Genomic DNA, 216,441 nt, shown 5'->3' on the forward strand with positions numbered 1-216,441 from the left:
CAAAGAACAGCGCACGTGGGGAAGAGGTACCCGATGTGACGTGACGTGCGCGGAGGCGCGGCCAGAGACACGTTTGGCCTCAGTAACTGAGTGACTATCCAACGTCTGTTCGTGCCCACCGGAGACGATGAATACAACAGTGCGGAATAAGACCTCAGCCCCCTCCCCCCAGGGGCTTATAATTCAGCTGGTGAGACTCTGTCTACAGAAGAGCATCACCACAAAGTGGGGAGTCCGGGTCTTAAACAAACACGCCGGGTGTGTTTAGTCTCTTGCGGGGAGAGAGGGGCCCTGGGAATGACTGGGGTCCAGTGTGCAAGTCCTCAGAACACCCAGCTTAGAGCAGTGTAATCACATCCCTCTGCCATCTACCTCACTGGGAGGTTGAAACCACAGGACTTTCAGCTTTTTCCAAAAATCAAATCCAGTCCCTCTGGAGTCTTATCACTTAACCCTGTCCTGCAGCGGGTGTCCAGATCTCTGACATTGTTATCTCCCTTGCCAAACAGAAACTTCCGTGAAGACGCAGTAGGTGTCTGCTTTATCTTATCTTTCACCTAGCTCCAGCTTGGTGCCTGGGATAGGCACGTACATAATAAATGTTAAGTTGGGAAAGAAAAAAAAACAAAAACCTACTACCACAGAAGATACCGAAAAGAAACACTATGAACTCTGACGCTGTTTGCAGGGAAGGTGTTCAGAAGGTGTTCCGGGTGATAACAGCATCTCTGGACAAAGTATTCAGTTCTTTAAGGTGAAGACTTTGAAGGAAGCAGTTCTCATTTGGATATAAATTTTGGTCTGCTCATTAAGTGATGAGCCCATCGGAGCTCGGTCACGCCTCACGCACGTGAAGAGACTGCAGTACCGGACAGTGTAGAGGCACCGAGTGAAACGCAAGCTGCACGCACTGGCTATTTCGTGTGACAACCATTTGGTGCGTGCCTGCACTTTGAGCACCGTGTGGGAACCCAAAGGAAGGAACGGTGAAATCCACGTTACAGAGGCGACATCCGACCCAGCCCTTGAAGGATAAATGAGAGGGCACTGACTGGAAGCCTCACGAAGCCTGGGAGCCTGTCCACAAGGGGGTTTTAGGAAGAGTCTTGTAAACCGGTGCAGCTGGAGAAGAGGAGACGGGAGGGTGGGGGACAACAGTGGCGGCCAGGTCACTGTATCCCATGCTAAAGAGGAGGCATCAGAAATGCCCTGTAGACACGGGTGGGACAGAATCGGCCCCACCGCCAGACCAACGCCCCTTGACTGAGCTGGAAGCACTGGGGCTGGATTGAAGAGTCAGGGTGTCCAGAACTCAGGCAGTGGTCCTGAGCTTGAGGGCGAGGGAAGGGGTCCAGGAAAGGGGGGCAAAATCAACAAGAACTGGGGGCCAGCTTGGCTGTGAGGTGAGAGAGGAAACAGAAATCACTTAACTCTGACAGTCTTGTGGTACCATTAACAGAGATAAGAACTCAGGCGAAAAGAGGAATGGGCTCAGTCGGAAGGTGTCGGAGGGTTGAGAGGGAGGCAGGCGGGGTCCCAGGTGGACACAGGAAAGCAACCTTTGGGTGATGCGCTCAGCACAGGCCACCCGCCGAGGAGTGGGTATTTGGAGATCAGACTGGCTTATTCCCTCCCAGTCTCAACTATCCAAGGCCGTAAATGATCCGTCAGGACCTCAGCCTCCTGGCTCACACCCTCACAGGCTTCTAGAGAGGTCTGTGCCTTCAGGAATCTCCTGTTCCGAAGCTGCTGAGGTCCCCCCGGGTAAAGGGAAATTCTTAGACTTCGAAATTCTGAAGCACGAGAGACTGACTGTGACTTTACACTACGCCCTGCCCTTCCAGGGGTATTTCCATTTCTTAAGGGACGAGATCATTTATTTGTTGACCTTCAGGAATGACTCTCTTGGTAGAAATATTTCATGTCTGGATCAAGCTAGAGGGAGGCACATGGCTCCCCTCAAATGACGCCATGCAGTCCACACCTCCTCACTTCCCCTCCCCGTGACCCCACCCACTCTGCCGGGCCCCACCAGTGGGTCCCAGAGGCTTCCCGAGAAGAGGAGCAGGAGGAGGACCGGCGGGGGCGTGGCCAGTGCCACGCTTGGTTCTGGGGGGGGGCGTTTGTGGTCTTTCTTCTCCAAAATCAAGGTTGCAAAGCATATTAATTAATCACGTGTTGTTTGATAGTATTTCCATTCCTTCAATACAGTCTTCAACCCATGTGGTCAGTTACATTATCCATGTGATTCAGCCACATCCATGTGACAGAGTCCTTTACCACGAAAATAAGATTTTTTAAAAGAAACCAAGCAAGCATTCCTGACGTAATAATTGGGAGAGGAGCTTTTAAAAACAGTGTATATAGGATGACCCTGTTTTTGAAAAATAAATTGAAAAGTACTCTAGGGTGATGATCTCTGACAGGTTGAAAGTTAAGGGCATTTCTTTCTCATTTTTTTCTTGATTTTCTATAACAAACTTCTACTTCTTTTATAATTAGGGGTGGGGTGTGACTAGAACTGTGTATCTAACCCTGTATCTAATGTTTCTATGTCTTAAAACCAAACCAAACCAAACAAAACAAAACCGGATTTAATAGCTTAAAGCAAGGTTGACTAGGGCAGAGTAAAGGAGGGACTGTTCCCTAGCCTTTAGGTAAGAGGCAAATACAGGAGAGACCCCCAGAGCAGGCCCCGCACCCCAGCTTCGGGAGCAGGCTGCGGCTGCCTGGGTGCTGTGGCTCCCGGCCCTTTTCCTTTTTAATCTCTCCACGCTGTATTTCTCTTTGCTTTTTTTCCCTTCAGACTCTTTGCTCCACACCAACTGAACTGTATCTTGTGTTTTGAAGGACTAAACAGACTAAACTTAATCAAAGAAAGTCTTTATTTTCCTCTATAGAATAAAAGCAGTCTGTAATTTGGAAAGCACATGAGTTCTGTTATCTCTTTATCAAAGAGAAACGTGAAAGAAGAAAGACTCCAGGCCCACCGTCCAGGGAAGGACGTCGCCCCTGGCCCCCACATTCATGTGTTAAGTCCCAATCGCCAGAGCCTCTGAATGTGGCTGGGTTTGGAGACTCTTTAAAGAGGGGATTAAGTTAAAAGGAGGTCTTTAGGATGGGCCCTAATCCAATCTGACTGGATCCCAAAGGCCTTCAGGGCCCATCCCAGTCTCCTTATAAGAAGAGATTAGGACCCAGACACTCACAGAGGAAGGACCCCGGGGAGAAGGCCATCCACAAGCCAGGGAGAGAGGCCTCAGGAGACACGGACCCTGCCCACTCCCTGATCTTGGACTTTCAGCCTCCGGAACTGTGGGAAGTAAATTTCACTTTAAGCCACCCGATCTGTGGTGCCTTCTCACAGCAACCCTCGCAAACTAACAATGTATTTCCAGACTGAAATAAAACGCTTGGTTTCTGGAGCCCAGAGGCTGAGGCCTGCTCCACACAGTTGAGTTTCTCTGAGGTTCCCAAGGGGTCATTAGGATCAGAAATCCAGGGTCTTCCTGAAAAAAAATTAGAAGGGAGGAAAGGCTTCCTCCAGCCTCATTCACTTAAACGCTTCATTTTCAGTGACTCTGGTAACAGTATTTTGGAAATGAAAGTTACTGTAAGTCACGTATTATGACCTTACTGGGGACTTAAACAATCCGGGTTCAAACATCAGCTTGGCTGCATACAAGTTGTGGCCTTGCACACACACTTACAGTATGAGCCTCAGTTTTCTGTCATGTGTTCACTCCGCACGGCTGGAGCGTGTGTGCTGTCCTTGGCCCTGTGCTGGGCAGGCACTAGAGATAAACAGATAACTCACCATCCCTGCCCCGTGAGCTGCCAACATCCTGACAGGGGAGCTGGACAGACAGCAACCCCCACATGGGAGGAGAACTGCTAAGAAGTAGCTACGTTTGGGGAACCTGAAGCTAAGATTTCTGTGGACCCATGCCCCCAGCAGAACTTCCTGCAGTGATAAAAATGCTCTTTATCTGCACTGTCCAGGACGGTAGCCACAAGCCACGTATGGCTACCGAGCCCTTGAAATGTAGCTAGGTGCCTGAATTTTAATTAATTTAAATAGTTACATGTGACTCGTGGCGATGGTGTTTGGACGGCATGGCTGTGGGTCATACAGGAGACATTCAGCAGGTGGTTTACAGGAACGCCGGCAGAGCTCAGGAAAGAGCTCGGGGCGGGCCAGTGTATTAGGTGTAACACTGGGTGAGTTACAGAGTATGAAGAATGAAAAGGGACTGAAATAAATAGCACGGCCTCTGGAACCTATGTATACTCTAAACACGCTGATAGGATTTCTTGATGTGCAAATAGCCCATGCACAGGGGACTAGCTAAAAGCTTTGCGGTACTTCCTACAGTGAAACACCGCAGAGCACAGACGGGTACCAGGACATCTCAGGTCCTGCGGGCTCAGCCCCAGGCCACTGCCAGAGAGCAAGCATTGCAACACAGATCTGGGGCTTTCTCAGTGCATACAGGAGAAGTTATGTCTATGTGATACAGTAGCCTATGAAATGTGCAGCAGCACTAGGTCTAAAGAAACAACATATGCGTCTTAACTTAAAAATACTTTATTGTTAAAAAGTGCTGATCATCATCTGACCACGCAGGGCTGCCACAGAGCTTGTTTGTAAAACACACAGGATCTGCGAAGCATACCACTGTGAAATGGTAACACGAGGCATGGCTGGATGAGGAAGGGCTGCGTTTATTGATATAGAAACATCTCCAGGATATATTAGGTGAGAAAAAGCAAGCTACTGAACCAAGTGTATAGTATGCTACCTCCGCACAGAGAGAGGAAAGTTACAAATGCACTTTTATTCCTGCAGAAAGAAATGCTGGAAAGCTCCCCCGGACTCTCTGCATGGCTAACCGGGAGGAGGCCGGGGCACGGGGAGCGAGAAGGGGGCAGACAGGGGAGGCGGCTTTCACTATAGAGTCTTTAAACTTTTTAAAAACCGTATGAAATTACTAGCTGAAACTTGTATCTGTATCTGATACAGAATAACATCAGACTGACCAAAGGCCAAACCTGGACATGTGAACGTCACACTTCCGTCTTACCCTGCTGCGCTCTGTCCTGAGCAGGCATTCGTGTACGGACCGCATCTAGACGCCACTCAGAATCGTGAGCTAGTTCCCAGCCTTCCTCTGACTGTTGGCCTCCGGTCCTCTCAGACCATCCTTCCTTCCTCACCTTCCTGCCGCCAGACCACAGAGGAAAGAGGACTGCTGATTATTCTCGGAGTCGTAAGGGACAGGATCTAGTAGGTGGTGCTTAACCAGATGTTAAAACCCTGAGGCTTGAGAACCACTGTGCTCCACAAAATGTGGAAAAAAAGGTCGGAGCAGACCAGGAAAATTCCTGCTCCGACCTCGGCCCCCCTGCCGGCTCGACCCTCTGCGTGGCTCAGACTCCCTCACCGACTCCCTGGCCTCGGCCCTGCAGCTTGGGCCTGACGGACCGAGAGGCTCAGCAGAGCCAGAGAAAATCAGAGGCCCGTTTCGTATTTGAAGCATTTCAAAAACTCTCATTAACATCAGGGCTATTTTTTCCTTTTTCTCCCCCACCCTGCACCCGGTAGGAATGGAGAAATGGGTACAAAGGAAGGAACTCAGGGTAGAGTCAGGACTGAGGTTGGAACACAGACGTGTAGTTACCCAGTGAAGCCACACTGTTGTTCTTTCCTCTCACCATGGTCCCTGGAAAGCCCCCTGAAACTGCTTTATGAGCATTCATAAGCCATTTTGTGTAGTTGCATAGCTAAAAATGTCAACTGAAATGCATTGTTCCCTTCCAAAAGAACATTAATAAAAAATGGTAATACTGGTTTTTGCCCCATCCCACACTAATATGTGCCAGATCTCGGGCATTTTACCTGGAATACCTCAGCTTTCTAAACCCCAGGAATGTCACTGTCCCCAGACCTTCAGAAGAGTCACGCCACAGCACAGGGGTCTTTGTAAGTACTTGATAACACGGTCCGTGGTGAGTTCCCCTCACCCGGATTACAGATCTGTGCTAGTCATTTTCACGCACTGGTAACATACCCCTTGGCCAGCAGGTGGTGCCACAGAGCCGCCTGCCGTTTACCCAGGGCTGGCCTGAAGGTCCCAGGTCACGCAGGGCGAATCCTGCATCACCTGTGGCGTCCTCCCCCCACCGCCCCGTTTCTGCAGACCATGGAAGGGTTGTGGGACTTGGAAAGAGTACACACGGACCCTGACAGCTAGGAGACCAAAGCGGGGAGAGGAGGGAAAACCAGCCCCCTGCTCCTGGCCAGGAAATGGAGGCTGGGGGCAGCTGGGTCCCCATGCGGAAGTTTAAAGGGCCTTGGACTGGACAGGAGCAGATGCTGGACAAGGGGCATGAGGACACAGGCAGGGGCTGGTCCGCACAGAGGGGAGCTGGAGGCGGAGAAGGGCACGTGCAACACCCAACATCCCAACGTCTCCTTTGGGGAGCACGCGGGGTCCACGGCCGGGAAGGCAGCTCTCCTGGCTCAGGACCAGGTCCTCCCACGAGGTGCTCCCGCCACCCAGTCTCCCTCCCCAGGCCCTGGCTCGTGCCTCCACGTCTTCTCCCCAGGTCTCTTCTGCCACAAACAGCACGTAGCTGTCCAGGAGGTAGCCAGAGAGCTCGAGTCAACACATGGGGATTTGGGGTGGCTGCCAGCGTGAGCGGGGAGCACTGTATCCCTCAGGGGCAGGGGTCAGGAACTCAAAACCCTCAATCTATCGAGGACCAGAGACGCATCTGGCAAATCACTGGCAGGAAGAGGGCCAGAGCGCAGGGGCTTTGCCTGATGGAACCGTCACCTGCCGCTGCACCCACAGTGCTCAAGGTGAACGGTGCTCATCCGTCTCTTCTCTCATTTACTGACCTCCAGGTCAGAGAGCCTCTGGCCGCCCAGCTTACATTTTTAACCACCACTTGCTGTTATCTTCATGGTATCTTCTTCTGGTCACTGGCAAGGGTGTAAAACTGTGTCACAAGTACACTGGCCAAAAAGAATCATGAAAAAGAAAAACCAAGCTATAAAAGTCAGCCTGGCTCCAGCTCTCGCCCTGATCTCGGGGCTCTCCCTGCTTCACGTGATTCACCCCCCACCACACCCTGCGAGCAGGGAGGCCTTGCAGACTCATGAGTGCATCTGTCCAAGCTGCCTCTGAAAGGAAGCTCTGAATGTGCCCACTCGGAGGTAAGAGATGGGCTCTGCTTTACTAGCAGATATCTGATTTGCTTCGCTGCTGAGTCCAGAAGCAGCACAAGGATGACCCGGGAGGCTGCCCGGCGCCGGATCCAGAACCACGGATCCAGAACCTCTGGGCCCGCCACGCTCAGCCTCGGCTCTGAGGTCGGTGTGGTGTGCGTGAGTCTACAGCCTCCAGGACGCAGACTCGGCTCCTGCCCTGGGATGAAGGCTGACGGTGACTGTCACCTGGCTTCAAAGAACTGACCCCATTCACTGCCGCCAAGCGATGCAATTACTGTGACAGAACATGAAGGTGCGGGCCGAGCGAGGGATGGGACTTGGAAAGACGAATGGCAACACTCACATTGTCACGGAAATCACTTTTTATTTCTGTGGCCACAAAAGATATGAATACGATTCACGTAAAACCAACCACCTGCGCACCCAAGCAGGAGCGCGCGAAGCGGGGGGCGTCTCTGAGCCGGAGCGGGCTCAGGCCCCGCGGCCCCTCCTGGGACCCTTCATACTCTGCATCTGGAGACAAGGGACCAGCCTTCCGTTTTCAACGCCGCAGCTTGTCAGACAGGGGGCACTCGGGGACGGCGGCGCCAGGGGGCTGGCGGGCACTTCTCTGAACGAGGCACTTGAGGGCAAGCAGGCCTGGGACTCAGGGACCGACCTCGGCAGGACAGCGGGTGGGGCCCGCCGGCGGGTGAGCGCGGGCCTTCTCGTCCCTGGCCTTTCCCACTGCTGTTGGACGTGGAGCAGCGACAGCAGGCAGCGGGGACAGGGAGGAAGTCCACAGGAGGGAAACACAATGGAGCGACAGCCGCTGACGCCTGGCCCCGTGCAGAGCCTGGGAGGCGACATCGCCAGCACAGAGCTCACCGGGCTCCTGAGTCCTCCACACCCAGGTGCGCTCGGGGGCCGTGACCTGGCAGCCTCACACGATTCGCTGGGAGATGCTAATAATCTGAACGACTGAGCAGAACTCTTACAATCTGTGAGAAGCTCATGACGGGACGTGATCTCGGACGAATGGGCCTCGGGAGCGGACGGTGCTCACGTTGAGAAGAGAGGCCCGGCCCTGCCAGCAAGCTCTGGTCCCTGCCCCTCTCCACAGTGACAACGGCAAGTCTCCACACACACTGTTCTGGCACCCCCCACACGTCCGCGGGCGTGTGCCTCTACGCCGACCGCTCCGCGGCCGCACGGCTGTGGGAGGCCTCCCGGGCTGACAGTGAAGGCCACTGTCCAGCAGTCCTCAGGCTTAACTAGACCCGGTCGCCTCTAGAGTTTACACTTCCAGCCTAAACCAAAATGAGGACGCTCACGTACATTTCTCACATCACTGATCATACATCTGGCCACAGCCACTCTGAGATCGGAGCCAGCCAACCTGCTGAGAACAAGGGGAGAGGGGCTGTGACACGGGGAAGGGGCGGGGGTGGCTAGTTCTGGGGACCCGGCACACGCTCTGTCCACAGAGACGGCGGCGCACCGTCCCCCACGGGCGAGGTGGGTGGGATGGCAGAATCAAGCCAGCCGTGTGGACTCAGAACGAGGACTGACTCGGGTTCCCAGTTCTGACGGCAAATGACTCTGGAAATCATTCCAAACAAGGTAAAAGCTACGTTACAGCGAATGAGGCTGCACGTCTCTTCAGAGTCGACCTGCAGGACGGCTGCTTCTCAGAGACAGCCCCCGACTCAGATGCTCTCACAACTGGGGACCCATTCTGGATGAGAGAGGGATGCCCACAGGAGGGGCTGGCCTGCCGCCCGTGTCAGGGACACAGCCGCGGCCCCGTGGATGAACTGGCCGCCACAGAGCAGCGCAGTGTTAAGACACTACCGGCCGTTTACGGGGAAAGTTTGCAGGCCTGGAGATAAAGGCAGTTCAGGGAACTCTCCCTCTCTGAAAAGGTCTTCAAAAAAGGAGACTCGCATATTTAAGAAGCTCGCTTTGGCTACGAATTTCCAGGCACAAGAACTCTGACTCTGCTGGGCACTGACTTCAGGAGTCCCCTGCTCTGGACAAGGGCCTCTCCGGGCTTCGAACCGTCCCCCACCCGGTCAGGCTGTGATCCCCGAGCGGCGCGGGGACTGGGCGGGGTGGCGCGTGCACAGACACGCGTATATACTCTCAGGGATCATCCCGAAAGGGGCAGACCGTAGCTCTGCGTGTCCTGGGGCAAGAGCAGGGCGGCGGCTGCGCCCAGGACAGCTCTGCGGGGAGAAGGCCAGCGCCGCCGCTCCCTCACTCGCATGCCAGCTTGCTGTCGAAGCTGGAGAGCCCGATGGCAAAGGCCTGAAGGGCACACAGCGGGTAGCTGTAGTCCAGTGTGAACACGTCGTCGGCCACACGTCCGAACTGCATGACTATATAGTCCGCTGGGAGCAGGAAAAATCGGGACGTTAGAACCTGGGGAAGAGCCTACCTGAGATACAGAAAAACCCCCCAACAGGCCAGTTAGCCACCAAGTCTCTTCACACGGGAGGCTTACGGACGGGAGGGGGCGTGGACAAGAGCGGCGGGGACCGTGAGCAGTCCGCACTGTGCCCCGTGCAGCTCCAGGGACGGGGCCCCCCAGCCAGCAGGAAAGGGCAAGAGGTGAGAGCAGCCTGAGGCGCTGGCCGGGGCAGCACCGGTGCCGGGGGCCGCCAGGAGCCCTCACTGTGCGAAGGTCCCCGCGGCCACGCCCAGCAGCCTCCCCGAGGCCTCCTGCCCTGCCTCAAGGAAGCTCTCCCACCCCGCCGCCCTCTGCAGCGCGGCGGTTCAGGAATTTAACTGTGAGGCTGTAGTTCTGTCTTTCCAAAGAAATCATTTCCTTCTCAAATCATTCTCGCCTGAATATGACTTCCTCCCAACGATGCTCATTTCTGACTCCTGAAAGAACATCTTCCCTCCTGTCCCCGCCCAGCCCTTCCTGGGGGCTTACGGTCACTTTCGTGGACTATCTGGAAGTTCTTCACAGACGCCTGTGTGACCCGGCCGTGGAAGTTCAGGACGTAGGACTGGGTGTCATCATTCCAGACTGGGGACTTGTTGTGCAGTTCAATCAAGTTCTCCATGGTCTTGCTTTGCCACTTTGAAAGCAAGCTCTCATGGTCCTGTTGGAAATGAAAGGCACCTGTCTGTCCTGAGGACCACGGGAGACCGCTCATCCTCAACGCTGGGGGCAGGAGGCAGAGCAGGAAGTAAAACAAAGTAAAACAAATGAAAAAAGCCAGAAATTCAGCAAGGTTTTTTTAGATTCCTGTAGAATAACTAGCATTTCTCTTTGCAAATCAACCACGTCAGCAACTGCGCTGACCTGGGTCCGGGGGGATGGCTCCTGAAGGGACTGTGAGCCACCCTCCCGGCTGGGCTCTGGAAGAATCAATACTTTTTTCCATTGATCTCGTTGGTACTGCAGTCTTGTCTCTCAGAGCCCTTTGCTGATTAAATACGCTCTTACTTACATTTCGTGGCTGAAATGGGATCCGTTCATGATTCATGGTCATCCCGGGAACGATCACAGACATCTTCCGAGGGCCTTTAAACCCGAGGACGTTGGTTTCCTGGAAGAGAGGAAAATAAGGCAGGAACTTGGAACTGAAATGAAAAGGCTACATTCTTAACTCAAGACTTTCTAGGGCATAAAATGTTGACGACGCCAAGAGCATTAAACAGTATTCTATTACTTTCTTGTAGTTCAACAAAGAGAGATGGAGGGTCAAGACCTTTTAAACCTAATCCGACCACCTGAGTTTAAAACAGATTCTACTGGCCTGAAACTCTACTCTTACTTGTTAGTCTTAAGAGAAATTTCAGGTAATTGTGAGCAAACTGTACAGTTTTGCCATCATCAGAAGTCTGTATTTGCCAGCGAAGGCACAGCACTGCATGGCGCACGGTGAGAGCTACGGCTTAGGGCAAACGGAGCCTGGACCAGGAAGAGGTTCAGGTGTCTGTCAAGCAAGGCAGATCATATCCGAACAAAATAAGCACATTAAACATGTGCTGCACGTGTGTATCCACACACATACACACACATCTTAAAGTCATGCATGGTTCAAATATTTAATTCTGAAGCTAAGAGAAAACACACTATACGATGCGCAGTGTTAACTCAAATGGCTCAGATTTGGATAAAATCTCATGGGAATCAAATGATGAGATTAATTCCACCTGGGGAGAAGCTGGGACTCGGCTCAGAGCAGCAGCTGAGTGGGTTAAGCCCCTGCTTTCCCTGCCCCTACAGCTCCCAGGACGCCGGCTCCCACACTGGGCCCACATCAGCGAGGACGCGGAAAGAAGATGGGCTCAAGAACTGGGAGGAGGGTCGTGCTGAAGCCGCAGTGAGCAGGGTACTGCAGGTCGCAGGGGGAAGTGCAGGGGGACGCCACAAAGGGAAGGAGGGACCGGAGGACTGCTGTCGCTGGACCGATGGGGACAGGTGGGGACACACCCCCAGGGGAGCCTGGACGGGAAGGAGCAGCACTGGGCTCAATTCTGCCCCCATGGGGCAGTGTGAAAACACACGGAGTGGAGCAGCAGAGGCGCAGCAGCCGGGCCGCTTCTCTGGCAACGACAGAGGACCGACTGGGCAGGAGACTGGGAGCGGAGAGACGAGCTTCTGATGCTCTGTGACCTCTAGCCAGTGGGCAGGAGGCAGCAGCGAAGGTCTGAGTAAAGGCAGCGGCACCAGGAAGTGGGCAGAGCAGGTACGCGGGACGTAGTGACACAGCGGGCTCAGGGAGAGCGGCGACACGGGCGTGGGCGGGACGCCGCCGAGCCGGGGGGCAGCCAGGCTGCGGTGAGCGGGGCGGCACTCACGTAGCACACGGCAGCCAGCTCCTGCCGGGTGTAGGCCTTCTCCACCAGGCCCTGGGCCTTGGCCGGGCTGACACCATGGTCATAAACTGTAAACTTGGTCCCCATGAGGTTGGACCTAGAATCAGGAGAAAACGTCACCATGATGACCTGTATTTTTTTCTTACACAAACACAACCTGGGGAAGGTGAAGCCTCTGCCCATCCTTCAAAGGTCTAAATGGTCACCATCACCTTTTCAAAGATCTATCATTAAAACAAGGAAGGCCCTTATATCTCCTTCCAGCTCCCTGTTAGATGACAGCAGCACGCGCTCAGCTGTGAACGCTGTGAGGCTGTTCTGAAACCACAGGCACCGCAGTGCCAAGAAGGACGGGCGGGCCACCGGTACCTGAGTTTGCCGACGTAACTCTCCCCCTCACGGGACAAATCTGTTGGGTCAGTGGAGATCAGGTAGTTGGATGTTTTGCTCTTTTTCCGCTTTCTACCTGCAAGAAGAAATATCTAAAAAAGAAAAACATTTCAGTAAAAAGTGAACCTGAGGATGGCCATGTCTGTCGCACCTCTTCAGCTGGCAAGTATTCATCACGTGCCATCATGCACCAAGTAGCCAATCTCTGGGCCTTTCTGTGACGGGGAGATTTGACAGAGCTGGCAGGTGAGCAGCCGGAGGTCCTGGGATGGCATCAGAGGTGGCCTCAGCAGAGCTGCCCAGGGTGGCCGTGCGGCCCTGGCCAAGGCATAGCTGTTGTCCCTGCCGGTCAACAGCAGTGGCCTCTTGGGCACAGGGGCTGAGATGATGCCAGGGCCCAGGGGACAGGGATGAGAGGCACCAGCCCAGAGCTGCAGCAGCCGGTCACCTTGCAGGGATAGCATCGGATTTGCCGACCCTGCTCCCCCAGTTGCCTCACCGCACGAGGACTGTGGAGAACTTGGCCTGAACAGTGGCCTCATGGGTGGCGGTGGCTGCCTCCCTGGGGCATCTAACACCCAGACCTGCAATGTCCACTGTAACCTGGAGTGGCAGGCAGGGGGAAGAGATGCATCTCCTCCAGAGGCAACCAGGTGACCCAGCTGGGTGAGGGGTGTCCACTCTGTCCTTGCCTTGTCTCCGTGAGCTCTGGGTTCTTGGCCTCCAGATGTGGCTGTGGGAGCCACCATGGCCTGCCATCCCTGGGCCCCCGGGGGCCTCCACGCCTTGTCATGGGACCAGTATATCTGCCACTCAGGGTTTCTCAAAGCCCGGTCTCGGGTCCTTATCCCTTTTTCTAACCCTCATCATGCTTCTCAGAATTCACTACCAGGGTTTCCCTACTGCACAACTTCTCTAAATTCACCAGCTTGATTCTCCATATAAGAATTTACAACGTTATCCGTAGAAGTGACTTTTTGAAGAAGCTTCATCCAGTTCCACAAGTAAGAGTCTGTCCACCTCTGGGAGAGGCGGGGCCCTGGGCACCAGGCTTTCCGCCCCACACTGCAGCTGCGTTCCTGGTGCTGCCTTCTGTATTTTGAGTGTTGTGGTTCTAAACTCTTATGACTTCAGTGCTATGAATACTGTCACATTCATGCATCCTTCCCAAACCCTTCTAGACTCGAAAATAACAGGGAAGCAGGAGGCGGCAGTAACTAAGTGGGGGGGGGGAGCACTCTGGAATCCAACAGACAGAGGAGTTTAAACCTGGCTCTGCCACTTCGTACGGATCCGGGGCAGGTATGTCCTTCCTGAGCCCCAGTTACCTCGCCCATCAAGCAGGGATACGAACTCCTATCTGACTGGGTGTTGTAAGGATCCTAGGTGACAATATACATAAAGCATTTAACACACGCCTGGTACACTGTCAACACTCAACAAACAGTGGCTGTACCGACACCGGTATCTACTGTCACCATCTCATTTCTAGGCCCCTAAACCACCCACTTAGACCTGGTGTTAGGACAAAATACGTTGTCCATTAGCAAGTGTTAAGTTCCCTCCACTTCATGTATAAAGTAGATTCAAATTCCTAAGGTGAGAAGACATTTCACTTGCATATTTTCTCTATTTCCAATTCCTCTCGTTCCCTAAAACTCGCTCTTTCTTCCACAACATCATGTTCCACGGTGATAAAAATAAAAGCCGAAGAGCACACTGGAGCACTCCCGAGCCCAAAAAAGGGATGGACGCAAAAGCAGTTACATCCAAATATTCTCTTCCGTCTTCTCACGTTCTGGATAAACCTTTCTCTTTGGGGCGGGGACAGAGTTTGACTATTAGACCGTGAGCTCCTCGGAGACGCTGAGGGATGAACAAGCACAGGCCAGTGCCTGCCGTCCTGGTCTAAGGCTGCTGCTGCTCCCGTCGCAAGACCATCCACAAGCCATCCCACAGCACCCTCCCTCCATCCCAAGATCGTCTTAAGAACCACCTCCCATACCTTTCGATTTTCGTCCTTTTCCAAGTGCATATAATAGGTGGGGAAGAGACCGCGATCCACTCCTTTCTTGTCCCTGGTTATCCGACACTTCACTGTGATGCCTCGAGGGGCAGGACTGTAGGCAAAGTCCTCTAAACTCTCTATTTCTCCCAGCTGGCTATCAGTTTGCTGGGCTGCAGCTCCGGAAGCCCCTGTGTCCTGAAAGAGCAGTCACAGGTGAGCGGCAGGAAGCTGCGTCAGAACGCCTCGTGCCCCCCTGGAGGAACGCTTACAGGACAGAACACCTTACTGAGTCACCGTCTGACAGAACATGGAAAACCTAAGCCGTTAAACAAGGACATGAACAGGGGAGCAAGGAGGGAGCGAAGCACAAACGGGGTACAGCTTCCCAGCAGCTGGCTCGGGACGCAAGAAATCAGGGAGTCACGGCCTTTAAGTGTAAACCCCAGCTTGCGTCTCGGAAGCAGCCCTCACTCAGTAATGGCACCTGAATACCGAAGGCATGTTTAGGAAACAGTTAAATCAGCTCCACGGGAAGACGGCTCACAAGTGCGTACCGCGGCTGGCTTCTGGCTGGACGCAGAACTGGGTCTCTCTGTCTCTGAATTTGGCGAATGAGACCTCAGTTTCTTCCCTTCCTCCTCCTCCCCATCAGTCTCCTCTTCATCAAAGTTCAAGCTACCTGAGATGCCTGGCAGAAAAGGAGAAACTGTCAAAAGGGCTAGAAATCTTTGAACCAAATGTAACTTTACTTTTCTTCCTTAAAACATTCCAAGCTATTCGGACTTAAAACGTGGCTATTTTATCCACGTTCTGACAATTCTTTCTTCATATTCTCACCTAGATCCATCCCGCTTTCCTTCCCTGATGTTGCCACCCTAATTTAGATCTTTGAAACATTATGTTTATGAGAGAAAATATTTGCAAATCATGTATCTGATAAAGGATTAATATCCAGAAAATACAAAGAACTCCTACAACTCAACAAGAAAACAAACTCGAATTCAAAAACTGGTAAAGGACTTGAATAGACATTTTTCCAAAGAAGATAACATAAATGGCCAACAGACACATGAAAAGATGCTCAGTACCATGGATCACTGGGGAAATGCAAATTAGAATCACAGTGACATGCCACTTCACAAGCATCTGGATGACTATTTAAAAAAACCTAGAAAGTAAGTGTGGTGAGGATGCGGAGACACTGGAAGGAACCCTTGTGCACTGCTGCTGGCAGTGTACAATTGTGCAGTCACTGTGTAAATACAGTGGTCCCTGAAAAAAATAAACAAACATAAAATTACCATATGATCCAGCCATTCCACTTCTGGGTATACACCCAAAAGGACTGAAAGCAGAGATTCAAACAAATACTTATACAACCAGTGTTCATAGCAGCATTATTCACAATTTTCAAAAGGTGGAAACCACCCAAATATCCATCTGCTGCTGAAGAGATAAACTGTGGTGTAAACATACGGTGGGACGTTACTCAGCCTTAGAAAGGAATGAAACCCTGACACATGCTACAACATGAATGACTCCTGTGGATGTCACACTAAGCGAAATAAGCCAGGCACAGAAGGACAAACACCGCATGATTCCACTTCCCCGAGGTGCCCAGAACAGGCAAATTCATGGAGACCGGGAGCGGCATGGAGGCTGCCGGAGGCTGCCAGGGGCAGGGGGAGGAGAGATGGGGAGTCAGTATTTAACGGAGACAGAGTTTCAGTTTGGGAGGATGAAAAAGTTTCGGAGACGGGACAGTGATGATGGCTGCACAGCAGTGTGAATGTACTTAACGCCACTGAGCTGTACACTTAAAGACGGTTAAGATGGTAAATATTATGCATGTTTTACCGCTGTTCTATCAGTTACGTTTCTGTCTTCCCACGTTGTTTATCGTTAGTCTAGTTACCTAGTTGGTGTTGGAAATGTCTGAAACACTACTACCTTGGATTTATGAAGAATCTCTTACAGAAAATTTCAAACTATCTGATTAAAAACTATTTTTTTCATTTTATCCTCACATTTATATGAGTTTGAGGAGGAGGTACCAGTAAATCTTATTTTTTGTTTTGTCTCCTGTTTCTGGAACCACCGGGAGAGGAACAAAGACGCAGAATAAAGTGCGATGTGTTATAAGCCAGCACAGCACTCAGGGTAACACAGGAGTGCGGGGCTCTGGGAGAACTGACTCTCCAGCAGAAAGGCAGAGCCACGACTGAAACTCAGCTCCCCTTTCTCCTCGGTCTACAGGGTGGAGTTACCCTCACACAGCACCTGCAACAGCCCAAGCCGTAAACTGACAAGGAGACTTAACAGTAAGCAGGGCCCATATCCAGCCATCTCAGAGGAGGAACTACTGTGACCTACTTTTACACAGTTCTCAAATAAACGGCATTCGTTTTTCTCAAGGATACCCAAGGACAAGACAAACGCCAGTTAAAAATTAGTCTCAAGGGCAAACATACGCCCACGCAACAACTTACACACAAATATTCACAGCAGCAGCATCCCCATGGCCAGAAGGGGAGGCAACCCAAATGCCCATCGGCTGATGGCGAGAGAAACAAAACGCGGCTCGCCCACATGGCGGAACGCCGTTCAGCAGCAGAAAGGCAGGCAATGCTCACACAGGCCACAACGTGGGTGCCCCCTGGCAGCACTCCGCTCAGTGGCAGCCAGTCATCAAGGACCACACAGTGTGAGATCCTGCTCTTATGAAACCCCAGGACAGGGAAGTCCGCAGAGACAGAAAGAAGACAGCTGGCCGCCGCCGAGGGACAGGGTGGGAGGGAAACGGGAAGTCACTGCTGGCAGGAGCGAAGTTCCGTTCTGGGCTCAGGGAAGCGTTCTGAAGCTGACTGTGACGATGGCTGCAGACCCCAGCGGATACACTAGAAAGCCAAGCATCTGCTCACTTTACATGGGTAACTGTAGACATGTGAATCACAGCTCAGTAGTTGTCACTAAAAACTTCTCTGATCTGTGAAGGACATTTCTTTCTTTTTTGTTTCCTAAAAGGTTAACTTTTTGTGGCAAAAGGGCATAGAAGTCTTGGGGTCTCACTTGCTATGTACCTTCACTTAGTGTCTGTTTTCAAATGCCACTTCCACGCCAAGAACTCAGTCTATGTGAATACACGTCTTAAGATGGAGATCAAGAGTTTCTCCCGACCCTTTAAGACAAGCAAGCTGGATCCCCACTGAAGGAACATAACCTTCCAAACTGACACATCTTAAGCATTAATCAAGTAAGCACTTAATGGGTTTTATGGTTAAGATGCAACTTTTTAAAATTCCTTTTTTTGGGGGGGGGATTAGGTATTCATTCATTCATTCACTCATTCCTTTGTTGAGACACTGGGGATTGAACCCAGGACCCCAAGGAAGGCCAGGCACACACTCCACCAGTGAGCTACGTCCTCTCCCCTCATGATGCAACTTGTTGAGACTCAAAAAGGCACTAATCTCTCTGGTCCTGAAAGGCCAATTCTGAGAAAGAACACAGCAGTCACTCGACAGGGCAGACGGGAGACAGCCTGCATGTCCAGTGAGGGATAAAGAACTAGACTGAGAATCAGAGGGTTTACGTCTGCCGCTCCAGCTCGAGGGCCTGGGTAAGAACTGGGGGTTCTCTCTGCCCTGCTCCTCCGCTTCGTTACAATGATCGTGGTGGGAAAGTGAGAGAATCACCACCATCACACTCATATTAGAGACAGGGAAACTGAGGCAGAGAAACGGGCTGATTTCCCTCTCTCCCGGCCAGATGTGCCGAGCTGCGATGCGAACCCGTGCCGCCGGCTCCAGAGCCGTGCTCTAACCGGGTCACATGCTGCCCCCGCCGCACCTGCACTCTGGCCACCTGCCCGCTGGCACAAGCGTACCGTGCCTTCTATACCTGATGCCCCTGCAGTCGTAATTTCTTCTGCCCAGGTCTGCCACCTAACTAACCAGCAGTGTGATCTAGGACAAATTACCTAGCATCTCTGAGAACCAATTTGCTTACATGTAAAATGGAGCGGCCAGTGTGTATAAACCCGACAGCACTGGCACAAATGCTGTGACAAGTGCGTCAGAGGCCTGGCACACGACGCACACTCCCAGGGTCCCTGTCCTGCTGCTCCTGAGCCGACAGCACGCACAGCAGGGCACACGCCGTCGGGGCTCAGCCTCACCACCCTCCCTCTGTGTCCTTCCCGCCCCTTCTCACGGGCCCACAGGGGATTCTCCCCCTCCCGCTTCCTCCTCTGGCACACACCACACTGACCAGGGCTCAGGCCACCAGCCAGACCGTCTCCTCAACAGCTCTCCTGCTTCCACACCTGTCCGCCCCAGTTCATCCTTCCCAGCACAGAGGAGTCTCTATAGCCCAAATCTGCTGCCATCTTTCCAGCTACAAGCCCTCACGAGTTCCTGTCACTCTTCAGATGAAGTCCAAATCCCTAACACGCCGGTACCGTCCGTCCTGTGTAACCGGGGCCCCCGCACTCTCCCACCCCCTCGCCGTGCTCCCCGGGCCCCTCTGCCTGCGCCCGGCTCTGGCTCACACCCGGCCTTCTCCAGGTCAGCGCTGGGAAGGCGCCCGCTCCACACTCCCTGGCCGTTTACGCCCACGAAGCCTCGGTTAGAGGGCAAGCACCTTGCTCACCGCTGTGTTCTAGGCGCCCAGAACAAGGCCTGGCACGCAGCCTGTGTTCAGCACGTTTTCCGGGTGAGTGAACGTGCGAACCAGTCTGAATGCGCGTCCACTCCTCGGTCTGTGGCAGAACCCCGATTCCCACCCCCGGGGCCCGGCGGCGCCTACCACGAAGCAGGTACCCCCAGACGTGCAATTACTGGCCTTCAGGCTTCTCACCTGAAAGGGGGACACAAGTCCTTCCCACTGTAAAATGGGCTTCCTGAGAAGGGGGGACGACGGACCTGCGAAGCGTACAGGCACATTTACGGGACTGAGCTGGCTGCTGGCCTCTCCCCTGACACCAGAGGAGACAGACTGAAACGGAGGCAGGCAGGGCGCCAAGCGGCACCTGTGTCAAAGGGACAGGGTGCGGACGACAAAAATGACGTGTCAAAAAGAAGGACGTGGCCACCACAGTAGCCAGCGCTGCTGATACTTTACATTTTATTTAATTAACTTACTGTTCAAAACCGTCACCGAGCCTCACCGTGTTTCTGGAGAATCTCCTGAAGGTCAGGCTTGGAAGCAGGGCCCCAGGCGCGCTCCTCACCCACGCTCCCCTCAGGGTCCTCCTCCGCGGCAGAGGATCCCACTGACAGAACATGAGGCTTGCTGTCCAAGTCCTGAGCATCTGGCCTCAGGAAGGCAGCGGGACCGTCAATGCCTATGGGCCAGAAGAGAAGGAAAAAGAGGAACATGTCGCCCACCGCTTGGCTGGCGGTTCTGGTGTGTGTGATCGGAACCACGAGCCGCCACACCGCTTCATTCTCCTCCTCCCTCAACGTGCAGGAAGGAGGACACCTGTGAACAGAGTCACGCATCTGATTATCTGGTTCGTCAACACGCCCCGACGGCCACTAAGGTAAAATGTCCCCAGTACTGCACTCTGGACCTTAACAGCGAGACGGTGACAGCAGAGGAGATCCCCGAAGTCCAGATCCGGTCTGAGCCAGCAGCCGAGGGCGGGAGTTAGAGGTGCTTTACCCTCTTCTCCCTCCCCCGTCCCCATCTCAGATGACCCTCGGATCCAGCTACTGGGAGATGGGTGACCTCCACCTGCTCCTGGCTCCATGGGTAACTGCCATGAGGCGACAATCAAGCCTGGAAGCTCCTCAAATGGGCCATTCTGGACCAACCAATCTTGCATCAAAAAACAACGGTTCTAGGATGGATGTGAACTTAAAGGTATCCTCTACGGATCAGGCCGCTACTTTTACTCTAACCAAAGACCCTGACAGGATGTGATTATAAAGATTCGTGAAGGTACCAGTAACGACGCTAATGCTCCCCTTCGGTCCCCGTGAGAGTCTTCCTGCACCCCGGGTCTGTGCGAGCGGTGCTGCGGCGGGAAGAGGCGCGCCTGAATACACACCGTGCAGGACGACGCCGTTGTGCGGGGCCTGCGGCTCCACCAGGGGAGTGTGCTCCTCACTGCCCCTCGGCTTTGACCGGCGCAGCCGGGCTTCCGGGTTCGGCTGGACCATGAGCGGCTCCAGGCGCTTCTTCCTCTGCTTCTTCTCCAGCAACGCCCTCTAGGGAACAGTGTGTTACAGCCCGGAGGGCGAGCATGAGAGCCAGCTCTTCAAACACAGTTTCTCACGGATCCTTACAAAACCTCTTGTAAATTAGACTTTCCCACTTAAGATATAGGGAAATCGAGGCACAGAGAGGGTAAGGATTCATTCACTTCACTTAATACATATTTACTAAACACCTATAAAGATCTATTTACAATGATACAAATGCATTTTTAGCCAAGCCGATACCATGATCCAAGTCTACTAAAAATACATAGTAATTAACATATTTTTACGAAAGCACAATCACAAGTTTACAATATACAAACACACACGAGCAGGAGAAAAGGTGAAGAGACACAGTAACGGTGAGTTCCCCGGGTGGTAGAACAGGGGTTATTATTTTTCCTTTTTCTAGTTTTCTGTAGTTTCTAAATTTTCTTACTTCTGTAATTGGAAGGAAAAAAAAAACATTTTTTCCTCTAAACCCTAAAATATTTTCATGTTTTAATCAGCTGAAGAGCAGTAAGTTTTAATTTCTTGCTCAGTTTTACATAATCAGTAATCAAACAAATTAGGGCCAAGGGTAGAACAGGAAAGAAAGGCAGCGGGAACATTCCAATTATAAAGTAATCAACTCTACGGACACAAGTAAGATAAACAAGGTTGCAAGAAGAGTCAGGAAAAAGCATGAAAGACGAAGAGGAGAAAATCCACAAGAGGGAAAGGAAGGCACCAGCATGTGCGCACTACCTGTGAGCCTCGGCAAGGAAGACGTTGCAATCCACAGAGACCACTGTGGGTCTGGGACGTCTCAGCACAGAGGCGCGCCAAGCCCCAAGCTAAAAGTGAGCCATGACTTAAAAGCAAAGATACCACAACCTATGTATCTTAGGCAAGAAGCCACATACTGACTTTCTTCATTGACACTGCTTTTAAAAAGTGCCACTAAGAAGAGGAGCTGATCCAAGGGGTGAGACTGTTCAAGGAAAGGCAGTGTTTCTCCCCAGAACCGGGCTGATGAAAGCTTGCAGATAAATTCAGAAGACAAAAAATATTACTATTCTTTTTCACCCAACCTCGTATGTAAGGAAGAAGACTGGGGAGCTAAAATAATGTGCCGAATGGGTTATACTGTCAAGAATGAAGAGAAAGCTTAGAGCGAGTGGAAAGGAATAACTGGAGGTTCTGAGACTGTTCTGGGACCCAGGAATTACCGCGCACAGCGGGCCTCAGCGCACCAGGAACACAGAACACGCAGGCGGCCGTAATGAGTCCTCCCACAGAAACTGCTGCTGAGGGCCCAGCAACAAAGAAGTCCTGTGTGACGGACACGAAGTGACCTGCCTGCAGACACAGGAAGAACACAGACACGAGCACAGGCCCAGCTTACCCCACGGCCGCAGCTATCCAGCCTCAAATGGCCTCGGAACCGTGAAACAACCGACGGAACCAAACACAAGCTGCAGAATCCACTTTATTAACACATGTAAAGAAAAAAGAGTTCTACAGAAAAGGAGTATTCTGCTTGTGGTCCAGAAAAGGGCAGCCACAGTGCAAAAATGAGGCCGCCTGTCCTAGAAAGAGAGACAGTGACTCTGGAGAGCAGAGCACCTGCTTCCCGGGGAGCTCGCTCGCTCTGAGGATAGGAATCCATGGCCTGGACGAACTGCCCCTCGGGCCTCCCTCACTCTGTTTCCTCTGACTTCTGGCTTACCGCTCAGCCTGCTCATCTTCAGTTTAACTTCTCGAGCATCGTGTTCTCAGGAACGAGAATCGTGACCAGCCAGGAACACACACTGGAAGAGAGTTCTCACTGTAAGGGATCTGGGTGGACATTTCTCCAAAGAGAACGTTCAGATGGCCACTGTAATACTCGGCATCGTCAGCCACCAGGGAAATGCAAGTCAAGGCTACAATGAGCACCACTCACACCCATTGAGACGGCTCTAACCAGAGACGGCAACAGTGAGTGCTAGCAGGAACATGGAGAAACCGGGAGCCTCACACATCGCTGGTGGGTATGTAAAATGGTTCAGTGACTTTGGAAAACAGTCTGGCAGCTCCTTAAATGTTAAACATAGAGCTACTGTATGACCCAGCAACTCCACTCCTTTTCCCAAGGTGTATTAGGTAAACCTTGTCGTAATTATACTTGGGTATATTACCCAAGCAAAATGAAAACATTTCTGCACAAAAACTTGCACACAAATGTTCAGAGAAGCATCATTTGTAATGTGGAAACAACCCAAACGTCCATCAACTGATGAGTGGAGAAACAAAATGTGGCCTCTCCACAAAATGGAAAAGTACTCAACAGTCAAAAGGAATGAATTCTGATACATGCTACAACATGGGTGAGCCTTTTGCTAAGCCGAACAAGCCAGGCACAGAAGACTACATACTGCATGATTCCATTTACCCAAGATCTAAAAATCACCTGTACGCTTTAAAAGAGGCGCTATCGGTAGTTACATGTGAACTACATAGCTCACAAAAGCTGTTCAAAAATCTATTCAGGACAAAGACAGCCATGTGTAAGTTATCTGAAAATCTAGGATTTTTAAACATTACACTCTAAGGTTATACTATCAGAAAAACAGAACAGCCATGAGAGAAACAAATGTAATCAAATCAAGAATGCTGTAGTGGACGACGAAAGAATGCTTTAAAAGAAGGGGAACGGTCTCTGTGGGAATAAGGTGAGCAGAACTACAGAGCAAGATCCACCTTGTGTCTCTGGTACGAACGGTCCAAGGCAGGGAGCGTCCCGGTCGGAAGTCCCGCATTTCACTCCTCGGGCAGGTGTGCCCTCCCTCCAGCAGAGATGAATTAATTCTACCAACGCACAATGAGAACTACCACGAAGATCATTTTACAAACTCTATTTGCTCTGATTTCAAACTTACCAGGCAAACTCCCCACAGACTCTTCTAATGAAAATGTGATGACCTGCTGATTGTGGTACACAGTTCACTAGCAATTAATAAATTAATCCCCTGATTGAGATTCACCACTTACGATACTGGTTAGTATGAACCAATCCTCATGAGACTGATTAACTCTGGTTGCTCTCAACAAACTGCTGCTCATTCTACAAAGCTCAGGACCATGGGGACACTCCCACAGCAGAATTCCTAGGAGCTTAACGTACTGTCTGCGTCAGGTAGGGGTGGGGAGGCAGGTTCCCCAGCCTCCCCTCTGCCCCCGCTGACGCTCACTGTCACTGACGACAGTGCACTGTGTCCCTCGGGTCGGCCGACGTGCCTCCCCACAAGTCGCTGCCAGCCTACGAGGCCCAGGGTGAGCAACAACAGAGCCTTCCTCGGTGCACTCCATTCCAGCGACAACTTCCATTCTCTAAGACCCTTTCCAACAGTCTACTGTTTCATCCAGTCTGACCCCACTTTACAGATGAACTAGGGCCCACAGAGTCTGAGGATCTTACTTAAAATCACACAGCTAATTAAAGGCACAGGGAACCAAGGCTTCTGATCTGGGCCCAGTGTTCTGTTCGTCCCGTGGCGCTGCCTTTCTGGCTACAGGCCACCTGCACGCCCGCTGGCACTGGTGGAAAATTCCCGTACCCCGGCTGAGCAACCTCCTCCTACGCTGCGGCAGCACTTCAGGGCTCTGCCAGTATTCTCATGCGCCATTTAGCACCACAGTTTATACTTCACGATCACACTCACTGACTACCTCTGGAAAGACACACTGTAAGTCAGTGACAGCGCCTGATGAAGAACTGAGCCAAGTAGAAGGAGACTGCAGCTCAAACACCCTTCCGTATTATTTGAATTCTTACCATATGCTTTAATTGCCTATATAAAAACATACTTAAAAAATTTTTATACTGTAAAAAAAAAGGGCTTACAAAATCCCAACATTTACACCACATACCTACCACATGTAGCATTCTCATTGAAAAGAATAAAAATTGCAAAATAGTTGGGCCATCTTTTTAAAAAATCCAGGAAGTGTATCTATATACAAAACTCAAAAACTACAAAAAATGTAAAAGCTTATGTCTTACAGCACTACTTGGTAGATGACCGTGGATTTCATTTGATGTTAGTTTAGGGAAGTACCATTTAGCCTTATAAAAGTAAATCACATAAATATCCAAAATCTTGTGGTCACTTCTCCCTAAATACAGTTTGCTATGCAATGGACTGAAAAGCAAAGGTCTCATCAAAATTATTCACAATTATTCTGATCTTGGTGGGAGATAAATCTACATCTAATCAGAATTTTCCCCGTAAGTCCAGGAAGATTCATTTCTTTTCTATTTTTACTTGTTTTCTCAGCATAGAACTGTGTGTTTCGCACCCTCCCAGCAGCCACACAGAAGCGGGTGCAGAGCCCGTGCTGGGCCTCCACTGAGAGGCCACGCGCCCCACGGAGGGAGACGTGAGGCAGCCTCCTGTGACTGCTGAGACCTTTGCGGCCACTCCCTACCCTGCTGTGCAGCCCCAGATTTGCTTAAAATGTGCCCCAGTCTCCTTAAAGGACATCGTCAGCTGGAGGGAGGCTGCCGCTGGCACAGCAGCCTCACAGCGGTTTCGAGGAAGACTGTCTTTCCATGAGCCCGCTGCTGTTGGGTGCTTGGGCCAGGACACCCCCACCGAGGTCCCTCTGTGACCTGAGGAATCCCGAAGCCCATGACAAGCTAAGGGCCAGCCTGGCCTCCACCCTGGGAGGACATCTGGAGGCAGGCCTCTCCGAGAGCAGTGGGGCGGTGACCATCACCCAGGCCCAGGAAGCCGAGCCCAGCTGCGGGGGAGGGTGGCGGGCAGAGCAGGATCACACAACTGACTGAGGCGACTGCCACCACCTTGAAGCTGAGAGTCCCTGAAGACCAATGGGTCATGCTCCATCTGGGCACACGTGAGGCCGCCGGGCCCCACCACGTGGTGGCCTGAGGGGCAGTGGTCTCGGTGACAAGCCCCACAGAGGCACCACAGACACCTAGGACTGGAAAGTGGCCTGGGGGCCAGGCAGTCCTAGACACACCCCCAAGGAGACCTCGTAACTAGTCTGTGACGATTCCATCATTAAAGTAATTCACTAGGCTCCAAGTCCCGCCATGAAGGCCAACAGCAACGTAATGAAGCAAGACAAAATTGTAGAGGTATTTCTAGTCCCCACCACATCTAGACACTGATTACTAATGATGCCACATAGGCAGACTGGAGCTACAGAACTTCCTGAATTAGAAAACACTCACATGGAAGTAACACGTGCTGGGTACAGGTTCCAAACTGACTAGCCACAAGGATCACTGTATGCGCCAGCAGAGAACTGTTCATTCATTCCGTGCTGCACTCCAGTATTTGATGATGGCCTATTACGGGCCCAGCCCTGTGTGGGGAACATCTGACAGAACGGTCATCAACAGACCAAGCTCCTGGTCTCACGGAACTTAGTCTAACGGAGGAAATGAACACAATTCAAATCACTGCAAAAATAGTAATAATGACACAGAAAATTACTCTGTAGGCAACGGAGGCTTTTAAGCAGCACATTTGCAGATACGAATTTTTAAATAATTATATGAAATTACAGCGTAGAGAGGTGTTTAATAAGGCAGCAGGCCCCAATCACTACACAGAAACACAACGTTCACATTCTTCTAATTCGTACACAAGGGATTCTCAGTGACTGTGAATCCAACGCCAAGTTCGAGGCTCATGTCCTCAAAGCACTTTGGTGCTGCCACAGCCCAGAGCCTTGGCTCAGCAAGTACTAACCGCAGACACTGCTTACTGCCTCACGCCAGAGCCTTCTCCTTCCCGCCCTGCCCCCGACTCGGCCAAGGCTTCGGAGCCAAGAGCAGCGGCATCAGGGGCAGCACGCTGTCCACGTCTCCCGGAAGAGACCGCTCACCTGGTTATCCAGTTTCAGCTGCCGAAGCTTCGTGGTCGCATCCTCACAGGCACTGCTTAAAAAATAAGAAAAGACAGCATGTAAAGAGGAAATCCTTTCAAACTATGTCAATCTCAGCTTTCCCATGCATCTATCCTTCGGGCTGTTTGGAACCAATTAATTCTGCCCTGGGGGAAGCATCAGTTCCTAGATGGGGACCTGCCGTCCTAACACCACACTTACTCCACAGGGGACCTGAGGCTGAAATACCCAAAAAAGAAGAAAAAGATGTAGAACACAGGTCCCCATGCACGCAGGGATTTTTTTCTCTTTAAAATCACACACTGAGTACTCACTATATCTCAGACACAGTGATAAATATTTCAAATGTACTATTTTATTTATTCTTCAAAACAATGCTACGAATTAGGTACTATTCTTTTTCCCACTTTGAAGATGAAGAAACAGACCTGGAGAGCCACACATAAGGTTAAACAGCAGAAACAGACCTTAGCACCTCTTCCAGAGTCTGAATTTCAACTAAAAATAAAATATATTTTACTTTTCTTTTGGAGCAAATTCTGAGAGAGAGAAAATTAGACAGTGTAGTGCACCCTACTATGGCCACTGATTTCCTTAAGATTCAGCAAGTCATTTAATTTACTCTTCAAGTTTGCCATTAATAAAACATTATGCCAGTCATCATAGGAGACTTTAAGTGTGGATGAACAGATAAGATTTAATACCATCAGGAGACAGATTCACTTGATGGAAGAAATCAACAACAAAAATGGAACCAAATTACTGTCTTCAACTGATAAGCCAAACCCTTCGAAATGCTTTTAAACCATCTGAAGCATTTTATATTTCTGACAATTTCCTAATTTAAGATTTTGTGATTCTCAGCATTTTTAGAAAGAATAAAGGACAAAACAAGGCAGAAGTGGTTTCCAATTATGTGTATTATAAATTTTTACCAGGAGTTTATTGCCAGAAAGAAACTACAAACACAAGGCCTTATTTAAGAAGACAAACTCCACAGCTACAGAGAAGCATGGCTTTTTCTGCACTTGGGGTAAACACACCAAAAGCACCTTTCTATGCTTTAATGGCTGACCACGACATTTCTACATTTTGGGCAGTTTTATGCATTTTTATAATGCATAGCAACTTGGAATTTGTACACTATTCCAAGACTCTTCCTGCCTGCGCGAACCTGGAAGCACGTCTCATAACCCCTTAGACACAGACGCAGAAGCACATCCTGAGTCTGACAGTGCCCTCTATTAATTCTTTATAAACTTTATGTTTAAAAATAACAACAGCGAGTGTTAAATAAATCATCTCGTTTTTTCCCTAGCTCCAAAGAGGGACAAAAAGACGAACAGCAATGTCAGACGTGTTAAACCTTTCACCTTGACTCTGTGGCCCCCATCTGGGTGTGCAAATTAGTGACTGTTTAGGGCTGGGGAATGGAGTTGAGGGATGATAGCTACAAGGTATAAAGTAGCTTTGAGATGATGAAAATGTCCTAAAAATTGATCGTGGTGACGGCTGCACATCTTTGTAAATGTACCAATAAGCAAAACAAGCGTGCATACTTTAAATGGGTGAACTGCATGATGTATGAGCCGTATCTCATAAAGCTGTCATTAAAAAGGGAATACATGAATCCATACTGATTCTAAATAAATAAATACACAAAGAAATAAAAGTCACAACAAAGATTTTCTTTACAGAATAATGCCAGCTAAATAAATACAGAATGAATGATGAAACAGAACATCACCATTTTATAACTACCAGATTAATAACTGACTTTTGCAAGAGACATTGATGGATAATCACTGAGTGAAACAGGATATTCAGCACAATCTCAAGTATCTCCCCACATATTATATTAATTACAAAGAGGAAAAGGTAACTTGACAGTGAAGAAACCTGGCAGACGTCGCCTTAACCAAGTGACAGGCCACAGCAGCCACGGAAGGAGAGCCGACAGCAGGCTCCCCCGGCGTGAGGCCCTGGGGGAGCATGACACGATGTATGTGGCGGTCTGGCTGACAGCGTGTAGCCTGCATCTATTCAGGGGGAAATTCTGCAGGTCAGCTGTCCGGACTTTCCAAAAACATCAATATCAAGAAAGACCCTCCCCCCACAAAAAGGCTACAGAACTGTTCTAGGTTAAAATAGAAGAAATTAAAGAGATTTCTGGAAACCAAACATGGCACATAATCATTGAATTCTGAACCAAAACATACACACAGTAAAGACTATCCCAGGTGCACTGAGATGTGGCCGGGAGCTCCAGCTGAGAGAACTAAGGCAAGTGTCCCGTGCGAGGTAACAGCACTGTGGTCACGCAGGAGGGTGCCCTTCCGGGGGGTGTGGGGTAGACACAGTGCGAGACTGGGGACAGGCAGTAAGCATGGGGGAGCCACTCTTCTCTGCGTATCCAGGAGTCCATAATGATTACAAATAAATGAATGAATGAATGAATGAGGAAGAAAGAACAGCTCTTCCTTTCAGAAAAAAAAAATCCAATGAATAAAGATGGAAAGAATAACAGAAACAGAAAATCACCATTAGGAAATACCGCAGTAATAACTGTTGCAAGCGAGAACCATCAAAGGACTCTAAAACTGGCAGGTCAAAGTGTGCTGAGAACATGCACAGTCTCAGACTATCTGCCCACAGGACAGCACTGCCTACAACGGGAAAACAGCCACTTCACGGTGGAGAAGCCTGGAAGACAGCGCCCTGACTGCATGATCGAGGCTGGCATCGCCAGTCACAAGACCCAGCAGCACCGTGTTCCTCCGGAAATGAGAAGGCTTGGGAGGCCTGGCACCACACCTGTGGATTCTGGCCAAAAACGCATGATCTGGATTTAACTGTGGTGAAACACCAGACAAACCCACAGTGAGGGACAGTCTGCAAAATAACTGGCCAGTATTCTTCCACAGTGTCAAGGCCAGGAAAGCCAAAGGCAGATTAAGAAATTGTAGGTTGGGGAACACTACAGAGACTTGAAAACTGCGTGTGCTACAGGATCCTGGATTTGGATGCTGGACGAGAAGAGGGACATTAGTGGGAAAACGGGCAAAATTCAAACTAGGCCTGTGGATTAGGTAACAGTCCCGAACCAGTATTAACTTGCTGTTCAGACAACCGTACTAAGCTTATGCAAGACGTTAACACTAGGCAAAGCTTGGTGAAGGCCGGACGGAAGTCCTCCTAAATTCCTGACAGCTTCTCTAACAAAAAAGATGTTCTAAGAGAGATACTAAAAGTACTGTTAACAAGCGATGAATCCAGGTGCACTTCTCTCACAACTTTCTGGCACATTCACATTTTTTCAAAATAAGAAATTCGAGGAGAAAAGAAAGCAGACATTTTGCTAAATATCTATTTCACAGTCACGGACTGAGTATTCTTAAAAATCTACATGCCCTTTATTCTAGCACCTAAATTACACACACAGCATTTCTAAGGAATGGCAATGATATGAAACAATAAAGAAATTTGCCCAAGATCAAATACCTGAGAAATGTAGGGCCCACTTTAAAGCATTACTCACCTGACTGCTGGCCTGGAGCTGTACCTAACAGACCACACTGCCAAATAATTTAAGTTGATACATTTAATAATGTATCAATGACCTGCTAGATTCCATGATTATTCTACATTTTCAACAGTCCTGTCAAGTTCTATCAGCCTGCAAAAAAAAAAAAAGGATGTATTTTTCTAGCTGCCGTAACACAGAATCCACTGCTGCTGTGCAGTCAGGGATGCTCTCCGCTGCACCCTGCTCGGGGCCAGACGGCGAGGGTGCTGCCATCAGCACTGGGCTGCAGTTCCGCCGGAGATGCAGGAGGCTACGCAGGCTCCTTCTATGGAACCAGAGGGAGCAAACGCCAGCCTCACGAGAGAAGTAGCAGGACAGGACTTGAAAAATGCAGGCTGTGAGCAGCCCGTGGCTCTCCTAATAGTAATCTGAGGAAACGCTTCCTTTTCTGACTATAATACTGCTTCACAACATGACAAATGGGACTTTTCAGTCTCAGAAATCAGTTACAGTTAAGAAACAAAGGAGAAGGAAAGGCTTACCCTATTTTATGAAATGAATTCAATAAATGTCAATGTGGATTGATGAAGAGGACAACTTAGAAGGCGACTCACTCATTTTAGTTAGAGGACCTCATAATTGTACAGCTTTAGTAATTAGCTGCCTCCTTGAAGTTATAATAAATACAATTTATAAAAGTTTGGTTCAACTCACCCTATCAGAAATAAATGCACTATATGTAACAAAGAATTACTGGAAAGATGTTATTACAGGAAAGATGAAGGAAAAAAGAAGGTTTACCTCAAGACAACAGCTATAAAAATAATGGAATCTTTTATTTGTCAATCTAGTCAGTTATTCATGCTTGAGATTTAACTGCCACCTTCTAGAAGAAAACCTGTAGGTTTGATTATGACTTTCTAATTCACATACTTAAAAAAGTCAATAAAAATCAACAAACCAGACTTCGAAACAAAAAGCTTTCGTTCTGCAAAAGACACTGTTATTAAAATTAAAAGGCAAGCCACAGACGAGGAAAAAATATTTGCAAATACATATCCCAATGGAAAACTTAACTGAAAGAACTCTTCCTTACCTATTACTAAGAATACAACCCAATTTAAAATTGGACAAAAGATTTCAACAATCATTCCACAGAAGAAGGTACACAAACAGCTGGTAAGCCCCTGCCCAGACCTCAGCATGACAGTCATGAACTTGCTCCTGTACCCTCAGCCTCTCCATCTCTAGCGGCTTCTTTCTTCAGCTCGCAATCATTCTAAAAAACAGACCTTCCTAGACCTTTTCTATTTATAAAGCTGCGAACTGACCTCCACTTCCCACCGTCACTGAACACGTCAAGGATAATCAATGCTCACCGGCACCATTTCAACTACATCTCCCTTCTCAACACTATTTGGCTTTACCACCTTATCACAATGAAATACTCAATAAAGACCTCTGATCACCAAAAACCACTGCTTATTTTCATTCTTCGCGCCTGCTTGACGTTTCTGAGAAAGTGACAAGAATAATCACTAGCTCCTTATTGAAACGCTCTCCTCCTGTTTTCCTGAAAACTCCTTGGTTCCACTCTTGACTACCACTCATCCAGGTAAAACAAAAGCCTAACCACCACCACCAAAACACAACAGTAACAGCCCTGTGCCACGGGGTGAAGAGAAAGAGAAAGGGTCCATTATTCGCTGGGGAGAGTGCTGAGGTTTTACACACACAAATTTTATTTACTCTTAATGTGAACCTTGGGAGGTTGGTGATGTTCCCTTCATTTTACTGTTGAAAAAGTGTGGCCCAGGAGAGGAAGCAACTCACTGAGCCAAGCTTAAGGTTATCTGAATTGGAAAAAACAAAAGTGAATTTGTGCAAATATGTCTCACACCATAGTCCATGTTCCTTCCCTTTGTGTCATCCTTCTTCCCCAAAGTAACAGGTATACATCAACAAAATGAAGGAAAAATCCAACATGGTCATCTCAACTGACGCAGAAAAAGCATCTGACAAAATCCAATACCCTTTCCTGATAAAAACACACAACAACAGAGGAATAGAAGGAAACTGTCCCCATGTACTAAAAGCCAAGTATGGAAAACCAACAGCAAACACCATATTCAATGGTGAAAAAAAGAAAGCATTTCCTCTCAGAGCAGGAGCAAGACAAGGAAGTCCGCTTTCACCACTCCTTTTCCACACAGTGCTGGAAGTTCCAGCCACGGCAATTAAGCAAGAAAAATATCTAAATGCATCCAAGCTGGAAGGGAAGAAGTAAAATTATCTCTCTTTGCAGATTATATCAACTTGTATGTAGAACACCCTAAAGACTCATACAAAAAAGCTGTTAGACCTAATAAAAGAATTTAGCAGTGCAGAAGGATACAAAGTCGTCAACAACAACAAAATCAGCTGCATTTCGACACACAATGAACAATCTGAAAAGGAATTACAAGAACGACTCCACTTACAATAACATCAAAAAGAATAAAATACTTAGGAACTAATTAATCCAAGGAGATGAAAGACTTGTACAAAGAAAACTACAAAAGACTGCTGAAAGAAATGAAAGAAGACATAAATAAATGAAATCATCTCATCACAGTCACAGATTGGAAGACTTCATATTTCTCAATGATGCTTTTTTGCAAAGAGAAAAACCCATCATAAAATTCACATGAAATCTCCAAGAACCTTGAAGAACCAAAACAATCCTGAAAACCAACAAAACTGGAGGACTCACATTTTCTGATTTCAAAAATTACTACAAAGGTACAGTAATCAAAACAGTGTGATGCTGGCATAAAAACAGACATACAGACCAATGGCATAAAACAGAGAGTCCAGAATAAACCCCTGCATACAGGGACAAGTGATTTTTGACAAGGGTGCCAAGACCACTCAGGGAAAGGACGGTCTTTACAACAAATGGTGCTGGGAAAACTGGATCTCCACAAGCCAAAGGATAACGCCGGACCCTCACCCCACACCACATACAGGCATACCTCGTTTTATGGTGATTTTTACAAATTGAAGGTTTGTGACAAGGTCAGATGATGGTTAGCATTTTTTAGCATTAAGTACTTTTCAATTAAGGTATATACATTGTTTTTTAAACACAATGCTACTGCACACTAAACAGACTACAGTATAGTATAAACATAACCTTCATACGCACTGAGAAACCAACAATTCATGTGACTCACGTTAAAATACTTGCTTTATTACAGTGGTCTGGAACCAAACCTGCAATCTCCAAGGTATGCCTCTACAAAAATTAACTCAAAATGGATCAAGGACTTAAGAATAAGACCCAAAACAATAAAACCCTTAGAAGAAAACATAAGACAAAAGCTTCATGACACTGGATTCACCAATGATTTCTTGGCTGTGACACCAGAGGCACAGGTAACAAAAGAAAAAAATAGACAAAATGGATTCAAGAAAATTTAAAAATTTTGTACATCAAAAGAAACTGCAGAGTAAAATGCAACCCACAGAACAGGAGAAAATATTTTCAAATCATGTATCTGCTAAGGGATTAACACCCAGAAGATACAGGGAACTCTGCAACAAACAACAAACAATCTGCAACTCAATGACAAAAAGCAAAAACAAGCAATCCAATTCAAAAATGAGGAAGGACTTGAACAAACATTTCTCCAAAGAAGATACAGGAATAGCCAAAACGCACATGAGAAGATGCTCAACATCACTAACCAACAGGGAAACGCAAATCACAACTACAATGAGATGCCTCCTTACACTCATTAGAACGGCTACTACCAAAAAAAAAAAACCCCAAACTGGAAAACAGCAAGTATTGACAAGGACGTAGAGAAACAGAAACCCTTATGTATCTGTGGGAATGTAAAATGGTAGAGCTGCTGTGGAAAATAGTATTTCTCAAAAAATTAAGAACAGAATTACCATACGACACAGCAACTCCACCTCCTGGCGTACACCCGAAAGAACTGAGAGCAGGCTCTGGAAGAGACACGCATACACCCACGTTCACAGCAGCCTCATGCACAGCAGTTAAAGAGTGGAAGCAGCCCCGGTGTCCACCAACAAATGTAATGGATGATCAAACTGTGGTATACACACAATGGAATATTGTTTCAGCCTTAAAAAGGAAGGAAATTCTGCATCATGCTACAACATCAATGAAACTTGAGGACATTATGCTAAGGGAAATAAGCCAGTCACAAAAAGAGAAATACTGTATGATTCCACTTACATGAGGTACTTAGAATAGTCAAAATCATAGAAAGTATAATGATGGTTGCCAGAGGCTGGAGGGAGGAGAGAATGAGAGTTATTTAGTAAGAACAGAATTTCAATTTTACAGGATGAAAAAGAGTTATAAGGATGGATGGTGGTGATGGCTGCACAACAATGAATCTTTAATAACCACTGAATGGCAAACTTAAAAATGATTAAGATGATAAGTTTAATGTTATGTGTATTTTAACACAATGTTAAAGAACTAAACATAAAAAGTTTGAAAAAATAAAGGCTAAGATTTTTATAATACGAACTATGGAAAAATGTTTCAGTGTAAGACACAAAGCCGAGAAATCATCAAGAAAAAGAGGAACAAATCTTACTACAAAAAATTTTAAATCTGTACATTAAAAATTAATACATGAAATAAAAGCCAAGTGACCACTGAGAGAGGAAAGTTACAGGCATAACCAGCAGCTCTTTACAGTGTAACTGTTCTCTCATTTTTAATAATACCGTGCTGCCTACTAATTCAAGTCATGCTCCACTAAAAACAGTGACTCCACAGCCCAGATTTTCCAAAATAATCCTGACATTTTTCCACACTTCATATTGATAGGAACTGCAAATCATTCATCTGAAAGGGACTTGCATCCAGAACAGAGTAACCTTACAACTAAGTAATAAAAAGACAAATAGCCCAATTAAAAATGGGCAAAATTAATGAACAGATGTTTCTCTAAAGATACAGGAGTGATCAATAAACAAAAAATGCTTAACATTATTCATAATCACACACAAATCAAAACCACAGTGGAACGCTGTTTCACACCCACTAGGACAGCGGTAATTACAGAGAGACAGGCGACGGGTGGGCCTCAGCGGTAAAGCACGTGCTTAGCAGGCACGAGGTCCTGTGTTCCATCCCCAGTCCCTCCATTAAAAATAATGATAAAATTAAAAAATAAATTTAAAGACAGTAACAAGTATTGGTGAGAACGTAGAGAAACTGGAACCCTCATACATTGCTGGTGGGAATCTAAAATGCTGTAGCCATTCTGGAAAACACTCTGACAGCCCTCCCTCAAGCTGTAAAACGGAGTTACCGCATGACCCAACAACTCCACATGGACGTATATGAAAGAGAAGTGAAAATATATGTTCACACACAGACTTGACATGAACGTTCACAGCAGCATTGTTCATAATAGCCAAAAAGTGGAAACAACTCAAATGTCCATCAATAAATGAACGGATAAACAAAATGTGGTAAAGCCACATAAGAGACTACCCAGCAGTAAGAAGGAATGAAGTACTGATATGTGCCACATACAACATGAACGAACCTCAAAAACATTCTGTCAGTCACAAAATACCATGTATCATATAATTCCACTTACATGAAGTGTCCAGAACAGGCAAGTCTATAGAGGCAGAAAGCAGACTGGGAGCAGGGGAGGGGGACAAGGAATGACTGTAAATGGGCAGGTTTCTTTAGTTGGGGTGGGGGTGTGACGGGAATGTTCTAAGATTAGATTTCAATGATAGTTGTAAAACTCTGCAAGTATGCTAAGAACTACTGAATTGCATACTTGAAACAGATATATTTTCTGGTATGTAAATTATATCTCAATATAGTTATTTAAATAAGGTTCAGGATATATGTTGTATTTTTCAGTATATAAATATCACATGTATTTTTCTAAGGGGTGGGAGGGGGAAGATGCCTGTGCTGTCTACAGGCACAGAACTCCAGACAGATGTACACACACTGTTAACAAGTTACCTCAAAGGCAGGCTGTCAAAAAACTTCTTTTCCAAACCAGACATTTTCAAGAGTAAACGAGTATTACTAATTATAAACTTGTAAACGTAACCAGTACTTACCAGAGCCGCTGAAAATCACAGAGGCAAGGACAGAGGAATGGGAGAACTCCCCATCTCCCACATGGTCTCACGTGCGTGATTTCACAGGACCGATCACCAATCACAACTTCCCTCCAACTTAACGAACATATAAGTAACCTTTAAATTCTAACTATCTATTATTGGCTCACTGACATTTATGCGGATTTGTGCAGGCACTAGTTCCATCAAAGTGCCTCTAACAGCCAGAGAGTGATTTCATGGGGAAAGGAAGGAGGTATAGCCCAAAGACCATTGACGGAATACTGTATCTTAAGAATCTCAAGTTTTATCCTGAAAATTAATTTTGCATTCTATACACTATCATAACTGGCTCTATTTTAACATAACAACCCCATTTCTCTCTTATAATAATATTCATAATGTGAATAATTATGATTGGCTAGGATAAATATTCTCATCTTGTGACTTAGCATAGGGATCTGCAAACCACAACTTATCGGTCAAATTTGGCCAACTGTCTATTTCTATGTTGCTTGTGAGCTGAGAATGGTTTATTTTTAAAAGGTTATAAAAATCAGAGTATTATTATTTCATGATACGCAAAGTTGTTTCAAATTCAAATTTCAGTGTCTATAAATAAAGCCTTATTGAAACAACATGCTCTCCCATTTACTGCTCATTCATGTACGTAATCCCCGTGGAAGCTGCACAGGTGGGACAGAGACCATGTGGCCCACAAAACAGAAAATACTTAGCATTTCGCTTTCTACAGAAAAGGTTTGCTGACCCCTGGTGAAGATCAAACAAAAGGGTCAAATTGCCCACTTAGAGAAGCACGGGTGTGCAGTTAGAGTGACTCCAAACACAACTTGACCTCAGCTATGACATGAGGATAATGACATTTAATCCATAAAGTGAGCATTAAATCACACGGTTACTGTGAGGATTAAGTGAGATTTAGCCAAGTCAGCACTTAACACGTGCAACTACTGCTTTAAGATTTTTTGCTCTACATTACAACCTTTTAAATACTACAAACAAATTTATTACCTTGATCTTGTCTTCACTGACAAGACTTTAATAATTTCACCATGATATTATCACCTTTTAAAAACTTCGTCATAGCCTTTCTTTTTTTTAATCCATGAACTACATGAACTCAACATGAACTGGCTTTCTGTTGTCTCTCTAGCTTCAAATCTTATCACTCCACTACCATCCACCTTTCCAACCTTCATGATTTTTACTTCAGGTAGATGAATTATTTTGCTGCCTGTAATTTCATGATCTTTCTCCTTTCTTTTTTTTTTTTAACATTTTTTATTGATTTATAATCATTTTACAGTGTTGTGTCAAATTCCAGTGTTCAGCACAATTTTTCAGTCATTCATGGACATATACACACTCATTGTCACATTTTTTTCTCTGTGATTTATCATAACATTTTGTGTATATTTCCCTGTGCTATACAGTGTAATCTTGTTTATCTATTCTACAATTTTGAAATCCCAGTCTATCCCTTCCCACCCTCTACCCCTCTGGTAACCACAAGTCTGTATTCTCTGTCCATGAGTCTATTTCTGTCCTGTATTTATGCTTTGTTTTTGTTTGTTTGTTTTTGTTTTTTAGATTCCACATATGAGCGATCTCATATGGTATTTTTCTTTCTCTTTCTGGCTTACTTCACTTAGAATGACATTTTCCAGGAGCATCCATGTTGCTGTAAATGGCATTATGTTGTCGGTTTTTATGGCTGAGCGTCATAGCCTTTCTAATGCTGGAAACCTAAACATTTCTAAAATTATCCTTGTATTAAATAAATCTTCAGAAATCTGATTTTTTATTGATATTGAAACCTTAATACGTTGTCAAACGTATTAAGGTGCACTACAGTTCCATTTAGTAAATAACTACTATGTGCCAGGAAGTACATTGAATACTTACCTATCACCTCATCTAATTCTCTCAACAAACCTACAATCCCATTTTACAGAGTATCAGACTCAGATGAAGCTGCCTGCTCCAGGTCAGACAGCTGACAAGTGAAAGAGCGAGAACTCCATCACAAATCTCACTTGCACCCCCTCAGCGTGCAGAAGGGCACCACTAACCACACATACTCACGTGGTCGGCAGAAAGTCTGGAATTTCATTACTATGGTACTTCAGTAAGTCTGCCAAGAATCTTTTGGTCAAAATGCCATTCACTGGTATTTTTAGGTAGCAGAATTCCAAGTCAGTGAATGGATTTTGAAGAAGCCCTTGGGAGCAGTTGATCACAGTATAAAGACTGGAAAAGCGTCCTCAGATTTCATTGTGCCCGAACTGATTATGGTGTCAGGTAGCTGAGTCGATAGCTATTAGTAAAGTAATTTCCTCTAAGTCAACTGACAAATAGATTCACCTTGCCCAAATCCCAAATGTCAATGTTGGAAGGCCGTACTGTCACATGCACTGAGACCCAAGAGCACATCCAGCTGGAACGAAACACTGCTTCTGGGAAAAGACACATAACGATCAAATTAGAACTGCCAGAGAAGACCCCGTAGACACCTACCCTTCCTCATCTGAGGACGGCTGTGAATACTCTAGGCGCAACCGCCTTCTATGTGAACAACCACCACAGTCTGGAACTAGCTTAACTGAAGCTAAGGAACAAAAATCCATTCCTGAAGAGGCCCATTCAGTAGAGGCAATCAGACAGAAGTGAGAATTGCTTGGGCAGAGAGAGGTAAGGAGAAAGGAAAGCTTGGCAACTGATCAGATGACTCATTTGGCCCCCGAGAATGCAGCGAGGAAACCGCTTTAGATGAGCGCTCTCCATTTGCCTGCTCCACATTCAAAAGCAAAAAGCATTCTTTTAAGTGAGCCAAACAGAAAGGTTATTTAAGTTGTCTTGACTTGATCCAGTTTAAAAACCCTTTATTCTTTACAGATTTTAAAAAAGGACATTACTCAGAATCTTAGTTCACTCCACCTTTTGCTGGAGTCTCCTTCCCTCAGGGGTTACAGTTTCTCTCCAGTAATGTTACTTATTTCTCTCTTGTGTAGGAATAAAAGTATATTCTTTTGCCCAACAACACTGAGTATTTCCACTCCCTTTCCATTGGATGACATTTGCGCTGCTAAAATGGCTGATTTCTTCACCTGCTTGCCCTAAAAATAATTAGAATTTAAGCAGTGTCAGTTGTCATCATTTATGTGCACAAACGGCACCCAGAGCATCTGCAACAGATATTTTGATAATAAGTGAGAAGAAGAGAGGTGACCAGAAGGCAAAAGCCTGGTTTTACTTCCAGATTTTAGCTTTGACTACATCATCTGCCCATCCTGCAACCTTAGCTGTGGCACACCCTTTCTGAGCCTTAAATTCCCCTTCTATAAAACGAAGATAATGACACCAGCCCTGCTTTCTCTGGAGTTGTGAAGCTCAGAAGAGGTCATGTACATGAAAGCTCTATGAACACTGCAAAGGATACACAAATGTCAGTTACTGTTACTGATCATTTTATCCTGACAGATCTTCGCTTTTTAAAAACACAGCTTGCCAACTTTGCTCAGTCAAAACACCTCTCTCTGCTTTGCCTCTGGCTTACGTGACATATCAAATTGCCGTAACAAAATCACACTCTATTTCAATAGGAAAACAAGTCAACCCTCTATTAAACTTGCTTCATTCTAAAGCCTAAAATCAAAGGCAAACTATAAATATATCGAAGTTTCTTCCAGCAAAGCTAAAGAGCAATGATTTATTCTTCAGGAAGCTCATTTGAAAAATAACTCTTGTTTTCTTCTTACAAGCCTTATTTTCCATACATTAATTATCACAGAAAAAAATTAGAACTGTAAGTAACCAAGGTTCATATCCTGAAAATACATCTTGTCTTGTCCATGATGAAAGTAGATATAAGAGTTTGGATTAAGAGCGTGTGCTCTAGAGCACGATCTTGCACCTCTCCATTTTTTGATCAAAGAATGAAGATTTCCTTTGCTTCTGAAAAGAGTCTGGATTATCGTCTTCTACTCTAAAACTCAAAATCATCACATTTTAAGAGTGGGAAAGGAATATTAAGAGATTATGTAATACACAGAGCATCTCTGCAAGGCCCCCTTAAGAAACCTACCAGTGAACTAACTGACATGGAGACAATGAGAAAAGACGACACACTTTTCCCTGAATATCATTCTGTACCTTTTGAAATTTGAGCCACATGCAGTTTAAAAATACATGTTGTTTCATTAATTCGGTACAAATCACTGAGGGAATCCAAAGAAACCCTAGTATTTCAGAGGAGAAAACTGAAGCCAAAGACATAGATAGCAGCTCAAGATCACACCGCGGACAGTGAAAAGGCTGGGACCAGAACTCTGGAGCCCAGTGGAAGCTTCCAGGGCTCCCCCCTCACCGCAATGCCATGTGTTAAAACACAAGGGCCATCTGATAAACAAAGCATTACTACAGTCCCTTTCAGAACTGTGGTCTTCTGGGGGTCTCGGTGACTGCTATGATACAACGCTAGTCATTTCTGTTTTAACAGAAGCTCTAAGGCAAAGCGACCCAGATGACAGTCCAAACTCGTAGCAACTGCTAAGAGAGTTAACAGGGACAGCACACCCACCACAACGTGGACAGTGTCTCTTCTCAGGCTTAAGTGGATTCAAGCTTTAAGCAGGCCAGGAAAATGTCACAGTCTTACCAACAGTAAGACTGTCTGATGAGGCAGCACAGAGTTAGTAGTACAGAGAGCGTATTCCTAGTGAGCTGCCTCAGAGGAAATAAAGAAAAGCAGACTAGGAAATTTTAGTTTGAAAGAAGCCCTAACAGCTCCACTGCTCTGGAACAAGACACTTAAGGGAATCACCAGGGCCCCTTCCAGTCCTACAGTCCTCCAACGTGAACAAGCAAGGCAGCTTCAACGCTTCCTCTGAGTAATTCAGGGATACTCTCCTCTTGGTGAGAAGAAATGTTAACTTTTTCTTTCAACGGGCACAAACGCAGGGAAAACAAAACAACAGTTTCCATAGGAAAGCATAAGAGAAGGCAGAAACAAAAACTTCCAAAAAACGTCTGCCTCTGTCTGCTTGGAACAGAACGATCTTGGAAGACAGAAAACTTACTGCAGGGATTATTCCTTCCTTCCTGGGTCTCTATGTAGCCTTTGTATCTGGAGAAATGTATGCATGTTAAACGTTACTAGACTTCTACTGTAACTTTTGATAATCGCCAAACGTACTGTAGGCTTGTGTTAGTTAACCTGAGTATTTTTAATAAGGCTGTTTGCCAACAATTAGTTCATCTGATGAAACATTTGAAAAAGAGAACATGAGAGAGGATAACAAGGTTGGCCAAGACATAACCTCCAGCCACCAAGACCCCCAGCCACCACGACCGTTTGTGTTTCTACAGAGAAATCATGGCACAGGAGAAACCAGACTAGGGCTTTCTTAGTCAACTCTGGGTCCCAAGGTCACACCACAAGGAGAAGTCTCTCTCACCACATCTTCAATCCTCTAGCAGAAACAAAAGACCAGAGAGGCTCAAGTTCCCAGGCAACCACTGTCATCTCCAGGGGACTCTACAACATAAATGCCGACCTCAGCCACAGACCTGAGAGTGCTGCTTCAAATTCCATCTCCGATTTCCACTAAATATTTCAGATACAGGAAAACATTCGAAGTCTATTTGTTGATAATATTTCTACTTTGTTGAAAATAAATCAGAACAGTCACATCATTCAAAGAAGAAAAAAATCACAGGAAGCTTCAAAGTCAGATGTTATCCTTCACAATGAAAGGCATCAATACCAAAAAGTCTATGAATGTATTTCATCAAAAACATAACACACACACAACGTGATGCCAAAAAAAAAAAAAGCAAAAGACATTTATTCCACTCCTCAGCAAACGAGTTAACCGGTGACTTCCATCACAGTGCAGTTTCTACTGCACTAGGATTACCTAGGGCAGGAGAAACATTTGGTGACTCACACACTCCCCTTTGATGTAAATTTTAAAATTAAAGAGCTGGTTTCTTTGGGAAGAAAAAAAAAGAAAAACTTTTAAATTATTCCTTTAAACTACAGGTCTGAGAGATGAAACACCATTCCGCCCCTGGTCAATTTCAACGTCAATTCCATTTTTCTTTCCAAAAATCATGACTCCTATTAAACATCTGGCAGCCATGAAATTCACTACCTTAAATTCATTCACTTAGGATTTACTGAATGCCCATGACTGAGTAAGCATCACAGAATTCAACCAAGACCCTGAATTTTAACTTTAACTCCTCCTGGCGCCTCCCTATTTACACTTTTAAGTGTAGATTCTCCACTCGACTTGAGAAAAAAACAAAGGGCAATGAGCCAGCTTCACAGGGCGCAGCTCTCTTGTAAGTAAAAGGCGAAGAAAAAGGAAAAGGGGTGTTGTCTACCCCGAGGCCTCCCGGACCGCAGCGCTTTCAAGGGTTTACAGCTGTCTCCACGCCGCCCGGCCCCGACCCCGCTCCGGCCGCACCTCGGGGGGCCGCCGGGCAGAGCGGGCGGGCGGCGCGGGCTCTGGCCGAGTCCCAGCCGCGGTTCCGCCCCGCCCGCATCCGCGCTCCGCGACCCCGGGTCCGCGACCGCCCGCAGCGCCACCGCCCACAGCGGGCTCTGCTGGACCCCGGAGCGCCCCCGCGCCCGGGCCCAGAAGGGGCGGCCGCCTGCCTGACGCGTTCCGACGAGGCGGGACCGACCCCGCGGGTCCCAGCGGGACCGGACACGAGCCGGCCCTCGCCGCGGGCGCCCCCCGCCCCCCCTCCGCCGCTGGGCCCGGTCCTCTCCCACCGCCCCCGCGCCCCCGGCCCAGGCCTCGCGCTCCCCTCGGCTCCCCGCCCGGACCGCCACGACCCCCTTCGGCCTCTGCCCGTCGCCACCGCTCCTGACCTGTCCCCGCGGGGTCCCGGGCCGCAGCGCGACGCCTCCATCCCGCCGCTCCGAGAGCTGCTGCCGCGTCCACACCCGGAACGTTGCGGCGGGGGCCAGCCTGGCGCAGCCGCCCCGCCCCGAAACAGCACCTCACACTGTCGCCGCCTCCCATTGGCCCGCGCGCCAGCTGCTCCGCGCCCATTGGCCGCCGCGCGCTCGTCGGTCCCCGCCTATTGGCCCATGCGCCCGTCGCTCCCCCGGAAGGTTGCTACGGGCGGCGGCGCCGCGGGAGGGTTGCTACGAGCGGGTTGCTAAGGGCGGAGCCGCCCATCCCCAGCTAACCGCGGAGCGCCTGGGCCCGCCGGCACCCAGCAGGCCCTACCCGGAGACCACCCACCGCGCTTCCTGGGGGCGCCGCCCCGGGGGACTGGCAGACCTCCGCCCACTACCGCGCAGGCCAGCCCTCCCAACACCCAGGCCTTCCCCGAACCATCCCTGGCCCGGCCCAGCGTTTCTTCCCAACCAAATGCGTCTGCTCCCAGCCACACTGGACCCCCACAGCCTCCCCTGGTCCAGCCCAGGGTCTTAGGGCGTCCTAGACCGGCCGCGCACATTCGCCGGACCCCATTTTCCACCTTCCTCTCTCTGCAGCCTACCAACCGTCTTCAAACTCCCGTATCCCACTGAGATCCACTATTGGATCCAGTAAGTCTTGCTTACGCAGCATTACAGACTCCACAGAGCGCCCAGTCAAAGGTCATTGCACGTTGACTTTACAGCATTCCGAGGCCAAGTGTTTCCACACTGGTTTTGAGTTTCTAAGAGGCAGAGAACTTGGCACTGCGCTCGCTGGTCAGCCTCCACCCATTTTTAAAGTAAATAATCTCTGCTTGTCTGGCTCAGGCTGGACCTGACACAGATTTGGTTCTGAAAGCTGACGAAATGGAGTTGAATGAGAGAGATGCTATTTGTGTGGATGAAAGGACAATCGAGACATTTTGTTGACCGGGCAGTCCTTCTGCATTAATTACAATAAAAAGTAGTATTTGAAAACATTACACATGTATTTACATACATTTTAAACAGTTACGACAAGAAATCATTTTCCCACTCTATTTAATTTTTACAGATTACTTCAGTTGGAAGCAAGAAATGAAAACATAGCACCGCGAAGTAACTTATCTCCCCTGATCCCACTGAACTCATTAAAACAGGCTTGCTGCGCTTTCTTCAGAACCTTGCCCTTTCAGCAGACGAGCGAAGTCTGCAAAACACTCACTTTGCTTCGAGTTTTTCCATGCCTCATGTCACAGAGGGAGCTGTACACGGAGCTGGTACTCAAACATGTGGAATGAGTTAGTTTGAAGGAAGTGATTAGAAGGCTGAGTAAGCAGTGGTTACAGGGAACTAAGAAACCCTTTTGTGAAGGAGGCTGTATTGCTGCATTAGTGTCAGGAACAGGGTTCTGTGAAAACCTTCTGCAGCCATTTATTTACATACATTTTAAGCAGTTTTAAAATATTTAAAATTTTAAAACAGTTAATACAAGGAAAATATGAAGTGAACTGTTTATGACACTAAAAACTGTTTATGGCACCGGATATTTTAAAAAGCAAGTCTGGAAATTGAATTCCCTCATGACTTCAGGGCTCTAGTTAAAATATCTTTTTTCTACTGGTGTTCCTGGGGTGTTCTTTCCATTTTACCCTACTGACGTCCTTGCTTGTGAGCCAGACGAGTGATATGAGCAACTGGATGAAAACCAGCTATCAGTTTTTTGGGACGCCTGATGTCTGAGAAATCCCGTCAGTTTTTCACAAGAAACTGGCTTCTGCTCAGCTTCCCTCTCTCCCTGAGGTACGCGAACAGATGTCGTCGCCTCCTCCAGGTGACCTTTATCCCGTACTTCTCCTCGGGGGTGTCTGTAACCAGAACGGGCCCGGGCTCGGGGCTCTCGGGAGTGCTGCTGTGAAGGGAGCCGCTCGGAAGGCTGTTTCCCCTCTGCTCTGGGGGCACGAGCCCTCCCCTCACGGACGACTCTGGGGTCTGGATGTCAGGTGGGGTGAACACGTAAGGTAGGTTTTGAAGTGCAGGTGCTGACAGCTCCCCGCAGCTTTGGGGACTGAGCATGGGAACTAAGGCCCTTCTGGTAATGTCCTTTTCTGGTTGGTTGGGGCAGCCACTGATTAAGGGGGTCCCGGGTGTGGCTGACCTGGAGCAAGAAGGTGGACTCTCAAATGTTAGACGTGGAAACTTGCAGGTGGCAGATTTCCGACTTGAATGCCTGGCCTGGGCTCGAAGATGACGTTTACGGTTGGCTGGGAACCAGCTTTCTGCTGTTGTATCAAACTGAGGTGATACCTAAGGATTGGGGGTGAGAAAAGGTGAGGGAGAGCCACATCCAAACCGAAGGAAACTGCGTCCAATGGCCAGGATCCCAAGTGGGAGCCCGCTACAGGAACGGGCCCGAGATAAGCTGCCTAACTGGATGAAGGCGGAAAGGGGTATGAGCTTTGGGCAAGTCACTCCACCTCCCTGGCTTTCAGTTTCCTCGTGTGCAAGAAAGGGGACAACGCCTCTGTCACTTCAACACACGGCTGCAGGGCAGCTAAGCGTCTCACTCTGGACGCTGACGGCAGGGCCCAGCTGTCCTGGCCACCGTCGCCCCCAGCACCTGGCAGAGCTCTCTGAGGCAGGGCTTAGGCTTCTGTCTGGCTCCTTCACTACATTACTTCCCTGACATACAGGAGCTGTGTTCTCTTCCCAGGGCTTTTCAACTGTCAGAAGATAACACATACCATTTCTGAGGATTTTCCTTCCACATTCTATCCACTAAGCAGTAAAGAGAAGACTTAGCTAAATACCCCACCTCGCACATGAAGCTCCGGGAACAAGCTCATTTTTGACTCGTTGAGCCATTTATCTGGCTTTCTCACCCAGCTACTGGGGAGTGAAGATTTCGTGCTCAGCTCTTTCAGGGGACAGCGGGGGAGAGAGACTCCAATTCCAAGCAACCCACACCTCAGTTTGAACTTAGGGAAAAAGATAAGACAGAGAAGATGACAGAGGACAGGCAGAAAGAGGACACTGTCTCCTAGTCTCTGCCCCCAGGAGTCTCCTTGTTCTCTGGAAGCCCTGGTTTGCTGGGCAGAGTCAGCACTGAGAACCCTAGCAGAGTAAAAGTCACTGTAAGACTCCCACGGCCTACCCAGGAAGTGACGGTGGTGTGGTCAATGGGCTTGCCGGGCACCTGTCTAGTGTGGGTGACAGGAAGCTGGGGAGATCCTTGGCGGTGTCTGGGGCCCTCTAGTGGTTGTTGGTGGAATAGCAGCTGGGGTTTCTGGGCCGTCTGGCGGCGTTTTTTTCTGGGAGGCATCAACAGGTGAGTGAAGAGCAGTGAGTAACTGCATGATGCTGGCTGCAGTCAGGTCTGGGGAGAGACTCCAGTTCCAACCCATGCCTGCAGAGAGGAAACACAAGTGGGGAGAAGATAATCCGGTGACTCCCCAGCACTCCTGCACACTCTGCCAGCCGGTTCCGCTACAGGCCAGCAGCCCTGCCCCAGGACTGCACCGGCTTCCTGTACCCACACCACCAGGTCAATACACAGGAGCTCATACTCAACGATGTTCATCCCGTGAGCATTTATTGAGCACCTGCCAGCACCATTCTGGGTGTTGGGAATTTAAAGATGAATAACCACTTACTCCACAACCATTGAGTGCCAAGCACCTGCAGGGACACAGACTGTCCCTGTCTTCAAAGAGCTGAAAGTCTAGCAGAGGGAGACAATCACAACAATGAGAACAGTGCTTCCACCCCACCAAGGGAGGCTTTCTGGAGAGGGTGACAGCCTCGGTACAGGAGGGCTGGGAAAAGCCAAAGAACAGGGAGGGCGCTCCAAGCACACACACAGGAGAGACAGGAGCACTGCGGACTCAGGACCAGACTCCACGTAGCTGGACACAGGGCATGAAAAGACAACTTGCAGGGACTGAGGTGGGACAGTGTCCGGGTCAGGTAAGAAAACCAGGTGTACCGTCTGAGTTTGGACTTTGACCTAAGTAGTCACTGAAAATTTTGAAGCAGACGGATATGATCACACTTGGATTTTGTTTAAACCTTTACCCCAGATAATTTTGAACATACAAAAAAAATAGTTAACAGTATAATGAGCCCCCAAATGCCCATCACCCAGCTCCAACAACCATCAACCCATGGCCAGTCAGGATCCATCCACCCCCACCCACTTCCCCACCCCTTTATTTTGACAATATATTCCCAGTCATGATACCATTCCCATGAACACAACTAACATATACAAATATACATACTTATATACTGTATGTACTTATACATACATTAGCATATAGTAACATGTGTATTTCCTTAAATATTAAATGCCAAATGTCCTGTGTTCAAATTTCAGTTGTCTCATAAGTAGCGCAATTGTTTTTTCTTTGTTTTGACTCTTAGGCAGATGGTCCTGGCAACAGTGTGAAAGGAGAGAACAAGTGCTCCGGAAGCAGGCGGACCAGGCAGAAGGTTCTGTGCCACCTGGGAGCCGATGAGGCCGGAACCTGGGCTGTGTCAGCAGAGACGGGAGGCTGGAGAGAGAGGCAGGGACAGCAGGCCCCACAAAGTAATAAAAAGTCTGCAAAAGTGTCCAGTGAATCCAGTACCCAGATCAGTTTTAATAAGAGCTTTTGTCCACGGGTTGGTGGGACAGAAGTTTGAATGCAGCAGGTGGAGGTGAGGGGAAGATGCCGCTGGGCATCCCAGAGGGTCACACAACAGAGCAGACTGGTCCCACTGAACAGTCCTGATTCATTCATTCAGTCACCAACAAAAGAGCAACAGACTCTGATTTATGTCACTAGGCAGTGGAGATGAAGGAGAGGAAAAATAAGGACAAAGCCTTTACCCTCAAGGAACCAACATTTTAGGGAGAAGGCAGGTAATAAACACCTCCAATTGTTCATCAATTTATTCAGCACATGTGTACTGAGTGCCTGCTGTGTTTTGGGCACTGTTACAGGTGCTGGAAATATATACTAGGTTACAAAATTAAATCCCTGCCTTCGCGGCCCTTACATCTAGTCTAGTTGGGAAGTGATCAGAGGTAGAGAAAAGTGAAACAGCGTAAGGGGCTGCTGTTTTAGACAGGGTCGTCAGGGAGGGCCTCTCTGAAAAGTGTATTTGAGCAAAGACCTGAACAAAGAAAGGAGAGCAAGCAGACAAGAGAAAGATGTGAGAAGGAATATTCCAGACTGAACTGTGAGATGGGAGCGTGTTTGACTTGGTCAAGAAACAGTACAGTCAGCATGGCTGAGCTGGAGGGTGGGAGATGAGAACATAGGGTTAAGGCCAGGCTAAGGACTCGGGGTTGAATTATTCTTCACTAGGCAGCCACTGCAGGGTCCAGGCAGAGACGTAACATAATCAGATTTAGCCTTATAAGTGCTTTGTGAGAAAAGGTGGGCTGGGGAGAGAAGGAGAAAGGAGGCAGGGAACCCAGTGAGAAGGCTCCTGCAGGAGCCCAGGGGCCAGGTGACAGTGGTAACTATGGCTCCAGTGAGAAGTGCTGCCGTGCACCCCTTGCTCAAAGCCCCCAGCTTCCCGTGAACCCCGCCTTGCTCAGCAGGCCTACTGTTTCCCTGATCAACTCATTTCCCATAAAGATTATCTTAAAACTTTAGAACTCCTCTTCTCGCCAAATTGCTTTAATCCCTACTTCACAAAGAATACAGGAGACATCAAAGGAAATACTCTCATTTTCCAGAAAGCAAGCATCTAAACCTAAGTCTACCTGCATCCATCCTTTCCTTCCGCTGTAACTAGAGGTCCATCCCTTTAGCTCTCCACGGCCTTTCCCTCCCTGGCTGTGCTCTGGAGCCCTCTTAATTCTACACGCTTTTCTTAGGCCAGTTTTCAATAACCACCTACAAGTAGATGAGTCAAGTGTCTATATAGTCAGCTTAGAATTCCTCCACACTCACACCCATGTATTCCACCGCCTACTTGACAGCAACTAGATGCCTCCAACACCTCAAACTCAGCACGTTTACAACAGAATTCACCATTGCTTCCCCCGCACCCCCTCCATAAAAGTGACTATCTCCAGGGCCTGTGCTCAGGGAATGGTATCCTCAGTCACCCAGCGACGCAGCCAGAGACCTTGACACTTCCCCCACCTCCCACCCAACCCAATTAGCAAGCCCTGTCAGTCCTACCTCCTGTGTCTTCAGTGATACCCCTCTTTCCAGGAGGGTGGTTGGGGGATAGGCAAGATGGGCAAAGAGGATCAAGAGGTACAAACTTCCAGTTATAAAGTAAATACAGTATGGGATATAATGTACAGCATGGTGATCAAAGTCAATAATATTGTATTTCAAATTTGAAAGTTGCCAAGAAAGTAAATCATTAAAGTTCTCATCACAAGAAAAAAAACTCTGTATAGTGACAGATGGTTAATTAGACTTATTTATACATCACTTTACGATGTATAAAACATAAGCGAATCATGTTGTCCACCTGAAACTGAAATAACTTGTTATGTCACTTATACTTCAGTTGGGGAAAAAACTTATAATCATGGTTTTTAGTGACAGTTCAGTATTAAACGTGGGATCAGAATCAGCGGTAATTTTTTTAAAGACTTTATTAGATTCAACTCAAAACTTGATAAAAAAAATTCTTCCTTTGCGAAAAATAATAATATGGGGGGGGTGTAGCTCGCCTGCCTAGCATGCACGTCTGGGGTTCAATCCCCAGTACCTCCATTAAAAAAAGAAAGAATTTGACACAACATTGTAAAATGATTATAAATCAATAAAAAAAGTTAAAAAAAAAGAAAGAAACCTAATTCCCCTCCCCCCTCAAAAGAAAAAGAATATCCCTCCCCTTCTTCCCTCCCTCCCTCCCCTCCTCTCCCACCGCCCTTCAAGCTCCGGCTCTGTCCTGGGGTAATGCAATAGCCTAACTGGTCTACCCTAACCCACTCTGGCACCCCCTGCAGGGGGACCTTTTTAAAATGCAAATCTGATCTTGGCTCACTTCTGCTTAAGACTCATTTTTGATTTTTGGATAAGAACCAAAAGCCTCAGTGTTGGCTAAGGGCCAGTTGCTCCAGGTCCAGCTTCGTCTCCTGCCGCGTGGCCCTGCACACCTCAGTCCCTTCTGAGGTCTCCCTCGTCTGCATAAAGCCCCGGCTGTAGTGCAGCAGAAAAGCCTTTCTCACCTACATTAAGGAACGCAAGGTCTCCCTCCTGTAGATACGCGAAGCTATCCCTGACCTCTGATTCTTCACTTCACAGCTATATTTCTCTTCTTAAGTTTATTGCTTAAATAAACCAGTTTACTTCGGAAATGAGCTCCTCCCTCCGCCCATCAGAAGAAAGACCCCCTCTGCCACTGCATCCTAGCGCGGCCTGGCACAGAGCAGATGCTCAACTCACCGTGTGACCAAGTTAATAAATCAAGTACTTCATTACCGGTAAAGGGTTGCAGGGGCGGGGTGGGAGAGGACCCAGAGCCGAGGCGGGGTTCGCGCTGTGCGAGTAATTTACGGAGGGAACTTGAACGAGGCCAGAAGCTGCGCTCCAGGGGCCGCCAGGAGAGTCGGGGGCCCGGATGGTCGCTGGTAGGAGGCCAACGGAGGGCAGTACCCCCACCACTCCGGCCCCCCAGTGAGGAAACCAGCGTGGGAGGAAGACCCCGGGACGCGCGAGCAGCGCGGAGGGGCGCCGGGGGCCAGAGAGCAGCCGGGGGCCGGCCCCGGGGTCCCCGGGGTCCCCGCGTCCCGCCCCCGCGGGGCCTCCCTGCGCCCTCCCCACGAGCCGCCGGCCCACCTGCCCGCTCTGCCCGGCCCGCCCGGCCCGCACGCCTCTCTCACCTCATCCGCCCGCTTCACCCGTCGCCGCTCCGCCCGCCGGCCCGCCCGCCAGGTCCACACGCCTCATCCGCCCGCCCGCCCGCCCGGTTCGTCCGCCTCACCCGCCGCCGCTCCGCCCGCCCCGCCCGCCTCACCTGCCCTTCCCGCCGCCGCTCCGCCCGTCTCTCCTGCCCGGCGGCGCCCGCCCGGCCGCCGCTCCGCCCGCGCCGCCCGCCGCTCCGCCCGCCGCCCGGGTTCCGGCCCGAACGCGGAGACAAGACCGGCGCCGATTGGCGACGCCCGTCACGTGACCGCAACGCTCCGCCGGCGCCAATTTCAAACAGCGGAACAAACTGAAAGCGCCGGAGCGGGACCCCACCCCCGGCCCCGGCCCGGGACCCCCCCCCCCCGGGATCCCGGGATTCCCCGCCCCGCAGCCCGGGGACCCGCCGCCGGCGCGAGTGCCGCCCGGGACGCGGCCCGGCCCGCAGGCGGGAGCAGCGCGGAGCCGCCCGGAGCCCGGCGCGGCGGCGGTGCAGCGAGGTGAGCGGGCGGCGGGCGGGCTGGAGGCCGGGGGCGCGACGGGCGCGGCGCGGAGGGGCTGAGCGCGGCCGGAGGCTGGCGAGGGTGCGCGGCGCGCCTGCATCCCACCGCCCGGCCGCGTCCTCACCTCTTTCGCGAAGCGCCCCTGGGCCTTCCCTCAGGGGGAAGGGGCGGCCCGCTGGCCGGGATCCAGGCTGAGTTCACTCCGCTTCCAGCCGAGACCGACCTGCTCGCACCCTCCCCTGCGCCCAGGTGCTCTCACCATTAGGCAGCACTGCCTCCACTCCGCCCTTTCCCAGGGCCCTCCTCCTGGTTCTGGGACCCCCCCCCCCGGCGCGCAGTTTTGTCCTGGTCTGGGTGGGGTTGGGGACCCTGAAGTCGCTCCGAAGACTAGGCTAGAAAGTGTTGGCCATGGTAGCAAGAGGCTGGTCAGAGTGGAAGGGAAAATTAGGCTTTAGACCAGGAAGATACCTTTTGGGGGTGGGGAGGGAATGCTAGAGTCCAGTGATTGATGGGTGGAGGGAGGGAGGCTGGAAGAGATAGGAGGTGGAAGTAAAACTGAGATTTGAAGGTAAAGGAATCCTGGATATAAAGGAATGGGAGGAGGCAGAGGGGGAGGGTCTGTGAACTCTAAGCTGATGGCAAATGTCACGAGTGTGACAGTCCGTTTTAGGGAGGTAGCAGATATCCTAAAAAAAGGGACAGCCCATTCCTGTCTCTCCGAGTACCTCTCAGTAGACTTACACAATTTTACACAATGGTAGAGTACTCCATGCATCTGTTAAAATCAACAAAGCACAAGTTTTAAAAGATAAAACTATTTTCCTTACTATTACGAAACCACCTTAGCACAGTGATGAGAGCACATTCGATTGGTCAGGAAATAGGGATTACAGTCTTGGTTCTGGAAGAGAAATTAAGCAATACAGTAACATGCTTAGAAGGTCAAAATATGAATAAGCACATGCAAGTACTAAAATATCACTGTGTAAATATTTTGCAAATTGTTAAAGAAAAACGTATTTTTTAAAATCTATACAAGGATAACGGCCGGTGAAATGATTGTCACCCCGTACGTAGTGTTAACCCATGACCCGCACAGCTTTACCCTGGGCCTTGAATAGAGCAATTTCCTTTTGATCTGACATCTTGTGAACTGGAGACAATTTCTTCATGTGTGTGACAACGGGGCAATAGTACAGTCTGCCTTTTTCCTATGATTCCGTGGGCATAGATCCTTTAACTGATAGACTAGGATGATGTTAAAAAATAGAAATGCTCTATGCTAGAATGGAGTATGGAATCAGAGTTTTGTCAGGATGTCCTATTCCAGCGTTCCCATCCCTGCAGTCACTGCGATCCATATTTAGACAATAATAGACATTTCCTCATTTTTGTAGGTTCCTTACTTGTTTCTGTAGCCAAACATTCTTAAGCTTCCAGACCTTTGGCTATGTTGACCTACAGCCAACACAGTCCCACTTCCCCCTTTTGAATTGCTTCCGTTTGTTTCAGTTTTAACTTCTATCAATAGAACTCATCTCCTGATTTGTCTGCCGTCTTTCCAAAAGCCCAGGGAGCATTCCCCTGGGCCTGTGCGCTGGCGCTGCTGGTCACATGACGAGGAACCCCTCTAACAGAACCTCCTTCTCAGCCTAACATATCTCTAACAGCCTGCTGCCCCTTGCACTTTCCAGGGTCCACGCTCGTGATTCTCAATGGAGAGTGAAAGCCTAGATTCATAATGAAAACCAGCCCCCGTCGGCCACTGATTCTCAAAAGACGGAGGCTGCCCCTTCCTGTCCAAAATGCCCCGGCTGAAACATCAGAAGAGGAGCCTAAGAGGCCCCCTGCCCAACAGGAGCCTGGTCGAGCACAGGCCTCCGAGGAGGTGGCAGAGTCCAACCCTTGCAAGTTTCCAGCTGGGATCAAGATTATTAACCATCCCACCATGCCCAACACCCAAGTGGTGGCCGTCCCCAACAATGCCAACATCCAGAACATCATCACAGCACTGACGGCCAAGGGAAAGGAGAGTGGCAGCAGTGGGCCCAACAAATTCATCCTCATCAGCTGTGGGGGAGCCCCCACCCACCCTCCAGGGCCCCAGCCTCAAGCCCAAACCAGCAACGCGCCCAAGAGGACAGAAGTGATCACCGAGACCCTGGGGCCAAAGTCTGCAGTTCCGAATGTGGATCTTCCGAGGCCACCTGGAGCCCTTCCTGGGCGGAGATGGGAAAGCTGTGGTATGTGCTCTGCAAAGCAAAGGGGTGAGGAGCCAGGCTTCCCCCTCTGTGGCCGGGACTGCAGTCAGCCATGCTGACACTTAGGACAGACAGGCATCTGCCTGAACCGGGGGATAGTCTTGTCTGTCTCCATCCTGAAACCTGACCCTCTGGGCACTGTCGAAAGGGCTGCAATCTAATTTAGCATTCCAATTGCCTTCTTTATACTGGGAAAGGATTTTTTTATTGTTTCTCTTTATCGTTTGCATTGACCATATAAGGAAGTAGGAATCTTTCTCCATCTGAATAAAGGAGAAAGCAGGAAGAGGAAAAATGACTTTCTCTGTGCAGATGCTCAATGATGCTTTTGTAAGGTTGCCTTGACCCTTCTCTAAGGCTCAGTGTGGCTCAGACTGAAATACAACTTGAATTGTGCTCCTCAGTTTCTCCCATGAAATCCTAATGGGGACAGTACCTGAGGGCCCGTGTCCCTAAGGCAGAGGTCTGGAGAGATGGTCCCTAACCACCAATTTTGCTGGGCCTGCTGGGCATGGATCAGGTGGCTAACTGGCATCTTGGGTTCTTTCCCTGCAGCTGGCGGTGAGGCAGCAGGCTGCACTCTAGACAACAGCTTGACCAACATCCAGTGGCTTGGGAAGATGACTTCTGATGGGCTGGGCTCCTGCAGCATCAAGCAAGAGATGGAGGAAAAGGAGAACCGTCACCTGGAGCAGAGTCAGGCCAAGGTGAATGGTTCCGTCACTTGCTAGGGCAGTCAGAGCCGGGGCAGGGAATTTCTAAGAAGGGGATAGATGAAGTGGCCTGTGGAGCAGAATTTCCAAGTCCTGGTATTAGCAATTCACTTAATTTAGAGCTCTCTTTCTGCTGGGGATCTCTTTCCCCCCATCTGTGAAATCTCCTTGAGGGCAGATTCCTCTGGCTCACTCAGTATGCCCTCAGCACTGGCTTCAGTGCTTTAGCACCAGATACTTAGTAGGTCTTCAGGAAGATGTCTTAGTTTGGAAAGCCATTGAATTTTAAAGAGGCACCCCAACAGTATTAAAGGAACGCAGCGTTTTTAGTGAGATTGTTTTATTAGAAGATACGTTAGTGCCAAATAAAATGAGTTAGGTGTGAATTTTAAATACTTCAGCAATCAAAATTGATCTGACCCAGTTGTGTGGCCTGGGGTGGTTTTTCATGGCTGCCATACCTGGATCCTTCTGGGTGCACCCTTTATTCCGTCATTAAAAGTGAAAAGTTACATGGAAGTATACATAAGTAAAAACTGAGCTGTTCACTTAAAACGTGTACTTTATAAAGTTATAGTTCAATTTCTTAAAATGTGAATGATCAGATCTTTGCCTGAGACTCAGCCAGATGTGTGCTTTGTGGACATTTATCTGTCCCATACTCTTGGGAATATTTCTCTTGCACAGACATTGAAAGGAGATGGGTTTATTCACATCACATCAGGAGTAGGAACTGGACTAAGACCTAGGTCCCTCAACTCCCAGATCTGAAGAATGGGTATAGTTTTAGCATAAAATGGATGCTTTAAGAGTCATAATATATCCCAAACTTTCCTAGGAGTTTCAGCTAACAGAGGCCAGACTTACCATCAGGCAACATCGTCAACAAAATGACCAATGACAGCAGTGGTTCTACGCTGTCTGGGGGTTAGAGCACATCATCTCTGAGACCCTTCCTAATCCTAAAGTTTTATTCTGTGTAATAGTGGTCTCAGATGAGTTGGTTTCCAGTAACTTTTTACGGGATAAAATCTCTCTCCAGGGGTTGGGGTGGGGAGCCGGGGAGGTCATGTGAACTCTGCCCAGTCATTGCCTTTTCTCCTTCCCTTTGGCTTCTCAGAACCCTCAGGTGGAGGGGCCCCCGGGAGCATCGACGTCCTGGCAGGACTCTGTGTCTGAGCGGCCACCGTACTCTTACATGGCCATGATCCAATTCGCCATCAACAGCACGGAGAGGAAGCGCATGACCTTGAAAGACATCTATACTTGGATTGAGGACCACTTCCCCTATTTTAAGCACATAGCCAAGCCAGGCTGGAAGGTACTGTGTCCCTTAACAACCGCAGTCGAGGTTGCTGTGGCCCTGTGTAGACAGCTTGTCTGCACAGAAGTGCCTCCTCAGTCTGTGTCTGGTGGGGAAGGAACAGTTAAATGCAAAGGATGCTAGAACTGTAAACAGTTGTGTCTTGTGGATTGTGACTCGATCCTGCTGAATTCAGGCAAAATCATCAATCAGAGCTCTGCAGTCATTCCTCTGTCTCCATTAACTGCCTCGGGTTAATGGAAACTCCAGTGCATCACCAAGCCCACTTTTGTGCTACACTGAACAGCAGCTGGAGTGATTAAGGAGCTTTGTGAAAAGATATTAATGAAAAAAGGGGGGAAAAAAAGAAAAAAAACTGTGAGCCTCATGACCCAAGACTCACCTCCTGTAAAGTCTTATCTCTTCTCCAGAAGGCAGGGAGCTTCTATTCCTCATAGTCACAGGAACACTGGGATGTCTGGGAGCCGTAGCTCATGCGAGGCTCAGAGCCACAGTTTAGGTCTCTCGACAGACCCTTAATCCCGGGCCAAGGGGGTTTTTGTATTGTTTCCCCCACAGCAGAACTGAACTTCATACTCTCACCTCAACCAAATTCCCTAGCTTCTTCCCTTCTTCACTCACCTCTCTTGCTTCTGATTATTGCTCACAGCTTCAGTCCCCTTTCCCAGCCCATGTCCGCTCTCAGGACTGGCTGGTCTCTTTCTCCTGGGATGGAGGGGTTTATGGCTAAGGTTTATGGCTTTGCCAGGTGCAGCGTCTAGAAGAGAGCTGCCAATAGGCAGGGTTCCAAGGACACAGAGCCTGGGGCTGAATTCCTTGTGGGGGGGCATCAAAGGTGATGTTTCCAAAGCCAAAGTAGCTGATCCATGGTGTCCTCCTCCCCTTTCAGAATTCCATTCGCCACAACCTCTCTCTTCACGACATGTTTGTCCGTGAGACGTCTGCCAATGGCAAGGTCTCCTTCTGGACCATTCACCCCAGTGCCAATCGCTACTTGACGCTGGACCAGGTGTTTAAGGTGAGCATCCTGGTCTTGTCCGAATAGGGCCGGCGGTGGGGGTCGTGATTTCCGTCTCAGAAGGAAACAAGTCCTCCTTGGGATGGTCTTATCTGCTCAGCTGGGGGCCGGCCAGCCCACAGGGACGACAAGCCGCTGTGCTAGGCCAGGCCGTGGAGAAGGCTCTCTGATCCAGACAAAGGCCTTCCTGGGGCAGTGCTGCCCTAACTGCCCTGTGACAAGAATTGCTTGGAATGCTTGTTAAAATACAGCTTCCCAGGCCCCTCCCATGGGGCTTCTGACTCAGTAGGTCTGGGATGCGCCTGGGAATATGTATTTGTAGCAGACATCTCAAGCGATCCTTACAGAAAAAGTCTGGAAAACCTTGTTTTTAAAAAGCCCTTCTTGAGGGGGGAGGGTGTAGCTCAGAGGTAGAGCACATGCTTAGCATGCACAAGGTCCTGGGTTCAATCCTCAGTACCTCTATTAACAAAAAATGATAATAATAAATAATTTAAAAATACATTACATAAATAAATAAATAAATAAATAGCCCTCCTTTAGGCTGGAGAGCAGAAACGGAGCCACCAGAATATCTTTTCCGAAGCAACTGCTTTAGGATCTCAGAGTGCCCCTAAGGCTGCTGCTAACTGTGCCCGCTGTCCTGGGGGGCCCACCGTCCAGGGCGGCCCTCAGCATCAGTCAGGAGTAGGCCTTTGCCTGGCCTGCTCAGACTGGCTGCGCCAGCGGTAACTTCGTCTTGTTTCTCTCCCGCGTTGCCTGACCTCCACCAGCCACTGGACCCAGGGTCTCCACAGTCTCCCGGGCACTCGGAATCAGTAAGGTTCTTCCCCTCCGGCTCGGGGCTCGGCCTGGTTTCCCTCCCACGCTCAGCATGGCTTCGGTGAACGGGGCAAGGCGTTAAGCAGGGGAAGGGAGCCTGTGGCTGTGTGCCTGCCGGCCCCCGATGCAGGTCACCCCGGGCTTCCGGGAGTGAGAACCCTGGTGCCGGCCACCTCCTCTCCCCCGAATGGGGGCTCACACCTGCTGCTCCTCCCCCTCCCACAGGCTCAGTGCCCGAGCAGAGTGGGTGTGGCAGGGGAAAGGCCACAGGCTTCATGCGAGGCGGCAGCCACAGCACATGGCCTGGGCCTGGCAGGCGGCAGTTCCTTCTCTCACTTCTCTACCTGGCTTTTCTTTGCGCCTCCTAGTGCTCCATGCTTTGCATCCCGGGCGTGAGGACACCTGGATGAGGTGGTAGGACCCCTGCCTCCCTCAGTGTGTCTGTACCACCCCCTTCCCACCAGCAGGCGGTCGCTCAGCTCCGTGCAGGGTCCCGGAGCAGCTGGTGGGTCTCCTGCCTTCTCCCCTGCCTTCCTAACCCAGGCCTCTTTCTCTCCGTCTCTGCCACAAGCAGCAGCAGAAACGACCCAACCCTGAGCTCCGCCGGAACGTGACCATCAAAACTGAGCTCCCACTGGGCGCACGTTAGTATGGGGGAGCGGGCCCCAGGCAGGCCCTGTCCTGGGGACATACCTTTGGGGAGTGGGAACTCGAGGATCCAAGCCTGAAGATCCTGGGTATGAGAAGGGGCTCGTGTTCAGACCCTGGCTCCTGACCCCTCCCGCTTCCTCCCAGGGCGGAGGATGAAGCCGCTGCTGCCACGGGTCAGCTCATACCTGGTGCCCATCCAGTTCCCGGTGAACCAGCCCCTCGTGCTGCAGCCCTCGGTCAAGGTGCCGTTGCCCCTGGCAGCCTCCCTCATGAGCTCGGAGCTCGCCCGGCATGGCAAGCGAGTCCGCATCGCGCCCAAGGTCAGTGCTTCTGGTTTCCTCCGAGGAGAGGCTCCAGTCCATTAACAGTTCTGCTGAGTGTCCCTTGAGAAGCCTGTAAATCTAGCTGGGAAAACGTGGTGTAAATACATAGAACTCCGTGGCATGATGAGAGATGAAAGGGCCCTCGTTATCCGACGTTCGCGGTGTTGGGAGGCTCACAAGTGCCTGGTGAGTCTAGGAATTCAGATGGGGTGCTTATGGCAGATGGGCTGGGCTGGTTCAGGAAGCCCTCACAAGGGAAGCAGGCTCTAGAAAGAAGTAGATCTGGGTGAGCAGACAGGTGTGGAGAGAGCACATAAGGGCGTGTGAGGTGTGGATCTGTCTAGCTCAGGGTGTCTTCACCTCGGTCCAGCTGCCGTTTGGGTCTGGATGATTCTTTCCTGGGGGTGGAGGGAGGCTCTCCTGGGCCCTGAATTGACATTTAGCAGCACCCTGGTCCCTCCTTGCTAGATGCCAGGGGCGCCCCCTCCTGGAGGGAGTTGCTCCCAGTTGAGCATCAGTGGTCCAGCTGGCAGAGGAAGAAGAGGAGGGTAAGTTCAGACCATATCGTGATGTAGAGGAGGATTTGTGAGCAAGAGCCGACCTGTGACAAGCAGAGGAAGGGCCCCTCTGCCCCCTTCGCGGAGATGGAAGCAAGGGCTCTGGAATCCAGAGAGACTTGGCTTTGCTTTTCTTTTTTAAATTTTTGTTAAAAAAAAAGTTTTAAGATACATAAAGGTGTACATACCACTATATGTGATTTCACATAAATGCATTAATGTGATGGTATCATGTAAACTGTTTCTGCTTCAATGCAACCTTTTTTTCCCCTTTTCTTCTTTTTGGATCCCCTCCCCTCCCCTCCCCCCACGTCACCTCTGCTCCCTGTGACAACCCACGTCGACACCTTAGCATACTTTTTTCCAGGATTTGCCCATGCTTTTAGTGTAAGCTGCACACACAAATCCCCACAGCCATTTTTAAAAAAAAAGGTTTTTAAGTCTTTTGTTCCTTTGCAGGGAGGTATTCAGGTTTGTTTACTTATTTACTTATTTATTTGATGGAGGGACTGGGGATGGAACCCAGGACCTCATGCATGCCAAGCACACGCTCTACCACTGAGCTGCACCCTCCCTGCCCCCAGCAGTTTTATGCGCACACACACATCACACAGAATGTTGAAAATGGGAACATGTTACACACACTCACTGTCCCGTGGGAATTCTTCTAAGTCACCTTGGCATTGCTCTAGATTTGTTGTTTTTAAATGGCCATGTGAGATTCCATGTGTGGCTCTGCCAAAAATTTTCTAATCGTTTTGCTTCTATGGGCACATTTTGCTTCTAGTTTTTATGCCCTGTGACCAAAACTGCAATAAATGTCTTTGCATGTATTTTTCTTCCTCGCACTTTTACTTCTATAGGACAGAAAACCAGACATGAGATTGCTGAGTGGACAGGCATTTTAAATTTTATTAAATATTGCAAGATGGGTTCCCAAAAAAGTCTGTGATAATTCACATACCCACCAGCAAGACCTACGTCTGCCAGCAGTTGATATCAGCAGCCTTTTAAATATTTCCCCCACTATGGTATGAGGGGTGTCTCCTTGTTTCCTTTGACTTTCTTTGCTTGTTGGCAGGTGAGTGCCTTCCCACGGAGTCTGGTCCTTGGACTTGCTCACCGTGAGATGCTGGTTTGCGGGCGTGGCCTCTCTTTTGCAGGCTTCTGTTCATCTGTGAGAGTCCTTTGTTATTCAAATATTAACCTGTCTTTTAGGCTGAAGATACTTTTCATTTCTATTGTTTCTTAACAATGTTTATGGTATCCCTTGCCACAGGGAGAGTTTAAATTTTTATGTGGTCAGATATGTGTCTCTTCTCTTCTGCAGCTTCTGGGTTTCCAGTCTTGGTAAAGCAGGTCAGCCCCCACCCTCAGACTGTACACGCAGTCTCCTAGGTTCCCTTTCAGGATTCATGTGGTTTTGGGTTCTCTGCTATGATCTTTGTATACGGTACGGAACAGGCCTCCCGCTTCGTTTTCCCTCAGGTGGATACTAACCATGCCAGCACCCTGTTAAATGCTCTGTCTTTTACTCCTGGAATTGAACTACCACCTTCATCATATAGTCTCATATTTAATTGTTTTTGAGACTTTTTAAAAAGACAAAAGGGGATCAGCACCAACAGGCCACTCATTTTAGCGGTGGTCTGACTGAACCTCGGCGCCCCGCCTTCACCTCCTCCTGCCCCCCTTTCAGGTGCTGGGGGCGGACGACGGGGCGGCCCCCCTGCCCGCTGCAGGACCAGTGAAAGAGGAGAAACTCCCGCTCAGAGAGGGGCTGTCTCCTCTGCTTCCGGTCCAGCCCATCAAGGAGGAAGAAATCCAGCCTGGGGAGGAAGCACCACACTTAGGGAGGCCCATCAAAGTCGAGAGCCCACCCTTGGAAGAATGGCCCTCGCCTTGCCCGTCTGTCAAGGAGGAATCGCCCCACTCCCCCACCCCCAGGCCCAAGAAGCCCTACAGTGGGCTCCGGTCGCCAGCCCGCTGCGTCTCCGACATGCTCGTGATTAAACGGCGGGAGAGGCGGGAGATGAGCCGGTCTCGAAGGAAACAGCACTTGCGGCCGCCCTGTCTGGACGAGCCGGAGCTGCTCTTCTCCGAGGGCCCTGGGGCTTCCCGACAAGCTGCGGACCTCGCTGCCCCCCTGGAGGCCTCGCAGCCTGGCCCCCAGCTTGGCTGCTCCCAGGAGGAGAGAGGACCTTTTAAGACACCCATTAAGGAGACGCTGCCCATCTCCTCCACCCCGAGCAAATCTGTCCTCCCCACGACCCCTGAGTCCTGGGCGCTCACACCCCCAGCCAAAGTGGGGGGGCTCGATTTCAGCCCAGTTCGAACCCCCCAGGGTGCCTTTGGCCCCCTGCCTGACTCCCTGGAGCTGACAGATCTTACCACCACCCCGCTGAAAAGCATCCCCCTCTTTGACTCGCCCCAAGAGCTCCTCAATTCTGAGCCCTTTGACCTTACCTCTGACCCCTTCAGCAGCTGTTCCCCCTCAGAGATGGAAGTCCCCAAGCTCGGCTCCACCGAGCCGCAGGTCGCCAGCCTCTCTGCCAACCGGTCTCTGACAGAAGGCCTGGTGCTGGACACGATGAATGACAGCCTCAGCAAGATCCTGCTGGACATCAGCTTCCCCGGCCTGGACGAGGACCCGCTGGGCCCCGACGGCATCAGCTGGGCTCAGTTCATCCCCGAGCTGCGGTAGAGACAGGGCCTACCTCTCGCCGCTCCAGCTGTCCGCTCCCGGCACATACGTGGCTGGCCCCTCTAGCTTCTAGTGAGGACAGCAAGCAGGGAGCTGCCGCCCCTCCAGCCCCACCTTACCCAGCGACGCCAAGGCAGATGTCACGCCGGAATCGCCACTGGGCCTTCTGCCAGCAGCAAGGTCCCGGTAACCGGTCTCTGCGCCACCCGCAGACCCAGAGAGAATCCGACTCCTCACTCCCTGTTCGGAGCTGAGGCTGAGAACAGCAAAAACAAGGGTGAAGAGAGAGGAGGAGCCCCCTAGACTTTGCACCTGTGCCCGGCAGCCTCCCACCTTCCCTGCTCCGTGCAGGGCCGCCCTTGTAAATAGTGTATATGTTCCGAATTATCCTCTAATTATAAACGTCCGCCTGTCTCCTTAGATTGTTATCCAGAGACTGCCAGGAGGTGGCTAGGATGTCGAGGGTCTGTTTGCTTCTCTTCCTTGCTTGTGGTTCCTGGGGGAGGGAGGGCCTGGGGTGCACGGTTTCTTCAAGGCCCAGGTACCTCCCCCACGGGTTCCTCACCGTAGGCGCCCAGAGTGAGTGGCTCTGCTCACCAGGGTACCTCCTACCACCCCTCCCTCCCGCCACCCCGGGTTTCCAATTCAGCTCTCCTGCAGGAAGAATTCCCGGTAAAACATGTCCCTCGAGATGGGTCAAGAGCCAAATGGGGGTGGGGGGAATGGAGGACAGTGGAGCAGAGTGGGTGCCCTGGCGTGTCCGAGAGCCATTTCTCGGATCAGGGCCCTAATCATGCCAGAGAGACGTACAGAACTTGGCCCGGGGCTCCAAGAGGCGGGAGGGCAGCCCGCCTGCCTGCCTTAGCTTTCACAACTCAGCTCTGCGCAGAGCCAGGCCGGGCCCCAGCTGACCGTGTGTCAGGCAAGCAGCTCCAGAACACTACTGCCACCCGCTACTCAATAAAACCCAGGGTGGAGATGCTGGTCTGCGGCGTGCTGCTGTCCGGTCCCTGCGGCGTGAGGAGGGGGTGGAAGGGAAAGTGCGTGATGATGAAGATGGTGGTGATGGGGAAGAGGCACAGCCTGATGCCCACACGGAGCCCTGGAAGAGGGCACGAAGGGCTTCAGTCCGCTCCCCTACCCTAACCCCAAACCTACTCCCCCACCCCACCCCCGGCTACACACACAGCAGTCCACAGTTTCCCAGTGCTGGTCCTGCACAGCCGGCCTCTTTTGGGAATCTCTGAACCTGCTGGCTAACGTAGGCCTTTCAGAGTTCCCCAGTAAGAGAAAGGCCTACTCAGGGGCACCCCCCAACCTCGGAAGGATGGGCTCGGTTACAGATGCCTCCTGACCACCTCCAACCCTACCCAAGGCCCGGAAGCCAGCCTGCCCTCCCCCTCCTTCCTAGGCAAGTCCCTTCCGAGTCCTGTCCCCTGCCTCCCTCACTGGAGACAGACGCAGCTGGGCCCAAGGCGCTGAAAAGCCCTCCCAGGGAGGAATAAGGACCTCCTCCCTGCGTCACCACCCAGGAAGTGTCACCGTGGCAACCGCAGCGGCAAACAATGCTGCCAAGAAGGACTTCTCTCCAGAGCTGCCCCTCCTGGTGGTCAGGCCCAGAAGAATGGCCAGCAACGTGCAGAGGTCACCCTCAGGGCAGAGTAACCCATCCCGCGTCAGGGAACCTTTTCTGAAGGTAGGGGCCAGGGCTGCATCTCTGCACTCCGCTGGGTGAGGGGCTGCCCCCCGCTCCAGGTGGGCCATGCTTTCCCCTGGGCTGCAGCGCCCCGGCCCGGGAACCGTCTGCCGTCTTCCTCTCTTGGTCCTGGAATCTTGTGACACGGAGCTCAGGACAGAGGAGAGATGACGTCTGGTTAACATCTCCCAGACCTGCCCCCAGAGTGCTCGTTTAGAACTGACAGGGGATGGGGCCCAAGAAACAGGTGGGTTTGGGGGCGTCAGAAAAGTCCTAGGAGCAGGGGAGAGAGGTTTAGACGTGCACAGGCCTGGTCCCAGGCCTGCTGCTGCCTCACGCAGCACCGTGCACCGCGCACCGCGGGCGACTCATCCACCCTCTTGCCTTCTGCGTCTTTGAGCTGGAGCAACAACCATGCTTGCACGCAGGTTGTGAGGGTTAAATGAGATGTGGATAAATATTTGGCGAAATGTCAAATACACATTTTCCACTGTTTATTTCACGGGGAGGGGGCGCCAGAAACGGAAGGAACCGACATTCCATCCCCGGAGCTTTGTGCACTTGCTCGTATCTTAATGAGACAGTGATGGGGCAGACGCACTCAGGACAGGAAAGCAAGTGGCAGGGGCCCTGGGACAGAAAAGCGCCGGCCCCGTTCTCTGGAGAAAGATTTCCCTTCTACCCTCGGCCGGCCGAGGGCCTTTTCCCCTCACATTTCCTCAGGCCCCACGTGCAGGGAGGAGCACCAGACCCGGGGCAGGGATGGGGGAGTGAGGAGGGGGACACTGAGCGGAGGAAAGAGCGGGGGAGGTCCGAACCGCAGCCTGACAGCTGGAAAGAGACCAGCAGGTGAGAACCCCAGGGTCCCGCAGGGCGGCGGTGAGCGCCGACCCGAGCGCCGGGCCGCCCCGCCCCGCCGAGACCGCGGGAATCCGGGCCTGGGGGAGGCGGCAGCGCGGCTTCTCCGGGAGCGGGGGCAGAGCACCGCAGGCTCCCTTGTCTCTCCCTAGATGGTCCGCGCCCGCGAGCCCCTCCCGCCCCGCCGCTCGAGGGCCCGGAGCGAGCTCCTCCTGCCCCTCGCGCCCTGCGAGCCGCCCGGCTTCACCCCCCAAGCCCGCCGCCAGCTGGCCCCGGAGCTGCCCGCCCGCACGGAGATGAAGGCCAAGGTGCGCCAGCGAACGGCCTCCCCGTGCAGGGACGAGGCCCCGCACTCCTGGGGCTTCCACACCTGGCTGGACGCGGGGCGCCTGCCCGCCGCCTTCCGCTCCAGGCCGGACAGGCCCTACGACAGCAGCGTCTGGCGCTGGCTGACGGACGCCAGGGCCCACGGCCGCCCCCCAGCGGAGGCCCCCGTGCCCCCTCCCTCCTGGATGGGCCAGAACAGCTTTCTGACCTTCATCGGCTCCACCCCTATTTTCCTGGACCCAAACAGGAAGACCCAGGTGATGCTCAGGACGGTGAAGGAGCTGAGGGAGGTGGAGAAACTCAAGCTAAGGAGTGAGGCAAGGGCGCCTCCCCTCGATGCCAATGGCAACATCCTGCCCCCAAAGACCTTCCAGAAGTAAGAGGAGCTCCTTTCTCGGGGAGCCCTCCCCACCCTCCCACCCAGGCACCCCTCACTCTCTCTGATTGCTTTTTCTGATGTCCAGCTGGCCCTCTAACCTGCCCTCCTCTGGTCATTTGAAAACTAAACTCTGTCTGGATGGAGATGAGAGAAGGCATGGAGGCCAGGGAAGGACCTCCAGGGGGAAAGGGCTTGATTTTTTAGCTAAAATCTAGGGGATACAACTGTGTACTTAAAACACCTGCTAGGCTCCGGGGATACAGAGAAATGTATTCAGTCCTTGCCCGCCAGGAGCTGGCAAAAGGCAGACACCTAGACACGCGTGAAAAGACAGCTACCAACACAAGCCCACGTGTGCTCAGTGCCCAGAGTGTGGGACGGACAGTGGGTGTCGTAAGGATGTCAGTTATTGACAGAAGGAGCCGAGAGCTGGAGGCAGGGGCTTGGATTAAAGTCCAGGCTGTGTCCCTTTGACCAATTGCTTAGTTTTTCAGACTCAGTTCCATGCTTGATAGAAGGGGGAGGGGAAATGCCATGCCTGCCTTAGTGGGTGAAGGTAAAGCAGGGGGAATGGACCCATGAAATCCCTGCACAAGAAGCAGACATTATCACAGAATTTCAGAAGAGGGAGGGGTAGGCATAGGCTGGAGCTTCCCCCCGGAGGCCATCGGGAAGAGATCACATGAAGGCTGGGAGGGAGGGAAGGCTTCAGAAAGGCCGACAGGAGAGGCTGGAGGACTGGCCAGTGTGAGCAGAAGCAGGAGCGTGAAGGAGGCTGTTTGAGATGAGGCATCTGAAACACAGAGAGGTCAAGTATCTTGCCCAAGTTTGCACAGCCAGTAAGTGGCAGGGCTGGGATTCGAACACAGGGAGCACAGCTCCAGGCCTGCATTCTTGACCACCATGCTCCCTGTCCCCTCCTGTCCGACTAGGGAATCAGACAAGTGCACAGCCACTGCTAATATAAAGGCAGGAGGAGAGAAACACAGTCACCATCCACAAAAAGAGCTTGGCAGCCTGCTTGGCGCACAGTCAGTATGTGATGGTGGAGGCAGCCTGGCCCTGGAGTTGAGCAGATCTCGGTGGGGATCTGCACCAGCTCCCACGTGCTGCACGACCTCAGCCTCAGATCCCTTGGGCCTCACTCTCCTCAGGTGTGTCTTGGAGATGCACCTGGTACCCTGCAAGGTTGTCGGGAGACCAAAGGCACGGTGCCTACAAGGAGAAGGGGCTCAGTATATCGTCCCTGTGAGAGAAGGACCCTGTCTCCCTGGTTGCAGCTGCAGCCCCGCCTGGGAGTGGAGAGGAAGGAATGAGTCTCAGACATGGTTCTGCTGTGGACGGAGGAGGCAGGCTTTGAGCTGGCCCTTGAAGGGTGTGTAAAGTTAATCAGGTGGGAGCAAGGAAGAGTGCAAGAAGAGGCCCACCCGGTCCCGCTGCCCCTTCAGAGCAGCTCTAAGGGCTTAGAATAAACCCACCCCCCATCAGTGAGATGCACGTTCTGAGCAAGAGACCCGGAGGACCAGACGAGGCTGAGGCTTCAAGATGCTTATGGTCCTACGGGGAAATAGAAGCTGTATGAGCAAACCCCGCCGCTCCCCACTCTGGGGGGACATTAGAATCACCCGGGCCTCTTTATAAAAATGTTGACATTTGAGCTCCACCCGGGAGAGTCTGACTTACCTGGCCTGGTGGGCAGCCGGGCACTGGTGTTTGTAAAAAGCCCCTCTGGATGATTCTAAAGTGCAGCCACGCCTGAGAACCTCTGATGGAAACCAAAGTCAGCACCTGGAGTGGAGATGTGCTGAGCCAGGGCAAAGCCACTGAATCACAGAGAATTTGCCACTGTTCAGCTCTGTTCTGTAAAAAGCGAACGTCCCACTGTTAAACTAAATACTGATGGTCTGCAGAAAGGGGAACTGTCAACCAGTCAGAAGGCAGCAGTTCAGAGCGGGAAGAGGTCTGGGTTCATTGCGTTCACCGTGGGGAGAAGGAGCGCTGTGTTGGTGGAGGAGGTGGGGCTTGGGGGGCAGCTAGAATCTGGGGGATTCCCTTACAGACCACATGTCCAAAGGACGGAAGATTGACCAGCCAAACAACAGTCTCACCAGCCTAACACCAAGACACACCCACAGGGTGCAGGCTGTGGGGCATGGGTCAGTTTCCAGGCAGGGGGAGAGCTGGGGGTCCCCACAGCCTGATGGCTCACAGCTGCTGGAAGGCAGCATCTCCTCCCCTTCCCTCCCTCAACACCCAGGTCTCTCCTTTGACCTCTCCATCCTCTCCATCCCTCACCCCCTACAGATACCGGCACATCTCAGCTGGAGGAAGTTGTGAGCCCCGGGGCCTCCAGCTCATACCCAACCCACTCCCCAGTGACCTTGCCAGGAGCTGGCCCTGCCCCAACCTGCTGCCTCATTACCAGGAGAAGGCGCTCACGCTGGCCTTGCTGCCCAGTGTGCCTCTGAGCCGGGACCTAGTGAGGAGTTACCAAATCCTGCTCCAGGACCAGGTGGCCTTGCCCCTCCGCCATCTCTCCAGGGCCCAGCTTGGCAGGACCTGCACAGGAAAGAGGAGACCTGGGCACGTCTAGGAGAGCCTCCAGGCGATGGAGGGCTGCGGCGGGCACGACCCCTGGGCTCCAGTGTTCTCCCCGATGCAACTCCAGCAGGAAGCCTCTGCGGGCTGCAGGACTCTGCCTTCTGGGGAACAGAGCCTGTCCACCATGCCCCCAACTTCATGTGTACCCCAGGCTCCCAGAGACGCTGCTGAAAGCCTCAGTTGTTCTGTCTTCCTTGGAGGACCCTCTCATGGCAGGCGGGAGGACCGAGAGTGGTGGGTGCAGCAGGGAGGGCATGGGGATCCAGCTCCCAGGGACAGATGAGGCATGGGGAGGGAGAAGGGGTGCAGGGTGGGGGTAGGGGAGGCGCTGGAAGAAACGTGATCAAGACAAAGTCACCTCTGCTCTTGTAACCCATTTGGAGCAAGACTGAGATTGCTCAAAATACAGGAAGATTTTTAGGCAAAAATAACCTCTATTCCACCCCTCTCTGGGCCATTTGATGTCCAGACAAAGACCAGAAGCAACCCCAATGGGGTTTGGGGGAGCAGAGGTCAGGCCCAGGCTGGGCTAGAGGATGGGGCATCAGGTCTGAGAGAGGCCACTAGGCCTCGGTGGAGGGGACAGGAGAACAAAGTGGGACTCAAGGTAAAAGTCACAGCATCATCTTGGGGCATGGGCCCTGTGCGACTGATGACCCCAGAGGCCTCAGCCTTGGTGGCAGAGGGACCAGAGACACGTGGCCTCAGGTGGAGGCAGGCAAGCCTCAGGGGTCAGAAGGGTGCTGTCCAGCTGGGGTGGAGAGTCCGGGGGAGGGGCAGTGGGGCATGTCCAAAGAGGGAGCAGTGGCCAGGGCCCGCCTCCCCTCCCCCGCCCCATCACAGCCACTGCTGGGCTTCTCCTGGCCTTGGCCCATTGCCTTCTTTGCCCGCTTTCTCAAGCCCTGCAAGAATCACCTGGGACTCACCACCACCAGGTTCCAGTCCTGCTTTAACTGCGAATTAGTTGTGCCCCATGGGAAGGTCGTCCTTCCCTGTCCTCATCTGCACCGTGGGAGCCACTGGGGCATAAAGAAGAGGAGTAAATGAAAGAAGCAAGTGAAGTAGCTGCAAAGTGCCCGGCCCAGGGTAGGCCCGCCCTAAACACAGCTGTCCATCTTCACCCACGGGAAAAAGGAATACACTTCTAGTGGAAGACACGGGACACAAAAAGCTGCGAATCGTGTGATCCGTTCCTGTGACTCATCCAGAGCAGGCGAATCCGTGGAGACAGAAGGTGAACTGGTGAGTCGGTGGTGGCCAGGTGCTGGGGGCGTCGTCGGCACTGGCTGCCTCACGGCACTGGGTTTTCTCTTGCGGTAATGCGAATAGTCTAGAACTAGACAGACCTGGTGGTCGCACAACAAAACACCACTGGATTGTACGCTTTACTGGTGGTCAGTTTCATGTGAATTACATCTCAATTAAAAATAGAGTAAATAGGGTATGTATAGAGAGTTTCCAAAGTTCCTTCTAGTCCTGAATCTACAATTCTGTGCTACGGTCCTTCTCCCCACGGCTTGGGGGCCGGTGTGGAGGCCCGGAGCGGAGGGGTGCAGGAGAGTCTCCTGAAAGCTCCGGCTGGGGGTGACGCTGGAACACGCCCATTCTCCCCATGCAGGGTTGGGGATGACAGTGGGAAGGAGGGGGTCCTTTCCTCGGGTCCCAGCGGGGCAGAGCGCGGCAGGCCGCTGGGAAGCCAGTGTTTGAATGATGACTGAGCCCCCTGGAGTGGTGATCTGCTCCAGGCCACGGAGCCAGGCCGTCCCTGCCATCCTGGTGCAGCCAGGACTCCAGGGCATGTGCTGTCATCCCGCCCATCATGCCTGGGTCTCATCACGAGCGCCAAGAGAAAAGCCCAGGGGGATACTCAGAGGGTTAATAGGAAGTTTGGGGTTGGGCGGTGGGAGGGAGGAGGTCATTGGAATCTTCAGAGAAATCCTCCCACTCTCTGGCCTGGATCTGGGAGGGCAGAGAAGCAAGCACAGACGCCCGCCTTGCCCACCCGGGCCAGCCTCCCGGATCCCAGCACAGAGGCTTGAGCGTTGCTTCTGGGTCCTCCCCTCCCCTCCTCAACCTCCCTCTACCTCAGCAGGCTCGGTCTCACCCGTCGGTGGCTGAGGCCAGGTTAGATTCCTGAGCGGCTGGGGCCTGAGGAAGGGCAGGGGCTGGTGAGGCTGGAAGCCGGGGTCTGGGAGCCCCTAGGGGAGGTGCAGGGCCAGCCAGTCATGCATCTCATCTGGCTGTCGGCAGGGTGGTCCCCTCTAATTACCGGGCCTTATCACTGCTCCCTGAGTCAGAGCCACGATCCTCTGCCCAGGTCCCTCCCTGGGGCCCAGGCTGCCCGGACTCACCTCTGCCCTCCCCGGGGCCCGCTGGCCTCTGGTTTTCACTCCCTGCTGACCCGCTTGCTCAAGCCCTTGGCCTTCCTGCTTCTCTCCCACCTCCGAGCCTCCCCTGGTCGCACCGTCCCCTGAGCCACGTACACCTCCTCACCCGACAGAAATAGCTGCCGTTGCCCGTTGCCCATTATGTGTAGTGATTTCTGCAGCTGTTCCCAGAGCTGCCCAGCTCATGTTCATCTCAAGCTGGCACACTCGCTGCAGGTCCTGGGGCAGGGCCTCCCAAAGGCCCGCCTGGAAGACGAATCTGCTGCCTCCTGGCACTGCTCACATTCCAGGTGGGAGCTCTGAAGTGTGGCTTCCCTAAGCCCAGTACGGCTTCCACTGGGCGGCCACTGACCACTGACCCTAGTCAGCACCACAGGCTTCCCGGACAACAGTCGGTGGCTTCTTCCTTTTTTTTTTTTAAGTTTTTTTTTTGGATTTTTTTTGGCAGGGAGGGAGGTAATTAGGTCAATTTATGTATTTATTTATTTAATGGGGGTACTGGGACTTGAACCCAGAACCTCATGCATGCTAAGCGTGAACTCTACCCCCGGACCCTCCCCACCAGATTGCACATTGTTTCAGTTTTACGGGTGAGGAAGTGGATTCCAAAGGTCGAACACCTCACGCAGTCACCCAGCCAGCAGGTGATGGAGCTGGAGCGCCTGACTGGGCCTGTCTGAGGCCGAGATCCCGTGCTCAACCTGCTTTCATCCACAGAGGCAAACACTCCACCTGTCTGTGCCTTGGTCTTGCTGTCCATGAAATAGAAGAAAATCAAATGTAGAGGGTGGCCCCAGCCTGGTGGTCTTTAGAAGATCTAGCCTTTTTGGGGCCTAGGTAGGGTGATACATTTCAAGACTGGCTCAGGCCTTCTGGGAGCCTTGCTGGACAGGAGAATTCTGGAAACCAGCTGCATTCCTGTCTTCAGCAGATCTGACGGGGCCAGAGGAGAAAGCCTGAAATAGCGCTGGCTTCCCTCACCCTCCACAGGCTCAGGGGAGCTGTTTGTTTAGCTCTGAATAGCCCACTCTGAAGAATATTCTGGGAATGTCCTTATGTGGCAGGGCCTTTGACCAGATGATTTCCCAGTGCCAAATGAACCCTCCACCCGATCCCTGACATCAGCGATGAGAACGGCACTGTTCAGCCTTTCTTCTGGAAACGTGTAAAGATATTTAAAGGCATGAAAGGTTATCCCGAGGAAGGTGGGACTGTATTCACTTCCATCTCTACTGAGAATTGGACAAGAGGGCAGGGATTCTGAATACAGCTACAGGGATTTAGGTTAGATATCAGGAAGAACTTCCTGATAAAGTGAAGAGAGGCTGGAGTCGATTATGCCAGGTCCCAGGGAACAAGCTATGACTCTATTTAGATCAGTGCAATCCAACAGAAATATAATGGAGCCATACATGTAACTTCAAAAGTTTTAGCTGCCATATTAAAAAGGCAAAAAGAAGCAGGTGATGTTAATTTTTGTAACATGTTTTATTTAACCCAACAGATCCAAAATATTATAAATATTAAAATAATGTAATCAACATAAAAATAATGAATGAGATAGTTCAAACTGTTTTTTGGGATTGTTTTCAAAATCAAGTGTGTATTTCACACTTACAGCATGTCTCAGTTCAAACCTGCCACGTCTGCGGTGCTCAGTCAGCGCTTGTGGCCAGTGGCTACTGTATCCCTCAGCCCGAGCCTAAAATTGCTAAAAACTGTCGACACCCAGTGGCAGATCCAAGGTGTGGCCTGGTTTTACCTAAAGGCAGAAAGTTCTCTAGAAGGCCTGAGGACCTATGAGGGTGGAGGGCAGGAGAGCCTTACCTTCTGGAGGCCTCCCAGCCTTCCTTGTTGCCCTCCCCGGCAGTTCCTAGAACCCACCCAGCAGTGCCCTGTGCTGTCTTTCAGTAGAGGGAACCCTGATCCCCCCTCTGTCAGATGCAGGGTTTGATGACTTGTTTCCCCTGGTGGGAAGAGCACCGCCCAAGGGAGCAAGGAAAAGGGTTCTGTCCTGGGGTAGACGAGTTGCTCTGTTCTCTCCACGGCAGGACACAACGCCCTTTACCCTGGACAGTCCGACATCTAGAATTAGATGTCCAAGATCAAGGTGTTGGCAGGACTGGTCTCTCCCTTCCTCCCTCCCTTCCTTCCCTCCTACCTTCCTCCCTCCCTCCCTCCTCCTCTTTCTTTCTTACTGAAGTAGAGTTGATTTACAATGTTGTGTCCGTTTCTGATGTACAGCAGAGTGATTCAGTTATACACATACATATATATCCTTTTCAGATTCTTTTCCATTCCAGGTTCTTACAAGATACCGAATATAGTTCCCTGTGCTCTACAGCAGGACCTTGTTGTTTATCTATTCTGTACATAGTAGTTTCTATCTGCTCATCCTAAACTCATAATTTATCCCTCCCCAACCCTTTCCCCTTTGGTAACTGTAATCTATATGTTTGAATTTTCATATTTTTTAAGCACCAGGACTCCAGGAGCCTTACATAAAGGAGAGGGGGAAGCTGGGGCCCTACTTGTGGGGAGATTCAGAGCTGCTCTGGCCCCCTGGAATCCAGAACCCAGAATAAATGAGCTAAGGACACTGAAAGGCTGAGGCCCAGAAAGGGGGAGGCCCTCCTGTTGAGGGAGAAGACGTGAGGCTGCCCTTCTCTGTTTTGAACCTAGTATTGGCCTGTACCCCAAGCCCGGGGCTGAAGAGCACCCCAGGTGGACACAGTGGGGCAGCCCGGGAGACTGGGAGGGTGCGCGCACGCACACATGCACACACACACACACACACACACACACACACACACACACACACACTCTCCTGCATCCCACACATGCCCCAGGCACGCAGGCTGCCGCCCCCGCGCACTGACACACACCTCCTTTCAGACAACCTGGCACGGACATCCTGACAGTTTACAGCTGCCGGCACACCCCCGCATACACACACTACACACGCACACACATACACACACTACACACTCACACACACACACACACACACACACACAGCGCTGCCACCGCCCACTCCTGCCAGGACCCCGTCGGGAGACGCCACAGAGCCCGCCGGCCCTCCCTCTCCTCCAGCGCTGGGTTTTTCCAGCCGGAGCCCCGCTCCCTCTGCTGCGATCTCTGGAAACTGGTGTCTGACGCGGCTGCTCCTGCATCTTATTTATTTATTTCCTCTTCTCTTCCCGCTGCCGCCTGAGACCCCCTGGTTGAGAGCTGCAGCCCGGGAAGGGAGGCAGAGAGGATGGAGGGGAGGACCACCGCAGGGGCCATGAGCACCAGGCCGGAGGCCCCGAGGGAGGAGGGAGACTCCGGGAGTGGGGGACGGGAGGCAGAGCTGCGGGGCCGAGCCCAGCTGAGCCAGCAGCGCCGGCTCAGACAGGCCACCCAGTTCCTGCACAAGGACTCGGCCGACCTGCTCCCCCTGGACAGCCTCAAGAGGCTCGGCACCTCCAAGGACTGGGTGAGGCAGCCCTCTCCCCCCAACCCCTGGGAAGCTCGGGGCCCCCCACCTCCTCCCCCAGGAAGGTGCAGCCCCCAAGCCTGCACACCCACCTCCCTGCCCAGTCCCGCCTGGAGGGCTCACCTTGGCCATGGCCAGGCTCTTCACAGGGGCTGCTCCCTTGGCTTGGTGGCTCTGGCGGACCCTTTCTCATTGCTCAGCTCCCCCAGAGAGCCCAAGGCTTGTCTGTGCTGATAAGGGCCGAGGCTTCTGGGAACTGGGAGCCCCCTGGAGCAGAGCGGCCCGGAGGACTGGCCAGTTTAGGGTTGCGGCTTCTCTCTGCCCCAAACCACAGGTCCCCAAACACAAGGTCTGGGTGTTGATTCCTTTCCCCCTCGTCCTTGCCAGAACCCAGGGTCTCACCTGGCTCCCGCCTGGGGCGCCGGGCCTCCTGAGGGCCCCCGAGCGCCTTCCCTCCCGGGCGCAGGGGCCCTTCCGGCTCCTTTCCCTCATCCCCCTGCAGCAGCCGTGGCTGCTGAGGTGTGGGTGGGTAGGGGGCAGCTGCGTTTACTCATTCCCCATGGAGAGAGGGAGGGGCTGAGAGGTGGCTGCTTCGGAGCCAGGGTGCTTGGGCTCAGACCCTGGCTCTGGCCTTTAGCAACGTGGGCAACTATGCAACTCTGTCTCTGAGCCTCGGTTTCTTCATCTGTTACATGAAGATAAAATGAACAGCATCTGCCTCGTAGGGCTGCTGGGGGGTGCAGGAGCTGATTCCTGGAAAGGACTCAGAACGGTGCCTGGGTAACAGGAAGCACCGTCTAAAGACAGTTACTCCTCCAGCTTCTATTCCGTTTGGCCTGAGAAAGTAAGCTCCTCAGGGTCCCGAGAAGGTGGAATGGCTCTGGCCTCTGGCTGGGCAGGGAGCCAGGCTTTGGCAGGAAGGTTTGGGAGCACCCAGCCCCCTCCTTCATCTCCTGGTCAGGGGTCTGAGAGGAGGGACTCCTGAAACCTAAGAGGCATGAACCATTTCCGGGAGCCTCGGCCACTCCTGCAGTCCCTCTCCCTGGAAACCTGGAGCCAGATGCAGCCCCTCACTGCCTTTCTGAACCAGCCCTGCCTTTCCTTATTCGTCCCAGGAACCACCCCCACACACACCCAGCAGCCCCCCACCAAGGGGAAAAGTGACCAGAATGAGATCTCAATTCAGAGAACCTCCTTGCAAACAGCCAGCACAGTTGAGAAAATGACAGAGCTGGGAAGCAGGTTCCTTGGCTTTCAGTGGCTAGGAAATTACAGCCTCCACCCTTCTGGGCCCATCCTATGTCTATGTGGCCCTGGGGAAGATGCTCTATCAACACTGCCATCCCCTGAGCTCTCCCAACTCCGGTAGTCACCTTACGTGGCTTAGGGAGTGAGGACACAGCAGTTGGGAGGAGCCAAGTCCCCGTCCCTGGGACAGCTCTGGGGCAAACTGCAGAGTGTGTGTAGGGGGGAGGTCGGGGGGTGGGGCTGGGTCTGAGCCTGCATCCTTCGTGGGAAAGGTGGGAGGGGAGCTGGGAACCACAGAGCTCACTGCCCTTTTCCCAGAGCTGGGTCCCCTGCTGGCAGCCTCAAGGGCCTCATTAAGCCAAGGCTAGAAAAACAATCCCAGGCTCCCAAGGAGAGAAGGGCAGGTGGGGAAGCATGCGTGGAGGCCGGAGGGAAACATTCACCGTTCAGTAAGCACGTACTGAGTGCCTACTCTAAAGCCGAGCTGAGCCCTGGGATAGAAAGAGGGATGAGGTGCAGACCTGACCCCAAGGGCAGATAATATTTGTGGGAAGCAGGGCAAAGGCAGCCAAGAGATGAATGGGATGCTGCCCTGCTGGTGTGTGGAGGGAAGAGGGCAAAGAGGTCAGAGTGGGCTTTCTGGAGGAGGCACTCCCAGCATGAACCTGGACTGTCAGACTTAAGAGAAAAACCTCTCTCCAAATAAAGAGCAGACCCTGAACAAGTGTGTTGAGCCAGTCACCCAGTCGGGCCTGGAGAAGGGTGAGAAGAGGCTTCAGGAGGAGGGGTGAGCAGGGGCAGAGGCGTGGAGGCGAAGGGCAGCCTGGGCCGGGCAGAGCGAGCAGGGGCGCTGGGGCAGATGTGCAGGGATCAGGTCACCTGGGCTGTCACCACCAGGTAAGCAAGGTGGGGAGGTGGGGCTCTGATGCATTTTAAGCAGGGGAGAGACAGGCATAGTTTGGAGTGTTACTTTGTGCTCCTCAAACTTCAGCGTGCACCCGGGCCATCAGGGCCTCTTGCTAAGCAAGCTTCTGGTTCAGTAGGTCACAAATTGCACTGCTAACAGGCCTTCAAGTGACACTGAAGGTGCTGATTTGAGCGCTGCACTTAGAGTCCAAAGAGTTTTAGGGACTCACTGGCTTTGAGCAGGTGGATTTGAGAGGCAGGTTCTTACGTACTTAGGAGGTGTCTGGGGACCCGGGAGAGCTGTGCTGATATGAGAACAGAGCAGTGACAGAAAGGGGCGGGAGGACTATTACCACAGGAGGTGAAACTGGTGGAATTCAGGGAGTGGCTGGACAGAGCTGGGGGGGTCTGTGGGGAGAGGAAACTGCGGGTGACTCCCGACTTCCTAGTTTAGGAAACTTGGACTTTTTTCTTTATTGTTTGTTCCTGTTACTTTGACTTCTTTTCATCACATCATTAACCCTGGGATCTGCACCCCACAGAAGGGTGGGGTCCGGAGAAGAAAAAAAGAAAGTGTGTCCCCAGAAATATGTGTTGTAGACCCGAGACAGAATTCCTCACACCTCCCCTCATAATACTAGTGCCTAAAATGTCCCGCCAGCCAATAGGTCAGTCTAACCTAGACGGACCATTTCTCCATCGCTGAGCTATCTGTTGGGGTCCCGGAAAAACAGCACGATTTGATACTGGGGTTCACTCGGCTGTAACGGTCTGACTGCTGGGATCCTTGGGGAATCTCGCTCCCAAGAAACTCCAGACTGGGCAGGGCTGGGGAGAAGAGCCTGGGATTTGTGCGGGGTCGGGGGGGGGGCGCGGAATGAGCAGCCTGCACACCTGCGCTTAGCATCTTCATTGCTTTGTGATGGAGCCAGCAGCCACACAGTGTGATCCAGAGACGCCTGGTGGAGGGGACCCAGAGTCGTGCTCAGGGGGAGTCTCCCCTGGTGCAGGCGCTGATTCACGGCCAGGAGGGCAGGAGGAGGACCAGCAAGACAGAGAGGCCAGCTCTTCTGGTCAACTGCAAGGTGAGATAGCCTCCTGGGACCGGCTCCCCTCACCCACTCTCCTTCCCGCCTGGTGGTGGGGGAGGAGCGGGGAGCTAAGGCACCACCCCCCACAGCCTGGGTCTAGAACTTCACTCCTTACCTCACGGGCCTTCCCTTTGCACGACTCCCTTTCCTTGATCCAACTAGAATCTTTAAAGGTTGAGTGTGTGCCACACACAAGGGCATGCACAGGTGGGTAAGGCAGCCCCTCCCAGGAAAGTACACGTGCTCTCTGGAGCTGTCCAACCCCCCAGGCAACACGGAGCCCCTCCTGACACAAGCCAGCTCCCACTGCCCGTCTTTGCTCAGCGCCCCCTCCACCTGCTGACCTTCATCCTGTGTCCACGTTCCGTGATCCTTCAAGCCTCAGATGTCCCCTCCTCCTTGAAAGCTCTCCTGACTTCCCCAGCGGAAGAGCCTTTCCTCCCTCTCAACATCTCAGGCTCTTTACTCACAACCCACAGACCTTACAACTCCCTCCCGTGCACCGGTGACCACGCCCCCTCCCTCCTAGAGAGCAGCCTTCCACAACAGGTCCCCGCACAGCGGGCGCTCAGCGAACAAGTGCAATGAGAGAATGACATGGTTTGTGGTACCCAAGTGCAAACTAAAACGTCTCTGTTTATCTAAAAGGAAGCAACTTGCCTTCCTTTGCCTGCAGGGGTGAGCCTCTGTTACCAGCATCTAACGTTCTAGTGGGCCTTCCCATCCTCCTTCATTCCTAATCCGGTTCCCTTTAACTGGAGGCCCTGGGCCTCCCAAGCACCCCTCCACTTCCAGTCGAATCCTTCCCAGACGCAGGCACTCACCGCGTGTGGCTCCACTTCCTTTCCTGATTCGGTATCTGACGGAGCTCTGCCTCAACTGTGAGTCTCGTAAACGTCACTTTTAAAGAGTCAGTTGGTTCTCTTCACTCACTTCTGAAAGGGACTCATCAGGGGCTGGGAAAGGTGACAGAGCCAGCCCCCAGCCCATTCTCCCGGGGACTCACCGAGTGCCCCCTCCCCTCTTTCTCAGTGCCAGGACCAGGTGCTTAGGGTGGCCGTGGACACTGGCACCGACTACAATCAGATCTCCGCGGGATGCCTCAGCCGCCTGGGGTGAGTGAGGCCCAAAAGCATGGACGCAGGGCTTCTTTTTGGGGTGAAAATATTCTGAAATTAGAGTGATGGTTCCTAACTCTGTTTTATACTTTAAAAGGGTGACTTTCATGGTATATGAACTGTATCTCAATAAAGCTGTTATTTAAAAAAAAAAAGAATTGATGGGGCTCTGGCAGAGAAGACAGGATTTAGACCCCATGTGGGACCAGCAGTTGGTTGAGAACCCAAGTGTGGTGGGGAGGGACGTTAGCTGGAGGGGTGGGGGTGGGGGGTGGGGGCTGTGGTGGCCACAAGCCTTGCTTCCTGACCACAGGTTAGGGAAGAGGGCCCTAAAAGCCCCAGGTGGGGACCTGGCCCCTGGGCCCCCAGCCCAGGTGGAGCAGCTGGAGCTACAGCTAGGCCAGGAGACTGTGGCATGCTCCGCTCGGGTGGTGGGTAAGTCCTCTCCCCGTCGGCAGCCCAGCGTCCCACCTCTCCTACTTTCCTCTCCCGGGGGGACAAAGGCAGAGCCTCTCACCCCTGCCAGCACCAGACAAAGTGTCCCCAAAGATGTGCTCGTCATCCTCAAGATTCTCAGGCCTGGGAGGGGTGGGCAGAGGGGGCGAGGGCTGACGGGACAGCAGTGACCTGGGGGCACCCTCCAGCTTCTTGTTTTCAAATGGTTCCTGCAGATGTGGAGAGTCCTGAACTCTGTCTTGGGCTGCAGACTCTGCTGGCTCTCAAGGTAAGGAGGATGCTTACACTGGCAGCCACACCGGGGGCCTGACCCAGAGGGCTGGGAAAAAGAGACAGAGGAGACACAGGTGTGGATGCACGAGTTGGCCTCTGATGAGACTTGGAGACGTGGGATTTCACTCTCACTTCCTTGGAGGTTCCTTATTTGCCCACAAGTAACAGATACGGAGAACTGGGTCCTCCCAGACAGACAGCAGTCCAGGTGAAAGGAAACGGGGAGGAGCAGGGAGCAGGGGGTGGGAAGGGGAGGCGGTTAACCGCCAGTAAGCGCACCTCCCCCTGCAGTGCTGCATCGACCTGGAACGCGGCGTGCTGCGGCTGAGAGCCCCCTTCTCTGAGCTGCCTTTCCTGCCTCTGCACCCAGAGCCCGGCCAGTGACCGCTGCCCGGCTGGTCCCCAGGGGGAAGCTGCTTGCCTTAGGGGAAGAGCTGTCGGGGGGATGGGGCATCGCTAGAGCCAGGTAGCTGGGGACTACTGTGTCTGTCCCTTTTGTCACCACCCTGACCCTGCTGTCCCATTGCCCTGCCGGCCACACTCCTGCTTCTCAGCGCCCACCCTACCCCCCAGGGAGGAGTGTCCCTCTTAGAGACAGCCTGTGACCTCAGGGTTCGGGTTTCCGTTCAGCCTCATCCCCTCCCAAGAAGAGCAGAGCCAGAGCTGGTTCCAGGCTGGGCACTGGGCGGGGTAGGAGTGGCCTGAGTCCGCGGCTGCAGCCTGCTGCTGTCCCCTCCTGCCCCGTCCACCCGAACACCCCTGAGGCCTTCACCCCACGTGCTCACGCCACCTTCTGGGGCTGGTCGTCCCCACTGGACGCCCCCCACTGCCCGGGTCCCTGGCCCTGCTGGCCCCCTTTCTGATCTGTGCACGGTGGCGCACAGGCAAGCGGGACAGAAAGGGTCAGCGCACACGGCAGGGAGTCGGTGGAGGACTCAGGCCCAAAGGCTGGGGACTTTCGCCAGCTGCCTTCTCTGTGGCCGCGCACACCTGGAGGTGGTTGTCATTTGATCACCCCGCACAAACCCTGGACGCACCGCTAAGTTACGCCAGATACTCATCCTCCACCTGCTTCCTCAGTCGCTGGGCCCCTGAACTTTGGGGTGCGTGTGGAGAACCGCCCCCCAGGGCTAACAGAATGGTGGGATCGTCAGTACCAAGACCCAACCTGACCCGTATTCCTCTTTATTTCTAGACGTTCCACCTCATTAGACCCACCCCTTCCTTCTCTGTGGGCTCCTGAGCTTGAGCTGGTCTTTTCTGGCATCCGTGGCTTTCTCCCCACCCCTCCACCCCCACCTTGAGCCCAGTAAACACGCAAGGAGGCTCTGTGACCTTTACTGCAGGTGAAGAGAAGAGCCCAGACCTTAAGGGGCCAAGGCCCCGAGCATTTCCGTCTGGCTGGTTCGAATCTCTCTAATCACGGATTAGGGGGAGACAGAGACAGTGGCGGAGCTAACCTGGCTGGGGAACCAGGGCCCTCGGACCTGGAGCAGATCACATCAGAGAAGAGCCAGGGTTGGCCCTGAGACACCGGGCCTTACCTTTCTCAGTGGAGTCCCTGTGCCCACGGGCAGGCGAGGGGCTCACTGGCACAGGGGTGAGAGCGCGTGGCCCCTCCCTGCCGGGCTGTGCCCTCTGCTCTCCTGGGTCTCACCCTGCTCCTCTCCCTTCTGCCTCTCGCCGCTTCTGCAGCTGCAGACCCCAGGCCCAGGGAAGCCTCGGCTCAGCACTTCTCTGCTTCTCTGTTTGAATAAACACCTGTTTCTCTAAGCCCCTGTCCTCTGCTTCTCAGACACTGAACAAGGAGTCCGTCCTGACTCCCTTTCAGGAGGAAGTGTGACCGTGGACCCTCCCCTGGGCTGACCCATCTGGCTCGGGGTCTGTATAATCAAGAGCAATGCCTTCGGACTTCTCTGTATTTATTTTCTGGGGGAGATAACTAGGTTTACTTACTTAATAGAGGTGCTGAGGACTGGACCCAGGACCTCGTGCATGCTAGGCACGTGCTCCGCCGAGTTCTACCCTCTCCTCAAACTCCCCTAAACACAACGCTCAGCAGGAAGCATCTTCTAAGTCACACTCAGTACACGCGCGCACCGACAAGCAGAACGCAACAGTGCTTCCCCATCCTGTGCGCGACATACTGATGTTTTCTGCCTTACTTCAGTCTGCCTCCCTGATCCAAAAAATGCCAGTCACCACCCACCAGAGGATCCCAACCCACAGTCTGAAAACCACTGATTCATAGCACAGGGGTCAAAGCAGAAGGGATATGAATGGCCCGATTCTGACTGTGGCCTGCATTACAAGCCGGCATCAGGCTGTAAACGTCTCCTGTCTTAGAGACAAGGATGAGTTTTGGGGGAAGTGGGAGCAAGGCCTGGGAAGCTACACGGTACTTGAAGAACACAGCAAAACGAGGAAGTGCTGACCTGGCTTCCCAGGTGAAGAGAGGAAGATCATCTCAGGGTTGGTGGGATGTGGTAAGACAACACGGTAAATTGTCCTGAGAGACTCCTCAGAAAGAAAACAAACGCAGACGTTCCTCGACCTACGGTTTTTTTTTTTTTTACTTTATGATGGAACAAAAGCAATACACACAATGCAGTAGAAAGGGCACTCTGGATTTTGATCTTCCCCAGCTAGCAACACAGGGTCCGGTCCCCTCTCGTGATGCTCAGCAGAGCGCACAGCCCCCAGGCAGCCCGACGGTGAGGGTGAACCACCTACACACTCGGAACCATCCTGTACCCAGACAACCCTCTGTTTTCACTGTCAGTACAGTATTCAATAAATTCCGTGAGGTACTCAACTCTTTATTACAAAATAGGCTTTGTGGGAGCTGATTTTGCCTAAGCATAGGCTGATGTATGTGTTCTGAGCACGTTCATGGCAGGCAAGGCTAAGCTGTGACATTCAGTAGAGGAGGTGCGTTAAACGCACTTTTGGTTTATGGTATTTTCAACTCTCGACGGTTTATCAGGACGTAACCCCATAATAAGTGGAACAGAGTGTGTAGCTGCCACTCCCGTGACAACCACTAGTGTCAGTGACTTGGAGTTGTGCCGTGGAGCCAGCACTCGGGATGGGGTGGAGCCCTTACTGCCACGGCTCTGTTGCAGCAAAGTGTGTTACAGCTCACGAACAAGTCTATCTCCCACACAGCAAGAGTGGGGAGCTCTGGAGAGGAGCAGTGCCAGGTAATGTGGAGTGAGGTCGGGGACCCTGCTCTGATGGGCGAGTGCACGAGGAAATGGGCAGAGGGTCACTTTATCTTTTCCCCAGCAGACCACGAGGTCCACAGTTCAGAGTCACCCTGGGGTTGCCGCTGTCCCTCCTGTCACGGACATCCCTGTTGTGCAAACACCACAGATACCTTGTGGGGGTGCGGAAGTTCAGGAGGACCCTGGTTCCGCTAAGAGGGCTGGGCCAGCTAGGTGGGATCCTGGAGGCCTGTGGGAACACACTGCGGTGGCCGGTCCGGGTGGTAGAGGGTTTGGTGCAGTAGAGCACGGGCGGCCAAGAGGTCGTCAGGATCTGAGGGCAAGAAAGGGGCCGGTGGGTCTCCTGGGACCAGGGCCGCTGCAGGCCTGCAGCCGCGGCCTCCAGGCCAGGGACTCACCTATGCCCAGCTCCCGCAGCAGGCTCCGGAAGTCCGGATGGGCCTCCAGCAGCTTCAGCAGGTTGGTGGACTCCATCCGCTCAAGCTGCACCTCCCAGTACACGTAGATCTTCTGGTTGAAGGTGACGTACACCAGGCAGGGGCTGTTGCGGCCCTCCTTGCAGGCGTACAGGCCTGGGGGCGGCGGTGAGACCCAGGTCAGGGCAAACGTTCACATCAGCAGCTCCCACCCGCCCACAGACATCAGGCAGGAGACTACCAGCCCTCCTCCTAGCCCTCCTCTGTGGGGAACTCAGTAAAGCAGGGAAAGCAGTCAAGCATCTGGCCCGCTGCAGATCGGGAAAACCACGGTAGCAAAGCCCGAGAGAAAAACACCCAGGAGGCTGTGTCTGAGGCTCTCCCGCCTCAGCGACGGCCGGGAGATGCGGGCAGCTGCTCGTGGGTCACTGGACTGTGCGCGCCAGCGCGAGGTTCAATTCTGCCACTTCAGTGACCACAAACACCCCCACGTCACCCCCAGGAGTTAGCGCTGCCTCCCAAGGTCCCCCATCTGGAACCAGGAAGACACTCCTCACAGAGTGTTTTCTGACACCCCCACCGCAGCCAATCCTTCAAAATATTCAGAGATGGACAGCCGGCTGTCTTTTATTTCTTCCGACTTAAAGCCGTAAGACGACAATTTGGTACCCGCTCATCACCCTCTAAGGAAAGAGCTAAAGAACTGTGTTTCCGGAGACTTGGTCAGGGGGCACGGTGAGGGGCAGTGAGAGGGGTGGGTGTGGTCGAGGAGGGCGGGACCAGGGCAATGAGAGGGGCGGGTGTGGTGAGGGGGGCGGGGCGGGGCAGTGAGAGGGTGGGTGTGGTCAGGGAGGCAGGGCGGGGCAGTGAGAGGGTGGGTGTGGTCAGGGAGGGCCAGGCTGGGCCACCTGCACAGAAGGCGCGGATGTTCTCATCCACTTGGAAGCGGACGACGGTGCGGTTGTGATCGATGATGTACGTCTGTCCGTCCCAGGCACAGGCAACCACCTCCTCGTGCCCGTTGCCCTGTAAAAGGCCGGACTTGAGGATGTAGGGGCGGCCAGGAGCCGTTTCAGGAAGAGACCTAGTGGCGAGGCTGGATGAAATCACAGGAGCTGTGGACTCCACCCAGCGGGACACATGGGGAAAGCAACCCCCGCGTTTCTCCCCAAGCTTCTCACGGCACCAGGCACAGAGAGGGCTGTCAGATGAGCCCCTGGACATGGTGCTCACGACAACCCTAAGAAGCAGGCAACATGATTCCTACTTCATACTGAGGAAACAGCTCAGAGTCAAATTCACTCTCCCAAGGTCACCCGGCCGGGAGGTGGCAGCCCTGCTCCACCTGACTGCAGAGCCTTCCACCCCTTTCAGTCCATCAGGCAGGTGGACCACAGCATAAAAGCAGCTCCACCTGCCGACTCCGGGGCCAGAGCCCTGGTAAAGACACACTTGAGCACGGAGCACAGGAAGACTGAAAAAATGCATCTGTGGGTGCACTGGTAACTCACTTCTGGACCCTGGTAATAACTTGTTTCTCTGTGGACCATTACTCCTGCTGAGAGGGGCTGAAATGAGGCTCCCTGGCGAAGAGAGGACAGTGCTAATAAGACCCTGGAGTAAGGGGGGATCAGGCCTGTCCAGAGAGACTTGAGATAAAGGCTGGGTTGACTGGGATGTGAGAATGGCCCCGCTGAAGTCTCACGTGAGGGTGGAGGCTGCCACTCCCTGCCAGGCCCTCTGCTCACCGTGACGTCCAGTTTCTCGAGGGCAAAAAGCTGGTGGTCCACCTGCACCGACCACAGCAGTTTGTCCGCTTCCTCCATGAGCTTCAGCGTCCCTATAGGGGAGAGGTGGGCGGGGCTGGGGGTACGAGCCCTGTGCAGACCCCCAGGTACACAACCTCCTCTAACTCCCATGGGCCGGAGGCTGACCCAGGGGACTCACCGTCCAGGGTGCAGAGGGCAAAGAGGCCAGAGGCACCGCTCTCAGGGCTGTGGCCTGTGGGGGAGGTTGGGGCAGGGTTGGGGTGGGGAGGGGACAGAAGGATCAGAGGAAGGACACGTGAGGGGAAGGCAAGATCAAAGTGTACAGGTGAGGGCAGCCAAGGGCAGGAGGGAGGGACAGGACCACAAACAAGGGAAGACCCTGCACCCCTCTCCCCAGGCACCTCTGCATGCCCCGCCCCCACCCCACCCAACCCCACCTCCGCCTCGCCTGATGTTGCCAATGAGGTGAGTGGAGACATTCTTGTTGTGGGTGCGGCCGGATGTCTGGTGCAGCACCACCTCTCGGGGAGCTGGGGTCTCCCTGTGGGAGGGGGTGGGGGAGACTGAGAGAGCTTGGCCCTCGGGACAGCTGCAGGCCCCATCCCCGCACGAGCTTCCAAGACAGGAATCAGCATGGAGACCTCTGGCTGACCCTGCCTGGCCCACATGGCAAGTAGAAAGAGAGGGACGGAGTGGCCAGACTGGAATATGGGAAACTCTTCCAGGTGCTACAACGTCATGGTCAGGATTCCGAGTCTCCAGGTAATCTTCCCACATGGAGGCAAAGGTGCTTGTGGGGTGGGGTGGGGCGGGGAGTGGGGCTAGCTGGACCAGCTCAGACAACAGCAGACCCTCCGTGGCCGTGCAGCCAAACGCCCTTCGCCATCCACAGGCCATACCCCTTACCGAGTGCCCTCCGCCGGCCCCTCGGAGGTGGGGGCGGGCCCAGCATCCCTGTTCCAGGTGCACAGCAGAATCGCATAAGCACAGCCTGGCTGAGACACCATCAGTTCGGGAGCGCCCAGGGGCCCTGGAGTCACTGAGAGACTGTCCACCTGCATCAGAGAACAGGGGCTTACAGGGGGCTGGAGAGAGAAATGCGGGCCTGCAGAGGTCGGGGGAGGGCTGGGCCAAGGGTCCTGGGACAAGTCCCCAGCTTTTGAGGCAGCAGCAGGAGGAAGTCTAGAGTCCCTGGGCTCCTGCCACGAGCCACATTCTCCACGCGGACCACCTGCCTGATGATCCACTGTGTGGATCCTCATGGGCCCCATCACACCCATCCTCACGTCCCTGATGCTCAGCATAGAGGCCCTTCCCACCTGCCTGTAACAAGCAATTTCCCAAGACTCTGATTCTAAGTGATCTTCTTCAGATCTCCCTCAACAAGGTCATTTTCCCTCTTCCCACCCCGCACCTTGGCCCCGCTGTTCTCCCACGAGCCCCTCCAGGGAGGAGGGCTTCCCTGCCCCCTGGGCCGCGGTCCGACACTCAGCCTCTCACCTGACCCTCCAGCATCCATTTCTTGAGTGACACCAGCTGCCCGGTCAGATGCTCACTGCTGTCACCCAGGTCTTCCCAGCGGAAAGCCCGCACCACGCGGTCTGTATAACCCACCACCAGCTCGCAGCGGCCATCGCCGTCTGTGGATCCAGAAAATAACACAAGTTTGGAGCCCAGTCTGCATTTGTCAGCTTGAATCTTACAGGTGTGCACCCTTCCCCTCCAGTACCACCACCATCAGCATCTCCATCATATGTGACTTCAGGCCCAACCTGCTGTGCCCACCATCTCACACACCCCGGGTCTGGTGCCCGACCCCTGCCCTGCTGCGTGTCTGGAGCCACCCAGCTGCCTCGCAGGGCCCATCAAGTGTCCTGAGAAACCCCACACAGCTGCCACTGCCTTCAAGACGGCTTCTGGCCAAAGCACCAGCCCCGTATCTGAATGGCTCATTCCCCCGCAACCTTCAAGTGTTGATCAACTGTCACCTTCTTGGCAGAGACTCCCCTGACGACTCCCTCTGCCTCCACTTCAACACCCTCTAGCCCCTCCCGTGATTATTTCCTCTGTGGTGCTTTCCACCTACAAGTATGCTATTTAACTTTCTTAACAACATTTCTATTGCTTATCTTCTGTCCTTTCCCAGTAACGGTCCAAGAGAGCAGTCATTTTTGTCTGTTTCGTTCACTGTTACAATCAGCGCCTAGAATGACGCCTGGTTTATAACAGGAGCTCAGTAACTCGGCTTTAAAAGGCATGACAACTGCACAAATGAGCACAGGTGAGCCCCCTGAGTCCCCGAGGTCCTCCCCCCCGGCCGCCTGCAGAGACAGCCATGCCCACCGATGTCGCTGATCAGCATGACCTTGGTGTTGGCAGGGATGTGCTGCTTGAAGACGGGGCGGGGCTCCTCCCCCACGAGGGTCTCGTGGTGCCCTGAAGCACCCAGGGCCTTGGCAGGTGTCAGGTCACACAAGTGAAACCAGCCCTCGGCACTGACGGCCACCACCAGGTTCTGGGAGAGACACAGCGGGAGGAGGGGCTGGGGAGAGAGGTCCAGGCACAAGCCTGGTCATCAGAGCACAGAAGCCAAAGCTGAAGACCAACTCGCAGCTGACCCCCACTGAGAGGCAGGGATGGGTCGAGGGGAGGCCGGGGAGCTACACTGGAGTCCTGGGGCCCCTGGGCTTCTTACCTTCCCTTTGTTACATACATCTCCAACACCGACACAAGTGAGCTGCAAGAGAAGAAAGGGAGGCCAGGGAGACACGCTGAGGGAGGCCATGACGCCCAATCCCTGCAAAGCAGGGGGTGGGCTCCCCATCACCACCACCTGCTGAGAACTCAGTGGTGCACGGGCCCCACATCCAGAGTCTGTGCTGATCAAGTTACTGTGCTGGGCTCGGTTCACCAGACAGCAGTCTGAGGACCTGAGGTAGTGAAGACAGCCTGGGCCTAAACAAAAACCCACATCAACACAGCCAGGCCATCATGCTTCCAGACATGTGCAAACGACTAACCCCGTGTTCTACTACACGATCAGACAACCCAGGCAGATCCAGAAAGAACTAAGGGAGTCACTGCATCACGTAAAACGAAAACTAGCCCGGCTGTGTGTGCGGCAGCTGGGAGGGCACTGCCTGGGGGCTTCCCTCCCTGACTCAAATGAACCCTGACCCAGCAGCTGGCTGAGCAGCTGGTGACATAGGACACAATGGGGAGCTCGCACGTGGGACTCAGCCTTGACAGTCCCCGGACAGGAGGGAGCCCTTTGCCCCCTGGAGACCCAGGGGTTGAATACTGACCATTCCCTGGCAGGAACAGGTGAGCCACGGCCGGCTGTCATCACTCTTATACACAGACAGCTTTCCGCTGGTGTCTCCCACCACCAGTTCATTTAACTTCAGATGGAGAGAAGAGAGAGTGTTACGCGAGGCCCTGCTGAGCCACTCGAGACTCTCTCCTAGGCCCACCCTAGGGAAACCAAAAGACCTCAACTTGGATCTTCATTGACTTTGTTAAAGTATTTTGAGGCCAACATTGCCAGTTTCCCAGAGTTTGTTTCCATTTCGTGTGTGTGTGTGTGCGCGTGCGTGCGTGCATGCGTGTGTGTGTTGAGGACAGGGATGGTTAGAGAAGGGGCAACACAGAATCTATGATCCATGCCAGAAAAATCTGACATCTGAACAGCTCAAGGCCCCATTTGCCTGCCTTCAGTTCTTCTAATTTGTCCTGACACATGGGACACATTTTGAAAACAAGCTAATTGTGTAACTTTCGGAGAATTTAACTTCAGAGCTCACATTTAATCAGGGACCAAATAAAGACAGCGTCAGCTCTGGGGCTCTCCCTCCCCCCGCAAGACCTTTTGACGCTGGTGTGCTGAGTGAGCAGCGGGGCAGCATCCGAGCTCTGAGGCTCTGGTGCCCCCACGCGGTGGCCAAGCTCTCAGGAGGGTCTGGAGACTCTTCACCATTTACATCTGGTCTCTCCATTTCCCAGGGGTTCCCCAAAGGCTGGTCACCCTTTCCAGGAGACAACGATGATTACCAGCTGGCTCCAAACCCTATTTCCACAAACAGTTTCATGATTCCCGCTTGGGAGGGACTGTCCTCAAAACAGTGAGTATTAGACTCTCAAGCAGTTTAATTCTGAAGGCAACAAAGTCATAATGCATGGACAGTAAGGAAAAGCAAGAAATAAACTGGGGTTTATTAATAATGATTTACTTGAGCTGAATCTCAGATTTATCTTATTTTCATTAGTTACGGGAGTTTCTGCTGGGAATAGTAGAACCAGAAGCATAAAACAAGTTTATCGACATCAAACCCTCTACACCGGATGTTTCCGTTACAGTCGCCCCAGAGGACTTGTGCGGGGCTCAGAGTGCAGCCACCTGAATGTGAACCCAGCCCTCTTTGCCAAGATTTTTTCATCTATAAAACAAGGATCATAAGACTGTCCACATTATAAGGATGTTGTGAGACTGAGCCGACAGAGGAAAGCACCTAGGATGGTGACTGGCATAAAGTCAGCACTAATGCCAGGCAGTTTCTGGCTTCCAGTTAAATGCCTCCAAGGCTATGGATCTCAGCGTCTTTCCTACGATCGGTTCTTTCTTTAATACATTGATTCCACAAAAGCCATAGTCCATAGTAGACCCTTCATAAATATTTAGTTGATAGGCAAATGACAAAAAAGATTTTTTTTAAATAAACAACGAAATCAGAATGAAAGAGAATACCCAGTTGGCTCTGGAGTTTTCAGGTAAAGCTGGACAATCAGTTAGGGGTACAAAGATAAACGCCACAGGCTCACAGTTATAACAGCTGTGTTGAGAAGCACCTCGCAGTTCAACAAGGGCACAGACACAGGGTTAAAAATCACAAAACTGTCTAGCAAGTGCAGTGAGCAAGGAGATGGGACTCAGCCGGGCAGACGGTGAGACACTGGCAGGTGTCCTGGACAAGGCCATTTCCAGGATGGCCCACCTGCGCCCCAGCCATTTTGCTCCTCTGGGGTCCATCCTGGCTCTGGCTTCTGGAGGTTACTCAGTGACACCAAGAACCCCAGCTGGAGAGGACACCATCAGCTGGAAATGCCAACAGGGAGAGGAAGTGAGGTCTTCCCGTGATCTGCTTCAGCCTTCGAGAGACTGTCTCTCGCCAGGTGTAGCCAGGCTTCAGTGGGGTCCTGGAGAGTGTGTACTCCCTCCCTCGGTCTTAGCAGGAAATAAATTACTTGCAAACACTTTTAGGCTAATAGTTTATTAGGATGAAAGAAGTCTTTTTTCTGCCCCAAATCTCCAAATGCTGGCCCAGAGGAGCCAGTAACAAAGTTCCATCCACACTCATGCAGGCTGACTGTACCACACCTGATGCTCACCAGCCAACTACCTCACCTACTTGCCCTTTTTCAATCATATTTATTAATAACAGGCAAAGCCCTTCAAATTGCTTTGAGATACATAGTAACATTTGCCTTTCATAACGATCCTCATTTATTCAACATTGAGTGCCCACTACATGACAGGCACTATTCTTAAGGGGTGGAAATTCGGCAGTGGAAAAAGCAGATAAAAAATTCCTACCATCACAAAGCTCACAAGAGTGGAGCTTACAACTAAGGTTAAAAAAAAAAAAGTAGTATAATATACCTAATATTGCAGAACTGAGTGTGCAATTCACTTATAGAAGTACAATTTCCAAAAAACTGATACTATGAAGCTATGAAAAAAGGCATTAAACAAAGAAGACAACTGGATAAAATGGAAGACAATGCATAAAGTCACCCTGTTAATTTACTATGTTAAAATGCCTCCTTTGACTTTTCTCATAAAATTATACTGTGTAGCATACAAAAAAAAGTGAAAACTCAGAAAACATAATACAAATTTATGAGAATAACTTTTTCCTCCCTAAAGGAAGAGCTGAAAGAGGCCTCATAAAATACCTTCTTCACCACAGCACAAAAAAGGCTGTGGGGAGATGGGGGTGGGGGTGTTTTAGCCCTTGTTTATTTCCAGGGTAAAGAGCACAAAACAGTGAGAATGAGAAGCAGGGAAGCAGGGCAGAGACGCGGGGCAGAGGGCAGGAGAGGACGGCAACAGTGAGCTTTGCATTAAAAATATGAAATAGAGACAATGGGAGAAAAGTGTCTCACACCATCAGACGCCCCCAGCCCCTTTGGGGCTCCACCCCAGGACTCTACACATTCTAATCAGTGCACCTCATTGCATTTCCTTATTCTTGTCACTATCACCCCACCTGCTGATGAGCTACCTGAAGGCGGGAACTGTCTTGCTCATCTCGGATTTGCCACAAGGTAGCAGAGCCCCTGGCCCATCACGGGCAGTTCAGGACCAAACACTGACGACGACACCAACCCCTGCTGACCGTCAGCCGCGTCCCAGACACGGTTCTGCCTGCTTTCCCCGCATTAACTCAGGCAGACGACGAGATTTTAAAGGAAGGACTGCGAGGGGAGGAAAGCTAGATGGACAGTGTTTTGGTAACAACCGAGGTGAAGTGCTTTGGCGGTGGGCCCGCCGGGCTGAGACGCCCCGGCCAGGAGCCGAGGGCCGCCCGGTGGACCCGGCATTACGGCAGACGCTCCCGCAGGCGCCGCGCGCGCGCTGGGAGCCCATTCTGAGACTCTGAACCGGACAGGGGCCCCGAAGGAGGCACAGCGACAGGAGCGGGAAGCCGGGAACCCGGCCACCAGAGTCTACTGGCTCCTACGGAGAACAAGCGACCGAGCCAGGTGAGCTACCAGACCACGGAAGCTGCCCGAACAGCCCTCCCACCCACCACGCAGTCCTCGCGCGCACGCGCACCGCGCACCGCGCACCGCGCACGACGCAGGACGCACGCCGTACGACGCACGCCGCTCCCTCCTACGCCGTACGCAGTACGCAGCACGCCGCCCCCTCCGCCCCGCCCGGCCCCGCCTCGCCGCGTCTCTTCTGTGCGCATGCACTGACCGTGTCGTTATCGACGTCTCCGAGGCAGATGGCATGCGGGAAGAGGCTCCCGCTGAACTCCAGGGCCACGCGCTGCACGTAGCTAACAGACCTCATCTCACTTCCAAGGGCTCAGGGGCTCTGCAGCCCCGCTAAGTGTTCCCTAGCTCCTCCAGACTGCCGCCCGAGCGGAAGGCCACCCCGAACGGAGAGTTACGTCACCGACTGGGCCTCCAATCGTGGCCTCCGTCGCGGCCCCTCAGGGAGGAGGCGGGCCTTCCGGGCGCGCTGGGCGTGGGGGGGGGGGGCCCATCCTGGTGTGAGTGACAGGGCCACGGGCCACTCCTCTTCTCCGCGAGCCGGGCGCGCACTGGCCAGCCAACGCTGGCCCGGCCGAGCCGTTTCCTTGGCAACAGGACTCTCGAGGGCGTGACCTAATGACCTTGATCTCTTCCTCTGTTGCCCCGGCAGTGAAGATGCCCAGCCTTCAGACCATCTCTGAGAATCATAATAATCGTAATGACCAAGGACTGCGTGGTTTCCAGCACTGTTTTTGAAAAAAACCTATGTAGCTCCTCATTACGAATCGTGAACTCAGTGAATCGGAGCAGCATTTAAAAAAACGAAATAGAATGGAAAAATGCCAAATAATGTCGAATAGTAAGGTGAGTATTAATTTTGTGGGAACTTCGTTTCAATTGTATACGTTTATATGAGTACACACTGGCTAATCATGTAAAAAACATTTTTCCACCCAAGGTGGGTGTATTCCGTGGGTAAAGGTTTGAAAATTACCTCCTGTAAAGCACATTCACACATATTATTTCACATAATTAGCACAACAATCCTTTGGGCTTGTCTTCTTACTCCATTTTTTTTTTAATGAGGAAAACAGGTTCAGCAAGATAAAGCAATAAGGCAGAAAGTGATGGAGATAGGACTCAGACCAGGATTGTTTGAGCCAAACCCCCACGTCCTTCCCATCACTGACTGCCATAGTTCCTAGGAAAGTCCTCAGGTTAGAAATCGGGGTCACTGGGATTCTGGGTCCTCTCTGCCTCTTGCCCGCCCAGCACCAAGCTCTTGCCTCCCTCCCTCAGTGGCCTCACTCTGCAGATTAATGGGGCATCACCATCATGGCTGGCCTTGGAGGGAAACTTTCCGTGTTGCATCCGGTCCAGCCTTTCTCTGGGCCTCATCAGTCAAGGCATCAGAAGTATTGTTTTGTGAGATTGTACAGGTGTTCAGTACGTTTTTAAGTTTAGGTTTGCAGGCCCAGACTGATTTGCGCGTTGGTCTTTTAGACGTCACGACAGTAAAAAATAAGGGTATCTATCTCACCTGGTGATGCTGGGTCAGGGATAGCCTGCTTTCTACATCGGGATGCAGTGGGAGAAGGCCCTGGAGGGCAGGACCTTTTTGTCTGGGGGCCAGGGAGGGGATGGCACCTTACGTCCCCGAGGTCCTCTGGATCTGATGGCCCAATAAGATGAGAACGGGGAACAGCAGGTCAGAACAGAAAAGAGGAGGCCATCTAGACAAATACCGGGGGCCACAGACACACTCAGGCTTGTTTCTTGTGGCGTATTGTGGGGTTGGCCAGGCCCCTGCAGAGGCACTGGGGCACACAGGTGTGCCTGGTGCATCCATCTTGCCATGCGGTGGGGCCGCCTGCTGCCTCACCCCGCTTAGCCTGTTCTCTCCTGCCTCAATCCAAAGCTTCACGCTAGGTTTAAGGGGTAGGAAGACAACCAGTTTTAAAATGCTCACTGCTAAATGTAAACCTAAGTAGTTTTGAATTTTGTTTCTTTTCACTGTATTATCACTCTATTGTCTCTTTTTCCAGATTTTGATTGAAATAGTAAAATAAACAAGTTAATAAATAACCCAAGACAAAATAGATGAGGGTCACCTTACTTCTGTCACCAAGCACCCTGGCCTGACCTAGTTCTCCGACATCCTACCCTGACCCAGCACCCACAGTGCCTTAGTTTTATCTTCCTTATCACTTGGGTTTCTTGTTCTTGACCTTTCTGGGCTGGGGTGCCTGTTTTTATTTGTTCTGTGTTTGTCATGAGGTCATGTCATGATTGCAACTTGGGTACCATGCCTTTTGGCTTTTGTCAAGAAAGCCAGATTAAGTTAGAAACGGAGGAAAGGTAGGTCTCCAAGAAATAAGGCGTGCATGAGTCTCCCGCTACCTTGCCCCTCCCCACTGTGCCAGTTCCTCAAACTGCACTGAGTGTTAGAGTCACAGGGAGTGGAGCACAGGCCCAGGCCCTGGGGGGCCATGCTCCAAGGGAGACCCCTGTTCTTGGCCTTTTTCAGTGGGATGGGTGGTGGGTCTCCAGTGGCACCACCTAGAGCTTGTCGTGTTTTAAGCCAAGCACTTGGCTTTTGGCCTACTCCCCAGCGCTGCCTAACCAGGCGGTCTTCCTGGTTAGAGGACATGGACATAGTGTGGGTGGTATAATCAGACGAACAGAAGCTTCAGTAGAAACCTGCTCGGGGAGGGGGAGGGGAGGTGTGTTAAGTGAGAAGCATTTCTAGGGAGATCCTTTGTCCACTTCTTTCTGCAAGAGTAGACAGTGGTCCTGTCCAGGGTGTTGAATAAGGATGCCCAGGTAAGAGACAGGACCTTTAAAGCTCTTTCTACATGTGAGGCCCAGAGCTTCCAGGGGGCTCAGCTTGAGACTTCCACTTCTCCATCCCTAATTCACGCTGCACCTGAACATACTAACGGTTCTAGAAGCCATGAAGAACAGAAACCTGTTCCTCACACTTGCTTGGCCTAGAAATCAGGCCGCCCTGCCCTGAGTGAGATGCTGGTTTTCAGAGCTTTACTGTAGTTTAAGTCCCACCCTTCTTCACAGGCTTGTCCCTCCAAGGAAGGACCACCAACTCTGGGAAGCTCTGATCCCAGAACCTGTCAGGGTTGCGGTCCATTCAAGACTCCACTGGCCACTAACTGAAGGATGAAGAGTAGTTCTTGTCACTAGAGTCCAAACATGAGGAAACGGGCTTAAAATACAAAGGATGATGAAAATGTTCTAGAACTAAATAGAGGTGGTGGTTGCACAACATTGTTATTGGACTGAATGCTACTGAATTGTTCACTTTAAGTGGTTAAAATTATGTGAATTTCACCTCAGTAAAAAAAAATACAGACGGAACCATTTTAGGTGGAAGCACTCCCCGCCGTGGAGCCAGAGACTGGGGATCCCGGGGTCATGCCTGTCTCGGGCTGGGGGTGGGGAGGACTGGTCCCTCTTCTAGTCCAGACCTCTCCAGGTTCATGAAGGCGCGCCTTTTTCCTGATCATTCCTCCTCAGAACTATTTTGTGAATCTTTCACATTCTTACTTTGCCTCCCAAAGTGGTATATTTAGTGCTGTTCATCACAGGCTAAATAAGGTTTTATTATGATTCTTAGGATTTATAGTTAAGAATAGTTGGTGCATCCAAGTTACGGGAGGTTGGCAAGCAGCTGGGGAAGTCAGCCATGAAGTCAGCAGGAGTGATTTCTCTCCAGTAAGAGGACAAGCTTTCCTCTTAGACGCCTCCTTGCTCTTACACTGGCTCTTTTCAGCACTGCCCTTAGCTCGCTGTCATCCCAGCCCCAGGGTTACTAGGCTTTGTGGAGTACTGCCTTAGGAAGGGGGAGGTTGGTATTGAGACAGAAGGAATAAGGCATCAAAGGTTCCACTGTTGAATTCTCAATTTTCAAGTAATAGTTTCCTAGAAAGGTACTACTGGTTACCAGTCCTGTCTTTCACGTGTTATTTGTCCAGTTGAAAGGGGATGCGCAGTTGACCTTTCCTCTCAGTGGCGTGGCTGGTGGACTGGAGCCAAGCACGGCAGTGCTGGTCAGGCAGGCCGGGCCCGGCCTCGCAGGGTCGTGTGGGCCGCGATGGCTCAGCCTAAGTGGGTTAGAAGCCATCCACGGGTTTTTAAGCAGCTGGAGGGATTCGATTAGGATGCAGCGCAAAGTGGCCAGAATGCAAGAGAAGAGCCTTTCCTAGGAGGGGAGGGCAGGCTGGAGGCACACGGAGATGTGGGGAAGGCGCTGCTAGAATGGAGACTGGAAAAACTGCGATGACATTTATAGAACTTGATGTTTGGACCAGCACGAGGACAAGATAAACCCCACTGAAAATCTTCTGGAGCCCACTTGCACACGTGCAGTACCAGCTTCTAGTCCTCAGCCTGTTCTCTCCACGTGGAAGGACGTGAGCACTGGTGAGGATGGTGCAGCCAACACCAGACAGGCTTCCCAGAGTGGAGTAGACAGTGGGTTTATTTTTAACATTAAAGACTCTGCCCACTTTACTAAAACATCCTCAGAAGACAGTTTTAGTGTTACATAAACCGGTGCTTGCCCAGTTGCAGGGTTCTACGGAAGTTGTTTTAAACTGCTGGCATCCTACAGCACACTGAGAGCTGGGAGGGACCAGGAGTGCTTTTTTCCGTTTTTGCAGATGAGGGAGGAGGCCCAGCTTGCCCAGGACCACATGAACCTCGTGGCAGAGCCTGGATTTGTTCTCACACTGCAGGCCAACCTTCTATGGAAACTCTGACCCTTGGTTTCCTCATCTGTAATACGGGGCAGTACCTTCCTTGGACGGTAGATACCAGGATTAAAGTGAATCTGTGAGGCTCTTGGTTTAGTGCTAGGTCTACACCGGAAGTGCCTGTTGAGGGTTAGGTGTCCTCACTGGCCGCAGGGGCAAGTCTAATCCCGAAATACAGAAGACCGGGACGCAGGACTGAGGTGTGACCTCGGGAGGACACCCACGTTTAGCACCAGCTCCGGCACCAGCCGTGCTGTGCGACGTGGTGGTACTTTCACGCAGAGACTGACCTTCCACAGGAGCACGGAGAGTCTCTTCTAGAAGGACCTGTACAAGCCTGCGGGTGGGCAGACTACCCGTATCACTGTGCAGAAAGGACCTGGCAGCCCACACACGAGGGAGGCGGCACAGGTACAGGCGCTCACCTGCAAGCAGTTCTCCGGACAAGGCTCAGCACGGCTGCCGTGCCCCTTGGCCTCTCCCAGTGCCCCTAGTGCCCTGGGAGTCGGGTCAGAGCAGTTCAAGTGTAAGGACAAGAAAGCTGGAGAGTGGGCCGGAGGGGCTTCCGGAGCTCCCAGGCTTGACTGTCCCTCCCTCTCCCCTTAATTGCGTGAAAGGAGACTGACAGGTGTTGGTGACAACACTGGTGTCACTTTGTTAGGTAACCAGGAAAGCGTGAACTTCCTACTGCATCAGTGAGGCGAACGCAGATAAATCTAACCTCAAGACGGACTCCCAGTTCCTGCAATTTAGATGTTTGTGTTCCCCTCTTGCTAAGTGTTAGGGAAGAAGACCGGCTACTGAAACCCGCCAGGTGCTGGGGGAGGGAGCATGGGGACCACGAGGCCGGCCTTCGCACAGGCCCTGGCTGCAGCCCGCGGGTTCCCTGTTAGCTGCCGAGTTTTAAGCAGGAGTGGGGACAAGGTGGGCGACTCCTTTAATTTCGCCCCTCGGTGTAGCCACCCACCTCACCCATCCCTGAGGCCAAAGAGAAAGGGCTGCCTGACACCCAGGTTTGATTGTTTCCATTTTATTGCTCAAACACGGAACTTGAGGCGAGCCTGGACCTTCAGCAACGTGCAGAGAAGAGGCTGAGGGAGTGGGGACACGGCCTGGCTGAGAAAGGGAGATACTGGAAGGGGTACAGGGGGTGGTCACCATGACACCAGAAGACACCATCAGCCACACCATCTGGGGCGAGGAAGGGAGCAGAGAGGAAACGGGCACAGCAGTGGTTTTCCCCGTGCCCCTAGCACCCACATGGAGGCCACGTGTTTGGAAATGGACCGGGAGGAGGAAAGGGCTGCCTGGAGTCTCCCTCTCCACCCTGCTTTCTCGTCAGACTTCACATCCCTACCACTTGCCCCTTCTACCATCTGGAAAATGGACACAGCGAACAGAGGAAGCAAAATAAATTAACGTTCCGATGAGTGTGCGTGTGGGTAGACATTCGTTCCCATGTGATGAGGGAAGGGGGGAGGGAAGGGGGGGTGACACCACCTAAAATGACCCTCCACCTCGATTCCCCAGCCCAGTCCTTTCCCCCTTCCCCCAAAGCCACCGTCCAACCAGATAGAAAAATAAAGGTCTAATTCACTCAGAATTCTTCAGTTTTTACAAAACTAACAGGGTGGAGCAGGGGAGGGAGAGGGGAAGCAGGCAGCTGCGGGAGCAGGGCTGGGGAGGGGCTATGCTTCTGCCTCCACCTGAGGCTGGCTTCCGGGTGCCGCATCCTTCTGTTCATCCTTCATCTCTGTGTCGGCCTGACGGCCGCCTGCAGCTGTGGCTGCCTTGGCCTGCAACAAGGAGAGGGAGGGATGAATCCTAGTTCTCCTCTGGCCCTGTCCCTCCAATGGGAAAGTCACTTACTCCCTGTCCCTCTCCCACCTGCGATCTGATGGCACCCCTGTATTTGCCTAGCACATGACACCTGTACAGTCTGTACCCAAACTGTGGATTCCAAGTGAAAAAAAATACACGCTAACTTCTAACAGAATTACATGGACACAGCAACTCCCTTTTTAGATGTCCTGAAGATAGAGCTGCACATGTACAAAATTATGAATTCACATCATCATTTACTGCACTACTGTGTAAGATGGTACTTACCCAGGGTAGCTACTACCACGTGTGGATACTGAACACTTAACTATGCTGGTTTAGAGGCGAGGGTATAGCTGAGTGGCAGAGCATGTGCTTTAGCATGTAAATGAGGTCCTGGGCTCAATCCCCGGTACCTCCTCTAAAAAACCAAATAGACCTAATTAACGCCCCCCAAATAATAATAAAAAAGTAAATATGGCTGGTTCAGAGTGATTTAAATATAAAATACACATTGGATTTTGAAGACTTAGCCTGAAAAAAAATACGTAAGTACAATTTTTAAAGATTACATGCTACAATTTTTAGATACCTAACCTGTTTTTTTTTTTTGAGGGGGGGAGAATTAGGTTTTATTTATGTTTTTTTTTTTTAAATGGAGGGACTGGGGACTGAACCCAGGACCCTGTGCATGCTAAGCACATGCTCTTTACCACTGAGCTATTCCCTCGCCCTAGATACCTACGTTTCTGAAATCTGTGTTTTACATGGGCACAAGGAAAGTGAGCACAGAGCAGCCAGCCTGACCCTGGGGCCTGATCCCGCAAGAATGCTGGCCGTCAGAAGGGCTTTTACTGAGAACACGTGTGCCACCGCTCCAGGGACCAGGACAGCTTCTGGCTTCCATGACTGGACAGAGGGCCCATGCTGGCTGGGCTGGGCACGGGGACAAGGTAGCGCCCCCTTCTCTGTCCACCCGAACTGCTCCCTGTCCCTATTCTCGCTCACCTTGCTCTCCTCCTCAGCCAGCCTCTCAAACATGTTGGCATAGAGCTTCTTCTCCCGAGCGAGCTGCTTGCGGATCCGCTGCTGGCAGATAGCCAGCTGGGCCCTGGCAGCTTTGTTGCTGGGGTAGAGCTGCAGGACCTTCTGGAAGTCAGCCCGTGCCAAGTCGAAGTCATTCACTGCCAGGTGGGCCTCTCCCCGGCGGAAAAGGCCCTTCTCATTGTTGCTGTCCAGTTCCAAGGCCTAAGACACAGGGAGGAAGCAACAGCAAGACCTCAGATCCTGCAGCTTCTCAGTCCAAGACTGGGCTCCAAAGGTGGCCCTCAGCAGGATGCGGCTGAACGGCAGCATTGGCTCCAGCCCAGAAAGGACCAGTCTTGGGCATTCCACGGAAAGGACAAGGTCTAGCAGAGAACTTCACTTAGTCCGAGAGGCAGAATGGGAAGCCACGTCTTTAGATGAAAGAGAAGACCCTGTGACGTTTCCATTCTCTTTAGGGTGAGGCAGGCACAGGGAAGGGCAAGCCGGGGAGGAAGTGCGGGGGCCGTTCTTCCATCCAACATCTCCTCCTACCTCTGCCGCCACCTCCTACCACTAAGGCCAAGGTGTCGACTCCTGGGCCCTCGGTCTCAGAGCTCCGCTGCTCCACCTGCCCCCACCACCCTAGTCACTGAGGCAAGTGTCAGACACTCCAGCAGCTCCCCTGACCTTGCCCGTGAACGCTACCTCCGCGCCCTCACCTTGTTACAGTTTTCAACAGCAGCTGAGAAGGTCTGCAGTTTCAGATGACACATGGCCAGGTTGAGGTGGGAGGCCAGCCGAAGGGCCTGTGCCTTCTGCGCGTCCTCATCAGACAAACTCGACTCGTATTCTAGCCAGGACACAATCTTCTTGTACTGCAGTAAAGCTTGCTTGTACTTGCCTTCCTAGAATGGGAGGGAGGCTCAGGCACAGAGCACAGGCTCAACAGCCCCAGGCTGTTGCACCCTGGAGTCACCAGTGACCCATGGCCTGCGAGAGTCCTGCCTCCCCTACACCCCCAGGCTCAACCAGCTGGCTCTCACATGCTCGGCGAAGGTGGCAGGTGCCAGCCTGCCCACTCCACGGCAGAACGTGTGCTCAGTCGTGGGGGGAAGGCGGGTCCAGAGGAGCCCCCATGGGCTGGCCGCAGGACCACAGCTGTAGGCTCACCTTGAAGTACACAGTGCCCCGCTCTTTCACTATGGCGCTCTGCTCCAGCTTCTCCTCTGAACTCATCTCCCAAGACTCCTTGGCCTGCCAGATGCCCAGGGATAAACAAAGTTGTCAGCTACCCCAGAGAGTCACCTCTGGGGGGAAGCTGACTTCACGGTAGGGAAGACCGTGAACAAACCCACCTTCTCAAAACTCTTCAGTTGGACTTCGTATTTCAGCTCAGCATTTGGTGGGATCTGGAACTTTTCCTTCCCAACACTGCCAAAGGCATGGCTGTGGGGACAAGAAAACACTAGGTCACCTCAGCAGCACTTAACCCGCTCCCCACCGGAAAGGCTTCTTGCTTCCTGGAAAAGTTCCTCCCCATCCCGAGTCTTGGTGCACATGTTTCCTGCTCGGCAAAATCTTCCCTGACCTCTTAGTTAGTTGGTCTCTTAGTGTCTCACACACCCTCCTCATAACTCATGCTACGTATTGGAATGCTTATTAATTTAAATGGAATCACTAAACAAGAGTCCCTAGAAGGCAGAGATAATGTCTTTGAATACTTAGGAATTTTTAGCATTATGTCTGGCACATAGTAGGTGTGTTTCAGTAAGTATCATTAATGACTGAATAAATTAACGGGAGATGAAAATCTTGATGTTGCCAAAAAAGGGAATCTGTAGCAGCCGGGACTGGATTCAAGGAGACGTGGATGGCTGTAGCCATGCTCCTGAAGACAACGAAGAGCTCATGCTGATGACTGTGGGGGCGGGTGGGCAGAGCCACAGAGAGTACATGCAGGGGATGGGACACAAGTGGCCAGTTACACACTCCTGGTGGACCTCGGTTCGCCCACCTGCTCTACAAGGTGCCCACACCTGGGCCGAAGTGTTCCTCACCTGGGCTTGAGGTACACGATGGAATGTTCTCCTTTTTCCATGCGCTGAATGGCTTTCTCCAGCCCACAAGGCAGATCCACGGTCTCGCCCTCACCAATCTCAAAGCAGAGCTCGCGCTGGTCAAACATCTGGTCCTTGTAGTACCCTTCCAGTGCAACTGGCGAGGGAGAGGCAGCGCACCAGCACCGTGAGTGGGCCAGTGGCTGAGGAGGGTGCCACCTCACCGCCTCCTGCCCCCACACACCCTTGCTGCGTTCTCAGATGTGAATGGGTGCTAAGAGGACGTGGTCCAGTCCCTCATTTTACAGATAAGAAAACAGGATCAGAGAAAGGCATGAGGTCGCCCAAAGCCACCCAGGGCCCAAGTGTCGGGATCCAAATGGAAATCCCAGGTTGTGCGGCCTCACCCTCCACCATGGCACCATCGTTGGGCTTGGCATAGCCTTCGCCCCGAATCCGTATTCTCCTGATGATCCCCCCATCTTCTTCTTCTGTCAGGTCCTCCCCCTTGAACTCAAACAGCTCCACCTGTGGGACAGGACGTCCGTAGGATGACACAGCTCCTCTCTCACTCAAAAGAGTCCTTGGTAAATGCCAGACCCGGTCTAATCACAAGGGCAGCCACGCTGGGCGCAGACAGAGCAGCTGAGCTCTTGGCAGCCGCCCTCGTGTCAGCTTCGGTAGAGGTGGGCAGGCCCCACGGATTCAATTTAACTGCAGGGGATCACTCTGTTACCTGCTCCACAGAACAAACACACGTTCCAGACGGTCCTCACTCAGCCACCAGAGAAGCCCCATGTGACAGGCATTAGAAATGACTGCTACCTCTCAGGAGTCTTCTGAACATTTTCCAAGTACCCACTGATCAGGGCTCAACCATTTTCAAGACTGAACATGTCAAATTCAACTGCCTCGGCAAAGGCTTTCCCCCCCGACTTGACCCATGGGGGAGGCATCATCCCCCTCCCCTTATCTCTAGAGCACCAGTGCTCCCTGCTGTCACTCACAACCACACATAGATCATGACCTCTAGACTACTTTCAGTTACAACACACCTCCTCTGTGCACCACTCTTGAGATAAACATGCCTGAACCCCTGACTCTGTGGCTTCAAGTCTGAAGAGGGCTTTGTGGCTACCTCTTCCCACCTGACACCTCCATCATCCGCCACGGTCCAGCAGCAGCAGGCAATATGCACTGCAGTGCCAGCCACCCTCTCCATCTCTCCCCCTCCCCTAAGCGCAGGCCCTCAGCCTCAGCTACATTGTCTCAAAGCCGCAGGAAGGGCTGGAGGGCAGCCAGGAGCTGGGTGGAGATAAGACTGGCTCTCTGCCTTGCTCTCTGTGGCCAGACACTCACCTCAAACACAAGCGTGGCATTAGGAGGGATCTTCGGAGGGCTGCCTGCTGTACCATAGGCATATTCTGGTTTGCAAGTGATGTGGCACACTTCCCCCACTTTCATGGTAGCGACGGCAATGTCCCAAGCCTTGATGACCTCCCCTGTCGGTACAGAAAACAAACAGGTTCTCCTTGGCCGGGATCTGACTCTTGGTTCAGACAGTGGCCCAAGAGACTGACTGTACCATCCATGCCCCAGGGGAAGCAGGACACCTTTTAGAAATGGGACCGGGAAGGTGGAAAACTTGCTTGCGATAAATGCTGTCAGGTCTCAGACCTCTTTCAAAACAAACCAACCAACCACTCAACTCTAGAACAAAGGGGTTCAAGAAATAAGGCAGTCCAGTCCCAAAGAGGAAGTAAGGTGTTCAGAGGAATGAGATAAAAATCAATATAGTTTGGAGACAGTGGAAGAAAAAGCAATTAACAGGAAAAAAATTAACAGACTGTAATAAACTACTCCTTTTAAAGCTTGAGAATTTGGTTTCAGCTTGCAACAGCTTACACACCCCTATCCTACCAGCCTATTAACCATGCCTACCTTTCCCCAGGTCGAAAGAGAATTTGTCCTTGCGGTCCAGGCTGGAGTCGAACTTGGTGCCATCCAGCAGCCATCCCGTGTAGTGGACAAAGACACGGTCCCCGATCATGGGCATCTCCGTGCCGGTGCCCTCTCGCTTGATGGCCTGGGAGGAAGAAAGGGGAGGTGGTGAGCACCTGAGGAAGGAAGCAGAGAGGCCCCAAGACTGCCTGTATGTCTCCACTGGGAGCACCCAGACTCTTCTGCCTCCTTGTAAGTAACTCAACTGACCAGTCATCAAATGACTCTGATATGGAGCTTGGCTAGAAACTGACCTCCCTGTCTTGAACTGTAACATGACTTAGTCTGAAAAACTGGAGACAAAACACCTGAGTTCAAGTTTTTGTTGAATGTTCTTATCAAGTCACTTTAACTCTCTAGACCTTTCTGGTAAAGTAGTGACGCTCATCTCCGTCAGAGCTGTTACCGGGTTAAATCGGTTAAAGGCTGAGTAAAGCAGCAGCAGCAGCAAAAGGAAAAGCACTTGTGCTAACTCTCCTCATCTGTCTTAAACGCCGGTCATCAGATCAGGGTCTGGTCTAGACAGAGAAGAGAAACGTGAGTAATGAAGGGAACAGGAGCAGTCCAAAAGAGGTACATACCAGGCTGTGATGAGCACGGGACTCTCCGCCAGGCCCTCAACTCTGACTTGGGACTTGAGCGTTCCTGACTAGTGGGCTATTTAGGTCCTCGGTTTAAGCTAGAGTCTTTCCCAGGAACTTGTAAGACTCCACTTTTCTTCTTTAGCATTTCTAGTAGGCGCCTCTGTGGGCTACCCGGCAGGTGTGTGGTTGGTTACCCTCTAAGAGCAAGCTTCCACAATGGAATGGACAATGAACTCAAGCAGAAATAGAAAAGTAAAGAGGAAGGAGTGGAGGAAAGAAGGGAAATGAGTCTCCCCGGGAGCCACGTGCACACTGGGAGAGTAGCCAGGTGCGTTTCTGGACCAGCCAGGAGGTCCCAGAGGTCCCCAACTTGCCCAAGTCACACACACTTGTGGGGCTTGGCGGTGGGAAGCTAGGGGGAAAAGAAACACTGGGTGAGGACAGGGCACGAATCCGGGCTAGGATTTCGCTATCCTGGACAGCGCAGAAGCCCTGGCTCTGAAGCATGGCCGGTTATGCTGACCTGGGTCAAGATGCCCCACTGACTGGGTCCCAGACCCCTCCCCCCGGCTCTTCGGGCGGTAACGTGGTAGCCGGCTCGCAAGCAAAAGCATCTCCTCCCAGCCCCGCACCCCGAGCTCAGGAAGGCCGAGGGTGGGTTGAGGGGTGGTAGAGACTACAGGTCCCGGCATGCACCGGGGCGGGGGGAGGGGGACGGCATGGCCGAGCGGGTGACCTAGCCGGGTCCCAGCCTTTAGGAAAGGGGTGACGAGAGGGCGGAGGGCGCCAGGCCCGCGCACCAAGTCGCACAAAGGCCCGCGGGCCAAGAAATAACTCCTGGGACCCGCTTCAAGTCCCGGCTAATGTTTAACTGCCGGGGTCGGCGAGCTCCGCACCACCGAGACGCAGGCGGCCCGGGGGCTCCCCGGCTGCGGCCGGCAGGGAAGGAGCTGGTCGCAGGGTCGCAGAGAGGGCGGTGCACGCCGCCGGGCTCCCTGCAGCTCGCGCGCCCGCCCTCCCGCCGCGCCCCTCCCCGCGCACGCCGCAGCCGGAGCGGGCGCTGCGCTCCCGGGCCTTTCCCGGGCCTGGGGGGCTGGGGGACAGAGGAGCTGGGTGGCCACAGCCCAGACCTCCCCTTTCCGCACGTGTGGCCGCCCTCCCGCTCGGAACGAGCGGCCCAGCCAAGAAGGCGATGCGCCTGGCCGCGGTTGCACGACCCACTCAACGGCCGGCCGGGAAGCTGCAGAGGCGGCCGTCCGCATCCCGAGCCCCGGCCGGGGGCTGGGAAGCGGCGGCGACCGGCTCTCCAGCACCCCCAGGGCGCCCCTCGCCCCTTACCTTAAGCACGCCTTCATCCTGCTTGGGGCTGATGTCCACCCCCTCGAGTGGGAGCGGCGCCGACTGCGCGCCGCTCTCGGCCGCCTTCGTTTCTTCGGCGGTCATCGCGCCGTTTCTCGGGCAGCGGGCGCGGGGATATGCGCGGCTGTGCGAGCGGCCGGCCGGGGCTCGCGCACCTCTGCTCCGGCGCGCGCGGGCAGAGGAGGTGGGTCGTGGGCGGCCAGGGGAGCGATTGGTCCCACCGCCGCGGAGGGAGGGGCTGGGAGGAGCCGGGCGGCCGCGAGGGACGTGGGGGGAGAACTTTCTAGAGACGGCGGCGGCCGAGCCGGTTCGGGTGCAGGCGCTCAGGGCGCTCCTGCGAAAGGTGGTTTCTGGTTTGTTCCTCCCGCCTGCCGCCTGGCCCCGCCCCTGTCCTGGGACCCTCGGACTCCGCAGACACCCCCCGCCCCTGCTGCGCGCTCTCCCGGCCTCCTCCCCCTACCCCGTTCCCGGTCTAACCGGATTCTTCCAGATCTTTCTCGATCCTCCGCAGCATCCGACGCCGCGCAGCCGGACGTGGGCGCCGCGCGTGCGTCTCCCCGGCCCGAGACGCGGGCGGCCGGCCTCCCCGCCTCGCTGGGCGCGCGTCCGTAACGCAGAGCGGGTGGAGAGCGTTGCCCCAGCGCGCAGAGCCGGGGAGGCAGCGGGGTTTCCCCAGGGCGGGGGAGGCGGGCCGCCTTCGGCCTTGCAAAATGCTGCGAGCCCAGCAGCCCGTTTGCAAGAAATGACTCGCTGAGCTGTAAAGACTCAAATGGGGCGCGTATTAAAGGGACCTTCCCCGACAATAATAAAACTGCCGTTTCGGTTAATACTTAAAAAGAGTTTCAACTCAAGAAAAGTCATGACATTTTACTGAAAGTCCATAGAAAGCAATACTTTCTTAATACTGGGTTCCTAAGTGTTACGGACTTCTGTGGCGTGCATAGCATCTGCGCGGTAGGTCGATGCACCGCAGCGCCCGGTTATCCAAACAATAACCTTTTGACAAGATTCTTGTATGGAGAGTCTTTGTTTTTTCTTAGTACTTAACCTCAGTTTAGCATAGTGCTTGATGCGTAGTATCAAATAGTTCTATGAATTTGTATTCCAGTAATATCACAAAGGAAAAAATTTTGGAGCCTTCGCTGTTTGCTTAGCACTATGCTATGCCACGTAAAGTGTCCCATTTAGGTAGGTAATTAAAAGGGCTGTTACAGATGAACTTTCAATACCATACCATAGCTAGGTAGTTGACGGCAGTCCTTCCTTGTCTGAACTCGACTGGAAGAAGATGCTGAAGAAATAGAACCGTTTCCTCCAGCAATTTACAGCGAACGTTTTTAGCCATGACTAAGACACTTCTCATTGGATGACTGGGCGTACCCTCAGAGGACTGGCGGGGCGTGGGGGGGGGGTTGATTCACTAGGGGTTAAAACTATGTCTCTTCTACACTGTCCTCAGCAGGGTGAGAAGTAACAGTGCCAAAGCCCTCCCAAACTCCCCAAGACGAGTGGTGGCTAAGGTGCTGGCCTGTGGGGTGGCAGTTATCTTGCTGCTTGCTTATGCACCTGTTCATTCTCAAGAGTGTGCTGGTTTCTTTTGAGGCTAGGGCCATTGGGTATTATCCGGCAGAGCAAGTTGGGAGAGAAGAGGAAAGTCCACCTTTAGTGTAACGCTTTCCTGCATCCTTTTAATTTTTGTCTCTTAGTTTGTCGCACACGTCAGCGGAGCAGTGAGGGTGTGCCTGCTGTTGCTTAAACACATGATGACAGTAGCTGGAGCATCTGCTTCGGAGGAAGCAGAGTCGGGTCGCCCTCGCACTGACTGATTTGGGGCAAGTTATGGGGATCGTAACAGCTGTCAATAAGGGTGGCTGTAATGGCTAAAAAGAGGGAGTGTATGTCAGATGTCTAGCCCAGCGCCCACCTTCAACGGGTGGTTGATAAATAACAGTCATTATTCTAGTGTGATGACGGTGAGGTGAGATGTGGACAAAGTGCTAAAAACACAGAGCTCCGTAAGCAAGGAGAGGATACTGTGGGATGGAAAGGGGAGGAGCCAGAGGGAGAGGTTGCAGGGAGGAAGGTTCTGGGCCCATTCAGTCAATGGGTGGTTGAGGGGCTTGGAGAGGGGAGGGGGCAGTAGGCATTGGGTTCTTGGATTCCAGGGCAGGACCTTATTTCTAGAGTTTTTTCTGGTTATTTACATTATATTTGTCGGATTGTGAAACTTGCACATACAGTGCAGAAAGTGCACAGATGTTTTGTTCTTTCCCTCCTCTGCCGCATCCCTGTCCCAGCCCGGTGAAATTAATATCCCCGTTAAAGATGTGTAACAACATAATTTTTTTCAGTGATATCATTCAGGCGTTCAAAATCCTTTTGAAATTTTCTCTTTTGGCTAGAGGAAGAGAGCCCCTCCCCCATAGTCCACCTTTCTCTGTAGGTAACTCCTGGTGTGATTAGAAGTTTTGTTATTGCCAGAATGAGCCTTTGGGAACTCACCTGGTACATCTCTCTAATGCCAGGCTCATCCCTCAGGCACAAAGACCCCGTGTGTTTTTGGTTTTTTTCAGTAGAGGGACTGGGGATTGAACCCAGGACCTCCTGCATGCTAAATAGGCGCTCTACCACTGAGCATTTACCCTCCCCAACCAAAGACCCCTTCTTTGAAAATCCCTTGTTTTTAAAGTGCTGTTTTGACCTTCTCAGACTGCCAATGCTCTTAAATGTTAAAAAAAAAAAAGTAATAGTTGAATCGTTCAAGGAAATGTGAGATGAGTGTGGTGGTGTGTGTGTGTGTGTGTGTGTATACATGCATGTGTATGTTATATGACATACCAACATAATTAACCTTGAGAACATACCACCCAACCTGAGAATTAGAACATCACCAACATGATGAGTGTCAGAAATGTAATACCAAAAATGTGAAGGACACTTACATAATTTCTTGCTACTTTCAGTGTCTGTTGACTGAGAAAATATAAGCTGTACTATTGACCAAAACAGCTGCTACACATTTCATAAAACATTTATTTATTTCTTTGAGAGATTACAGGCCCATTTTCATACGTGCGAAAGACTGGGCCTCTGTGTGGCGTCTACATGTAATGGAGACCTGCAGCTTCATCACTGAACACGCCATGGGTCGCTGGGCAAGTTTTCTTCACCTCTGATAATGCCTCTCGCTGGGGTTTTCTTCCAGGATTAAATGATTAATTACTATGTGTGAAGTACTTACGGCAGTGCATGGCATGTAGCAAGTAGATGAGCGGTAAGCGTTATGTGTGCCATTTTCCTGCTTGTTTTATTTTCTCTTTTTATATTGTGCCATGTTTTATTTATTCAGCCTGTTGATTGCTGTGATGAGGAGTAGGAGTCCTGGAGGACCCCCGAGTCTCCAGCCCTCAGGTTGAGAGCACTGACTGGTCCAGACAAGGCTTTGCTCCATCATTTCCAGTGGATGCTTCTTCCTGGTGTGACGTCACATCTGTGCTTTTTGCTCTTTAACACTTAGTTACCCTGACAGTCTGATGTAGTGGCTTTGTCATTTTGTCATCCCAACAAGACTGGGAGCCCCGTGAAAGTGAAGACTTGGTCTTGGTCTCCACCATTATCTCATCTCCTTGTGGGTAGGAAGATGGGATATTTGGTGGCTTTCCTGATGAAAGAAAGGGGTTTTTTTCCTTCTTTTTAAAAATAAAATCGGATTTCTGCTTCAGATGTATGTACTTTTTATTTTGTTCCTAGGAACGATCAAAACTAGCCAATTTTCATCCTTCTGTATTTCTGGATGCACTGAAATTAGGCTTTGGTCTCGTTCATCAGAGGGTCCAGTGGTCAGATGCCTATTTCAGTGTAATTTCCAGCCTCCCCAAACCCCTGTGTGGTCAAAGATCACATGTTTGTCTAGGCTCTCCTCATATCTTACTAGCATAACTAGAGCGAGGATTGCCTTTTGGGACAAATAAAATCTTGCCCTCCATTGTCCTCAGGGGAGAGTAAATGTGTATTTAATGTCATAAATGTGCTCGGCAGTGACCCTGGGGCCGACTCAGCCACCCTCATTGTGAAATGAAGAAATGACCGTTCCTTTGGTGTAATGTCACACTTCTGTAAGTGGTCTGCTAATATTTAATAACAGTTGTAATAACAGTAAAACCTGCATGTGAAAGTTCAGATTCCTTGTATCTCAGTTCATTCTGTGTTAGAAATAGTCAGCTTTAGTCAAATACTGACTTTAATAGTTACCCTTTCAGCATTTAACCGAAATGTGTCTTCTGAGCACCTCCGAGTTCACCCCTTCCCGTGGGCCCTGCAGGTGGAGTGTTAAGCAGCCCTTCCCTTCACAAGCAGGGCCCCCCAGGGAGCTGCTCTGGCGTTTCCTTGGGCTGACTGCCTGAGCTTTCATTTCCTGCTGGGCTCCTGGGAGCCCTAGATGGGGTGGGAATCCTCGCCGGGATTCCTGGGTAGGCCAAAGAGAGCCTCATATACCTTCAGGGAGGATGAAAAGGTGTCTTTTTTTTTTTTTTTTCTTAAGGGGCTCTGGGTTTTCCAGGGGCTTCCATTACTTGACATCACAATCATCCTCTTTCTTTCCCGCGGAGAACACCCCTGTCCTCAAGACTTGCGCCCAGTGATGTGTGCCGCTGTTCCTTCCTACAAACGGCCGTTTGGTGCAAAGATAAATTTAGTAAGTGGGTCCGGAGGTCTTGAGCCTCGGAGTTGGCGGCCGCCCCTGAGGGACTTAGGGATGGGCCGCCGTGCCCTGGCTGCTGGCGGCCCTCCGTCCTTGGGGTCCTTGGGCCGAACGCTGGTAAGCAGCATCTGGAGCGCACCTGCACTGGGCGATGAAGTAAGGGCTGTGGGGCAGTATTGCACTTTCCCTTGGTGACAGCCCTGCCGGTGGCTGCCGATTTGTTCCAAGGACAGGTGCTGAGGCGGGTGGCAAGTCCGACTGCGCGCTGACGGGAGCCCCCGGCTCAGGCCCGGTCGGTGGGCGCGGCTGCCGGGACTTCCTGCCGCGAGGGACGCAGCCGCAGGCGCGGCTCTCGGCCCTGCACCGAGGGACCGAGGGACCGAGGGACCGAGGGACCGAGGGACCGAGGGACCGAGGGACCGAGGGACCGAGGGATGGAGCTCGGTCTCACCAGCTGGGGCAGAGCCTGCGCCTGGGGGCTTCTTTGGGGGCTCAGGGCTGGTTCTCCGGGGGCCTAGAGCGCGCCCCGGCCTCCGTGCCCGCTGGTGGCTTCTGGGGACCCAGAGCCGCTGGCTGGCACGTGACAGGGGCTATACTGACTCGGGAAGAGGAGGAACTCCTGAAGGACAGCGGCCCGCCCCAGGCCCCCTCCGCCTAGTCCGCCGGAGGACTCCGGACACCAGGACACCAGGTTCCTCGCCCCAAGCGCAAAGCCCCTTCCGGGTCCGTCCCCAGCGAGCGCGAGCGCCGGCCGGGCCGGGGGCGCGGAGCCAGGCGCACGCCCGGTGCTCGGCTGCGGGGCCTGCTTTGCAGCCCAGGTCTTTGTAGTTTGGTTTCTGTTGGTACCTGCGTCATTGTGGTAACATCACCGGGCGGCTCTTCTGAAGCTTTTATACGGACTGTTCTTGGTCTTTACATTCCTCGCCTCCTCTGTCCCCTGGAATTCGGTCGTGTGGGCGGGAACTCAGTTTTTTTTTTTACGGCGATTTCGGTAAGACCAAGATTTATTAAACATATCGAGTTCATTTTTAACTAAAAAAAGAGATATTTATTGAGCACCTACTAGATTCCTGGGTCGGCACAAGGGACTGTGGGGTGCACGTCATCTGTGATTCTGTCGCAGATCCTTCTGGTGCTTATACAGAGAAGTTAGAGCAAACGTAAGGCTGACCGCGTGGTGCGGCTTCAAGGTGCAGGATGGAGGGGTGTATGGAGGGGAAAGTGTTCCGGGAAGGCCTCACAGAGACCCAGAGCTGAGAAAGGTCTTGAAAATGGATGATAATATAGTATCTGTTCACTTTTTTAAAAGACAGAAGTAGATGTATAGTTCGATCAAGCTGTAGGTTTGTGTGTACCTTCTAACTACCAGACCAAGATACAGAACATTGCCGCACCCCAACGCGCTCCCGCATATCCCCTCCCAGGCCTTACCACCCCCAAGGGTAACCACTGTTCTGACCTCTGGCAATCCGTTAGTTTTTGTCTGCTTTTGAACAGCATTCAAACAGAATCATACTGTATACACTTTTTTGCCTGGCTTCTTTCATTCCACATGATGTCTGTGAAATCCATCTGTTTTCTTGCATGCAGGAGTAGTCCAATTCCTTTCCTTGTTGTGTACTTTTCCACTGTGTGCTTGTACCACAGCTTGCTTATCCATTCTATTGTTGGTGATGTTGGGGTTATTTCCAGTTTTTGTCTCTATAGTTTTGTCTTTTCCGGTTGTTGTATAGTTGGAATCACATAGTATGTAGCCTTTTCAGACTGGCTTCTTTCACTGAATAATATGCATTCAAGTTTCCTCCATGTCTTTTCATGGCTTGATAGGTCTTTTTTTAGTGCTGAGTAATATTCCACTGTCTGGATGGACCACAGTGTATACATTTATCTACTGAAGGACATCTTGGTTGTTTCCATGTTTGGCAGTTATGAATAAAGCTGTTTTAAACATCCATGTGCAGGATTTTGTGTGGACATAGTTGTCAGCTCCTTTGGGTAAGTATTAAGGAGCTTGATTGCTGGATTGTAAGATAAGCATATGTTTAGTTTTGAAAGAAACTGGCAAACTGTCATGCAAAGTGTTTGTTTTGCATCCCCACCAGCAACAAATAGAAAAATCTCTCTCCTGTGGCTCCACATCTTCATCAGCATTTGCTGTTGTCAGTGTTCTGGATGTTGGCTATTCTAATAGTTGTGTAGTGGTGTCTCATTGTTTTCATTTGTTTCTCCCTGATGACATATGATGTGGAACATCTTTTCATATGCTTATTTGTTATCTGTAAATCTTTGGTGCGGTATCAAGGCCTTTGTCCTATTTTTTAATCAGATTTTTTTTTCTGTGAGTCTCATGCATTCTTTGTATATTTTTGATAACAGCCCTTTATCAGGTATGTCTTTTGCAGATATTTTCTTGCAGTCTGTGGTTTGTCTTCCCATTCTCTTGACAGTGTCTTTTGCAGAGTAGACATTTTAAATTTTAATGTCTAGCTTACCAATTCTTTCTTTCATAGATCATGCCTTTGGTGTTGCATCTAAAAGTCATGGCCAAACCAAAGATCACCTAGGTTTTCTCCTATGTTATCTGCTAAACTATCTGCTATAGTTTTGCTTTTTACACTTAGGCGTGGGATCCATTTTAAGTTCATTTTTGTGAAGGGTGTAAAGTCTGTGTCTAGATTCATTTTTTGCACGTGAATGCCCAGTTGTTCCAGCGCCATCTGTTGAAATGACTGTCTTAGCTCTCCTGCATTGTCTTTGCCAAAAATTAGTTGACTATTTTTATGTGGGTGTATTTCTGGCTTCTCTTTTCTGTTCCATTGATCTATTTGTCTATTTCTTTTTTTGGGGGGGATGGTGATAATTAGGTTTACTTATTTATTTATGGTTTAAAAAAATTTTAGTAGACTTTATTCTTTTAGAGCAGTTTCAGGTTCACAACAGAACTGAGCAGAAAATAGAGTTCGCACAGTAAGCCCCACGGCTACACAAGGGGCTGAGGACATGCTTCTCCCTAGGATTAGGGAGTGAGGGTGGGGGGTGGCGCACCATGTCACAGGACTTGCTGAAACCGCGGAGGGGGTGGGGGCAGGGGGTCCGAGCTGGCATTTGGACTTCGGGACAGAGCAGAGAAACCCAGAACCTCAGACGACTTCCTATCCACAGGAAGCTAAATTAAAATCAGGAGAGGCTAGTGGTCAAATTCAGTGTTTTTATACCCAAGAACCAAATACATGTTTTATAACAATGGAGGAAAATAATTAGTGGTCACCGACTAAAATACATGAAAGTGACATGACCGAGAAGCCAGTAAAATCTACTCCAAAGGGTTTACAGTTTAGTGGAGGAAGGCAGCCCAACCTGAGGGTATGGCCTCCTTTTGAAGCACTGCCGGGTTCTGCACCCTGGTTTGCACAGACATGGGGACAGTGGGAGACCCCAGAGATGTGCCACCAACGCCTCAGACCAATTTGCCTTTCCAGACAGCTCAGTGGTCCCCCCACTCTCCATCATCTTTTTCTGCCTCCCCTTCCTCCCTGTCCCCCCCTCCCTTTTTTGGGCAAAGGTGGGGGAGGGAAGGTGTCTGAGGGTTGGACAATTCCTCTCCCTGCCAGGAGAGGGCAGCAGCCTCTTCGCCATCACGCAGGCGCACCCTCAGCGCGACCTAGGATTCCGCCCCTTTTTCAAAAGTCACTGAGTGTCCACTAGGGGCGGGCTCTGCGCTGGGCGCTGGGGTGCAAAGCTAAGATACGGGTCCCCACTCTGGAGGGGCTGATGATCTAAAAGTGAGTCAGCCACAGAAACAGAAAGTGCCGAACAGGGGGGTGAGGCGCCAAGGCAGAAGGCTCTTCAGGGCACTGTGGACTCCTTAGGAGGGGTGGGGAGAAATGGGGCACTGGCTGTGGTGGTGAAGCCTCCTTTTGTGCTGGAGATGCTGAACGGAGTCTTGAAAGAGAATCGGCTTTTCCTGCAGTGTATACGGCCAGGAAGGGCATCCCAGCAGGGGGACCAGGGTGAGCTTGACTCTCCACCGCGAGCTCAAGCTTGAGCAAAGGTGCTGGGGAGAGGCAGGAGGACTCGGGAGCTGGTCCCTGGAGGGCTGTCCTTGGCTCCTGCGCAGAGAAAAGCCTGGACCAGAACCGTGGAGGACATGGGCAGCCATCACAGCAGTTGAATTTGAACAGTGCAATCAGATTTGCACTTTTAAAAAAAGTCTGCTCTTCCAGCGGTGTAGAGGAGGGATGTACAGGGGCTGAGGGCCAGTTATGGTGTGCTTGAAACAGGTAGCTTGAGAGATGATGGTGGTGTGAACTATGGTGGTGGCAGGGGGATGGGAAGGAGAGGCTGGACATGAAGTTGATATGACAGGTTTTGGTCTCTGATTAGATGGGGTAGGACGAGGGCGGAGGTCTCTCTCAGTGCTGGTGGCACGTGGTGAGATGGAGAACAGACAGGGGAGGAGAGAGCTGAGCCTGGGACAGACAAGAGGAACCACGTCCAGCTTCCCCAGTCATCCCCACTGTATGCCCCACTGGTTCCATAACAGCAGCTTCTTGGGTCTCACAGTGTTCAGTCTCTCTCCCTGTTGCAGTAGCTTATGAATTCTCTCATTTAATACATACGTATTGACAGCTTGTTATCGGCAGGCACAGTGATAAATCCCCTTCCCCATAAGGCTTAGGTCTGGTGCAGGGGGACAGGGTTGGAGGAGAAGACAGAGAAGTAAACTAATAGTTGAATTCGATATGAAAAATGCTCTCGTAAGTGAAGGCCAGGGTACCATGAGAACATCCCCAGAGAGGCACATAACCTAGGCTAGAGTACGGAGGAGTCGGGGTCTGATCTAGGCCCAGGTGGGTGGGTGGGGATCTGCCTGGCGAGGGCGTAGGTAGCACCGGGGCAGGGGCTGGGGAGAAGGTGGTTCAGCAGGACCAGAGGTGCTGGGTGCAGCGCCTGAGCCTGAGGGGTGCAGGACCGGAGAGCACAAGCAGCCTCTGCTGCAGAGCACACGGGAGAAGCCGCGTCCCCAGGTTTCCACCAAGAAAGAAGACGAAATGTCCCGCGAGGAAAGGTTGAGGACAGAGGGAAGTGGGCAAAGTGGGGAGGCTTTTCCAAAGGCCTTGCAGAGGGTTTGGGAGGGGTCTAGGCGGAGGGGTGGTCTGGGGCAGGGATGCAGAGCAGGGAGGAAACTCCCTCATTCATCGCTTTGTTTAAGGGTTGTGCACTGAGCACAGGCGCTCTGGGCTGGGAACAGTGGTACCCAGACCCACAAGCTTCCTGAGCTCACGGAACACGCTTGTCAGTGGGGAAGACATACAGTGAACTAGGTGCTTTCAGACAGTGGTCAGTGCTGTGACGAAGGGAGAACAGGGGAACCTAATAGTGTTGGGGGACCAGGGACAAGCTCAGGAGAGGAGACACGGACACACGAGCTGACTGCAGGGTGAGCATCTCTGCCGGGAGAGGACACAGAGCAGAGGCTAAGGGTGTGGGAAGCGCGGGGCCTGGAGGGTGGGGAGCGTGGAGAGCCTTTGCGGGGCCTGATGGTCTGGCCTGTCACAGGGCCAGCAGCCAGTAGGCCCACCGGGCCTCAGGTGGCAGCTGGCCCCTCAGGCCTGGAGGGCTGCACTTCCGGAGGACACGTGCTAGCCTTCCACAGAGGATGCTTGGGTTTCTGGAAGGAGCTGGGCTGGTTCTGTGTCTGGATTGGCCACTTGGGCCCTGGGGAGAGGCCACAAGCTCCGGGCCAGCCGCTGGGGACCTGTGGCCACAGGCCACGGCCTGTGCGGTGAGAACGCAGCCGGCGCCTCGCTGTCCGTCCAGGGGGTGCCCGCTTTATCCAGCCGCGAGCTTGCGGCGGAGAGCGGGGCTCGCCGGGCCTGAGGCGCTCCCTCTCTGTGGAGGAGGCTGCGCAGCCCTGCTCTGCGCCGTGGCAGGCAGCGTTCTCCGAGCTGGCTCAGGCCTGGTCTGTGCGAGCTGAGAAGGCGAGGCCGTGCGCCGAAGCCGGCGTCCAAAAGCTGACGCCGTTCTGGGTGCGGGGAGCCTGCTCGTCCGCACGGGAGCAGCTGGGCACTGAGCGTGGACGTGCAGTGCCAGGGTCCACACGTGTGTCTCTTACCGGTTTTTGATCCACAGGTTTCTCCTTTCATCCCTTTTTTCCTCCCTTGCAATTTATTTATTGAAGAAACCAGGTCGTTTCTCCATAGTCTGGGTTTTGCTACTTATGTTCTCCTGAAGTTTCACACGTACCTCGTGTTCCTCTGTTCTCTGAATTTACTGTAAATTAGAGGCTTGCTCTGAAGTCTTGATTAACTTGGTTAGATGAGGGAGGTTGTCTTTGTGTGTGATGTTAGTGGCTGTCAATTAATTACAGATTGAAAAATATTACTGTATCATTCCTTCTTCATTTACTACCTGGCATACTTCTATAGAGAGATTCTGCCTCTTACAAACTATTTTGCTAGCCAGTGGTACAACTTATATCGAAAAAGTTGGATAATTGCTTGATTTGTTCTTTTACTGAGCATTTTTCAAAATAACAGATTGTTTCATATCCTTCAATGACAATCACTTGTTTTTTTTAAGAATCTCGAACGCAGAGACTTAAATGTAATTGGTGTTTTTCAATCCATTGCAATTACTACCTTTATTAATGTACAAAATGCCTCCTCTTTAGACAGAAGGAGCCCTTTTGGATCGGCTCCTGAGACTTGCTGACACCAGCCTAATTGTGATGTTGTGATTTATGAGAAATATATATTTGGTCATCTCATACATGTATTTTGGGACTTTGTCTGCAGTTCTTGGCTCACAGCACCCAAAACCCTTGGAATTCCTTGAGCAACAGAGCAGTGAGAGTGTCACTTGCCTTAATATGTTGTCCTTAGTTCCTGAATCACTTCAGAGTCATAAAGGTGAAATGGGTGTCTTCTTACTCATAACAAGACCCTTTCCACCACAACAGGGTTTATGTCAGTGAGGTGACTTTTAGAAGGCGCTTTGGGATGAGCTCAGGCTGGTGGCCAGTGAACCCACCCATGTGATTGGGCCATCAGGATTCTCAGTCCCACCCCCAGACCTCCAAATTGGTGAGAGGGGCTGGAATTTGAATTGCTCATCAATGCCTAGTTAATGAAGCCTCCTTAAAATCCCAAAGGACAGGGTTCAGAGAGCTTCTGGCTGGTGAACACGTGGAGCAGCTGGGAGAGTGCTCAGCCCTGAGGGCGCGGAAGCCCCGCAGCCCTTCCCACACTCCTGCCCTGTGCAGCTCTTCATCTGGCTGTTCCTGAGCTACATCCTTTTGCAACAAACTGGTGACACAGCAAGTCAGATGTTTTCCTGAATTCCGTGAGCTGCTCTAGCAAATTAATCAAACCTGCGCAGGGAACCTCTGATTTATAGCCAGTTGGTCAGAGTCCAGGTAACAACCTGGCCTTGTGACTGGCATCTGAAGGAGGTGGGCAGGGACAGCCTTGTAAGCCTGAGCCCTTAACCTGTGGAATCCGATGCTATCTCCGGGTGGGTAATGTCAGCATTGAGCTAAATTTAGGACACCCAACTGGTGTCCCAGAAGTGCTTGGAGTTGTGGCGGGTGAAACCCCCTCTCCGCGTTGGAAATTGAGTGCTCAGATCATCAAAAGATGAATAATCTTTGATTAGATTCTCTGCTGTCAGAGTGGCAGTATATTCCAGGCTCATGTTATATATTTCTGGCCCTAGACCTGGAATCAACAATTTCTCTAAGGAGTCTTTTTTTTTTTAAGTGGAAAATGGCATTTGGAGACCAAAATCTGGGTGCTAGAGGTAGATATCATTTTAAAACTTAAAAAAAAAAAAAGACAGCTTTATTAAGGTATACTGTACCTACCATAAAATTCACCCACTTTAAGTGTACAATTCAATGATTTTTAGAGTTGAACAGCCATCACTAAGTCTAATTTTAGAACACTTCCACCACCCCCAAAACTCTAACACATTGCCCCATTAGAGTTACTCCCCATTGTCATGCCTGGCCCTAGGCAACCACTGATCTACTTTCTGTCTGTCTCTCTATTTGCTTGTTCTGGATATTTTCATGGAACTGGAATCGTGAACATGTGTCTCTGGGGTCTGGCTCCTTTCACGGAGCATGATGTCTCTGACGTTGTAGCTTGTGTCGGCTTCCTTTTCATTGCTGAATAGTAAGTGCCCCACTGGGCCACACTTGACTAGTCACCCATCAGTCAGCATGCCTTTGACTTTCCGCCTGTTGGCTCTTGTGGATGGAGCACCTGTGAACATTTATACGCAGGTCTTTGTGCAGTTGATTTTTGTATGTTGATTTGGGGAACTTGTTTATTCTAGTTGTTTTTTAGTGGCTTCTTTAGGATTTTCTATACATCAGGTCATGCTGTCTGTGGATAAGACAGTTTTACCTCTTCTTTTTCTGCCTGGATGCCTTTTATGTATTTGTTGCTTGATGACCGTGGCCAGAACCTCCAGTGCTGTGTTGACTAGGAGTGGTGAGATGGACGTCCCATCTGGCTCCCAGTCTTAGGGGGAAGGCGTTCAGTCTTCCACCATTAGTGTCCTGTTATCCGTAGGGTTTCACAGATGCTCTTCATCATAGTAAGGAAGTAGCTTCCTATTCCTAGTTTGAGTGGACGTTATTTTAATTCCCATTTTACAGACAAGGCAACTGGCATCCTGTTCAAAGATGAACTGACTCCACAGAGCGAGCTGCTAACCACTGTGCGGTCTCTGTAGCACACTGCTCCACCCGGCGATGTCCCTTCGTCTCCTCCTCTGGATTCTTGTCTTCACACTTCGTCAGCGTTGGTGTTCTCATTACTTTCTCCCAAGGTACGTATTTTGAGGAAGTTGGCAGCCATTTCTCTCCAGGAGTCATAACTGGGGGGGGCTGGAGGGGCTCCATTCCATCTTGGGTTCTTTAGAACAGGAGCTGGGGGGCTGGTTCTGGGTCGAGCATTCCAGGCTGGGTTGCTTAGATGTGCTTGTTTCTCAACAATTGGGGAGGATTCCCAAGAGACATTCCTCTGTGTCATCTGAGCATCTCCCTGTAGCGCTGTTGCCCATCTGGTGTGGGTGAGAAGGACAGAAACAGGGATAGGCACAGGGTCGGGCCTGGAGAGAAGGTGAGTGTGAACACGAGGAATGAACAGGACAGTGGCCGTGGACTGCGAGGGAAGGGGTGGACGCGACGTACGTTTCATCAGGAGAATCCTCTCTCCTGGCAGGGCAGTGGGTGGTGCTGGAGGCAGAGGTCAGAGATGCGCTGCCTGGAGGTGGGGACTCAGCGTGGGTGGAGAGAAAGCACGTTCCACGAGGGATGATGCAGTGAGTTGCAGTCCTACAAGCAACGAAGACGTCTAAGAGTTAGAACTCAGGGCTTGCAACTCACACGAGACCTGGAGACACAGATTTTGTTACTGTAGAAATTTTGAACATTCATCTGAGCTCCATTTTTCTAACGCAGTTCAAAGTTCACTGGTTTTCCATATCCCTCCTGAACAGAATGAGGATCTTAAACCCCTTGATGGCCCCACCACGTTTCTCTTCTCGTCTTTTGTGTTGTGTTGGCTAATTTTAGTTTCATCATGTTTTTAACTCCTTCAAATTAGTGGTGATTATTATAGTTTTGAGTTTGATACTTGTTTAGACTTACCAACTTCTCAGTCAGGGTCACAACAGAAAACAAATCTCACACTCAAATTAGAATATAGAATAATTCAAGGAGAGTTCAATGAATAAATAAAGTGACTCGTTCTGATGGGTAGGTGTGGGCAGAGGTGACTGAAACCGCAAGAGATAGTGGAATACCCTGGGCTAATAACAACCAGAGTTTCGTCTCCCCTGGACCTGAGGGGACTTGGGGAGGGAAAGTTATGGGAACCTGAAAGGAGAATTGTATATGGAGCTAGCCTGAGAGAAGCAGTGATCTCGGAGGGTACACCCAGCCAAGGGTCACCCTGCTGGGAGGAACCAGAAGAATATATACTCCGACCCGACCACCCTCCCTTTCTGCGGTGCCCTCTTAGGTCTCCCCATTGGCAAAACCCAACCAGTCAGAGAACAAGGGAGCTGATTTAATGTGGTCCACGCTGGCCAGCCTCCCGAGGCACTTGGCAAAGTGGAGAAGGGCGCAGGGAAGGTCTGGATGGCCGACAAAAGGTATTCAGGATACCAAGTATTTTATTAACCCTTGCTACAGAGTTCCTGTGTTTCTTGCATCCGACTTCTCCTTTCCAGGTTTATTTTATTCCTTGCTGAAGGAAGGCAGTATATTAGTATTTCTTTCAGCGAGAGCTTGTGAATAATACGTTTCTCAATATACCCAAAGATGTCTTCATTTTGCTCTTGCTCTTGAACAACATACTCTGCTGCTGGTCTGGTGGTGTTTTCCTTTGCAGTTAATCATTTTTCTCTGAAAGTTAGGATTCTCTCACTTTCCTGGATCTATTACTTTATTCCAGTGTATCTAGATATGGATTTATTTTTATTTATCCTGTAAAAGACTTGGTGTGCTTTTTCAGTCTGAAGATTCATACCTTTTTTAAATTCTGACAGACTCTCAGCCATTATCACTTCAGCCGTTACTTCTCTCCCATTCACTCTCTTCTTTTGGAATTCCCATTAAGCTATTCTCCGTTTCTCTAAACTTCTTTTTTTCCCCCTCTTTTTTAAAAAAAGATTATACTCCATTTATAGTTATTATAAAATATTGGCTATATTACCCGTGTTGTACGATGTATCCTCATAGCTTATTTTATGCATAGTTTGTATCTCTCGCTCCCCGACCCCTTTATTACTCCTCCGTCCTTCCCTCCCCCCACAAGTAACCACTAGTTTGTTCTCTATGTGTGTCTCTGCTTCTTTTTTGTAATATTCTCTAGTTTGTTGTATTTTTAGATTCCACATATAAGTGATATACAGTATTTGTCTTTCTCTGTCTGACTTATTTCACTTAGCATAATGCTCTCCAAGTCCATCCGTGTTACTGCAAATGGCAAAATTTCATTCTTTTTTATAGTTGAGTAGTATTCCACAGTCTGTCTATCTACCTATCTCACATCTTTATCCAGTCATCCACTAGTTTTTCTTTTTTTCAGCTTTCACTGTTGTGGTGAATGTTTTGTTTTGTTTGTTTGTTTGTTTGGTTACTGCAAGTCCTGGGGACTGAACCCAGGACCTCTTACATGCTAAGCATGTGTTCTACCACTGAGCTATACCCCAAATCCCCATTCGTCTGTTGATGGACACTTAGATTGTTTCCATATCTGGACAATTGTAAATAATGCTGCTAGAAACATGTATCTTTTTGAATTAGTGTTTTTGTTTTTTTCAGATGTATACTTGAGTGGAATTGCTAGAACATATGGGAGTTCTATTTTTAGTTTTTGAAAAATCTCCTCTATTGTCCACAGTGGCTGCACCAATTCCCATTCCCAGCAGCAGTGCACCAGGGTTCCCTTTGCTCCATGTCCTTGCCAGCGTTTGTTATTTGTGTTCTTTTTGATGACGGCCATTCTGACAGGTGTGAGGTGATACCCCGTGGTTCTGATTTGCATTTCCCTGCTGGTTAGCAATGCTGAGCCCCTTTCCATGTGCCTGTTGGCCACCTGCATTTCCTCTTCGCAAAAATGTCTATTCAGGTCTTCTGCCTACTTTTTGATTGGGTTGTTTGATGTTGAGTTGTATGAGCTGCTTATATATGTTGGATATTAACTCCTTATTGGTGATATCATTTGCAAGTACTTTCTCCCATTCAGTAGGCTGTCTTTTCATTTTGTTGATGGTTTCCCTTGCTGTGCAAAAGCTTTCAAGTTTAACTAGATCCTATTTGTTTATTTTTACTTTTATTTTCTTTGCTTTAGGAGACAGGTCCAGAATATTGCTGCAAGTCATGTAAATGTCATCTTTATTTTCTTCATCTCTGTATACATTTGTGCTATATTGTGCATCACTTTTGCTACTCTTCCAGATCACCCATTCTCTGTTCAGCTGTGTCTAGTCTGCTATGAAACTTTTCTACCTGTTATTTAATTCAGTTTTTATGTTTTTCTTTTCTGTATCTATCTTTTAAAAATATAGCTACTTGTTTTTTAATATGAAATCTTGTATTTTGTCTTATATTTTCTATTTTTCCTTTAACTTAAAAAAACTTTTTTGTTGTTATTGTTAAGTAAATACACGAAAAGTACAAGTATATAGACCTCAGTGATTTACCACAAAGTAAATTATCTGTGTCATCACTGTCCAGGTTAAAAAAAAAAACTATCACCAGCACCCAAAAACTCCCTATTGTGATCATTCCTAGTCATCACAGCCTCCCAAGATAACCATTAATCTTTTATAAAAATCACTTCCTTGCCTAAAGTTTTACTATCTTAATTTGCATCCCTAAACATGGTCATTTGTTTGCCTATTTTTGAACTCTTTATATATGCAATAATGAAGTGTTACTATGTGTCTGGTATTCATTTTATATTTGTTACATTTATGCATATTGCTGCAAGAGATTGTAGTTTGTACATCTTCGTTGCTGTATAGTATTCCATCGTGTGATTATTATAAACCTGTATCGCAATTTACCTATCCATTATGATGATATTGGACATTTGAGTCACTTCCAGTTTGGGACTATTATGAACAAATACATGTCTGTTGCTGTCAGCAAGCATGCATTTCCGCTAGGTGTGTACTTAGAAAGGGGTCACACATCATGTGTATCTTCAACTCTTAGTACCTAAATTATTTTACCAAATTATTTTCCAAAGTGGCTACATTATTTTACACACCAATTAGTAGTATGTGAAAATTCCCATTGTTCCACATCCTTGCCACACTTGTTATTGTAAACCTCTTAAATTTAAGCCATTCTGCTGGGTGTGTAGTGACATATTTTCATGGTTTTAATTTCAACTTCCCAGCTTCTAGTGAGGCTGAGACAGACGTCTTAGTGTGTTTATGAACCATTTGGATATCCTCTTCTATAAATTCCTCCTAAGCCTCTTACCCATTTTTTTTTAATTGAAGCATAGTCAGTTACAAGGTGACAATTTCTGATGTACGGCATAATGTTTCAGTCATTCATATACATAATATATTCCTTTTCATTATAGGTTCTACAAGATATTGAATATAGTTCTCAGTGCTGTACAGAAGAAATTTGTTTTTTACCTATTTTATACACAGTAGCTAGTATCCGCAGATCTCAGACTCCCAGTTTATCCCTTCTCATCCCATTTCCCCTCGGTTCCCATGAGTTTGTTTACTGTGTCTGTGAGTCTGCTTCTGTTTTGTAGGTAAGTTCATTAGTGTCTTCTTCTTTTTTTTTTAACCCATTTTTCTATTTTTTTTTGGTATGTATTTTGGACATGAATCCTTTGTGGATTTTATGGGTGACATGTATCTTCTTTCACTCTCTACTTTGCCATTTTTACTCACCTAATGGTGTCTTCTGACAACTGTTGGATCTTAATTTCTCTCCCAACTTTTTATTTTCCAAAAATTACATGTAGGGAAGCTGAAAGAATTGTACAATGAGCAACCATTATTCTTCAACCTACGTGCATCAATTTGCTAAAATATTTTGCGTAAATATTTCACTCATTCTCTCTCTCTGTCTCTCTTTCCACACACACACACCAGAATCATTTCAAAGTAAGTCCAGACTTTATCATGACACTTTAAGTATTCCAGCGCGCACCCCCTTAACAAAAGGACATTCCAATAACATTATTATACACAAGGACCTTAATATTAATTAATATTGATACAACAGTACTATCATTATCATAACAGCTTAGGGTCAGATTTCCCCAAATATCCTCAAAATTTCCTTCCTTGCTGTTTTTCCCCATCTCAGAGCCAAGCAGAGATCATCTGCTGCATCCTCCTTTCCCCTGAAACAGGCCACCCCCCACGTTTGTCTTTAGTTGGCTTGTCCACTGTCCCACTACCTGGAGCTGACTGACTGTTTCCTCGTTATGGAGTCAGATGGAACGTGGGTGACCTGTGTCTTCTACTGCAGCATCAGGAGGTCCGTAGTACCAGTTAGTTACATTATTGGTGATGCTAAGTTTGATCACGTGGTGAAGATGGTGTCCATCAGATCTCTCGTTATAGAAGTTCCTTTTTCCCTTCTACCATTAATAAGTAATATGTGAGGTGATATGTTGAGGCCACGTGAATATCTTGTTCCACTGACGCTTCTTGCTTGCATCAATTATTTAATTGGTAGTTGTAATAGTATCATTCCTTCTGTACTTATTATCAAAGTGGAATCCTCTCTCCCCACCCCTCCCCAGCTCAATCACCACGCAGTTTTAGCTCTAGTTTGGACCCATGGTTTTGTTTGTTTGTTTGTTTACTCGATGGGCTTTAATACATTACCATCATTATTCTTTTTGAAGCTCAAATCATCCTCATTTGGCCAGCGGGAGAACCCTTTAAGCTGCATCCTCTGTCCTTCTAATGTAACCCTATTACTTTCTGAGCACTTCCTTGTCTCTTGAGCAAAAGAAATAGATGCTCACCTTGTATGTTTCCGACTCTCAACCTATAATCAGCCATTGCTCCAGGAGCCCTTTCTTTTTAAAGAATGTAGCATGCGGTTTGTAGGAGGCAGGCTTTGGGTAGTGGATGTGCTTATCTCTGCTGGGGTGTCATTGCTTCCAGGCCTTTTCAGCGAGCAGATAGACTTTAAATCATGACTTCTTGCTCACACTTCCAATTAAAGTTTGAGCATCTTGGGGCTCCATTCCATGTTTGCACCTCCATTCTCCCATGGTAAAGATCCTGTTTCCCAAAGAATCATCAGTATATTTACTACAACATACACAATAGCTTCAGAATGATTACTGCGCCCCCCATAACACTACCAATAACAAACTCCTGAAGCTCAAAGCTTCTCCGCAAAAGTTGTCCTCAGACTGTAGCCCATCAATGTATACAGATAGAGTGTTAATTTTTCTGCATAGTTGCAGAAGCAGTTTTGCAAGCAGGCAGGTTCATCTGTTTCTGTCGGGCAGCCGGCCCTTCCTATCCTTGGGTTCCCCTTCCGCGCATCCAACCAACAGCAGGCGGAGCAGCCCAGCCCTGTAGCTCTCCACCTGGAACGTGCTGTGGTTGCGCATCCCTTCTCTAGTTCACGGGTCTTTAGGTAGTTTCCAGCGTTTCGCTGTTACCGAGAATCTACAGTGAGTAACTTTGCCCAAGTATTGTTTCCTGTTTATGGAGCAGAATCTTCTAGGTGAATTCTAGAACTGGAGATTTGTTTCTGAAAAATCAGCCTCTGCATCCAGAAAAGTGAATTCAGACTTGGAGGCAGAATTTTGAGAGCAAAGAAAAGAGCAGCTTTATTGCTTTGCCCGGCAAAGAGGAGTCACCGTGGGCTAACGTCTTAGAGACCGTGAATCCATCCTGGGGTTGGGGCTTGGTGGCTGTATGGGCAGGCGGGACGAAGCACATCAGTGATAATGAACAACAGTCTTTTACAAAAGTTTATCTTGTGTCCCGGGGACTTCTGGTGGTCTGTCAAGTAGGTTGCTGCCATGGCTTTGGCGTTATCTGGTCTGATCCCTCCAGGGTCACGGAGGCGCTGGAGGATCTGGCCATTCCTTCAGGGTTATCCTTCTGTGACCTTCTTTCTGGAAAATAACTGCTGGGTTTAGGTACAAGTTATTTAGGGTAGGGTGTAAACATGGGGTTGGGGTTGCTAAGCACGTAATCATTCAAGCAAATTCAACAATAGCAGGAGCAAGGGGAAACACAGGTCAGTCAGTTAGAAGGAACTCCAAGTTAATCCATCGCAGTAAACTCTGTAAGCTGTCTTAGCACCAGGGAAGCCTTTTTGTGACTTCAGATTTGAGGAGGAAAGAGTTCATGCATATGTGATTTTGTTAAGGGCTTCAATCCATCACTCCTGGGCGTGTGCCCATCTGCACCGCTACTGTGAGGCGTGGCAGCTTTCTCCAGCCTTGCTGACGAAGTATGCTTTAAAAGTTCTGGCAAGCTGAGGCAACTATGTTCAATATCTTGTAGTAAGCTGTAATGAAAAAGAACATGAAAAGGAATATAGGTATGTGTATGTATGACTGAAACATTATGCTGGACACCAGAAATTGACACAACATTGTAAACTGACTCTTTCAATTGAAAAAAAATTCTGCCAATCCAATAAGGGAAGAAATGGAATCTTGGTGTGGTTTCAGTTGCTTTCCATTTTTCACTTAGACCTTGTGATACGTCATCATTTTTTAAATAGATTCTTGCTGGATTTAGTTTTCTATTTTTCAAAAAGATGTTCACATCTATAGTCGTGAGAAAGATTGGCCTTTATTTTCCTTTCTCGCACAATCATTTTTAAGTTTTCGTATCAGGATTATGTTCAGCTCATAAAATAGGTTGAGGAATGCTCCTTCTTTTTTTTATTTAATGGAAGAGTTTGTATATAACTGGCGTTATGTTTTCTTTAAATGTTTAGTGGCGGCGGGTATAGCTCAGTGGCAGAGCACTTGCTTAGTGTGCTGGAGGTCCTGGGTTCTAGCCTAGTACCTCCATTAAAACTGAAAAAAAAGCTTAGTGGAAGTTTTGTGTGTGTCTGTGTTTTAACGGAAGTATAGTCAGTTACAACGTGTCAGTTTCTCGAGTTCTTCTGGAACTCCTCTGTCCTCTGTATGTTAGTTGTTTCTTTTGTTAAAAAACTATTTTCTAAAAATTTCTGCATCGCATACTGGGTGATTCCTCATAACTATTTTCTGAGTTACTAATTCTCTTTGTGTTCAGTCTTGATATTTATTTATTTAATTTTTATTGCAGTGTGGTTACACCTGATTTTAGCCAAAAGGCTGAGAAGCGATATTGAAGCATAGTTTATTTACAATGTGTTAGGTTCAGGAATATAGCAAAGTGAGTCAGACATATATATATATATATTTTTCAGATTCTTATATAGTTTATTACAAGATATTGAATATTGTTCTGTGTGCTATACATTAGGTCCTTATTGTTTATCTACTTTATATATAGTAGTGTGTATCTGTTAATCCAAAACTCCTAATTTATCCCTCCCCTCCCTTTTCCCTTTGGTAACCATAAGTTTATTTTCTATGTCTGTGAGTCTGTTTCTTTTTTGTAAATAAGTTTATTTGTGTAATTTTTTTAGACGCCACATAGAAGTTATATCATATGATATTTGTCTTTGTCTGACTTACTTCACTTAATATGATCATCTCTAGGTCCATCCGTGTTGGTGCAAATGGCATTATTTCATTCTTTTTTATGGCCAAGTAGTATTCCACTGTATAAATAGACCACATCTTCTTTACCGAGTTGTCTGTCAATGGACACTTAGGTTGCTTCCACGCCTTGCCTATTGTAAACAATGCTGCTATGAACATTGGGGTGCATGTATCTTTTTGAGTTAGAGATTTCTCTGGATACATTTCCAGTACTGGGATTGCTGGATTGTATAGTAAGTCTATTTTCAGTGTTTTAAGGAAACTCCATACTGTCCTCTTTAGTGGCTGCACCAATTTACATTCCACTAGCAGTGTAGGAGGGATCCCTTTTCTCCACACCCTCTCCAGCACTTATTATTTGTATACTTTTTAATGATGGCCATTCTGACTGGTGTGAGATGATCCTTCATTATAGTTTTGATTTGCATTTTTCTAATAATTAGTGATGTTGGAAGCATCTTTTCATGTGCCTATTAGCCATCTGTATTTATTCTTTAGAGAATGTCTGTTTAGGTCTTCTGCCCATTTTTTAAACTGGGTTGTTTTTTAATTTTTTTTTATTAAGCTCTATGAGCTGTTTGTGTATCTTGGAAATCAGTCTCTTGTTGGTTTCATCATTTGCAAATGTTTTCTCCCCTTCTGTAGGTTGTCTTTTCATTTGGCTTGTGGTTTCCTTTGCTGTGCAAAAGCTTGTAAGTTTAATTAGGTCCCATTTGTTTATTTTTGCTTTTATTTCCATTACTCCAGAGGACAGATCCAAAAAACTACTGCTGTGATTTATGTCAGAGGGTGTTCTGCCTATGTTTCCTCTAGGAGTTTAGAGTATCTGCTCTTACACTTAGGTCTTTTATTCATTGAGTTTATTTTTGAATCTGGTGTTAGGGAATGTTCAGATACCATCCTTTTACAGGTAGCTGTCCAGTTTTCCCAGCTTCACTTATTGAAGAGACTGTCTTTTCTTCTTGGTGTGTTCTCACCTCCTTTGTTATGGACTAATTGACCGTAAGTGCATGGGTTTGTTTCTGGGCTTTCTATCCTGTTTGTTCAGTCTTGATTATATTCTGTTAGTATTTAAATTTTTAATGCCTGTATTTTTAATTTTCAAATATTCTAACTGGTTTTTTTTCATATCTATAAATTCTTGTTTCATTCTGTCTGCTTTTATTTTATAGTATCTTGGTTTTTTAAAAATGGAAAGTTTTTTTTTTTAGCATCCTAAGCATATTTATTTGATGAGGAGGAGGACAATGATGGTGACAATGATTATCATCATTATTTTATTAAAGTCTTTGAGAGACTGTTTTATAAAATTAGTCTCCTTTGGAGTAATTTCACGTTCCAGCTGTTGGTTTTGCTGGCTGTCTTTCATAGCATTTAGGTTTCTCCATGTCTTTGGGAATTTGGGTTTGTTCACTTTAAGTGGCATCTCTCTGCTTCCCTCCCCCCCTCCCCCTTGGATACACTTCCTTTCTGGCTGTTTTCTGTTGTTGTTGTTACCTCACCTGTACCCCTTCCCCTGACCCAGTGTCCAGAACCTGATCTTAAAATGGCCATGGAGGGGTCCTCTCCTCTAGAGACAGGGGGATGCTGGGATGCTGTGGGTCCAGGTGGAGTGTCTGCAGTTTCTAACTGGAAATCGTCGTTGTTGTCGTCGTCATCCAAACATACCAAGTTCTTGCTCTGTGCCAGGCACGTCCTGCCTCTGGGATGTCACACGCCTCCCCTGACGGCTCTGCTACGGCCGTTACTCCTGCTCTTGCTGCTGCTGCTCGCGCAGTGGTCACCGTTTGCAAATGAGTAAAATGAGGCCTGTTGGATGATGTCTTTAGGGTGAATCAGAATATTTAAATAAATAAATAAGCTATCCTTGATGTTAGGAGATGAGCTGAGCCCAGACTAAATCAGTTTTGTTGGTTTTCTTCTGTCACTATTAACCAAGACTATGGGTATACGTGCCTGGAATGTAAGTTACAGTTTATAGCAATCAATTTTTTGTAATGTTGTGGATAAGCACTGTCCCCACCCCTCCCAACTCTGTCCAGCTCTCACCCAGAGAAGATACTTTACAATCTCCGGGGAAAAGATGTGATCTAAAGGGCAGGATGGGGTCCTGAAAGTTGGTTTCTAGTAGGGTATATCTTATCTCTTTTGATTCTCATGTTACTTTGAATTATGCTTAGTTTACACATGAAGAAACAGAATGCCCAGCAGGGAAGTGAATTGCCTGGGGATAAGGTGTTAGTGAGGGGTGGAGTCAGGAGCCGTGCTGGTGTCTTGGATTCTTAATTGCTCTTTGCACGCTTTCATGGTACCGTGATGCCCTCTGAGGGAACAACCACCTCCAGCGGGAGAGACAGCCCCCACGCATCTCTCTCTCTGTTCCTCGCAGAGATGTTTGTAGTTACAGCGGCTTCCTCGGAGACCAGGGAACGGGACCTGGAATGTGATGTCTCAGGAGAGACCGTCAGGAACTTCATGGAGGCACTCCAAGCTGCTGGGCAGGTGAGGAAATCTCAGACATCCTCCTGGCTTCCAGCCAGCGTAGGACCACCTCCATCAGGTAGCTGGTTGGGCGCACACGCAGGGTACTAGGAGAGCAGGGAGAGTTTCCAGTCCGCAGAGCACTCCTTGGTCCAGTCCACGCACAGCTCCTGGTCTGGTTCCCACGTGCCTGGTCTGACCCACACCTTCTCCACCCACCCCTACCCCTGGTCCAGCTTTAATCCTCGCCCCAGGTTGACTCCTCCTCTTCCTTTCTCTGCCAGGGACCATTTTCTCCTTATTACCCCCTCTTCAGCCTTCCTTTCTTTCTGAGCCCCCTCTCTCTTGTAGCTGTCAGCAGATAATATCTTACAAACCCTCAAGTTGCTGGAAGTCAAAGTCCTGAATAACAGGATGACAACTTCATCACGCCAGAAGGTGACCGACACCCTTGTGGACTACCTGCGGGCAGTGGTGAGGAGCTTGTGCCTCTGGCTGGGGGCGGTGGGGAAGGAATGGATCCCAGGTCTGCGCCCTGGAGTTCCTCTCTGGTGGGTGATGATATTTAGAAACTAAATGGGACCTGCCTGGGATATGAGGACCTCAAGTGTCTAAATAGTTCGCTGGAGCCCATCCATATCTTACACCCTGAGCGTGTCTCAAGAACTGTGACGTAGACAGAATGGAAGATTCAGGGATGGAGTGAAGTTGGGAAAAGTGAGATGGAGAGTAGGGAAGGATTGGGACCATTGGCCTGGAAGCCTCCCTGGTCCTCAGACTGTCCAGACCCTCCCCCTGGAGTGTTTTAGGCATTCACCTTTGTTACTGCAACTCAGCTAATCATCTCAATATACTTGCTGATCATTTCTTATCCACCCACCTGTCTGCTAGTCCACCTTTAGACTGACCACTCATGACACCTACCTACCTGTCTATCCACATGCTTTTGCACTCACCCTCCTGACACTGGGCTAATCTGGTGTCTTGCTTTCCTGGTTAACTACCTACCTATGAGGTGTCTTCCTCCCAGTTTCCCTGCCGTCCTGGCACACCTGTCTCCTGGTCAAGACCCCGGGTCTACCTGAGACTTTCCAAAGTTGCTTCTACAATCTACCCACTTTCCTGGTGGTTCACTGACTGCTGCAGGGGAAGCCCTGTACTCTGGGAGCCCTATTGCCACTTCCACAGCAACACTCAATCCGATGACTTCACAGACGCCCTGTCGTCCTGTCCTCTTGCACACTCTGGGAAGCTCTTGCCCACCACTGCTGGGCAGGCGTGTGTCGGATGGGTGGTAGGATGACGGAGGGGAGTTCCTGCCCGCAAGGTGGAAGAGAACCGCTCCTGGAGGGAAGCCGGGGGACTCCCCTTGACGATCCTGCTTGGAACAGTTAGTGTTTCTTTTTCCAGAAACCAGAAGGAGAACTGGAGGAGATGTGTGTTTCAGTATTAATGGCCCTGGGGTCCCAGTCTCCAGAAATGGTCATCGTCAAACTGTGGGACAGACTGCGTCTGCACGACCTGCCCCCGAGGAGCCTCCTGGTCACAGTGGGGAAGCTGAGCCTTGGCCAGGGTGCGAATCCCGGGTGGGGGGAGTTGGGGGAGTAGAGGGTGCAACCCAGGACCCTGTGGGCTGGTGGGAACTCAGACCAGAAGCGGCACAGGAGGGCGTGTTAGGGCTGGGAGACTGGGGGGCTGCAAGGAAGACGTAGGGGCCAAGCTGGGGAGAGAAGGCATCATGGAAAGTCCCCATTCGGCAGCGGAGGGGAGGGCTGAGGGGGAAGCGAGGAGTCCTGTGCTCAGGGGAACCTGCAGCTTTGGATTTGATTCGCGGTTGGAAGGTAACCGTGTAGCAGGGTGAGGCAGAGAATCACCATATAATCTCCATCCTGCTGGCTACTGGTGACAGCAGTGAAGTGGCCCTGTTACCCATTCCACTCCCCTCCTTCAGTCACAAAGTGTGAAAAAAAATCGATTCACCAGGAAGATGACAGCACCTGCCTTCTCTTTCCCACTCGGAGCTGGGGCCACAGGAAGGCCAGGGGGCAGGCAGCTGGCCTTCTGGAAATCAGGTTCAAAGTGACAAGGTGTGTATTGGGGCCACACAGAAGGCTCGGAGGACATGGTGACAGATACTGGAAGTGTCTCCTAATAGTATCATGTGACCTCTGACAACACAGCTGGAAGAGTGTGTGTTTGTGTGTGTGTGTGTGGTGTGTATAGTGTGTATGGTGTATGTGTGTGTGGTATGTGCGTATAGTGTATGTGTGTGTATGTATGTAGGGTGTGTGTGTGGTGTGTGTATAGTGTGTGTGGTGTATGTGTGTGTGCGTGTGTGTGCGTGTGTGTATAGTGTATGTGTGTGTAGTGTGTGTGGTGTATGTGTATGTATGTAGGGTGTGTGTGTGGTGTGTATATAGTGTGTGTGGTGTATGTGTGTGGTGTACACGTGTGCGTGTCTGTGGTGTGTGCGTATAGTGTATGTGTGTGTGGTGTGTGTATATGTATGTAGGGTGTGTGTGTATGTATGTAGGGTGTGTGTGTAGTGTGTGTGTGGTGTGTGTATAGTGTATGTGGTGTATGTGCGTGTGTGTGTGTGGTGTGTACGTATAGTGTATGTGTGTGTATGTATGTAGGGTGTGTGTGTAGTGTGTGTGTGGTGTGTGTATAGTGTGTGTGTTGTATGCGTGTGTGTGGTGTGTGCGTATGCTGGCTGTGGCGACACCCCGCACCTGTGCGCTGTGCTGACGTCCGGTTTCGAGCTTCCTCTTCCCAGCAGCCCGGTGAGGAAGCCACATCAGGAAGTGCTGTCCTGCGTAGCAGCCAAGGAAGCTGAAACTCAGATAAATTAAGTCGCTCCGGGTTGCCCAGATGCTCTGAAGGCAGAGCGAGGATCAGAACCCAGGCCTCCTGGCTCCTAGCCAATAAGGTTTCCTCCTCCACAAGGCTTGGAGGGGCCCCTCCTGTGGCTAGGTATGTCATTCTTGTCCTTCCCCTCCCAGGTGTGGCCCCCTACCTTGGTGCCACGTGGGAGCACATCCTGTGCTTTCTGAGGATGGCCCAAGAGGAGGATGACGTGTTGGCGATCTGTCGAGGTGAGGGTGGGGAGGGTCTCTCTTAGAAGTGGGGCGTGGGGAAGAAGGGCAGGACGAGCCTGGGCCCCTCTGCATGTGGATCCCAGAGGGCTGGGGAAGGGGCAGGAGGTGGCCAAGAGCAGGCCAGGTGTGAGCACATGCTCTTTCCCATCTGACTTGGCCTGGTTTGGACCAAGCTTGATAGGGATGCGGTGGGTGTTGACAGCCTGGACCGCTTTCCCTGCCCTTGCTGGCTGGACTGGGTGTGGTCATTAAGGACAGACGGTTAGGGAGGTGGTGAGCGGGTGGTCTTTCCCAGCGCAGGACTCTGGGCCCTCTGAGGGCGGTGATGGAAGGGCTGGGCCCACATGCGCGTATGTTTCCCTTTGTGGGTCCTGCTCCCTCACAGCTCTCAGTGGATTGGTCATCAGTGCCCGGAAGCATCTGGATCTGGGCTCTACAGATGATGAAGTGATGGACATCACCCCAGAGGCAGTGTCCATCAAGGCCTACCACACCCTCCGCATTCTCTTCAACCATTGGTCTCTGAAGAACAAGAACAAGGTGGGGTGGGAGTAGCAGGGGCTGGGTGGATGCGCTAAAGGAGTGAGGCTTGAGCCAAAGGCAGGCCTGGCAGGGTACCTGGCTCTAGGTTGCCCTGACTCTGGAGACAGAGTGAGGATCAGCACCGTCCACTCGCTCGTGGTAGGCTGACCCCGGGCTCTTCTAGGAGTTTATGTTTACAGATGACCCGCACTGGCAGGCACGTTGCTAGGCTCTGGGATGCAGAGAAGGGTGAGGCTAAGTCCTTGAGCGCTTGTCCTACCTTCACCCATGAGCGGAGGCAAGTTCGTGGTGTCTCCTTGGGCGCAGGTGACTGAGCAAGTCCTGGTGATAGCTGGCCACCTCTTCTTCCTCATGCCACCGTCCAAACTCAAGAACCAAGTGAACCAGTTGATCCAGTGGCTAATGACTTTGATAACTACAGGAGTGACGCCTTTCTACATTTCCCAGGTGACTGGGGTAGGAGCGAGAAGGAAGTTTAACTAGTTCACGCTTTCCATATTTATTGAGCAGTCAGTGCTGGAGTTGGCAAATTATGGGCCGCATGCCAAATCCAGCCTGAAGGCTTGCTTTGGTAAAGAAGGTTTTAGTGGAACTCAGCCATGCCCATTTGTTGAATCCATCTCAAGCTTTGACCCACTCTCACTCTCCTGTCGCTGACCTCTAGACTCATATTTAAAGGGCTCATCAGCTTTGATCAAGCCCGTGTGGATAACCTTCCCACTTCAAGGTCAGATACTGTGGGACCCTAATTACATTGCATCAACACCTGGCTGAGTGCTTGACTGAATAACTGGGAGGTGGTGTGTGCACCCCAGGGGCCTGGAAATCTGGGGGCCAGCTCAGAATTCTGCCTACCATTGCAATGTTACACCAGTGTTAGGTGTTTTTCTGAGCAGAGGACCCAGAGTCAGAATCCAACCTTTTCTGATTGCTGTTTCAGTTCTCCATCCATTTTGATGGCGTTTCTCAAACGATGTTTCCCCGACTTTTAATGAGTGTTTCATAAAAAATGAAGGTGTGTTATTTAGTAAAATGTGTGGGAAACACTGGGTTATAATTAAACAAATTTCTTAACTGTAGGACTTCTCAGAGCAGTCAAGGTATGGATTAGTCTGGTTCTCCAAGAAGCAGATACCAGCGTGGGATTAGAGGGCAGGAGGCTGATTGGAGGAACGCCTGTGCTGGAAAACGGGGAAGGAGCTGGAGGAGACTGAGATGTAGGTCTGACCCTCGATAAGGAGAAAAGGAAGGAAGGGAAGGAGGCAGGAAGGGAGGAAAGTCTTGAAGTTCTTTTTAAAATCTTTTATTTATTAATTTTTTTAGGGGAGAGGTAATTAGGTTTATTTATTTATCTATTTATTTTTATTGGAGGGACTGGGGATTGACCACAGGACCTCATGCATGCTAAACACTGCACTCTACCACTAAGCTATACCCTCCCCTCAAGAAGGGAGGAAGGTCTTAGATTCCGGTGTAGTTCTATGAAAGTTTCAGCAATGCCAACAGGGAGTCACAGAGCCAGACTCACCCATCAGAGAAGTCCCATCTTGCAGGAACTGGCCTGACTTAGTGGACCTGCCTCTCTCACTGGCGGGGAGAAACCTGTGGGAATCTGGAGTCTGTTTTAACACAGTGACGGATTTCAGAGCATGGCAGCTGAAGATGTTGGTCAATAATGCCCCTCAGAGTAGGCATCAGAGAGGCACATTCTCCATGGTTGTTAAATGTGCCAGTGTGCATTTGTGACTTTTAAACTTTTGTAAGTGCGGGACCCATTCACATCCTGGGACCAGTTTGTGGTCTGTTGTTGCATTACCACCATGTACCAGTGCACTTTCCTTTCTTACTGTATGCTCTGAGCTTCCCCACAAGTGGACCAGCCACAGTCTCTTAAATACCCTCCCTCCTGGCACGTGTCTGCATGTTGCCTGAGGGTAAGGGCTGTGACTCTGGGACAGAGCCAGTCAGCCAGCTGGAGGCTGAAATCTGTATCCCAACTGCTAGTCTGCAGATGGGTCAGCTGGAGGGGCTACCCCGGGTCTTGGCTGGCAGTCAGGATGTTTTGGGTAGCCCTTTTCTCCTCCCTCCTTCTCTCTCTCCCCCCAGGGGATAGTGATTAAGAATCAGGAAATTAATCAGTCCATACCATAATTTTGTTTGGACATCAACGAGCACTAACCAGCTCTACTTAGGGCCAAATTTGGGGGTCCATCAGGCAGACCAAAGGGAATATTTGACATTTCATCAAATATTCAAAATCCAGTGGAGATATTTCTGCTTCTGGTAAAGATGAAGTAACTGGAGCCAGGTTTTTCCTCTTGCCTGAAACAAGTTGAAAACTGGGCAAAATGTAAGAAAATAAGTTCTGAAGACATTGGGCATCAGGTGACAAAGAAAAGTGATTCCTGAGAGGCAGGAAAGAAAGGAGGTGAGCCCTATAGTTGCCCCAGCTTTCTTCTTAAAGAGAGTCTCCAGGCAGTGGCAGAGGGAGAGAAAACCCAGGAAGACTGTGCTGAGCTTCCTGAGGTGAGAAGATGGTGATGAGAGTCAAGGGAGACCGAGGCAGCTCGAGTGTTCAGGGCAGGACGCGGCACTCGCCTGAGGACAGGACCCGGCGCTGAAGACAACAGCAGCCAGAACTCGCCCAGGGTCAGCCAGGTGCCTGTCCTTCCCACCCAGCCTGAAAACAACACGGTTCCGGGGTCCCGGGCGGAGACCTGAGACGGGCGCGCAGAGTTAGCAGTACGCCGAATGCTGCTCTAACGACGCTGTCTAACAGAGCTCGAAAGCAAGACCCCGAAAGATCAAACTATTTCCAAGTAACTTCACTGTGTACCAGAAAAAACTCAAGAATACTCTTAGGAATAGAAAAATATCCAGCACCCAATGAAGTAAATTTGCAATGAGGGGCATTAAGTTAAAAAAATCACCAGGCATGCAAAGAAGCATGAAAATATAAATTCAAGGAGAAAAATGAACCGCAGCTGACCCGGAGCTCACTCAGATGTTAGAATAGCAGACAAGGACACCAGGACAAATGCTGTGACTGTATTACAGATTTAAAAGCTAAAGGAAGGATTACGTTGAGTAGAAACAAGAAAGATAAATTTTTTTTAAAAAAGGCCCAAATTGAGTTCCTGGGGCTAAAACCTAGAATATCTGTGATTTAAAAAAACCAAACACTGGATGGAATTCATGGCAGATTAGACATTGCAAAAGAAAGGACTGGTTAACCTGAAGGCAGAGCAATAGAAACTTCAAAATAAAACAAACTGAGGAAGAAAAAAAAGACAAGAAGAAGAAGGGAAAGGAGGAGGAGGAAGGGAAGGAGGAGTTGACGGAGAAAGGCTCACTGAGGCATGGGGCAGCTTCAAGCAGCCTAATTTATGTGCGATTGGAGTCCCCCCAAAATGAGAAGGACACGTATTTGACGAGGAGAGAAGAAGGTTGAGGGACATTGATAGGCACATACTTACAGCTGCAAAAAAAAAAAAAAATGTGTCACAGGTATGAAGTGTGCAGTGTGGGGAATATAATCAATAATCATGTGATATCTTTGCATGATGACAGATCGTAACTAGATTTTTTGTGGTGGTTATTTTGAAAATGTGCAGAAATACTGAGTGGCGGTGTCATTCAACAGAAGGTAACATAGAGTTGTAGGTCAATTATACTTCAAAAGCAAACAGAAAAACTCAGAAAAAAGAGACCAGAACTGTGGCTACCAGAGGGAGGGGGAATTGGTTGAAGGCAGTCAAAAGGTATAAACTTCCAGTCATAAGATAAGTAAGTGCTAGAGATACGATGTACACATGATGAATATAATTAACGCCCCTGTATGCTGTATATGAACGTTGTTAAGGGATTACATCCTAAGAGTTCTCATCACAAGAAAAAAAGATTTTTTCTGTCCCTTTAATTCTGTATCTGCGCGAGATGAGGGAGGGCCGCTAAACTGATTCCCGTGGTCGTCATTTCATGCGGTATGTAAGGTAAATCATTGTGTGATGCATCTCAAACCTACACAGGGCTGCATGTCAATCATATCTCAATGAAACAGGAAGGAAAAATTAAAAATAAATAAATAAAATAGAAATAATTAAAAAAAAGGTTTTGGCAGTGCCTGACACATGACCAAAGTGCTTTAAAAAAGAAAACCCTGGCGTTTGTCTTACTGTTCAGCAGGCACTTACAGTGTCACTATGGTGGGTCGGAAGCTCCAGGCTGAGTGTGTCCAAAAGTGGACTCATTTCCTCTGTCTTCTGAGCTTTCCAAGCCTGCTGTTTTCTCGTCTCATGGAATTTATCGCTGTTCATTAGCTACCCTGGGACGGAACAGCCATAGCAAACACCCCTGAGTAGAAGGCACTGTTCTAAGCGCTTTTTGGTGTTAAACCGTATCTGTCCACGGAGTGACCATACAGAGCGCAGGTGCTGTCATCGTCCCTACCTTAGTGCTGTGTGAACTTGGGTGCATGTTTCTTTTGGAATCAGAGTTCCCTCTGAGCATATTCCCAGGAGGGGGGCGGCTGCATCATAAGGTAGCTCTGTTTTTAGTTTTTCGAGGAATCTCCGTCCCGTTTTCCGTAACGGCTGCCCCAAACTACATTCCCGCCAGCCGTGTAGGAGTGATTTTAAAAGCTTTCACGCTCCGTCACTTCAGTATCTGATTCGCTACCCCGTCCTCCGCGACACTGCTAGTCCACTCCTTTCTCTACCCACACTGATACGCACCCACTTCGGGCCTTCCTTACCTTCTGCTTTGAACTCCTGTTCTCCTGACTTCAGCTTCTCACTCACCCTTCTGTCAAATCAACTAGTCAGACGTGTGCCTAAAACATATAAGCCATTTTTCCCTACAACAGCCCACAAATACAAATGAGGTCCAGTATCTTTACTATGTGAGTCTTCATGGCTCATTGCCCCACCTGTGAGGTCAGAACCCGTAGCTTCAGGAAGACTGCCCCAGCATCTCTAAAAAGCACTTCTGAGTCCCCGAGGATGTTTCTCATATGTTTAGTGACAAATTCACTCCCTTTATAGATAAGCTAGAAAAAAACAAAAACAAAAAACCAGAAGGAGAACTATACCAAGGCATACCGTAATCAAATTTCTCAAAACCAGTGAGAAAGAGAAAACACTAAATACAGCAAGCCAAAGCAAAACCCAAGCCAGACAACAGCAAAAGCGCTTCATGCAGAGGAATAAAAATAAGGGCAATCACTAGCACGTTTCTCGTCGGAACCCGTGCAGGTGACGAGATGGCAGAGTGACTCCTTCAAACTGAGCGACAAACTGTCTCCTCGAGTCATACTTCCCGGTGGGAGTATCTTTCAAAAATGAACTGAAAACAGAACTGTTTTCACACACACAGAAACTGAAAGAATTCATCACCAGTAGACCCACACTATAAGAAATATTAGAGGAAGTCCTTCAGGCAGAAGAAAAATGATACCAGATGGAAATACAGATTTGTATTTTTAAGAAATGAAGAGAACCAGAGATGGCCATTCTGGTTGGCGTGAGGCGATACCTCCTTGTAGTCTCTTTTGCATTTCTCTAGTAATTAGTGATGTTGAGCATCTTTTCATGCGCCCGTTGGCCATCTGGATGTCTTCTTTGGGGAAATGTCTGTTTAGGTCTTCTGCCCATTTTTTGATTTGGTTGGTTGTTTTCTGACGTTAAGAGCTGTTTGTATATTTTGGAACTTAGTCCCTTGTTGGTCTTGCATTTGCAAATATTTTCTCCCCTTCTGTAGGCTGTCTTTCCATTTTGTTTATGGTTTCCTTTGCTGTGCAAAAGCCTTTAAGTTTAATTAGGTTTCATTTGTTTATTTTTACTTTTATTAATAAAGCTGTTTTTTAAAAATTGAGTGGAATGCTCACACGTGTGGAAACTCAGGCTATTGGCAGATCTTTATGCCAGTGATGAGAACAACCCATACATAGTGGAGTCCACTAGGTAGAGAGTAGATATTTAGGCTTTTAGACTTGGTTTTCAGGAATTTGAAAGTCAGAGAACAGTAGAACCAGTTCTTTCTTTGGCCATGATTAATTTATCCTGCTCTGAAGTTAGCCAACGCTTGCAAGGTTGAGTTGCCCTGAAAGTTTCTGTGGAATGATGGGACTACTTGAAAATAAGTGTGTGTATTTCTTTTCATATTCTTTTTTTCGTTACAGGCTGTTACAATGTAGTTCCCTGTGCTCCACGGGACGACCTTGTTGTTGGTCTAGTTTACATACAGTAGTTTATATCTGCCAATCCCCACCTCCCAATTTATCCCTCCCCACCCCCTTTCCCTAGTGGTCATCACAAGTTTGTTTTCTGTGTCTGTGTGTCTGTTTCTGTTTTGTCGGTAAGTTGACTGAAGCACTGTGCTCTATACGAGAAATTAGCACATCATTGAAAACTGACTATACTAAATAAAAAAAAAAAAAGACAGAAAATAAGCATAGCTTCCTGGGTGAGGCGGAAGGGCAGGTCATGGCTTTATTTGGCTACGGAAGAACTACACCCTGAGCCTGACTTGAAACGGTCCAGGAGGGCCGTGTGAAACCGTGATGGCCCGGCCACCCTCGAGTAGAAGGTGCCAGGACTTCCCTTGGCGGTGGAACGGGCGGGTGACCGCTGCCGACTCTGTCCCCATGCACACAGTGTATCTGCCAGCTTGTGGACGCTCTGGCTGTCAGCGGCTGCGGGGGCATGAACTTGGAGTCCCAGCTGGAGAACATCGTGCCCATGCTGTTCACGCAGGTGAGTGCGGCGGGGCTGGCGGTGGCCTGCGCTTGCTCGTCCTCTCTTCTTCAGAGGCGCCGGCACCCCCGGCCCAGGTCACCGCCTCCACCCCGTTCAGGTGTCTTTCCACACACCTCAGGCTTCCCTGGGACAGGCAGACGCCTGGATTCTGGGCAGAGTGTGATATCTCCACTGGACACACTCTGTATGCTTCTCAGGGGTGACAGGCCTCTGTTGCTCCCCCCAATCTCTGGGAGAAGGTTCACACCACCCCATCACACTGTGGAAACTGTCCGATGTTCTGTGTTGCAGCCTAAGTAGGAAGAGGGCAATTGAACACTTTGCAAAAAGGTGTTCCCTTCCATGTGTGTAATTTATTGGCCGTTGTCTTCTTTTGGGGCTGGGAACATGGGCGCCTGGGTTCTGTTTTCCTGCCATTCTTATGGCCACACTTCTCATGGCTGCGGGCCTTGGTTTCCCCACAGCTGCACGAAAAAGTCAACACGTCAGATCCCTACTCTGTCCAGAGCCGCAGCCTCGCCATGAGGGCTTTCTTCATCCTGAGTAAGTCCCACGTTCCCCAAGCTGCAGGACCACTTTTGTCTCTCCCTGGATTGGAGCAGGGGCCGAGGTTCCCATGAGGGGCTCCCGTCCTTCTAGATGAGAGGCCAAGTAATCTGTGCGAGCTTGGCCTGAAGTCAGAACGCCGAGGGGCGTAGACATTGCTCGCTCCCACTCCCTCTGCCTGGGTTTGGCTTCCCTTCCTCCTTTGGGCCCCTGCTCAGAGAGGTGATCATGGGGGGTGTGCTGACCTCGGGGCAGAACGTGGTAGGGTGGGGAGGGACCTGGCCAAGTCCAGGAAGAGCGTCTGGCCGCACGTTCGGCACATGGTGACGCTGGCCCACGCTGGCGCCCTGGCTTCCGTCTCCCTCTCCAGCCTGGGGGCCTCTCACTTACCCAGCCTACAGCACCAGTGATTTGCTGTGAGCATGGCTAACTCCTGCTTGCCACCCACCACTTAAACACCACCCTGCTTCTCTTGAATCCGCGCCCTTCCGACAGCGAAGTTACACAATGACCAGGTGGTACTGTTAATCCGAAAGACCCTGGAATCCAAGGATCCGGCCAAGATAGTGCCAGCCCTTCAAGTGTTCATGGAAATATTCCAGGAAGGTGAGTGGGAATGGGGCCTGGGCCGGGGCATCTTCTTTCTCATGAGATCTCCTTTCTCTGGGAAACAGCCCTGGATAGCAGCTAAAAGCACAGTTTTAAACTCAAACTCAGTGGGTTCAAAGTCTTGGCTTTGCCTCTGATGAGCTGTTGCAAACTGGGGCAGATCACTTTCAGTCTGTGCCTCTGTTTCCTCATCGGAAACAGGGAGGTAACATGAACACTTACCTTCAGTGTTTTTGGTGAGGATTTGATGGGAAAACATAGGTGAGGTGCTTAGACCGGAGCCCACGGTACAGTCAAGTTATGGTGGTTTCATCCATGATTGTCAGCCGGGAGCTTCAGCTCCGGTTCCATGTCTGTTGAACCTTGGCCATGTGCCTGGTACGGTGGGGGGCACTGGAGATCCTTACGTGAGTGAGGCGCGGTCCTGCTGTCAAGGAGCTGGCTTTCAAGTCGGGGAGACGAGGGTGTTCACACAGCGGGACGAGGCAGCACAGACCGCGACAGGTGCTTACCCGCGTGCAGCAGGGGTGCAGCAGGGGTGCAGCAGGGGTGCAGACAGGGCTGGATCGGGGAGGTGGGTGGGCACTGGGCAGGTGTCCCGAGAGCAGGGAAGGAGACAGCGAGGTAGAAGAGCGTGTTCGCAGCTGCAAAGGCCAAGATGTACAGAGGGAGGGGACAGCGCGGCTGGAGAGGTGGGTCTGCGGGCATTGTGGGGCCCCCAGGGGCCAGGGCTAAAATGGCAGCTTGAGGGAGAGACCATGTAGGTCACTCTTCAGCCTGGTTCGGAGTGGAGGGACGGTGGTGGATCCCCAGGGAGTCCCCCTGGCCGTTGAGGACCAGGGCTGTGCCCAGGACCCCTCCTGCCTGTCTTCTGTGGCTCCCAAAGCTGCAGAGGAGGCGGGAGGCAGCTGGTGGCCAGCTGCACATCTGTCTTTTCTCCAGTGCCCCAGACAGAGACGCTCAAGCGTGAGGTGATGCACTCCATCGTTGTGCTGATCCAGGAGGATCTCAAACCAGTGAGCACAAAGGCTGAGTGTTGGGGCCGGTGGGCCACACAGAATGCAGAGGGGAGGTGGCTGGGGAGCAGGAGAGGTGAGGCGCCCTTATCAAGCTGGTTCCGGCCTCACACCAGCGCCCACCAGTTACATCTGGGGTCTTCAAAGCCCAAGGAGGGTTTGCAAAGCAGACAGGTGGCTCCTACCCATGTTCTGAGCCTTTTCTGCGGGTGACACTGGGGTGCCCAATGGAGACGTGGAGCTCTGAAAGATACCAGCTCTGCCCTCGGAGAATGCAGTTTGCTCAGGGAGAGAGGACCCCAAACGTTATGCCTGGCATGGGGTCTGAGAAGCCTTGTTTTTAACAAGCTGTGCAGCCAGGTTTCGAGGCAGCAGACTGGAGCTAGCTCTGAGTTGTGCAGGACAGGGGAGCGGGGGAGCAGTGGTTCATGGTGTCGGATGGACGGCAGTGGCATCATCCCTGAAAACAAAGTCCTAAATCCTCAGAAGGGTCCTGGGGAGCTGGCAGCTTGAGGGCTGGGCCTCCTGACGTGTAGGATTTGTTCCTGACCTTCCCTGTGGAGGCCAGGACGTGGGACCTTACCTGAACGCAGGTTCTGCCCCACCCACACTCCCACCCATGTTCATGTCTCTGGGGAGCAGGGCATGGGCCAGCTAAGTACCTGGGGTCCTCCAGGAGGGTGGGGGGAACGGAAGTGGGCTGGAACTCCAGGGTGGGGCACGGAGTGGTCGGGTTCGGAGACTGGTGACCTGTCATCGCTGGTAGCCCACCAAGGCGTCACCCTGGGCTTGGAGTCAGGAGAGAGGAGGCCCCTCACCGAAGGCGCCCGCACCTGCTCTGCTTGCCTGAGCCCTCACCGGGACGTGCAGGATCAGACGGGTGGTCCCTGACGTGTCGGCCTGTCTTGCGCCGTGATGGCCTGCGACCCCCAGGTGCGGAAGACCCTTCTGAGCTTCCTTGAGATGCTGGGCCGCCTCGGCTACCTGACCCTTCCCCAGGGAGACGTCGTCATCGACTACACCATCCAGCTCTGCCAGTCTGACCGCTCAGTGAGCGGGGCCAGGGGGGCGGGCAGAGGGAGGGGTGAGGGGCACAGGGCACGGGGAGGGTGAGCAGAGGGGAAGGGGGAGGGGCTTTGGAGGTGTCTCAAACCCTGAGCAGTGAGCCAGGAGGCTCAGCTGGCTTTGGGTTCAGATTTAACTCTTTCCTTTCTTTATTCCAGAATGAAGAGGACATCCAACTAAAGTGTTCCAAAATCCTACAGATGGTACAAACCTCCAGGGTCAGGCTCCCAGATCCCTGCCCTGACCCCCAGACTGCACCCCCGTCGAGCCCCTGTCCTGTCTCTTGTACTGCTCCCCACCTCCCTTGGCCCCTAGGGCCTCTGAGAAGTGGCTCCGTGGAGCAGAGGAAGGTCATGATTGGTGAATCTGGGTCCTGCTAGGCCTGTTCCTGGCTGTAGTGTCTTGAGAAAACTGCTCTCTAGGCTGCAGTTTCTCCTCCTGTGAAAAGGGGGTGATCACACGCCCCGCCTGCTCCGCGGCCTCTCAGGGTCCTTGGAGTTTCTAGCGAGCTGAAGGTCGTGTGGGTCAGCGCTGGGTGAAGGGCTGGGGGGGAGTGGGGGGGAGGCCAGCGTCACTTCCCCTCCTCCCTGGAGTCACTCTCCCTCCCAGCAAGCTCTGTCCCCTGACGTTTGTTGAGTCTGTCTTCTCCAGAGTGTTCCCCCGTGAAGTACACGGTTCCCTCTCCCTCACCAGGCCCTCCCTGCCGTCATTTTCATCAGGACCTGGCTGTGTTTTACCACGTGCAGTGGGGAGGGGTGAGAATGTGGGTGGGGTGAGGGGCTGCACGTGCAGGAAGGGAGGGTGAGCGCTTGTGCCGGGGCTGACTCGGAGCTTGGCCCTGAAGCCCTCCCACACCCCCGCCAGGTGCCCTTGCCTAAGCTGATCACCTTGCTGTGTCAGCCCAGCAACAGCCTGGCCTTCGTGCCGCTGAGTAAGACGGCCACGGAGATGGCCCTGAGGGCCCGGGCCCTGGGCCAGGTCCCCTACCTCAGCGGCTTCCACCTCCAGCGTGAGTACCCAGGGGCAGCCGTGGGGAGGTGCCAGCCGCCAGAGGCAGACTCCCGGGGGCCTGGAGTGTGGGGTGGGAGCGGTGCCCGGGAGCTTGGGCTGGCCTGGGGGGCCAGTGAGGCAAAGGGGCCCCTGGGGCCTTGAGGGTGAAAGGGGCCCCCTCTGGAAGAGGGGCCCAGGCGCGCTTGCCTCATGCCTCTATTCCTCATGTTAGAACGCTGGAGTCGAGAGGCAGCAGCACCTTGTTAGTTCAGTGTCACGTGCACACGGACACTCCTGGCCCTCAGTTCCCTTTGCCCCGACTCTGCTCCTCACTCTGTGCTGATCTCACGCCTTGACTTCTAATCCCAGGGGCGGCGGGACTGGGTGAGAACATCTGTTCAGCACATCCCTTGATGTGTTTTTCTTTTTTCCCCCTTTTTTTAGCTGAACATGTCATGGTTTGTTCTTTAGACTGAGTGAAAATGTCACAGGCCCCAGTGGCACTGGCCCAATGTCCCCTCTGCACTTTGCTCTTTCTCCTCCTCTGGAGTCCTGATGGTGCGCTGCCCGTCGGGACACCCTGGAGCTGGCACTGACTGTGTCCTCTTCTTTTATCCTCTCTTTAACTTAGCCACCCAGTTCATCTCCCCACAGAAACTCCTGGTCCACCTTGTGGTAAGTCATTTTAGGATGAGTACTACATCTCCATCCATCCATCCATCCATCCATCCACCCATCCACCCATCTACCCACCCATCCATCTACCCATCCATCCATCCATCCACTCATCCATCCCTCCATCCACCCATCCACCTAATCCATCCATCCACCCATCCACCTATCCATCCATCCACCCATCCACCTATCCATCCATCCACCCATCCACCTATCCATCCATCCACTCATCCATCCCTCCATCCACCCATCCACCTATCCATCCATCCACCCATCCACGTATCCATCCATCCACCCATCCACCTATCCATCATCCACCCATCCAGCTATCCATCCATCCATTCATCCATCCATCCATCCACCCACCCACCCACCCTTCTACCCATCCATCCATTCACCCATCCATCCATCCGTCCCTCATTCCAGTCATTCCACAAATAGTTGAGTGCTACTCTCTTCCAGGTATTATGCTGGACATGGAATAAGATGGTAGAGCCAAGGATCACTGGAGCTCTGGGGAGAGGTGGTCCAGGTCGAAGAGCTTGGAGGAGGGAACTCGGGGCTTAGTGCTGGGCCCAGAGTTGAGGAAGAAGTGGGGAATGGGAAGGCCTGGCTTGTTTCCTACATGGTTGTTAAGTTTCTCTTTTGCTGACGTTGGACAAGTCTGCATGCCTTTCTGGATCTCATTTTCTTGGCACGTATGTTTTGAGTTTCTCTGTTTGCCCAGACATTGTGCGCTAGGCATTCTGAACACTTGGAGAAACAAGATAGAGACCTGCCCCTGAGGTGTGCACAGTCTTAGCGGGGAAGGCAAGCCTGGGAATAACCACCCACAATGCCGTGCGATACGTGTACCAATAGAGGGATACGCAGGGTGTACTGGGATCCTAGAAGAGCAGTGGGCTGACTCGGTCTTCAGGGAAGGCATCAGGAGGAGGTGACGTTTCAAGAGCATCTTGGAGCACATGTAGGAGTTCAGCAGGGGGGATGGAATGGGGGAGGTCTTTGCTCCTGCTCTGTCTGTCTATGGCTTATTCTAGTTTTCTTTCTTCTCTTCCCTTAAATCCTTTCTCTGCCTCCTTCTTGCTTTTCTCGTTTCTCAGATGTTTTCCCTGAAACCCTATAGAGAAAAGGAATTTGGTGTAAGCTCGCTAAGGCTACTGAATGCCTTGCATCCTATCACCTCGCTGCACCCCATTATCAACTTGGATGTGGGCTGGCTGTGGACAAAGGAGATCCCCAAGATGCTGCAGATCCTGGATGGTGAGGAGTTGGTGGGGGGGTGTGGAATGAAGCTGGGGCAAGAGGCAGAATCCAGAAGAGACGGAGCCCCAAGCGCACGATGGGCTTTCCTGGGGGTGACGAGGACTGGGAGCAGCCTCTCTGTGCCTCTGAGATGCTGTCCGGATGGGTTTGCTGCTCAGGGCCACGTTCTGAGCTGAGCAGACACACAGTCCAGGGTTCTGTGGCTCCAGTGTTCCCAGAGTGACTCCTGCCCCTTCTTGTGAGTGGCGGCTCAGGGGAGAGTGTGGGCTTTGGAACCAGGCAGACCCAGATTTGTATCCTCACTCTGCTACTGACTGGCATGTGTGTTTGACCTTTAGAAAGTCCTTCATCTCCGGGAGCCTCTGTACAGTGGGAGAGCAGCTGTCTTATATAGGACGTGATGTGACTTCAGTGAGATGGCGGGTTTCTGGCCCTGGCACAGTGTGCAGGTGCGGGGTCTTTGGCCTTGCCCAGGCCTTCTGGCCGGAGGGGTCCCAAGCTCTCTCTTCTCCTAGATCACACCGAGAAGACCCTGAGTCAGAAGGAGTGGCAGGACAGGCTGCTCCAGGTGAGCTCCCTGGGCCCCCCCCCACCTGCCCTCAGCCCTCTTCAGGCCCCAGGCACGGCCCATCTCTTGCTCCCTTCTCACCCCCCTCTCCTCTGTGGTCCTCCTCCCCTCCCTCTTTCTCAGTTTTCAAGTCAGTCTTTATTGGCCATCGGTGACGACAAGTGGCTGGAACAGCTCCTCAGCGTCATCTTGGAGAGGATAAATTATTTCAGCGACGAAGCCGAGGAGAAGGTGTGTCTTTGTGGCCGGCGGGGCAGTTGCCAGTGGGGACGTTGCTGGGGGAATGGGCTGGAGCGGCCTGGGGGGTAGGGCTGCAGGCCGGGCGCGAAGCAGCGGCCTTGGGGCGAGGGCGAAAGTTGTTCCTGGGTCCTAAGGGGTCGAGGGACGGTCAGACAAGGAGCTAGTAGGGGTCACCCAGGAGCAAAACGTCCAAGTAGCTTACCTGTGCTCAGCGTTTTAGGCCTTACCAAGAGCCGCCGTCTGTTGTGGTAACTGCACCCGCCGCTGCTCGGTAACCTGGTGGAGCTGCTCCTTGGGTGCAGTGCGAGATTAATTCAAGTAACCTTGGAGGGTGCGGCTGGTTGGGGCCGGGCCTGATGCGGGGAGCAGGGTCCTTACTCTGGAGCTCAAGGTCGGTGGTGATAAAGGCCTGGCTGCCCGCCCTGGCCTTTCTGTGCCCGCTGTCATCTGGGTCAAGGGTCTCAGCCTCCACTTTCAGTTGCCTCACTTGGAAAGTGGCAGAAGTCAGATTGACAGAGAAGGTAGGAAACGCAGAGCCTGAGGCAGGAGTGGGGTGAGTGAGTGCAGCGCGTGGTGAGTGAGTGCAGAGGCCACTGCCGTTGAGAGGAGGCAGAGAGAGAGGTGACACGCAGTTCCACAACTTTTATTAAAATTACACAAATGTAAGGGACTGTTTTATTTCCTAGCTGGAAGTGAGAAGTCTGTGGATCAAGGATAGTTTCTGAAAGACGGTCCCTCCCCTAAGAGGCTGAGGAATGAGAGATGCAGGCTGTTCTTCCAGCGAGCTTGAGCCCTTGCTCTGCGGGGTCACTGCCTCCTCCAGACGCCCCCAGAGACCAGTGCTGGCGGCCGGAGCAGGGCTGACACTTACAAAGCTCGTGGAAGCTGCTGTTCGCAGGCTGCCCTCACCTGGGTCCAAGCGGTGCCCAACCCTGCCTTCCTCCCCTCCCCGCAGGCTTTCCTGTATAAGTTATTCGGCTTCTGCCTACGGACCACACGGAACACGGAACTGTTGAAGAGCATGCTTTCCTCCCTCCTGCAGACTGCCCACGAGGAGCTGCAGGAGAGAGAGGTGAGTGGGGCCACTGGCAAAGGGGGACACAGTTTAAGAGGCAGGACGGCAGTGTGGCTGGAAGCTCAAACCTCGCAAGCCAGACCACCCACTAAGGGCTAAGGGAGGGCATGAGAAGAGGGACAGAGAAGGACCCCCTTCAGATGCCCCCGAATCCCTGCTTCCTAACTAGGCAGAGCTTCCCCTTCACCTCCTTGGAGGCCAGAACAGGACCCACTGATACTTTACCCCATCCTGAAGATCTGTGTCCTGGAGCACCTGTCACTGTCCCCAGGTCCCTTCCATTCTGCAGAGTCTTAGCAGCAGCTCCTTCGGCACAAATGGCATGGCTGGCAAACAGCTGGCAGGCCAACTTTTAGACCCACTGGCCACGGTCAACACTTCCACTTAGCTGCCCAGCCACTGCGTCCCACACAGCACTTCCAGGGACTCACTCCTCCCTCTCTCCCCAGCCGTAGACGGCCCCCCCTTTCCACCTGCCCATTTTGGTCTGAGTTTCCACTGTTTCCTGTTCTCCTGGACTGGAAACACTAGCAGTGTCTGTAAGTCGTCCCTCTCCACCAGATTCTCTCTGGTTAGTGTCCAACTTTGTCCATAACGTGCCTTGATTTGTTCCTCCCGTCCACTCCCTCCTCAGAAGAACCCTTCTCCAAATTCCTAGCGCACAGAAGTATTCTCTATTCTGCAGCGTCGAATTTGATAATCCCCGAATGTTACAGATCTGTGACTCTAATTTTTCTTTTTAAAATTTTATTTATTAATTTATCTATTTATTAGAGGCACTGGGGATTGAACCCAGGACCTCGTGCATGCTAAGCATACGCTCTGCCACAGAGCCATACTCTAAGTTTTCATAATCTGGGATAATTGGCTGCTTAAATTACTTCTTGCAAGGATGTTTGGTTCTCCATCTGGATTTTAAACAGTTCAAGTGCAGGGAACCACCCTTCCCTTCATTTCTTCTCTTTCCCTTTCGTCTCCCTCCTCTCTCTGGCTCCCTGGTTCCGTGGGGGCACAGCAGGCGCGGGCTCACCCTGAGCCGTGGCGTGGTGCTGAGGCTCTCCCCGTTCCAGGGCATCGCCGTGGCGCTCAGCATTGTGTCCACGAAGCATCTGAAGACAGCCCTGGACCACCTGCAGGCATACGGTGCTGTCCTCACTGACAAGGCCTCATCCTTCATACTCAGACTGATGAAGGTGATGATGCCCCTGGGGGCTCTGCTGGCCTCCCCTCAAAGCCTTCCAAGGCATCCCACCGCCTCAGCCCCCCCACGTCTCTGAGGCCTGTGCCTCCCCTGTAAATGCTTGCTTCCCTCTGACCAACTGCGGGGAGGTTTCACCCACCCCCCTCCCCTCCCTCACGGCCATGCTTCAGGCCTGGGTGTCACCATCTGCAGCCCCCAAGCTGTTCACCACTCCACGGCCCCGTCTGGCCTTCTGAGCCCTTGGACCCAACCTTGCCCTCTCTGAACCGCTGCGTCCCCATCAGGCAAGGAGGATAGGGTGACGCACGGACGGGAAGGTGAGTTTCTCCCTCCCTTGCAGGAGCATCAGCCCAGGGAGTGGGGGCTGGTCTGTCACACCATCTACTTGTGCTACAGCAAGATTGTCTCAGAGAGCAAGGCGGCCGCCTTCGAGCACTTGGACGCCATCCTGGCCCTGGTCCTGCAGCACTACCGCCACTGCATCGTGGAGAAGGTACCTCCTGCTTGCTCGGTGTCTCCAACACCCATCCCTGCCTTCTCCCTCTTCCCCTGCAAGGAAGAGATGCCTGGCCCTGAACGGGACCCGTGGTGGGGATGGGACAGTGACTGCCTCTTCTGCATTTCAGTCCTTCTCCTTAATCCTGCTGCTGTGAAACGCTAACTGGCTGGGGGAGGAGACCGCAGGGGTGTGAGGTCTGTTGAAAGTGTCTCCTTCCCTGCTGGCCTGCTGCCGTCTGCCTTTGGGCTCTTTGCTGCCCTCTCTGACGAAGGGATGAGGAAAACCTAAGTTCCCTAACACAGTTGTTGGAAGATGCATTCGGGGGCATTAGAGGGAGCCCCAGTTGATTTTCCTGCTTCCGCTCTTTGTCCAGAGCACACGTCCCCAGGGTAGGGGAGGAAGTCCTCCCCACTCCCGGCCCCACCACCATCCACCTGGACATCCTTCGGTAGAACTTCTTCAGTGGAAAGACAGTACCTTGAGAGAGACAAGGCAGCTGGACTTACCCTAATTTAAGTGTGCCACCGGGGCGCTGCCGAGGGGGCAGTGAGAAGCGGCCTCTCCCCCGCGTGGACGCCACAGGCTTCCCTTTCCTGAGCTGCCCTTGGCGGGGAACTGCGGGGCCTCGGCCTGGGGAAGGCCACAGAGGGCCTTGCTCCTCATGACCAGAGTCCGTGTGAGTGGTGCCCCGCCCCAGCGCATCCCCACCTGGGCCTGAGCACACCGCTTCGTTCAGGACAAGAACCTGAAGCTGGACTACCTGGACGCTCTGACCAAGCTGACCGGGGTCCTGGGCAGCCAGCCCGCGGCCTTCCGCTTGGAGTTCCCCCACAAACTGGAGATGGTGGCCTTCATGGTGGTGAGTGCCCCTGCCGCGGGGAGGGCAGCCGGGTCCCCCCGGACACCGCTGGCAGTGCTCCCAGGCTGGGCCCTGAGGGGAGAAGTCCGATTCCCCGTGCCCCTCTTCCCCCTCCTTCCCTTCCCTTCCCATCGTCAGGGCAAGGGTGGGTGCTGCATGGGGGCTGCCACTGTGGGGAGGACGGACGTCCCTGGAGATTCCAGGTTCTACCTTCTGGGGTGGGAGGAGGGGGAGGCAGGCGAGAGAGAGATGTTCCGGACCCTCTTGGTCTCCGGGCGTGTGTGTCACAGGAGCTCATCAAGGAGGAGCCGCTGACCTCCATCTCCAGCCCCATCAGGCAGAAGGCGATGAGCATTGTCACTGACTTCAGGTGAGCACACCGGCTGCTCTGTCTTCCTTGCTCTGCCTGCACGCGGCTCTTTATTCCCCAGTGTGTCCCCACCTCTTAGTTTCTGCTTCTGGCCTCAGGGCCCCAGGCAGGAGTGAGCCCCCACGAGGCAATGCCTGCTGCTTCCTTGCGCCAAGATTCTTTAGGTGGGATTTTCGGAGCCCCTGGCCAAGACCACCTCTACCGTGTCCACGGGCACCTGCCGTGGCTTCTGCCCCAGGCTGCCCTCTGCCTTCAGGGCTGTCCCTGACCAGACACCTCCGCCCCGTCACAGATGCCCCATCCCGTCCAAACATCTGGGGAACCAGAAAGTCGCACGTCACCCCAGACCGTCAGTGCCATTTCCTGTGATCGTTGTGCCCCTCTCCTTCCGTGTTCCTGGTTCTTTCCCCCTTTTCTTACTGTTTCCTCCCTTTATTGTTTCATCACCTCTCCTCTGGCACCTTCCACCTCCTTGCCCACTGTCCCTCCATGTCCCCCTTCTCTCCACACCTTCCTCAGCCGTTGCTGCCGGCCGCCACTGTCTGGTTACAGGTCTGCTCCTCCCTGGGTCACAGGCAGCTCAGGCCCCTCTTAGAGGTGAAGGAGAGAGCAGAGCTGCTCCGGGCGTGCTGCAAGAGTGTGTTCTGCCTGCCGCCCACAGATGTGTTGCGAAAGGAGGCGTCCCGTCCCCGGGAGGCCAGTGCCAACGTGGTAATTCGCTCTTTGATGCTTGTCTCTGCATTTTAATTTTATTTCGGAGAGGACGAGATGGACAGGCCTGGCAGTTTTATGGAAGGCTCATCCACCTAACTTAATAAGGACAAAATCCTGGGAGGGAAGGCCTCCGATGAGGAAGGGGTCGGAGGCGGTGAGTCTGAACTCCCTCGGGAGACACGCCTCCTCCCTGGGGGCGCTTACAGGTGGCCCCTGCTGCCACTCAATCCTCTGGCCCAGAGGCGGGCCCTCAGTCCTTGACTTCGTAACTGTCGTACGACTGAAACCGGGCTGGGACGTTCGCACGGGGCTCTGCTAAAGGCCTGTGGGGTCAAACAGACCCAGGGCGCCCTCCTGCAGGGCCCGCGGCGTCCCCCGGGGGCCGAGGCTGCTGATGTGCACTTGTGCCTTTGGCTCCAGGGGCTCCTCCGTGGGCTCTGGTCACTCCTTTACCTTGACTGGTTGTTCTTGTTTATTAGAGATGCCGTTGTCTCTTGAATCTTTTGAGGCTCTGAATAAAAGTGTAAACAGGTTACGTGTTCTGCTCTCTATTGAGTTCGTCTGGTTTGCTTCAGGGCCAGCCGTGTGCTTGTTTGTCCTGGGCCTTCTGTCCATCCGCGGTCTGGTGATGCTTCTTTGTCAGTTCGTATTTAGTCTTGTTACGAGGGAGGGACAGGTCCCCACAGAGAGGGCTGAGGTGGGTTTCCTCTGCCTGTGTCCGCGTTAGACCTGCCTCAGGGGGAATCTGGTTCGGGTGGGGAGCCAGCCTGACAGGGTTCCCGTGTCTGGGGCCGGCTCTTACTGCTCCAGTAGGAAGAGCTTGGCTCTGGAGGTGGATTCCTTCTGCGGGCTTTATTTCAGGGAGAGCTGCCTCCCTGCTCCTTTCCCCTCCTTGTCAGCTCTGGGACGATCACAAATGTTGCTTTGGTTCTGCCAGCCAACCCCTGCTTTTCGGAGCTCTCCTAGGTGGATCACCTGCTTTCTTTATGAGGTTTATAAGGTTTGGGGAGGGAGGGTATAGCCCACGTGATACAGCGTGTGCTTAGCACGCACAGGGTCCTGGGTTCCATCTCCAGTCCCAGGAGATTTATATTTATATGATATAAATACATATTATATTAATATAATTAAATAAATAAGCCTAATTACTGCCAACCCCCAAAACACTAAACTAAAAAAAAAAAACTTGAAAAAATAAGTTTTGGGCAGGGTCACTTCATTCACTGAAAGACGGGAGAGACACATCTGCTGTCCTAGCTTTTGTGAACCAGTTTCCCTGCTGACTGCCAGGCTGGCCCCTGCATCTCCAGCCAAGCTGCCCCGCAGTCCGGGGGGCAGAGTCCCAGGCTGAGCGCCCAGGAGCAGGGGGCAGGGGCGGGGTGGCTGGGATGGCAGGGAGCTCCCAGCCCGCGGGGACAGCACACATCAGGCGGACATCTGTGTCCTGGTGGAAACAAGGGAATCCCTTCACGTTCATGGCAGACAAGTGGCCCTCGAGATGCAGGAGAAAAGTTGTGGGGCGGGATCTCTCAAGGAAGGCATCCTGGGAGACCCAGGGTGCAGAGAGGAGCACGGAGGGATGGGGGTGGCTGAGAGCCCGGCCGTCGTTTGAGTCCCTCGTCTCCCCTCAGGATCTGTTCAGGGAGACCCTGCAGTCCCTCCAGAAGCTAATGGAAACACTTATTGTCGAGATGCCCACTCGGATCCAGCACTGCTTGGAGGTCAGCAGGAGGGAGCCCCTTTTCCTTGGGCTGCATAACGAAGCGCCACAACGGAGTGGCTTCCACTGGCAGAAATATGTTCCATCTCAGGTGTACAACCTAGAAGTCCCAACCAGAGTATTGGCAGACCTGGTTCCTACTGGAGGCTCCAAGTGTCTCTTGGCAGCCCGTGGCGTTCCTTGGCTTATAGACATGTCACTCCAAGTCTGCCTCCATCCTCACAGGGCATCCTTCCCCTGTGGTCTCTCTCTGTGTGTGTTTTCTTAATAAGGACAGAAGTCACTGGATTAGGGCCCACCTGAACCCAGTATGAACTCACCTTAACTTGAATTGATCTGCAAAGACCCCGTTTCCAAACAAGGTCACATTCTGAGGTTCTGGGCAGACATGAATTTGGGGAGCACACAGTCCACCCGGGACAGCTGGTAACAGAGCAGCAGAACAGGCGAGGGGAGGGAAAAATAAGAGGTAGAACTGAGGATGGAGGCTGAGGGCAGAGCCTTAGGGGAAGGACGACCAGGGCGGGATCCAGACAACCCTGGTCCTCCCCCGGAGGAGGAATTTCCCTTCTTCTTTCTTCCCCTCCGCCCATTGCTGCGGTCCTCTCTCTCTCATCCCCGCTCAGCCCTTCACAGGAGTTTCTGTAGAACTATTTCTGAGCTCTGTATTCTGCTCCGTTGGTCTCTGTGTCTGTCTGTTCACCAAATACCACACTTTCTTGATTATTCTAGTTTTAGTGTAAGTCTTAAAATTGTGTAGCAAGATTCCTCTAACTTTCTTCTGTTTACCTTTGCTTGTAAATTTAGAATCAGCTTATCTGTATCTACAAAAAATCCTGCTGGAACTTTTATGGAGTTGCATTAAATCCATAGATTTATTTGGGAAGAACTAAAATCCTTATAATGCTGAGTCCTCTAATCCATGAACATGTTATGTCTGTTTTTTAGATCTTCTTTGATTTTGTTCATCAGCGTTTTGTAGTTTTCAGCATATAGATCCTGTGTATATCTAAGTATTTCATTTTTTGGAGATACTGTAAGTGCAATTATTAAAAGATTTTGGGGTTCCAAGTATTCATTGCTAGCATATAGACATTCAATTGAGTTCTGCACATTGACCTTATATTACTTCTAAGACTTTTTTGGTGGGTATATGGACTCCTTGGAATTTTCTACGTAAAAATCATCTTACTTGCAAATGGGGACAGTTTTAGTTCTTATACCTGTTTATTTCATTTCCCCGCCTTACTGCACTGGCTAGGACTTCCAGGATGATGCTGGGTAGGGTGGGGGCAGTAGACATCCTTGCTTTGCTCCCAGTCTTAAGAGGAAGGCACTGAGTCCAAACCACTAAGTATGATGGTAGTTAGACTTTTGGTAGGTGCCACCTACCAGGTTTGGAGGTTTTCTTTTATTCCTAGTTCACTGAGAATTTTTAACATTAATCGATGCTGAATTATGTAAAATTTGGGGGGGGGATCAACTGATATGATCATGTTGATTTTCTTCTTTAGACTATGAATATGACAGATCATACTGATTGATTTTCAGGTATTGAAGCAGCCTTGTATTCCGAGAGTGAACTCCACTTGATTTTGGTGTGTTGTTCTTTTTATATATTGCTGGATTTAATTTGCTGATATTTTGTTGGCAATTTTTATGTCCATATTCATAAGGGATACTGACTTATAGTTTTCTTCTTTGTTGTCTTCGTCTGATTTTAGTATGGCCTCTTAAAATGAGCTGGTAAGTGTTGCCTCTTCTACCTTGTGGAAGAGACTGAGTAAAACTGACGTTATTTCTTCTTTAAGTGTTTGATAGAAGTCACCCTTGAAAACATTGTGACCTACATACTTCTTTTTTTTCTTTGAAAGGATTTTAAACTATACATTCAATTTCAAAAATAGCTATAGAACTATTCAGACTATTTGCTTCATCCTCGGTGAGTTTTGGTTTTTAAGAAATTGGTTCATTTCCTCTTCACCTAAATTGTTGAATTTATGTAAATTGGAGTTGTTTGTAGTATTCACTTGTGCTTTTAATGTTTGCATAAACTTTTTCATTTATCTTCTCTCTTTGTTTCTTTGTTAATCTTGCTAGAAACATCAATTTGGTTGATCTTTCAAAGAACCAATTTTTTTGTTTTATTACTTTCCCCATTCAGTTGCTTCATATTTTTCTCTGTTTTTGTTTTCAGTTTTATTGATGTTTACTATTATCTGTAGCATTTTCTTCCCTCTGCTTGCTTTGGATTTATTTTGCTTTTTCTAGTTTTTTTTTATTTAAGTGGGAACTTTGATGATTGATTTGAGACATTTCTCTTTTCCTAATATGAACACTTAGTACTATAAATTTTCCTCCAAGCACTATTTTTGCTACATCCAATGCATTTTCATATGTTATATTTTCATTGTCATTCAATTCAAAATATTTTATAATTTCTCTTGAGACTTCTCTTTGGCCAGTGGATTATGTAGAAGTGTGTTGTTTAATTTCCAAATGTTTGGAACCTTTCTGGTATCTTTCAGTTATTGATTTCTAGTGTAATTTCATATGGTTAGAGAACAGACTTTTTATGATTTCAGTTCTTGAAAATTTGTTACTTTATTTTATGAAGCAAGATATGGCCTATTTGCTTTTTTTATTGATGTATAGTTAGTTACAATGTGTCAATTTCCGGTATAAGCATAATGCCCCAGTTGTACATACACACACATGTATTCATTTTCATTTTCTTTTTCATTAAAGGTTATTACAAGATACTGCATATAGTTCCCTGTGCTGTACAGAAGAAATTTGTTTTTTATCTATTTTTACACATAGTGGTTAACATTTGCAAATCTCAGTCTCCTAAATTTATCCCTTCCCACCCTCTCTTCCCCAGTAAACATAAGATTGTTTACTATGTCTGTGAGTCTATTTCTTTTGTAGATGAGTTCATTAGTGTCCTATTTTTTCTTTCTTTCTTTTTTTTTTTTATAGATTCCACATATAAGTGATACCATATGGTATTTTTCTTTTCCTTTCTGGCTTACTTCACTTAGAATGATGATCTGCAGGTCCATTCATGTTGCTGCAAATGGCATTATTTTATTATTTTGTATGGCTGAGTAGTATTCCATTGTATAAACATACCACAGCTTCTTTATCCAGTCACCTGTCGATGGACACTTAGGTTGTCCCCATGTGTTGGCTGTTGTAAACAGTGCTGCTGTGAGCACTGGGGCACAGGATGTACTTTGTGTCTGTACTATTTCACGTCACCATTATGACTGTGAGGTTCATCTGTGTTCTTACATGTGGCACTAGATCATTCTTTTTATTGCTATGTGTAATATTCCATTGAATGAAAAAAATATAAATATTCATATATATGTCTGTTTATCTGTTTTTGCAAAAGGATAACATTGTAGTTCTACCATTCCTTATTCATTTTTGTCTGGAATTCTTCTCTAAGGAGAAGTCACCTCTATTGACTGGTTACTTTGAGGCATAGCTCACAGAGGAAAGACAAGTGCTGGATCCTTTCCCTTCATTAGTTTTCAAAGTAGTAAATTATTTCTTAATATTCTCAGAAGGTGACCAGTGAAGGTTATTTCTCTAGCATCATTTGAGTTGAAAATGAATTTTAAAATGCTTTGTGTGTATTAATCACAACTATTAGTCTTATCGATGCTTAAACTGTCCCATCTTTGGTCAACAGGAGCCTCTTCAGGTTGACTCCCGAGTCCCTTGAACACGACTGCAGTGTCTTCAGTAGCTCCCTCGCTCTCCAGTACAATGTCTTGTGCATATCCTGTCTCAGTCCTGGGGTCAGCTTTTCTTCAATTGTGGGTTGCTGTCTGCTTAGCTGCAGCATGGTCAGATTGATGGCTGTAGCTTGATGTGCAGCGAAGCGTCTGGATCAGTGGTGTTTTGAGCCCATGATTTACCAACTGTGAGACCACTTGTGTATTGTGTTTCAGAGAGGAATCATCCATAATTGTATTTCTCAAGCATATTTATGCCCAGTTCACTCTGGAATCAGCAAATACAATGATTCTTCTTTGTTATCACCATCTCCTCTTTCTACTTAAGAGTGGGAGGAGGTGGGTAGGGGGACACTGAGGTACAACAACCCAGTGAAGTGACTGAAAATCAATACAATCCGTGAGCCACTGCTTTAGCCTGAAGGAAGAGGTAATAATGGAAGAGATTCCTAGCAAAATCGGGGGTCGGAGGAATGAGGGCTCCTGGTGCTCGACCCACATGTAACCTGCCTGTAGGCGCACTTTGCAGAAGCCGGGTTCAAGGTCACCTTTCCACCCACTGGGTGGAACAGGCCTCTCCTTTCCTTCTCTTCTCTCTCCAGTTCCTGGACACGTGGCTGAACTCCCAGAAGGACAGCGAGCGGGAACGGGCCATGTGGTGCACAGCCTGTGTTCTTGGCTTCACTGCAAAAATGAACAACTTTGAAGTGAGTGGGAGCCTTTCCTGGAGACTGAGCCCTGGTGTCCCCTCCAGTCACTCTCATTGCCGCCTTCATCCCAAATGTCGTCTCATGAAGTACCGGGCCTCAGCCACTGATGCTCACCCTCCATCTTCCTGGCCCCACCCTCTGTTCTCTCCTGTGAACCTCACCTTTTCTCCCCTTTCTCCCTTCTGACATCTTCTTGGCCTTTCCTTCCATCCATCAATTCACTTCCATCCCACCTGGTTTGGTTTCATTCCGTTCATCTGCACAAGCAGCTACTGAATATTCACCTTGTGCCAGGCACTGTGCTCGGTGTCAGAGTGGATACACAGAGGACCAAGACAGTTGTCTGTCTTCATGGATCTCACAGACCGCTGGGGAGAGAGGCAGGCATAGAACAAACTATAATAGAAGGTGATAACAAAGGTACAAACCAAATGTAGTGGGAAGAAAAGATCAAGACACAAATGACTGTAAGAGAAAGGATCTGGAAGGCTTCATGGAGGAGGAGGCATCTGAGCTAGACTTGAAGAATGGGAGGTGTGTGTCAAGAGGTGAAGAAGGGGGACAGTGTAAGGTCCTTCCAACACTGTGATCCCGTATGTCCTTCCCAGCCACAACTCACCTGTCCAGTTCCATCCCCGATAAACTCACCTCATCTCACCTCGAACCTCTCTGGTCCTGGCAGCTCCTCCTCCTAGTTCTTTTCCTGTGACGACTCAGCCTGAGGGATTGGCTGGGATGACTTGTGGCTTCCATCTCTCCTCCCCAGACAGAAATTGAGTTCACCCGGCTGGGGCGCTTGGTGAGGCTGCTGGCCGTACGCTGCCAGGACCCCGTGGACAATATCTGCTTCCTGTCTGCCCAGGCCGTCTACAGCCTCTACTGCATCCTCCTGCAGCGAAAGAGTACAGAGAGCCTTCTCCTCCCCCTGGGGCCCCCGCCAGGCCCAGCTGTCCCCACACACTCTGTCCCCGGAGGGCGGGAGCCCAGGAGTTACTGAGCACATCCTTTCCACTGAGGAACCTGCCCGCAAACATCTATAGATACCTTCTTGGGACAAAAATATGCCCACTCAAGAGACAGTTCTTCTGCATCATTTTCTCCCCACCTGGCTGAGCCCCTTACTCAGTTCTGTTTCTGCTCTGAGGCAGGCACCGGGGTCAGGGGGTTCCTTCGACATCGGCCCTCACGTCCCCTGGCTTCGTGTCCTCCCTGTACCCCCAGCCCCACACGTTACTCCTCGCCCCAGCCGCCTCGGCTCAGTAGGTGTCTCGGGCTGGGCAGCTGGGGAAGTGGGGGCCTAAGGCTCCTTCTGAGTGTCTGAGCGCTGGGCTGGGCGTCTGTTTCAGAGATGGCAAGGAAAAAACAGGGCTTGTGGGAGGAAGAGGGCAGGAGCGAAGTGTACAGTGCCAGCATGTTCTACAACAGCACCTTTGAGATTGCCGAGGTGAGGGGTGCGCCAGAGGCCAGTGGGGAGAGCCTGGGCCTCCCGTTTACAGACTCCTGGGCTGGGACCCTGATGCCCCATCTCCTTCCCTTCCCATTACTGGATGTGAGCTCTGCCTTTGGGGAGCCTTTCCTGCCACATGCTCACCCTTATAAGCATCATGGGTCCTTATCCTTTCTTACCCGTCCCCCTGAGAAGCACCTGCTTCATGCTAATAATGCTCTGTGGGCACCCAGCCCACGCCTCAGAGAGTGGTCGCCAAGGCTCCCAGCCCCCGCCCGACTCCGCACGCTGCCCGTGCTGCTTCTGCCCTCTGAGCCCCACACTGCACCCTCCGGTCCCCAGAGACTCTGTCCCCAGTGAAAGGTCTTCCAGGAGCTGGCAGACAGCTCATGCCTAGGGCAGAAGCACACCGCGCTCCCCAGAGGTACTCTCCCTCCCCCGGCCCTGGCCGGGAGGGCGGCTCAGCTGTCTGCCGCTGGGGGCCTGCCGCGTCCAGCCCGACCGCACCGTGTTGCAGGCGTTTGCGGAGTACTTCACCCAGACGCAGGTCACCAACCTGGTGCTGACGGCCATGGAGGGCCTGACCAACAGCAAGGCCAAGGAGTCTCTGGCTGCAGCCCAGCTGATGAGTGGTGTCCTGAAAGAACGGGGCAGAGATATGAAGAAGGTAGGGTAGTGCTGTGGTGCCAGCTGTGCCCAGCAAGCCCGGAGCCCGGCCTCTCCTGCCTCTCTCGCTGACCGGCCAAAGGGCCTGGGGCAGGTCCCTCTCCTCTGCGGCCCTCAGTTCACTCACCTCTAAGTTGGAGGCTGGGACTAGACTTCCTCCGTGGTTCCGCTGAGCCCTGGCATTTGGAGTCCTGAGCTCGGAACTGCAGTTCCTCCCATGTGGGAGCCGTTTCCTTGGCTCATGACGACCATGTGCAGGGCTGTGGGCAGCTGGATGGCTGATGGTCAGAGCGCAAGGAAGCACTGCTGGGAGTACTGACCCCGGTTCCCTGGGGTGCGAGGGGGGCTTAGAACCTCTGAAGGGCAAGGCTGCCAACTGCCAACCAGCAAGTTCGTGGAAGGACCTGACCTTTGAATACATTTTCTTTTAGACTTACGTGTAAAACAGTTATATTTTGCATAAAAATCCACATTTCCCACTTCACTGAAAACAACTTTAAAATGAGGTCACATAGGACAGCTCTCTGAGTGGACACTGTCCCTTTTATATGTGGCATGGGCTCTCCAGACCCTCTTCTCTCTGATCCTGGATACCATGGCCTCCACTCCTGTATGTGACCTACGTAGCCCAGGTACCAGAGATGGAAGGTCCCTTGAGGTTGGAGAGTTGGTAGAGAGGGAGTGGGGGAAGGAAGCATGGAAGGATTTATGGAGACCCTTCTGGCTCTGCCCTGTAGATTGAGGAAGTTGTGGAGGGCATCCTGGAATCGCTCAGTTTGCAGCTGGAGCCCAGTACGAAGGAGGAGACCCTGCGGGCCATGTGCCTGCTGGCGGGCAACAATGCCCACATTGTGGTGCCCCTGCTGCTCAACAAGCCCCTGCCCTGGAACAGGTACCTCCCCACGAGGCACCCTCCTGCTGGGAAATGTGCCCCGCCCCGCCCCGCGCGAAGTCAGCGCACAAGGAAGCACTCTCTTAGATGCCAATCAAACTTCATCGGTGTTTGTTGGCGAAGTCCTCTTTGGTCCCACTCCCTCCAGACCGTGAGACCTGGCCGCTCCAGGCCCAAGCGAGGCCAGACTAGCCCTAGAAGCATGGCCAGCAGGGCGCGTGACACAGCTGTCTCTGGGTCCTGCAGAACCAGCCTGTCGGTGTGGAAGGCGTTTGGCACCCAACGAGAGACCACAATCGGTGTCCTGCAGGTGCTCATAGGCGTCCTGGAAAAGCTCGACTCCAGGGACGAGACCGGGGAGATGCCCTTCCGGCCTGTGGCGGTCAGCACAGGGAGGGAGGGGCCCCAGACTCCGGGTCAGAGGGGCCTGTGGGCAGGGGCAGGTGTCAGGGAGGAGCAAAGAGGAGAGGCTGTCACTGGAATCACTAGCACTGCCCTCGCGGTTAGCATGGTGATCTCTGTTTGCACCGTACACCTAAGAACTGAACGATGCGGTAATGGAAAGAGCAGGGGTGGTCCATTTCATGGACAGGGAAACGTTCAGAGCTAAGCAACTTTCTCTAGCTCCTGACTGTGGGGCTGGCACCCATTCTGGGGGGCCCGAGAGGCTGGGGGAGGAGGATGTTTGGTGGCCCGGAATTGGAGTTGACATGCCCTGAAGCATCTTCTGCTGAAACTTTAGAGTCGGTTCCCTTTTGATTTTTAAAGTCAGAGGAGTGAAGGGAAAGCAGAGTGCACCTGTGTGGCCCCCTCATTTCCCCGGGGATGAGCGCTGGCCTTTCAGTGTTGGGGTGCTTCTTGCGAGCCTGAGTCAGAGTGAGCTGTGACTCACCTTGGGGCAGTGACGGGGAGGGCAGGGCGGGACAAGATGTGCGGGATCTTGGGTCTGTTTGATGCTCAGGTCCGGTCAGATCTGCTCCCCGCCTCCACCGTGTCCTCCCCCAGGTGGCCTGTGCGTTGTGCGAGATGCTGTCGGGGTCCCTGTGCCAGGAGGCCGTGAAGGAACTCTACCCGCGGCTGCTGCTGGCAGTGCTGCATCATCTCTGCTGGGTGATTGAGCAGAAGCCCCCCCAGAAGATGGTGGTCTACACCAAGGAGGGGGGCCTGGGCAGCAAGAGCAAGCCCTTCGATCCCACTAGGTAAGCCAGCCCCCCAAGTGACGGAGGAATGAGATCAGTCCGTTCCAGAGAGCCCTGGAGGACAGCGGCAGAAGCGAGGAGACAGCAGAGGGTGTGGGGTGGTCTCACGTGTCTCCACCTTTCTCACTAACCCTTCGGTGGGCGCGCTGCCAGTCGGTGCGCGTGGCCCTGGCTCTGCACGCAAGGACGCTCGGTTGGATGGTAACTGGCCGAGCGAGACCATGTCTGTGTCACCCTCCCTGTGCGGCTGTGGTCCTTTGAACCTGGTTGGCCTCTGGCTTGCCTGTCACTAGCGGTGCCGTCTTGCACTAGTCACTACTAGGATTCAGATGTTTGCCCGTCGGACTCCTAGATAAGTGACCTCAGAGCATTTTGTTCAAATGACGTCTTACACGAAAATGAGAACAAGCGAGACCATCGAGCACAGACTTTCGGACGAGCTGGGTGTGGAGTGAAGAGACACCCTCGCCTGCCCTCCACGCCCTGGGGAGCAGCCACGGCCCTAGAGTGTCTTTCTAGGCTCTTTACTCGGCCTCCATGGCTGCGTGAGCTCCAGGGTGGGAGGGGTGAGTGGAAATGGTTTTCACAGAGCTGTGGACTTTTGTCAGCTGTCAGCGGGAAAGCAGAACCTAGCTACTGAGGCAGGGGGCTGTCTCCCGGCTTGCTGGCGGTGGGATACCAACCAGGGAGTAATGCTTTACCCATCCTTCTGTCTCTTCCTTTTCACAAACCTCATGGCGTGGCCTTCAGTTGTGCCCTGGAGGTGGTGAAGTTGGTGCTGTTGGCAGCCGCGTATGAGAGCGTGGTGTTCTATGGAAACCAGCATCGCAGCTGGGACCTCCTGTCCTGCCCCAAATTTTACTATATAGGGATCATGGACCTGACCAGGTGGGACCATTGCTCCATCAGCTCCTAGCACCCCTCTAACCCCCTGACCCCCGTTTCCAAGGGCCCAGCCTTCAGCACCCCTCCTTCCCCATCTCCCAGCCCTCTGGTCTCCTGATACCTCAGCCCTCATGCCTCCCCTTTTCCGTGCACACTGGTCCCTTGACATCTCCCCCCAGCAACTCTTGGCTTCCTGTGTCCCACCCAGTGCCATGGTGAAGAACTGTGAGCCGGCCATCCTGCACCAGCTCCTCAGCCTCGTCAGGAACTTCCTCTACAGCTTAGATCATCGTTGGAAGGTCCTGGCCAGGGCCTTCTACGCGCAGGTGAGGGCTAGGGGAGCGGCCCACGGCCCTAGCCCTTCATTTGGTCTCTCACAGAGATGTTAGCTAGCGGGCCGTGGAGAGCAGACAGAGTAGGAGCCTGGTTAGAGGAGGCAGGAGAAGCCGGGGGCGGGGCCAACAGCTCTGGTCCTCCCAGAATGACCTGTGGACCCCGGCACCTGGCTCAAAACTCAAACCTTATCAGCGTACCCTCCCACTCCTTACTGCAATGTCCACTCCACATGTCCAGATCTGCCACTTTCCTCAACTGGACGCAGTCCTGACCTGGCCACAGCCAGGGGGTGCTGAAGGGCACACTGGGTCCCTGAGACCTCTTCTCCATCCCTGGCTGTGGTCTCCTTGCACCCACAGCTCCTCTGGCACCGGTCAGTGGCTCAGACTCTGGGGCATGACTTCCTGAGCAACCTTGTCACGTGGATCAAGGAGCCTGACCTTGTCATGAAGGAAGTTGGGCTCCGGGGCATCAGTAACCTGGCACTGCATCCAGGACAAGTAAGAGCGGGGGCCGGGCGGGGACTGGCGACTGTCCCGGGAGCATTTCTTCTCTCTCCCGTGGGTCTCTGATGACCCAGGGCTTGGTCTATCTCCCAACCCCACATCCTCAGGCCACACAGCATCCTGACTGTAGACGCACATAGACTGGCCATCGGGCCCCACACCCTGGGCACCAGCCATCCACTTCCTTGGCACCTCCGGCCCCCAGGCTCCTCACATCTGTCCAGTGTCTTGGGCATCCTCTGTTTTCTCAGAACCCTGTCCCCAGAGTGTTGCCTCACCCCCAGGTGGTGAGTGACCTCTGCCTTCTCCCAACAGTCGGCGTCTCTGAAGAGCCTGGTTCCGTCCTTGAGAGACCTGCTGAAGAATGAGGTGCGCGTGACGGTGCAGGCAGTGAAGAGCCTGCGAAACATCATCTGCCACGGGCAGGCAGAGGACGCTAAGGTGGTCTTCTGCAGCATCTCCAAACACCTGCGCCCACTCATCAACGATGTATGGGCCCGAGTCCCGGATGGGATGGGAGCCGAGTGGGCTGGGGCTGGGGCTGGGAATGAGCCTGCGTGTGCCGGGGGCCGCGGGAGAGGGCTGGAGCCCCCGGGCTGAGGAAGGGGGCTGTCTCAGACGCACTCCCCTTACACACAGTTGTAGCACATGCTCGTCCAGGGGTAGCACTGCTCTGTCACCAGGAAGGAAAAAAAGTGACACACTGACACAAAATGGGTTCCAACCCCAAGCATCTTTTCCAGCAGACCCCGCCATGGGATGATGTGTTTGGGGAGGAGCATGGCTCTGCCCTCTCTCAGTCAACACAGGGACCCCAGGATGCCAGGAGCCTCGTCTCAAGAACCCAAAGGCTCAGAAATCAGAGCTTCCCAGACCTACACCAACCCGCTCCACATCTCACCCTCCTTACGGATTATAGAGCTTGAGGGCTGAGTGGACCTGACGTCAGAGCCGCATGCTTGCAGTACTCCTGGTCTGGTGCCTCTAACTTCTGAGTTCGTGCACCTTGGATTTGAGATATTTTTGTATCAGTCTTACTCCCCTTCCATCTTGGACACCCCACAATGACAGGGTCATTGTCTGGTTCATCTATTTTTCTGTTACTTTAGAACGTCACCATGTATGCTTAAGAACACCTACAGGTAATATCTTTACCTTCCACCCAAACAGTATAAGGACTGTAGAACGCTTTAACTCTGATCACACCCTCCCATTTTATCTATTAATATTGTCCAGTATTTCAGTTCCACATTCCTTTAAAACCCCCAAGTTTCGTCTTTATGTCATCCTCAGCACCCTCACCATCACTGTTACTGTTGTGTACAGTCAGTACTTATTTAGATGTACTCTCTTGCTCACAAATTCCTTTGCTCACCTTTCCTTCTGGAAGCTCTCCTCTCCCTCCTAAACGCGTCTCTTTTTTTCCCCTTTGTGGTCTGTTAATTAAATGTTTTCAGTCTTCGTCAGAAAGTGTCTGTTTTGCCTTGAATTCATCTTATGTTTTCAGCAGTTAACGATGTCTTGGGATGAGTTTCTTTGGGTCTAGCCTGTTTGAAGTTCTCTGAGCTGCTTGAAATTTCTGTATTTATATCTTTCACCAAACTTAGGAAATTTTTAGCCGTTATTTCTTAAAATGTTTTCAGCACCACATTGTCTCCCCTCTCCTTTTAGGAATGTGGTGACACGGGTGTGAGACCTTCTGTTATTATCCAGTGAGCCCCAAGCTTCTGTTCGTTTCCAGTCGCTTTTCTCTCTGGTTCAGATTAAATAATTTTTATTGCTCTTTCTTCAAGTTCACTGACTCTTTCCTCTGACATCTCTGTTTTGCCACGGAGCCGACCCAATTTTGTATTTCTCAGTTCTAAAGTTTTCTACGGTTCCTTTTTAATATCTTCTATTTCTTTGCTGAGACTTCTCATTTCTGAATTCATTCTCAGCTTTAGGGTATGCAGTTTTTTCAGTCCGCGCTACCGTGGGGGCAGGCTGGGGAGACCAGGGGATGTGAGAAGACTTGTCCTTGTCGAGCCCAGTGACATCCCCTCCCCACTAGAGACACCCTGATGTCCCATCCCCCGATGCCGCCCAAGCAGCTGGAATGACAGCAACCTCTACATCTTTGGCCCCTGGGAATTTTTCTTACTTTTTTGAAAGCTCAGCTCTGCATTTAAGAATGTTTTTGTATATTTTCTCTAGTATAAAGCTGTTTATGGTGGAGAGGTTGTCAGCTTTTCTTCCATGTTGCTGGAATGGAAGGTTGAGATTTAGGGTCTAACCAAGGAATAGTAAATGTCATCATCTCCACAGTGGTTACCCATCAGGGTGAAGAGAACACTGACCCAAGGGTCAGACCATCTGGGTTCTAGGTGCTGCTTTGTCATTCACTTAGTCATGCGCACTTACTTAGGCAAAGCTCAGTAGTGACATTCTGTTGTTTCATTGGTATGTCCTCTTTTCTGTCTTTCTGTTTTATTTTCGAAACTTATTTGGATTTATTCCTCATGTTTCTTTATATATATATAGTCAGTTACAATGTTGTGTCCATTTCTGGTGTACAGCATAATACTTCAGTCATACATGAACATACATAGATTCATTTTCATATTCTTTTTCACCATAAGTTACCACAAGACATTGAATATAGCTCCCTGTGCTCTACAGTATAAACTTGTTGTTTATCTATTTTATATATATTAGTATCTGCAAATCTCGAACTCCCAATTTATCCCTTCCCACCCTCTTCCCCCTCTGGTAACCATAAGTTTGTTTTCTATGTCTGTGAGTAAATAAGTTCGTTTGTCTTTTTTTTAAGATTCCACATATAAGCTATATGATATGGTATTTTTCTTTCCCTTTCTGACTTACTTCACTTAGTAGGACAATCTCCAGGTCCATCCATGTTGCTGCAAATGGCATTGTTTTAGTCTTTTTTATGGCTGAGTAGTATTCCATTGTATAAATATACCACAGCTTTTTTATCCAGTCACCTGTCGATGAACACTTAGGTTGTTTCCTTGTGTTGGCTATGGTAAGTGGTACTGCTATGAATGTTGGACTGCATATGTCTTTTTGAATTAAGGTTCCCTCTGGATATATGCCCAGGAGTGGGATTGCTGGGTCATATTCTCCATGTTTCTTAATTTTTCTTTTATATTTTCCATCTCTTTGTCCACTTTGGAAAAATCCCTGGGCTGATTCTCCTCTTACTAATTCACGCTTTAGCTATGATTATTCTGCTATTCAGCTGACCTGTTGAGTTTATTTCTCTATTAAGCAAGTGCTCTTTATTCTTCTCTTCTGGTTGATGGTGTGATATCTGAGCAGATACTGCATTATTCTGTGGGGACACTGCCTGACCTTTGCATGTCTTTATTTACTTATTTAATTATTTATTTGTTTACTTATAATGTCAAGGTTTGGGGTTCTGAGTACTGTTTAAAAATGTCCTCTCTCTCTCCCTCTCTCTCTCTCTCTATATATATTTTTTAAACCAAAATCCTTCTGAGGATTTGATTATGCTTTCTTTAAAGTTTTGTTCAGATTGTGTTATTAACTGTCTCCTTGGATGTGATGGGGTTTTGTCTGTTCCTTTTGTGGTGCTGGTTTCCCTAAATGTTTGGTGAGTATTGGTGGTAGCTCTGGAAATTTTGTACTGCTGGTTCTCGGCTGGCCCTCTATGAAAGCAGTGCTTTCCCGTCGCTGTGGGGGTGCACCCAGGGATCGTGGGCAGGCAGGTGTGCCAAGATCTGGTCTTCTGATTGTGAGGTGCCCTGCTCTTCCTGGGTGCTGCCGGACACCCAGGACTCCCTCCTATCTCTCTGTCTAGACACCACAGCCCTGCTCTGTCAGGGGTACATGCCCTGCTGCTTGCTAGTTAGTGAGGGGGATTCTGGGAGGGAAGGGTGGGGGAGAAACTGGGCTCTGTGTCTGGACTACAGCACCCCAGATGACCACTCTGTTGGCTGCCCGGTGTCCCCTCCTGTTCCCCTTGTTTACGGCCCGTAAGCTTGGAGATCTCCCAGAACACACCCACCTCCTGCAGCAGTCTGTTCAGGCTGTGGTTTCAAATTTAATTCCAGTCCTGTCTGCTGTCTGCCTTTCAGGGACACTCCAGTCCTCAGCCGGGGGGCCTGCTCTAATATTCCAGAGCCACAGAGCCATTACCGATTTGAAAAGCACATCTCTACTATTTCTTCTAGGGCTTTGGGGCAGGAAGAATGACAAGCAGTGCTCAGTCACCCATCTTGAGTTAATCTGCATGTGATACTTTCTGTTTCTTTAAATTAATGTGCCAACATTGAATCATCTCTCTTTAGCCATTGTGTTCACTCTGCGAAAAATAATGATGTGCAATCCAATTTGTTCAAGTGTGTTTCCCCTGTTCCACGGGGCCCGGGACTGTCTGTCTTGTCCCACAACACCTCTACTATTTGGCACCATGCTTTACTCACCATAGGTGCTCAGTAAATATTTGCTCAATTAATATATAATATACTCTTGAAAGTGTCCAGAATTTACTTGTTTGTGATCATTGTGAAATAATACAAGCTAATTAGATCTAAAATAATTTGTTCAAACCTTTAACTAGTTTAACCATATGTGATTTTTAAAATTTGGCATTCTTTTTAAAAAAAATTTTGGGGGGTAATTAGGTTTATTTATTTATTTATTTATTTATTTATTTATTTATTGTTTAAGTAATTTATGGTTTAATGAAGGTACTGGGGATTGAACTCAGGAACTTGGGGATGCTAAGCATGTGCTCTACCACTGAGCTGTACTCCAGCCCCCCAAATTTGGCATTCTTGAGCTAAATCCTTAGAATAAAGTTACAGGCTGTGGCTGTGGTCCGTGCAGAACTGAAGCTGCATGCTCTGGTCTCCCGAGCTCTGTGTCTTAACAAGCCGGCTTATTCACCCTGGGGGGTCTAAAGAAAACGACCCCAATATGCACCCCTGCTGCCTTTACGTCCTGTAATCCCAGTGCCGTCAGCATCGGTGGGCTTTGGACGTGGAATATGAGATGCGGGAATCCAGAGGCCAGGCCGGGCAGTGCCAGAGGGAACCTCAGCCTCTTCGTCTCCCTTTTGCCCTTTGCGCAGGAGAGGGACCAGGTGAAGATCTCAGCCACCTCTGCCCTGGGCCACATGCTGCATCAGGTTGACAAATGTAAGCCTGGGCCCTCCATCTGGAGGGAGATCTACACTTTCCTGGTCCCGCTGCTGCTCAGTATTCAGGACAACAACCCCGAGGTGGTCAAGGTACCGGAAGCCTCAGCTGCCCACCTCCTGCCAGCACGCAGCCCCCTTCCTGTGGGCCCTTTCCCACAAGCTGGCCTTGGTGCCATGCTCTGTGTCCTCTTCAGTCCGTCCCCTGGGCTTGCTCCGAGCGCTTCCCTCTCTTGGGTGCCTTCCTTCCTATCTGGTATGCAGCTCTCCCTGAAGCCATGTACGTCCTGTGTCACGGACCAGGCCCCGTGCGTCCCTGATCCCAGCTCCCACCCCCGCCACGCCCTGTGGGGGCCAGCCTCGTGGTCTTCCGCGTAGCCCCTGGCCTCGCTCTGCAGAGTGGCAGGAGTTAGGCTTTGGGGTTCCCCCCCCTCTGTCGCACAGGCCTGTGGAGGGGCCCTGACCGAGTGGACTAAAGTGATTGGCTGGTCATCGCTCACGCGGACATTCCGCCACACCACTCTCAGTGACCACATCCAGGTATTGGAAGAGACATGCAAGTACCTGGTGAGTGAGAGTCTCTGACGGGGCAGGGTCACCACACCCGTGCCAGGCACTCGGCGGCAGGCTGGGTGGGTAAAGAGGGGAGGGCTGACAGAAGATGCCCTCTCCATGCCTCCTTCTTTATCGCTAGCAAACCCTGAGGACCCTGTTTTTCCCCATCTGAGCCTCTTGGCATCCCATTCTCTGCCTTCAGAGGCTCAGAAGGTCCTGTGAGGGGAGCAGATGGCAGTGGGACAGAGGCCTTCCGGCCAGAGTTGGCAAGAGGAGACGTAGGCAGGGGTCATGGTGTTAAGGGTCTGTGGCTCCTAAGAAGTCAAGCCAGGGCAGGAATCAGGAATCCTGGCTGGAAAATGCACATTTAAGGGCTAAGCGGGTTGGTGAGGAACTAATATGAGAAATTCTAATATTATGAATGTTAATACTGCCTCACACATAGCGCACTTCACAGTTTACAAAGCAGTTTACCTCCTTTATCGCGCTAGAGCCTCACAGTGACACGAGGGAGGGAGGCAGGTTTTGGTTTGGCTCTTGGCGACGAGAAGCCTGGAGCCGGAGTGCACACCTCTGTCTCCTGCCCCACATCAGTTGCTTTCTCCTTTATCACGTTGGTACCAAGGAGCAAAATTCTCTTTCTGAACTTCCTGCTGAGTGTGCACTGCTGCGGAGGTGGGGCTGAGTGTGAGGGGCTGGAGACAGAACGATGCTGCTGGGGGATGGCGGAGGGCCGCGGCTGCAGGCGGCCTTGAGTAGAGCGCCCCCACCTGCCCTCCTGGCCAGCACGGCCCCTCTTTGGGTCCACAGGTGGTCACCAGCAGAAGACAGCTCTTGGGGGAGTTACTGTCCCAGAGCTTTGGCTTCCTGAAGAGCCCGCAGCCCTTCCTGAGGACAGCTGCCGTCAGCTTCATAGGTGAGACGCTCCCTGGGCAAGCCCTCCCTCCTCTTCCCTCCTGCTGGAGCGCCGGGCCTGAACCAGGGCACGGCGGCGCCCCCTTTCCTAGCTCGGCCCTGATCGCAGGCTGTCCCACCACCAGGCTCAAGTTCTGTGTTGGGGTGAGGAGGAAGGGGAGGCTCTGTGTGGGTGCCCCTGTGCTCTGCTTTGCCAGGGAGAGAACCGTATACATTTGAAAGGGAAAAAGTATTGCTCCCACTGGAACTCCATGGATTTTGCAAAATATTTTTGTTTTGAACTGTAACAGCAGTGTGTGTTAATGTTAGAAAGCCAAAAAAATTCAGATTGGGGAAAAAGAAGGCAATAAATAAAGCCAGAAATTCTACCATTGGGATTTAACCACGTCTAACACCCTAGAGCTTTTTGCCGAAGAATGTACTACACACGCACACACAGTGCTTTTGAAAACTGCAGTTTGGTGCGTTGCTGTGTCACACATCCAAGCCCTTACATGCTCTTCAGTCCTGTGTGTAATCACTGTGTAATGTCAAGTCCATTTTTATGGTAGATTGATGGAACTTTTTAACCAGCCCTTATTTTGGGGTATTGAGACTGTGGCGTCTTTTGTTCTTATAAGCAGGGACACGGTGGCTAAATCTGCACGTCAGCATGATTATCTTAACATAAATTTCTTAAGTAGACTTGCTGGACCCAAAAGGAATGCAAAATGCCGAGGATCTTGGTCCTCACACTGCCCTCTAAGAAGTGTGACTCGTTGTCTGTTGTCCCCAGTGCTGTGTACAGGGGTCCATTTCGCCAGGTATTTGTCAACCCTGGATAATATTTTAAAAATCATTACCAATTTGATAGGGGACAGAGAGCAGCTTACTGTTGTTTTGATTAATACTTTTTATCAGCAAGGCTTACGCGCTGTTTCCCCCGTTCATCGGCAATGCACATTTTATTCTTGCCAGCTGACCCCTTCATCCATCTTTCCGTTGGTGCAGGAACCCCACGTTTAACATCCTGGGCTCACGCTCTCCTTGTCACTTGCATTTTTCTGGGTCACATCTGCTCTGGGGATGGGCCCTTTACTAGGACACTGACATCTGGGCTGCAAGGCATCTTTAAGATCCATTCCTTGCTAAAACTGTTCACAAAATTCCTTGTTCACTACTGAGCCTGGGGGAAAGGGTGGCCCAAAGGTCCAGGAATCCTGGAAGGACTTCACATGTGTGCTGTCTTTAGAATTAACAGTTAAAAGGATAAGCATGAATCACTTACACGAGGACGATGTGCGGCTGTTCCGGAACGGTGAGTCTGGGCTTGTGCCCGGGGGCCGGTGACACAAGGGATGGGGCAAGGCAGAACAGAGACGGGGAGAGTCCTTAAGGACATGTTTCATTAGTTTAAATAAGGTTTGTTTTTACCATTATGAATGTTGTATATAAAAGCAGAAAACAGAGTAGGAGGAAGAAAGCAAATTACCCATTGTCAGACTGGTCCAATAAAAGGCTGCTAACCGAAATGAGCTGGAACGTTCATCAGGTGCTGCAGGCGCCCGGGCTGCGACGGGGCTCCAGTCAGACGCAGCCCTGGCACCGGGGAGCCTGCATCTTCTGTGTTCTTTTTTTATTGCATTAAATTTTATTTTTAAAAATTTTATTTTTTTATGGAGGTCCTGGAGGTTGACCTTGTGCATGCTAAGCATGAGCTCTACCACTGAGCTGTACGCCCTACCCCCTAAGATTAATTTATATGTATAGAAGAAACACATGAATACAGTCTCCTAGCAAAAAAGATAGAAACATCAATAAGAGTGAAGTTCTGCTAATGCTTTCTCCTCTCCCCTCTTCCCCTGCCTGTTTGCTATATAGTCCTCTGTTCTTCTTCTGTGAACACAGAGACTATTCACAATACATATTCTCTATGTTATATATACTATTTATATTCTCTATTATATATACGCGTGTGCGCAGTTTCTGCAACTTGCTTTTTTCCCTACTCTGTATGCTGGTACATACAGATCGACTGCATTCCTATGACCCTTGATAGGTTAATCTTTAAATTGTTTCTACTTTTTTGGTAATCAAACAGCATTACGAGGTACCTTCTTATATATGCCTCCTCGTGTGCAGGGTAAGTGCTCCTCTGGGCTAGACACCCAGGAGGGGCTTTCGCCAGGCATCTTGAGTTTAACAGTTTGAAGTGAAACAGTTTAACCTCCCCTCCTGTGCTGACCCCTGCGGCTCGCTCCTAGGCTGGACCTCATTCTTCGGATCTTAGCCCAAATATTACTATCTCACAGAGGCACTCCCTGTCTGGCCTGTAGAAAGGGGTCCTTCCCAGTTATTTACTCTCATTCCTCAGTTAAATTGCCTTCTTTGTATTTAATTTTCGCTTGTTTATTTTGCCTTTCCCCTAGTAGAATGTTAAGTTCTTGAGGGTAAGGAATCCATCTGTCTTGTTCACCACCATGTCCCCAGCACCCAGCACGGTGCCTGGTGATAGTAGGTGTTCAGCAAATAGTTGCTGAATAAGTTAACTGTTATTGCTTATAAAAACTGCAAGCAGCCTAATTCTTCACGAATGGGGATTCATCAAAGCAATTAGGATAGAATCACGTGATGAGCTATTATGTTGTGTGAGGAAAACTTTATGGGAAGAAAAAAAGTTAATCCTATTTTTTTAAAGTGTCTATATTAGGTATTTTTAAAAATACTGCAAGAGGGGAGGGTGTAGCTCAGTGGTAGAGCGTGTGCACAAGGTCCTGGGTTCAGTCCCCAGTCCCTCCATTTAAAATAACTAACTAAATAAATAAACCAACTCCCCCTCCAAAAAAAATACTGCAAGGATAGGTAGGAGAGTGTTCACAGTGTTACTTTGGGGGGTGAGTGATTTTTCTTCCTTTCCACATTTTTCTACAATAAAACAGGCTTGCTTTTCCAATGACAAAGAGTGCTGTAAACGAAGTTATGTCCCAATAACCCGGCTTGCGGGGTGGAAAGTCGCGGGGTGGGGGGGTCAGCGGTCCTTGGAGATGGAGAGTCCGAGCGGACCGCCCTTCTGCCTCCAGCACTTGAGCGTCTGAGGGACGATCCTGCGCAGTCGGTCCAGCGTTCGGTCGACACCGTCCTGAAGAGGCTTGACGGGTGCGCCAGCGCCAGGCACGTCTCTGCGTCCAGGCCGAGCCAGCTGGGCAGCACCTGCTTCAAAGCCCCGCAGAGGAAGAAGCGACTGTTTCAGCCGGTCAAGCGGGGGAGAGAGGATGAGGACCAGCAGGAGAAGACGACCCCGAACTGGTTCAAGGCGCCGCTGAATCTGCTGCGCGCCCGGCACACCAGGAAGGTGGGCGACTCCCCGCTTGCGGAAGGCGGCGCGGGGGAAAAGGCGGCCGCGTCCCACGCGCCGACGGCGCGACGTCGGCTGGAGGAAGCCGGGCCCGCGCCCAAGGAGCTGCGCCGGGGCCGCCCGAGTCTAGCGCTGGGGGCCGAGGCCTTTTCCCCTTGTCGTCCGGATGCCAGGGCCTCACTCCCCCGTGGGCTTTCCCGCCTCTTGTCCGACTGGACGGATTAAACCCCAGGAGGCAGTTTTGCCCTTGGAGGATCCAGTGCGTGGCTTGTCCTCTGTCTCCCTGGGGATTGTTGACTATCAGCATATGTATTTGTCAGTAAAATGTATTTTCTCATCCTGAGACAGATGGCTCCATCCTAGTTTCTGGGGACTGGGGATAAAACCCAGCGACAGGAACAGCCCTGGAAGCGTGTCCTGCAACCTTCAGCTATGGGACAGCAGGACCTCACAGTACCCAGGGTTCAGGCTTCCCATCCTGCCTCCTCATGTTGGGTGAGACCCACGGGGCTGACACGCTCCCCTGGGTCTGTTTAGACGGCAGGTTAGACTGTGAGTTGTACACGGTGGAGCAGTGGCACCTCTGCCCCAGCTGTTACTCAGATGTCCACAGAGTAAGTGACATTCTTGCTGGGATAACTCTGGGTCCATCCTAATTTATTTTTTAAGAAATTCTTAAATTTGGGTTTGAATCCTTGCTCTACATGACATTTCCCACCAAGTTTTTTTTTTAATGCGTCTTAAAAGCTCTCTGCTTCCCTTCTGTTCCTCGTCTACAAAGTGGCATTTATAATACCTCCTCTGGTGTGGTCCCCTGACACCCGTTCTCCTCCTCTTCCTTTTCTTAAACTGTGCGTTTGGTTGCCTGGAATAAAGGCTCCATTTCCCATCCTCCCTGCCGCTGGTGTGGCCACAGAACTGGGTTCTGACCAAGTGGGCCCAAGGGAAGGAGGCAGGTGCCACCTGCAGGAGGCATTCTGACAGGGCAGGTGCACCGCGGTTGTCCCATCTGACTTCTTAGTGACGAGAAGGTGGACATGGTGGTGGAACTAACTGGGTCTCAGAGGAAGTGATATATTGAAGACTGCAGAGCAAAAAGACAGGAAGAATCTAGATCAGGAGCAAGCGTGGAGCTGCTCACTAGTTTGGAGAGCTAACCTTCAGGCTCTATTGGGGGAAGGAGGGTAGAGAGAAAACTTTATGTATTTTAACTGATGTTACTGAGTATTCTGACACAGGCAAACCCAGTCCTGATGGACTGACTTAGCTGTTCAACATCTCTGTAAGGAAAAAGCAATGCTGAATACAAACTCTATCAACTGTGGAGCAGTTTGGCATGAAGGAAGAAGGTAATGCTTATTTTTCAAAAGTCGTGAAACATTCAGGCTCCTAGAACTTGGTGCTGAGAACTTTGGAAGACGTAGAAAGACCGGAGAAACTAGCTCCACTTTGGTCAAACTGACTCATTTCTTTGAACTTAGCAGTGATCAGATGGCTTTGATTGCGTCTAAATTTCATGACCTTCTGGCTAACATCTTTCTGAAACGTGGTTTCCTAGCATTTAAAAATGAGAATATTTAAACTTACTTTACAGGCTTTACAGAATTAAATGAAATAGTGCTGTGTGTTTGGCATATAATAAGTGCTTAATAGATGGCTGCAATTATTACCCAGGCGTGATGGTTAATTTTACAGGTCAACTTTGTTGGGCCTCAGTGCCCAGATATTTAGTCAAACATTATGTGGGATGTTTCTGTGAGGGTGGTTTTAGATGAGGGGGTTTTAAATGTTTTGCATCATTTGTATCGTAAGTAAGTGAATAAGTAAAGCAGATGGCCCTCCCTGATGTGGGTGGATCTCATCCAATCAGTTGAAGGCTTGAATTGAACAAAAGACTGAATCCCCAGAGCAAGACGGAATTCAGCCAGCAGGTGGCCTTTGGACTTGAACTGTGGCATCAGCTCTTCCCTGGCTCTCCAGCCTGATGCATTTTGAACTTGCTAGCGTCCATAATCATGTGAGTCAATTCCTTTAAATAAGTCAATCTCTCTGCTCCCTGTCTCTTCTTGGATGGATACATGAATAGATAGGTTTACACTCTCTTGGTTCTGTTTCTTTGGAGAATCCTAATACCTCAGGTATAAGGCCTTATCCTTTGCATGAATAGAGAGGTGTCAGCTAGGATGACAGGGGTGTAGATGGTGGGGGTTGGTGAGATGGCCAAACTTTAGAGGACAAACACTATTCTGACTTTAGCTTGTAAATCCAAGAACCGAGACTTTCAGTGCTTTATATAAGAGGATATGGGGGCAGGGTCTGTCCTGGGAAGGCCCCACAGGGTCCTGCTCACTTACAGTCACTATTCTCCACCTGGGGGTGGGTCTAGTTTCTACAGAACAACTCAAAGATACCTGTCAGATGGTTCCGTATACCCCTCCAGGTGGGACGAGGGCGCTGTTTTATTGCTGACCTGTTGCCATCACTTCTCTTGTTTAGCCGCCTTCCTTTGTCTCTGCATCCCTCACCTCCCTACTTAGTACCGGCCCGTGCCTTCCCTTTGGAACTGGGGGCTGCCCAGAAGACTAAAGCCTTTTTCCATCAACAAGAAACCGAGGACACAGGGGCTTCATACCCGGGAAGGCCCTGCAGGGTCCTGCTCTGCTTCCAGGCCCCTTTTCTTCGATTCCCCTCAGTCCTGTGGGAAACGGGCTGGGCAAGAAGGGGAGTCAAGGCTTGGACTGAGGTTAAGCATGAACCAGAGGAACCCGGTTTTAGGACTCGTTTTCGAGACCAGAATACGGGCACCGGCCCCTCTGGTGTTCGGAAACAATGGCAATTTGATTAAGTCAAGCGACTACTTAGGAACCCAATCGTTAGGGGCCTAAACATCCCGCACCTGGCACGGGGAGGAGCGAGGAAGGGCACCAACGTCACAGCCGCCCAAGGACCCTACCGCTGGCATTCCCGGCACGAGATGGCTCAGCGGAGCCCGCTGCGCACGCGCACCGGCGCAAAAGGGCGCCATCCCAGGCGAGCCACGGCGTGCGCACGCGCAGTGGCCTGGAGCGTGCTGCGCAGCGTGCTTTCCCGCGCGACGCTAACGGAGACGACCCGAGCCCGCCGCGCAAGCGCAAAGGCACAGAAGGGAGAACTCCCGCCCCTGCCGAGCCCCGGGACGCGCACGCGCAGTGGCGCAGAGCGTGCAGCGTGTGGCGCGCTCCCCTGGGCGCTGCGGACTCCGCGCCCGGCTTTCAGGCTCAGCTGTGAACCTTTGCTTCCTGGCCTCGGCGGAGCAGCCCTGCGGGTGAAGAAGGTGAGCGCCGTGCTCTGGGTAGACAGCTGAGGACGAGAGGAGAAAGGACAGACTCCGGTGGAAACGCCAAGGGGCGCGGTGAACTGGCGGCGGGAAAACGCCCGAGACCTGGGGCGGAGCCGGCGTGTGATTGGCAGGCCAGACACCAATGGGAGGGCGGGGGAGGCCGCGGGGCGGGGCCTGCCGGAGAGCGGGGCGGTGCTGCGGGGCGGGGACGGTCGGCCTCCTCCCCGAGCGCCGTGCTGGGGGAGCAGCTTCCGTTGTGTTACCTGCTGGTCTCTGCAGCGCCGGAGTGTGCGCTGTTACCCGCCTCCTGCAGGTGAGGAACCGGCTCAGGGATGTGAACCTGCGTGAGGATACAGGTGGGGTCCCTCTTGGGTGCTCCCACCCCAGAGCCCCTCTCCCTCTCCCGGCATCAAGGCCGAGTGTCCAGGCGGGAGGACTGGGGTGGATGGAACTGACCAGTGGAAATAAAGCTCAGGACGGAGCTGGGAGGGAGACAGGACCAAGGTGAGCGTGTGTGTTAGGCCCTGGCAGCTCGCAGCGTGCGGTGGCTCTGGGTTCACAGCAGGTGCAGAGTAGCTTCTCAGCTCTTGGGGCCGTGTTGTCTGCCAGGTGTGTGAAGTTAAGTCACTTTAGGAGCCGAACAGTAGGATCGTAGCTGGAACGTAGGCGTCTCATCTGCTCAAGCTGCCGTAACAAAACACCATAGACTAGGGCGGGGGGGGGGGGGTCTTAAATAATAGAATCGTGCTCCTCACAGGTCTGGAGGCTGAAGTCCAAGATGAAGGTGCCAGCCCGTCCGCCCCTGCCGAGAACCCTCTTCCTGACTTGCAAAAGCCCCCTTCTCACCATGTCCTCACGTGACTGGGAGAGAGCCTTCCTGTTCTTACAAGGCCACCAGTCCCTATAAGGATTAGGACCCACTCTCAGGACTTCATTTAATCGTAATTAGCCTTTTCATTTAATGTTAATTACCTCCCACAGCCCTGTCCCCACATACAGCCCCACGTTGGGGGTTAGGGCTTTAACACATGAATCTGGGGGAGGCGGGACACGATTCAGTCTGTGGCAATAGTTAGTACCTGAGTAAATAAGTGGTAACTGAAGACTGAAGAAAATGAACACTTTCAGAACAAGTGTGTACCTGCTTTCACGTATCTTCCCTCATCTGACGAGCGTGAGGTTTGCTGTGCCGTGGATGCCTTCGCATGGGCAGGGGTTCTAGGGAAAACTCATCACGTCCTCCACGCAGCCAGCCTGAAGAGGTCAGAAGTCACACCGAACATCCTCAGTAGCGCTGAGTATATCCATTATTCATGGGTTTATCTAAACCCTTCTTTACCTTACGGCTTAGCTGTGCTGCTTCTGGAATAATGAGATCTGTAATTGCCACCCACGGAAACGTGAAGTAATACTTACACTCTGTATTGTTCCGTGTTGTCTTTCTGAAGTTTGGTAACCAAGTCTTTCTTTTCACCCCACTTACCCCGGTGGGAGGAGGATCAGTGGTGGAACGTACAGCTCGGGGGCTGGGAGGTCTGGCAGGTGTGCCTTCAGATCTTGGATTCAGGCACTTGCTAAGTGATTGTGGGCAAGTCACTTAACCTTTCAGAGCCTCAGTTTCTTCATCTGTAAAACAGACCTAATAAAAATTCTGACTGCATAGGGTTGTGGTGAGGTCACGTGAAAACAGTTTGAAACCATTAAAGAACTGGCCATCGGACTAGATACTGAAGTCAAGTCATAGACCTCCTCTCCCCACACCTCGGAAGAACAAAAACCCCCACCCACTGCTCTCACGTCAAGCTGGCTCTTCACCAGGTTTTTATTGACTTACTGCTGGGTGCCAGAGCACCTCTTCTGAGAGCTTGTGGCCGGGAAGAGCAAGATAGACGCTGTTCTTCCTTTTATGCTACGCATTTTCTAGTAAATAAAATATGGTCAGATGGTGCTAAGCGCTAGAAAGAAATGAAATGCAGGGTAACCTGGTTAAAGAGTGACTTAGAGCAGAGCGGTGTGTGTGTACTTGGAGGGGTGGTGTTGGACCATAGGAGGGTGGCAGATGGAGGGAGGGCCTCCCCCAGGAGGTGAGCTGAGTCCTAAATGTTGAGGACCCCACTGCCCAGCAGAGGGGCTGGCAGGTGTGGGGTGCAGGCTGATTAGATCACTCCTGGCGCCCCCCCCCAGCAGTCTGTAGGCTGTCCAGTGATCTCTCTTTTTTAATCATAAGATTCACTTTATTTTTTAGCAGATTACATAATTTAAAAAAATTTATTTTTTATTAAAGTGTAGTTGATTTACAATGTTAGTTTTAGATGTATAGCAAAGCAGTCCAGTTATACATACATATATATTTTTTCAATTTTTTCCAATTATAGCTTATTATAAGAAACTGAATATAGTTCCCCGTGCTATACAGTAGGTCCTTGTTTATTTATTTTATTTACAGCAGTGTGTATCTGTTAATCCCAAATTCCTAATCTATCCTGCCCCCTACTTCCCCCTTGTAACCATAGTTTGTTTTCTATGTCCATGAGTCTGTCTCTGGCTTGTAAATAAAATTTATATATATATATATATATTCCAAATGTAAGTGACATTATATGATATTTGTCTTTCTCAGAGTGTTGATCTCCAGGTACATCCATGCTGTTGCAAATGGCAGTTCATTCTTTTTTATGGCTGAGTAGTATTCCATTGTATGTGTATGTGTGTGTGTATGCATACACCACATCTTCTTTATCCAGTCATCTGGATGGACATTTAGGTCGCTTCTGTGTCTTGGCTATTGTAAATAGTGCTGCTGTGAACATTGGGGTGCATGTGTCTTGAGAGGAGAGGCTGGTCAGATTTTCCTCTTGGGGTTTAGAACTAAGAGGCATGAAGAGACTTGGCTTGGCAGTGGGAGCGGAAGCCAGGAGGCGGAGGGGCAGAAGAGGCTGTGTGCCGGCTGGCACTAGGGAACAGAAGCCGTGAGTGTGCAGAGGAAGCCAGCCATGCTCCACCTGCCATGTGACGGGGCCGCAGAATGGAAATCCGTGGCGTTTACCTGTTGGTGGTTCCTGGAGCCGGCTTGGAACCTGAGCCGCTCTGTGGGGCTAGCCTGCAGGAAGTCCCACCCTGTCAGTGGCCTCTGTTCTTGGTTTCCCCAGGTGGTCTGTATTCTTTATCTTTTCAGTAAATCTCCCTTTCACTTAAGCTAGTTCTCTTGCCACCACATGAGTTGGACTAAAACAGCCGTGTGGCCCTGGGCTTGGACCCTGGATTTCCTTTTTGAGCTGAGTCTTTGGTTACTTAATTTCTGTAAGCATCAGGATCCAACCACCAGTGTTGTCCAGGTCAGATGAGACCACAGAAGTCGAAGGGCCAGCGGAGCACCTGGCACAAGGCAGGTGCTCCAAGTTTCTCGGAGCCTTTCTCCCCCTCTGTGCTGCAGTGGGTTTCCGGTCACTCATCCCCCCTCATTTTGAAGTGTCCTAGTTCTTTTTTTTTTAATTTAAAAAAATTTTTTTATGTTTGACCATTAAATGAAGTGTCCTAGTTCTAAGTCGTCCTTCTTGGTTATGTCTCCGCCTCTGTCCTTCTCATTTTACCTGCCCCTAAACTGTCCTGGGAAGGACAGCACGCAGGCCCTTCCCCTCGGGAGGGACCTGACCTGGTCGCAGTCGCCCCGAGGCCAGTTCCGTAGCAGAGGTGTACGTGGGCCTTAGATTTATACGTATTTGGACTTAGGTCAGACGAGCCTGTTTAAATAGCTCAGAGCAGTGATTTCCAAAGAGAGAATGGGGCCAAGATGGACGACAGTGATTAAAGGAAGAAAGGGGCTGTAAAAGCTGTCACGGAGAGATCAGGGTCAGAAGGGAGGGGAAAGATGAAATAAACACGGGGCAGAGACGTTTGCTGAGACCTCGGCCTGCAGGTTCTGGGAAGCCCCTCCAGCTGGGGCCCCGCCGCCCTGCAGAGACCTCCCCCTGTCGGGGGGCCCCCTGGAAAGCTCTTTTTCTGGAAACGGAGGCTGGGGGGGCTGGAAGCAGAGTGGAGAGGCCCGGCGGGGAGGGTGGGGGTGCCCCGGGGAGAAGCTGCGCTGGCTCTGCGGCCTTCCCGGCGCAGGGGTGAGAGGCAGGGGACGCAGGGGAAGAAAGCAGTCACCGCGCGACGACTCTGGGCCACACCCCGACCCCAGGGCGCAGGCCTTCCCGGGCTGCGCCCCGGTCCGGGTCGGTGTCGCCGGTGGCCCTCACACTTCTGGAGAGGCTTCCTGGGGGGTGCGTGAGGGAGCGTGGTCTCCGCTCAGGAAAGTGTGCGCCGGAGGGAGAAAGTCCCCCGCGAGCAGGGACCACCCCTAGGGGCTGTTCCCGCGTCGGGGCGTCGGGCCAGCATGCGGGGCTGGCTCACAGCGCCCCGGTTTCCTCCCCCAGGCCCATGGCTGACAAAACCCAGGAGGCTGGTGGCGTCCACTTCCCTTTTCCCTTCACACCCTATTCCATCCAGAAGGACTTCATGGCAGCGCTGTACCAGGTGCTGGAGGCTGGCAAGGTCGGGATATTCGAGAGCCCCACGGGCACCGTGAGTATAAGAGGTCGGGCCTGGGGAGGGTCTGGGGGACGGAGAGAGCCTGTCCGCGGCCACCGGCGGAGGCCTCGCAGCTTGAAGTGAGCAGAGTGGTTCTCCCTGGTGGTCTTTCTGCGTCGTAGTTGTTTATCTGAATTAAATTGTCGAACACAACCTGTCTGCAGCCCGTAAACTGCACGCCCCTCCTCACGCGTCTTCACATCATCCGTCTGCCTTGTCTGTGTGTCCAAATCTCCCCGTTTTATAAGGACACCTGTCCTAGCGGGTCGGGCCCCCTCATCTTGACTAAATGCACCTGCACTGACCGGACTTCCCAATAAGGTCACGTGAGGAGACACTGGGGGTCGCGGCTTTCACACATGAATTGGGGGGGGGGGGACACAGTTCAACCCATCACAAGGACCAACGGAAACTTCTGGTCTTTAAGTGAGGAGTTGTGTTCTCCAGAGTAATTGGTTTGCTTTAAAAACCTCTGAACACGGGACTCCGGGGCGACGACGCTGAATGCAAGTTAGAGCCGGTGCGGTGCCGCCAGCCAGGGCGGGTGTGGGACTTCATGCTGTGCGGGCTTTTGGCCTCGATTCCTTTCCTGGACTATTTTCAGATTTCCCCATTCTAATTGTGGTAACTTGCAGTACTTACATGTAACTGGATAAGCCACTTCCCGTCCTCCGGGAACAGTGCGCCGTAAGACTGAAGACTTTCTCTGCACTTCTCCCCTTGTCCTGTGTTTCCCACCGGTTCTGCCCCCCCATCCTCTCCTCTCCAGGGCTGGTATTTAGTCAGGCCGTCCTTGAAGGCTTTAAACAGAGTGGGGAAGGTGGTCTGGGGCGCTTTCTCTGAGGGCACTTCTCTTCCCGTAGGGCAAGTCCTTAAGTCTTATCTGCGGGGCCCTCTCCTGGCTCCGAGACTTTGAACGGAAGAAACGCCAAGAGGAGGCTCGTATTCTTGAGGCCGGAGCCGCCCCCTTAAACGACGGGGAGGACCAGTCCCCACACCTCCCGTCACCGTCGTCCTGCCAGGAGACCCCAGGCACCCCGGGGGCATCAGGGGAGCCCGACTGGGTCACGCAGTTTGTGCAGAAGAAAGGAGAGAGGGACCTGGTGGACCGACTCAGAGTGAGACTGGGTTACTAGAGGTGGGGGATCCCGGTGGTTGGGCCTCTGTGACGGTATCAGGTCGATCCGAGCTGGATGGCGTGTGTTCCGTCCGCCTCCCGGGCCGAGTTTAAGCTGGAGTCTACAGGCCTTCTCTAGACAAGGGGTCACAGTTCCTCACCTGGGAAGGGGACCTGACTGTCGCCAGTGGCTGTGTGCTTCAGTGGCTGTGGCCTGGATTCAGGGGTGCACGTGGTTGAGAGCCCGTGGCTCTGGGAGGGAGTGCACACTTCCTGCCATGAGCGTGGCTGGGGGCCCTGGGGCCCAGGGTCTGCAGCACCGGGAGGTTGGCCGGGGAAGGGGAAGCTGCCCGTGCGAAGAGGCCCTGCACTGAGCCCCTGGCTCTTCAAGAAAGGTCTGGCTTAGGGAGGGTACCACTCAGCGGTAGAGCGTGTGCCTAGCATGCACGAGGTCCTAGGTGCAGTCCCCAGTCCCTCCACTAAAATAAATACATGAAAATAAATAAACCTAATTCCCCGCCCCCCAAAAGAGAGGCCTGGTCTGGGGCTCCCACAGACCCTCCCTCCCGTCTGGCTGCCCCCCCAGGAGGAGCAGGTCCGGAGGAAGAAGCGAGAGGAGCGCCTGCAGCAGAGCCGGCACCACGCCTGGCTCAAGTCCGCCGCCAAGCGCCCGGTGAGCGTCGTCCCCAGGACCGTCCAGCCCATGTCACACGTGTCGGTCCTCGGGGGTGGGGGTAGCTTGTCGGGGCGAGTGACCAGGGCCTCCGCCTCCCCAGTCCCATAAGGCGCCAGGAAGCGGTGAAGCCTGTGCCCTATGTGGATGGCGTGTGTGTTGTCCTCAGTGGGGCCACCCGAGGCTGCCTGCGCCCCAGAGGTGGGGACACCTGTGCTGAGGTTTCTTTCTCTGTCCCCACTGGCCGGGGGCCTCCACAGAGACAGGAAGATGAAGAGACTGAGCGTCTCCTCCACCTGAGCAGGGAGATGCTGGCTGCGGGGATGGGCTCCGAGCAGCTGGACTCTGAGGAGGAGGAGCTGGTCCTGGCCGAGTACGAGAGTGACGAGGACAGAGCCGCGGCCAGCGGGTAAGAGCAGGGGCCCTGGGAGCCGGCCCCTTCCTCTGCCCAGAGAGGCGGCTTTTCCGTCACTCACAGGGCGCCGGGGGTGGGATGCCAGCACTTGGCCCTTTGCTCCCAGCCAGGCTGCCCCTTGGGATGGGATGGTGACAGCAGTGGCCAACCTTCTCGGTGGGCTGGGGCCGGTGTCTCCCCACGCCGTCACAGGACCCCACCGCCCGGTAGGGCGCTGTGCCTTGGCCAAGGCCGCCGGCCCGGCTCTGAGTCTCAGGCTCTTAATACCAGACCGTGCCGAGTGCAGCTTGGGAGGGAAGCCCTCCAGGTGGCCTCAGCCAAGCTGTTCTTTTCACTGACTGGTCCCAGTTCATAGCTTTCTAATTTGTGAGCTCTGAGCTCCTGCGTGAACTGGAAGCACTGAAGGTACCGACTGGCCGTTTCTAGGCCACGCTGCCCTGTGAGGCCCTCCCTCTTCTCTCAGGCTGGAAGTTCACAGATGCCCTTGGCGCGTCTCCGGCAGGTGTGGCTCGTCTGGCCTCCATGTTGGCGGCTGCCGAGGGCTGGGGTGGCTGTGACAGTTTTTTTTCCTACTCAGGAGCTTGACAGTTTCTTAAGACAGTGAAGTTGGCCACACCAATCGATTCTTCCTTTTACAAACACTTTCTCTGTAGCGTGAATGCTGTTTGACAGCATTTTACCCACAGCAGAACTTCTTTCGAAGTTGGAGTAACTCCTCTCAAACCCTGCCACTGCTTTGTCAGCTGAGTCTATGGACTTCTCTGAATCCTTTGTTGACACTTCAACAGTCTGCACAGCACCTTGACCAGGAGTAGATTCCATGTCAAGAAACCACTTTCTTGGCTCATCCGTAAGCAGCAGCTCCTCACCCGTGAACGTCTTACCCTGAGATTGCTGCAGTCCAGCCCCAGCGTCAGGCTCCACGTCTGATTCTAGTTCTCTTGCTGTTTGCACCACATCTGCAGTGAGTTCCTCCTCTGAAGTCTTGAGCCCCTCAAAGTCATCCGTGAGGGCTGGAACCAGCTTCTCCCAGACTCCTGCTAACGCGGATGTTGTGACCTCTTCCCGTGAATTGTGGAAGTTCTGCGTGGCGTCTAGAATGGTGACTCCTTTCCTGGAGGTTTTCAGTTGGCTTTGCCCAGATCCATCGGAGGAATCACTGTCTATGGCAGCCACAGCCTTACAAAATGTATTTCTTAAATAGTAAGACTTGAAAGTTGAAGTGACTCCTTGACCCACAGGCTGCAGATGGATGTTGTCCAAGCAGGACTGAACGTCTCCATCAGAGCTCCTAGGTGATCCGGTGCCTTGTCAGTGAGCAGCAATATTTTGAAAGGAATCTTTTTTTCTGAGCAGTAGGTCTCAGCAGTGGGCTTAAAATATCCAGTAAACCATGTTGTCAGCAGGTGCGCTGCCGGCAGGTTTTGTTCTCCCACTAACAGAGCACAGGCAGGGTGGATTCAGTGTCATTCTTAAGCGCCCTAGGGTTTTCGGAATGGTCAGGGCGCACTGGCTTCAAGTTAGTCACCGGCTGTTTCAGCCCCTGCGGGAGCCAGCCTGCCCTCTGAAGCCGGGCGCCGACTTCTCTGCAGCTGTGAGGGTCCTGGACGGCGTCTTCCCCCAGCGCAGGGCTGGCGGTGGTGGTCACGTGCATGAGGGATCTGAGCTGCGTCTCCCGGGGAGCCTGCTGCTCCACCTGCACGTTTGTGTCGCAGAGACGGCTTCCTCCTTAAACCTCGTGAACGAGCGTCTGTCGGCTTGAAGCTTTTCTTCTGCAGCTTCTTCACCTCTCTTGTACATTTAGCATCATATCCAAGAAATCACTGCCAACACCAATGCTGCGCTGTTTCCTTATGTTTTCTTCTAGGAGTTTTATGGTTTCAGGTCTTAGGTTTAAATCCTTAATCCATTTTGAGTTGACCTGCCAGTGGTGTAAGACAGGGGTCTAGTCTCATTCTCGTGCATGTGAAGATCCAGCTTCTCCCAGCAGCGTGCACTGGAGAGACCGTCTTCTCTGCGCTGAGTGTTCTCGGCCCCCTTGTCGAGTGCTGGTGCCTGTGAGCGCAGGGGTTTGCTTCTCAGCCCTGACTTGTGCTCGTCGGGCTGTGTGTCTGCTTCTACGCCCGTGTTGCTCTGTTTTGATCCCCACAGCTTTATAATACAGTTTGAAAGTGCTGATGCTCCCGCTTTGTTCTTCCTCTCAAGACTGTTCTGGCTGTTCGGGGTCTTTAATGGTTCTGTATGATTTTTAGGATTGTTTTTTCTATCTGGAAACTTGGTAGGGACTGCACGGGTCCTAGAGACGGCTTTTGGTAGCACAGGCGTTTTAGCAGCAGTAATTCTCACTCATAAACGGGATTGCTTCCCATTTGTTTGTGTTTTCAGTTTCTTTCATCAAGATCTTGGAATTCTCAGCGTGTAGATCTTTCACCTTCACTGCGTTTCCTCTAAACCCACTTTGTTGAGAGTTTTTATCATGAGAACTTGTTGGATTTTGTCTAACGCTTTTTCTGCATCTATTGAAATGATCATGTGGTTTTTAACTTCCATTCTGTTTATGTGGTTTATTCACATTTATTGATTTGCTTATGTTGAACCGTCCTGTGTCCCAGGGATAAACCCCACTTGATCGTGGACTATGATCCTTTCAGTGTGCTGTTCAATTGGGTTTGCTGCTGTTTCGTTGAGAATTTTCGCATCTTTCTTCAGCGGGATACTGGCCTGTAGCTTCCTTGTGGTGTCCTTATCGGCTTTGGTATAAGCAGTGCTGGCCTTGTGAAATGAGTTTGGGAGTGTTCCCGCCTTTTCAGTGTTTTGGAAGAGTTTGAGAAGGATCGGCATGATTTCTTTAAACGTGGTTGAATTCCCCGTGAAACCTTCAGGGCCTGGTCTTGCCCGCGTGAGTGCTCAGAGGCCTGCCTCGAGGCACGGGTTCAGGAGCCGCGTTAAGACTTGTGACCCGGCTCAGGGCTGAGATCCCCACTCGCTCGCACGTCCCACTCCTCCCCTGGGCCCCTTGGGGACAACGTGAGTGGAGAACTTGAGTGGAGTCTGTGAATGTTCAGGGAAAAAGTGCCGTTTGGGGTCCGGGCCTCGGCTAATCTTGCAGGTTAGCTTCTAAGGCTCCCCGTGCCCCGGCCTCTGGGGACACACCTGCTGGCTCTGAACACAGGGTCACCTTATGCGGTCCTGCTGACTTGGGCACCACGTGGTGTGTGACTTGAATCCAGGCCTTTCACACAGCTGCCTGGACAGTTCTTTACTCCTCTCAGAGCCCAAGGCAATAAGCATTTCTGCCTTTAAAAAAAATAGAATTTCTTGGGGAGCAAAAACAAAAAGCAAAAGCCTGAGAAGATACTTTCTGTGCATGTGTGTTTTTCCTTCTCTCAGAGCAGACGAGGATGAGGATGACTTGGAGGAAGAACATGTAACCAAGGTGAGATGCCACGTCCGGGGTCGTCTGCTGTGTCGAGGGCTCTCACCCGGGGAGGTGGTGGGGGCTTGGGGCTGTGTCTCCAGCCCCGACCCCGCTTAGTCCCCAGGTGCTCCCTAGGCAGGTGGGCTGGGCACCAGGGAGACTCCTGCACCCCCGGGCATCGGGGACAGCCTCCGGCCAAGGCCCCCGGCAGCTGCCCTCCGCCTGGGGTGGTGGGAGGCGGGGGACGGGGTGCCCTGCGCTCGGCCCTCGGTGCAGGCCCCCTCGTCGGTGTGACTGTATTTGCACAGGGTGCTTCGAGGTGTGCGTGGTTCTGACCCTGCTCAGCTTTCACGCACGGAAAACCTGGTTTTCTCTGTTGAAATGCGATGTTCTCCCCCATTTTCCTCCTTGCCTCTCCTCGCTCTCCTAAATCTTGGAGGAGAGCAGAGAGAGAGTTCAGCTCTGCCTCCTCCTGTCTGACGGCCAGCCCATCCTCCAGGCCCTGGGGGGGTGACCCTCCCCCCACCCCCAGACTCTGGGCCTTCTTTCCACGTCAGGAATCTGCACTGAGGGGGACTCCCTTTCCTAAGGTGGCCGAGCCCCCCAGGCTCCAGATCAGAAGCTGAGCGTGACTAGGGGAGTGGGAGGCCATCCTGTGGGGTGGGGACCCTGGGACCGGGCCTGGGCCTCCCTGAGGCTGCTGTGGGTGGTCACCTGCTTCAGGTCTGTGAATAGGGCCTCTCAGTCCCTGGCTCCTTGCTGTGGAGAATGCTGGGGTGTCACGGTCCCCTCCCTGAACCCCCCTTTCCCAAGCAGATTTACTACTGCAGTCGGACGCACTCCCAGCTGGCACAGTTTGTGCACGAGGTGCAGAAGAGCCCCTTCGGCAAGGACACCCGGCTCGTCTGCCTCGGCTCCCGGCAGGTGAGCAGGTGTCTGGGCCCTGGTGCCGCCTTGGAAAGACGCGGGGCCCAGCAGGCTGCACAGGGCAGGGCGGCCCCTCCGGCCTGCTGGCCTGGAGGGAGACGGGAGCCCCAGGCTTGCTGTCAGCATGTCTCTCCTCCGTCCTCTGTCTTGCAGAGCCTTTGTGTGAACGAGGAGGTGAGAGGGCTGGGCTCCGTGCAGCTCATCAATGACCGCTGTGCAGAGATGCAGAGGAGCAGACACGGTAGCCGCCGCCCCGAGCTGGGCGCCCCGGCGGGGAGGGCCGGTGGGAGTGGCGGGGACACGGGGAACCCTGCTTCCGTCCTAAAGAGCCCTGTGTGGAAGGGCTTCTGCCTTCTAGTCCGAGTCTAGTCTGAAGCTTCGGCTGTGAGGCGATTTTACAGGCTTTTTCTCAAGAAGACAAAGTAAAATGCCAGATGTTACCATGAGACCGAAGCAGCAGTTCTGGGATGCGGGTCTGGATGTTCCAAACCTGCTCCCGGCCCCGGACAGTTGTTGCTCTTTCTGCCTTTGCCCCTGCGCCCCTCAGAGAGGAATGGCATCCCCGAGGAGGAGGAGGCGGCGGCCGGGAGGCGGCGGCGGCGGCGGCAGCAAGCCACCTGCCCCTTCTACAGCCACGAGCGGCTGCAGCTCCTCCGGGACGAGGTCCTGCTGGAGGTGAAGGACATCGAGCAGCTGGTGACCCTGGGGAGGGAGGCTCGGGCCTGTCCCTACTACGGGAGCCGGCTCGCCATTCCTGCAGCGCAGGTGAGGACCCGGAGGTAGGGCCGTGGCTCTAGGCTCTGAGTGTGCCTAGGAGGGCGTTCTCACTCTTAATTCAGGAGGGTGTCACCGGCCGTGGTGGGACCGCCTGACACACCACCCCCGATGACGCGTCAGTCAGTCTCTCCAGGTCTGTAGTGTTGGAGGGGCCCTTGGTGGCCCTGGGCTGCAGGGACAGTTGACATTATCATGAGGGATGGGTGCATTCCTAGTGAAGCCACAGCGGGAAACGCCGGGGCAGAAGGTGGGAGGAGGCCCACAGGGAGATGCAGAGCTCACAGAAACCTCCACATGCGCCCGGAGTGCGCGGCGCCCTCAGCGCCCGTGGGAGCCGCCTTCTGTAGACTTGCTGAGTCAAGTGTGCACAGTGATGTCGTTGTCACTGGGTATGATTTAACTGTTTCCTTGCTGCTTCCTTAATGTGAATGACAGCTGGGAAGGTGATGTCACTCGTGGAGAATTTTGTATGATCAAGAGAAGGCTGACAGAAGTTAAAGGTGCAGGGAGCTGTGTTAGTGCCCCTTGTGCCTGGTGGGCGGGCGCTGGTCGGCGTGCTGCCCTGGCGCAGTGTGGCACCTCCCGGGGGGCTGGGAAAACCCCAGCCCCACAGTTGCCCCCTGCCCTCCTGGGGTCAGTGGGCACTTGTGTGGCAGAACAGTAAGATGTCCCGAAACTTTGATGATCTCAACTTTTAAGGCACTTTTTCCCTCGTTCTTTTACAATAGCCTGCTGAAGGGCTGGCGCAGGTGTCACTTACATTCTACACGTGAGGACACCTGGGGCCCAGAAGGTTAAGTGGTTCATCCATTTTCTCACAGCAGATGAGATACGGAGCCAGTATTAAAACCTGGCCATAAGGTTCTAGTTTTTTGGATTTTCACTCTGTCAGTGTCCTTTTAACAGGAAAACTGTGGTAACAACATAGCACCTAAGAAATCTAGAGAGAACTTTTACTTTTGTTACCACCACCCTATCCCTTAACCTCATTTGAGACAGAGGTTGTCAAGCCCATTTTGCAGATGAGGAAACCGAGGGCCAGAGGTTGACCTGCCCAGGGTCGCACAGCTGGGCAGTGGCGGCCCCGGGACCAGAACCCAGGGCTGCTTTCTGGCCCACCAGTGCTTTCCAGAGTGTTCTGAAGAAACTTGGTGCTTTGGGCTGTCCTGGGGGCAGACGGGGCTCAGCAGCAGGGCCCAGGCCTGCCCCTCGCCCTCCCCTGTTCCACCCTCGGTTCAGTCAAAAGTCCCATCAGTTCCAGTGTCATCTGTTTCATGTGTCTGACGTCCCCCCTAGAACTCGGTGCTGAAAGCACAATGCGTGGCTGTAGCTTTGTCTCCTGAACACGAATTCCTGGCCGGAAGTGGGACCGTTCACACCCTGGCTGGGGGTGGGAGGGGCCCCACCGCCGCCACTCAGGCCGCCTCTCCCTCTCCCAGCTGGTGGTGCTGCCCTACCAGACGCTGCTGCACGCGGCCACGCGGCAGGCGGCGGGCGTCCGGCTGCAGGGCCAGGTGGTGGTCATCGACGAGGCCCACAACCTGATAGACACCATCACCGGCGTCCACAGTGTGGAGGTCAGCGGCTCCCAGGTGGGTCGGGCACAGGGCCCACGGCCCGTCAGATGCTGACTGGCTCCCCAGCAGGACCTGGGCCTGGGGGCCCGCCCGACAGTGGGCAAGCCTCTGGTTCTTCTCCAGCCTGTGTCACCCCGAGTCCCTCCAGCCCAGCGTGCCACTAATGCGGTCTCCAGAGCGTGGTGGTGGGATGACAGGCAGAGGTGGTCATGCGGTTGGGTGGTGCTTCTGTCGGTGCTGCTTTGAGGGGTGCTCGTGGCCTCGGGAAACCACTGCTGACTTCTGCCCACTGTGCCTGCACCACGTGCGGGGCCTCTGATCTTCACGCCGACGCTGCAGCGGGCCGGACGCAGAGGTCAGAGGTTTAAGCACTGTGCCTGATGTCACCCAGCCAGCATACACGTGGAGCCAGGATCTGACCACTGATTTCTGACCCTCGATGGTCCAGTGCCGGGCTGACCTCAGGCCAGGATGTGACGGTTGCTTTGAACCATCACTTAGCAGACAGCACATCTTTCCCAACCTAGAGAAAATGGGTGGGGGCGTTCATTACCTGAGAGTCACTTTTTTCCCCAACCCACAGTGGGCACACAGCAGAACCTGCCTTCCCGCCCCTCTCAGCTCCCACCAGCCTGAGGGCCTCGAGAACCCGCCCTTCACCCTGATGGCAGGCATCTCTGGGATGTTGCTGCCCGGCCCCAGGCTGCTTGCCCAGAGCCCCGTTGTCCGTCACACCATTCTCTCTTCTCTCACAGCTCTGCCAGGCCCATTCCCAGTTGCTCCAGTACATGGAACGATACGGGTGAGACTCGCCTCCTGAGGGGAGGGAAGGCCCTGCTCAGCCTCGGCGCCCTGGGGGCGGTCTCGGGCCCAGACCCCTTGCGGGTGCCCTTTAGCTCTGGTTCGTTGTGGCACGTGCCCCACGAAGGCCAGGGGTCTCGGGACTTAGCAGTTGGCCTTGGAGGCCTTAGGCCATGGCCAGCCTTTCTAATGCGAGAGAATGTGTAGCTCATGTCCCAGCCAGAAAGGCAGCAGACAGGAGGGCCTCAGCTCGGGGTCCCGGGGGGATGTCGGGGACGGCACGTTTATTGGGTTCTCCCACCGCCGTGACGTCCATTGGCTCCTCCCCAGGAAGCGCTTGAAGGCCAAGAACCTGATGTACGTCAAACAGATCCTGTACCTGTTGGAGAAGTTCGTGACCGTGCTGGGCGGTAAGGAGTCTCCCCAGGTGCCTGCCAGGACCCCGGGCTCTCCGTCTCTCAGGAACTGCCTTGGCCACCGGTTTGGAAAATTGTTATTGGTCTGACCTTGCATCTTTTTTCAAAACCCTGGTGTATTTGCCCCGGTTCCAAGTCCCTTTTATTTTGCCAGGCCTTACTCCACAGGTGGTGGTGGTCCTAACACACTGTTCTGTAGACGTGCGGGTGGCGTCTTCTGTAGCGGTGTGGGGACTCGGGGTGGGAACCTCAGGCGGGTGAGCTGGGGCTCGGAGCAGAGGCGGGGCCTGCTCTGCTGGGTGAGCCCCACGCGGGGACTGGAGTCTGGCTCCGGGTCCTTCCTTCTTAGCATAGTTCCAGGTCACACGCCCTTCCCTTGAGTGTGGCAGCCCCCCTGCAGGCTTTTATGGGAGCTGAAGTGCAGAGTGGCAGCGGGGGTCTCTGGAGGGACCTTGCACTGGCGCCCTTCACCTCGTCTGTGCTGGTCACCTCGCAGCCCAGGCATCTCCTGCTGGCGCTGTGTGGAGTGGGTAACCCCGTCCCTGCCTCCTTCTCGGAGGTGCGGAAAGGATGATGTGGCCAGGCTTGGGCTGCATTTGCAAACACAGGGTCAGACCCTGAGGCCCCCGGAACCCCCTGCTCTCTCCACCCTGTCCTTTGGGTGCTGTGAATGGCCAGAGACTCCTTCAGCTGGGAGTGTTCCCACTCAAAAAGTGCAGAGCAGAGTGAGAAGGTGGGGGCCAGAGGCCCACTGTCCTGACCTGTTGGATTCTCTTTTTTAGGCAACATTAAGCAGAACCCCAATACCCAGAGCCTCTTGCAGGCAGGTAAGAGCTGGACGGAGCCATTGCTGAGCATCCCTCAGGGACCTGACAGCTGTGGCCTCGGGGCAAGGACTCCAGGGCCCTTCACTTATCTGTCTGCAGGGACGGAGCTGAAGACCATCAACGACTTTCTCTTCCAGAGCCAGGTCGACAACATCAACCTGTTCAAGGTAGGGGTGCTCAACTCTATGTGGAGGTGTCCACGGTCCTTCCCCCAAGGACGCTGTGTCAAGACCAGGGAAGGAACAAAAAGTAAATTCCGTCTGTTCTCAAAGCGGTCTGAGGTCTGAGGTCTGAGGTCCCCCACGTAGGTGGACATGATTCACCCTTAAACACAGCTGCGTGTGAGCAGGCGGGTTGATGGGTCACAGGTGGTGCCTCTCCCCGGACATGACGGGCTCAGACACTGCAGGTCTCCCTGGCACCACCTTCCCCTGGGCTCTGTGTGGGACAGGGACTGCTTGGTGGGCCTGATCCTGCCGTGGGGCCGAGGTGGGTGAGAACTCAGCTTGGCCTGGCCCCCTATCCTCACCCTCCAGCCTGGGTGCGACCCCAGCCTCCCATCTTTGCTCCCTCTAGATGCGCAGGCCCTGGTGCTTGACTGACACCCTCTGTGAGCCTGGTTTACTAACCACACAGAGCAGCACCTGTGTCCCCGGCAGCGCAGGCCCCGTGACTCCAGGTTGGGAGGGACCATGTCATTCAGGAGCCAGGGACATTGGGCTTCTCAGCTCAGGAAGGCGGCCCGCTCGCCTTCCTTCACACCCGCCGGGCCCCGGCCCGGTGGTGGCCGCAGTCCGAGTGGCCTCTGATTCCTTCCTCCCCCGGCTCCGCTTGTATCCACGCGGCTGCCAGGCCCCGAGAACCCCTCTTGTGTTGATCCCCCTTCTCGTTCCCGCGCTGCTGCCCTAGTGCTGGCTCTCCTCTGGTCCTTCCTGTTCTCCTTGCTCCCATCTCTCCCCTCTCATGTCTTTTACAAACCACAGTCCAGTGAAGCTTCAGGGGCCCCACACCCTGCGCCTTGCTCTCCAGGCTCTTGCTATGCACACAGCCAGGCTCCTCCACGTGCTCCGGAACAAGCCTTGGTCCTCCCTCCTTTGCTCGTGGGATTTTCTAAAACCCCCTCTTAATCTTCAAGGTCCAGCTTAGCCGTCACGTTGAAGGAAAGTGGAGGGGACGTGGCCATCATCAAGCACCTTTAGAGAGGGGAGGGCCCCGTGTGTGTGCGCGTATGCGTGTGTGGTGGGGGCACAGCAGAGGAGGGGCCTCTGGAAGGAGGCTGGCACGGCCACGGGGGCTTCAGGCGCCCGGGAGGTTTGGGAGGTGGGCAGGCTTCCCCAGGGCCCACATCCGGGTTTGGTTTCGCAGGTGCGGCGCTACTGTGAGAGGAGCATGATCAGCAGGAAGGTACTGCTCCCTCCCCGTGCCTTTCCGCCCCATCCTGCGGGGGACCTGGGGCCCCTGGGTCTCCGTTCTTCCTGTTGGGCGGCTGGCCTGGGGCCGGCAGGGGGCCCAGATACCTGCTGGCGGGGTCGGTTCCAGGCTGTCCCCTCTCACAGCCACTGCTCTCTCCTGTCCCAGCTCCTTGGCTTCACGGAGAGGTACGGAGCGGTCCTCACGCCCTCCAGGGAGCAGCCCAGGCTGTCTGGCTTCCAGCACTTCCTGCAGAGCCTGCAGCCCCCGGGGACCAAGGGTGAGTCAGGAGGGACCTGGGGTGCAGCCCGGCCACAGGGAGACCCCGCCCCCTGTCCCGGCTCCCAGACCCTCTCCCTTCTGCTCTTTGCAGCTCCTGCAGCCCCCGCAGCAGAAGGAGAGGACGGGGCGCCACGGCTTGCTTCCCCACTGATGCACATCGAAGGCTTCCTCGCGGCTCTCACCACTGCCAACCAGGACGGGAGGGTCATCCTGAGCCGCCAAGGTAACCCCAGGAGGAACCAGCCCGGAGCCGGGCTCCTTCACTCCCATGCGGCACCTGGCTGGGTTGGGACGTGGAAATGGGTGAAAACTGGCTGCCTGAGACCTATGTAGGCGGTGGTGGTGGTGCAAGGGCACAGAGGGGCTGGGAGCCGGGTTCTCTGGGCGCGCTCACAGGAGGAGCCACATGGCCCAGCACTGAGGTCAGGTGGGCTTCACTTCAGCTGTGGTCCCATCACCTGCGAGCTGCATGACTTGGACCAGTTTCCCCCCAAACTTCCGTTCCTGGTGTGAAAAGGGAGAGGAGGGTGCCACCTACCTCAGGGCCCTCTTAGAGATGAAGTTCTGATCTAAAGAGAATGTGGTATTTCTGTGGCTCCTACGTGGACCCGTCTGGACAGCCCGTTTGCCCCAGGTGACGTCTCGTTGGGCCTGCACCATCCCCTCCGTGTAGCTGTCTTTTGTCTTTTTCCAGGCAGCCTCAGTCAGAGCAGCCTCAAATTCTTGCTCCTGAACCCAGCCATGCATTTCGCCCAGGTGGTGAAGGAGTGCCGGGCAGTGGTCATTGCGGGGGGCACCATGCAGCCGGTAAGGACACGGCCCAGCTTCGTGCCCCAGGTGTGGGATGGAGACGGGGTGGGAAGGATGCTTCAGGTCCCACAACCAGAAAGGGGTTGGTTTGCGCCGGCCAAGCAGTAACCACCAGGTGGCGCTGCTGTACTGTCTCGCTGCTGGGGCCTTTCCACCTGCCTGGGGGCCCCGGGGTCCAGGGGTGGGGAGGGGTGGGCACTGCCGCTGCTCTGGTGTTTCTGGGGGGCTACACACCGTCTCTGCAGCTAGGTTACCCCTTGAGTGTATCTAAGGACAGGATTTACGGCTCTTCACCCCTCCGGACCCGTCGGTGTTTCCTAGCCTGTTGGAATCACCTCTGTAGCTGTGGTTTTCCCCACTTTTCTGGTGTGTAGACAGATTTTTATTCACTTGTGTATTAAAATCATTTATAGTTGTTGTTTTTGATGCTCAGAGGCCTCAGACTTGGCCTATGGGAGCCCCTCATGCTGCTCTGGTCCCTTTGACACTACCCTGCTCTCAGCACAAAAAAAGTCCCAGGCTCACCTTGCCCCAGGCCTGGAGTCGTTCATTCCTCCGGGGTGCCCTGGTTTCTCCGGATGGGGTTAGTACTTAGCCCAACATCCGGGAGCTGGGGACGTTCACAGTGCTCCCGGGACGCCAGCACTCGTAGGCTATTTCAGTGGACAGGCCTAGGAAATAGCTCTCGGAAATCATGAATTCACAGTGCTATTTCTATACGAAAATCAGTCATTTCAGGTGACCTCCCACGGTATCTCTCAAGCTGCAGTTTGGTTTCTTATTACATTAACATACTACTTACCTGCTCTAGCCCACATACACCTAGAACAGTTTGAGGGTTACACCAGTATTTGAACCAAGTGCTGATTGAATTTGCTTACGTGCATTTATGTTTTGCCCTTAACACACCAGGGACCTGCAGTCACTCAAGCCTTTCTGTGCGGATGTGTCCTGAGTCCGACAGGCAGCTAGGCTTTGTTTCAGTTTTACAGTTCGCCTTCTTACTTTCCTAATTAGTTTTAAAAACAGGTCACCATCTGTATGGGTCAAAGGTCAAAAGTGTGACACGACATTCAGGGGCCTCCCTTTGCACCCCTCTCTGGCCTATTCCCCATTCCCATAGGTAACCATTTTTTTAGCTGCCAGTCTCTCCTGCCAGTGTTCCGCTGTATTTTCTTTTTTTTTGCAAAGATAAGCAAGTAAGGTTTCTTTTTCCTTTCCTTGTTTATTTCCATCCAAGGTAGCGTAATCAGTTTTGACTTACAGGTGTGTTCTGGCCACCATGCCTTCTCAGTCCGCAGGGTTGTCTGTGTCCCTTCTGCTGGCTGCGTGGTTCTCCACGGGGTGGGTGCAGGACAGCTTGTTCAGCCAGCCCCTCTTGGAACACAGACTGTTACAAATCACTTCCAGAACCATCCTCGTGCAGACAACACTTGATTTGTGGAGCTGTACTTCAGGGAGGGGGTTGTAGGTTCAACAGTTAAAATATGTCTCATTTGTTAAACGTTGTCAGGTCCCCTCCCACAGGAGCTGTACTGTTCCGTAGCCCACCAGCAACCTGTAAGAATGCCTGTTTCTCCACAGGCTGGTCAAACTTTGGAACTTTTGCCAGCTTGATAGGTGAAAACCCTGGAGCGCTTTAAAAATACGAAAGCATATACGTCTTCCCACTAGAGATTCTCATTCAGTAGTTTGTGCTGGGGCCTGATCATCATTTTTTAAAAAGTCTAAGTGGTGATTCTGTTGCACAGCCTGCGCTGAGAACCTCTGTGTTCCCAGAGGCGGTTCCCGTGGGCGGTTTAGAGGCTGCCAACACTGGATATTATTTTTTTTCTTTCAGCTAATTTGTCACGAGCCTTTCCTTTTACCTCTTTTTTCTGTTCTCGAGTCCTTGCCACCTCCCAGGCCAGACTTCGTCTTCCCTGCCCTGTGCCTGGTCCCTGGGAGATGACAGCTGCCCTTGTGGCCTGCAGGTGTCCGACTTCCGGGAGCAGCTGCTGGCGTGTGCCGGGGTGGAGGCTGAGCGAGTGGTGGAGTTCTCCTGTGGTGAGGACCCATGCCCAGAGCGGGGGCCGCACTTGGCATCATGGCCTCTTGTCATGGTTCAGCCATAGGCCATCATCAGGCCAGGGGCTGAGGCCACAAGGGGGAGACATGTCCTCTGCCAGCTTCCCGTCGCCAGGCTCTCGTGCTTGTCCCCTGCCCCACCTGTACGGAGAGGCCTGAGCATTGCCCACTGGGTCCTCTGGAAATGGGTAGAGGGTGGGTGCTATGAATGGCTGTTCCTGGTCTGAAGGGTGGGGGCGCTCCTTCTGGACTCCAGCCCCACTGGGTCTCGCCAGGTCACGTGATCCCTCCAGACAACATCCTGCCCCTCGTCGTCTGCAGCGGGCCCTCCAGCCAGCAGCTGGACTTCACGTACCAGAAGAGAGAGCTACCTCACATGGTTGGTACCAGCCATCTGGCCTTAATGCTGCTTTTGCCAGGGCAGGAGACAGACTGGGGCTGAGAGCAGGCACTCTGGCCACTCCTGGGCCTTCAGGCACTGGGGGAGTTGACACCGGGGCCTCCCATCACTGCTAGCACCGGACAGACCATATTCGGATGTTACCGAGGTCGGAGCCGCCCCCATGCTCACCCCTCCAGCTGCTCTGTGAGCTTCCTTCAGGATAAAGCTCCTGGGAAGGTGTCCTCTCGCTGTTCGGCTCCATCGGCTCCCGCCTGGCAGGGATGCGGGCACTGGGGGCACGACTCTCGTGGCGCCCCTGGTGTTCTCAGTGCCAGATTTGTCACAGATGGTGCTGCATCCCCGATTGCCCGTGGGGACGTTGGGAGCTGGAGGAGGACAGACTCAGCGGCATCTCCTTAGTGGGTTTAGCTCTGGTGTGTGAGCACAGTGGCGTGTCAGAGACGCTGCCAGGAGGGGTACACTCCACCCTGGGGAAGCCACCTGGCTGTGGTCCCCTTCCCTGACCGGAGTCACCCGTGGGTCCCTCTACTTGGTTTGGAGCTGTTTAGGGTTGGGGCCTTGGCAGTGGCTCCATGGAGGGCTCCTTGTCTCCCACAGATGGATGAGACGGGACGCATTCTCTGTAACCTGTGCAACGTGGTCCCAGGAGGGGTGGTCTGTTTCTTCCCCTCCTATGAGTACCAGCGCCAGGTCCACGCCCACTGGGACAAGAGTGGCCTGCTGGCCCGCCTGGCTGTCAGGAAAAGGGTGAGCAAGTCTTCAGCTGGACCTCCCACTCATGAGGACAGTGGTACCGAGTTCTTCTGGGGTGTCTCGTGCACATCGAACCTGTTGGGGGGCTTCTTTGAGTCCTTGCCCACCACTTCTGATCCCTGATAACCCTCCAGAGGAACTCCCCAAAGCTGCTGACTCCATGGGCGTCCCCAGTCTGGCAGACGTATGGCCAAGAGCAGACCCAAGACCCAGGCACACTGAAACCCTTTCCTGGGAGACATTATCTGTTTACCTTCAGATATTTCAGGAGCCCAAGAGAGCAAACCAGGTGGAGCAGGTGCTGATGGAGTATTCCAGGTGCATTAAGGTGAGAGGTGCAACTCCGAGGCCTTGGGTCCAGAGAGCATGTGGGGTTGGCAGCTGAAGATGTTTGGGGCGGCACCCGCGCTCTGGCTCTGCAACTCTGGGGCTGTTTCCTGCAGCGCTGCAGCCAGGTGGGGGGCATGGTGACGGGGGCCCTGCTGCTGTCTGTGGTTGGAGGGAAGATGAGTGAAGGCATCAACTTCTCTGACAACCTCGGCCGGTGAGTAGGGGGCTTCTCATCTCCCGGGGCTCTGGTGTCACCCACCCCTTGCTCCAGGCAGCTGCAGCCTCTGCCTTCTGAGTCTGTGTCTGCGCTGATCGCTCAGGTCAGTCATCTGTGCAGGGCACTGATTTGACAGCTCTGGATCTGGCCCTTTGGGGCCAGATAGAAAATTAGGCAGACCCTGACTTTATCAGGACTCAATTCTTGGTCTAGACTGGATGTCTTAGCTGAGAAAACCCTCTCCAGGTGGTAGGGATGAGGGGAGAGGCTGAGGGAGGTGTGAGGACCACCCACACACCACGGCTCACCTGTGCTTCCGCTCCAGGTGTGTGGTCATGGTGGGCATGCCCTACCCCAACATCAGGTCTCCAGAGCTGCAGGAGAAGATGGCCTACCTGGACCAGACCCTCGTGAGTACCTCCAGGGCTCCAGAGGACGAGGAGAGGGCGCCCACAGCTGTGGCTCCCCACTGCCCCTTGCCGGGAGCCGCTGTCGCCAGCGTGCTCCAGAGGAGGGGACACGTCTCCACGCCCTCTTGAGCTGCTCCCTGCCGCCACCTGTTTTACTGGCTGCTGGCACTGTGCCCAGGAGGCCCCGGGTCTCACTCTGAAGCCTGGCCATGTCACTGTCACAGGAAACACTAGGCAGGAGGCAGGAAACAACCCTGATGGCTGTCCCCTTTGCCCTTCCCAGCCCAGAGCCCCAGGCCAGGCACCCCCCGGGAAGGCGCTGGTGGAGAATCTGTGTATGAAGGCCGTCAACCAGTCCATCGGTGAGCTGGGGCTGTTCCTGGCTGGTGAGATGGAGAGTCGGGCCTGGATGGTTGGAGAGGTGACAGGAAAGAGGGGTTTACCTGCCACCTCCAACCCAAGGGCTGAGCAAAGGGAGGAGACCCAGTAGAAACACACGTGGGGGAGGCAGGTTTAACTCAGCCCCAGCCCCTGTTCCCGCCCAGGCCGGGCCATCAGGCACCAGAAGGACTTTGCCAGCATAGTGCTCCTGGACCACCGGTACGCCCGCCCACCTGTCCTGGCAAAGCTGCCGGCCTGGATCCGCGACCGCGTGCAGGTCAAAGCCACCTTTGGCCCTGCCTTTGCTGCTTTGCGGACGGTCAGTCCTGCCTTTCTCTTTCCCTGAGAACCGCCCACACCCCAAGCTGGCGTCTCACTGTCCTCCCCTCTCCCCAGTTCCATCGTGAGAAGTCTGGCCCTTCCGTCAGCCTGCCCACTTGAGATGGTGTCCGTCTGGGGCCTGGTCTGCAGGCATCCTGCCTAAGAAGATGAAAGCCAACAGGAGGAAGTGAGGCTGATCCTGCAGAAACAGCGGGCCCGGCCCCCCTAGACCCGTCCCATAGCCCGGCACTGCCCTCCCGGGGCCCGGGTCTGTCCCGCCTCAGCGTGGCCCAGCATCCAGCTCGCTGCACGGAATCCCGGCCGGCCTTTGTGACAGCTGCACAGGCTGCAGCATCCCAGCCCTTGTTTCTCAGTGTCACCTTCTTAAAGGGGACACGGAGCAGGCCCTTCCTGTCTCTCCCTTTCTCACTAAAATTAGCTGCTCTCAACCCTTCACCCCCTCCTGGAGATGAAGAACGTCCCCCTTCTCCACCCTCTCCTGGTCACCTCAGCCACCCTCCTCCCCCAAGTCGTTAGGACCTGCCTGCTCCCGGCCCGCCAGCTCCCTGGCATGGCTCCAGGTCCTCCAAGCCAGCGGTACCCTCCTCCCTCTCAGCTGCTTGAGCAGCTCCGAGACACCTTCCCCGCTGACATCAGCAATTACACCGAGGGCCATTAGGCGCTCAGCAAGGCTATTTTTAGAGAAACCGAGTCTGTCACTGAGATGTGTTTTCCTGGGTGCAGATACACCTCCTCCGTCTGCCCTTGCTGACTGCACCTCTCCCGCCCTAGTCCCCCCAGCTGAGAGCAGCGGGAGCGGGACAGGCCGCAGCGGAGGGGCGTCTGTGTTCCGCACGGTAGGGCTTCTTAGTTAAAGGCGCACTGCTGGCTTACACCCAGTTCCTGCATCATCTGTCTTTATTGATTCGAGCTGCTTTACCTCCACCTCTCTCTGGGGCGGGGCAGAGCACAGAGAGTAACAGTACCCCCTTCTTCGGCCTTGGAAGACAGCCTCCCTGCTCCCTGAAGGAGGTCCGGGCAACAGAGCAGGATAGCCCTCCACAACCCTGTCCCTCCAAGGGGCCCGTCTGGCTGTCCTGCGATTCGGGAGAAGGGGAAGGCGAGCCCCTAGGACTCCCAGTCGTCCTCATCCTCCTCTCCCGGGGGCTGCTGTGGGGGTGGCAGAGGTGGGATGGAGTCTGACATTCGGGCAAAGGCTCCTCCCGGCCCCTCGCTGGCCCCCGGCCCAGGTCCTTTCCCGGAGATACCTGGGAGGGCAGAGGTGGGGAGTGAGGGGCTGGTGTGGGGCACCAGTCCACCCAGCCCCTGCAGAGATCCCTCCTACCTTTGCGCCTCATGGCCAGCTTGTTGAAGAGATCAGACATCAGGTCCCCACCTTGGCTGGTGGCTCTCACTGCAACAGGAAAGCCAGGGGGAGATGATGGGGCCGAGGTTGACCAGGGGCAGCCTGTGTAACACCCTCAGGTTCAGGCGCTTTATTCTCCATTCTGTCAACACACCGGCCCGTCCACGGCCACCGGGTCACCACAGATCTTGGGGTTTTGGTCTCAGCACTAATAAGAAAACAGCTGAACTCTTCAAGACAAGGGGCACAGAGCAGCCCCACTGGCTGGACAAAGCATTCAGCCCAGCGGGATCAGGCAGTTTGCCTGGGGTCACCGCGCAAAGCCCAGAAGCAGAGCTGGGGCTCAGACTCGGGACTGGACGCCCAGGGCGGTGCTGTGTTAGGCCCAGATGTGGCATCTGTGCCAGCGTTGGGGATTCACAGCTGATGTAATTCAGAGGCTCAGAGAAGCAGGACTGAGCCAGGTGTCCCTCGAAAAATACCCAGGTCCTCGACCATTTCCTCGGACAACCGGCAGAGTCCACTAAGAAGGCTCTCGTTTGAGCGGGGCTGAGGGAGGACAGTTCCAGCAAGCAGACGCCAAGCCAGGGAGGAGCAGAGGGGAGGGCCGCTGGGGACGGGGGCGCCCCACCTTGCTCCTGCTCCTTCTGCTTCTTCTTCTCCAGCTTGCGCTCCTTGACGCTGCGCAGCTTGGCCTTGCCGATGCCGCCGGCCTGGCGGATGGACTCCAGCAGAGTGGCCCGGCCACTGGAGGGGTCAACCACTTCCTTGGGCGCTCCCTGGACTGGGGCCGGGGTGGGAAGGGGCGAGGAAGAAAGGCCGCTCAGACGGGGCCGGGCTGTGGGCTGGCCCAGCCTAAGGTTCCGGGGAGGAGGCAGCTGGCGAAGCGGCACCTCGGGAGACAGGAGGCCGTCCCGGGTCTGGATGCCCAGAAAGCCACATGTCCAGCAGCCCAGCCCCACCAACCCCACCCGTTCTTGGTGCCACGCTATTCCGGTGGACCCAGAGAATTACCCACATGCTGGCTGACTGAACCTGACACGGGCCAACAAGGGATTTTTGTGCCACTTCTGGGCGCCGGAGATGGCCTGGGAGACATACTAATAAAACCAAGTCTGAGTTTGAGAGACACAGATACTGTGTTGTTGTAGTTTTCTGTTTTTCTTGGTAACCCCTTTTCCCACTGGTTTAAGTAGGAACCGGGCACCCAGGCTCCCACTTCCCTCGAGCTTAGAATTCTAGGGTGCCACATGGTTTGAAACCACTATTTCATGAACCCAGTGGAACAAGATTTTGAAATAAGAACTATTCTGAAAATCTAAAATTTATGACCACTTAGCCAACCTACAGAAAGGGACCTACAGTCTGGACCTCCTTTAGGGATCCAGAAATCAAGAGGTGTCCTCAAAGAGCAAATCCCCACACGCCCCACCCCAGTACTGCTTGTACCTGAAGGAGACAGGCTGCTGCTGTCTTCCTCCCTGGTGGCTTGTCCTGGAGGGGCCGCGGTCTGCGGTGGAGGTGGAGGTGGGGGAGCGCTGACCAGCACTGCCGGAGCTGGGGGAGGGGGCGGGGGCGGTGGCGGCGGTGGAGGTGCTGTGAGCACCCCATCTTCTAGGTCTGAGACAGGAGTGTGAAAAGGTGTGACGTGCCTTGGGAAAAAAGTGGCTGAGCGGGTTGGGGGAGGGGGGGGCTCCCACCCAACTCTGTTCCCAGCTCTCAGCTCACCTGGCTTGAAAGGCTGGGCTACCTCCGTGTGGAATGCGGGCAGCTCTGGAATGGGCCCAGGGGCCGATGGGGCGATGCCGGGGCCGAGGTCCGCACTGTACATGAGGTCATCAGCTACGCCCGGCAAGTCGGGCAGGTAGGACGGCACGTCGATCTCAGGCACCTGGCCCAAGTCAGGCACGTAGAAGTAGTTCTCTGGGACCTGTGGGATGGGGGGATGTCAGGGGCTGTGCAGGAATGGGCCCTACAGTTTGTCCTTGGGTGGCCAGTGGCTCATACGTCCCCACGCACAGCTGGGTGGGGTAAGGGGCTCATCAGGCCCCTGGACTGGACTTGCCTCCCCCCAACCCACGTGTGCTTGCTCTCCACCTGCTGCTCCAGCTGCTCTCTCTTGCTGATGGACAAAGGAGCATCAAACAGCTTCTCCTCCGTCTCAGTCCCCAGCATCACATGGGTCTTTGTTACGGCGCCAGCCAGCGGGTCCAGGAAGACGTACTTTTTGTACCTACAGAGTCGGGTAGAGGTCAGGCAATCCAGCTTCTGCTCTAGACCCACAGTCTGGACCACGCTTCCCACTTCACTGGGGCCACAATTCATTTGTACTGTGGCCTCCCAGGGCCTCCCAGGCAAAACCAACGGGTCAGGGGCCTCCTGGCTCCCTGGCAGCAGATTTCTGCTGCACCTGAGCCTGGTGCCCCTGGGTCGCCCACTAAGCCAGGCCAGCCTCCACCCAGCCCTCCACAGCCCCCTACCGCGGCCATACAGGTTTTCGGTGGTGTTGAAGAGCAGCAAGGAGCTGACGGAGCTAATGTTGCTGGGAAGACCCCCCAGCCCCTCCTCGGCCTCGTCCTCAGGCTCCGGCCTGGTGCTCACACACACAGGGAAGTATTTCAGCTTCTCCTGGGGGTGGGGGTTAGGGGAAGTGACGGTGATGGCATCTGCCCAAAGGGACTCTGCCCCATTGCAGTCAGAATCCTCTTGGGGGACAAAACTCTATGAGGCCCTCAGTTCCCCCCCAACGTCCAGGGCCGCCTCTGTTCACCCCCAGACCTGCAGGGCCCGCTCGTCCAGGGGGCGGGGCTTGCTCTGGATCCTGCGGCGGGGCCGCATCTGCAGGCCAGGGTCCCGGGCACCCGTGAAGATGGAGCCGTACTCCTGCAGGCGCTCCGGGGCGGGGTACTTGGCACTGGAGAACACCTGCGGACATGGAGTCTGACCTCACTTCTGTGGGGCCCAGAGGTGCTCCAGAGAGCCTAGGTTGGGGCTGGGGGTATTCTGGGCGGCAGGTGTGGCTGGAGCGGCGGCAGGACCTGGCTGCCTCGGGGCACGGGGAGAGGGCAGGGAATGGGGCTTCTCGGACTGCCCACCAGCCACAGGGACGGGGACGCGTGGGCTACCTTGATGGCCTTTTTGCTGCCCTTGATCTTCTCAATCTTGGCCTGGGCCAGGGAGACCCTTTCCCCAATGGTCTGCAGCTGCCTCCGGCTGAGTTCTACTCGCTGGGAGATCCTGACACCAAAAAAAGAAAATCACAGGGCTGGAGGCTGCTCCCCAAGTCCCGGCAGCCCTGCACCCCTCCTGCTTCTAACGGCAAACTTGTGAAGCTGGGGCTCAGGGAGGAGCTCCTAAAATAGTGACATCTGTGTGTCTGGGCAATCTGGGAGCTGCCCAGGGACCTCGAGCAGGGCCACCGACCTGAAGGGTCAAGGAATGGCTGTGTAAGTTCCCTGGCGCTCTGGGCAGGGGTAGGCAATCATCCTGGCCCCAGGCTGCCAGCTGCATGTGCCATCTGAGGGGACATGGTTCCTGCCTGAGTTCACAGCATCATCACAACTTACATGGAGGAAACCAGAGCTCAGCGAGGCTGAGTAACAGGCAAGGCGGGGCCTAAATTCAAGTTTGGAACCGTCCAGGAGAACTGCCCAACACAGGGTAAGCGGTTTTGGGTAAATCAAAGTCCTCACCACAGTTCTCACAGTTGTGGTCGGGCTGCCCACCGGCTGCCACTGTCCCCCCAGCCCCAGGACCGTGGGCTCCAGCCACAGAGAGCCCTGCTACTGCCTGAACAGGCCGAACGCTGTCCTGTCGTGTGGCCTTCACTGTCCCTCCAGATGCGCTCACGGCAGGTCCCTCCCTTCACTGAGCCCCTCCACGCCAGAGCCTTCCCGAGCACGGAATCTGAAACTGCCCCTGTCCCTCTCCAACCCCCAGCTGGCTCTGCGGTCATGCAGCCACTCCTGGGCCAAGGGCTCTGCTCCCTGCCGCAGCCCTAGCGCTGGGACGGCCCGGCACTGGCACAGCTCCCCCCACCGTTACTGGACGTCCATGTAACACCACGTGCCTAAGGGTGAACACACACCAGCCTCACTCGTGCCCACGTCACTCAGCAATATGAGGTTCTTCTCACGGCACAGGGATTCTGGCCCACACCGCCAGGGCGCCCTCCTACCTCCAGGAACACCAGCCCCTGCTGTGGCCAGTGTGTTCCACGTCCAGAGTGGTGACATCCACTGGGCAGGAGTGAGCACACGGTGAGGCACGTGAAGCAAGGCAGAGCTGCAAGCTCAGCTCCCCAGAACAGCAGGAGGACATGGCGGGTGGACGGCAGAGGGACCCCCGCTGTCTCCGGGGTCAGAGACGACACAGCCAGGGAACTCCAGGGTTTCTTTAAAGGCTGAAGTGAGCAGTCAAGACTTGCCCAACCTTCTTAAACCATCCCCACCAACTCTAGGAGGTTCTGCCCTCAAAGAACCCACCAGTTCAGCCAGGTTCACAGCCCAGGGGTCTCCATCCCCAAGAGTCTCCCAGATGACTCCTGGCTCCTCGTGTGCAGAGGCTCGGGGACACAAGGGCTGGGCTGGGAGCAGGCACCCAGACCAGCTTAGTTTTCCTTGACTTACTGATCTGAGTGGGGCAGCGACGCAAACAGAGAACAAGAGGCACAGTTTCCTTCCAGGAGAGACGCGGAGTCAGTGACTAGCACGAGTGCGGTCTCTCCAGCAGGGAGGAGGGCCTCCTCACCGGGAGCGGGTCCTCGCACACAAGCTACTTCCTCAGGTGCCCGGATCAGCCACACGCCGCCCGGTGCTCACGTGACCTCATGGTTATGAAACCCCTGCATTCGAAGTTGGCGTGGAGGGTGGGAGGGACGTCCAACCCAGAGACGGACAAAGTCGGCTGTCTGGGTCTTCCATCTGACTTCTCACAGTTGTAGGCATCAAGCTTAATAATGAACCCAGTCCGTTTCCAGGATGGATTATTAAATAGGGGGTCCCGAGCACTCTGAAATGGAAGAGGCGGCTCCCCGGGCCAGCACTGTTCTGAACGCACAGCGTCTCTTTTTCGGCAGGGTTATTCGACAGGAGCACAGGGGAGGGCCTTACACACAGTGCCGCTTGAGTCAGCAAGGGTTCTGACAGCTTCCCACAAAAGCCCGCGGACAAGAGGAGCCGTGGGGCTGGAGGGAGCACATGCAGGAAAACCAGAGCCAGACGAACAACAGCCCCCATAAAGCACGCTGAAGAGCGGGCTGACCTCAGCCTTGCACGGAGGTCTCCTGCCGCAGGGCCCTGCGCAGCTCATCCAACGCCTGGTTAGTAAGGTGGGGTATCAAATGGGGGGGGCCAAAAATGCCTGCACTACGGACTCAAGACTCACATGATCTTGAAAGACCAGAAGAACAGAGAAGACGGAACTGCAGAGGATGACTGTGAAGGTGAAGCCCAGTACTGAGGTTTAAAGAGCCAAGTGCACAAACACAGAGCACGGAGTTCCTGCAGCAGTGCGGGTGAGAGAGGACCTGGAGGCTTGGGTCACCTGCCTAAAAGCACGGTGAGCAGCTTGGAAAGGAAATGAGGCCTTGGAACACACAGCTCCTTGTCCCTCTCCCACTTTCTTTTAATAAACAAGGAGCTCCCCTAGCGACACTAGAGAGCAGAGAGACCCGGACTGATGAGCTGATCTACGCCAGGCACCCACCTCATCCACAGCTGCATCCCCTTCCAACTGGTCCCATGTTCTAAGAGGGCGCTGACTTCCCTTCTAGACTATGGGGCCTGTCTGATTCACGGCTGCATCTCTAGCACCTGGGACAGAGCCTGACATGAGACAAACATCTACTGAATAAAAAATGACAAGCTAATGAGGGGGGGATGAGTGAGGAACCTGAGTCATACAAGATAACTGGGGGGTGTTCTGGCTAAAGATGAGATGACTTGGAGAATATGATAATTCCCTTCAAATATCAGAAAGATCACAAGTGCTGTCAGGTGGAAAAGCAATCAGACTTATCGTGTGTCACCCATGGGAGCGGTGGGGGGAGTTACGAGGAAGACGTCAGTTCTGCACACGGAGAACTTTCTAGTCAACAGCTGCACAGCTCTGCAAGGAAGCAGATTCCAGCCGGATGCCCACCTGTCAGGGATGCTTCGGGGGGTTTCCTGTGTGGGTCAGGGGAGCGGAAGACATGTTTTCAGGGTTCTTTTCTTATCCAAGAACCTGTAAGACTAAGTAATGGCCTGCGGGTTGACAAAGCCCCCAGGAAGCCCACACTCAGACCAAGGATGAGGAAGAGGTTTCAGCTCATGTGTCATCACCACTGGCACTGACAGTCTGGAAGGCAGTGTTAGGAAAGACCGCTGGGCCGCATGGGGACTGGGACCAAGAGCTATGAGGCAGGGGATGGTGGCAAGAGGGTAACTTGTTTGTGGGTCCTGATCTGCACACCCCAGCTTGGTGGCTGGCTTCAAGGCAGGTCAGCTTCCAGGCTCATCACTGGAGCCAAGTCTCCACAGCACGTCTCCGGGACACCAGCAGGGAAGGAACTGGCTCAGCCAGTCTGCTCAGAGCCTGGGACAGAGACGCATCACTAACACACACCTGCCCTAAGGAGATTCCATCCATCAGGGAAATAAATAACTAAAGTGTCCCATAGACCTGGGGACAGCAGCAGTGTGGCTTTGGGCAAGTCACTTAACCAGTCTATGTCTCATTTTCTCCAGCTGAAAACAGGAATAGGAACCTCTACTTCACGGAACTGCTGTAAAGGTCAAGGGAGCGAATGTATGTCTCATGCACCGAGAAGCGACATAGTGTAAGAGCTTGGTCAACACTTGCCTTGACCACCCACGGACTGGGCAGTGCTGAGCAGACGTGGAGGAGAAACTTCCACTCTGCCAGGGAGCACCACGAGGGCAGAGTGCAGAGGGCTCCTCTGGCTGAGGCCTGGGGCGCCTGGCGGTCAAGGTGAAGGAGGCACACTCTTCTCCCGGGGCGGAGGGGGGGGGTGGCCAGGACAGTGCCTGGGCTCCCTGTCCCACCACCTCCAAAGCTGACTCCATTACCTTCTGGGAAGATTTCCTATGAAGCCAGACAGGCCCGTGGCCCCTGCAGGGTGGTGCACCCTCCAATCCTCACCCCAGGCAGCTGCTTGGGGTGTTAGGGGACACCCCTCCTGCCCTCAACTGCTGCTGCTCCTCCCCTCACCGGCCCTGCCCCCTCACCCGGTCCCCTGAACAGCTCCTGCCTTCCCCTTTATCTTCTCCACTCACTGGGTAATTAAGGATGATCTGCTAATTATGCAGGCAGCTGATTGAGGCTCCCAACCTTGGGAGGCACCAGGTGCCAATCAGCAGGGAGAGAGGGGAAGAGGAATGGAGAGGAAGGAAGAAGTGAGGAAAAGCGGGGAGTGTGGGGAGGTGAGAAGGGAGGATGGGGAGGAGAGGGGAGAGGAAGAAAGAGGAAGAAAGAAGACAGAAGGAGTGGTCAGGCTAGGGGCGGGGAAGGGCAAGTGGCGGCACCCCCATCCACAGTCTGGCCGCCCTGCAGCCCTCTGCCCGTCATCTAAGTCGTGTGGAGCAGGCGGTGTCTCTGGGCAGATACTCTGGGGCCGGCGGGCAGGTGAGGGCGGGAGGTCTGCGAGGCAGGAGGAGAAGCCAGGGAGGGGCCGCGAGGTACTTGTCATTCCCTCTGTCTCCGCGGGCTCCGGGCTCCTGGCTCCACTGCGGCAGAGCAGGAGGAAGGACCAGGCCTGGAATGCTAATTTTCAATGAGCTCACCTGCCTGCAGCAGGGGACACAGGCTTCAGTGGGGCCGAGGGGCCAGGTCTGGGCCTGAAATGGGGGGAGCAGGGGGGCAGGGGAGACAGAAAGCAGCTCTTCACCCACCTGTCTCCCCTCTGCAACAGTATGCTCAAGGGGAGAGATTCCAAGCTGGGGTCACATCCCCACCGCAAAGCCATAAAAAATGAAAAGCCCATAAAAACAGAAAAGCCTGTGCCTGTGGACCCGGTGTCAGCCTTGCCTGCTGCCCCCACTCGTCCCTTCCCTTCATCCTCGTTCCCAATCTGTCACCATGTCCTGCCCTTATTCCCTTTGAAACGCCTCTCTCTCATCCGCCCTCCCTGCCTGCGGCTCCTGGCCACAGGCTCCCCCTTCTTGTCCACTATGACGCTGCCTGAACCTTCCCAACACTCTTCTGTCCCATCATCTCTGGCTCAAGAACCTATGAAGCTCCCCAAACCCTGAGCTCGAGCCCAAAGCCCTGTCCAGTTGGGAGAAGCCCCCACGGGCCCCAACTCTCCCCTCACCCACATCCTCCCACCCACTCCTTTTGCTGGGGACGTCCCAGTGCTGTGGGACACACAGAAACAGGAGGGGCTCCCAAGGGCACCCGATGTCGGGGCAGAGGGGGGAGCAAGGCCACAAACGTGGAGAGCTGACTTTCACACCCCATTGTGCAGTGAAGGTGCTGATGTACAGGCCAGGCTCCCGTCTGTGCTCTGGTACTCAGATCCCCGCAGACCCCTGCAGCCCTCCAGTCAGGCCTCAAGCCTTTGGCACCCATCTCTAGGCCCCAACGCATTCCTCACCCTGCTGCGTATGAGTAAGAGCTCCAGGCCGACCAGTTACCTTGCAAGAACAAGGCCTATCTGGGAATGGGGCCAACCCAGCAGCAGTAAGCAGAGGCAGGATGCAGCAACACCAAGTCCCGACCACGTCATTCAGCCCTGCAGTGCCAGAGCCTGCCCTATGGATTGCTTACCCTTGCTTACGCTGGTCTGGGGAGTGGGACTGACAGACGTGCTGCCAATGCTCAGTTGCTTCTCTCTCATCCAGGTCCCCAGGAGCCCACCCAGTTCATGCCGTGCAATTCAGAACCAGCCCCGACTGCTGCTTTCCCATCCTGACGATGACGTCCCTGAGGACAGGAGCCACATGCTACACACTGTTAGTACCCCTTGGTCCCGAATGCTGGGTACGTGGTAGGAAGTCAACGGGGATCTGGAACCTGGCTGTAAGGGGAGCCTCGATGCAGGCACCAGGCTACTGGAAGCATCCTATCGTCCCTGGGCCAAGCCAAGCCCACGTTCGACTAACTCATCACTCCCTGCCCGGAAGATGGCCTTCCTGCCCTCTGCTCATCCCATCCAGGGACAGCGCGACATGACAATGTCTACAGGTCCCAAACACCAGGAGGGGAAAGGAAAGTATGCTAAAAATCCAACGCTCCCTTTCTTTAGAAAGGCAGGCACATGGTCACAGTGCCGGTGAGGAAACACAAGGATTTCTGATGGATTGTTTCTGGCATCCGTGTCAATCACAAGGCATGAGGTGACCATAATCTGGGACTAATGGCTCTTAAATGCCTATGTCCTCTTGCTTACATGTTCCTTGGGCATATTTGGCATAAAAATATGCATTAAAAGGGTACCTAACACTTTCTGTAACTATTTTTTTGGGGGGGTGGGTTAGATTTATTTATTTATTTGTAATGGAGGTGCTGGGGACTGAACCCAGGACCTTGTACGTGCTAAGCACACGTTCTAGGGCTGAGCTGCACCCTCCCCCATCTTCTGTGACTATGATGGCAGGTTAACGGATGGTCAGAACAGGCAGCGATGAGCAGCGATGATGTCACCAGATAAGAAGAGGGGCTGTTTACTGAGCGCTGACTGCATACAAGGCACTTCGACTCTCGTGCATCTTCCAATTCATTTAATCTTAACAATCGTCTTCTGAAGAAGGTACCATCATCATCACTGTTTCATAAATGGGAACACTGAGGCTGAGAGAGGTTAAGTAGCTTGCCTGAGGTTACAGGGCAAGCTAACGAGGAAGCCAGACGGCAGCCCAGGCAGTCTGCTCAGGAGTCAACCCCCTCGACCACATCAGGGCACCCCCTCAGTTACATTCACATCCTGGGTAGGCTTGGGGTAGGCAGGGGCATCAGTGGGCAGCTCAGAGACAGAAGAATCAAGAGGATCCGATGTTTGGACCACGTCCCACTGGAGACAATGACCCCATTTTCTGCCCCTGTCGGGGAAGGCTCCCAGGAAGAGGGGGAATTCCAGTTGATGGAGGAGGACACTGTGTGCTGCAGCAGTGGGGGGGGGGGTCCCTAGTCTGAGGTCCAAGCAAGGGACAGTATGGGAGACTTGACCAGGAGAGGGACCTGAGTCAGGCAGTCAAACACTCCAGCCTGGGGGAGGGGTGGAGTGGGCATCCAGTGAGAAGCAGCTCTAAGCCCATCTCAGGTTACTCATGGCCAAAGACAGACAAGACCCATACACAGGACAAAACCGGGGACCTCTGCAAGACACAGCAAACACTGTGCACTCCTGTTCAACGGACACCAAGTGAAAAATCACGGCAGCCCAAGGGTTGTGCGGGATCAGCGCTGGTGGTACAAACAGCCCTCACTCCCTGCTCGAAAGCATCGATGACCCAAGGCCACCACACCAGCCTCGGGAAGCCCCTCTCTCAAGTCACACAGGCTTCTGACTTTCTGGAACATTCTTCGCTCAACCTACCCACTCACCGTTCAGGTTTTGCCATAAATATTTTTCCTCACACATGCCTTCCCTGACCCTCCAGACCAAAACAGGCCTCCTGTCATCACAGACAGTGGTAATTCCAGAGCCTGGAGCCTCGAGACTTGGGTGTGACCCCTGGCTCTGCCACTCAGACAAGCCTCTTGGCCTTTCTGCCTCAGTTTCCTCATCTAGAAAAAAGGAACAACAGGACTTCCTCAGCTGTCGCTGTGAGGGCTGAATGACATACACTCAGATCAGTGGAAGCACACAGGTAATGCCCATGCAAATACAGTTATCACAAAAATATTAAAAACAGGTCTTATCACAATGGTAAGTGACATGCAAATGATCGAGTCTGTCCCTGCTGCTGGAGCACATCCTCTAGGTGGGCAGGGACGCTGCCCTGTTCGTTGCTGTAACTAAGGAGAGTAGCACAGAGCCTTGCACACAAAAAGCGCTGCATAAAAATGTGCTGACTCCAGGAGTAAGTGAGGCGATAGGCTCCTCAGTGGGAGGAAGAGCATGAGCTGGGAGAGCTGTACCACCTCTGGGCCTGTGGATCCACGGGGAACCCGGGACTAAGTGGGACAGGAGGTTGTGAGCTCCTACGAGAAGTTCTAAGCTGGGCACCCAGCTTGGCCCCTTGGGTACGGGGAAGCCAGCTGGGTCCTCCCAGGACTAAGAATCACCAAAAGGGGTGCTCCAAAAATGGTGCATGGCCGGGACTGGAGAGACGACTGCCCAGGGCAGGGAGCAGCCCCGATCACATGGGGGTGGTAGCAGCACTCACCTGCTAAAGATGTCTGCGGAGACCTTCTGTAGGTACTGCAGGGCGTCCGCCACCTGCTGGATGGCCTCCTCTCGTCGCAGGTCCGGCTGGATGAGGGGCACTGCATAGGTCTGACCGGCCAACGAATGTTGGGTCCCCGTGGGGGTCATGGTGCCTGGGGGTGGGAACCGAGCATCAGGACTGCCCCCACACTCACCTGCCACAGGACAAGGTGCCGGGAGAAGGGCACCCAGCCCCCCACCCCAATGATCTGCAGAGCTTCAGCACGTGGTGGGCGGCTGGGAGCTCACAGGAGCTGGTGCTCTGTTGATGTTTGTTGGGGGAACGAGGGAGGGAAACTGGTAAGGACCAGAGACTGATGAGAAGCTTTCAGAGGAGGTGCAAAACTGACTGGCTGCCAGGCGCCCGGGACCCAGCAAGGCACCCTTTCCCTACCTCATCTCCCTTCAATCTCCCAAGTCTGGATGAACAAGAAACCCTGGCTGCAAAGTGACAAAAAAGGGATGGATTGGGGGTGGGGGGAACTGCCTCTATCAACTGCCAAATGGCACCCAGGTCTGGAAAAGCACAGAAAATGTGGACTCCTGGGTTCTCACTCTGGCCCCCGAGGACCTACGCCTGAAATAGAACAGGCAGTGGCTGTGACTCCAAGTATAAGGGTGTCCAGGCTCTGTTCTCCCAGGCCAGAGCTAAGGGGGGCCAGGAGGAAGGAGGGGCATGTGGTGGCAGGGGACAGGAAGGAAAAACACTCCTTTGAATTGCAAGAGGAGGGCAGAGTCTATTTATACTGGGTTTAATTAACTCTGCTCCCTGGTGCCACCAAAGCAGCAATCACACTGCAGACAGCACTGATTTGATTGGCAAGAGAGGCACCAGGCAGAATATTAAGGCACTGGGCCCCTATAAATAGGCCTAATCACAGCCCCTCGGTAGAAGACGGCGAGGAAGACATTAATCAGGCCTGGAACTGTGCCCCAGACCTGTTTTCTCAGGCACCACGTTGGGGCCCTTAGTTGCAACAGAGGTGTGGGTGGGGCTGGGTAAATGTAGCAGGGAGGGTTTAGGAGGCTTCATTTGGGCTTCAAGTGCTGTGTGACCTGGAGTAAGTTGCTTGCCTTCTCTGAATCTCTGATTCTTTCCATTTCTTATCCTGCAGACTGAGAATAGCACTGCTCTGATAAGTGGTTATTCTCAACGTATCAACCAAAACCCTCCTCAGGCTGCAGCTGACTCCTTTGCTCCCTCTATTGGCTTCTGCCCTTCCTTCTACCCTACTTGTTCTCTCCTACCCTTCCCAGGCCAGCACTTTTCCTGATATGACCTTTCTGCCCTCCAAGCTTTTCTCCAGCAGCGATCTCATCAGCGTCCTAGATCTGAACCTGCCTAGACTCCTCATCAGGGCCCAGGAGTAACTAACTCCTCACCTCCCCACTTCCCTTCCTGCCTATCAAATGACCAAAGTGGAACCGGCTGATTCCAAACCAGCTGAGGAACCTAACCCTCTGGGACCTCATACTCCTTTCAAATATCCCCACCCACCCCTCTTTGCATTTTCACTGATGCAAATCTGCTGTGTGTCCTCACTTAGTCCTGTACCTCAGTTTTCCCATCTGTAAGATGGAGAAGGAGTAAAAGGTAGAAGGTACTTTCTGTGCCCATCTTGAAATGCATTTCTCGTAGTGAGTCACCACACTGTGTGTGTGCGTGTGTGCGTGAGCACATCTCCTAAGCCAGGGAGCAGCAGGTCTGTTCAAGAATTAAGAAATTGAGTACAGGTGCTTAGCGGTTTACTCATTCTGCCTGTAACAAGCCCTGATCAGCTACTAGGTGCCAGCCATGATCACGACAAAGATGAACAGGATGCTATATATGCTGTTAGGACAGCTTGGAAAAGAAACAGCATGTGGAAGATAAGCGCTCTACCCTAGCCAAGAACCCAGCGCTAGAGGACACTGTGGAAGGAGTGATAAATCCCTTCTGGGGTCAGCGGAGTCAGGAAAAACTCTTAGCAGAAGCTGTACCTCCCTACCAGGCCCAGGGAGAGAGGGCAAGGAGAGCACCCCAGGTAGAACGGAGAGTTAGACCAAGGTGTGTAGGGGAAGGGCAAGTGGTTTGGGTGGTGGGGACACAACCATTCTTGGGCAAGTAGCAGGAAAAAGAAATGTGAGGCCAGATAGTGAAAAACACTGAATACCACGGCAAGGAGCTTGGACTTGGGCCTGCAAGCCAGGAATGAAATGCTGAGGCCTGTCATCCCATACAGCAGGCACTAGCTACATGTGGCTACTCAGCACCTGGAATGGGGCCAGTCCTAACTGAAATGTAGTCTAAGTGTAAAATATACACCGAGCTTCAGACTTAGTAGTAATAAAAAGACTAACGTATCTCATTAAAAATTTAAATACTGATTACATGCTGAAATGACCGTATTTCAAATACGGTAGGCTTAAGCAAAATATATTACTAAATTAACTTCACCGTTTCCGTTTAAAGTCACATATGTGGCTGGTACCTCGGAGAATCTGGTGAAAACTGCGGATTCTCCCAGGGAAGTGGACGTACAGCATACCCGTCTCACACAATGAGATTTGTAATTTTGGACGTGCTCGGGACACCCAGCTCGGCTGCAGGCAGCCGGGACCCAAGCACAGTTCCCGCGGTGCGGGGTCAACAAGGGGCCGGGACGGGTGGGGCTGCAAAGGGAGCACCCAGGGCAGCCGGTCCAAGGGCCAGGCCGGAGGTGCGCAGGCCCGCGGGCCCCGGCTCTGTCCGCGAACCCGCAGGGCTCCCGGGCCAGTGCCTCCCCGGCAGCGCGGGCGGGCGCAGGCCTGGCGCCGGGGAACCCCGAGCGGGGGCCGCGGGCCTGTGTGCCGAGGCCCAGGCCGGCCCCTCCGGGCGGGCAGCCAGTCGGCGGCCGAGGCGGAAGTCAGCGGGCCCGGGCCTCCTCGCTCCGCTCGCCGCCCAGCCGGCGCCTCCCCGAGCCCCTGTTGCCCCCTGGCGTCTCCGTCCGCCCCCTCCGCGTCCCGCCCCGGCCCCGCGCGCCCCGCAGGCCCGCACCCTCACCTGCGCGCCGCCCGCCGGGTCCCGGCGCCGCCTGCTCCGCCTCCCGGGCGCTGGGGGCCCCCAGCTCTGGCTCCGCCTCCAGCCGCCAGTTCTGCCCGCCCTGCGTCGGCAGCTCTCAGCCTGGAGCCAGGAGCGCCTCCTCTCCTCAGGGCTGAGCGCGCCGCCAGCCCGTCAGCGCCGCCTCGCGCGACCCGGCGTGACCCCCGCGCAGCCCCGCCCCTCTCTCGCGAAGCTCCGCCCCCACGAAGCCCCGCCCCTCCGTGCAGCCCCGCCCCTCTCCCCTTTCCTCTCCCCTTTCCCCTCCCCTCCGCGAGGCGCTCGATTGACCTCCCCTCGTCCAGCCCAGATTTTGTGGCCTAGGCCTCTGCAGGCCCAGCTCACCACAGAGCCCGCCTAGTGCCCGCCCCCGTTTAAAAACTAAATGCCGGACACGAAAGGATAAACGCTGCACGAGTCCACTTATGCAAGGTGCTCGGAGCCGTCAGATCCAAACAGAACCAGAACGGTGGTTACGGTGGGGGGTTACTGTTTAATGGGTGCAGGGTTCGAGATGGTCTCTCCCTGACCACATGCTAGTCAGGCTGCTCGGAATCCTCTTTCCAGCTAGGCCTCCGCTCCCTCGCCCAGTTTTAGGGGGAATCCTGTTGCTTTAGCCAGGTCCCGTCCCCTCCAGCCTCTACAGCAGACCACCCTCGTTTCTGACCAGACTCCTCAGCCCTCGCCGTCCCCACGAGATGTCCCATCCCTGACCTGCCTGCAGCAAGAATCCTAGCCAAGAATTACCCTTCCCTCTTAGTAACTTTCCATTCCCGTCACCCCCCACCTTGCTCCTTGGCTAAAAGTCCCCACTTGTCCACGCTGTATTTACAACTGACCCAGGTTCTATACTGACCTCTCTTTCCCGCTGTTGCAGAGTCCTGAACAGAGTCTGCTTTCACCGCTCCAGTTTTCTCTGACATGTCGGTTTGCAATGATGAAAAATTCTGGAGATCCGTAGTAGAGATGGTTGCACCAATATGAATGTACTTAATGCCACTCAACTGTACACTTAAAAATGGTTAGAGAGGTAAGTTTTATGTTACGTATATGTTACAACAAGGAAAAAAACTAGATGGTTTTTTTTAAAGACTTAAAAAAAAAAACCTCTTAACTGTATAAAGGAAGCATCAGTCCAGAGACCCTGCAATGGTCCCTCCTGGAGCCCACTGGGTAAACTCAAAATTCTTGGCACTAGAGTTGCCATATAAAAACACAGGACTCCAAGTACATTTGAATTTCAGATTTCATATATATATTTATTTATTTATATTTAGTATTTTATATATATATATATTTAGTATAAGTATGTCCCAACTAAGCATGAGACACATTTACACTAAAAA

The 216,441-nt window shown here is 52.3% G+C and overlaps 10 protein-coding genes and 5 long non-coding RNA genes across 38 annotated transcripts; 8 read left to right on the forward strand and 7 right to left on the reverse strand.

The window, feature by feature from the left end:
- Positions 1-7,581: 7,581 nt before the first annotated feature.
- On the reverse strand, positions 7,582-43,239 carry TULP3 (TUB like protein 3). Of its 8 annotated transcripts, XM_072954863.1 has the most exons (13): positions 43,111-43,202; positions 30,096-30,233; positions 26,537-26,588; positions 25,878-26,011; positions 20,401-20,665; positions 19,621-19,797; positions 15,008-15,141; positions 14,451-14,648; positions 12,425-12,537; positions 12,038-12,152; positions 10,681-10,779; positions 10,158-10,329; positions 7,582-9,609 (listed from the first exon to the last, which is right to left on the reverse strand). In XM_072954863.1, the coding sequence occupies exons 5-13, from the start codon at positions 20,615-20,617 to the stop codon at positions 9,476-9,478; spliced, it is 1,359 nt and encodes a 452-aa protein (XP_072810964.1). In that variant the 5' UTR covers positions 20,618-20,665; positions 25,878-26,011; positions 26,537-26,588; positions 30,096-30,233; positions 43,111-43,202; the 3' UTR covers positions 7,582-9,475. The 8 variants fall into 8 exon arrangements, with proteins under 8 accessions (XP_072810964.1, XP_072810960.1, XP_072810961.1 ...); XM_072954859.1 differs by lacking the exon at positions 25,878-26,011; XM_072954860.1 differs by lacking the exon at positions 25,878-26,011 and having other exon boundaries at positions 26,537-26,591.
- Positions 43,240-43,416: 177 nt separating this feature from the next.
- Positions 43,417-45,102, forward strand: LOC140691223 (uncharacterized). The gene is made up of 2 exons (XR_012066784.1): positions 43,417-43,797; positions 44,222-45,102. It is a non-coding gene; the product is annotated as an uncharacterized lncRNA (long non-coding RNA).
- RHNO1 (RAD9-HUS1-RAD1 interacting nuclear orphan 1) lies at positions 44,133-51,273 on the reverse strand. Of its 3 annotated transcripts, none has more exons than XM_072954213.1 (3): positions 51,121-51,273; positions 46,343-46,552; positions 44,133-45,453 (listed from the first exon to the last, which is right to left on the reverse strand). In XM_072954213.1, the coding sequence occupies exons 2-3, from the start codon at positions 46,466-46,468 to the stop codon at positions 44,899-44,901; spliced, it is 681 nt and encodes a 226-aa protein (XP_072810314.1). In that variant the 5' UTR covers positions 46,469-46,552; positions 51,121-51,273; the 3' UTR covers positions 44,133-44,898. The 3 variants fall into 3 exon arrangements, with proteins under 3 accessions (XP_072810314.1, XP_072810312.1, XP_072810313.1); XM_072954211.1 differs by having other exon boundaries at positions 46,301-46,552; XM_072954212.1 differs by lacking the exon at positions 51,121-51,273 and adding an exon at positions 50,987-51,082 and having other exon boundaries at positions 46,301-46,552.
- Positions 51,274-51,364: 91 nt separating this feature from the next.
- FOXM1 (forkhead box M1) lies at positions 51,365-62,304 on the forward strand. Of its 5 annotated transcripts, none has more exons than XM_072954206.1 (9): positions 51,365-51,508; positions 53,206-53,754; positions 54,328-54,479; positions 55,606-55,806; positions 56,699-56,827; positions 57,601-57,645; positions 58,221-58,293; positions 58,445-58,620; positions 60,880-62,304. In XM_072954206.1, the coding sequence occupies exons 2-9, from the start codon at positions 53,253-53,255 to the stop codon at positions 61,882-61,884; spliced, it is 2,283 nt and encodes a 760-aa protein (XP_072810307.1). In that variant the 5' UTR covers positions 51,365-51,508; positions 53,206-53,252; the 3' UTR covers positions 61,885-62,304. The 5 variants fall into 5 exon arrangements, with proteins under 5 accessions (XP_072810307.1, XP_072810308.1, XP_072810311.1 ...); XM_072954207.1 differs by having other exon boundaries at positions 58,224-58,293; XM_072954210.1 differs by lacking the exon at positions 60,880-62,304 and adding an exon at positions 59,092-59,375.
- On the reverse strand, positions 60,741-63,414 carry LOC116276935 (uncharacterized). 2 transcript variants are annotated; one of them, XR_004186447.2, is made up of 3 exons: positions 63,334-63,414; positions 61,647-62,986; positions 60,741-61,009 (listed from the first exon to the last, which is right to left on the reverse strand). It is a non-coding gene; the product is annotated as an uncharacterized lncRNA (long non-coding RNA). The 2 variants fall into 2 exon arrangements; XR_012066783.1 differs by lacking the exon at positions 63,334-63,414 and adding an exon at positions 63,070-63,322.
- An 81-nt stretch (positions 63,415-63,495) lies between these two features.
- On the forward strand, positions 63,496-67,924 carry TEX52 (testis expressed 52). Of its 2 annotated transcripts, XM_015244975.3 has the most exons (3): positions 63,509-63,580; positions 64,591-65,141; positions 67,449-67,924. In XM_015244975.3, exons 1-3 carry the CDS (start codon positions 63,509-63,511, stop codon positions 67,735-67,737), a joined length of 912 nt encoding a protein of 303 aa, XP_015100461.2. In that variant the 3' UTR covers positions 67,738-67,924. The 2 variants fall into 2 exon arrangements, 1 of the variants encoding a protein (XP_015100461.2); XR_012066961.1 differs by lacking the exon at positions 64,591-65,141 and having other exon boundaries at positions 63,496-63,580; positions 67,449-67,542.
- Positions 67,925-72,983: 5,059 nt separating this feature from the next.
- On the forward strand, positions 72,984-81,100 carry NRIP2 (nuclear receptor interacting protein 2). 2 transcript variants are annotated; one of them, XR_012066962.1, is made up of 7 exons: positions 72,984-73,610; positions 76,697-76,849; positions 77,888-77,970; positions 78,287-78,408; positions 78,645-78,697; positions 78,994-79,168; positions 80,049-81,100. XR_012066962.1 is itself a non-coding variant. In XM_015244974.3 (6 exons), exons 1-6 carry the CDS (start codon positions 73,392-73,394, stop codon positions 79,084-79,086), a joined length of 723 nt encoding a protein of 240 aa, XP_015100460.1. In that variant the 5' UTR covers positions 72,984-73,391; the 3' UTR covers positions 79,087-81,100. The 2 variants fall into 2 exon arrangements, 1 of the variants encoding a protein (XP_015100460.1); XM_015244974.3 differs by having other exon boundaries at positions 78,994-81,100.
- Positions 81,101-81,247: 147 nt separating this feature from the next.
- Positions 81,248-91,311, reverse strand: ITFG2 (integrin alpha FG-GAP repeat containing 2). 4 transcript variants are annotated; one of them, XM_015244923.3, is made up of 12 exons: positions 91,097-91,311; positions 87,420-87,515; positions 86,810-86,851; positions 86,458-86,629; positions 85,615-85,754; positions 85,021-85,169; positions 84,552-84,655; positions 84,293-84,346; positions 84,094-84,185; positions 83,254-83,371; positions 82,328-82,501; positions 81,248-82,242 (listed from the first exon to the last, which is right to left on the reverse strand). In XM_015244923.3, the coding sequence occupies exons 1-12, from the start codon at positions 91,190-91,192 to the stop codon at positions 82,139-82,141; spliced, it is 1,341 nt and encodes a 446-aa protein (XP_015100409.1). In that variant the 5' UTR covers positions 91,193-91,311; the 3' UTR covers positions 81,248-82,138. The 4 variants fall into 4 exon arrangements, with proteins under 4 accessions (XP_015100409.1, XP_072810823.1, XP_031526638.1 ...); XM_072954722.1 differs by having other exon boundaries at positions 86,458-86,656; XM_031670778.2 differs by lacking the exon at positions 87,420-87,515.
- A 122-nt stretch (positions 91,312-91,433) lies between these two features.
- On the forward strand, positions 91,434-96,867 carry LOC140691342 (uncharacterized). Its single transcript, XR_012066963.1, has 2 exons — positions 91,434-91,740; positions 95,553-96,867. It is a non-coding gene; the product is annotated as an uncharacterized lncRNA (long non-coding RNA).
- FKBP4 (FKBP prolyl isomerase 4) lies at positions 96,660-105,109 on the reverse strand. Its single transcript, XM_031670777.2, has 11 exons — positions 104,971-105,109; positions 104,473-104,827; positions 102,491-102,635; positions 101,909-102,051; positions 100,957-101,077; positions 100,550-100,706; positions 99,848-99,938; positions 99,663-99,746; positions 99,212-99,397; positions 98,475-98,714; positions 96,660-97,441 (listed from the first exon to the last, which is right to left on the reverse strand). The coding sequence occupies exons 2-11, from the start codon at positions 104,575-104,577 to the stop codon at positions 97,334-97,336; spliced, it is 1,380 nt and encodes a 459-aa protein (XP_031526637.1). The 5' UTR covers positions 104,578-104,827; positions 104,971-105,109; the 3' UTR covers positions 96,660-97,333.
- A 261-nt stretch (positions 105,110-105,370) lies between these two features.
- LOC140691343 (uncharacterized) lies at positions 105,371-108,214 on the forward strand. The gene is made up of 3 exons (XR_012066964.1): positions 105,371-105,681; positions 106,200-106,325; positions 107,843-108,214. It is a non-coding gene; the product is annotated as an uncharacterized lncRNA (long non-coding RNA).
- A 1,556-nt stretch (positions 108,215-109,770) lies between these two features.
- LOC107034210 (maestro heat-like repeat-containing protein family member 1) lies at positions 109,771-173,423 on the forward strand. Of its 2 annotated transcripts, XM_072954422.1 has the most exons (42): positions 109,771-109,883; positions 117,858-118,030; positions 128,822-128,934; positions 129,265-129,387; positions 130,324-130,486; positions 131,916-132,008; positions 132,397-132,551; positions 132,861-133,001; positions 139,208-139,306; positions 139,774-139,852; positions 140,351-140,461; positions 141,407-141,480; positions 142,414-142,530; positions 142,704-142,748; positions 143,410-143,554; positions 144,167-144,210; positions 145,314-145,473; positions 145,992-146,044; positions 146,168-146,275; positions 147,240-147,356; positions 148,430-148,552; positions 148,901-149,053; positions 149,796-149,918; positions 150,209-150,288; positions 150,864-150,999; positions 152,634-152,723; positions 157,074-157,178; positions 157,948-158,083; positions 158,528-158,625; positions 159,146-159,295; positions 160,032-160,186; positions 160,433-160,568; positions 161,192-161,385; positions 162,136-162,273; positions 162,479-162,596; positions 162,966-163,106; positions 163,428-163,601; positions 168,211-168,369; positions 168,721-168,843; positions 169,642-169,747; positions 170,978-171,043; positions 172,806-173,423. In XM_072954422.1, exons 3-42 carry the CDS (start codon positions 128,824-128,826, stop codon positions 173,303-173,305), a joined length of 5,142 nt encoding a protein of 1,713 aa, XP_072810523.1. In that variant the 5' UTR covers positions 109,771-109,883; positions 117,858-118,030; positions 128,822-128,823; the 3' UTR covers positions 173,306-173,423. The 2 variants fall into 2 exon arrangements, with proteins under 2 accessions (XP_072810523.1, XP_072810524.1); XM_072954423.1 differs by lacking the exons at positions 109,771-109,883; positions 117,858-118,030 and adding an exon at positions 118,238-118,323.
- A 2,845-nt stretch (positions 173,424-176,268) lies between these two features.
- DDX11 (DEAD/H-box helicase 11) lies at positions 176,269-200,199 on the forward strand. 3 transcript variants are annotated; one of them, XM_015244917.3, is made up of 27 exons: positions 176,269-176,393; positions 180,815-180,962; positions 181,832-182,086; positions 182,672-182,758; positions 183,019-183,167; positions 186,564-186,609; positions 187,408-187,515; positions 187,672-187,759; positions 188,066-188,283; positions 189,735-189,887; positions 190,628-190,674; positions 191,004-191,083; positions 191,872-191,916; positions 192,016-192,083; positions 193,282-193,320; positions 193,495-193,606; positions 193,700-193,831; positions 194,303-194,415; positions 196,392-196,464; positions 196,761-196,864; positions 197,486-197,635; positions 197,901-197,969; positions 198,085-198,185; positions 198,514-198,598; positions 198,882-198,960; positions 199,144-199,298; positions 199,376-200,199. In XM_015244917.3, exons 2-27 carry the CDS (start codon positions 180,819-180,821, stop codon positions 199,418-199,420), a joined length of 2,745 nt encoding a protein of 914 aa, XP_015100403.1. In that variant the 5' UTR covers positions 176,269-176,393; positions 180,815-180,818; the 3' UTR covers positions 199,421-200,199. The 3 variants fall into 3 exon arrangements, with proteins under 3 accessions (XP_015100403.1, XP_072810785.1, XP_072810784.1); XM_072954684.1 differs by having other exon boundaries at positions 198,887-198,960; XM_072954683.1 differs by having other exon boundaries at positions 198,887-198,960; positions 199,144-200,199.
- On the reverse strand, positions 195,280-198,900 carry LOC140691327 (uncharacterized). Its single transcript, XR_012066941.1, has 3 exons — positions 198,497-198,900; positions 197,895-198,130; positions 195,280-197,716 (listed from the first exon to the last, which is right to left on the reverse strand). It is a non-coding gene; the product is annotated as an uncharacterized lncRNA (long non-coding RNA).
- A 1-nt stretch (position 200,200) lies between the features above and the next one.
- Positions 200,201-215,193, reverse strand: WASHC1 (WASH complex subunit 1). 2 transcript variants are annotated; one of them, XM_072954686.1, is made up of 11 exons: positions 215,060-215,193; positions 211,997-212,150; positions 203,792-203,903; positions 203,445-203,591; positions 203,158-203,294; positions 202,764-202,899; positions 202,395-202,596; positions 202,116-202,286; positions 201,298-201,450; positions 200,646-200,714; positions 200,201-200,470 (listed from the first exon to the last, which is right to left on the reverse strand). In XM_072954686.1, exons 2-11 carry the CDS (start codon positions 212,143-212,145, stop codon positions 200,448-200,450), a joined length of 1,299 nt encoding a protein of 432 aa, XP_072810787.1. In that variant the 5' UTR covers positions 212,146-212,150; positions 215,060-215,193; the 3' UTR covers positions 200,201-200,447. The 2 variants fall into 2 exon arrangements, with proteins under 2 accessions (XP_072810787.1, XP_072810786.1); XM_072954685.1 differs by having other exon boundaries at positions 200,201-200,568.
- Positions 215,194-216,441: the final 1,248 nt, after the last annotated feature.

Source organism: Vicugna pacos, chromosome 34 (assembly GCF_048564905.1).
Source record: "Vicugna pacos chromosome 34, VicPac4, whole genome shotgun sequence".
Classification (NCBI taxonomy): Eukaryota; Metazoa; Chordata; class Mammalia; order Artiodactyla; family Camelidae; genus Vicugna; species Vicugna pacos.

Coding starts and splice junctions, on each gene's coding strand:
- TULP3 (XM_072954855.1), bottom strand. CDS start 43,151: ATGGAGGCGTCGCGCTGCGGCCCGGGACCCCGCGGGGACAG. Junction 14,649..15,007: donor CCAGCCAGAAGCCAGCCGCG/GTACGCACTTGT, acceptor CTGCTCTTTCAG/GACACAGGGGCTTCCGGAGC. Junction 10,780..12,037: donor AGCTGGCTGCCGTGTGCTAC/GTGAGTGCCGCC, acceptor CCTCTCTTCCAG/GAAACCAACGTCCTCGGGTT.
- RHNO1 (XM_072954211.1), bottom strand. CDS start 46,468: ATGCCTCCCAGAAAAAAACGCCGCCAGACGGCCCAGAAACCCCAGCTG. Junction 45,454..46,300: donor ACACCACCGTCACTTCCTGG/GTAGGCCGTGGG, acceptor CCCAATCCTTAG/GTATCACCTCAGTTTGATAC.
- FOXM1 (XM_072954206.1), top strand. CDS start 53,253: ATGAAAACCAGCCCCCGTCGGCCACTGATTCTCAAAAGACGGAGGCTG. Junction 53,755..54,327: donor GCGGAGATGGGAAAGCTGTG/GTATGTGCTCTG, acceptor CTTTCCCTGCAG/CTGGCGGTGAGGCAGCAGGC. Junction 58,294..58,444: donor TGAGCTCCCACTGGGCGCAC/GTTAGTATGGGG, acceptor GCTTCCTCCCAG/GGCGGAGGATGAAGCCGCTG.
- TEX52 (XM_015244975.3), top strand. CDS start 63,509: ATGGCCAGCAACGTGCAGAGGTCACCCTCAGGGCAGAGTAACCCATCC. Junction 63,581..64,590: donor TCAGGGAACCTTTTCTGAAG/GTAGGGGCCAGG, acceptor GTCTCTCCCTAG/ATGGTCCGCGCCCGCGAGCC. Junction 65,142..67,448: donor CCCCCAAAGACCTTCCAGAA/GTAAGAGGAGCT, acceptor CACCCCCTACAG/ATACCGGCACATCTCAGCTG.
- NRIP2 (XM_015244974.3), top strand. CDS start 73,392: ATGGAGGGGAGGACCACCGCAGGGGCCATGAGCACCAGGCCGGAGGCC. Junction 76,850..77,887: donor CTCTTCTGGTCAACTGCAAG/GTGAGATAGCCT, acceptor CCTCTTTCTCAG/TGCCAGGACCAGGTGCTTAG. Junction 78,409..78,644: donor ATGCTCCGCTCGGGTGGTGG/GTAAGTCCTCTC, acceptor TGGTTCCTGCAG/ATGTGGAGAGTCCTGAACTC.
- ITFG2 (XM_072954722.1), bottom strand. CDS start 91,192: ATGAGGTCTGTTAGCTACGTGCAGCGCGTGGCCCTGGAGTTCAGCGGG. Junction 84,347..84,551: donor CAACATCAGGCGAGGCGGAG/GTGGGGTTGGGT, acceptor CCTCCCCCACAG/GCCACAGCCCTGAGAGCGGT. Junction 83,372..84,093: donor TCGAGAAACTGGACGTCACG/GTGAGCAGAGGG, acceptor GGCCTTTTACAG/GGCAACGGGCACGAGGAGGT.
- FKBP4 (XM_031670777.2), bottom strand. CDS start 104,577: ATGACCGCCGAAGAAACGAAGGCGGCCGAGAGCGGCGCGCAGTCGGCG. Junction 99,398..99,662: donor GGGGCACTGTGTACTTCAAG/GTGAGCCTACAG, acceptor CTCCCATTCTAG/GAAGGCAAGTACAAGCAAGC. Junction 97,442..98,474: donor TGGCTGAGGAGGAGAGCAAG/GTGAGCGAGAAT, acceptor TCCTTGTTGCAG/GCCAAGGCAGCCACAGCTGC.
- LOC107034210 (XM_072954422.1), top strand. CDS start 128,824: ATGTTTGTAGTTACAGCGGCTTCCTCGGAGACCAGGGAACGGGACCTG. Junction 128,935..129,264: donor CACTCCAAGCTGCTGGGCAG/GTGAGGAAATCT, acceptor TCTCTCTTGTAG/CTGTCAGCAGATAATATCTT. Junction 143,555..144,166: donor CAGCGGCTTCCACCTCCAGC/GTGAGTACCCAG, acceptor TCTTTAACTTAG/CCACCCAGTTCATCTCCCCA.
- DDX11 (XM_072954683.1), top strand. CDS start 180,819: ATGGCTGACAAAACCCAGGAGGCTGGTGGCGTCCACTTCCCTTTTCCC. Junction 193,321..193,494: donor GGAGCATGATCAGCAGGAAG/GTACTGCTCCCT, acceptor CTCCTGTCCCAG/CTCCTTGGCTTCACGGAGAG. Junction 196,865..197,485: donor AGAGAGAGCTACCTCACATG/GTTGGTACCAGC, acceptor TGTCTCCCACAG/ATGGATGAGACGGGACGCAT.
- WASHC1 (XM_072954685.1), bottom strand. CDS start 212,145: ATGACCCCCACGGGGACCCAACATTCGTTGGCCGGTCAGACCTATGCA. Junction 203,592..203,791: donor GCAGCAAAAAGGCCATCAAG/GTAGCCCACGCG, acceptor CCATGTCCGCAG/GTGTTCTCCAGTGCCAAGTA. Junction 200,715..201,297: donor GCAGAAGGAGCAGGAGCAAG/GTGGGGCGCCCC, acceptor TTCCTGTTGCAG/TGAGAGCCACCAGCCAAGGT.